The sequence below is a fragment of the Oncorhynchus gorbuscha genome, linkage group LG07 (genome assembly GCF_021184085.1).
Source record: "Oncorhynchus gorbuscha isolate QuinsamMale2020 ecotype Even-year linkage group LG07, OgorEven_v1.0, whole genome shotgun sequence".
In the NCBI taxonomy this organism is placed as follows: domain Eukaryota; kingdom Metazoa; phylum Chordata; class Actinopteri; order Salmoniformes; family Salmonidae; genus Oncorhynchus; species Oncorhynchus gorbuscha.
Genome location: NC_060179.1, coordinates 29,068,586 through 29,323,512, shown reverse-complemented (window position 1 = coordinate 29,323,512; position 254,927 = coordinate 29,068,586). Strand labels below are relative to the sequence as shown.

The 254,927-nt window shown below is 44.7% G+C and overlaps 5 protein-coding genes and 1 non-coding gene across 27 annotated transcripts; 4 read left to right on the top strand and 2 right to left on the bottom strand.

Annotated features, from left to right (window-relative positions):
• The first annotated feature begins 13,099 nt into the window (after nucleotides 1-13,099).
• On the top strand, nucleotides 13,100-68,243 carry LOC124039755 (nuclear receptor-binding protein 2-like). The gene is made up of 17 exons (XM_046356080.1): nucleotides 13,100-13,657; nucleotides 44,808-44,930; nucleotides 45,712-45,813; nucleotides 46,003-46,092; nucleotides 46,369-46,409; nucleotides 46,755-46,849; nucleotides 47,128-47,151; nucleotides 47,262-47,348; nucleotides 48,179-48,234; nucleotides 63,674-63,769; nucleotides 63,974-64,106; nucleotides 64,431-64,584; nucleotides 64,774-64,909; nucleotides 66,808-66,861; nucleotides 67,059-67,122; nucleotides 67,217-67,272; nucleotides 67,377-68,243. Exons 1-17 carry the CDS (start codon nucleotides 13,538-13,540, stop codon nucleotides 67,461-67,463), a joined length of 1,518 nt encoding a protein of 505 aa, XP_046212036.1. The 5' UTR covers nucleotides 13,100-13,537; the 3' UTR covers nucleotides 67,464-68,243.
• Nucleotides 68,244-77,755: 9,512 nt separating this feature from the next.
• Nucleotides 77,756-94,862, top strand: LOC124039753 (poly(U)-binding-splicing factor PUF60-like). 5 transcript variants are annotated; one of them, XM_046356077.1, is made up of 12 exons: nucleotides 77,756-77,831; nucleotides 78,482-78,567; nucleotides 78,887-78,982; nucleotides 79,096-79,185; nucleotides 79,744-79,794; nucleotides 81,084-81,245; nucleotides 81,415-81,507; nucleotides 82,900-83,113; nucleotides 83,206-83,438; nucleotides 86,613-86,787; nucleotides 87,112-87,371; nucleotides 94,196-94,862. In XM_046356077.1, the coding sequence occupies exons 3-12, from the start codon at nucleotides 78,902-78,904 to the stop codon at nucleotides 94,493-94,495; spliced, it is 1,659 nt and encodes a 552-aa protein (XP_046212033.1). In that variant the 5' UTR covers nucleotides 77,756-77,831; nucleotides 78,482-78,567; nucleotides 78,887-78,901; the 3' UTR covers nucleotides 94,496-94,862. The 5 variants fall into 5 exon arrangements, with proteins under 5 accessions (XP_046212033.1, XP_046212035.1, XP_046212034.1 ...); XM_046356079.1 differs by lacking the exon at nucleotides 78,482-78,567 and having other exon boundaries at nucleotides 77,796-77,831; nucleotides 83,206-83,396; nucleotides 86,613-86,769; XM_046356078.1 differs by lacking the exon at nucleotides 78,482-78,567 and having other exon boundaries at nucleotides 77,796-77,831; nucleotides 83,206-83,396.
• Nucleotides 82,713-82,787, bottom strand: trnaa-ugc. The gene has a single exon. It is a non-coding gene; the product is annotated as a tRNA-Ala (tRNA).
• Nucleotides 94,863-96,973: 2,111 nt separating the features above from the next.
• On the top strand, nucleotides 96,974-202,254 carry scrib (scribble planar cell polarity protein). 17 transcript variants are annotated; one of them, XM_046356064.1, is made up of 47 exons: nucleotides 96,977-98,221; nucleotides 160,774-160,891; nucleotides 162,117-162,195; nucleotides 165,711-165,800; nucleotides 166,081-166,137; nucleotides 166,563-166,626; nucleotides 167,585-167,659; nucleotides 167,803-167,947; nucleotides 168,365-168,483; nucleotides 168,617-168,816; nucleotides 169,122-169,288; nucleotides 169,927-170,057; nucleotides 170,610-170,735; nucleotides 171,035-171,208; nucleotides 171,389-171,823; nucleotides 174,021-174,083; nucleotides 176,612-176,701; nucleotides 176,904-176,981; nucleotides 177,092-177,412; nucleotides 178,972-179,052; nucleotides 181,756-182,019; nucleotides 182,545-182,655; nucleotides 182,742-182,918; nucleotides 183,063-183,179; nucleotides 183,280-183,468; nucleotides 183,564-183,683; nucleotides 183,949-183,996; nucleotides 184,298-184,354; nucleotides 184,627-184,707; nucleotides 187,638-188,069; nucleotides 188,830-188,901; nucleotides 189,060-189,113; nucleotides 189,960-190,025; nucleotides 190,162-190,308; nucleotides 191,024-191,143; nucleotides 191,550-191,606; nucleotides 192,527-192,689; nucleotides 193,301-193,517; nucleotides 193,680-193,772; nucleotides 193,967-194,149; nucleotides 194,809-194,955; nucleotides 195,673-195,812; nucleotides 196,052-196,089; nucleotides 196,550-196,624; nucleotides 198,624-198,678; nucleotides 199,016-199,045; nucleotides 200,034-200,177. In XM_046356064.1, the coding sequence occupies exons 1-46, from the start codon at nucleotides 98,063-98,065 to the stop codon at nucleotides 199,030-199,032; spliced, it is 6,012 nt and encodes a 2,003-aa protein (XP_046212020.1). In that variant the 5' UTR covers nucleotides 96,977-98,062; the 3' UTR covers nucleotides 199,033-199,045; nucleotides 200,034-200,177. The 17 variants fall into 17 exon arrangements, 15 of the variants coding, with proteins under 15 accessions (XP_046212015.1, XP_046212021.1, XP_046212020.1 ...); XM_046356059.1 differs by lacking the exon at nucleotides 199,016-199,045 and having other exon boundaries at nucleotides 96,976-98,221; nucleotides 200,034-202,254; XM_046356067.1 differs by lacking the exon at nucleotides 196,550-196,624.
• Nucleotides 202,255-203,357: 1,103 nt separating this feature from the next.
• On the bottom strand, nucleotides 203,358-215,944 carry kif9 (kinesin family member 9). 2 transcript variants are annotated; one of them, XM_046355083.1, is made up of 21 exons: nucleotides 215,803-215,944; nucleotides 215,576-215,684; nucleotides 215,092-215,257; nucleotides 214,766-214,872; nucleotides 214,363-214,593; nucleotides 213,715-213,798; nucleotides 213,481-213,573; nucleotides 213,163-213,310; nucleotides 212,719-212,783; nucleotides 212,530-212,607; nucleotides 212,118-212,186; nucleotides 211,848-211,952; nucleotides 211,443-211,498; nucleotides 211,132-211,222; nucleotides 210,791-210,927; nucleotides 210,499-210,648; nucleotides 210,185-210,393; nucleotides 204,671-204,850; nucleotides 204,178-204,293; nucleotides 203,867-203,971; nucleotides 203,358-203,535 (listed from the first exon to the last, which is right to left on the bottom strand). In XM_046355083.1, the coding sequence occupies exons 2-21, from the start codon at nucleotides 215,675-215,677 to the stop codon at nucleotides 203,437-203,439; spliced, it is 2,391 nt and encodes a 796-aa protein (XP_046211039.1). In that variant the 5' UTR covers nucleotides 215,678-215,684; nucleotides 215,803-215,944; the 3' UTR covers nucleotides 203,358-203,436. The 2 variants fall into 2 exon arrangements, with proteins under 2 accessions (XP_046211039.1, XP_046211040.1); XM_046355084.1 differs by lacking the exon at nucleotides 212,530-212,607.
• A 13,183-nt stretch (nucleotides 215,945-229,127) lies between these two features.
• Nucleotides 229,128-236,476, top strand: LOC124039749 (oocyte zinc finger protein XlCOF19-like). The gene is made up of 2 exons (XM_046356058.1): nucleotides 229,128-229,385; nucleotides 233,882-236,476. The coding sequence occupies exon 2, from the start codon at nucleotides 234,077-234,079 to the stop codon at nucleotides 235,022-235,024; it is 948 nt and encodes a 315-aa protein (XP_046212014.1). The 5' UTR covers nucleotides 229,128-229,385; nucleotides 233,882-234,076; the 3' UTR covers nucleotides 235,025-236,476.
• Nucleotides 236,477-254,927: the final 18,451 nt, after the last annotated feature.

Sequence of the window (254,927 nt, the reverse complement as noted above, 5' to 3'; positions counted from 1 at the left end):
ACGTATAGGTATGTACGGCAGGACCAAATCAGAGAGGTAGGTAGGAGCAAGCCCATGTAATGCTTTGTAGGTTAGCAGTAAAACCTTTGAAATCAGCCCTGCTTTTGACAGGAAGCCAGTGTAGAGAGGCTAGCACTGGAGTAATATGATCAAATTTTTTTTGGTTCTAGTCAGATTCTAGCAGCCGTATTTAGCACTAACTGAAGTTTATTTAGTGCTTTATCCGGGTAGCCGGAAAATAGAGCATTGCAGTAGTCTAACCTAGAAGTGACAAAAGCATGGATTAATTTTTCTGCATCATTTTTGGACAGAAAGTTTCTGATTTTTGCAATGTTACGAGATGGAAAAAGCTGTCCTCGGGAAATGGTCTTGATATGTTCTTCAAAAGAGAGATCAGGGTCCAGAGTAACGCGAGGTCCTTCACAGTTTTATTTGAGACGACTGTACAACCATTAAGATTAATTGTCAGATTCAACAGAAGATCTCTTTGTTTCTTGGGACCTAGAACAAGCATCTCTGTTTTGTCCGAGTTTAATAGTAGAAAGTTTGCAGCCATCCACTTCCTTATGTCTGAAACACATGTTTCTAGCGAGGGCAATTTTGGTGCTTCACCGTGTTTCATTGAAATGTACAGCTGTGTGTCATCCGCATAGCAGTGAAAGTTTACATTATGTTTTCGAATAACATCCCCAAGAGGTAAAATATATAGTGAAAACAATAGTGGTCCTAAAACAGAACCTTGAGGAACACCGAAATGTACAGTTGATTTGTCAGAGGACAAACCATTCACAGAGACAAACTGATATCTTTCCGACAGATAAGACCTAAACCAGGCCAGAACATGTCCGTGTAGACCAATTTGGGTTTCCAATCTCTCCAAAAGAATGTGGTGATCGATGGTATCAAAAGCAGCACTAAGGTCTAGGAGCACGAGGACAGATGCAGAGCTCTCGGTCCGATGCCATCAAAATGTCATTTACCACCTTCACAAGTGCCGTCTCAGTGCTATGATGGGGTCTAAAACCAGACTGAAGCATTTCGTATACATTGTTTGTCTTCAGGAAGGCAGTGAGTTGCTGCGCAACAGCCTTCTAAAATCTTTGAGAGGAATGGAAGATTTGATATAGGCCGATAGTTTTTTATATTTTCTGGGTCAAGGTTTGGCTTTTTCAAGAGAGGCTTTATTACTGCCACTTTTAGTGAGTTTGGTACACATCCAGTGGATAGAGAGCCGTTTATTATGTTCAACATAGGAGGGCCAAGCACAGGAAGCAGCTCTTTCAGTAGTTTAGTTGGAATAGGGTCCAGTATACAGCTTGAAGGTTTAGAGGCCATGATTATTTTCATCATTGTGTCAAGAGATATAGTACTAAAACACTTGAGCGTCTCTCTTGATCCTAGGTCCTGGCAGAGTTGTGCAGACTCAGGACAACTGAGGTTTGGAGGAATACGCAGGTTTAAAGAGGAGTCCGTAATTTGCTTTCTAATAATCATAATCTTTTCCTCAAAGAAGTTCATGAATTTATCACTGCTAAAGTGCAAGTCATCCTCTTGGGGAATGCTGCTTTTTAGTTAGCTTTGCCACAGTATCAAAAAGGAATTTCGGATTGTTCTTATTTTCCTCAATTAAGTTAGAAAATAGGACGATCGAGCAGCAGTAAGGGCTCTTCGGTACTGCACGGTACCATCCTTCCAAGCTAGTCGGAAGACTTCCAGTTTGGTGTGGCGCCATTTCCGTTCCAATTTTCTGGAAGCTTGCTTCAGAGCTCGGGTATTTTCTGTGTACCATGGAGCTAGTTTCTTATGAGACATTTTTTTAGTTTTTAGGGGTGCAACTGCATCTAGGGTATTGCGCAAGGTTAAATTGAGATCCTCAGTTAGGTGGTTAACGGATTTTTGTCCTCTGGCGTCCTTGGGTAGGCAGAGGGAGTCTGGAAGGGCATCAAGGAATCTTTGTGTTGTCTGTGAATTTATAGCACGACTTTTGATGTTCCTTGGTTGGGGTCTGAGCAGATTATTTGTTGCAATTGCAAACGTAATAAAATGGTGGTCTGATAGTCCAGGATTATGAGGAAAAACATTAAGATCCACAACATTTATTCCATGGGACAAAACTAGGTCCAGCGTATGACTGTGAGAGTGAGTGGGTCCAGAGACATGTTGGACAAAACCCACTGAGTCGATGATGGCTCCAAAAGCCTTTTGGAGTGGGTCTGTGGACTTTTCCATGTGAATATTAAAGTCACCAAAGATTAGAATATTATCTGCAATGACTACAAGGTCTGATAGGAATTCAGGGAACTCAGTGAGAAACGCTGTATATGGCCCAGGAGGCCTGTAAACAGTAGCTATAAAAAGTGATTGAGTAGGCTGCATAGATTTCATGACTAGAAGCTCAAAAGACGAAAAACGTCATTTTCTTTTTGTAAATTGAAATTTGCTATCGTAAATGTTAGCAACACCTCCGCCTTTGCGGGATGCACGGGGATATGGTCACTAGTGTAGCCAGGAGGTGAGGCCTCATTTAACACAGTAAATTCATCAGGCTTAAGCCATGTTTCAGTCAGGCCAATCACATCAAGATTATGATCAGTGATTAGTTCATTGACTATAATTGCCTTTGAAGTAAGGGATCTAACATTAAGTAGCCCTATTTTGAGATGTGAGGTATCATGATCTCTTTCAGTAATGACAGGAATGGAGGTGGTCTTTATCCTAGTGAGATTGCTAAGGCAAACACCGCCATGTTTAGTTTTGCCCAACCCAGGTCGAGGCACAGACACGGTCTCAATGGTGATAGCTAAGCTGACTACACTAACTATGCTAGTGGCAGACTCCACTATGCTGGCAGGCTGGCTAATAGCCTGCTGCCTGGCCTGCACCCTATTTCATTGTGGAGCTAGAGGAGTTAGAGCCCTGTCTATGTTGGCAGATAAGATGAGAGCACCCTCCAGCTAGGATGGAGTCCGTCACTCCTCAGCAGGTCAGGCTTGGTCCTGTTTGTGGGCGAGTCCCAGAAAGAGGGCCAATTATCTACAAATTCTATCTTTTGGGAGGGGCAGAAAACAGTTTTCAACCAGCGATTGAGTTGTGAGACTCTGCTGTAGAGCTCATCACTCCCCCTAACTGGGAGGGGGCCAGAGACAATTACTCGATGCCGACACATCTTTCTAGCTGATATGCACGCAGAAGCTATGTTGCGCTTGGTGATCTCTGACTGTTTCATCCTAACATCGTTGGTGCCGACGTGGATAACAATATCTCTATACTCTCTACACTCGCCAGTTTTAGCTTTAGCCAGCACCATCTTCAGATTAGCCTTAACGTCGGTAGCCCTGCCCCGGGTAAACAGTGTATGATCGCTGGATGATTCGCTTTAAGTCTAATACTGCGGGTAATGGAGTCGCCAATGACTAGAGTTTTCAATTTGTCAGAGCTAATGGTGGGAAGCTTCGGCGTCTCAGACCCCGTAACGGGAGGAGTAGAGACCAGAGAAGACTCGGCCTCTGACACCGACCCGCTGCTTAATGGGGAGAACCGGTTGAAAGTTTCCGTCTGCTGAATGAGCGACACCGGTTGAGCGTTCCTACAGCATTTCCTACCAGAAACCGTGAGAAAGTTGTCCGGCTGCGGGGACTGTGCCAGGGGATTTATACTACTATCTGTACTTACTGGTGGCACAGACGCTGTTTCATCCTTTCCTACACTGAAATTACCCTTGCCTAACGATTGCGTCTGAAGCTGGGCTTGCAGTACAGCTATCCTCGCCGTAAGGCGAGCACAGCGGCTGCAATTAGAAGGCATCATGTTAATGTTACTACTTAGCTTCGGCTGTTGGAGGTCCTGACGAATCGTGTCCAGATAAAGCGTCCGGAGTGAAAAAGTCGAGGAAAAAATAAATATATGAACGGTAATTAAAAAGTGAAACCCGTAAAGTTGTCAGGTAGCAAAATAGGTTGGCAACAAAACGCACAGCAATTTGAAAACAAGCCTGCAAGTTCTCATCCCAGCTTGCCGAGTCCAGCGTTCCCTCCGCTCAAGCGTTTGTCCAACGTTGTGAGCGCACCTGGAGGAGGGTGAGGTCTGCACTTTGCCGTTACAGGGCACAGACTGTGAGAGCCGCCAATAAACGTAGGATTAAGAGTCCTAGGTATTGTTGCGGCCAGAGAGTGTGGCTTTCCACTCGTAACCTTCCCCTTACGACAGCTTCTCGTAAGTTGACTCCGCGGTTCATTGGTCCGTTCCGTGTCTCCCAGGTCGTCAATCCTGTCGCTGTGCGACTGCTTCTTCCGCGACATCTTCGTCGCGTCCATCCTGTCTTCCATGTCTCCTGTGTCAAGCCCTTTCTTCGCACCCCCGTTCGTCTTCCCTCCCCCCGTCCTTGTCGAGAGCGCACCTATTTACAAGGTACGTAGGATCATGGACATGCGTTCTCGGGGACGGGGTCACCAATACTTAGTGGATTGGGAGGGTTACGGTCCTGAGGAGAGGAGTTGGGTTCCGTCTCGGGACGTGCTGGACCGTTCGCTGATTGATGATTTCCTCCGTTGCCGCCAGGATTCCTCCTCGAGTGCGCCAGGAGGCGCTCGGTGAGTGGGGGGGTACTGTCATGTTTTGTCTTATATTGTCTTGTCATTATGCTTTCCCTTCTGTTTGTTTCCCCCTGCTGGTCTTATTAGGTTCGTTCCCTTTTTCTATCCCTCTCTCTCTCCCTCCCTCTCTCTCCTCTCTCTATCGTTCCGTTCCTGCCCCCAGCTGTTCCTCATTCTCCTACTCACTCATTTAGTCTTTCCACACCTGTTCCCTATCTTGTCCTCTGATTAGAGTCCCTATTTCTCCCCTTGTTTTCCGTTTCTGTCCTGTCGGATCCTTGTATATTGTTCGCCGTGCTGTGTCTTTGTCTCGCCCTGTCGTGTCTTGTTGCCCTCAGATGCTGCGTGTGAGCAGGTGTCTGAGTCTGCTACGGTCGGTGCCTTCCCGAGGCAACCTACAGTTTATGGTCGAGTCTCCAGTCTGTCCTCGTCACTACGAGTGGAATTAGTTTTTTATGTTTAGTTTTCTGCTCCGATTTGTCTAGGAGTATTGCCTATTTCCTTTACTGGAATAAAGACTCTGTTTTCGCCAAGTCGCTTTTGGGTCCTCATTCACCTGCATAACAGTAAACTTCTGACCCACTGGGAATGTGATGAAAGAAATAAGAGCTGGAATAAATAATTATCTCTACTATTCTGACATTTCACATTCTTAAAATAAAGTGGTGGTGCTAACTGACCTAAGACGGGGAATTTTTACTAGGATTAAATGTCAGGATTTGTGATAAACTGAGTTTAAATGCATTTGGCTAAGGTGTATGTAAACTTCTGATTTCAACTGTAGGTCTATTACAGTTTGGGTCTAGGGTGTCTCTCTCCCTTTGAAGAGGGAGATGACCGCGGCAGCTTTCCAATCTTTGGGGGGATCTCAGATGATACGAAAGAGAGGTTGAATAGTCTAGTAATAGGGGTTGCAACAATTTCGGGGGATAATTTTAGAAAGAGCATGTCCAGATTGTCTAGCCCAGTTGATATGTAGGGATCCAGATTTTGCAGTTCTTTCAGAACATCAGCTGTCTGGATTTGGGTGAAGGATAAGTGGGGAGGTTTGGGCAAGTTGCTGCAGGGGATGCTGAGATGTTGGCAAGGGTAAGGGTAAGGGTAGCCAGGTGGAAAGCATGGCCAGCCATGGAAAAATTGCAGGATTTTGGCCTTCCTAAGCCTAGATTCAGACACGGCTAGGACATTCGGGTTGGCGGACTGTGCTAAAGCAGTGAATGAAACAAACTTAGGGAGGAGGCTTCTAATGTTAACATGCATGAAATCAATGCTTTTACGGTTACAGAAGTCAACAAATGAGAGCGCCTGGGGAATGTGAGTAATGCTGGGGGCTGCAGGGCCTGGGTTAACCTCTACATCACCAGAGGAACAAAGGAGGAGTAGGATAAGAGTACAGCAAAAGGTTAAAAGAACTGGTCATCTAGTGTGTTCAGAACAGAGTAAAAGGAGTTGGTTTCTGGACGCAGAATAATAGATTCCATGCATAATGTACAGACAAGGGTATGGTAGGATGTGAGTACAGTGGAGGTAAGCCTAGGCTTTGAGTGAGGCACCATTTAAGCCAGGTGCAGTCACTGCATGTATGGGGGGTGGAACATAAAGGCATATTGAGCATGGCTGGAGGCTCTACAGTGAAATAAGACAGAAATTACTAACCAAAACAGCAATAGACAAAGCATATTGACATTATTAAGGAGAGGCATGTGTAGTCGAGTGATCATAGGGTCCAGTGAGTAGCTAGGCGAGCTGGAGGCACGGCGATTCAGACAGCTAGCAGGCCGGGGCTAGCAGCAGGCTAGCAGATGGGCCTCAGGGGAACGTTGCAACGGGAGAGTCTGTTGAAACCCCCTTGGATGGTTACTTTGGCAGACCAGTCGTGATGGATCGGCGGGGCTCCGTGTCGGCAGCAAAGGGTCCATGCCAATTGACAGAAGAATTATTGAAGCCTAGGAATTATCTGATGGAATTCTTAAGCTAGCCGGGAGAAGGGCCTAGCTCGAAGCTAGCTCAAGGCTAACTGGTGCTTGCTGCGGGACAGAAACCCCCCGGACGGTTACGTCAGTGGACCAGTCGTGATGGATCGGCGGGGCTCTGTCGGCAGCAAAGGGTCCGGGTCAATTGGCAAAAGAGGTAATTGAAGCCCAGGGATTGTGTCATGCAGGTGAAAGAGGACCCAAAAGCGACTTAACAGAAACAGAGTTTATTTAAATCCAAAACAGGGAATAACAAAAATCCTCTAGTCTGTAGAGGGGAATAACTAGAGAAGCGGCCACAGACTGCAGGTCGCTTCGGGTAGGCGCAGGCCGTAGTTGATAGAGCCACCTGCTCACACGCAGCATCTGATGAAGGCAAAAAACACGACAGGACAGGGCGAAACGCAATCACAGCATGGTGAATACAAAACAAGGAACCGACGGGACAGGAACGGATCACAAAGGAATAAATAGGGACTCTAATCAGGGGAAAGGATCGGGAACAGGTGTGGGAAGATTAAATGATGATTAGGGGAATAGGAACAGCTGGGAGCAGGAACGGAACGATAGAGAGAAGAGAGAGCGAGAGAGTGAGAGAGGGAGGGGGGAGAGAGGGATAGAAGGAGGGAAAGAACCAAATAAGACCAGCAGAGGGAAACGAATAGCATGGGGAGCACAGGGACAAGACATGATAATAAATGACAAACATGACAGTACCCCCACTCACCGAGCGCCTCCTGGCGCACTCGAGGAGGAATCCTGGCGGCAACGGAGGAAATCATCGATGAGTGAACGGTCCAGCACGTCCCGAGACGGAACCCAACTCCTCTCCTCAGGACCGTAACCCTCCCAATCCACTAGGTATTGGTGACCCCGTCCCCGAGAACGCATGTCCATGATCTTATGTACCTTGTAAATAGGTGCGCTCGACAAGGACGGGAGGGGGAGGGAAGACGAACGGGGGTGCGAAGAAAGGGCTTAACACAGGAGACATGGAAGACAGGATGGACGCGACGAAGATGTCGCGGAAGAAGCAGTCGCACAGCGACAGGATTGACGACCTGGGAGACACGGAACGGACCAATGAACCGCGGAGTCAACTTACGAGAAGCTGTCGTAAGAGGAAGGTTGCGAGTGGAAAGCCACACTCTCTGGCCGCAACAATACCTTGGACTCTTAATCCTGCGTTTATTGGCGGCTCTCACAGTCCTCCCCGCAGACAAAGGCAGACCGGTAATGAAGTCTAAGGCGATGTGAGACCATGGTCGAGAAGGAATGGGAGCGGTCTGAGACGACCGGCAGGAGGAGAGTTACCCGACTTAGTCTGCGCGCAGTCCGAACAAGCAGCCACGAAACGGCGCGTGTCACGCTCCTGAGTCGGCCACCAAAAGCGCTGGCGAATAGACGCAAGAGTGCCTCGAACACCGGGATGACCAGCTAACTTGGCAGAGTGAGCCCACTGAAGAACAGCCAGACGAGTGGAAACAGGAACGAAAAGGAGGTTACTAGGACAAGCGCGCGCGACGCAGTGTGCGTGAGTGCTTGCTTAACCTGTCCTTCAATTCCCCAGACTGTTAACCCGACAACACGCCCATAAGGAAGAATCCCCTCGGGATCAGTAGAAGCCACAGAAGAACTAAACAGACGGGATAAGGCATCAGGCTTGGTGTTCTTGCTACCCGGACGGTAAGAAATCACAAACTCGAAACGAGCGAAAAACAACGCCCAACGAGCTTGACGGGCATTAAGTCGTTTGGCAGAACGGATGTACTCAAGGTTCTTATGGTCTGTCCAAACGACAAAAGGGACGGTCGCCCTCCAACCACTGTCGCCATTCGCCTAGGGCTAAGCGGATGGCGAGCAGTTCACGGTTACCCACATCATAGTTGCGCTCAGATGGCGACAGGCGATGAGAAAATAAGCGCAAGGATGAACCTTATCGTCAGACTGGAAGCGCTGGGATAGAATGGCTCCCACGCCTACCTCTGAAGGTCAACCTCGACAATGAATTGTCTAGTGACGTCAGGAGTAACGAGGATAGGAGCGGACGTAAAACGTTCTTTTAGAAGATCAAAAGCTCCCTGGGCGGAACCGGACCACTTAAAACACGTCTTGACAGAAGTAAGAGCTGTGAGAGGGGCAGCAACTTGACCGAAATTACGAATGAAACGCCGATAGAAATTAGCGAAACCTAAAAGCGCTGCAACTCGACACGTGACCTTGGAACGGGCCAATCACTGACAGCTTGGACCTTAGCGGAATCCATCTGAATGCCTTCAGCGGAAATAACGGAACCGAGAAAAGTAACGGAGGAGACATGAAAAGAGCACTTCTCAGCCTTTACGTAGAGACAATTCTCTAAAAGGCGCTGTAGAACACGTCGAACGTGCTGAACATGAATCTCGAGTGACGGAGAAAAATCAGGATATCGTCAAGATAGACAAAAACAAAAATGTTCAGCATGTCTCTCAGAACATCATTAACTAATGCCTGAAAACAGCTGGCGCATTGGCGAGACCGAACGGCAGAACCCGGTACTCAAAATGCCCTAACGGAGTGTTAAACGCCGTTTCCACTCGTCCCCTCTCTGATGCGCACGAGATGGTAAGCGTTACGAAGGTCCAACTTAGTAAAGCACCTGGCTCCCTGCAGAATCTCGAAGGCTGATGTCATAAGGGGAAGCGGATAACGATTCTTAACCGTTATGTCATTCAGCCCTCGATAATCCACGCAGGGGCGCAGAGTACCGTCCTTCTTCTTAACAAAAAAGAACCCCGCCCCGGCCGGAGAAGAAGAAGGCACTATGGTACCGGCGTCAAGAGACACAGACAAATAATCCTCGAGAGCCTTACGTTCGGGAGCCGACAGAGAGTATAGTCTACCTCGAGGAGGAGTGGTCCCCGGAAGGAGATCAATACTACAATCATACGACCGGTGAGGAGGAAGGGAGTTGGCTCGGGACCGACTGAAGACCGTGCGCAGATCATGATATTCCTCCGGCACTCCTGTCAAATCGCCAGGTTCCTCCTGAGAAGTAGGGACAGAAGAAACGGGAGGGATGGCAGACATTAAACACTTCACATGACAAGAAACGTTCCAGGATAGGATAGAATTACTAGACCAATTAATAGAAGGATTATGACATACTAGCCAGGGATGACCCAAAACAACAGGTGTAAACGGTGAACGGAAAATCAAAAAGAAATAGTCTCACTGTGGTTACCAGATACTGTGAGAGTTAAAGGTAGTGTCTCAAATTTGATACTGGGAAGATGACTACCATCTAAGGCAAACATGGGCGTAGGCCTGTCTAACGGTCTGAAAGGAATGTTATGTTTCCGAACCCATGCTTCGTCCATGAAACAACCTCAGCCCCAGAGTCAATCAAGGCACTGCATGTAGCACCCGAACCGGTCCAGCGTAGATGGACCGACATAGTAGTACAAGATCTAGATGAAGGGACCTGAGTAGTAGCGCTCACCAGTAGCCCTCCGCTTACTGATGGGCTCTGGCCTCTTACTGGACATGAATTAACAAAATGTCCAGCAACTCCGCAATAGAGGCACAGGCGGTTGGTGATCCTCCGTTCCCTCTCCTTAGTCGAGATGCGAATCCCTCCCAGCTGCATGGGCTCAGTCTCAAAGCCAGAGGAGGGAGATGGTTGCGATGCGGAGCAGGGAAACACCGTTGATGCGAGCTCTCTTCCACGAGCCCGGTGACGAAGATCTACCCGTCGTTCTATGCGGATGGCGAGAGCAATCAAAGAGTCCACATCTGATGGAACCTCCCGGGAGAGAATCTCATCCTTAACCACTGCGTGGAGTCCCTCCAGAAAACGAGCGAGCAGCGCCGGCTCGTTCCACTCACTAGAGGCAGCAAGAGTGCGAAACTCAATAGAATAATCCGTTATGGACCGTTCACCTTGGCATAAGGAAGCCAGGGCCCTAGAAGCCTCCCTACCAAAAACTGAACGGTCAAAAACCCGAATCATCTCCTCTTTAAAGTTCTGGAACTTGTTAGAGCAATCCGCCCTTGCCTCCCAGATAGCTGTGCCCCATTCTCGAGCCCGGCCAGTAAGGAGTGAAATGACGTAAGCAACCCGAGCTCTCTCTCTAGAGTATGTGTTGGGTTGGAGAGAGAACACAATCTCACACTGCGTGAGAAAGGAGCGGCACTCAGTGGGCTGCCCGGAGTAGCAAGGTGGGTTATTAACCCTAGGTTCTGGAGGCTCGGCAGGCCAGGAAGTAACAGGTGGCACGAGACGTAGACTCTGGAACTGTCCAGAGAGGTCGGAAACCTGAGCGGCCAGGTTCTCCACGGCATGGCGAGCAGCAGACAATTCCTGCTCGTGTCTGCCGAGCATGGCTCCTTGGATCTTGACGGCAGTGTAACGAGCGTCTGAAGTCGCTGGGTCCATTCCTTGGTCGGTTCCTTCTGTCATGCAGGTGAAAGAGGACCCAAAAGCGACTTAACAGAAACAGAGTTTATTTAAATCCAAAACAGGGAATAACAAAAATCCTCTAGTCTGTAGAGGGGAATAACTAGAGAAGCGGCCACAGACTGCAGGTCGCTCGGGTAGGCGCAGGCCGTAGTTGATAGAGCCACCTGCTCACACGCAGCATCTGATGAAGGCAAAAAACACGACAGGACAGGGCGAAACGCAATCACAGCATGGTGAATACAAAACAAGGAACCGACGGGACAGGAACGGATCACAAAGGAATAAATAGGGACTCTAATCAGGGGAAAGGATCGGGAACAGGTGTGGGAAGATTAAATGATGATTAGGGGAATAGGAACAGCTGGGAGCAGGAACGGAACGATAGAGAGAAGAGAGAGCGAGAGAGTGAGAGAGGGAGGGGGAGAGAGAGGGATAGAAGGAGGGAAAGAACCAAATAAGACCAGCAGAGGGAAACGAATAGCATGGGGAGCACAGGGACAAGACATGATAATAAATGACAAACATGACAGATTGCTTGATGGAATCTCTTCGGCTATTTGGGAGATGGGCCTAGTTCGAGTCTAGCTCCAGGCTAACTGGTGCATGTTTCAGGACAGAGACGTTAGACACTTGGATAGCAGCTAGCTAGCTGTGATGATCTGGAGTAACAGTTCAGAGCTTGCGGTAGGAATCCGGGGATGTGGTAGAGAAAAGCAGTCCGATATGCTCTGGTTAGATATCGTGCTGTGCAGGCTGGCAGTCCGGGTTAATGGTGATGACCACTAGCAGTGCCTAACTGACTACTAGCTAGTAGCTAGTTAGCTGGCTAGCTTCTGAGCGGGGTTCCGGTTCAAAGGTTATAAAAATAGCAGATCCATACCACATTGAGTGAGGAGTGTTGCATGAGAGTATGTTCAGTCCGTAGATGGAAAATGAGATTTAAAAAAAAAATACAAATATATACGAAGAAAAACGATATATACAAGGGACAGGACAAGACAATCAAAACAGACATCTTCACTGCTACGCCATCTTGGTAAAAGGAGAGTGCCAAGTGTCACATCTGGAGGAAACCTGGCACCATGAAGCATGGTGGTGCCAGCATCATGCTGTGGGGATGTTTTTCAGCGGCAGGGATAGGGAGACTAGTCAGAATCGAGGCAAAGATGAACAAAGCAAAGTACAGAGAGATCCTTGACGAAAACCTGCTCCAGAGCACTCATGACCTCAGACTGGGGTGAAAGTTCTTCTTCCAACAGGACAATGAACATAAGCACACAGTCAAGAAAATGCAGGAGTGGTTTCAGGACAGGTCTCTGAATATCCTTGAGTGGTCTAGCCAGAACCCGATCGAACATCTCTGGAGAGACCTGAGAATAGCTATGCAGCAAAGCTCGCCATCCAACCTGACAGAGCTTGAGAGGATCTGCAGAGAAGAATGGGAGAATCTCTCCAAATGCAGGTGTGCCAAGTTTGTAGCGTCATACCCAAGAATACTTGACGTGGTAATTGCTGCCAAAGGTGCTTCAACAAAATACTGAGTAAAGGGTCTGAATACTTATGTAAATGTGATATTTCTGGGTAAAAAAAAGAAGAGTGCTATACTGTTTTTGCTTTGTCATTATGTGGTATTGTGTGTAGATTGATGAGGGGGGAAACTATTTAAAAAAATAGAACACGGCTGTAACATAACAAAATATGGAAAAAGTGAAGGGGTCTGAATACTTTCCGAATGCACTGCATGTGATGAGTCTAAAGAGAGTGCAAAGGTGGGTCAATGCGCAGTTAACCAAATAGCGAAAAGGTGGGTCAATGCGCAGTTAACCAAATAGCGAGCTGGACTGACTATTTAGCAGTTTTATGGCTTGGGGTTAGATGTTCAGGGTCCAATAGCCTGGATAGTGAGTTGACTCCCCATAGTTAAAGTTCCACAATAAGAGCTATGACGCTAATATGTGTATAAGCTCTTCACGGTTGTGTTCTGTGTGGGTGTCACTGAGTAGACTGATTTATATCCGTTTGCAGCACTTTCAATAGGGACTTTTATTTTGAAGGCGAGACGCCAAATTCCACTTTTGTGGCTAATCGTTAGTGTCTAGCTTCACATAGGTGAAGCAAATGAACCAACAACACCGACCTGACGCATGGTGGTGATATATGTATAAAAAAAATACTTCATACCGTAAATGGTAAAAGTAAATAACGAAACAAAAGGAGGTATCGGAAAACAACTTCGTCTTTCCCATACAGGCTTTTTCCATACGAGTGGTTTTGCTCTTCATCTGTGAATACGGATAGTAGGGGCAACATTTCGCAATCTATTTTGCATACAGTTAAGTGCGCGGACTAGACTGGAACCTTTTTCCTTGTTTAACGTAGTAACATGAATATTACATAATTTATTTAAGCTTTTTATTGTAACTTTATACGGCGTACATTTCTACGGTGTTTTGTGAAACCTTTATTCGCGCGCGACGTCTGCGCTACTTTCGAGTGAAACCAACGGGGAATAACATAAAACACGGAATACAATGACTATGTCAGTCCCGGAGAGGAATTCAGGGTCCGAGGGGAAGGAGGAGGAGAGTGAAGATGAGAGCGAAATTCTCGAAGAAAGCCCATGCGGTCGCTGGCAAAAGCGAAAGGAGCAGGTTGGTTTATCTATTTGGTTTATCTATCACGCCGGTGAATCAACTGCTGCAGGCTTTTCCATTGCTGCCTTGTGGGCTCTACATATACTAACATCTAAAGGGGAGACAAGAAAAAAACATCAGTCCGTTTGGAACATGAGACGTCTGCTAGGCCTATCCGTCGTAATGTATCTAATAACCGATTATTGGGGGTTGGATGGTGGTGCCTGGATGTCTGTATTGTTGTAGCAGCAGCAGGTGCAACGGCTACAGTAGTCTTTAAACCGCCCCTCAGTTCTATTCTTTAACAGAAAAGGGCGTGGGCCCTTATCAAATTAATTGCATGGAACACACAATTATTGTGGAGTGATGGACTACTTATTGAACCAGAACACTCGTATCATTGAGAGCTTATACTGGCAATGGTTTGACAATTATTCTATTTGTCCAAATGATCTGTGTTGATCGATGATTTTTAGACTATTAAGAAATTGCACTTGCTGTATTATACAGTAATACAATTATATGAATATGATATTTAGCCACATTTTATCTGCAATCTGCCTCACTAATGATATGGGCAACACAGAGGCAATGCTGACCACAATGGTGTGCCCAAAATGGTTAATACAATACAATGTAGTACATCAGACCTGTCTGGAAGACAGTTAGAAAAACCAACTCCATCATCAACAACTGCATCAGAATGGCCCTGCCAAGTGAGTAGCAAGAGCCGCTTCTATAGTTCTAGAGAAGATAAGGCTTCAGTGTTGAAACTGAAGGTTATCTCTGTGGGACACCCGTAGCTTCCACCGTGCTTCCCACAACTGCCTGACCTCCCTCCTATCTCTCTCCAACACAGCGTACTTCACATGACAGCCGCGGTTGGCCAACAGCACTCACATACACACACACCACCTCCCACCGTCGCTCCCAGTGTTTTTCCACTCATTGATTACACATCAGTGTGTTTGCTGGTTTCTGGGTCACTTTGTCTGTCACACATTTACCCATAAGCCCGCCAGTGACACTCTTACGATGTTCTCATTTCAAAATGGTACGAATGCTTCTAGGAGAGGAGAGTGAGAGCACATTGATAGGATGGAGCAATTCATGAATGAGACTTTCATTCATGTGTAGCATGTAGCGTCTCACCTTTTACTGGGCGGTTCCAGCGTTATGGACATTACATTTGCATGCAAAATCACAACTTTAATGTCTCACAGAATAGAAAACCAAAATACAGATGTGTGTGTCTATAGTACCCCAAAAAAGTGAACTACTAAATATTGGCATGTTGGATAAATAAAGGTATGGATGGTACATGAAATGGACAAGCTTTTTAGGGAGACTGAACATATTAGCAAAAGTCTGGGAGTTAGTAAGTCTGTGCAAAGCTGTCATCAAGGCAACGGGTGGCTATTTGAAGAATCTCAAATCTCAAATATATTTTGATTTGTTTAACACTTTTTTTGTGGATACTACATGATTCCATGTGTTATTTCATAGTTTTGATGTCTCCACTATTATTCTACAATGTAGAACATTTAAAAAAATAAAGAAAAACCCTGGAATGAGTTGGTGTTCAAAAACTTTTGACCTGTTGTGTATATAACAAATAACCATTACCAGTTGAATGTAGACACAAATATGAGATGTTTTTGTATCAACATTTTTCTGAAATATTGTAACAAAATATGTAAATTAGACTATACATGTGCCTTTACTGCCAATCCACTTTTCTGGACACTGAATGAAGTCAGTATATTTTGGGAGGCTTTTCATTTAATATATACACTCCAGGACTATTTATCAGTGTCACAGTTGTATATATTATTATTATTATTATTTAATTTGGTATTAATGTTTCATTCAGACCTGCACTGTATTTCACTATACACTGCAACTACATCTGCGACCCTGTGCATGTGACTTAATAAACACCTTAATCTATTCACGGATTGTTGATAAATACTCTTCTCATCTTTCTATCTCAAAAAAACAGTACTGCCGTGTATGACGCCTGCATTTCAGCATATATTTTCCATGAGAATCTTAGCTAGAACTCGTGATTTTAGAGAGATATCAACAATTGCTTCAGGAAAAGTCTGAAGAACACTGCTCAGAACACGATTCTGTGGATGCACAAGCTTCTGAAGCTAAGACATGATACAGCAATATCCATCACATCCACAACCTTTTATGGACGTTACGCATATCATAACGCTGAACAAGGATACTGACAATGACAAGAGAGAAACCAATTATAGACCATATAAAACCTTGTTGAAAGTTGGCTTTACGGCGAATGTTTCAAGATGATCCAATGTAAAATCAAATCAAAGTTTATTGGTCGCCACGTACATAGATTTGCAGATGTTTTCGCAGGTGCGGCAAAATGCTTGTGTTTCTAGCTCCAATAGTAAAGTAATACCGATCAATAAAAACTCAACAATACACACATAATCCAGAAAAATAAGCAAGGTGCAAGGTGAGGTTTAAGGTGTAACATGTAAGGTGATTGTTTAACAAAAACTTTTCCTAAAAAACATTAGGGATGTTACATTGCCTGTCCCAGTCACCCCCTACATTGCCTGTCCCAGTCACCCCCTACATTGCCTGTCCCAGTCACCCCCTACATTGCCTGTCCCAGTCACCCCCTACATTGCCTGTCCCAGTCACCCCCTATCTTGTAGCAGAACACGCAAACAAACTCAAGACGCTTCCATCTGGTCTGTATTGCTTCATAACATCTCATCGTCATAACTAACACCATGGGACAGTTGTGAGCCCCTTTCTAAAAGCCATGAAATGTGGTTGTCTGGTAAACCTTTTTTTGAGTCTTGGCCTCCCACTCTGTAATTGTCCAAATTCATGCAATTTCCTAATTAAACTGGTCAAATAAAGCCTGAACTCCAACATACCCTGAGTATACCAAACATTAGGAACACCTTCCTAATATTGAGGTCCCCCTCCCCCCTTTTCTATCAGAACAGCCTCAATTCGTTTGTGCATGGACTCTACAAGGTGTCGAAAGTGTTCCACAAGGGATGTTGGCCCATGTTGACTCCAATGCTTCCCACAGTTGTGTCAAGTTGGCTGGATGTCCTTTGGGTGGTGGACCGTTCTTGATACACACGGGGAGGCTGTTGAGTGTGGAAAAACCCAGCAGCGTTGCAGTTCTTGACACAAACCGACACCTACTACCATACCCATTCAAAGGCACTGAAATATTTTGTCTTTTACATTCAACCTCTAAATGGCACACATATGGTGTGTAAACCTTAAGAACGTGGTTTCATTTGGAAATGACTAACTTTATCTGTACATACTCCGGTTGACCTTTCCATGGAATCACACTATTACCTTTACTGTTGACTGCTCCTCTAATATGTATGAAGGATGTTTGGCCTATTACATGGTTATAATACAGAACACTTATCAAGCTACATGATGAGTGCTTTTGTTCTATTGTGTGATTTTTATGAGCTCGAGCTGAATCATAAATTATAGGACAATGAGCTCATTGATACAATAAGAAAACGGGACTGTTTTGAGTTAGTGCTCAGTTCTATCCACTGAGTCACATTATTTAGAATTGCTGTTGCACCATTCTGCAGCCCTGGGTGTGTCCAGGCTGGCAGCATACTGAGTGCATTTAGATGTTCAATACAGAAGTCAATAGGGGAAAGGTTAGCCTGGCTGGACACACATGTTTCTATTCCAGCACATGGTATTATTGTTGTCTTTACTCATGGTGAACCAAATGCTTATACGAGTTTGTTTCTGTCCTAAGCAGAACAAGCTATAGGCAATGTTAAGTATATCGGTTTTATATCCTTAGGAGTGAGTTGGCCGATATTACTCCTCAGACCTTATTAGACAGTGGTTTGATTGCTTTCAGAGACAGACTAAGTAAGCAAGGCCCCAGAGGTTGAAATACTAGCCAAAGGAAGACATTTTCCGTCAACAATTACAACCGATATCCATGTGTTGTTTTCCATTGACATCCATGTGAAAGGCAAAACAAGACGTTAAGCCAAAGCCTTTGTCATGTGTCTCAAGCAGGCAGAAACAAGAAGCCAGATCAATCCTGCTTGTTGGAGTGACTGATTAGGTTAAACCTACCCCGTCCCTTCACCTAGACATGGGAAGAAATCAATGTGGGTATTAGGAAGACAGTAATTCTGTGGCAGGCAGAGACACACTTTTGATGTAATCTATTTTACATTTGAGTCATTTAACAGACGCTCTTAAAAAATAAAAATAAAGTTGTTTTTTTACCCCTTTTTGTCCCCAATTTCGAAGTAGCTACTATCTCGTCTCATCGCTACAACTCCCGTACGGGTTTGGGAGAGACTAAGGTTGAAAGTCATGCGTCCTCCGATACCCAACCAAGCTGCACTGCTTCTTAACACAGCGCGCATCCAACCTGGAAGCCAGCCGCACCAATGTGTCAGAGGAAACATTGTGCACCTGGCAACCTTGGTTAGCACGCACTGCGCCCGGCCCGCCACAGGAGTCGCGGGTGCGCGATGAGACCAGTATATCCCAACCGGCCAAACCCTCCCCAACCCGGACGACGCTAGGCCAATTATGCGTCGCCCCACGGACCTCCCGGTCACGACAGAGCCTGGGCACGAACCCAGAGTCTTTGGTGGCACAGCTGGCACTGCAGTACAGCGCCCTTAACCACTGTGCCACCTGGGAGGCTAGCAGACGCTCTTATCCAGAGCGAATTACAGTTAGTATATTTATCTGAAGATAGCTAGGTGGGACAACCACATATCACTGGGGGATTATTTAAGATACATTTTTGAAGAGGTAGGGTTTCAGATGTTTTCTGAAGATGGGCAGGGACTTTCAGCGGGAAGCTGGTTCCACCATGGGGTGCCAGGACTGAGAAGAGCTTGGCCTGGGCTGAGCGGGAGCTGCCCTCCCTTAGGGGTGGGAGAGCCAAAAGACCAGAGGTGGCAGAGCGGAGTGCTCGGGTTGGGATGTAGGGTTTGAGCATAGCCTGAATGTAGGGAGGGGCAGATCCTCTAGTTTCTCCGTAGGCAAGTACTATGGTGTTGGAGTGGATGCGAGCTTCAACTGGAAGCCAGCGGAGTGTGTGGAGGAGCGGGGTGATATGGGAGAACTTGGTAAGGTTGAACACCAGGCGGGCTGCAGCGTTCTGGATAAGTTGTAGGGTTTTGACGGCACAAGCCGGGAGCCCAGCCAACAGCGAGTTGCAGTAGTCCGGACAGGAGAAGACAAGTGCCTGGATTAGGACCTGCGCCGCGTCCTGTGTGAGGTAGGGTCGTACTCTAAGAGTGTTGTAGAGCGTGAACCTGCAGGAGCGAGTCACTGCTTTGATGTTTGCAGAGAACGACAGGGTGTTGTTCAGGGTCACGCCAAGATTCTTTGCACTCTGGGAGAGGGACATTGTGGTGGAGTTGTCAACCGTGATGGAGAGGTCTTGGAGTGGGCAGGCCTTCCCCGGGAGGAAGAGCAGCTCAGTCTTGTCGAGGTTGAACTTGAGGTGGTGGGCCGACATCCAAGCTGAGATATCTGCCAGGCACGCAGAGATGCGTGTCACCACCTGGAGAAAGTAGTTAAGTGCCATCCGCATAGCAATGATAGGCAAGGCCATGTGAGGTTATGATGGAGTGGAATTACTTGGTGTATAGAGAGAAGAGGAGAGGGCCTAGAACCGATCCCTGAGGGGCACCAGTAGTGAGAATACGTGGTGCAGACACAGATCCTCTCTACATCACCTGGTCGGGGCGGCCTGCCAGGTAGGATGCAATCCAAGAGTGTGCAGAGCCTGAGACGTCCAGCCCTGAAAGGGTGGAGAGGAGGAGCTTATGGTTCACGGTGTCCACTGCAGCAGATAGATCTAGGAGGATGAGAACAAAGGCGAGAGAGTCAGCTTTGACAGTGCAGAGAGCCTCTGTGACACAGAGAAGAGCAGCCTCGGTTGAGTGACCCATCTTGAAGGCTGACTGGTTAGGGTCAAAAAGATTGTTATGAGAGAGATAGTGAGAGAGTTGGTCAGAGACAGCACGTTGAAGTGTTTTGGAAAGAAAATAAAGAAGGGATACTGGTCTGTAGTTTTTGACGTCAAGAGGAGTCTAGTGTTGGTTTCTTGAGGAGGGGAGCAACTTGGGCCATTTTGAAGTCAGACAGGACGCAGCCAGTGATCGGGAAGTGAGGAATGGGAGAAGGTCTCTAGAGATGATCTGGAGAAGGGATGAGGGGATGGAGTCGAGTGGACAGGTTGTCAGGTGGCTGGTCCTCACTAGTCGCATGATTTCATATGCATAGAGAGGGGAGAAAGAGGTCAAGGCGTAGGGTAGTTCTGTGTGATGGGGATAGGCTGAGGGAACAAGGAGCAGATTTGTACTAAGTTGGCTCATGTTGGTTTTTCCAGGCCTTGTTTCCTCTTTGTCAATTGTGTGTCATGTTTTTATTAGCAATCGCTATCAATTTACACATCATTGCAAAAACCCTAGCTAGCAGTGACTAGCCTGGTCCCAGGCTGTTTGTGTCATCTTACTTTGCCAACTCCTTGTCACTCATTGTCATGCCAAACACAACAATTCCATAAGGAGTTGGCAAGAAAGCAGAAACAGACTGGCACCCAGGCTAAGTAGTCGCCAACTCAACTACTTGATTTCAAAGCGTTCTAGTGCACTGCTTATTTGGGGCAATCTTAGTTTCTGGTTTAGGTGTTTGTGCAGCCCTCACACGAGGACAGCCAGATGGACCTCAGAAAGCATGACAAAAGCAATCTGTTGAGTCATCACAAAATTCCCTCCCTTTTTAAGATAAAACACAGATAGGCATTTGAAATTATTTCACTATTCAAATAATCTCATGAATGTTTTGAAAAACAGTTTCAAACTTTTGTTTTGAACTTAGACAATTACTTGCGCGACTCTGGAGGGCCATGTGCGTTGCGAGAGAGAGAGAGAGAGAGAGAGAGAGAGAGAGAGGCCACTGATTCACGCTAGTTAGACAAACATGTAAATACCATACGTTATCTGTCATCCCATCTGGCAGTGCCGGTCTTTACTGGATCAAATTGATGTAAAGAAGCTAGCTAAGATATCCAGCTAGCTATGTTAACTAGCCAGCTAGCTAGGCTAGTTGAGGCTATTTTGCTGTGCTCCCTATCCTTGTCTACAACAACTCCATTCAGATTAAACAACAGCCTACCTGTCAGTTGCTCATTGTAGCCTACTCCTTCACTTTTAGCTAACTTAATTATGTCATTTGATTGACATTTTCCATTGATTAGAGATTTCCCACTTCACGTTGCTACACATGGAGACTCTGACTTTAGTGCGCACCACTTTTATTGGCAGAAAATAACAACAATCTACAAGCATGAAACGTGCGTACATCATTAAAAACTTCCATCAAAAGTTTGTCGTTTTATGAAATTAAGAATTTCAAATGTCGTGGTATATCCTTGTGTGTAGCAATGCCACATAGATCATTTTATTTAATTGAGACGAAGCCCCCCCCCCTTCTCAAAAATGAATACTCTTGCCCATCCTTGGTTTCTTATCATCCTATTCGGAAGGAGTGTACATTCCATTCCATGCCCTTTGGAGTTCTATTGTTCCCCAAGGGCCCTGGTGGAGCGCCTCTACTCTACCCTGACCTGTAAGAGTGGGACCTTTATCTGTTGCCTAGCTGGGGAGATAATCACTAGTCCAGGGAGCAGTGGATAATGAAAGAGGCCCATCGATGAGTGAGCCCTCCGCCCCCTGCAGCCCAACCAACGCCCATTCACCACTTAACCCCAGGGGGGCAGGGGAGAGATCTTTACCAAAATAATGCTCCCTAGAGAGACACACATTTTCCATCATATCATGCTTGTATCCACTATCACAGCAATTTAAATAAATAAAATATTTATTTCACCTTTATTTAACCAGGTAGGCTAGTTGAGAACAAGTTCTCATTTGCAACTGCGACCTGGCCAAGATAAAGCATAGCAGTGTGAACAGACAACAACAGAGTTACACATGGAGAAAACAATAAACAAGTCAATAACATAGTATAATTTTAAAAATCTATATAAATTGTGTGCAAAAGGCATGAGGAGGTAGGCAATGAACAGGCTATAGGAGTGAATAATTACAATTTAGCAGAGTAACACTGGAGTGATAAATGATCAGATGAACATGTGCAGGTAGAGATACTGGTGTGCAAAAGAGCCAAAAAGTAAATAAAATAAAAACAGTATGGGGATGAGGTAGGTAAATTGGGTGGGCTATATACCGATGGACTATGTACAGCTGCAGTGATCGGTTAGCTGCTCAGACAATAGTAGTAGCGGTGAAGATGGGACTACAGGGATGGAATGACCCAGTAGTTAGACAAGCGGGAAAGTATCTGGAGGGCTGCTGGTTTCAATCCCAGCTCAGACCAGATATTCTTGTGCGAAGTGAGCCGGCAACCAGAGGGTTGCTGGCATCATGCTAGATACCATCGCCTGTCGTTGTGCCCATGAGCAAGGCACTTAACCCCTTATAATTGCTCCAGGGGCACTGCACTGCGGCTGACCAATTGCTTCCAGCCCCTCGAGGTATGTGGGTGTGTGTCTCGGGGGGGGTGGGGTTGTGAGCATAAAGACACATTTCCGTTCTCTGTAAATTAATGGATAATAAAGCACATCTTATCTCTTCTTGTTTCAATGTAAATTCATGACTGTTGAGGTGTGACGATGATTGACAGGCACATATATTTGCATAGTTTTGTACAGGTGTCACTGCTCACTGTTGCACTTCCAAGTCTTTGTTGTGAGACAGAAGGCGGGAACAGGGGCCAAGAATGTGCACCCACGACTTTACGCACATGATTGCTTCTCCAAGGCAACTTATTACAAGGTGCATGCTTGACATGCCTGTCATGGAGAAAGTTGATGTATCTTTAAAAAAAAATAATAGTTGAACTTTACAGTTCCAGTACTTTACAGTGATATTACAGTGATCAAATGAATGTGGTTACTGTAACTGACACACGTCCTCAAGCAAACAATTATCCTAATGGCCACTAAACCCTCAGCTCAGTCCAAGCCACAGGCAAAGTTAGCCATTGTAAGCCCCTGTCATGTCATGGCTGGCTGTAAGTGCTACCTTGCTTTAAGAGATCTCTCTAATGACCACTGCTTCCTGATGATCCAATGCAGACTTTCTCGCCGGGCCTGGGTAACAGCTGCTCCATGTGGAATGACACCCACTGCGATGTCCCCTGCATGGGAAACGGGCAAGTCATGTCATGTCTTAAATAAACACTCGCTGTTATGCAAAAGCAATTAACAGAAATGAATCCCTTAACTCCAGGGGTGTTAAGATATAACAACGGCCATGGATGATATCCAATCAGGTTGAATTACATGTACACTTTCATGGAGAGTGTTGGATTATCTGTCATTGTGGAACACATAGACTTCAGACAAAATGAAAAAGCAAGCATCAAGACGAAAGTACCAAAAAACGATTACGTTAGTCTTGAAGAATTGCTTACTAATATATCTGGTTAGGCCTGTTGGATAGAATTCCAAAAAACAAGACAGACCCACACGAACATCAGCCATGCGCGGTAGATCACCTGCTGGGTGTCGACAAATGAAATGACGGACGATGTTCTGTGGCCAGAGGCTGGTCACCCTCTGCGCATGGCCGATGTTCGTGTTGGAATATCTTGCCTTTAAGGGAGGACCTCCTTAATGAAGATATAGAATAAGACTGCAGTTAAACCTGATCCATCATAACAAACCATTGACCCGACATACATTACTAAAGTGTAGCACGCCTGGCTACCGTTACCACAAGACCTGGTCTCAGAATTGGCTTCATATCTGTGCGTCGACGGGAGGTTTTCTCACCTGGAATGATGGCCACTGTTTGTATGAAGTAGTGATATAATGTCCCTCCCTCTTTGGGTGCATCAGGAGATTTATGAATGAATGGTTTTATGACATAGCGGCAGGCAGACAGTGTCCTGTATCACTGAACAGCAGAGGAGTTAAGATGGCACGGGAATCTCGCCTTGGGCATAATGTACAATGTACCCCTCATTTGATCCTCCACAGTCCACACCGAAGGCGTACTGTACTTTGTCATCCTCTACAAATGTACAGTGGGGTCTGAAATGATTAACACCCTTGATAAAGATGAGCAAAAATGACTGTATAACATAAATAATTCAAATACTGAGTTTATTATATGCTCCAAAAAAATTGGGAAATGATATTATTTTAAACGAATACAATTGCTCAGAGAAAGAGATTTTGTTCAACATGTAATACTTTTTTCTCTCTCGAAAAAGTAGGTGTCAAAATGATTGACAGCCCTGTTTAGGCTTTGGGCAGAGTATGTTAAACGGCATTGGCACTTGGATTGGAACCGGTGCTTTGGTCAGATGCCATGAAAATAGAGCTCTTTGGCCACATATACCCAGTGGTGGGTTTGGCGTCGAAATGAGAATGCATCAGCAGAAAAGAACTCCATACCTACTGGTCCTGGGGTCCTTGTTAAGGTCAATGGCATCATGAACTTCACCCAGTACCGGGATATTTTTTGCCAAAAACCTGGTTGCCTCTGCCATGAGGCTGAAACTTGACCATAAGAGGATCATAAAGCGAGATAATAACTCCAAGCACACATCAAAATCCACAAATAAATGGTGGATTGGCCACAAAATCGACATTCGTCTCAATCTCAGTCCAATCCTCGCACGGTACGTACAACATAGCTCAGTAATTTAATTATTTATTTTATATAGTCATTTTTGCTCATCTTTATTAAGGGTGTCAATAATTTCACACCCCACTGCAATTGACCTTTGTTGGTTGTGAAGACATGTTTTATGGCCCTCCTTTTATGGGTCTGCCAGACATGAGAGTAGTTACGCCAGCAGCTAGCACGACTGCACAGTAATACTATTTCCATCTCTGCATTTTACCACACTAGTTAATTAATATTCACATCACTCCAAATACAGCATCGAGTTGATCTGTCGGTGGCTTTTAAACGCTCTCCTAACTAATAATAAAACAGTGTTGCCACACAAATCGGTTTATCTCAGCCATTGGGTTATACACTTTCATGAAATGACGTTGTGTTTGCCTTTGAAACAGACGTATAGAAAATATGCTGCCATGCACATTCCTACTCTAGCAAACACAGATGGATAGTTCAGAGGTGTTAATAAATGCTAGAAAAGCGTTAATGAAATAACTGACATTGGTGATCAATCTTCTTAAGAGGCCCTATTACTGCCTGGTGTCAGGGAGCAGAAACCAAACATGTAATCCAAACAACTGCCAGTCAGTGTCTACAATAGGCTGTCAGCCTTTCACACAGCACAGCACATGGCATTTCCAGGTATTATTTACCCTCTGGCCACCTGGTAGGGAAGACTTGGAGTGGCTGGCTGCCTGCTGTGCCTAAACCAAGTCCACTAACGGCCCCAGCCCAGTCTCTCTCCACTGCAGCCTGGGTTGTGTGCATTAGGGCACATACAATGTAAAAATGTTTTGCAATGGAAAACGCAAATGAGCATTTCTCATTGAACAAGTCCATGTAGTCCCACCCTGGTTCAGTCCCCCCCCCCCCCCCCGTTGGTTGCCGAATGAACATGACCCTGGAGTACCAAGAGGAGTGCAACGGGAGAAAGAGAAAGGTCTTCCTGGCCTGGGCTAAGAATAGTGTCTGTCAGGTGCAGTAGTGTGGATAGATCATGTTGCCAGGACACGGTGTGAACCCATATCGCCCAGTGTCATGGGGCTGAGATCTGAACGAGGCAGGAGCTCCGTCAAAGCAAACAACAGACCAGATGGTGTCCAACCCAACCAAACCAATTCGAGTCTGTCGTTAACAGGGGCGGCGATCCTCTCGATCCTCTTGTTTGAAAAAAAGTGCTGCAATTTTAAACGGTTTTCACTTGTAATGCTTGATATGTCGCACTGATGGATACTGATAATGTGCTAGTGTAATGTCTGAACTGATTAGGCCTATATTACCTTGGTAGGTCATGAGTATGGACATGTGTGTGGCAAGAGAGGACTTTAATTAAGCCATTGACAACATGTGAGAGCGTTCATTGATGAGGCCCTTTAGGGCCGTCGTACGCAGTGCGGTATCCGTCACCGTTTTCCACTTGAGTCTTCTCATTCTCGCGCTGCCTCTGACAAGGGAGCTGGCATGGTGACGAAATCTTTGAGGAATGGCTGACGTCTCCTGCAAGCCTCCTCCGTAGATGTTACCGTTGTCTAAATGTCATGACTTCCCTGCCACCTTGGATCCATGCCACAGTGTCACTTCGCAGTTTGAGACTGCCACTAGTGTGGCAGTCAAAACTCAAGCGTTCCTCTTTGGCCCATAGCCGTTTGAGTGGCAAATTGTTGATTTTAGCCCTGTTTTGTATGGTTGATTTGATTAACATTCTTCCTACTTCTTCCTTCATTCTGACATGTTCATTTTGAGTACTAGAGATACCTCTGAAAAGTGCATATTACTACTGACAGAGCCAGTAAGATTTGCATAATTTAAAGCAAAAGGCATCCGCTGATCCGTTTCTTTCTCATTGACAGTAGGGAGAAGTAGAGCTTTTTCAATTGGCCTCCATTTTCCTATTCTGCATGAAATATTAATATCCATCTTGTTCGATGCAAAGGAGATGGTGCCTCTCTCTTTGAAAGTTGCTTTTAGTCATTTGCGCCGTGTCTGAGAGAATAAATGCCATGACTCATGTAAGGCATTGGCTCCTGTAGTTTTGTGAGGAATTCTGGTTTTGAGCAACAGCTCGCAGCTGATTCACAGCTGTATGAGTCCCTATGTCAAATTCAGGTTTTGACTCACAGTGTTGGGCAAACGCGAGGGTAAGTGCTCGATGTGTTCTGCTTCGCTGTGTTGGACGCTCTCAGTCGCATTTTATGTTTAGTGGTGACAGTCTAGGATATACCGTATTCGCCTATCAGTGCTCTATAGGCTGAAGATACAGTATGTGCAATTGTATAGCCAAGATGCCTCAAAGCATAGCAACAGGGTCAACACTATTACAAGTCCGAAGAATAACAGCCTTGCAGTCTCATTATTGAACCCAAAGGTCACCCCCCTCCCCCCAACCAGCATGAGAGGATTAAGGGGCCTACAGGAAGGAGCAAGGTCATGAGGCCAACAAAACATTAACATTCCTACTTCAAATGCTTTTTCCCTCAGACTAAAACCAGACTTTCCAAAAACTAGAGATGTCATGCAACCTTAACCCAAGAAGCATTTTGTGAGAGGTGTAGGCTTCTTTACCTAAACCCAAAGCAAGGCAAATGTGAAACTACGAGAAGAGAAGAGTTTTAGCTCAGGGATGTGATCAATGAACATCTAACCTTATTATTTACCTGTCAATCCCTCAGAACCCTCCAAGTTCATATGCTCTCTCGCATTATTGTCCATAATCATTACCACCGCCTCAATAAAAATAACTCCTGTCCTCCATGCTTAAGGGATTATAGGAGATTTGCATTTTCAAATTTGAATGCATCTCATTCTTGTTTCAGCAGCCTGGCGAGAAGTAAGCAGGTCTTTTGCATGCAGGGGCCAGAGAAGAATAAAATGTGACTCAACACCGATCGACTCTTCATGAATTTAACATGGCTCTGGCTTCTGTGAATGGCCTCCTGCTATGAGCTTATGAGACATAGCTTTACTAGTGCAGTAGGCTGTCTTTGTGGACAGCTCAGGGGAAGTGGCATTGGATATTTATTAAAGAGTGATTATAGTAAATACATTATATATACAAAAGTATGTGGACACCCCTTCAAATTAGTGGATTCGGCTATTTCAGCCACACCCTTTGCTGACAGGTGTATAAAATCGACCACACGGCTATGCAATCTCGATATACAAACATTGGCAATAGAATGGCCATACTGAAGAGCTCAGGGACTTTCAACGTGGCACCGTCATAGGATGCCACCTTTCCAACAAGTCAGTTCATCAAATTTCTGCCCTGTTAAAGCTGCCCCGGTCAACTGTAAGTGCTGTGAAGTCGAAACATCTAGGAGCAACAACGGCTCAGCCGTGAAGTGGTAGGCCACACAAGCTGAAGAGAATAAGAGTTAAGCGCATTCCATCCCTTACCAGATATTGTGCCGACCTTTTACAATCTTCTCTAGGTGTGAGATAATGCCCATTGGATGTGTCCGGCATTCAGTTCGGACTATTTTGTTGAAGTGTATATTGCCTACGGCATCTTAAGATGGACAAACAGCACTATTGCTGCTTTTTCTCATTTTTCAGGCAAAGGTCTTTGAAGGGAATATGCGAGCACAATCTTTTGGCTAGGCGCTAGCCAAACTGAGACATGCAGAAGCCTTTACGTGTCAAATAGTGCAAACTTATGTCTTTGCCAAACTGGCCAAATCAAGCCAAGCTGTTAGCTTTCACCCCGTGTTACCTCTTGCCTACTCTTCCTGGCACAGTTCTGAACTTGTTCGACCTCTGAGGTTTTGCAGGAGGTTCAGACTGAGACCCTTTTGTTCCTCCTCCTCTGGTTCTGCCGTAGCCCTTTAAACAAGCAGTATGTGTGATTTACAAGCATGAATTGGGTAATCCAGTGGGCAGCAATTACCACTCTTTATGGAGAACTTTAATACATGGGTGGACTTTGCCAGGCTCTAATAAGCCTCTCCGGGAACCAAGTCAATCCCAGATGTTTTGAAGGAGTGGGACGGATGCCAGATTCAGGTCAAAGCGAACACACGTCCCATTAGCCCAGCTGCCCGACCGACTGACTGACTGACTGTGTCGTGAAAAAGTCTCACCCAGTTCTAATCCCTCTTCCTGGAATTGGACTGTTTTTGTTCACCAAAAATGACACCATTTTTTAACACTCTCCATCTTTGTTTTGTAAATCTGCCACTTGAATGTTTTTTTATTCTCACGACTGGCTGCTGCCAGCATTGTAGAGGTGCAAATGAATGTAATTGCCTGAAAGGGCTCCAGCTGCTGAGCAAAGCAGGACCAGATTTCCACCCAAAGATAATAATTAAAATGGAGGCCCTGCTTCTGATTCTCTCATGAAATTATATTTATGGTCTTGGAAGGTATAAACATCCATTTGATTTAGTATTGTTGTCTGCATTAGTGGAAGATCTAGTTCCTCACTTTAAGTGGTGATTTGGAAATACAGCTAAAAGTGGTATGCTGTACACATGATCTCCATAATGTTGCGTTGCAACTGGCCTGTTGGAGGATGACAGTCACATTGATCGTCATAAATCCCCCATGCATGACATTCTTTAATCATTGGAGTCATTCTCGTTGAAGTTGAAGAATGTGTGAAACAAGCTGTATAACAGCTATTATAAATTGATTGAAGTCGTTATATATCAGACCGTATTCTACGGGTATGACTAAACATGTATTTTTACTGCTCTCATTACATTGATAAATGTAAATGTAAAATTGATAACCCGTTTATGACAGCAATAAGGCACCTCGGGTGTTTGTGGTATATTGCCAATATACCATGGCTAAGGGCTGTATTCAGGTACACAGCGTTGCATCGTGCCTAAGAACAGCCCTTAGCCATGGTATATTGGCCATATACTGTACCTGTCATGGTTCTTCTACCTGTCACCAGAGGGGGGCAGAGACCATCCTAGAGACATTAATGACACTCAGGTGTGTCTTATTACTCACGAGTTCCCTGTTAAAAGAGGTGTGTTTTCTGGTTTCCTTTGCAGGAGCTTAAATGGTCTGGTCTGGTCTGGTCTGGTCTGGTCTGGTCTGGTCTGGTCTGGTCTGGTCTGGTCTGGTCTGGTCTGGTCTGGTTGTCTGTCTGGTTGTCTGTCTGTCTGTCTGTCTGTCTGTCTGTCTGTCTGTCTGTCTGTCTGTCTGTCTGTCTGTCTGTCTGTCTGTCTGTCTGTCTGTCTGTCTGTCCGTCCGTCCGTCCGTCCGTCCGTCCGTCCGTCCGTCCGTCCGTCCGTCCGTCCGTCCGTCCGTCCGTCCGTCTGTGTTTCCTGAGTGAGTTTTTGAGACTTATTGTTTGTTGTTTTTCCCCAGTGTACGGTGATCCTGCGGCAACTGTTTATCAGTGAAGTATTTATGTTTATCCTTAACCATTCCTCGTCTGGTCTCTTCTCTGCAACTGGGTCCAACCACATCACAGCACCACACCCCCGCAGGCATTTTTGCTTAAATATGACATAGACCAGGGTTTCCCAAACTCTTTCCTGGGACCCCACTGGGTGCACATTTTGGTTTTTGCCCTAGCACTACACAACTGATTCAAATAATAAAAGCTTGATGAGTTGGTTATTTGAATCAGCTGTGTAGTGATAGGGCCAAAAAATGAAAGTGCACCCTGACATGGACCCTGTGCACCCTGACATGGACTGACCATGAGAGAAGAATGGTGCTGGAGGAGATGGCTGCCGTTTTACAAGCTCCTAACCAATTGTGGTGCTGTGCGTTTTATCGTGTTGTTTGAAAATTATTTTGTACATAATGTTTCTGCCACCGTCTCTTATGACCGAAAATAACTTCTGGATATCAGAACAGTGATTACTCACCTCAAACTGGGCAAAGATATTTTATTTAATGAGTCGGACACAAAGGATTTACACCAGATACCAGACCAGGCCCAAATCCCCATCGTTCGCATGAATAAAATACACCAATACAGGGACGCAGGTCCGGTTGCCTTGTGAGAATGCGTTGGCGAGTGTGTAACCCACCTCTACCATCTGTCCTATTGGCCAAAGTCTAATCGCTGGAGAATAAAATGGATAAGCTCCGTTCAAAACTATGAGCTCCGTTCAAGACAAGGGATGGTGGTATGTGCCTATTTCTCAATAACAGCTGGTGCGCAAAATCAAATATTAAGGAAGTCTCAAGGTTTTGGTCACCTAAGGTAGAGTATCTCATGATAAGCTATAGACCACACTATTTTCCAAGAGAGTTTTCATCTATATTATTCGTAGCAGTCTAATTACCAACACAAACCAATACTGGCACTGAGACCACACTCAAAGAGCTGTATAAAGCCATAAGCAAACAAGAAAATGCTCATCCAAAGGAGCCATGGATTACAGGCAGCATCCACACTGAGCTAAGGGTTGAGCTGCTGCTTTCAAGGAGCGGGACTCTATCCCAGACGCTTATAAGAAGTTCCGCTATGCCCTCAGATGAAACATCAAACAGGCAAGGCATAAATACAGGAATAAGATTGAATCCTACTACACCGGCTCCGACGCACATCACATGTTGCAGGTCTTACAAACTATTACGGACTACAAAGGGAAACCCAGCCGCGAGCTGCCCAATGACACAAGCCTACTAGGCGAGCTAAATTACTTCTATATGCGCTTCGAGTCAAGCAACACTGAAGCATGCATGAGAGCACCAGCTGTTCCGGATGACTGTGTGATCACGCTCGCTGTAGACGATGTGAGTAAGCCCATTAAGCAGGTCAACATTCACAAGGCCGCAGGGCCAGATGGATTACCAGGACGTATACTCCGAGCATGCGTTGACAAACTGGCAAGTGTCTTCACTGACATTTTCAGCATGTCCCTGGCCGAGTATATAATAGACCACCATAGACATTCCACCATAGTCCCTGTGCCAAAGAACACCAAGACAACCTGCCTAAATGACTATATATCTGTATCCATGAAGTGCTTTGAAAGGATGGTCTGAACACCTATGTAGATATTCCATAAAAAGCTGTTTCCAGCTATAATAGACATTTACAACATTAACATTATCTATGCTGTATTTCTGATAAATTTGATGTTATTTTAATGGACAAAAAAATGTTATTTTCTTTTTTTAAAGGACATGACCCCAAACTTTTGAACGGTAGTGTATAGTTGACAGTGCATGTCAGAGCAAAAATCAAGCCTTGAGGTTGAATGAATTGTCCGTAGAGCTCCGAGACAGGATTGTGTCGAGGCACAGATCTGGGGAGGGGTACCAAAGAATGTCTGCTGGTCAGGGATGGGACCAAGAACCCAATAGTCACTCTGACAGAGCTTCAGAGTTCATCTGTGGAGATAGGAGAACCTTCCAGAAGGACAGCCATCTCTGCAGCACTCAGGCCTTTATGGTAGAGTAACCAGATGGAAGCCACTCCTCAGTAAGAGGCACATGACAGCCTGCTTGGAGTTTGCCAAAAGGCACCTAAAGGACTCTCACACCATGAGAAACAAGATTCTCTGGTCTGATGAAACCAAGATTGAACTCTTTGGCTGAATGCCAAGTGTCATGTCTGGAGGAAAACTGGCACCATCCCTACGGTGAAGCATGGTGGTGGCAGCATCATGCAGTGGGGATGTTTGTCAGTGGCAGGGACTGGGAGACTAGTCAGAATCAAGGGAAAGATGAATGGAGAAAAGTACAGAGACCTCAGGACCTCAGACTGGGGCAAAGGTTCACTTTCCAACAGGACAACAACCCTAAGCACGCAGCCAAGACAACTCAGGAGTGGCTTTGGGACATATCCAAGAATGTCCTAGAGTGTCCCAGCCAGAGCCTGGATTTGAACCCGATCGAACATCTCTGGAGAGACCGGAAAATCACTGTGAAGTGACGCTCCCCAGCCAACCTGACAGAACTTAAGCGGATCTGCAAAGAAAAATGTGAGAAACTCCCCAATGACAGTTGTGCCAAGCTTGTAGCGTCATACCCAAGAAGACTCAGGCTGTAATCTCTGCCAAAGGTGCTTCAACAAAGTACTGAACAAAGAGTCTGAATACTTATGTACATGTTTGTATTTGTGCCTTTTTATATTTCTGTTTTTAATTATTAATACATTTGAAAAACATTCTAAAAACCTGTTTTTGCTTTAATCATGTGTGTAGTTTGAGAGAAATAAACTATTTAATCAATTTTAGAATAAAACTGTAACGTACATTTTTTGGGAAAAAGACAAGGGGTCTGAATACTTTCCGATTGCACTATATATATATATATACACACACACACACACACACACACACACACACACACACACACACACACACACACACACACACACACACACACACACACACACACACACACACACACACACACAAACAATGGCCCTCAAACCATCATGGTCACCTAATAATCTCCAGTTTACAATTGGCTCATTCATCCCATCAAACTGAACAAGTTCCACAGACATGTGACAAACAGAAATGGAATCATGTGTCCCTGAACAAAGGGGGGGTTCAAAATCAAAAGTAACCATCAGTATCTGGTGTGGCCATGTGCTGCATTAAGTACAGCAGTGCATCTCCTCCTTATGGACTGCACCAGATGTGCCAGTTCTTGCTGTGAGATGTTACTCCACTCTTCCACCAAGGCACCTGCAAGTTCCCAGACATTTCTGGGGGGAATGGCCCTAGCCCTCACCCTCCGATCCAAAAGGTCCCAGACGTGCTCAATGGGATTGAGATCCGGGCTCTTCCCTGGCCCCTTCCCTCTTCCCAGGAAATCACCCACAGAATGAGCAGTATGGCTGGTGGCATTGTCATCCTGGAGGGTCATGTCAGGATGAGCCTGCAGGAAGGGTACCACATGAGGGAGGAGGATGTCTTCCCTGTAACGCACAGAATTGACATTGCCTGCAATGACAACAAGCTCAGTCCGATGATGCTGTGACACACCACCCCTGACCATGACAGACCCTCCACCTCCCAATTGATCCCTCTCCAGAGTACAGGCCTCGGTGTAACACTCATTCCTTCAACGATAAACGCGAATATGACCATCATGGTCATATTCGTCAGTGAAGTGCACTTTTTGCCAGTCCTGTCTGGTCCAGCGACGGTGGGTTTGTGCCCATAACATTGCCGGTGATGTCTGGTGAGGATCTGCCTTACAACAGGCCTACAAGCCCTCAGTCCAGCCTCTCTCAGCCTATTGTGGACAGTCTGAGCACTGACGGAGGGATTGTGCGTTCCTGGTGTAACTCGGGCAGTTGTTGTTACCATCCTGTACCTGTCCTGCAGGAGTGATGTTCGGATGTACCGATCCTGTGCAGGTGTTACATGTGGTCTGCCAATGCGAGGATGATCAGCTGTCCGTCCTGTCTCCCTGTAGCACTGTCTTAGGCGTCTCACAGTACGGACATTGCAATTTATTGCCCTGGCCACATCTGCAGTCCTCATGCCTCCTTGCAGCATGCCTAAGGCACATTCACGCAGATGAGCAGTGACCCTGGGCATCTTTCTTTTGGTGTCTTTCAGTAGAAAGGCCTCTTTAGTGTCCTAACTGTGACCTTAATTGCTTACCATCTGTAAGCTGTTAGTGTCTTAACGACCTTTCCACAGGTGCATGTTCATTAATTGTTTATGGTTCATTGAACAAGCATGGGAAACCGTGTTTAAACCCTTTACAGTGAGGATCTGAGAAGTTATTTGGATTTTTACTCATTATCTTTGAAAGACAGGGTCCTGAAAAAGAGACGTTTCTTTTTTTTGCTGAAATAGCATTATAAATATTCACTTACCTTTGATGATCTTCATCAGAATGCACTCCCAGGAATCTGTTCAGTAAAGTCCATCATTTATGTCCAAATAGCTCCTTTTTATTTGCGCGTTTAGTACACAATCCAAACTCACGATGCATGGGCAAGTCCAGATGAAATGTCATATTACAGTTCGTAGAAACATGTCAAACGAAGTATAGAATCAATCTTTAGGATGTTTTTAACATATATCTTCCAACCGGAGAATTCCTTTGTCTGTAGAAACGCAGGTCGCTCTCACCTCATGCCACTCTGGCAGACCTTTGACTCATTCAGCTTCCATTCCCCCCTCCTTCACAGTAGAAGAATCAAACTGTCACACCCTGACCTATCTCTGTTTTCTTTATATTTTGGTTAGATCAGAGTGTTTTATACCTTTATTTAACTAGGCAAATCAGTTAAGAACAAATTCTTATTTTCATTGACAGCCTAGGAACAGTAGGTCAACTGCCTGTTCAGGGGTAGAACGACAGATTTTTACCTTGTCAGCTCTGGGATTTGAACTTGCAACCTTCCAGTTACTAGTCCAACGCTCTAACCACTCAGCTACCCTGCCACCCCTGTGACCAGGGTGGGTATGCTAGTTGTTGTATTGTCTAGGGTTTTTGTATGTCTATGGTGGCCTGATATGGTTCCCAATCAGAGGCAGCTGTTTATAGTTGTCTCTGATTGGGGATCATATTTAGGTAGCCATTTCCCTTTGGTGTTTGTGGGATCTTGTTCTATGTTTAGTTGCCTCTCTGCACTATTCATATTAGCTTCATGGTTTGTTTTGTTGTTAGTTTGTTCAGTGTTCATTCTTTTAATAAATTAGAATGTGAGCATACCACGCTGCGCATTGGTCTCGTTCGTATAACGAACGTGACACAAGCAAGGTTCTAAAGACTGTTGACATCTAGTGGAAGCCTTAGGAAGTGCTATATGACCCCATAGACACTGTATATTTATTAGGCAATGACTTTAAAAACTACAAACCTCAGATTTCCCACTCCCTGGTTTGATTGTTTTCCTCTGGTTTTTGCCTGCCATGTGAGTTCTGTTATACTCACAGACATCATTCAAACAGTTTTAAAAACATAAGAATGTTTTCTATCCAAATCTATATGCATATATTAGCAACTGGGCCTCAGTAGCAGGCAGTTTATTCTGGGCACTTTATTCATCCAAGCTACTCAGTACTGCCCCCCAGCCCCAAAGAAGTTAAGGACTACTGAACAAAGAGCCATTTGGGAGCCTAATAAATGTCTCTTTTAGGTGAACAGAGGCAGAAGATCTGACTTACTGAAAAAGCTATCACTATTACTTGGTATATGGGTATCCTGGGGGCTGGAACAATGAAATGTTTGCTTCATTAAAAACGACGTGCGCAAAGAGTCAGGCTCATTACCCTTGAGTTTTCACAGCAGGAGCAGCAATCTAAACCTCCATTTTTGAGACTTAACGAGCACAAACAGAAGCCTAATCATCATCAACACCTAGTTTTGTCTGTGGAATCTAAATGGAATCCTTGATTAAAGCGCATAGGACAACCTAAACCTCAATTTTGGAGTCTTGACGAGCACCACAGATTATTATTATTCAATTGACCAGATACTCAAGTGGCCGCTTTAAAAATGGAAGGCAGTCGAGAGGAGGCAAGATCAGGGTGGAACATTCTAGCCAATGAAAGGGCAGATACGCGTGTGAACAACAGGCACAATTTCCGATATAAAGTGTTTTTTCTAAAAGTTGTCAGTACACTCGTAACAGCCTAAGCAATATTCGATCAAATAAATCACAAGCCATTCCATTTTTTGTCGACCAAATTCGACACGCTCTCATTGACCTCCATACAGAAACTCCTTGTTTGGTGAGTGAAAAATAAATCAATTAACGGCACCTGCTGGAGAAGACAGATTTGGGCCCAGTTATCCCTCTCGCTTCGCCTCTTCGAGCACATAGCCTAGGCCTCATTATCAACACCTAGTTTAGTCTTAGTAATACAAAGGCCAACCTCTGATACTGTATCTCTCCCTTGTACAAAAGAGCAATGTCTCTGTCACGATGGCCTTCCACAAAGAAAGCCAAGCATGGTTATGGGTTTTCTCTGTGATAAGGCAGGGTGTTTTCTGTCTGTAGTAAGTTATGCCTATAGCCCATTCTCTGTTAATTGTCTCTTGATGACAGTTGTGTTTCTATCACATGCCCTGGTGCTGGTGACTAAGGTGCTTATCTGGTACCACCAATTCATCATGCCCAATATGGTCGAGTCACAGGGATGGATGGATCTCAGAGCAACGTAGAGACTATAAATCTTAATATTCTAATAACTTAATCAGATAAGGGGTTAATGTGTTTGCCACATCAGACACAACCATCAATTGTGAACATGATTTGCAAATCCATATACTGTACCGGCAGTCTACTCTAGCCAGACTGTTTGTGAGTGTGAGAGCGTTTGTGTTTAGGTCCGTGCTCTTTTTGTCGGCCTAGATGATTGCAATCAATTAAGAGCACCTGATCTCTTCGGTCCAAACTCAAGAGGTCTACCCTGAAAAGGAATCAACTAGATTACAACCCTTCTTTTTATTTTCCTCTTGGCCGCAGTAAAAGCTGTGTAGATTGGTGTGCTCTGTTCTGGATTCTGGATGTGTCTAGTGAGCAGTAGAACAAATCAAATCTAAATCTATTTTAATTGTCACATACACATGGTTAGCAGATGTTAATGCGAGTGTAGCGAAATGCTTGTGCTTCTAGTTCCGACAATGCAGTAATAACCAACAAGTAATCTAACTAACAATTCCAAAACTACTGTCTTATACATAAATGATATATATATATGAATGAGTGATGGTACAGAGCAGCATAGGCAAGATACAGTAGATGGTATCGAGTACAGTATATACATATGAGATGAGTATGTAAACAAAGTGGCATAGTTAAAGTGGCTAGTGATACATGTATTACATAAGGATGCAGTAGATGATATAGAGTACAGTATATACGTATGCATATGAGATTAATAATGTAGGGTATGTAACATTATATTAGGTAGCATTGTTTAAAGTGGCTAGTGATATATTTTACATCATTTCCCATCAATTCCCATTATTAAAGTGGCTGGAGTTGAGTCAGTGTCAGTGTGTTGGCAGCAGCCACTCAATGTTAGTGGTGGCTGTTTAACAGTCTGATGGCCTTGAGATAGAAGCTGTTTTTCAGTCTCTCGGTCCCAGCTTTGATGCACCTGTACTGACCTCGCCTTCTGGATGATAGCGGGGTGAACAGGCAGTGGCTCGGGTGGTTGTTGTCCTTGATGGTCTTTATGGCCTTCCTGTAACATCGGGTGGTGTAGGTGTCCTGGAGGGCAGGTAGTTTGCCCCCGGTGATGCGTTGTGCAGACCTCACTACCCTCTGAAGAGCCTTACGGTTGTGGGAGGAGCAGTTGCCGTACCAGGCGGTGATACAGCCCGCCAGGATGCTCTCGATTGTGCATCTGTAGAAGTTTGTGAGTGCTTTTGGTGACAAGCCAAATTTCTTCAGCCTCCTGAGGTTGAAGAGGCGCTGTTGCGCCTTCTTCACGATGCTGTCTGTGTGAGTGGACCAATTCAGTTTGTCTGTGATGTGTATGCCGAGGAACTTAAAACTTACTACCCTCTCCACTACTGTTCCATCGATGTGGATAGGGGGGTGTTCCCTCTGCTGTTTCCTGAAGTCCACAATCATCTCCTTAGTTTTGTTGACGTTGAGTGTGAGGTTATTTTCCTGACACCACACTCCGAGGGCCCTCACCTCCTCCCTGTAGGCCGTCTCGTCGTTGTTGATAATCAAGCCTACCACTGTTGTGTCGTCCGCAAACTTGATGATTGAGTTGGAGGCGTGCGTGGCCACGCAGTCGTGGGTGAACAGGGAGTACAGGAGAGGGCTCAGAATGCACCCTTGTGGGGCCCCAGTGTTGAGGATCAGCGGGGTGGAGATGTTGTTGCCCACCCTCACCACCTGGGGGCGGCCCGTCAGGAAGTCCAGTACCCAGTTGCACAGGGCGGGGTCGAGACTCAGGGTCTCGAGCTTGATGACGAGCTTGGAGAGTACTATGGTGTTGAATGCCGAGCTGTAGTCGATGAACAGCATTCTCACATAGGTATTCCTCTTGTCCAGATGGGTTAGGGCAGTGTGCAGTGTGGTTGAGATTGCATCGTCTGTGGACCTATTTGGGCAGTAAGCAAATTGGAGTGGGTCTAGGGTGTCAGGTAGGGTGGAGGTGATATGGTCCTTGACTAGTCTCTCAAAGCACTTCATGGTAACTGAAGTGAGTGCTACGGGGCAGTAGTCGTTTAGCTCAGTTACCTTAGCTTTCTTGGGAACAGGAACAATGGTGGCCCTCTTGAAGCATGTGGGAACAGCAGACTGGTATAGGGATTGATTGAATATGTCCGTAAACACACCGGCCAGCTGGTCTGCGCATGCTCTGAGGGCGCGGCTGGGGATGCCGTCTGGGCCTGCAGCCTTGCGAGGGTTAACACGTTTAAATGTTTTACTCACCTCGGCTGCAGTGAAGGAGAGTCCGCATGTTTTCGTTGCAGGCCGTGTCAGTGGCACTGTATTGTCCTCAAAGCGGGCAAAAAAGTTATTTAGTCTGCCTGGGAGCAAGACATCCTGGTCCGTGACTGGGCTGGTTTTCTTCTTGTAGTCCGTGATTGACTGTAGACCCTGCCACATACCTCTTGTGTCTGAGCCGTTGAATTGAGATTCTACTTTGTCTCTATACTGACGCTTAGCTTGTTTGATAGCCTTGCGGGGGGAATAGCTGCACTGTTTGTATTCGGTCATGTTACCAGTCACCTTGCCCTGATTAAAAGCAGTGGTTCGCGCTTTCAGTTTCACGCGAATGCTGGTTAGGGAATGGGGTTTCTGGTTAGGGAATGTTTTAATCGTTGCTATGGGAACGACATCTTCAACGCACGTTCTAATGAACTCGCACACCGAATCAGCGTATTCGTCAATGTTGTTATCTGACGCAATACGAAACATATCCCAGTCCACGTGATGGAAGCAGTCTTGGAGTGTGGAATCAGCTTAGTCGGACCAGCGTTGGACAGACCTCAGCGTGGGAGCTTCTTGTTTTAGTTTCTGTCTGTAGGCAAGAACACTTGAGGTTACAGTGTTAGAATGGAAAGGAAGGCCTTCGCATGAATAAACCAGAGGTGAGAGACAATAGCACACACACACACACACGGGTATGTGCAGACACACACACAGGCACACACATCATATGCGAAAACGAAGACACCCACATCTCTTTTAGAGGTGGAGATGAGATCAAAGACTCCTTTTCACAAGACTGAGCAGATTGGCTTATATAAAGAGGCTGTTCAACACTCATTCTAATGCTTATCACATCATAGACCAGATGACTTTTAACTTCTAGAATGGGATTGTGTTTTAGTCATCTCTCTCCCCCACTGGCGCTCCAAATACAGAGCTTTGTCACAAGGCAGACAAGGGGAACAAGGACAATGTGGCTAGTGTAATCTTTTAACCCTGGTACTAACGGAAGCACAACACACTGGAGACAGCGGACAAAGAGAGGGAATGATGCAGATGATTCTACAATGTCTCTTTTAGGGAGCAAAAAAGAAATTCACCTGATGTTACAAGAACGTTCCCATAGTACATTTCGTCTTGTGCTTTAATGGTTCCCAGAATGTTTCATTAGGGTTTTGGGAAGTGTCTGGTGGGAACATTGTGGGGACATCGCAAAAGATATGTTCCCGAAACACAAAAACTGTCGACTGTCCAAAGGCTCCCAATATAATTCTTACTTTGAGACACATTATATGGTCATGATCAGAAAAACAGAAATGATCCTAGATCAGCACTCAGTCTTGGATACTTTGTAAATATGGACCCGGATGTATGCAGCATATAAAGAGGATGGGGGGGAAGTGATGGTGAATAACCCAGTTACCAGTATTGTCCTGGGTTACTTATGTCTAGGAAGATTAAAAAAGGAAGCATGGAATTCTTGATTGACCATACTAACATGGCTATATACTGAAACAAATAAGATCTACGAGAGCTTCCCTATGTGTATTGCGTGAACATCAATGGAATATTTTTTTCAACCTAAAACAAATATGCTATGGACGTCCTAAAAACAGACATATTTCATTCTTACAACATTACGGGAATGTCCTGTGCAACCTAATTTAAACATTGTATGAATGTCATCACAACTGAGAAGGTATTTTGTGTTTTGGGAACCTATCTCTTATAATGTACCCACAACTTAATGAAATATTCTGGGAACCTTTTTAAAGAACTCAGAAAGGCTGTTCTGTCAACATTCTTGCAACATGTTATTGCAAGTCCAAGCACATATGAAGTTGTGTGTTTTCAATTAGTTGATTTGAGTGGTGTTACAAATAGACTGTTTTCCATTTGGGGAATGATTAGGAATCTTGCAGTCTCCACTTCCCACTCAAGCTCTCCAGGCAACATCAACAAGGCTTCCGCCGTCATACAGTGTGCTTTGAGTGTAATAACTGCTCTTGTGTTTTGGTACAGCCTTTGATACTACTGACTCTGGAATTAAGATCGCCCAGCCTGCCTTGCTCTCCTACATTCCATTCTTGACATGGGCCTCTAAGGAAATTAACAAGTGAAACTTGATGTCAGCTTATCTCCATCACATCTCTTTGTGAAGTTGACAGGGACAGAGTCTTCTATTTGGACGGGCCATTAGACTAAATTCGCAGTGACCTGTCCAGATTGTGAAGGTCACCGAGTAAGGCAGGGGGTCTTGGTAATTGGTAGTGGGTCCTGGCAGTGGGCCTTTTCCCTTGAAGGAACATGAGCTTTACAATGAGACTGAGCTAAGCGATGACAAATTCCATGTTAGGAAATGGTTTTACCTTCCATATATCATTCAAGTTATTCCTTGGTTTGCAGTGTTGTGATGGACGTCATTTTGTATTATTACAAACGATTTTATATTTCTTAAAAGTAAAGAATGTTACTGGAATTGTTAGTTGGGAAAACCAGTGAATCGCAGAACAAAAAGAGCGCCAAACTTCCTCTACCTCTCCACCCATTCTTCTATATCTGCATTGCCAGGGCGTTGGGAATCACTGTTCTGTGTGCCACACATCAACAGTCACCTCCGTAGCAAAGGAGCCGAGGCACTTCTTTGATGTGTGCTCTGCTTTGGTCCCAGCCAACCCTCAGAGAGAGAGAAGGCAGAAAACCATGGAAACAGACTCCCTCATGTACATACTCTACTGTACGCCAGCGCCACACAGTGTGGTGTAATGCAGATATTCTGGCTGCAGCAGTCTCACTGGTCTGTATCAAGTCTACTATTAATGTTAAGTTGACGTAACTAAATGTAGTCGTGCAGTAGGCCTACTCTGATTCGTCATCTGGTATTGAAATTGGTGTAGGAGGAGGCGGAGAGCAAGAGAAACATGGTAGAGTGGGGAGACTGAGTGCTTTGTTATTGTCAGGACCCACACGCCTACATTGTTTCTCCCTCAGACAACGGCACTCTTTCATTTGTTCTCTGCTACAGTGAGACTATAGGTCAGTACAGAGACAGAGACGCCCACTGCAGGGCCATAGATAGTGACGAGCTGACACATTGTAGAGGGCCTTAACATCCTCCCTTCCACCTCTCCCCTAAGCCTCCCTCCATTATCTCCTCTCGGTCTGACTCACCGCACTAATTCTAGCACCCTGTCTCTAACACACACACAGAGACAATATGCTGGCCTTGTGCCACATGTGAATGAGCTTTTACTCCTCCTCATTCTGTGTGTACTGGGGATGGCTCTACTGGTGGGTTGCCCGGGAGTGTATCTGTAATCAGGTTATGTCCAGGGAGGTCTGAGATCAGATCTTTAGTCAACCGGACTTTGTCCCAAATGGCACTACTATTGACCAGGGCCCATAGCCATATGGTTCTGGTCAAAAGTAATGCGCTATAGGGACTAGATTGTCATTTGAGAGGCAGGCCTCACGTAGGGTTTGGAGTGGAGCCGGAGGTGGGCCTCCACAAGCCTATTTATGCCTACTATAATGTATAAATCATAGTCCTGAGACGCGGTCGCCTGTGTCCCGTTGTGACATAGCTCTGTGGGTTGGAGACCAACGTCCGCGGGGGACGCACAGCCCCTGACCTCATACGGACAGTGTGTATTAACGGTGTGGCCTTGGGGTAACGCCCCGGGTCGGAGGATTGTGGGTAATCTGTGCTGATCACTTGAGCTCAGACAGTCACTCGCCAAGGCTTACCTGTGGCTGACTGTCTGTGGATTCCTGTAGATAGAGGTAGGACCTACTCCTGAACTGCAAGCAATATGAAAATTCATGTTGTTATGTTATCGGCATCATCTTTTTTTGATCAACTTGCGAGTGATCAAGATCTATTTTTTAAAATCCATACATACATTTAATCCATAACTGAAGGCTGTCTAAAATGTAGCTGACCAGTTTCCTTGTTTATTAGTATCAGGAAATGGACTGGTTACACTTAATGTAAATAAACAAGCATGTAGTTAATCTATCAAACTAAATAGATATTCCAAACAACAGAAAGCCTTTCAGACAGATTTACCGAAATTACCTCTGTTATCTGATAATCTGTCTGATCAGCAAAACATCAATGTCGATGTTTGTGTTGTTTGGATGTGAACCCACCGACCTCTTCCCCACGCTTAACCCACCTCCCTTCGGCAGCCAATCACAGGCTGTTTACTAGTTTCACCCTACCATGACTGAGCACCCAACCCCTCCACCCCACCAAACACTCCGGGAGCCAAGTCCAGCACAGGGGCCTAACTGTTTCGTAACACCCAGAGAAAATATACAACAGCACCCAAACATGAGTCCCTGTGTAGCCCCGGTAGACATGCTTTAGCTGGGAATTCCCAGCCAGCCCTGGCTCTCCATTAGGGTCACTATGTCAGAGCATTGTGTTCCTACTTCCTGCCCTGTATTGCCCCATAATCAGTTTATCATACCTCACTGAGTAGGAGTAGAACAAAGAGAGAGAGATCTCCCCACTGCAGCCCCCTCTCGATTAGGCCTCTCCGTACTTCGAGTCGGAGAGTATTGGAACCTCGCAGCTGGTTGTGTTGTGGACAAAGCCAACAGTGTTTACAATAATGTTTTAACTATGAAATGGATAGGGTGTGTACAGTACACCTCAGATAATGGTTTGCTCTAGCCAGGGACATAACCGTGATATTAAAAGCGCATTGTGTGGTCACACTGTGTTGCAACCTCACTTGGGCCAAAGCAGCCTGGTAGGATACCAATGTGTCAGGCCGCTGTCATCTGGGCTGTATATTTATGGCAGTTGATTGGGTGTCGGCTTGTTGATTAACCGTGGTGAAAGAAGCCATTTTTAGTCCATTTAGAACTGTGAGCTTCTTCATTTCGTGATTGGCGCCTATGAAAATGTCTCGTGCGCTACTACTATGTAATTGCTTTTTAACAATACGTTAATAGTTCATTCAATCATAACTCGACTGCTTATGAACACTTAACTAGTAACTTTAATACAGGACACCCAAAACGAAATAGCATGCTACACCAGATGTGTAGCTGTATGTGACGGTGTCATAGTAACGGATGTTCTTTCTACTGCTCGGAATTCTTCGGTCTCTGCGGGATGCCCACCAGTATCTGTAACGAACAGGTTTGACCACTACCTATGTTCTTTTGCCCTCTTTGGTGTTATCTGTCCATCGGGGGAAAAGAGATTGGGATAAGTTAGCGTGTGTGTGTGTGTTTTATCTCAGGCTTTGAGATCCAGTGTGTGACTGACTGTTCTTTGGTTGTATTCTGGGTTGAGCAGTCATCTCAGTGCTGTGTCAATGCGTACTCCTTGCTAATCTGAGGGTGGAATGAATGGGAGCCCAGGGCCTGTCTGTCTCTGTCAGCTCTGCCAGACTCTGGAACACAGACGCAAACAGTGCTGCCGCTGTTTCCGCTCCGAGTCAGTCTGGCCTTTTCCCTGACTCAGTGTCCTCATACGTCTGGTAGCAGCACATGCTCCCGGCAGCCGGCTCCCCTCCCCCTCCACCTCTCACACATATTTCCGTCCCTCACTCTCTGCCTCTGTCTTTATCTCATCCTCTGGCTCACCCTCTCCCAATCCCTCACTCCCAATTTCTCTTGCTCTCCATCATTCATCTCCCAATCCCCTACTCCCAATCTCTGCCTTTTGCTCTCTGTCCCATCCCCCCCTTGTCTCGCTCTTTCATTAATCCATCTCTTCACTCCGACAGAATCTCTGATCCTCACCCCCTTGTCTTTTTACATCATACAGACACAGATGGTCAGGGCATAAGGTTTTTAGTAGTCTGACGTTATCAGTGCTTTTTTTTTTTTACATAAGATCCATATCCGTCCATTTAATGAATGAAAACCGGTCTCCATTTAGGTTTTGAAACCGGGATCTATAGCTTTTCAAAATAGATAGATCTCCTGTGAGGTTTTGCAGCCACACAGAGCTGATACGGAAACATCTCAATTATTCATGATAGCGGCTACATGTAGTAAATTGTGTCTGCAACAACACACATGCCATATTTATGGTTGTTCCTCTTCAGTTATAGCATCTGCGGTGCTTGAGGGATCTCTCATGTGTGTTTGTCTCCCCCTGCAGATCAGTCAAGGTAATGTCCCCGGTGTTGAGAGTGCGTCGCTGGCCATGGACACAGAGGAGGGAGTCGAGGTGGTGTGGAATGAGGTGCTTTTCAATGACAGGAAGGTCTTCAAGGCACAGGAGGTACGGCAAAGTTAGACAGGGGGATGTCACAAATAGCACCCTACTCCCTATATAGTGCACTACTTTTGACCAGGTCAAAAGCTGACAAGGTAGAAATCTGTCGTTCTGCCCCTGAACAGACAGTTAACCCACTGTTCCTAGGCCGTCATTGAAAATAATAATTTGTTCTTAACTGACTTGCCTAGTTAAATAAAGGTTAAAAAAAGTAGTGCACTACACTGAGTATAAAAAACATTAAGAACACTATCTTTCCATCACATAGACTGACCAGGTGTATCCCGGTGAAAGCTATGATCCCTTATTGATGTCACTTGTTACTTCAATCAGTGTAGATGAAGGGGAGGAGACAGGTTAAAGAAGGATTTTAAAGACTTGAGACAATTGAGAAATGGATTGTGTTTGTTTGCCATTCAGGGTATGGTAGTAGGTGCCAGACGCCCCCGGTGTGTGTCAAGAACTGCAATGCTGCTGGGTTTTTCACACTCAACTGTTTCCCGCGTGTATCAAGAATGGTCCATCACCCAAAGGGGGTGCACCTCAATATTAGGAAGATGTTCCTAATGTTTGGTATACTCAGTGTATATAGGGAATAGGGTGCCATTTGGGACTCAGACAGTGTTTCTATTGTCACTGGCTGTATGTTCCATTCGATGTACTTCCATTCTCCAGAGCGAGCACACAAATGGAAGTACGAGTCAATGGTTTAAAAGTGCATATTTTGGCGAACCATCTGTGCCACTCGTAAGTACTCAAACCTCTCCCCACTCCATCTCTTTTTCAGGAGAAGATTAAAGAGATGTTTGAGAACCTGATGCAGGTTGAGCACCCAAACATAGTCAAATTCCATAAGTACTGGCTGGACATGAAAGAGAGCCGAGCTCGGGTAAGTCTGCTATCTTGATCAATCTCTATGGTCTGTCATTCTCACTCATTCTCTTAGGAAATGTCTCTCTCTTTATCTCTGAAACCCAAATCTATTGGTTTGGTCTGCACACTGACAGTATCTCTGAACTGGGATCGATTGCTTTGGTCTGCACCCTGATAGTATCTCTTTCTGCTATCTGCTGGACAGGTCATCTTTATCACAGAGTACATGTCCTCAGGCAGCCTCAAGCAGTTTCTCAAGAAAACCAAGAAAAACCATAAGACCATGAACGTCAAGGTCAGTGTCTTTCTCCTATATGGGAAACGTCTGACTGTGACACGAGTCTGTGAGTTATACGTTTTGAAACAGTTAAAACAGGGAGGTACTGCATGAACACTATATTTCCACTAAAAACACACATTTTCTTTGTACATTCCAAAATGTTTTGCTACCTTGTACTGAACCCTTCCCTGGTCATGTTAGGGGATTATACTTAAGTCGTTTTCTATCCGTCGCAAACTTCAATCATATCCCACTTTTTAAGTGTCTGCAGTTCACTCTTATGTATTCCAGGCTTGGAAGCGATGGTGTACCCAAATTCTCTCTGCCCTCAGGTAAGACCAATACCATTCTCGTCCCCACTATTATTTTCAGTGGCAGTGTAAACTATTACTCTAGGACTGGGGATCTCATGTCGTGGAGAGCTAATGGGTGTGCAGGCTTTTGTTCCAGTCCAGCAGTAACACATCTGATTAATATAATAATAATAATAATAATATATGCCATTTAGCAGACACCTTTAGCCAAAGTGACTTACAGTCATGCGTGCATATTTTATTTTACATATGGATGGTCCCGGGATTCTACTAATCGTGGTCCAGTAGTTTTCCGGGGTCAAGAGTTGAAATTGGAAACCCAAAGTGTCCAGTCACTTGATTGACATGTTATTTTACCACCAGTTACCTGCACTCCTGTGAACCGCCCATTATCCATGGCAACCTGACCTGTGACACCATCTTTATCCAACACAATGGCCTCATCAAGATTGGCTCAGGTCCGACACAGTAAAGGCTTTCTACCTAACCTAACATATACCTAACCCTAACCTTAACCTAACCCTAACATATACCTAACTCTGTCGTAGCATGGCCGTTAGGAACAACTCAGTTGTGACTTGACAGCTTTATCTGAATAAATGGTAGTAATAACAGTGAGCATTGCATACTAGCAAACTTGTGTGTAATACAATTACCCGAAGGTATATTGTCATTGTTGTTGTCGTTCTATGCCACTGAAGTTAATACTGGATACTCTGCTCTTTTCTATCCGCAGTATGGCACCGGCTGTTTGTGAATGGTAAGAACCATATAACGTGCTGCATATCTTATTCTCAGTGAATGTCACAATATTCTGTGTGGTCTGGTGTCTGGGTTAAAAAATTGTATCTGTCTATCTTGCCCTCCTAGTGTTTCCGGAGGCCAGTGTTCATGGTAAAGTCCGCCCAAACCGAGACGAACAGAGGAACCTGCACTTCTTCTCTCCTGAATATGGCTGTGAGTGTTTTACTGAGCCTTCCTCTATTTCTATATCTATTATGTCTGGGCCCGTATTCATAAAGCATCTCAGAGTAGGGGTGCTGTTCTATGATCAGGTCCTTTTTATTCATGTAATCTTATTCATTATGATCTAAGAGGCTAAACTGATCCTAGACGCTTGAATGAATATGGGCCTTTCTTGCGTTTATGGGTTGCCAGTTTCACTATAGATGCGGGAAAAGAGGTCATTGGAACTCCAAAACAATAGAAATGCCATGGAAACGTGTTGGGGAAAGATCCCAAATCTCCTCATTGCCCCCCAGCAAAATAAGCCTACATTTAAGCTATTGTATATAGTTAAGCCTACATTTAGGCTACTTCACACTATGTTGAGGTGAAAATCTGTGTATAATGCCTGTATGGATGTCAACCCCAATACATGTTCATGTCATCTTCATCAATCAACTGCATTACAGGTAAATAAAGACATTGACTACCACCACCGATTTCTGCATGCTCGCAATTCTAACAGCTAATACGAACGGGAGTTAGCATTTAGCAAACAACTTCTAAATGTTACGTAGCGAAAACAGCCCAATATATCCAAAACGGACTTTAGTAACCCCATTGTGGACCTGTTACAATACATCAGTCATGACGGATTTGACGAATATCCACTTTCTTCGATCAGATTTGTTGAATGTGCGCTAATAGCTAATATAGCGTCCTCTATCCCCCATGGTCTGCGTTCCATTGACCTCTTTACAGCATCTATAGAATTTCTCAACATGCTGTGACTAGACAGTCATTATCTTACATATTGATTCCAACTGTTCTCTTATGTCTAGTGGCTGAGGATGACTATGCTATTGACATCTTCTCCTTCGGGATCTGTGCTCTGGAGGTGAGAATCCAGCTGCCATGGTTTATAAATGTATTATGAACCTTATGAGTTGCATTTAGGGCTGTTGCGGTGACCGTATTACCGCCACACATGCAGTCATGAGTCATGACCACAGTAAAATTCCACGTGACCGTTGAGTTACGGTAATCTCCTTTTATGCACTCTGGACTAGGGCTGTTGCGGTCACGAAATAACTTAGAATTCTGTGGATTCATGTTATATTAGGAAGAATACAATTGAACAAAGCTGAATAAAATTGAATGGATATTTTCTCCAAACGATTTGAGGGAGTGCGCACATGCGGCTATTCTGTGTTGAGCGGTTCAAAAATAAATGTAACTTTAGTTGTTTTACAAACGTTGGGCTATATGTTTTGAGTTTTAATACATTGTAACGCTGCACGATGCGACTCCAAGTTTCTTGAAAGGCATGCGCACTGCTTTCTTTTTTTGCGCAAGCTGTACACACTATCAGCCTCTCATTCACAATTTGACAAGCACTTGATAATGCCTCGAATTTCACTGTGGCATCCCCTTTGTGTGGCCATAATGCACACTAAAAAAATCCATGCCCGAAGCACCTCTCACTCACATAACTCCATAACGTGATTGGGTCTTTCTCACAGGCTACAAGTGAAGACCGACATATCGGGGATGCAACTGCGTGCGTCCTTATCCAATTCCGAGGTGCATATTGAAGATATTGGAAGAACTGTCCACATTTACTTTTCATCTGCCAAAAAGATGAGTAGGTCTAACGAACAGCAAAATCATGTCAATCTACCATCCTCCATAGTACAAAATTTGACCTATTCTATTCTGTGTGAGAAATAAATATTCCAAACATAGTCTGGGACAGTTGTAGGATGCAATAGATCCCAAATTAATACAACTACTAGCATCACCCCCACAAAAAACATTTTTAAGCAATGTGGCTGACACAACAGATCAAAACGTTTAGCTTTAAATGTTGACAAACTATTAGGCTATTTCTTCACATTATAAGCGCAGCAATGCGCACATGGCAGTAGGTTATAAGCAAGAATGTTCCATTTGCGGAAAAACACCATTATCAAAAGTTACCGCAAATGTGATTATGCAAGTAATGATTTTATTAAAAAGGTGAATTTTTATAGTCAAAATTATCTTCCCCAAACTTGAAACTCACACGCTCCTTATGTATGCCAGTTAGGCTGTAAACCCCTTGTAAAGCGGATTATTGTGCTTAATTTTAAGAAGTGATGGGCTAATATTATCACCCATCAGACTATTCTGATTTAATCTTGTCTTTACATATACTAAATAATATATGTGTGATATTTGTTGTGATTTAGAATGGACCATTATCATGCACCTGTATTGAAACAGGGGCAGTGGGAAATAATACATGTCATCTATGCACTTAAATAGTGAATGGAGGATGCATTTCCTGTGGTTCATTTTCATGCCAGCCAGGTAAGGCTATACTCCTGTTGTAAAGATAAGCAATGTGCTTAATATTAGGAAGTTGAGAAATAAATATGGTAGGCCTAGCCTATAGAAAGCTAATGGGATCCTCCTCTTTTTAATAGAGGCCATCAAACTTTCTTGTGCAATTGCATAGCCTATAGAAAAGTAGCGCAACATGAGCTCATGAGCTCTCATGAAGTGTTTGATTAGATTTTCGATTACATTTGCATTGATGTCAGAGTGATTAGAGGGACATTAGAGTGCTCAGTACCAGGCAGTTAGCAAGTTTGGTAGGCTACTAATGACTATCAGCAGCATCAGAGCTTGGAGAAGCCGTGACTAAACAGTCACGGTAGAATTTGACTGCCTTCATGACTAGTGACCCCCAGTGTGGCGGTAATACGGTCACCGCAACAGCCCTACTCGTACATGCGTTGGCAGTACCCAACTCGCTAACTACCCTAATGTCCTGGTACTCAGGGCTCTATTGTCTCTCAAACCACTCTGACATCAATAGAAATCCAATCGAAAAGCACATCAAACACTTATCATCAAAACAATAAAATGCTTTTAAAACTCACCTCACTGTGATTGATCAATTTGAAGAAAGAAGTTCAACAGCAGCTTGAAATGTTGTTTCAAAGCCTAACATAACTAAATGGGCAGCGCTTTCTAAGGTGATAATGATTTCAAAACCCCCATACACATATTAGAGCTTACGCATAGGCCTTTGAGCCCAAGCCTGGGAAAAAAAGTTAAATTCAAATAATGATTGTGCCGTTATACTATACATAGCCTGCTGCATACTACGCATGGGAGAAAAACATTTAAAAAAAAACTGATTTAAGATGTCTTTGGTACATCATTGTTCTAGTATATGCTCCAAAATTTAAACAAATTATAATAATCACCTTTGAGTGTGGACTGTATTATTATGCATACTGGATGGACTAGTTACCTTATGCTACGTTACAAACGTTCTGTTCATGAGTCTGGGAGAGAACGTATAGGCCTAGGCGATGCTGTTGGTTCATCAATTGTGCAGGGCGGCTAAGCCTACAATTATAGTGAATTTGTATTTGAATTTGAATAGCCTACACTGTAAAAATAGAAAGACTGAATGAAACCATGAAAATGGGTGCATCTAACCTGAGAACTTGTGTTTGGAGGGTGTTTGAATATAAACCCAATAGAAATGTTACGATGCACAGAAAGGGTTTTAAAACATAGAAGTACTCTGAAACACCCAAATTGGTTCTTCAATCTGAATATTGGTGTTTTTAAGTGTTGTGAAAGCAAAACACCTTTTGGGGTATTCAGTACATGTAAAAGGCAACATCAAAACACACAAAATATTATTTGGCAGACTGTGTCTCTCATACAATCAAATTGTTAAGAAATGCAATTGGTTTATAGCCTAAATATTGATTGATGATAAGGGCCTATGGAGAATATTTTCTTGTAAAATTACACCTTCATTTTTTCATAGCTTTATTTATACAAATTAGAAACAGGAGGAGACAGAGAATGAGTGAAAGTGGGACAGGCGGAAGCAGGAATTAAACCCCCGACTCACACTCAACCACACTCAACCACACAGCAAAAAAACATTTCTGGGGTGAATTGAAATTGATAAAAGAAACAACCAACATGTACTTAATAAAAATGAATGCAAGTTGTTTAAATGATTTGTTAATTTCATTTTACCAAAACATTTAAGAATAAATCCAATTGAATATGTTTCTCAAAATGTAAGGATCTTTCGTAAGAATAACCAAAGAGAGAGAGACAATTGAGTGACTTAATTCATTGGAAGTATTTGGTTTTAAGCTCCTTACACTTCCCATCTTGCTCTGATTTTGGAGGATTTTTGAAGAAAGAAAAGTATACTTCTAAATTAGTATTAAGAAGCTTGTTGTGCTACGAGGTGCAATGGATCATGATGGACGGATATCTAAACCATCAGGGAAAAGGACGTTCATTGATGAGATGACCCATTCCCACATTTCCACGTAGAGGCAAATGCAGTATCCTGCAATGCTCGCTGTTGTTATGTTCTAAATGAACATAGTAAAACTCACTGATGGTTAGTAAAGCTTAAACCAAGTTTATTCGCCCATTGGGTCGATACAGCCGCATCAGACAAAAGACATTCACACCAGCACTGATATTTAACCCTTTCTCCTATGCCGAATCTTTGCCTACATATCTGAACAGCCAATGCATCTCTGTTGCCAGACAGAACCTTAGTGATACCTGTTCTTCCTTACTTCATCTGACCTGATAACGGGTCCTGTTGACTTCTTCCAGTTCAACTTTCTCCTGATAGCACAAGACTTGAAAAGCAACGAGAAACACAAAACATAACAGTATTAACTAGGTGGTAAGCTATGCGTAATTATATATGCAAAGACACCCAAAGTCGGATAACGTGACAATTCCCACTCTCTCTTTGCCTGACTCTATGCCTCCAGGATACTTTTCTGCTAGATTCCACAAAAAGGAAGGCCCTGGAGAACCTCCTCAAGCTCAAGTCTTCACCTTTCTGGCCACAGGCTCCGAGAGGTGTTCCCAAGCCATGTCATTTTCACTTTGTTCCCCATCTTCTTCCTCCATTGCCACCTGATAGGCATGTCACCTGATAGGCAAGTGCGCAGCCCTAATCAACGCAACATCCTCTTGAGGTAACTCAGCACTGTATGCTTTCACATCAATGCCTTCAGAATGTTGTCCGGTGTACAATTACCCCAACATCTATCCTTTTATATGATGCATTAACCAATAAAGCAACTATCCCATGCCCAACTATGGCGGTTAAAGTAGCTCCCAGACCCAACCCATCTGTATGTATACAGTGGTCTTTCTCTCTCTTTAGCTCGGCTTCCTCTGTCATGGCATCTTCAAGCTCACCCATTATGCAGCTGGACCTCACTTCACGTGAGAAGTGTGAATCCACCAGCGAGAGACAAGACTATCTTTACAGCTGAAGGTGCTGTAAGGAGTACTGTGTGTGGACCAGACCAACGCTGTCCCAACACCCCCCGCCTGGTGTATAATCATGTACACTCAATCTCCAGAATTCAGCCCGTGCCCTCGGTTATCTCCTGCTCTTCGTGTGCCGCGTTCACCCGGGAATATACACACTGCAACGAATGGGTAACATAGACTCTCCTCTTATGGCTAGATCACTAATTTGTGACATGTGAATAACAGCCCCCAGTACTCGCATCGGTCTCCCAGCTACCAGCTACCAGCTACCAAGCCATGTGGCATGAGTCCTCATATAATGATATCCCTACAATGCTACTAAAGTAACCCCTGCTACTAATGACACTGCCAGTGATGCATATCTCAAACTCCCTCATTTGCTCCGTAGTTAAGTTCCATGCTGTTACGTTATAGCCTCCTTTAATTACTGCCCCTACAGCGACTGCCGGGAGAATAACTACTGCGTGGAATCGGTCAAGTGTTTGCTGGATATTGTAAATGGGGAAGAGATGAATGGTGTTGGAAGAATATCCAACCGAACAAAACTCTGAGTCACAGGTTTCTTGAAGGTTGACAATAGTGTCTGAAACTCCAACACTATCTCTGCTACTCTCACCATGATCTGGGTATGTGTAACGTTCAATTTAACTTCATAATAGTCCCTATATTGTGCACAGTTAGCTCGTAGGAGAGGGAGACAGCTATGTCCTGTAACAATATACATAGTCTCTGGGAATGATATCACTCACCACAACCTTAATTTATGAGCCCCCACAGATCTCGACCCATGCCACATTCCATCCCACTTAACAGCCTTGTGTAAACATTCTGTCTCATACGCAGGGCTCATGTATACCTCGCCTCCTGCTACTGTAACGTCTGCTTCCAGTTCACACTCTCAAACACGTAGATCCCCCTGAACGCATTTCACTTTCCAACTCACACTCTCAAACACGTAGATCCCCCTGAACGCAGCTCACTTTCCAGCCCACTTTCCAACTCACACACTCAAACACGTAGATCCCCAGAAGGCAGCTCACTTTCCAGCCCACTTTCCAACTCACACTCTCAAACACGTAGATCCCCAGAACGCAGCTCACTTTCCAGCCCACTTTCCAACTCACACTCTCAAACACGTAGATCCCCAGAACGCAGCTTACTTTCCAGCCCACTTTCCAACTCACACTCTCAAACACGTAGATCCCAGAACGCAGCTCACTTTCCAGCCCACTTTCCAACTCACACACTCAAACACGTAGATCCCCAGAAGGCAGCTCACTTTCCAGCCCACTTTCCAACTCACACTCTCAAACACGTAGATCCCCCTGAACGCAGCTCACTTTCCAGCCCACTTTCCAACTCACACACTCAAACACGTAGATCCCAGAACGCAGCTCACTTTCCAACTCACACACTCAAACACGTAGATCCCCAGAACGCAGCTCACTTTCCAACTCACACTCTCAAACACGTAGATCCCCAGAACGCAGCTCACTTTCCAACTCACACACTCAAACACGTAGATCCCCAGAACGCAGCTCACTTTCCAACTCACACACTCAAACACGTAGATCCCCAGAACGCAGCTCACTTTCCAGCCCACTTTCCAACTCACACACTCAAACACGTAGATCCCCAGAACGCAGCTCACTTTCCAGCCCACTTTCCAACTCACACTCTCAAACACATAGATCCCCTGAATGCAGCTCACTTTCCAGCCCACTTTCCAACTCACACTCTCAAACACATAGATCCCCAGAACGCAGCTCACTCTCCAGATCCCAATTACCTGAATTTGGATCACCTGTTCACACACCTGTATGTCATTTACACACTCTATTTAGTTCAGTTCTTTGCACCCCATCATTGTGAGGTATTGTTTCGTTTTGATACACATTTCTATTCGGAGCGCTGTTTTTTCCCATATTAGTCCTCCTGTGTATCATAGCTTTGGCCACCCTCACTAACTACGCCTTTTTGCCTATTCCCTGCCTGTACTTTTGCCTATCGGATTTCCCGTCCCGGACCACGTTACTAGCCTTTTCCCTGCCTGTACTGTAGCCTTTTTGGACCACCTGTGTATGACCTTCTGCCTGCCCCTGGACCCAGGTACTTGCCCCCTCCTGTGGTCCTATACAAATAAACACCTGCTGTGCCCTGCGCTTGAAACCAGCTCTCTGTCTCCCATCGTATTCATTACAGCTACAGATACATTTGCACATATATCATTCCATCAAAACCCATAACACAATGGTCACTACTCCTAATGCAATTAGAAGGTAGCAGTTTTGGAATTGTTAGGTTAGATTACTCGTTGGTTATTACTGCGTTGTCGGAACTAGAAGCACAAGCATTTCGCCACACTCGCATTAACATCTGCTAACCATGTGTATGTGACAAAAACATTTGATTTGATTTGAATTCTAAAGTTATAAACATTCTAAAACATTCTCAACTCAATTAGTCAATAAACATTAGTCCCTCTGGAACAATGATCACTCTCATGTTCCACGAAACCTAAAAACATATAGACTTAAACAGGGAAAAGAGGAAATACATGTTTAATAATTTCACACCACCCTTGATGAAAGGGTGATGTGACTGGGGACAGAACCTGGGGACAGAACCGTCCATCCGTTACGTTCCCTGCCCATGTGATGCTGGTCTCCATGCCCATGTGATGCTGGTCTCCATGCCCATGTGATGCTGGTCTCCATGCCCATGTGATGCTGGTCTCCATGCCCATGTGATGCTGGTCTCCATGCCCGTCTCCTTCATTTTCATCCTTGGGTGTTAACGCAAGACACAGACTATGAGCCTTGTGTGCAATGAATTGTACCGTATCATCCAGCAATCTATACATATTGATGTGATTTAACATAAAAATTCTGATGACATGGTAAAAATGTAAAAAAACGTAACGATTGACCCAAGCTAACCTCCAGTGAGTTCTCTAATAACCTCCCTGTCGGAGGACACTTAAAGATAAGGTTTCTAGAGCCGCTCTAGGCCCAATAAATTTGATCAGTGCATCCACCCCTCACAGTTTGAGCGCAACTCTCTCTCGCTGTATCCAAATCATAACTAAAATATTTTCTAAATGATCCAACCCAAATTTAGAATGACAGTCCTTTAGTGCTTTACTTTGAGTCTATCACTCAAATTCAAACTTCTCAAACCTAGCACACATCATCACGGTTAGAATGTACATTTATAAACAGGACCTTTTATTGCCGGTCATAACTTCTCATTTCAAGTCTCCTTTGGCCTTGTTTTACTGTCGCGAGTGGCATGGTAATGAAATTGTTCGCAGTATGTAGAACTTCCTCAATCAAATCAAATCAAATTGTATTTGTCACATGTGCCGAATACAACAGTTGTAGACCTTACAGTGAAATTCTTACTTACAAGCCCCTAACCAAAAATGCAGTTTAAAAAATAGGAATAAGAATAAGAAATAAAAGTAACAAGTAAAATAACGATAGCGAGACTATATACAGGGGGTACCGGTACAGAGCCAATGGGCGGCGGGGGCACCGGCCAGTCGAGGAGATTGAGGTAATATGTAAATGTAAGTAGAGTTATTAAAGTGGCTATGCATAGATAATAACAGAGAGTAGCAATGTCGTAAAAGGGGGGGAGGAAGCAAATAGTCTGGGTAGCCATTTGATTAGATGTTCAGTAGTCTTATGGCTTGTGAGTAGAAGCTGTTAAGAAGCCTCTTGTACCTAGACTTGGCCCTCAGGTATCGCTTGCCGTGCGGTACCAGAGAGAACAGTCTATGGCTGGGGTTGCTGACAATTTTTAGGGCCTTCCTCTGACACCACCTGGTATAGAAGTCCTGGATGGCAGGAAGCTTGGCCCAGGTGATGTACTGGGCCGTACGCACTACCCTCTGTAGTGCCTTGCGGTCAGAGGCCAAGCAGTTGCCATACCAGGCAGTGATGCAACCAGTCAGGATGCTCTCGATGGTGCAGCTGTAGAACCTTTTGAGGATCTGAGGACCCATGCCAAATCTTTTCAATACCACCCCCCTTTTCCCGGCACTTCCTTATAGTGTTACGATTCATCTTCCCAACGGCACATATGAAACTCTTGCCTGTTACATTTCATAGCCCTTGATAATGTCCCGATTTCAATATAAAGTCTCTCACCTGAGCCGCTACCACCATTCTGTCTGGTCCATTTCTCCCACCAGTACACCAGGAGCATGAGAGAAGTTTGAATGTTATCTCTCTCCATATGCACGGTCTCAGGACTCATGGCGCATACCTGAGATTCTTCAACCCAAAATACTTTTTCCTGTGGCAATAGTCGGGCGGGCGGGTGCGGGCAGCGAACAGGTGAAAAGCATGCATTTAGTTTTACTAGCGTTTAAGAGCAGTTGGAGGCCACGGAAGGAGTGTTGTATTGCATTGAAGCTCGTTTGGAGGTTAGTTAACACAGTGTCCAAAGACGGGCCAGATGTATACAGAATGGTGTCGTCTGCGTAGAGGTGGATCGGGGAATCGCCCGCAGCAAGAGCGACATCGTTGATATATATATATATATATAGAGAGAGAGAGAGAGAGAGAGAGAGAGAGAGAGAGAGAGAGAGAGAGAGAGAGAGAGAGAGAGAGAGAGAGAGAGAGAGAGAGAGAGAGAGAGAGAGAGAGAGAGAGAGAGAGAGAGAGAGAGAGAGAGAGAGAGAGAGAGAGAGAGAGAAAAAGAGTCGGCCCGAGAATTGAACCCTGTGGTACCCCCATATAGACTGCCAGAGGTCCGGACAACAGGCCCTCCGATTTGACACACTGAACTCAGTCTGCGAAGTAGTTGGTGAACCAGGCGAGGCGGTCATTTGAGAAACCAAAGCTATTGAGTCTGCCGATAAGAATACGGGGATTGACAGAGTCGAAAGCCTTGGCCAGGTCGATGAAGATGGCTGCACAGTAATGTCTTTTATCAATGGAGGTTATATCGTTTAGTACTTAGTGACTGAGGTGCACCCATGACCAGCTCGGAAACCAGATTGCACAGCAGAGAAGGTACGGTGGGATTTGAAATGGTCAGTGATCTGTTTATTAACATGGCTTTAAAAGACTTTAGAAAGGCAGGGCAGGATGGATATAGGTCTATAACAGTTTGGGTCTAGAGTGTCACCCCCTTTGAAGAGGTGGATGACCGTGGCAGCTTTCCAATCTTTAGGGATCTCAGACGATACGAAAGAGGTTGAACAGACTGGTAATAGGGGTTGCAACAATGGCGGGCGGATAATTTTAGAAAGATAGGGTTCAGATTATCTAGCCCAGCTGATTTGTATGGGTCCAGGTTTTGCAGCTCTTTCAGAACATCTGCTATCTGGATTTGGGTGAAGGAGAAGCTGGGGAGGCTTGGGCAAGTAGCTGCGGGGGTGCGGAGCTGTTGGCCGGGGTAGCCAGGAGGAAAGCATGGCCAGCCGTAGAGAAATGCCTATTTAAATTTTAGATTATCATGGATTTATCAGTGGTGACCGTGTTACCTAGCCTCAGTGCAGTGAGCAGCTGGGAGGAGGTGCTCTTGTTCTCCATGGACTTTAGTGTCCCAAAACCTTTTGGAGTTAGAGCTACATGCTGCAAATTTATTTTTGAAAAAGCTAGCCTTTGCTTTCCTGACTGACTGTGGATATTGGTTCCTGACTTCCCTGAACAGTTGCATATCGCGGGGACTATTCGATGCTATTGTAGTCCGCCACAGGATGTTTTTGTGCTGCTCAAGGGCAGTCAGGTCTGGAATGAACCAAGGGCTATATCTGTTCTTACTTTGACATTTTTTTAAAGGGGCATGCTTATTTAAGATAGTGAGGAAATTACTTTTAAAGAATGACCAGGCATCCTCTACTGACGGGATGAGGTCAATATCCTTCCAGGATACCCGGGCCAGGTCGATTAGAAAGGCCTGCTTGCAGAAGTGTTTTAGGGAGCGTTTGACGGTGATGAGGAGTGGTCGTTTGACCGCAGACCCATAGCGGATGCAGGCAATGAGGCAGTGATCGCTGAGATCCTGATTGAAAACAGCAGAGGTGTATTTGTAGGTATTTGTAGGTCAGGATAATATCTGTGAGGGTGCCCATGTTTACGGATTTAGGGTTGTACCTGGTGGTTTCCTTGATAATTTGTGTGAGATTGAAGGCATCTAGCTTAGATTGTAGGACTGCTGGGGTGTTAAGCATATCCCAGTTTAGGTCACCTAACAGAACGAAATCTGAAGATAGATGGGGGGCAATCAATTCACATATGGTGTCCAGGGCACAGCTGGGAGCTGAGGGGGCCTGTAACAGGCGGGAACAGTGAGAGACTTATTTCTGGAGAGATTTGTTTTTTAAATTAGAAACTATAACTGTTTGGGCATAGACCTGGAAAGTATGACAGAACTTTGCAAGCTATCTTTGCAGTAGATTGCAACTCCTCCCCCTTTGGCAGTTCTATATTGACAGAAAATGTTGTAGTTGGTTATGGAAATTTCAGATTTTTTGGTGGCCTTCCTAAGCCAGAATTCAGACACGGCAAGGACATCGGGGTTGGCGGAATGTGCTAAGGCAGTGAGTAAAACAAACTTAGGGAGGAGGCTTCTGATGTTAACATGAAGCTGGATCCAGGGGCAGACAGAAGGTCATACACAGGGGTCCAAAACGGCAATAGTATAGGCAGGGAAAAGGCTACTAACGTCGTCCGGGAGATCAGGCAATAGGTTGATAACAGGAAACTGGATAGGCTAAAGTACAGGCAGGCAAAATGCGTCGTTAGTGAGGCAGGAAAAAACAATCATACACAGGGAGAGTAAATTTTGGGGAAAAACAGAGCTCTGAATAGAAGTGTGTCACAAAACAAATAATACCTCACAATGTTGGGGTGCAGAGAACTGAACTAAATAGTGTGTGATAATGACATATAGATGTGTGAACAGGAGATCAGAGTTCAGGTGATTGGGATCTGGAAAGTGAGCTGAATTCAGGGGATCTATGTGTTTGAGTGTGTGAGTTGGAAGCAGACATTACAACTAGACAGGACTTGAAACACCATAATAGTGTTTTCAATTTTTTGGGGTAGTGCTCCCGGCCCCCTGGCACACAACACTTGATTAAGTGGTGTTACAACACACCATGTAATGTTTCAAGACATCTCAGGATGATGTGTTTCAATACTCCAGGAAAGTTAAGGTTTCATCTCCTTGAAGTTGGTGGCAGTTCAGTTGCCACTAGCTTTGGTGTTACAAAGCACTTCATTTTAAAAGTATAGTAGAGCCTAATAGTGCATTTTTTATAGCTACAGAATATCTCACCACCATGCATTTCAATCTCCCCTCTCTCCTTCATTCCTTTCTCCAGCGTGCAGAGAGAGGGGAGGTCAACAGTTTAATGAAATATGTTTTGTTGCGAAAACATCAATGTTCCCGAACAGATTTCACTTGGTTTTCCAAATGAAGCACTGGCTAGCTGCAGGAACAGGGTTGGAGAGACCATGGCATACAGAGTTTGGGCAGAATATCACCTGTCATGCAGTGAGAGGCTGCATGCTCTTCAAACAGTGGTTTATGCATGTGGTGAAATAACCGGAGAAGCCAACCAGCCAGATTGAAAAACGACCAGCGGGAAAGCAGCCTCCACTCGCTATCCTATATTAGTAAAGACAATATTAAAGTGAGATAAGAACGGCGTGTTTAGCCTGAGGCAAGGAACAGAGCGCAAGCTTTTTTTTGCTACGTTCTCAAGTCATCAATAGCCTATAGTCGCATCATGTAGGTCATATATGTTTTGATTTCTAAGATATTCTAAGGTTTGTATCATTCACAACTAAAGTTGACAAATAAATTCTAAATCTTGCGTATAGGACCTGTTTCAAATGATCACTTTTATGCTCAACATAGCCACTTCATATGCACACTCACTCCAGAATGGAACCAATATCTTTTCTATTTTATTTAGTTAATGACTCAAAAAACGTTTAAATCCCCTTGGATTGATGAGGAATTGATAAATGCTATGGTTTAGAGAGGTGAGGCAAAGGATATGGCAAATGAGTCTGGCTGTGCAACCGATTGGCAGTCGTACTGCAAATGTGACTAAACTGAATAAAAAGAAGAAACTATACTACGAAACAAAAATAAATAATCTAAAGAATGGCACTAAAAATCTTTGGAGCACTTTAAATTACATTTTGGGAGAAAAGGAAAACTCAGCTCCATCGTTCATTGAATCAGGTGGCTCATTCATCACAAAACCAACTGATATTGCAAACTACTTCAATTATTTTTTCACTTGTAGGATTACCAAACTTAGGCATTACATGCCAGCAACAAACTCTGACACTACACATCAAGTATATCTGACAAAATTATGAAAGACAAGCATTTTAATTTTGAATTCCATAAAGTGAGAGTGGAAGAGGTAAAAATGATTGTTGTCTATCAACAATGACAAGCCACCCGGGGTCTGACAACTTGGATGGAAAATTACTGAGGATAATAGTGGATGATATTGCCACATCTTCAATTTAAGCCTACTAGAAATTGTTTGCCCTCAGGCCCAGAGGGAAGCAAAAGTCATTCCGCTAAGAATAGTAAAGCCCCCTTTCCTGTCTCAAATAGCCATCCAATCATCCTGTTATCAACCCTTCGTAAACTTTTGGTAGAAATTGTGTTTGACCAGATACAATGCTAATTTACAGTAAACAAATTGACAACAGACTTTCAGCACGCTTTTAGGGAAGGACACTCGATAACCACAGCACTTACACAAATGACTGATGATTGACTGAGAGAAATGTATGATAAAAAGATTGTGTGGGCTGTTTTGTTAGACTTTATCGATAATAGTCTGCTGATGGAAAATCGTATGTGTTATGGCTTTACACCCCCTGCTATATTGTGGATAAAGAGTTACCTGTCCATCAGAACACAAAGGGTGTTCTTTAATGGAAGCATCTCCACATAATCCAGGTAGAATCACGAATTCCCCGGGGCAGCTGTCTAGGCCCCTTACTTTTTGAGTAAAGCCAGTGTGTCTATGTATGAAGAAGACTCAACACTATACACGTCAGCTACTACAGCGAGGGAAATGACTGAAACACTTAACAAAGAGCTGCAGTTAGTTTCAGAATGGGTGGCAAGGAATAAGTATGTATGAAGAAGACTCAACACTATACACGTCAGCTACTACAGCGAGGGAAATGACTGAAACACTTAACAAAGAGCTGCAGTTAGTTTCAGAATGGGTGGCAAGGAATAAGTTATATAAAAAATATAACAAACTAAAAGCAATGAATTTGGGACAAATCATTCACTAAACCTCAACTAAATCTTGTAATGAATAATGTGGAAATTGAGCAAGTTGAGGTGACTAAACAGCTTGGAGTAACCCTGGATTGTATACTGTCATGGTCAAAACATATTGATACAAGAGTATCTTTTCATTTGATTGAACTTTTATTTAACTGCGCAAGTCAGTTCAGAACAAATTCTTATTTACAATGGCAACTACCGCAGGCCAAACCCATACAACGCTGGGCCAATTGTGCACCGCCCTATGGGACTCCCAATCACAGCCGGATTTAATGCAGCCTGGATATGAACCAGGGACTGCAGTGACACCTCTTGCACTGAGATGCAGTGCCTTAGAGCGCTGCGCCACTCGGCAGCTAAGATGGGGAGAAGTCTCTCCATAATAAAGCAATGCTCTGCCTTAACAGCACTATCAACAAGGCAGGTCCTACAGGCCCTAGTTTTGTTTTACCTGGACTACTGTTCAGTCATGTGGTCAGGTTCCACAAAGAGGGGATTAGGAAAATTGCAATTGGCTCAGAACAGGGCAGCACGGCTGGCCCCTGGATGTACACAGAGAGCTAACATTAATAATATGCATGTCAATCTCAACTGGCTCAAAGTAAAGTACAGATTTACTTCATCATTACTTGTATTTCTGAGAGGTATTGACATGTTGCACCGAGCTGTCTGTTTGAACTACTGGCACACAGCTCCGGCACCCATTCATACCCCACGATATATGCCACCAGGTCTCTTCACAGTCCCCAAGTCCAGAACAGACTATGGGAGGCACACAGTACTACACAGAGTCATGACTACATGGAACTCTATTCCACATCAAGCAACTCATGCAAGCTTTAAAATTATATTTCAAAAACAGGTAAAATACACCTTATGGAACAGCGGGGACTGTGAAGAGACACATGCATACACACACACAATAACATACGCACTATACACACACATGAATTTTGTGTTGTAGATATGTGGTAGTAGAGTAGTGGCCTGAGGGCACACAATTGATGTGTTGTGAAATCTGTTGTGAATGTATTGTAATGTTCAATAAATTGTATAACTGTCTTAATTTTGCTGGACCCCAGGAAGACTAGCTGCTGCCTTAACAGCAGCTAATGGGGATTATAATAAATACTAATATCATAATGTTTCTATATACCTGCCTAAAATGAATAATGCATTTATTGTGATGGTGTATATTAAATTGATTTATTCTACTTTTTTAAATATAGATGTTCCAAAGGCGCACATCGGCAGCTTGTATGTGGGGAGGGCAGGAGATGCTTAACGTGTTTATGTTCATTAACGGCCAATTACCATGAGCCCGGCAGTCTTTGGCGTGACAATAACCAGCTGACATTTCATGACCGCCACAGCCCTAATTGCATTGTCCTCTTTGTATCAAATCAAATCAAAATATATTTGTCACATGCGCCGAATACAACAGGTGTAGTAGACCTTAGAGTGAAAGGCTTACTTACAAGCCCTTAACCAACAATGCAGTTTTAAGAAAAATAAGAGTTAAGAAAAGTATTTCCTAAATAAACTCAAGTAAAACATTGAAGTTGTGGTCATATGTTCACATGCCCTATCTCAGTCTAATAGATGACACAGACTGTATACCAGCACACACCCAGAGGCCCTCACACCAAGGAGACCACATGAATATACCCATGTTCATTTCTTAATGGAATCTCTGTATTTACTTATAGATGGCTGTCCTGGAAATACAGGCTAATGGAGATGCTGTTGTGTCCAAGGAGGCCATCACCAACGCAGGCCAGTCTCTGGAGGATCCCCTCATGAGAGTCAGTCTCACTCATGTTTCCATCCATGGCCCAAATATAGCAAAGCATCAAAATTGGCCAATGTGCAAAAAACATTTGATTAAAACCCACACCGTATGAAATCAAGTTTATTGAATGTACATTTTCAAGGATCCCAACACACAAATTAAACCCTAACTAATACACTACATAGCTCTGACCTTTGACCTCCCCTCCCTCTTGCAGGAGTTTACTCAGTCGTGTGTGCGTCACGAGGCCAAGCAGCGTCCCACAGCCCACGACCTGCTCTTCCACCGCGTGCTGTTTGAGGTTCACTCCCTCAAGCTACTGGCTGCCCACTGCCTCATCAGTAACCAGTGTGAGTGTCTCCATCTCTGAAGCCCCCCATGCACATGGCATGCAATCTGTGGATTGACAACTGCCAATTTTTTGACAGAGAGTGGCATGATGGCACAAACAAAATGCAAACCAGGCTAGCCATTTGTGTGGGAGAGAGAAAATGTTTCCACATCTTATTTCCTTTTTGTTATGGGACAGCTGAAAAATACTGAAATCCTTCATTGGATTTTGTGTGATTTCTTTGAACGTCTGTTGGAAGTGGAAACGTTTTTTGATTCGATTTGCTATATGCCAAACTGGTGTGGCATCCAGGTAACACTCCCTTACCCATCTCTCTTTGCAGACTTGCTGCCAGAGAACTGTGTGGAGGAGAAGACCAAGTCCTTTGACCCCAACGGTCTCATGGCAGAAATCAAACATGGCAACCGGCCTGGCGTTCAGCTCAAGTATTCCCATGTGTCTCCTTTGGAGCTGGACAAGTTCCTGGAGGACGTCAAGTAAGGGCTAATTCCATTCACCCATTGGGCTCTGGTCATAAGTAGTGCACTATTATAGCGAATATGGTGCAATTTAGGATGCAGCCTTAAAGAGCTGCCTTGGTCATTGCCTCTTATGGGCTTTGTGTAGGGTGTCATTAAGAAATGGCCTTGTGGCCCCTGACATCATTCTGACTCATCCCTCTTTAGGAATGGGATATACCCCCTCATGAACTTTGCATCGTCGCGGCCCCACCCCGTCCCCCGGGCCCTATCCCTGTCCCACGAACAGGTGGAGACGGCGAAGTCCCCCACCCCTGAGCCCCAAGAGACAGAGAGCAGAAAGGTGTGTGTCTGTCTGTCTTTCTATTTGTTTGTGTGTGTTAAGCCCTATTTGGACAGTTCGTGTAACGTAATTACGTAATAATTATAAAAAAGGTGTTGCTCATGATTTGAGCAAGAAAAAAATGTGATTCAATAAATTGAACGAAGTGCTGCGCATAGCCTATATATGAAGGCCCTATGTATCAACTTTCACAGTGAATGCTTTTATTTATATGTTTTGTGCGTATTAATTTAATATTGCCGATGTAAAAAAATAAAATAATAATAATGTAACCCTTGCTGTTAATAGATGGCAAAGCAGCCTACAGCTTACCTAAACTTCTGGAAATGATAAGTTCACGTTCTCATTCAACGCCTTAAAACGCATCTCAAGTGCAATTGCACCGTTTAGCTCACGTCTGAAGGATGGGGGGCATTTCGGATGTCTATTGTGGAATTCATTTATGATCACACTTCCTCAATTCAAATATTACGCCGACATGATATCAAAGAGGGTTTGGTGTGGTTTGAGTTGTCAGTGTAGACCTGTTATCGCCTGGACTTGTTGAAATATTATCACGCCTAGAAAAAAATAACGATGTTTGGAAAAAACGAATCCTGTCTGAATCGTACTCTGGAATAATGGATGTTCTGGGGTAATAATTACATAATCAATGTTCTCTAGTAATACTAGTCTCGTGCCAATATACAATTCCGGACAGAATAACCTACTGTTTTTCAGCGAACTCCAAGGTCCTCTCATAATACTAGTTCCGTGCGTATCGACATCTTTGTGTTTACCGAGACATTACAGCGTTTGACAGGTACTGCTGGAAGTTTGAGCAAGAAAACATAGAATTAATGCTTAAACGAAGTGCTGCATATATTTCATATGAATGGCCTGCATTTAGCAACTTTCACAGTGAATTATTGTGTCTATACATTTTGTGCCATAGAATTCAAGTTGAACATCGCCAGATGTGTCAGTTTAAGTAGGCCTAAATGTGGAATAAAAAAAACGTGTGCCTATAATCTTAATTAATTCAACCCTGGCTGTTGATGAATTAGGCAACAGATGACAAAGCAGGGCATTCCTGTATTCCCGTATTCCCCACTGAGCTAACCTTTTAGGAAATAGCAAGTTTATCATCCATAAAATCATATCAAGCAAATACTGTCCAGACGCTCAAATTTTTATTGGGAGGGACGTCTACCGTGGATCGCTAAAATAATCATTATAATTACACTTGAAATATTATGAGGACACCTACAGTAAAATAAGAATATGTTCTTAACTGACTTGCCTGGTTAAATAAAGGTTAAAAAAAATAAAAATAAATTAAAAACAGTACCGGTCAAACGTTTGGACACACCTACTCATTCAAGAGTTTCTTTATTTTTTACCATGTTCTACATTGTAGAATAATAGGGAAGACCTCAGAACTATGAAAGAACACATATGGAATCATGTATTAACTATAAAAGTGTTAAACAAATCTAAATATATTGTATATTTTAGATTATTCAAAGTAGCCACTGTTTGCCTTGATGACAGATTTGCACACTCTTGAAAAACCCTGGTATGAGTGGGTTCGTCAAAACCCTTTGACTGCTACTGTATATATTTGGCAGCTAAGCACAAGTTATAATTGTAGTTTATTATCGTCTAGACATGATGATGAAATATCTTCATGTCTAGAATATAAAAACCTCCACTCCAGGCTTCCATCGAAGACTCAATTGAATGAAAAAGAAAATAAAGAATCCTGTGCAATCTTCCTCTGAAATAATGCACATGCTGAGATAATGATTACATAACCGACGTCTGTAATAATACTAGTCCCGGGCTTTAAAGAGAATAGTGCATGTTAAAGTACGCTGATCACTCTAACTGATGGTTGGTCTGATGGTGTGTTGCAGGTGATTCAGATGCACTGTAACTTGGAGTCAAATGAAGAAGGGACCAAAACTCATGTGAGTTTGACTATAGTCTTCTTTTAAATAATGGTGTCAATGTGTACAACCCCCCATGTCACGTGGCCTTTTGGAGTTACTATAACATGACATAACATCACTATTTTTTTTAAATGCATTCTGATCCTCATTGCATTTGGGGGATAAGCATATTCTGTGTTGACAAAATATATTCCTCTATCCTGTCCTCTCCTTAGCTCTCTCTGTTTCTTAAGATGGACGACAAGCTCCATCGACAACTTAGCTGTGACATTCTTCCGAGTGAGTTCTAATGGACACTTTCATATCCATTATTATGTTTTGTTTTTTTACATATCGTGGTATGAGGCTGAACTATTTTGTATGAATCTTTCAGCTGACAGCTCCAAAGACCTTGCCAATGAACTTGTTCATTACGCCTTCATAAGTGAGGTAGGTATCCTTGTCGCCTAATGTTATTGCAAACGGCCATAGTCATTTGCAATAACCTGTAATGATCTAACCTCTAACCTCAAACCCTGTGTAACCCCATGCAGGAGGACTGTGGGAAGCTGGCAGGGTTCCTTGAGGACGCGCTCACCAGACACCAGGGCAAAGCGCTGGCCTCTGGGATCACACAGTGAGAAGGGGCCTCTCCGGAAGCTGGCCTGCAGAGAGGGGCCTCGAGCATTGACCACTCAAACAGAGCAAGACAGGGGCTAGAAGGCAGGATGACTCAGCCAGGATCACAGGGACTGGCTCCAGTGAGGGTTTGAAGGGTTGAGCCTGATGAGTGGTGATTGGGACTGGGCCTGATGATTGGTGGATCATCCCAAAGAGGGCTAGGATAGGCCAGGACTGAGAGGGACTGAAAGCATCTCCGGTTGGATGACTCAGAGGCATCATGGCTTGTTAAATCCATTTGAATTCAATCACTTTTTGACAACACCCCTTTTGATTTGAACAAAATCTGCCATACATATTTGCCCATTGTAGAAGTGCTCCGAAAGTGACATTCAAGTGATAAAAGTGCTCAAAGTTGACTGATTTTGCAAACTCCACCATACCATGAGACATCCATGTCTTCATCACTGGAAAATATAATCAGTTGAGATTTAGATAATTTAAAATGCATACAAACATGGTTGTCAAATATTTTATAATTTCTGGCAAAAATATAAAAACATTATACAAATGTTTTATTTTTTACCTTTAACGTCAATTATCTTTTCACATATGTTGTAACTTAGACCCTATTTTACATCATCTAAGGTTTTGTGTTATGCCCGCCATTGGTTGAGACACAACATGCTCTTGAATAAATCAAAATCATATACAGATATTTAGCAGATGTTATTGCGGGTGTAGTGAAATGCTTGTGTTCCTAGCTCCAACAGTGCAGTAGTATCTAACGATTCACAACAATGCACACAAATCTAAAAGTAAAAGAATGGAATTAAGTAATATAAATATTAGGACGAGCAATGTCGGAGTGGCATTAACTAAAATACAGTAGAATGGAATATATACATATGTAAACATGATTAAAGTGACTAGTGTGCCATTATTAAAGTGACCAGTGATTCCATGTCTATGTACATAGGGCAGCAGCCTCTAAGGTACAGGGTGAGTGTCATGTTTTGGCAGAAAAATGTACTAAAATGGGAATAAAATGAAAATGTCAACTTTCAAATGGTACCACAAAGATCATCAGAGAATGTTAACTTGAATGGGAATATTTGTTGTTTTAAATCTTTCTGAAAATCTGTTCTTTCTGACCACTTCTTCCATGGGCAAACGTGTATGGAAAGTTTTGTTTAAATCAAGAGATGCTGTCAAAAAGTGATTGAATTCAAATGGTTTTACCCGGCTGGGTTCAGCTATCCCACAATGCAGTGGAAGATTGATAAGTCCCCTGCCTAAAAGGGCTGTAATGCATTAAGATGTAATCATCCATAATGCCACTACTGTACTGTACTGCCAGTGGAGATGTTTCCAATGATGAATGGATGTAGTGCATTCAAGACAAACCAATAAAACAGCTATGTTTTTATGTTATTTTACAGTCTTCTAATTAATAGTTGATAACTCCAGAAATGTACATTTGGAAGTTGTTTTTGGAAAATAATCTATACAACATTTTTTTTATTTTAAATAAATAGTTTTATAAGCCCAAGCAATACCTACCATAGAAATGTCTAGCTCTTAGAGAGCAAACTTGATGACAAAGATGAGAACCGTCCGACATGCATGGTTAACATGCTGACACTTAAGTTAACTTCATTCTTTTTGCTTAGTTCTATGAACAATATTAGCGTTGCACAGACCTTTTTCTGTTGACGTTTTAATGGTGTATAATGGTCTTCAAAACACACTCGCAGCGCATTCTAACAGTGCTTTGCTAGCCTGAATGAATCTCCGTGCATTTAGTAGTAACGAGCAATGAGATGATGCCTCTCTTTTAGCCTGTAGTGCTCTTAAGGGTTTTCCCTGTGAAAGTGTTCTGTAAGCCAAAGACTTGCAAAGTGCCTGTGATGGCAACCCACAATGTACAAATCCCATAATACAAAACACACAGCAACATAACACAACTTCAGAAATGACAAAAACTCCTGACAGTCAACGATTCAGTCTATTGGGTTGGTGTCAACAGAATGCTATACTTTTCATTTATTCTGAAAACCAGCTTGTGAATGTGTTGAGGGGCCACAGCTTGTACCCTAGCAATGTCTAAATCCATTCTAGAAAATGGATCAGCTAAACACAGAATATAGTCCACGCCGATTGAGCCATTTGAGAACGCAATTTTGAATGGAGGGTTTTGTTGAATAGTGAAGGGTTTCAAATAAATAAAACCCAGAATATATTTTTTGGAAAGCAATTAATTACTGTTCCACTGAACGATATAACTACTACAGTACACAACACACAAAAAAGCATTATATACTTCTGGAGGTTGAAGCTGAATTCTGCGTAAGTGTCCACAGATGTCCGATGCATTCTAAAGCAATCAAAAGTCAATAATAAATCTATCGCAGTGGGATTTAGTAATTTATTGATTGCTTTAAAGTAAAAAATATATATATTAAAAACAACTTTTCTTAATCTTGAACAGCATACACTGAGTGTACAAAACAATAGGAGCACCTTCCTAATATTGAGTTGCACCCCCCTTTGCCCCTTAGAACTGCCTCAATTCGTTGGGACATGGATTCTACAAGGTGTCGAAAGCGTTCCACAGGGATGCTGGCCCATGTTGACTCCAAAGCTTCCCAGAGTTGTGTCAAGTTGGCTGGATCTCCCTTGGGTGGTGGACCATTCTTGACACACATGGGAAGCTGTTGAGTGTAAAAAACGCAGCAGTGTTGCAGTTCTTAACACACTTAAACCAGTGCACCTGGCACATACTACCATACCCCTGTTCAAAGGCACTTAAATCTTTTCTCTTGCCCATTCACCCTCTGAATGGCAGGCCCACATACACAATCCATGTCTCAGTTGTCTCAAGGCTTAAAAATCCTTCTTTAACCTGTCTCCTCCCCTTTATCTACACTGATTGAAGTGGATTTAACAGGTGACATCAATAAAGGATCATAACTTCCATCTGGATTCACCTGGTCAGTCTCTCATGGTGTTCCTATTGTTTTGTACACTCAGTGTATATTCTTCAGTATCTGCATCTGTTAACAATATGACGTTTTAGTTCTTATGCTATCTGTAAATCTCTGGTCCTATTACAATTACACTCCTGTATAGATGTTGCATAATATGCTCATTGCTCTTAAAATGTCAAGCCTTTTATCAGCTAATCTCTTGGGGAAAGCGCTTCTCCCAGTCATTTATCTGTAGGATATGGTGTACATAAATATGTGTCGGTGTCTGTTCAAAGGTGTTTCCCTTGAACAGAAGTATGAATGCTCGGAGTGGTGCTACTGTTGTCTAGTAGTCTGCAATGCATGTCTTAATAATAGCTCCAAACTGTTCAGACACTTCTTTTCCAAGATTGCCTTAGTCATTGACGGAGCTCCATTGACTGACTCCGGGGGGGGGGGGGGGGGCTGATCAAGAAAAATGAATGTTCAGACTAAGCAAAGCCCATTCATCCATTAGTCTTTTTCCGTAGCGATCACTTCTTTCTCCCGAGTCTGGATTCTGTTGTATGTCGGCTCTGTATTGTACTGGACGTGTTCTACTCATCCTTCTGTAAAAATATTGTTCTGCAATGAATGACAATAAAACAATGTGATGTCACATCTTGGTGAGACTGGGTTTACAGAGGCTTTTCTAATGTTATTGAATCTTGGGGTCCTGACTTATTAAAACACTTTCACTTAAAGTTAGAATCCTTGTTGCTCAATTTTTGGACTTATAAATTAATGATATATACACATTGATTCTTGAAGAATATAGCTTAAATGCCGTGTGAGCTTAGTTTAACTGTCGTACCCCATCAGAACCCAAAATACAAGCGTATTTTACTCCAATATTAATAAACAATGTAAATGTAAACAAATACTGTAAGGCCTCAAAACATGCTTAAACCCATAGCCATATATATTTGGCTCCTGTTAAAACGTTTTTTTTTATATCATGGATGGTCAGACCGAGGCAACTATACCTCTAAGTCTATGAATTTGAGAGTTAGCATTTCTTCAGGCCCATCCCTCAGCTTTTTAGCAAAACTGAGGTGGGGTCAATGCTTTGTTATTGTTTAAACTACGGATTCAAGCTTTAATCTGTCTTGAATATGACAACAACAACAAATCAGCAGCACTACACTGTGTAATTCAAAGCACCTGGCTACTTTTGTCAAAGAAAATGGGCAAAAAAAACATTAAACAAAACCTAGCTACCCTGAACTGTGCATGAACATCATCGGCCCGGTTTCCCAAAAGCATCTTAAGGCTAAACCCTCTGACAGACAGCGCCTGTGGACAGGGTGGGATGGTCAGTGGTGCTCAGTGGAAGCTGCTAAACCAGCCGAGGCAGAGAAAATAGGATTCTGCTCTATTTTTCAAGCCCATTGTTGACCAATCATATTAGAAAACGTAGCCTGCGTGGTGAGACATCAGAACATACGTCCAACAGCAGGACCAGCTAACTTGCCCACTAGCCTAGGAACTTATGCCACGTTCAAGTACGAGTCAGAACTAGAAAACTGACATTTCATATGCCTAGTGGCAGTGATGGAAAAAAGTACCCAAATGTCATACTTGAGTAAAAGTCTAGATACCTTAATAGAAAGTTTCTCAAGTAAAAGTGAAAGTCACCCAGGACAATACTACTTCAGTAAAAGTCTAAAAGTATTTGCTTCTAAATATACTTATCAAAAGTAAATGTAATTGCTAAAATATACTTAAGTATCAAAAGTAGAAATCATTTCAAATTCCAAAGCAGATAGCACCATTTTCTTGTTTTGAATATGTATGGATAGCTCACAGCCGAAGACATAACATTTTTATATACAGTGCCTTCGGAAAGTATTTAGACCCCTTGGCTTTTTCCACATTTTGTTAGGTTATTCAGACCCTTTACTCAGTACTTTGTTGAAGGACCTTTGGTAGCAATTATAGCCTCAAACCTTCTTGGGTATGACGTTACAAGCTTTGCAGGTTCTCCCATTCTTCTCTGAAGATCCTCTCAAGCTCTGTCAGGTTGGATGGGGAGTGTTGCTGCACAGAGATGTTCAATCAGGTTCAAGTCCAGGCTCTGGCTGGGCCACTCAAGGACATTCAGAGACTTGTTCCGAAGCCACTCCTACGTTGTCTTGGCTGTGTGCTTAGGGTCGTTGTCCTGTTGGAAGGTGAACCTTGGCCCCAGTCTGAGGTCCTGAGCGCTCTGGAGCAGGTTTTCAACAAGGATCTCTCTGTACTTCGCTCCATTCATCTTTGCCTCGATTGTGACTAGTCTCGCAGTCCCTGCCGCTGAAAAACACCCCCATTTCTACGTCTTGGTGGTTCCAAACTTCCATTTAAGAATGATGGAGGCCACTGTGTTCTTGGGGAACTTCAATGCTGCATAAATGTTTTGGTACCCTTCCCTTTATTTCACCTTTATTTAACCAGGTAGGCTAGTTTAGAACAAGTTCGCATTTACAACTGCGACCTGGCCAAAATAAAGCAGAGTAGTGTGAAGAGACAACCACACATAGTTACACATGGAGTAAACAATAAACAAGTCAATAACACAGTAGAAATAAATTGTCTATATACATTGTGTGCAAAAGGCATGAGGAGGTAGGTGAATAATTACAATTTTGCAGATTAACACTGGAGTGATAAATGATCAGATGGTCATGTGCAGGTAGAGATACTGGTGTGCAAAAGAGCAGAAAAGTAAATAAATAAAAACAGTATGGGGATGAGGTAGATTGGGTAGGCTACCCATTGGGTGGGCTATATACCGATGGACTATGTACAGCTGCAGCGATCGGTTAGCTGCTCAGACAGCAGATGTTTGAAGTTGGTGAGGGAGATAAAAGTCTCCAACTTCAGCAATTTTTGCAATTCGTTCCAGTCACAGGCAGCAGAGAACTGGAAGGAAAGGCGGCCAAATGAGGTGTTGGCTTTAGGGATGATCAGTGAGATACACCTGCTGGAGCGCGTGCTACGGGTGGGTCGTGACCAGTGAACTGAGATAAGGCGGAGCTTTACCTAGCATGGACTTGTAGATGACCTGGAGCCTGTGGGTCTGGCGACGAATATGTAACGAGGGCCAGCTGACTAGAGCATACAGGTCGCAGTGGTGGGTGGTATAAGGTGCTTTAGTAACAAAACGGATGGCACTGTGATAAACGGCATCCAGTTTGCTGAGTAGAGTATTGGAAGCTATTTTGTAGAGGACATCGCCGAAGTCGAGGATCGGTAGGATAGTCAGTTTTACTAGGGTAAGTTTGGCGGCGTGAGTGAAGGAGGCTTTGTTGTAGAATAGAAAGCTGACTCTAGATTTGATTTTAGATTGGAGATGTTTGATATGAGTCTGGAAGAAGAGTTTACAGTCTAGCCAGACACCGAGGGACTTATAGATGCCCACATATTCTAGGTCGGAACTATCCAGGGTGGTGATGCTAGTCGGGCGTGCGGGTGCAGGCAGCGAACGGTTGAAAAGCATGCATTTGGTTTTACTAGCGTTTAAGAGCAGTTGGAGGCCACGGAAGGAGTGTTGTATGGCTTTGAAGCTTGTTTGGAGGTTAGATAGCACAGTGTCCAAGGAAGGGCCAGAAGTATACGGAATGGTGTCGTCTGCGTAGAGGTAGATCAGGGAATCGCCCGCAGCAAGAGCAACATCATTGATATATACAGAGAAAAGAGTCGGCCCGAGAATTGAACCCTGTGGCACCCCCATAGAGACTGCCAGAGGACCGGACAACATGCCCTCCAATTTGACACACTGAACTCTGTCTGCAAAGTAGTCAAGGCACCAGGCAAGGCAGTCATTAGAAAAACCGAGGCTACTGAGTCTGCCGATAAGAATATGGTGATTGACAGAGTCGAAAGCATTGGCCAGGTCGATGAAGACAGTACTGTCTTTTATCAATGGCGGTTATGATATCATTTAGTACCTTGTACGTGGCTGAGGTGCACCCGTGACCGGCTCGGAAACCAGATTGCACAGCGGAGAAGGTATGGTGGGATTCGAGATGGTCAGTGATCTGTTTGTTGACTTGGCTTTCGAAGACCTTAGATAGGCAGGGCAGGATGGATATAGGTCTGGAACAGTTTGGGTCCAGGGTGTCTCCCCCATTGAAGAGGGGGATGACTGCGGCAGCTTTCCAATCCTTGGGGATCTCAGAAGATATGAAAGAGAGGTTGAACAGGCTGGTAATAGGGGTTGCGACAATAGACTCCCCTTTTTTTCTACTGTTATTGACTTGTTAATTGTTTACTCCATGTGTAACTCTGTGTTGTCTGTTCACACTGCTATGCTTTATCTTGACCAGGTCGCAGTTGCAAATGAGAACTTGTTCTCAACTAGCCTACCTGGTTAAATAAAGGGGAAATTAAAATAAAATTAAAATAAAAACACAGAAAAGCAGTTAATCTGGAGATGCGGCTCGCCTTCAAAATAAAGGTCCCATATTGATACTGATACAAATAGTGGAATCATTCCACATTTTGACAGGACAACTTTAGAATGTTGTTATATAAATTCAACAAAACATTGCTTTGCCAAAAAAAGGGCAAAATCAGTTGAAATCGCAACTCTTGACTTTATAATAGCATTGGGGGCATACCGTACAGTCTTACCTATGGGAAAGGGGGCATTAAGTTGCACAACTGAATGCCTTCAACTGAAATGTTTCTTCCACATTTCACCCATCCCCTCTGAATCAGAGAGGTGTGAGTGTGTGTGTGGGGGGGGGGGGGGGGGGCTGCCATAATCAACATCCACATCTTCAGCACCCAGGGAACAATGGGTTAATTGCTTTGCTCAGGGGTGGAACAACAGATGTTTACCTTGTCAGCTTGGGGATTCGATCCAGCAACCTTTCAGTTACTGGCCCAACACTCTAACCACTAGGCTACCTGCATTGTGGACCAATGAAATTGGGAATCAGCCTATTCAGTGACACCCACAGAACACAACTGTGAAGAGTTTACACACATATTAACCTCCTAGCTCTTCTTGCAGAACTCACTATTCAGCCTATTGTGAATATTGAACATTCATATTGTAATGTACAGACTTACCTATGGATCTTGGGTCCATGCAAATGGGGTATCAGCCTTCTCAGTGACCTCCAGAGAACACAACTGTGAAGAGTTTACACATATTAGTGTAATATCTTATTGCAGGACTTTGAGTGTGGGAACAGGTGCAGTTAATACAGGTAATGAGTGGAGAACAGGAGGGATTCTTAATTAAAGAACAACTAACAGGTCTGTGAGAGCCGGAATTCTTTCTGGTTGGTAGGTGATCAAATACTTATGTCATGCAATAAAATGCCAATTAATTACTTAAAAATCATACAATGTGATTATCTGGATTTTTGTTTTAGATTCCGTCTCTCACAGTTAAAGTGTACCTATGATAAAAATTATAGACCTCTACATGCTTTGTAAGTAGGAAAACCTGCAAAATCGGCAGTGTATCAAATACTTGTTCTCCCCACTGTAAATAAATAAATGAATAAATATATAAATGAATACAATGAAAGTTTGTATAATTAGATAATACATACAGAAATAATGAAATACATACAGATATGTAGAGAAAATATATACATTTTAGTCAGCATTTTAGTATTTCCTTGCTCATTTATTTAATTATGTGTGGATATATTTATCTATTTATGTGTGCATATATTTATTCATGTCATTCTAATTACGGCAGGTTTGGTCTTCCATACTGGAAGAGTGTTTTCACACTTGGACCCTTTCGGTCTATTTTTGTGAAGTCAGTGCTGTTCACATAATTTTTTCTGCAGTGTGAATGCTCCAATTGAACTCAGACCCCTCAAATGAGCCCTGTGCTGTTTTTGGACATTGATTAGTGATATTATAATTGTTTAATTGAATATGATTATAATATTATCTTCTGATTATATGTATTATGTCTCATCTTTCAACTAAATGCAGTCTTTCAGCTTCCAAAATGTAAGTAGGTATATATATCTGATAGAATGGCTTTTCCTGCACTTTGTGAAAACCCAGAGTGCTTTGAGTGGATGTTGGAAAATGCAAAGATGACATAGACCACAAAATAGGTGAAGTGAACTGGCAAAAGGGTACACATTCAAAGGCAAGGGCAGTGTGAATACAAAGAGAACTGAGTTCTATAGCTTTTTTTTTTTTACCCCAGAGTTCACTTTAAAGAGGTGCTATGCTTCGGGGGGCTCTTTGAAGGTGTCTGAGTTTCTTTGGAGTGTTAACACTGCACAAAAAATAACGCGAACCGCACTGAGTTCACAGAAATTGGTGAAAACACCCTTAAAGAGGACTATATGTGAAAACATCTTTAACAATATGAAACCCAAATATTTAGGCTGACGTAATCCAGTGTCCAGAAAACGTATTTGCGGGATATGCAAATATGTTTATATTTAATGAATTGTTGCCTCATTTGCATATTTAAATACAATATTTTGGAATATTTTTTATACAAAAAAGTATTATATTTGCGTCTACATTGAACAGGTAAAGGTTGATTGTGATATTATTAAGGGGGAAAAATCCCTTAGGGTATGTTGCCTGGCTGTAGAATTTCGTTCATTTCTATGGAGGACTGCTTTTCTGAGTAGTGTCAATATGGCCTGTTATTGGCCAATACATAACATCAGCAATCCAAGGTGGCAAGTAGCCTAACGGCTGCACCTATCCAGTGTATGTGACAATAAAATACCTTATTCTTATATACATCATTGAGGGATACCCATGTTGCTGGAGATCAGAAGTGTCCCGGTTAGAGAAAGACAGGTCGAGGTTGCCAGGGTCAGAGTAGCACACAAGGTGTCGTATTCTGAGGCAGTGAAGAGAGTAGTAGAGGAAGATCGGTCCAGGGCAAGGCATCCTAAGAGGCTCCCCGTGAGTAGGTCAAGGCCAATAGAGAGCAATAGGAATACCATGTGCTTCATTAAGGTTGGCTTCTTAACATTCAAAGCCATGGTTATCAACTGTACCGCAGAAATGGAACGTAAATCACATAAAATAGATGCTGTGGTGGCAGCTACAGAGAAGTACTTGGGTGTACAAGATGGTTGAAAATGGTTTGCCGTTCTCTCAAGCTGCCGGGCCTGGTGTAGGATCAGATAGGGCCAAGTAGCATAATACTGGTGAGTTGTTGTTGTTTATAGGGCAATATTTCTTCCCTTTTCCCAGTCCTTTTCCCTTCCATTTTTGTGTAGCTATATAGGGATACAGTCAGTGGCCAGTGACCGGACTCACACTCCAGTACAGGAGATGGCGATGTATGCACCTCACAGTTTGACGCAATCCGCTAATTCAATTTAAAGAAGAAGAAGAACGGCGGGGCCTATTCAAGAAGGTGTGCTTATGGCGTTGACGGAGATTGCGGTAAATAGCTTGCTAAATAAGTTAAATATGAACTCCGTTATTGTTTTCTTTGTTTAATAGTTGTGCGTATACATATATTGTGGGAATTATTGGTTTATTCCCATTAACCATGTTTAATTTATAAAACCTGAATTTAGGCATGAGGCCTTTTAGCTAGCTAGCTTGCTATCTACTGCGACAATATGCTCCTGGCTAATGCTATTTAGCTACACAAATAAAGCAATCGCTAAATGTGTCGTATTTGTAGCCAACTAATCACAGATCGAGCTGCTAGTGTGACAGACTATTGTTGGAATTACAATGCACGAGTCATGATTGAAAATGGTGAAATGTTATTTAGCCTAACGATGCATCGACCAGTTTAGCTAGACTGCTAGTTAGGCGAGCTACAGTCAGTTAACGTTAGCCCAACCGACGTTAAATTGAGCTTTACTGAAGTGTATCAAGTTAGTCAACGAACTTAGTTAACTTTAGCTAGCTTTGTACTTGCTTCTATACGAACACTATGCATTATATACTAACTAGCTACATAGTTATCTAGCTAAATTGTTAGGAAATTACCTAGGCAAACACTCGGTGCAAATGGAGGATACCAAGTTTACCGCCTTGCAGCTGCTACCATTAGTTTGAAAGCATTTTCTCTCTCTCAGACTTTTTGAATTGTTAAGGCTTCCCCATCACTCTTCCCCTTGGGGTTATCCTGCCTCTGGTGGTCCCAGCGTTTATCAGGTTGTAGGTAAGGAAATCATCTCTACGCACCCATTGTGCGTTCCAATCACTGGTGACTGGTCGGATTTTGTGCTTTTAGGCCTATAACTATTCTAATTGAGATTACTGCTTCCAAATCCAGATTAACTGCTTCCGCTTCTCCAGTACGATATATGCACTGTGATGATTCTCAATCTCTATACCTCAAATCTCTTAAAGATGGTCATAGAAGAACAGACATGCAGCATACCAAATGTGCAGTGCATGGCAATTTATCCAATGAATAAGTGTTCCTGCCTCTGAGGATGCTCAGATGTATTAATTTCTTTCCTGCTGTGATTCTTCAGGGAGGGACAGCTCTGATGATGGAGAATGGACAGGGCACAGGTGGGAAGCTTGGCCTGCCGCCTCTCACCCCGGAGCAGCAGGAGGCTCTACAAAGGGTGAGCCTACTACATAAGCATGACTACATACAGGTGTATACGTAATGACTCAAGATCAGTCAATTTGTCTGCGGTTCCACGATTCTTTCTCACGCTGACGGACTTTTCTCCAGGCAAAGAAATATGCCATGGAGCAGAGCATTAAGAGTGTCTTGGTGAAGCAGACCATTGCCCATCAGCAACAGCAGCTCACCAACTTGCAGGTGAGATGTACTGAATTCTGTACTCCTGCAACTAAACTATCCATCCTCTTGACCATATGTTATTCCCTTAACACCAACCACACTCAATTTTAGCCTTATTTCTAAGAGTAACTTGGAAAATCACATGCACAGTTAAAAGCATCTGCCCTAGTAACTTTGTAGTTACAAACAATACTTGATTGTTCAGTAGCACAAAACAATAGTAACGTATTTCTCTGCTTACGGTGATGGGATAGGGATGTTTGTCCTCTTGCTTCTGCCTCTTCTTTTTCAGCTGGAGAAGATCAACATGAAGACTTAGTTAAACATGTTGAATGCTTTGCACTTGGTCCCACATAGGGCTTTTGAATGTCTTGAATGTGGGGTAATATTGTGAAATGCTTTGGGGCAGATTGGAGTGGGTGGGACTGCAGAGGGAAAGTCAAATCACTCCTGAAAGTCTTTTAGGGGATGTGTGTCTAGCTGATGTATATCAAAGCAATGACATTTGAAAAAGCAAAGCTTAAATATATATCTAACCTACTTTTCAGCACCTTTTTCATCTTTACTGTCTTTCAGATGGCAGCAGTGACAATGGGCTTTGGAGATCCTCTCTCACCTTTACAATCGGTCAATAGATTATTAAACTTTTTTTCTCTGTTCGCATTCCTGTTAAAAAGGACAGTTACCCTTCTTTGATTGGCCACTCTGGCCTCAATCATAGCCATAGCAGCTGACCAAAGAACTCATATTTCAAAAGAAGACATGGTTTTTAACATAATAATTATGAGGAACCAGTTCTTACACACACTGTTTAAGCTTAATTCAGTCTGGTTATTGAAGCTGTGTTTGTATGCCCACTGCACCATTTCAGAAGAAATGCCCAGAAGTACTTCCACTAGTGGCAACAGCTGTTGATGTGTTTTTTGTTTGTTATTACACTGAAAGTGATTTATATTAGGACGTTATGTATGAATTCATACATTTGAGCACAATACAAACTTCATCGGGGCATTTTAGCAGTATGATGGCTTTTTACACTAGCCTGAAATGGCTATCCAAGGGTGGTTGAGAAAATTAACATGGGGGAAGTCCATGTCTTCTTTGTAAATATGCTTGTACTTTGCATTGATTGAAGCTGAAAAAGCCATCTTTGGTGTGGGGCTAAAGAGGGTTAGCAGTCTCTTTCAATAACCTAAGATGAGAGAACTGCTCAAACAGGAATTTTTGGCAATCTCAAATTTGATGCTGTAATAGGGGAAATCACTTTTCTCTTTTGTAATAGATTAGGCTGTTAGTTGTCTGTGGGTGATAGTAAAAGCAGCTATGCTCAAGTAACAAATACTTGAGTAAAGGACCCAGTAAACTCTGCTTTCAGTGGTTAACCATCCCTCACTCCCCTTAGAGACGTAAGTGTAAAATGTTTTCCTTAGGCTTTTAATGGATGTTATTCAACTGATATAGGTGTTTATTTAATTTGTTTGCCATGTTGAAATGTCACAATATACACTATATGCAGCCCTGGACTACAGGTCCGTTTCAGGAGCCAAATATTAGCGAAGGACATCCATGTCACCTTCAGTGCTTTCACCCATATTAATGCAGTAATAAGAAGCATTTTTTAAAATTTACGTAGCTGTTTGGGTGCCAGCATTCACCAAATTGTTCATCTTTGTGTAGATAGTCGCAAAATCGTTGTCCGGGACTCTGTTGCGTATGCCCAGATTGCGTCTGTCCCTGACATTGGCCTGTACGTCTATTGTTGGGAAAAGCAAACACCATACAGAATTAAACAAATCAATTACATTTCAATATAAAAAATAATTTGCCCATACACATCTAGATATATTTATTTTAGTGTGTTCTTGCTTTCATAGACCCCCTAAACATCATGGTGTGTTTTTCTCCGGGGTTACCAGGTGGCGGCTCAGCGTCAGCGTGCTCTAGCCATCATGTGTCGGGTGTATGTGGGCTCCATATACTATGAGCTCGGGGAGGACACCATCAGACAGGCCTTTGCCCCTTTTGGCCCCATCAAGAGCATTGACATGTCATGGGACTCCGTTACAATGAAGCACAAGGTCCGTGTATAGAGCACCCTTAAACCACATCACACAGCGTTGCAATGTGATTAGAATCACATCTATACTAAATGATGTGAGGGGAAACTGAAGCACAACAGGGGAATGTGGCATGCACGTGTCTGTAATGCGGTGGACTGTTGTCCCATGGTTGTATCTGTCTGTGCAGGGCTTTGCCTTTGTGGAGTATGAGATCCCGGAGGCGGCACAGCTGGCTTTGGAGCAGATGAACTCAGTCATGCTTGGGGGCAGGAACATCAAGGTGAGTGGCCTGGAGAGTCAGCCTGTCCGGCCCAGTGGAAGTGGACCTCTCAGAACCCCCTCTATAGCCCTGGAAAGAGGGGTGCTCCTGCTATTACCTTTTTAACCTTTTTGTTTTCTTTTCATTTCTATCGAGAACGCATGGATCCAGTTCGAAATCTTCATTTCGCTCTTTCCGTGTAACTGAACTATTATTTCTGTGTGAATCACTAATTGGTAGTCTCTCTAAATTCTGTATGGAAGTGTTATCTAAAGCCACTCATTTCTTTTGTCTTTCTTTGCTTGTATGTATGTCAATTCATTTACAGGTATGCGTGTGTGTGTTTGGGTGCGTGTGTGTTTTGTGTGTGTGCGCGCATGTCTGTGTGCGCGCGGGTGTTTTTTTGTGAATGTCTGCTGTGTTCTGCTTCCATGATGTCATCACCACATTGTTTTAGTGACCAGTTCCTCTAGGATGCCCGGGCAGCGTACGATGATGTGTTGCTCTGTGTCCGAGATGTGCTGATGATGGGCTGCGCCTGGTTGGTGTCGCTTGGCCGCCCCACCTGCAGCACAGATCATATACTACATAGCCGCTAATAGAGACGCTCCAAACTCTAGCCTATAGATGGACAGTTAGAGGAGATACCTCAAACTACTCTAGAAAGTGTAGTGCTAGCCACGTGTGGTTTTATCTTGTTAATTCTTTAAGCATTTCCACTAGTTGATCCTCAGCCGCAGCTCTGGCTGAGGCATTCTGAACAGGCCTTTCAGTGTTGTTCGAAACTGCCTGAGTGAGTGAAGCAGCTTTTACAGTAGAATTATCTTCATGAGTTCTAGACAGGCTATTTTCTTCTTTTCGTTTTTCTTTTTTTACGTGATCTTCGCTCTAGTTAATTTCCAGGTGACGATTTTAAAGTGACTATCTGAGTTGTTGGTATGTTGTCAGTTTCTATAATCCAGAAAGAAAAGGGGGAGAGTGAGAAAAGTGTCAAAAGAAGGTGTTGTCTACTCTATAGTGCAGGTTTGTCACGTTTCACATCACTCGTATTACCTAAGCCTTTGCAGAAAGCCCTGGTGGAAAGATGCTGTTTAGCAAGGCTAGTGGAAACTTGGCAAAGAATACATTGGGCTGCGATTACATTTTAGTTATTTAGCGGATGCTCTTATCCAGAGCAACTTACAGTAGTGAGTGCGTACATTATTTTTTTTGGTACATTTTCGTACTGGTCCCCGTGGGAATCGAACCCACAACCCTGGTGTTGCAAGCACCATGCTCTACCAGCTGAGCCACACGGGACCAATTGCAAAGAGAAATGGTCTCCTTCGGTTTTGGAGCTCGAGGTGTTGCGTTGCTCGGTCAGTGGGCTGTGACACCCCACTCATTGGCCCTGTGCTGGTATCTGTGCTGTAGGTGGGGCGGCCAGGTAACATTGGTCAGGCGCAACCCATCATCGACCAGCTGGCAGAGGAGGCGCGCGCCTACAACCGGATCTTCGTGGCTTCCGTCCACCCTGACCTCTCAGACGAGGACATCAAGAGCGTCTTTGAGGCCTTCGGGAGGATCAAGTCCTGCACGTTAGCCAGGGACCCCACCACAGGAAGACACAAGAGCTTTGGCTTCATCGGTGAGCAGAGAGGCGTTTGGCGGCCCTCAGGATGTGCTGTTGCTGTGTGTTTTTCCTCCTAACTCTTCTTTTCCCCCCTCTCTACCTGGCAGAGTATGACAAGCCCCAGTCGTCCCTGGATGCAGTGTCCTCCATGAACCTGTTTGACCTGGGGGGCCAGTACTTGCGGGTGGGCAAGGCCGTAACCCCGCCCATGCCCATGCTGACCCCCACCCAGCCTGGTGGCCTGCCGCCCGCTGCAGCCGTGGCTGCTGCAGCAGCCACCGCTAAGATAACGGCCCAGGCAAGTATGATTCCCTTCCAAAGGGATCTATTGGCCTTCCAGGTAAATATACCTCTGATATACAGTGAGCTCCAAAAGTGTTGGGACAGTGACACATTTTCTTGTTATTTTGGCTCTGTACTTCAGCACTTCGGATTTGAAATGATACAATGACTGGGGGTAAAGTGCTGACTGTCAGCTTTAATTTGAGGGTATTTTCACCCGTATCTGGTGACCCATTTAGAAATTACTCCACTTTTTGTACATGGGGGACCAAACATATTGGGACAAAGTCACTTATGTATATTAAACTAGTACAAATATTTGTGCTAGCCTCCCGAGTGGCGTAGCGGTTTAAGACACTGCATCGCAATGCTTGAGGCGTCACTACAGGCCCGGGTTCAATCCCAGGCTGTGTTGAAGCCGGCCAGGTGACCCATGAGGCGGCGCACAATTGGTCCAGCATCGTCCAGGTTAGGGGAGGGTTTGGCCGGCCGGGATGTCCATGTCCCATCGCGCTCTAGCGACTCCTGTTGCAGCGATGCGACAAGTCTAACTACAAAAAATATATGTGCCTCTAACTTTCTCACTAATCATTACTCAGGATTATCCATAATCACTGTAGCATCCACATTAATGTTGAAGTGTTTAGAAAGATTATATTCTTATTTACACTAAGTGACTCCATTATTTACCATTAATTTCTATGGGCACAAAATAATCTGAAACGCAACCAAAACAAACAATAAATACATCCAAAAAATGTGTAGAGTCACAAGCTTGATGTAGTCATTGCGTGCTATGAATATAGGACCAAATACTAAACATTTTAATGTATAATACAGAAGTGAATTTGTCCCAATACTTTTGGTCTCCTAAAAATGGGGGGGAAACTGTACAAATAGTGCTTTAATTTCTAAACGGTTCACCCGATATCCAAATACCCTCAAATTAAAGCTGAAAATCTGCACTTTAACCTCAGTTACTGTATCGTTTCAAATCCAAAGTGCTGGAGTATAGAGCCAAAACAACAAAATATTTGTCACTGTCCCACTACTTTTGGAGCTCACTGTAGGTAGCTAGGTGTGACCTTTTGTTAAAATGTGATAAGTATAAGAAATATAATGTATGTGTATATAAATCTGAATCTTCTATTTTCTGTGCACATTAACATATATTTTGATTTGCCCTGCCGTAGAATTTAAAACAGTATTTGATGAATTGATAATGCAGAACCCGTGCAGGGCAATATAAAGTCTTCTATGCTCACTGCTCTGTGTTTGCTAACAACATTTGCTGTGCCATGTCTGCTTGTTGTGATGTGAGCTCAACCCACGGTTGCAAAAGTTTATCCCCTGTGAAATGAGGGCTGGCCCTCTTCCCTTGTAATTCTAAGTACTATTAATACTAAGAAGCAATTCTACTCCTGTAAAATATACTGAACACAAATGTTAACACAAACATGCCAAGATTTTACTGGGTTATTGTTCATATAAGGAAATCAGTCAGATGAAATGCATTCATTAGGCCCTAATCTATGGATTTCACATGACTGGGCAGGGGCGCAGCCATGGGTGGGCTTTGGATGGCATAGGCCAATCAGAATCAGTCCCCCCCCCCCACACACACGAAAGGTTACGTGTGGTCTGACTTTAGAGGCAGCTTGTTGTAGAAAAATGAACATTCAATTCTCTGGCAACAGCTCTGGTGGACATTCCTGCAGCCAGCATGTCAAACTGAATGCTCCCCCAACTTGAAACATCTGTGGTGTTGTGTCAACTGCAAAACTTTTTTTTTTTTCAGCACAAGGTGCCCTTGTGTAATGATCATATGTTTTTAATCATCTTCTTGATAGGCCACATCTGTCAGGTGGATGAATTATCTTGGCAAAGGAGAAATGCTAACTAACATGGATGTAAACAAATTTGTTAACGATTTGAGAAATAAGCTATTTGTGCATATGGAACATTTATGGGATTTATTTTTTCAGCCCATAAAACATGGGACCAACACTTGTGTTTTATATTTTTGTTCAGTGCTTTTGGGTGTAGAAGCGAATTACTCCCTGGAGTCTCACTGCTTAAGCAAGCACACACCCTCACTGCTATATCTGGCACTGTTAACAGTAGTCATAGTTCTGTTTAGTAATAAATAGTATTGTTGAGTTCAGTGGAAGTTTATATTGGCAATTTGTAGTTGTAGAATATTGTATATTGGCTTGGCACTACTAATCTGACAATTGTAGTGATGGCCATGGCAAGTTGCCTATTCCTTAGGTTATGCAGGCTATAGCAGTTTCAATAAATGTTAAACCATTTACACAATGAAAGAACAATGTAGACGGAGCTAAGATTTTCAACAAAGCAGCACAAAATGTCCTGTCAGAATGATTTATATATACAGTTGAAGTCGGAAGTTTACTTACACTTAGGTTGGAGTCATTAAAACCTGTTTTTCAACCACTCCACAAATTTGTTGATAACAAACTATAGTTTTGGCAAGTCGGTTATGACATTTACTTCGAGCCTGACAAGTCATTTTTTCAACAATTGTTTACAGACAGACTATTTCACTTATAACTCACTATCACAATTTTAGTGGGTCAGAAGTTTACATACACGAAGTTGACTGGCCAGCCAATAGCCACAAATGTTACTAGCCAACTAGTTGTGGATGATCTATTATTTGATTCATTTGTGTGAACTTGCTCATATCAAGCAACAGATGGCTTGCGGAAAGGTAAAAAAATAACAATTAGTGGACTCGTTTTATGAAGGATCAGACAGTAAAATGGATAGGTTAGCTAGCTGGTAAGGCTTTAATATATTTCTTAATTAAGCTGAAGCTGGGTTTCCCAACTTGTTCAGTGCTTAGTGCTCATGCTGGTGAACAAGAAACACTTGTGATGTCACTCACCCTAGAAGACTCAACCAGTCACCTGACTTAACTCTAGAATATTAACGACTTTCCCTCCGACTGTCTTGCGAGCTCGCGCTAGTGGTCCTTTTTTACCAGTCTTTTTAAAAATTGTATTTTTGTTAAGTCTTTTGGGTGGTTGGCCAGTAGGGGGTCAGTATCATTAAATATTGCAATGTTTTATGGGTACTTAATCACGATAGGACAAAGGAAAACATCCCCCAACCCTAATGCAGAGTAGAGCACTATACATGCTGTATAAAGTCTGACTGTGCAACCTCACTGTGTTTTCCTGCTAATGCGTCCCGCCCCTCTCTCAAGGAGGCTGTGACCGGGGCGTCCATCTTGGGGGCGATGGCCGGGGCGAACCAGATGGGCCAAATGAGTCAGATGGGACAAATGGGACAAATGGGTCCGATGGGCTCTATGGGCATCCCTCAGGCAGTCATGGCTGCCCAGGCCCCCGGAATGATCACAGGTGTGTATCGAGACATGTGTGAGTACAGAGTATTGTCCACTGACCTGTGCACTGTTTTGAATCTTTTTAGAGGTTTAGAGGATCGTTTTAAATTATTTCAAGTGTGTATCTTATCTACTCAATGCTACTGTGTTGAGCAGGATTATCTGGTCAGCCAGTTTATGTAGTTTTTGTGTTAAAAAAAGCTTGACTGCAGTTGGTTCGGTTCACATGCGACCAATTAGAGGAACAGTGAAATTGCAACAGGTTTTGACTCCTATGAATGGCCATGTTCTCTCGGAGAAACCATATCAATGAAGATGTATTTATGTATGGCTGATGTGTGTGTGAATGTCCCTGTAGGTGTGACACCAGTGCGTCCTAACCTGCCAGTGCTGCCCCAGGTGGGCCTGGTCAACCCTGTGCTGGCCTCACCACCTGTGATCACCAACCCGGCCCAAATCAACCCCTCTCTACAAGAGCTTCAGAAGAAGAAGCAGGAGGAGAAAGAGATGCTGCAGGATGGGACAGGCCAGGAGATGTTGAGCGACCAAGAACACATGAGCATTTCCGGAAGCAGCGCCAGGCACATGGTCATGCAGAAACTGCTGAGGAAATCAGAGGTAAGATCACACATGAAGATCGTGTGTATATAGTGCTTTCGGAAAGTATTCAGAACCCTACACTTTTCCCACGTGGTTGCGTTACAACCTCATTCTAAAATAGATTAAATTGTTCCCCCCCCACCTCCACCTACCCAATAATGACAAAGCAAAAACAGTTTTTTACAAATGTTTGTACATTTTATAACTATTCAGACCCTTTACTCAGTACTTTGTTGAAGCACCTTTGGCAGCGATTACAGCCTCAATTCTTCTATGCTATATCTACAAGCTTGGCACACCCGTATTTGGGGAATTCCTCCATTCTTCTCTGCAGATTCTCTCAAGCTCTGTCAGGTTGGATGTGGAGCATCGCTGCACAGCTGTTTTCAGGTGTCTCCAGAGATGTTAGATCGGTTTCAAGTCCGGGCTCTGGCTTGGCTACTCAAGGACATTCAGAGACTTGTCCTGAAGCCACTCCTGCATTGTCTTGGCTGTGTGCTTAGGGTCGTTGTCCTGTTGGAAGGTGAACCTTCGCCCCAGTCTAAGGTCCTGAGTGCTCTGCAGCAGGTTTTAACTGCGTTACGAACCCTGTGCATATCGGACTGTTTTTCTCCACTACAACACCGGATTCCTGCCGTAAGCCCTGCACCATTACTCCTGATCATCACAGCAAGCAAGCTGCCACCGAGTTGCCCAGCCCAAAGCTATCCTTGAGCTAGGCCCATCTCCCGGGCCTGCTCAGTGGACCCTATGATCTCTCGGCTACACCGCTGATGCCTCCCGGACTCTTAACTAACACGACTAGAATCCACTACACCACCGGATTCTTGCCGTAAGCTCTGGATCTTTGCATCGGATCATCGCTGCTACCGAGTGGCTATAGTGGCTAACTCCCTTGTCCTGACGCTAGCACTAGTTAGCCGCCAGCCAGGCGCATCTCCTGGCTAGCAAACAAAATTACTCCAGCAACAATACCTCTTTTGCCAACTGGCCTGGACCCTTTGTCGACACGGGGACCCGCCGTTCAATCACGACTGGTCTGCCGACGTAATTCCATCAGTTGTGCCCTCAACCGGCCTTTGATAACCTGGCTACATAGAGTGGGGAGAATAATTATTTGATACACTGCCGATTTTTCAGGTTTTCCTACTTACAAAGCATGTAGAGGTCTGTAATTTTTATCATAGGTACACTTCAAATGTGAGAGACTGAATCTAAAAAATCACATTGTATGATTTTTAAGTAATTAATTTGAATTTTATTGCGTGACATAAGTATTTGATACATCAGAATCCTCCTCCCTAAATTTTAATATATATATATTTTTAAATTCACTTCTTTAGCACACTCTACCAACCCTAATGTCCATGCCGTGTCTGAATCCTGGCTTAGGAAGGCCACCAAAAATTCTGAAATTTCCATCCCCAACTACAACATTTTCTGTGAAGATGGAACTGCCAAAGGGGGAGTAGTTGAAATCCACTGCAGAGAGAGCCTGCAAAGTTCAGTCATACTATCCAAGTCTGTGCCCAAACAATTAGAGCCCCTACTTTTAAAAATCCACCTTTCCAGAAACAAGTCTCTCACCGTTGCCTCTAGTTATAGACCCCCCTCTGCCCCCAGTTGTGCCCTGGACACCATATGTGAATTGATCGCCCCCCATCTATCTTCAGAGTTCATACAGTTAGGTGACCTGAACTGGGACATGCTTAACACCCCGGCCGTCCTACAATCTAAGCTCACTGTAGATGCCCTCAATCTCACACAAATTATCAAGGAACCCACCAGGTACAACCCTAAATCCGTAAACATGGGCACCCTCATAGATATTATCCTGACCAACTTGCCTTCCAAATCCACCTCTGCTGTTTTCAATCAGGATCTCAGCAATCACTGCCTCATTGCCTGCATCCACTATGGGTCTGCGGTCAAATCACTGTCAAACGCTCCCTAAAACACTTCAGCGAGCAGGCCTTTCTAATCAACCTGGCTCGGGTATCCTGGAAGGATGTTGACCTCATCCCATCAGTAGAGGATGCCTGGCTGTTCTTTAAAAGTAATTTTCTTTCTTTCCCATCTTAAATAAGCATTCCCCTTTCAAAAAATGAAGAACTAAGAATAGATAAAGCCCTTGGTTCACTCCAGACTAGACTGCCCTTGACTAGCACAAAAACATCCTGTGGCGGACTGCACTTGCATCGTATAGTCCCCGCGATATGCAACTTTTCAGGGAAGTCAGGAACCAATACACACAGTCAGTTAGAAAAGCAAAGGCTAGCTTTTTCAAAAATAAATGTGCATCCTGTAGCTCTAAATCCAAAAAGTTCAAACTCTCTTTCATATCGTCTGAGATTCCTAAAGATTGGAAAGCTGCGCGGTCATCCCCCTCTTCAAAGGGGGTGACACTCTAAATCCAAACTGGTACAGACCTATATCCATCCTGCCCTGCCTTTCTAAAGTCTTCGAAGGCCAAGTTAACAAATCACTGATAATTTTGACTCCCACTGTACCTTCTCTGCTGTGCAGTCCTGTTTCTGAGCTGGTCACGGGTGCACCTCAGCCACGCTCAAGGTACTAAACGATATCATAACCGCCATTGATAAAAGGCCGTACCATGTAGCCGTCTTCATCGACCTGGCCAAGGCTTTCGACTCTCAATCATCGTATTCTTATTGGCAGACTCAACAGCCTTGGTTTCTCAAATGACTGCCTCGCCTGGTTCACCAACTACTTCTCAGATAGAGTTCAGTGTGTCAAATCGGAGGGCCTGTTGTCCGGACCTCTGGCAGTCTTTATGGGCGGTACCACAGGGTTCAATTCTCGGGCTGACTCTTTTCTCTGTATATATCAATATATCAATGATGTCTCTTGCTGCTTGCTGCTGGTGATCTGTAAAAAGCCCATCCAACTACCTACCTCATCCCCATATTGTTTTTATTTACTTTTTTTGCTCTTTTGCACACCAGTATTTCTACTTGCACATCATCTGCACATCTATCACTCCAGTGTTAATTTGCTGAATTGTAAGTTCCTTGCTACTATGGCCTAATTATTGCCTTACCACCTCAAGCCATTTGTACTCACTGTATATAGACTTTTTTTTATTGTTTTATTGACTGTACGTTTGTTTATCCCACTGCTTTGCTTTATCTTGGCCGGGTCGCAGTTGTAAATGAGAACTTGTTCTCAACTGGCCTACCTGGTTAAATAAAGATGAAAGAAAAATAAGTTTGTTAATATGGACACCAAGGAAGTTGAAGCTCTCAACCTGTTCCACTACAGCCCTGTCGAAGAGAATTGGCGTTTGCTTGATCCTCCTTTTCCATTCGTCCACAATCATCTCCTTTGTCTTGATCACGTTGGGGGAGAGGTTGTTGTCCTGGCACCACACATCTGCAGAGAATCAAATCAAATTTATTTATATAGCCCTTCGTACATCAGTTGATATCTCAAAGTTCTGTACAGAAACTCAGCCTAAAACCCCAAACAGCAAGCAATGCAGGTGTAGAAGCACGGTGGCTAGGAAAAACTCCCTAGAAAGGCCAAAACCTAGGAAGAAACCTAGAGAGGAACCAGGCTATGTGGGGTGGCCAGTCCTCTTCTGGCTGTGCCGGGTGGAGATTATAACAACATGGCCAAGATGTTCATAAATGACCAGCATGGTCAAATAATAATAAGGCAGAACAGTTGAAACTGGAGCAGCAGCATGGTCCTAGGAGGGAGAGAGGGAGAGAGAAACAAACTACAATACAATACAATAGTCAGGAGACACTGTGGCCCCATCCGAGGACACCCCCGGACAGGGCCAAACAGGAAGGATATAACCCCACCCACTTTGCCAAAGCACAGCCCCTACACCACTAGAGGGATATCTCAACCACCAACTTACCATCCTGAGACAAGGCTGAGTATAGCCCACAAAGATCTCCACCACGGCACAACCCAAAGGGGGGGGCGCCAACCCAGGCAGGATGACCACATCAGTGAATCAACCCACTCAGGTGACGCACCCCTTCCAGGGACGACATGAGAGAGCCCCAGTGAGCCAGTGACTCAGCCCCTGTAATAGGGTTAGAGGCAGAGAATCCCAGTGGAAAGAGGGGAACCGGCCAGGCAGAGACAGCAAGGGCGGTTCGTTGCTCCAGAGCCTTTCCGTTCACCTTCCCGCTCCTGGGCCAGACTACACTCAATCATATGACCCACTGAAGAGATGAGTCTTCAGTAAAGACTTGAAGCTTGAGACCGAGTTTAGCGTCTCTGACATGGGTAGGCAGACCGTTCCAAAAATATGGAGCTCTATAGGAGAAAGCCCTGCCTCCAGCTGTTTGCTTAGAAATTCTAGGGACAATTAGGAGGCCTGCGTCTTGTGACCGCAGCGTACGTGTATGTACGGCAGGACCAAATTAGAGAGATAGGTAGGAGCAAGCCCATGTAATGTTTTGTAGGTTAGCAGTAAAACCTTGAAATCAGCCCTTGCTTTGACAGGAAGCCAGTGTAGAGAGTCTAGCACTGGAGTAATATGATCAATTTTTTTGGTTCTAGTCAGGATTCTAGCAGCCGTATTTAGCACTAACTGAAGTTTATTTAGTGCTTTATCCGGGTAGCCGGAAAGTAGAGCATTGCAGTAGTATAACCTAGAAGTGACAAAAGCATGGATTAATTTTTCTGCATCATTTTTGGACAGAAAGTTTCTGATTTTTGCAATATGGAAAAAAGCTGTCCTTGAAATGGTCTTGATATGTTCTTCAAAAGAGAGATCAGGGTCCAGAGTAACGCCGAGGTCCTTCACAGTTTTATTTGAGACGACTACAACCATTAAGATTAATTGTCAGATTCAACAGAAGATCTCTTTGTTTCTTGGGACCTAGAACAAGCATCTCTGTTTTGTCTAAAAGTAGTAGTTTAAAAGTAGAAGGTTTGCAGCCATCCACTTCCTTATGTCTGAAACACATGCTTCTAGCAAGGGCAATTTTGGGGCTTCACCTTGTTTCATTGAAATGTACAGCTGTGTGTCATCCGCATAGCAGTGAAAGTTAACATTATGTTTTTGAATAACATCCCGAAGAGGTAAAATATATAGTGAAAACAATAGTGGTCCTAAAAAGGAACCTTGAGGAACACTGAAATTTACAGTTGATTTGTCAGAGGACAAACCAGTCACAGAGACAAACTGATATCTTTCTGACAGATAAGATCTAAACCAGGCCAGAACTTGCCCGTGTAGACCAATTTGGGTTTCCAATCTCTCCAAAAGAATGTGATCGATGGTATCAAAAGCAGCACTAAGGTCTAGGAGCACGAGGACAGATGCAGAGCCTCGGTCCGATGCCATTAAAATGTCATTTACCATCTTCACAAGTGCCGTCTCAGTGCTATGATGGGGTCTAAAACCAGACTGAAGCATTTCGTATACATTGTTTGTCTTCAGGAAGGCAGTGAGTTGCTGCGCAACAGCCTTCTCTAAAATGTTTGAGAGGAATGGAAGATTCGATATAGGCCGATAGTTTTTTTATATTTTCTGGGTCAAGGTTTGGCTTTTTCAAGAGAGGCTTTATTACTGCCACTTTTAGTGAGTTTGGTACACATCCGGTGGATAGAGAACCATTTATTATGTTCAACATAGGAGGGCCAAGCACAAGAAGCAGCTCTGTCAGTAGTTTACTTTGAATAGGGTCCAGTATGCAGCTTGAAGGTTTAGAGGCCATGATTATTTTCATCATTGTGTCGAAGAGATATAGTACGATCCTTGGTCCTGGCAGAGTTGTGTAGACTCTGAACAACTGAGCTTTGAAGGAATACGCAGATTTAAAGAGGAGTCCGTAATTTGCTTTCTAATAATCATAATCTTTTCCTCAAAGAAGTTCATGAATTTATCACTGCTAAAGTGAAAGTCATCCTCTCTTGGGGAATGCTGCTTTTTAGTTAGCTTTGCGACAGTTTCAAAAAGGAATTTCGGATTGTTCTTATTTTCCTCAATTAAATTAGAAAAATAGGATGATCGAGCAGCAGTAAGGGCTCTTCGGTACTGTCTTGCCAAGCTAGTCGGAAAACTTCCAGTTTGGTGTGGCGCCATTTCCGTTCCAATTTTCTGGAAGCTTGCTTCAGAGCTCGGGTATTTTCTGTGTACCAGGGAGCTAGTTTCTTATGAGAAATGCTTTTAGTTTTTAGGGGTGCAACTGCATCTAGGGTATTGCACAAGGTTAAATTGAGTTCCTCAGTTAGGTGGTTAACTGATTTTTGTCCTCTGGCGTCCTTGGGTAGACAGAGGGAATCTGGAAGGACATCAAGGAATCTTTGTCTGTGAATTTATAGCACGACTTTTGATGTTCCTTGGTTGGGGTCTGAGCAGATTATTTGTTGCAATTGCAAACGTAATAAAATGGTGGTCCGATAGTCCAGGATTATGAGGAAAAACATTAAGATCCACAACATTTATTCCATGGGATAAAACAGAGAAGAATGGGATAAACTCTCCAAATACAGGTGTGCCGGGTTTGTCGTGTCATACCCAAGAAGTCTATTGGCTTTAATCACTGCCAAAGGTGCTTCAAGAAAGTACTGAGTAAATGGTCTGAATAATTATATAAATGCAATTTCTTTTTTTGCTTTGTCATTATGGAGTATTGTGTATAGATGGAGGATTTTTATTTGATTCATTTTAGAATAAGGCTGGAAAATTTTGGGAAAAGTCAGTCTCAATACTTTCCGAATGCACTGTATTTGCCTTGTTTAATTGCAAAAAATGTACAAAAGTTGCAGTACTTTCACTGAAAAGTAGATTTATTTTGAATGTAATGCGATTTGGGTAGGATTTACATTTGGACTTTTCTTCCCCTCCCCAGTCTACGGTGATGGTGTTACGGAACATGGTGGGGCCAGAGGACATTGATGACGACCTGGAGGGCGAGGTGACAGAGGAGTGCGGCAAGTTTGGTGCCGTAAACCGGGTCATCATCTACCAGGAGAAGCAGGGGGAGGAGGAGGATGCCGAGATCATCGTCAAGATCTTTGTGGAGTTCTCCATGGTCTCGGAGATGAACAAGGCCATCCAGGCACTCAACGACCGCTGGTTTGGGGGTCGCAAGGTCATCGCGGAGGTCTACGACCAAGAGCGCTTTAACAGTAGTGACCTCTCCGCATAAACTGTCTGAAATGGTCGCCCAACACCCATCCCATACCCGTTGCTCAAACTCACTTCAGCCACTATCACTGCTGCTAGAGATTTGGGCCTCTTTTTAAATTGTAATTTTTTTTATTGATGTTGATATTAATATTATTAATGGTCTCTTTTGAGGGATTGGTTAAGAAAATAATATTTGCACCTCATGGATTTTGTTTTGTCACCTACTGTGAAGACTTGATTTATTTTGTATTATTTGCAGTTTTTTTTGTTATCAAATTGAGAAGTCATTAATTAGGTTACCCCCATTTTTAAGTTGTCAGGACTCTTTAAAAATCGTTTTAGAGCTATTGGTTCCCATTTACCCACAAATAAATTCTTCAACTATGTGAATGTCTGTTGTGAATTTCTTATGTGTTTTGGGAAGGAAAAATCCCATTTCAAATACTAATATTCCTAATTTCTTGACATTTCAATAGAACGTAGTCATTTCAGTTAACTAAAATTATTAAATATACTGTAGCTATTTCAAAACGGTCTGACAGCAATTATTGACCTTTGCTGTGAAGACCATGTTTTTTTGTCAACATCACTGGGGTTTGGGACAATATTTTTCCCCCACATTTTTATAAATTGAGCTTCAATCAATTAGATGCATTGAAAATGGATACTGAACACATTTGAATGAGATCTGTTATATTGTTAAAATGTTTCTGATTGTGGAATTCCCAGTTTCATAAAGCTTATTTTATATTAAACTTTAGATTCTGGAAGCTTTTTTTTACAAGGTTGAATAATTGACTGGTTGTCTATAATGGGCTTAATTATACTGTATCTTTGCAAGTGTTGCATGAAAATATGTTGGTCATTGTAAAAATGTTGATTCTGAAAACGTACCTATGTTTGCCCTGTACAACCGCTGGTTGCTGAAATTCATACTTTCAATCAAAACATTGATCGAAAACAGACTTTCCTAATTTGTGTTGCTCAACTCCGCACAAGTGTGCTTCTGCCAATTGAATCTGTTTGTAATATGTCAAGGCCGCTACTTCTCCAGATGAGCAACACAAATTAGGAAAAAGTTTGTTGTACTCTATACTGAACACATATAAATGCAACATGTAACAATTTCAATGATTTTATTCAGTTACAGTTCATAAGGAAATCAGTCAATTTAAACAAATTCATTAGGCCCGAATCTATGGCTTTCACATGACTGGGCAGGGGTGCAGCCATGGGTGGGCCTTGGGAGGGCATAGGCCCACCCACTGGGGAACCGGGCCCAGCCAATCAGAATGAGTTTTTCCCCACAAAAGGACTTTATTACAGACAGAAAAACTTCTGTTTTATCGGCTGTCCCGGTCGCTGGTCTCAGAAGATCCCGCAGGTGAAGAAGCTGGATGTGGAGGTCCTGCAAATTTTAGAGTGGCCTTTGTCACCAAGCACAAGGTACACCTGTGTAATGATCATGCTGTTTTATCAGCTTCTTGATATGCCACAGCTGTCAGGGTTATCTTGGCAAAGGAGAAATGGCCACAAACAGGAATGCAAACACATTTGTGCACAAAATTTGAGAGCAATACGTTTTTTATGCATATGGAACATTTCTGTGATCTTTTATTTCACCTTGTAAAGCATGGGACCAACACTTTACATAGTGTTTATATATATTTTTCAGTATATACAAGTATGAATTGTATCACCCTGCTGAAGGACCGTAGTTGTACAAGAAAAACATGGGTACAGGTAAGCATTTTCAGATTTGACATTTTTACAAGTATCGACTGATGGGGTTTCAATGTTACTAGCAAATCGTGCGAACAGTTATCAATACTCAACTCTACCTCCATATAAGATAACCGAGTTGAGTGTTCCTCAGCAAGCATGAATGAGGTTACATGTCTACCTGTCAGCGGGCGCACTCTTGACAATCTACGACAGGCCTACGCATTTGCTGAATTCGGCTGAGTTTAAGTCTACTTTGCTTTCATTACCGCTAGATGGGGGAATTTGATAATCAACCAAAGCAGAGCGGTTTCGCGACGAACCTAAAGGCAACCATCTTCTAAAAGGCACATTCAATACCTCCTAGCCCCTTGGGGTCGCTATTACCTATGTGCAGTTTTGGGTGCTTGCTGAGAGAGGAAGAAGGAATGAATGGATGCACTTGATTTTTATTTTCCTGTATATGTGTGTTCGCACTGGCCGGCGTATGCAGTCATACCCGTGTGGAGGGCGGTAGTTGTCCTACAAAAAAACAATAATCTACAATTATAAAAAATAGTGCAATATTATGTGTAGTTGGATGTCTATTACTATGAAGTAAATGTTGAGTATGCACTTGGTAGACATGTGTGCGCCATGAGATGAGCGGCGTAGAAAATGCGTCTTTGCACCTTTGGGAGGTGTCAGTTGAAGGGGGGTGTAAAATCGTGCACACCCAGCCACAACAACAATGAGGAGGAGCCACTGGGCGGAGCTTGAAGGTCGTGGTTAGCACTCCCCACCACATTTTTACAACAGCACCACACACCCGGCCGGAGAGTGAGGAAACTCCCCAGCGGAGTATTTAACTACAGAGGTTTCCTTCAGACCGGTATTTGGTCAAATAGCTTATGTTTGTTCGCTAAATGAAGACCGAGACAAAAGCCCGAAGACCCACACAGGTTGCCCGCATCCCCCCAGACTCCTGCGTGGCCCTCCAGACGAGCGCAGGTTGCCACAAAGCGGCGGTACCTCCGGTTTAGTGAACATAATCCTGTTGCTGATATTGTGGTTTCAACATTTTGTTGGTTTAAACGCTTCATATGACTTCTGGTTGTAATTTTCAGTGCAAATAGTTAGTGAAAGACTGCCAATTGTCGGTTTTGAATTCCTAAGGTCGTTTATATTGCAGTTTGTTTCCGTAGCCTAAAGAGGCACGAGAGATCACAAAGGTGGCTAATGTTAGCGACTAGCTCGCGACACAAACGAGTTCCATCTCCGTACGTACCTTCGGGAGGTCGTTCGGTGTGCTTACACGGGACTACTCGCATTAAGCAGCAGAACACACATTCGTAACGGGGAACCAATTACTATTTGCCTAGTTAGTTGGCGATCTCTGGACAGGCCAGCTTCCTTGTATCAAATAACAAATGGGCTAGTGTTAGCTAACGCTGACTGGGCTGCTTTAATATTGTCGCACAAGTAAGGAAATTAAAACGTTCATTTAATTTAGTAGTTTGTTCTTTTAGATTATCAGTATGATGGCATTTTAATGAAAATTGACTAAGTTAACAATCAAGGAAGATAACTTTAGCTATTATTTGTATGTATCAATAACATTTTAGTTTGATTTGAGTCGCTGAGAGCCAACGAAAAGGACTGGAGTTGGGATATCAATTGACGATCGGAATTAATTCTGTCCCTGGTTTTAACCGGATTTTTGGCCTCTGGATCGACGTGGGAGCAGCGGGATTTCGACGTCCACTCTTATCTGTCACTGTCGATATTTTTTCCTTTCCCTCCTCCCCCACAACCGTTCCCCGTTTCTCTCTCCGATGCGGATTGTTGAGTAGCACCGGCAACCAAATCAATACGGCAGCCGGACATGCTGAAGTGTATCCCTTTGTGGCGCTGTAACCGCCACGTCGAGTCGGTGGACAAGCGACATTGCAATTTGCAAAATGTCCCTGACGAGATATTCCGCTACAGCCGCAGTCTGGAAGAGCTTCTCCTCGACGCCAACCAACTCAGAGATTTACCCAAGGTAAGCAACCAGTGGTTATAATTAAGCACATATTGTGGCCTATATTGACCGCCACAAATCATTATCATGCGCGGTCAAATCAAGGCATGCAACCATGAGAAACTCCCAAGGGACAGGTGGCTGATGTTTTGATTGTCTGCCTGTCACGCATCTGTGAACATGTGTCAACTTCATCAGTATTTAATCAATTGAGCATAGTAACTAACTAATGCAGGAAGAACATTGTTTATTTGGAAATTGGTTTAAAATGTCATTCATTCATATTCCAAACACTGTCATTGGTGAATGTTGTAGATACTTCAATATTCTGGGGGGTTACGACTGTGTACACAAAGGTATGATGTTACCTGTATGTCCTATTCTTGCATTGGATAACCATTGACAATAGGAATCAAAGCAACTGGGATAGGAGGCTGCCTGCTCAGATTAACATTGACAGCAGAGAGTAGGAATCAGAGGTGAAACGGGCCTCTTTCTGCCTTTGGATGCTTGCAGTTGGAGTCACAGGCAGAGGAGGTTCATGCTGCAGTGGAGTGGGCGTGCTGCATGATATCAAATGTGTAGACGGACTCAGCAGATGAAAGGAGCTTGCTGGCACCTCACTATGTTGCCTGCAATAACTGCATGGTCCAGTGGGATTGGAAACGGTCAGTGCTATCCGGAATCATTGGGATGTCCTTCCCATATCCCTAACCATCTTACATTTCAACTTCAATGGGGTCGGGACGTCCTAAGGAATCCGGTTAGCATGGACCGATTGGTAACAGAGGGAGGAGGCGTTTGTGGAATGAGTCTCCCTCCTTCGCCCACACTCCTCCTACATGAAAAATCACCAAGGCTTTGCTTGCATGTCCCTTGTTTATTTTAGGGGAGCTGGATGGTTATCTGGCCATGCAACATACTCATTTACACCAGAGCACTGGGGCGGAACAAATTGCCTGACTCGCGTCTCAATTTGCAGCTGTGTTCATTGTCCTGCTCCAGTATAGGGGAATGGCTGTGGGAGATGATGGTGCTCTAGACTTAATAATAATTCATACTAATTATAATACATTTAAGTTGTAAAGCGCATTTATCAGACCCAAGTCACACCAAAAAAAGAAATGCAATCCAGAACACTAGACGACAATCAAAGCTATATACAGATGTCGCCAGATCCAGAGGACATGAGAACAGAGTGAGCTTTTCTGAACAGCATGGTCTTGAGCTGGAGGACAGGCTCTGCTGCCCTAATAGTGTCTGGAACACAGGAGGTTGGTGGCACCTTAATTGGGGAGGACAGGCATGTGGTAATGGCTGTAGCGGAATAGGTGGAAGTGTATCAACATCAAACACATGGCTCCCATGTGTTTGATGCCATTCCGTTTACTTTGTTCCAGCCATTATTATGAGCCCCCCCCAGCAGCCTCCACTGGTCTGGAAGTGCGTTCTGGAGTCCTGCAACTGAAAGCCCTGTCACCCATAGTTTTTAGTGTGCTGTGGGGCTGGTGAAGTGAGACAGACCTGGACGAGGGAGTGAGATGTGCTGCTGCCATGGGGATAACAACTGCCCCCTCTCATTGAAACTACAGAAATTCAAGGCCAACTGTGGTACTGCAGGCATTGTTTGTAGAAAACAGGATCCCCCATTATAGTGAATGGGGAAATGTCAATCTTTGCTTCTAATACACCAGATGCATGTCCTTGAACCAATTTATTTTAAAATCGCACACAGAAGTTCTAAGGATAATTTAGTTGCTAATAGCAGCTTGCAGGACCCCGGTCGGCCTTCAACTTGAGTTACTCCATGCGAGGGGGTTCACTGAGAGCTTGCAATGTCACTCGCTGGAGTCGCTCAAACTTCACATGTTATGTCTCCATGAGACGCCTTCTTAATAGACTTAATTTTGCTTCAATGCACTATTGAGTCTTCACAGGAATGAATTGTATCTTGTGATCGACAGCTTTGACCATTCTTTTTAGTCATTGGCTTCTGCTCAGAAGTTCTGAGCCAGGTTCTCAGACATGGCTAATGTAGTAGTAGTGGTGGTGAGGAGAGTAGCAAGTTGCACAGGCACCAGTAGTGTCTGTCCACAATCCCAGGTGATAAGGAGCTACAGTTAGACAACAGAAGTATGCAAAATCCCTAGCAAGAGTTTGAGCACCATTGTAAGTAGTTACTTGTAAACAGTCAGTTTAGGGCTAAGTTGTAGACCATTCTGTTGAGCCCACTTGAGTCGTGCTCTGAGTCCCAGACCATTCTGTTCAGCTATGATTTTACTGGATTGTGCTTACAATCTGGTTTGTCACTCTAGACCTCAGTCTTCGTGTCTCTCACGCTTTGTCTTTTAGTTTGTACCCAGATGTAACGTTGACGAGAGGGCGCGTGTTTGGTTGTTTGTGCCGACTTCACCAAGGGACAACTGTTACTAAACATGCGGTTATGCTCATTGGAGGAGGGACTAAGATGGATAAGGAGGGAGTGGTTTAGGGGAGCAGCTCAGTACAGCTCTAAAACAAACAAAAGCGCACACACAGACATCCAGTTGTTTAATATTTAATCTAGCTGCTCTAGTTAGGCTAGATGCAGACTGGGGTTTCCTGACACAGATCGAAGCTGCTGTACCCACGGGTGCATTGCCTGGCCTGCTTGACTCAGCCCAGCCGCTGTGAGCCTGGTGGTGCAGGGTGCCGTGAGGCTGGCAGAAGGCATACAATCCGGGCTGCTAACGCACACCGATAGACCCCTGTTCACAGCGCTGGCTTAAGCCGAGAGACAAATATGGTGTGACAGTGCAGCTCTAGCGCATGTCTGTGGCCGTGTTGCGTGCAGACACAAAGCATATGTTCCCTTTGCCTGCAGTCCTAGGAGGGCTTCGGAGAGAGGGGGCCATCAAAGGTCCATGCAGGGTCATGGATGTGGCGAAAACCCAGCAATAAAAGAACTCTCTAATATAAAATGATCGCCTGTTCTCCTTTGGGCTTTCCTTGTCCTGCGACAACAGCTGTTTATGGCATTTCTAGCTCTACGATGCATTTTTTTGTTGTTGTTGTCAACAAATGGACAGTAGGACTGGCCCTTCTGGGGCATATTTTGCCCATGGTGCTTGGTGTGCTTGTTATTCAGAAGTCCCAAAAATAACAATCAGGGCATATCCGCATCTAGTAACTTATTTTAGGCTTAATCAGGAAACGTCCCCTCTGTGGTTTATTCCCTTCCAAAAAGGTCTTTATTAATTGGTCCATTTCCTGGTGAACAAGCAAACCATTAGGCAACAGCAGTTCTAATGGTTTCCATGTTATGGTTTCTAATGGTGAAAGTGCCGAACACACGATATGGTGTTTTACAAAGTTAATGGTGTTGGGTTCAATGGTAACTACATATAGAGATGTTTTCTAATCGTTTTATGGAAAAATTCACTAGCCCAATTCTCCATCTCAGTTTTGGGCTTCTAGGAATAGTTTTCATTTGAGAATTACACCATATGGATGGCCCTCACAGTTGTCATTTGTTTGACTATTCCGTGTGAGTTGGGCTAAAGCGGTAGGTTGCTAAGAGGGCAAACTGAATTGCGTTCATTGAGGACTGGCTTAACTTGTGAGAATGACAGCATCATTTATTTTTAATCATGAGTAGAAGTAATTTGTTTTCTACCCAAAGATAATGTTGTGTTCCATTTTATAAAAGCTTGTGGAAGTAGCAATACTATAGATATAGAGAACTGATACTGTATGCTGGTTGTATATTGTGTACTGCAGCGGGATTTATTTTTTAACCTTTTCTTGGATTCCTCTTGCCTTTACTCAACGGTCGGAATACGTTTTGATCGGATGATCGGATGTAGGGTGCTATATTTATTTAATATTATGTCAAGCCTATAAATTAAAGGGACAATTTGGATCAAATTATTTTATATAGCCCTTCTTACATCAGCTGATATCTCAAAGTGGGGCGGCAGGGTAAGCCTAGTGGTTAGAGCGTTGGACGAGTAACCGAAAGGTTGCAAGTTCGAATCCCTGAGCTGACAAGGTACAAATCTGTCGTTCTGCCCCTGAACAGGCAGTTAACCCACTGTTCCTAGGCCGTCATTGAAAATAAGAATTTGTTCTTTACTGACTTGCCTAGTAAAATTAAAATTAAAAAGTGCTGTACAGAAACCCAGCCTAAAATGGATGCAGTCAATTAGCTTAATTTTTCAGATCAAATTCAATTTCAGACAAATCATTTTATAGAAACAGATAAGATTAGCATTCCTAACTACAGAAATGATTTCGGAACAATCTGAGATGGTGGGTGTCATGGCTTGCTGAAATGGGGCTCCCGAGTGGCGCAGCGGTCTAAGGCACTGCATCTCAGTGCTAGAGGCGTCACTACAGACTCTGGTTCGATTCCAGGCTGTATCTCAACCGACCGTGACTGGGAGTTCCGTAGGGCGGCGTGCACAATATGCCCAGCGTTGTCTGGGTTAGGGTTTGGCCGGGTTGGGCAGTCGTTGTAAATAAGAACTTGTTCTTAACGTACTTGCCTAGTTAGGGGTTCAATGCCGACTCTTCTCCGTCTAATGCGCCACCACGTGTGCCAGATGTCATTTGAAATAATAGTGTCTCACCACCTTCACAAGGTTTCACTGTGGAGAGCAGTGGGCTGCAGGGTGGCCTAAGGCCATCACCACTACACGGGCCCAATATCTGTACTGAAGTCTGCTTGAGCAATGCTCAATTAAAAGGCCAATTTGGATCACATTTATTTATTATAGCCCTTCTTACATCAGCTGATATCTCAAAGTGCTGTACAGAAACCCAGCCTAAAATGGATGCAGTCAATTAGCTTAATTTTTCAGATCAAATTCATACATGCAGTCAAGAAGGTAAATTTGATGTATGCGATGAAGGCAAATACTATAATGGGGGTTGGGCTGGGGGGGATGTAGAGGGGATAGATTTGCTTTACAGGCTTTGGGGAGGAGGGATTTAAGTGTGAACAGATGGAGTGTCAGATGCTCTGACAGGGTCTTAGGTTCACTGCGGGTTACTTGAGCTCCACCTGGCGACCCTGGCTTGTGTGCTGTATTGCCTTTATCCGGTTAGTCTTGCATGGTAAAAAAAGTACATACAAATGTTTTATTGTCCCATACATCAGATACGTGCTGTGAAATGTGTTGGTTTACATGGTCAGCAATAGTAGCACGACGCACCTGGAGCAAATAAGGCTTAAGGACTTTGGCCAAGGGTACGTCGACAGATTTGTCACTGTCTGCTTGGGTATTCAACTTTTCTGTTGTTGGCTGTGGGACTCATTTTGTCGACTGGCTCTGGTCCAGGGTGTTTTTCCTTAAGTTTGTTTCCTTTAGAAATATTGAGCGTTGTATTGCACTAGAAGAACGAAATTGCATGCTTGGGACAAGTTGTGCAACCCTATCAGCTAAAACAGAACCGGCTGGCCAAAAAAATAAGCTTTCCTCCATTGAACCCTATTTGTGTACTTCTATACAGAACCCAAAAGGACCCTTGGAGAGAGCAAGCGGGCAGGAATTTCCCCTCAACGCCCATATGTTCTGAGCTCTTAACATCAAGCTCTGTTTTCTCATAACCCAATGCCTAATCCTCGCTATTCCTTAATGCGTCTTTTGTGTTGCTGCTAAGTAGGTTTCCTCTAGTTTTCACAAATGCCACTGCCTCGTAATGCCAGTGAAAAAAACACGGAAGAGTGCCAGAACGGACTAATTTCAATCTCCATCAAGTGTCTCTGAGAAGCAGAGGGCTACGTCATTGTCTCCTAGATCTGTAAATGACTAGAGATGGATCGCTCATGGATCAAGGTCCTTGTTGGGAAAAGCTTTATCTGCGGTTCCCTCTTGTGCCATCGAGGCATTTCGTGACTGCGCCTGCGCAGGCACTTGTGAGGAAATGGATGTGGGTGATCCCCAGCCCGCTCTGCAGGATCAAGTTGAGAAGACCGGTGGAAGTATCTTTTAACATTCTTGAAGTCTTGTGACAGGTTACATAGTAGCCCATTCAGGCTCTCCTGACACCCTCTACCTAGCCACTCATATCCAATATCACAGCCTTTTGTCCCAGCACTCTATGTTCTGTCCTGCCCTTGGCTTTGCATTTACACTCAACACACCAGTCAGAAACAGATTTGCACAAATCGAAGGTTGGCCGCAGAACAGGGCATGCCTTCAGTAAAGCACATGAGGACAGTGTTTTTTTTGTCTTTTTTTATGAAGAAAGCATCTCCCAATAACCTTGATAAACTTGTCAGTAACTTGGCCCAGTGGCCCCTGTCAGAATTTACAGCTACACATGCAGCTGCACTTTCTTAGTTCCCTGCGTTTCTGCTTTGAAACTGACATGCATTTATCAGAATGCAATCGGCGCAGCAGGCTTGCTGGTGCCACATTGCGGCTAGAATATATCTGCTTGGTTTTCCATTGGTCTCCCATTGTCCTGTATGTAATGACTGGTTAAAATGCATGGTGGGTGTGGTGGATGGTGTCTGCAGAACAGGTTTGAAGAACGTCTCTCCCTGTGTTATTACTGTTTTTGGATCAGTTACGCTCGGTACCCTGCTAGTAAACAAACGCGTAAAAACCAACTGCAGGTAGAGATCTAATGAAGTGGCTACAGTGTAAGCTAAATCTGCGTTATCAACAAAAGTGTCACTCACATCTAGGCCTGGCACACTTACTGTGTAACCATGTAACCGACGGTTATGGATGGAACACTCATGGCCATGAAAATAAAAGAACCGCCATAAGCGTTTAAAAACAGTTTTATTTTTTAAATAAACGAACAGTTTGTTTGAAGACTGAATGGCCGTGCGGTTGAGTGCTTTTCTGCGGTTAACATGGGTTCCTAACAATGGGATGGCAACCATTTCAATGATTTTACTGCGTTACAGTTCATATAAGGAAATCAGTATTTTGGAAATAATTCATTCGGCCCCAATCTATGGATTTTACATGACTGGGCAGGGGTGCTGCTGTGTGTGTCCATGGGAAGGCATAGGCCCGCCCACTTGGGAGCCAGGTACACCGCCTTGGGAGCCAGGTACACCGCCTTGGGAGCCAGGTACACCGCCTTGGGAGCCAGGTACACCGCCTTGGGAGCCAGGTACACCGCCTTGGGAGCCAGGTACACCGCCTTGGGAGCCAGGTACACCGCCTAGCCAGGTACGCCTTGGGAGCCAGGTACACCGCCTTGGGAGCCAGGTACACCGCCTTGGGAGCCAGGTACACCGCCTTGGGAGCCAGGTACACCGCCTTGGGAGCCAGGTACACCGCCTTGGGAGCCAGGTACACCGCCTTGGGAGCCAGGTACACCGCCTTGGGAGCCAGGTACACCGCCTTGGGAGCCAGGTACACCGCCTTGGGAGCCAGGTACACCGCCTTGGGAGCCAGGTACACCGCCTTGGGAGCCAGGTACACCGCCTTGGGAGCCAGGTACACCGCCTTGGGAGCCAGGTACACCGCCTTGGGAGCCAGGTACACCGCCTTGGGAGCCAGGTACACCGCCTTGGGAGCCAGGCCCAGGCAATCAAAAGGGATTTATTACAGACAGAAATAGTCCTCAGCACCCCCCACCCTCCCCCTCAGGCGATCCCGCAGGTGAAGAAGCCTGGATGTGGACGTCCGCTGGCGTGGTTACGCGTGGTCTTCTGTAGGGGACCAAACCTACTCTCATTCTCAGTGTGGTTTCATGTCTTTAGGATAAATCTAAACTGTGGGTTGTTTTGAGGACATTTTGCAGGTGTGTGTGGAAATGCTGAGCTAAAAATCATGTTTTGACACATTTATCCTGCTTAAAGGGGATTAGTGCAGAACAGTAACCAGTTGGCCTACATTTATTAGGGAGGGAGGTAAGTAGGCAACTTTAGCAAGGTGATACATCATGGTGTAATGTAGGCTGTTGCCTGACCTTAAGCTGTCCCTCAACTAGACCAAATCTAAAGATTTGAAGACCAAAGTATTTGATTTGAACAGTCTAGAGCAGGTTTTGCCAAACTAGGGTACGCACAATACCGTCGGGGGTACGCCAAATAAAAATCTGAATTCACATTTTCAAACAGTCCAATTATATTTTCCAACGGTGCTATACATTTGGGTGAGTTTTTAAAAATGTTTCTCTCCTAAGTGTCCTTGTTTCACTGCCAATTGTGAATCTGATGCAGCCGAAGAGCTACTGCCCCCTTACCCGGGAAAGCACTGAACAACAGAGGGACTTTGGACCATGAAGAGGCGCAAATATGAGAACTACATTGATTTGGGGTTCACTTATATTGGGGGTAGTGCCTGTCCTCAGCCACAGCGTGTGTATGTCCAGAACCTGTATATGTTCACTCGAGTGCAGGCATTTAGAAACAAAACATGCCAATTTGAAAAATAAGCTGCAGTAGTTTTTAAAGAGAGAATTAAGACTACTTTCGGGTAGTAAGACATGTATAAAAGCAACAGATGCCATTAAGAAGTCGTGGCTAGAAGCGTCTTATATGGTGAGCCCCATACTATTGTGGAGGACTGAATTCTTCCATCTGCCAAGGATATGGCTGGGGGGGCAAAATAAACATACAGACAATGCCGTCATCAAACAACTCTGTTTCACGACGCATGTCACTGATGCGTCGTAAACTCTGGGTGCAGATACTGGAGATGTTTTGAAACAATTACTGATTCGCATACAAGCCAGTTAATTCTGTGTTACAGCTGTATGAGTCAATAGACTTGGTGGGCCTGGCTCCTGGTATATGTCCGTTACGTTTATGTGGGGTCAATTTAAGGAAGACATCTTCTTCTGCAAACCAGGACAACCAGGAGAGGATCTTTTTAAAGTACTGGACAGCATTGTGACGTCAAATGGACTTTGATGGTCAAGATGTGTTGGTATCTGTACTGATGGCGCAAAAGCCATGGCAAGGAGACATAGTGGAGTGGTAACGCGCATGCAAACAGTTGCTCCCGACGCCACTTGGGTACACTGCAGCATCCACCGAGAGGCTCTTGCTTCCAAGGGAATGCCTGACAGCTTGAAATACGTTTTGGGCGCTACCGGGAAAATTGTTAAATTTGTTAAAGAAATACCCCTGAACTCTTGTGTTTTTTATGCACTATGAAATGTTATGGGCAGTGACCATGTAACGCTTTTACAACATACAGAAGTGCGATGGTTATCAAGTGGCGAAGTATTGACAAGTTTTTTTTAAATTGAGAGATGAGCTTAGTTTTCTTTACTGACCATATTTTTCACTTGTCTGACTGATTGCATGATGAGTTTCTCACACAACTGGCCTAACTGGGTGATGTTTTTTCACGCCTGAATGATCTGAATCTACATTTACATTTACATTTAAGTCATTTAGCAGACGCTCTTATCCAGAGCGACTTGAATCTAGGATTACAGGGACTCTAACTATATTCAATGTGCTGGACAAAATTGAGGCTATGATTAAGAAGTTAGAGCTCTTCTCTGTCTGAATTAACAAGGACAACACAGTTCTTTCCATTGTATTTTTTGTTGTTGTGTGTGTGCTAATGAACACAAGCTTACATTTGACAATGTCAAATGTGAAATAGCGAAGCACCTCAGTGAGCTGGGTGCGCAATTACGCAGGTACTTTCCCAAAACGGACGACACAAACAACTGTATTAGTTATCCCTTTCATGCCCTGCCTCCAGTCCACTTACCAATATCTGAACAAGAGATCCTCATTGAAATTGCAGCAAGCGGTTCTGTGAAAATTGAATATAATCAGAAGCCACTACAAGATTTTCTGGATAGGGCTGCGCTCAGTTTCTTACCTTGGCAAATCTCGCTGTTAAGACACTGATGCCCTTTGCAATCACGTACCTATGTGAGAGTGGATTCTCGGCCTTCACTAGCATGAATCTAAATACAGGCACAGACTGCGTGGGGAAAATGATTTAAGACTGAGACTTTCTCCAGTACAACCCAACATTGTAGAGTTATGTGCATCCTACCAAGCACACCCTTCTCATTAATCTGTGGGGAAGTTATTCACGATTTTTGATGAACTAATAACGTTTTATATGTACCTGGCTAAACTAAATGGCAAAATAATTGATTATATTACATTTACATTTAAGTCATTTTATATTATTTGTGCTAAGTTCTTCACCCGGCCGTGAAAACGTTCCCCCAACTTTATCTGCCCTCGTGCACAGGCCAACCAGGCTAATACGCCTGAGTGAGAGTTTCCTCTGGGACCTCCTCTTTAATTCTGTTCACTCTTTTTGAGCACAAATGGACAGATATTGGAGTGTTTATTTTTCTCTCCTGAGTCTCTTGTGTATGTTTGTTCAGCCTTTAGGTCATAATTGTAGTCCAAAGGAAATGGCAATTTGGGACTGTGTTGCTAATACTGAATGCCCTGTAACCACTTCCATTTTTTTGTATTTATTGATATGAATCATTTGTTTTAAGTGGTCTCTCTTTTACAAATCAGCATTGTTTTTTTTTTTTTGGGAGATATGAGATCAAAATAACACATTCACATCCCTGTCCCAATCTTTAATCTAATGCAGGGATTTTTCTTTCATTGTAATCCTTGGTCGGGCTGCCTAAAGTTATTTATTTATTTACCCCCCCCCCCCCCCCTGTTTTAAGTCCACAAATATAATAAATAAAGCCTTTTTTCTTTTTCCACAATTTAAGAGTGTAAACTTAATCCATCCACCTGTGGATGGTGTGGCATATCAAGAAGCTGATTAAAACTGCATGGACATTACACAGGTGTACCTTCTGCTGGGGAAAATGAAAGGTCACTCTAAAATGTGACGGTATGTCATAACACAATGCCACATGTCAACCTTTGAGGGCACGTGCAATTGGCATGCTGACTGCAGGAACGTCCACCAGAGCTGTTACGAGACGTTTTGAATATTACTTTCTCTACCATAAGCCACCAAGTAATTTTAGAGAATTTGGCAGTACGTCCAACCGTCCTCACAACCACAGACTACGTGTAACTACGCCAGCTCAGGACCTCCATCCGGCTTCTTCACCTGCGGGATCGTCTAAGAACAGCCACCCGGACAGCTGATAGAAATACTCCTTAGTTCCGTCTTTTAAACCCTTTTTGTGGGGGAAACTCAATCTGATTGGCTGGGTCTGGGCCACCCATGGCTGCACCCCTCCCAGTCATGTGAAATCCATAGATTAGGGCCTAATGTATTTATTTAAATTGACTGATTTGCTTATATGAACTGTAACTCTGTAAAATGTGTTAATTGTTGCATTTTTATATTTTTGTTCAGTATAGATATAAAGTACACTTCTTGCTTTCCTCCATTGGGTACAGTAGCAATGTGGACTACCCTATAATTAGAAAAGATGGTTGACATTTAAAAAAAAATATTTTGATAACTGACAATCGCCAAAAATAAATGTTAGACCGGGTGAATTGAAAACGCAAAAATCAATTGATTTAGCAGTATTAATTTTGTTGGAGCAAAAAAACAAAACATAATCCATGGCAAAATGCGTAGAATTGCAGGAAACTAGCTTTAAAACAGCATTTTATCTCAGCTCCATGGCAGAATATGTAGAATCGTAGGAAATTAGCTTAAATGCAAATATTTCTCTGGGGGTCTATAAAAAATAAAGCTAAAATGTAGCCAACCCCGCTCATCGCCACGCCCCTGGCACACCTAAGCCCCTTTTTTATCCAGAAAGTAACTTGTAAGGAGGTGTAAAACATCCTGTCAATATTTCAGGAGGAACCTGGCCTACTCCTTGAAAGCACCATATTTAATGGCCCACAGGAGCTCCACTCAAAAATACAAACTCACCACCACCACTTTTAAATGTATTTTTCTCCACAAATGATGCACTAAAGTGTAGCCTAATGTCAGGCCAGTTAAAGGAAGTTGTTCACAGCCAGAATCTAGGACATACACACGGTACGGACCCTGTTTCTGTAAAGTGCTGTACTGCTTTGTATACAGTCTTCCTCTATTCCAGCCATCTCTCTGGGAGGGTAGGGGCCTCCCCTGTGACTCTGCTGGCTGAACTAGGCCAGGACAGGTGATAAATCACACCTGCCACCTGCCTCTGAAAAACCACATTAGTTCCCCCTGCTCTACCTTCTTGTCACGCCACTGTTCTCTGTTTCTCTTGTTCTCTCTCGGCAGGAAGCTGTGGTTCAGTAGCATGGGAAACTACACTAAAGGACACTTCCTCTAGTCTGCATCTCTGATGCAATTTTGTTTTATGGCTCTGTCTGTCGTCAGTGTATGTGCTCAGTCCCACTTTTGAGAAGAGCGTGTTAGGTGAGAGGTAACCAGAAGTGAAGAGCGAGTGGAGAATATTGTTTCGAGGTCTCTGTTAATGCAGAAGCACTATTCATCAGGTTCCTTTGTCGGAGCTGATGACCAGCTGGTCTCACATCCTACTCCCCCCTTCCATTCCCCATCGGAGATGGATTAACAGGAGCCCCCCCCCCCCCCCGAGAGGAGGAAGTGATCCTGGGTGCCTCAGAAGTGAGCATGGTAGGTAGGTGCACTCAGCCCCACTGATCCCCAGTCCCTTAGGGAGGGAAGAGCGCTTCATCTCTGACCACAGAACAGCCAGGCAGGCTGAGCGAGGGTGTCCGGTGGAAAACCATAGAATTATGTTTCTAGGTAGGGAAAAACAGCCAACCAGGGAGACTGTCGTAGAGCTAAGAGCCTTGCAAGCCCTAGGGAGGTACTGCTGCTGGATCAGCAGCCATTCTGTGTGACACACACACGCAAGACTACAGAGAAGGTCATGTCTTGCTTTCTGGTAAACACAGATGACGCCTGATGGTGATGGTCATTGCTCCTATCAGGGTAGTGTCAACCATAAACAGGCTCTTTTGTGTTTCTGAGGTGAGTCTCGCAGCTCTCCCCCTTGCACTCTGCACGCAGCCACCAGCCTCAAAGGTAAACAATGAGCAGAGGCAGCAGAATAATTGAAGCTGCAGTGGTGGGAGGTGGCTCAGATTGTCTGTGTGCAAGGCTGGTGTGCCACACGGCCAATAATTAAGAGGCAGGGACCGGGTGACATGGAGTCATGGCGGCCTCGTAAATGTCACACCATTCTCTCAAGCTCTCTTTCTCTTGCGTTTTGGTATTTAAAGTCTGTCTGGAGCCTCACTGGTCAAGTGCGCTGACCTGCCGATCTTAGAAGGCTGAGAGTCATGTCTTGACAGGATGCTTTCTGACAAAATGCCTCCATCTGCCTGCCTGCCTGCCTTAGGCTTGCAATGTTATAGATTCAATACCAGTCACTGGCATGGTTTTGCTCCACGATTAGACAAACCAAGACATTTAACATACAGTAGACGTATGTGCATTTATTTATTTATTATTTGTTGTAAAAACACGAACACTGAATATTTTCATATTCAATATTTTTTATCCCAACCTAAGAGGTGGTAGAACTCTCTTTGGTATCACCCATCTGATCCTATTTAAAGCCTCAAAAGCAATTCACCTGCTGCTCATGAGCCTCTGAGGTGGAGGTGTTCAAATACTGCCCTGACATTTCTTTGGCTGTTTTGGGACCTTTGATCTCCACCGGCGCTCTGGTTCTGCTGCTGCGTTGCCACGTGACAGTTCCTTAGAGGGCCCTCCATCAGACTACTGATCACCCCCAACCCGCCAGGCAGCGTATTGACCAGGATGGCACCACGAGTACTGACTACAAACAAATGCAAATGCTGACCTTAAAGACTGCCTGCTTCATACACTCATCCAAAGTCTCTGTCTCGCGGAAACCCAACACCACCTCTCCTCTTGTTAGGTGGTGTTCTGTGGCGCTGGATTCTCTGGGTTCCATTTGACTGTACTACCAGCATTCGTGTTCTCGATCTGCACTCTCCTACTTAGTATTTTCAAAACTTTATAGAACCGATGCATCCACTCCATATACAGTGATCTCAGTGTGCTGTAAGCCCCTTCTCCCTGTCAGTCTATGGACTGTTCTCATCACCAGTTCATTAGCCTGGGTAGTTATCCTCCAGTGGCCAACAGTAGAACACTGTGTCTCTACAGTGCAGTGAGCCCAGCGGATACTGAACTCTTTTGCCCAGACTCAGTCCCAGTGTCTTGTTTCCCCTGGGGGGGGGCTTTGTCTGTTGGTCAGTTAGTGTGGAGGTTCTGGGCCCGGCCCGCTGATGTGTTGACGTCTGAGTTTTTCTTGTTGATTCCTTTTTGTTGGGAGTGCCTCGGGCGAGCAGGAAGTGTGAATGAATAATCGAGTGAGCAGTGGAATGCGTTGTTTTTGTTTTGGGGGAGGCGCTCGCTGCTGTGAGTACATCACGCATTCAGGCTGTAGAGACACTGGGCCTTGTTGTGAGCAGAGGGACACACAGGCTCAGAACCCAGCATAGTATGACACACTGACTCATGATAGCTTAGTTTCATCCTGTCTGTTTTTCTTACTCTTTTCTTGGTATCACTCCATCGCGTTTACCTATGTGCTTTCACTCACTCACTGTGACTCGTAGGGCTTCTGATAAGTCTGGGTGGGCCTTGGTGGAGATAAAACTTAACGTTTTAAGTTGGTGGTGACAGCAGTGTTTAGTATGTAGAGGACTCTGTTTACACTACTCAAGTACTCTTTACTCTACTTGCTGTGCCTCCCCAGTTATCTCATTGTCTTTTAAATATTTTATTTTTTGCAGTTCAGATTGTCAGATAGGCACTTGCATAATCCCAGTCTCTCTTCTGTAGAGGCTGTTGTCTGAATTTAAAGGGACGTAGGCCTAGATTAAATAGCGGTCCCCACCAACATTAAAGCAGTAACCGGGTATTTTTGAGTGACAACTAGAACGCACAATGGCAAACTGAGCTGGTAACAACGTGTGTATGTGTCATATAGATTACATGCCGCCATGAATAACAAGTGTCAACTAATGAGATGGGCACACTGGAGCGCACCCATACTTCTAGTGTGTTTGGCTACAGCATTGACAAAAGGAGCCATTGAGTCCCACCAGCGTCTCTTCCCCCGCCCCCAAGCACATCTTTTCATCCTTCAACATAGCAAGAACACTCCAATTGTCTGCTCAATTTTGCACCAAAAGTGTGTTGCTCGGCGCAGTTAACCCTTTGTATATGGTCTGTGTCCCACCATGACACGGTAGTTCCCTCTGGTTCTTAGAAAGTTGTTCGGATAGGGTAGCCAAAGTTATTCTTTAAGTGTTGACAGCTAAGGGCCTATGGCATTGTTTTTTTAGTGTAATGCTGCAGTTATTTGTGTAATGCTGCAGTTATTTGTATGCTTAATGTTATCTAGCATAATACAAAAAGCAACACTTTGTTTAGAAAGGAAAGAGGGATACCTGGTCAGTTGTACAACTGAATGTGTTCAACTGAACTGTCTTCCCGCATTTAGCCCAACCTCTCTGAATGAGGTGTGGGGGCTGCCTTAATCGACATCCATGTCTTCGGCGCCTGGGGAACAGTGGGTTAACTGCCTTGCTCAGGGGCAGACGGATCTTTACCTTGTCAGCTTGGGGAGTCAATGCAGCTAATTTTCGGTTACTGGCCCAACGCTCTAACCACTAGGTTAAGGTAGTGCTTGGAATTGCCATATCGATACGATATGCCGATACGATATGTATTGCAATTTGATACTGTGCTTTTATTGCGACTCAATGATCCAAACACATTGCTCACCATATACAGTTGAGGTCATTAGTTTACACTTAGGTTGGAGTCATTAACTCATTTTTCAACCACTCCACAAATTTCTTAAGAAGCTAGTTTTGGCAAGTCTATTAGGATATCTACTTTGTGCATGACACAAGTAATTCTTCCAACAATTGGTTAGACACATTTCACGATCACAATTCCAGTGGGTCAGAAGTTTACATACATTAAGTTTGACTGCCTTTTAAACAGCCTGAAAAATTCCAGAAAATTGCGCCATGGCTTTAGAAGCTTCTGATAGGCTAATTGACATAATTTGAGTCAATTTGCGGTGTACCTGTGGATGTATTTCGAGGCCTACCTTCAAACTCCGTGCCTCTGCTTGACGACATGGGGAAATCAGCCAAGACCTCAGGGGGAAAAAATTGTAGACCTCCACATGTCTGGTTCATCCTTGGGAGCAATTTCCAAATGTCTGAAGGTACCACGTTCATCTGTAAAAACAATAGTACGCAAGTATAAAGACTGGGGATCACACAACTGTCATACTGCTCAGGAAGGAGATGCATTCTGTCTCCTAGAGATGAATGTTCTTTGGTGCGAAAAGTGCAAATCAATCCCAGAACGGCAGCAAAAGGACCTTGTGAAGATGCTGTAGGAAACGGGTACAAAAGTATCTATATCCACAGTAAAATGAGTCCTATATCAACAACCTGAAAGGCCTCTCAGCAAGGAAGAAGCCACTGCTCCAAAACAGCCATATAAAAGCCAGACTACGGTTAGCAACTGCACATGGGGACAAAGATAATACTTTTTGGAGAAATATCCTCTGGTCTGATGAAACTAAAATAGAACTGTTTGGCCATAATGACCATTCTTATGTTTGGAGGAAAAAGGGGGAGGCTTACAAGCCAAAGACCACCATCCCAACCGTGAAGCACGGGGGTGGCAGAATCATGCTGTGGGGTTGCTTTGCTGCAGGAGGGACTGGTGCACTTCACAACAGATTGCATCATGAGGAAGTAAAATTGCGGACATATTCAGGCAACCTGTCAAGACCTCAGTCAGGAAGTTAAAGCTTGGTTGCAAATAGGTCTTCCAAATGGACAATGACCCCAAGCATACTTCCAAAGTTGTGGCACAATGTCTTAAGGACAACTAAGTCAAGGCATTGGATTGGCCATAAGCCTTGACATCAATCCTATAGAACATTTGTGGGAAGAACTGAAAAAGCGTGTGCGAGCAAGGAGGCCTACAAACCTGTCTCAGTTACACCAGCTCTGTCAGGGGAATGGGCCAAAATTCACCCAACTTATTTTGAGAAGCTTGTGGAAGGCTATCCAAACATTTGACCCAAGTAAAACAATTTAAAGGCCATGCTACCAAATACTAATTGAGTGTATGTAAACTTCTGACCCACTGGGAATGTGATGAAAGAAATAAAAGCTGAAATTAATCGCTCTACTATTATTCTGACATTTCACATTCTTAAAATAAAGTGGTGATCCTAACTGACCTAAGACAGGGAATTTTTACTAGGATTAAATGTAAGGAATTGTGAAACTGGATTTAATTGTATTTGGCTAAGGTGTATGTAAACTTCCGACTTCAACTGTGTCTGCCGCAGAGGGACGAGCGCCATGAGAACCGGTTTTGATCAAGATAGGCTTGGGCGGTACACCGTATTTGGAAATAGCCACGGGATGGTTTTTCAATATACCATCAATACCGTTTATATAGTTCGTTTTTTAATTTTTAAATGTGTATATTAGTAACTACTTTTTAAGTAAATACCTGCAGTGAACTTGTGCAATACGATAAAGATTGTATTCTTAATTTCACCTGTCACAATTTTGCATCATGAAGCTTTGTTTGTTTGCAAGCACACACTGTTGTGCAGCCAGGTGATCTAGTTACAGTATGAAATTCATAATAAAATGTTTGCCAGCTCGATATCTTATAACTAAGTTAACTGTGTAAAATGTGCTTATTCACTGCAGTTGTGCATTTGGTTTGATACTTTAGTAGCTAGTTGACTGTGGTTAGCACCTTCCAAAATAATGTTTTGCTTGCTGACAGCAGAGCATCCCCTCCTGAATCAAGACCCTTGCTGTCAAATTTATTTTGTGTCCAGCAAATTGAGTAGCATGTTTGTTACTTGTACAACTTCATGAGCTGGGATGTCTGTCCTGCCAATACTTTATAGGTCAGACTATAAATTGTTCCCGCCGCGCTCGTCAGCATTTAGTTAGCATTCTCTATGGGATTTTAGATGTACCTGTTAGCATTGCTAACCTACAGATTGCAATGACACCCCTTGTGTTCAGTGCAGCTATTACTGAATATCTTGGTATGGCACAAGGTCGATATGAAGGTATGACATTCTGGATACCGCCCAAGCCTAGTCATGGAAATAAAAGTGCTGAAAACAAAGATGGAGAACAAGCTCTGAAAGAGTTTTCGTTCAGGTACAACCAACTAGCGCAATAATAATATAGCGTCATGGCAAAACGATATGCTCTTCGATAGGGTTTTCTCCAACAACAAGAACAGTTAACTATTGTTTTCTCCCTCTTCTCTGTTTGGGAGGTAGCTTATGCCAGACTTGTGAGTGACCAATTTGAATGTATCTTTCTGAATGTGTGTACTGTGAATAATTAACTCACCGTGGGCCTCTGAGTGCCCTAGCACGTGATGCAAGCGAGGGGAAAGGAAGGCATGACTGGCGCCTCGGCCATCCCCCAACCACACTGATCCTCGCTAGTTGAAATTCCTGGCTGAAGAGGCCACACACAGAGACGCTACGTGCACACACAAACTTAGTAGTTAAACTGCTACTAAGACACGCACCACACACTCAGGTTTACATAGATGCAATGACACATGGACAAACACAGAAAAGGCACACAATCTCACACACATGTTCTGAAAATGTTAATCCGAGGCACATTGTACTTCAACTAATCAAACTTGACTTTAATGGCGGCAGTATTAAAATGAACGTGCTCCAATTCTCTTATTTAAGCCGTCCTCTATACCCCAGCGGGTTTCACACAACCTGAGCCGGGGTAAGGAGCTGGAAGAATGTAGGAGACATTTAGACAGAGCAGTTCAAAGAGCTGCATGGTTTAAAAAGCCCTGTTTAGGTAATGAGATGGTTTTACAGAGAGCCCTGGTCTTATTCAAGTAATCCTGTCCAACATGAAAGACTGCTTAGCCTACACATTATGCTTTTGAAATGATGCAGTAAGGCTGTCAATACTCCAGATATACAGCATGGTGTTTGAATAACATGGACGTTGTTTTACCTGAAATGCATTTTTTTTGCAGATTTTGCTAGTTTATTGTAACGAGGATATTTTCTCATTTCAGAAAAGCACTCGTACATTTGATCTTGTTGCAGGTGTGTGGGAATAATGAGACTATCTGTTTGTAGATTAAATGTTTTCACCACCTAATCTGTGTTTAGAAACCGGTGTATTGTTTGTCCAGACTGCTTCTCTCTCCCTCCAATCTTCCTTGTGAACTCCAGCTGTCAGCCACTGCCCCGGTCCCACCCTGTCACTCCTGGACAGGACAGCTGCTGGAAGCCCCTGACATGGAGCTCTGGCAGCCACTGCCCCGGTCCCACCCTGTCACTCCTGGACAGGACAGCTGCTGGAAGCCCCTGACATGGAGCTCTGGCAGCCACTGCCCCGGTCCCACCCTGTCACTCCTGGACAGGACAGCTGCTGGAAGCCCCTGACATGGAGCTCTGGCAGCCACTGCCCCGGTCCCACCCTGTCACTCCTGGACAGGACAGCTGCTGGAAGCCCCTGACATGGAGCTCTGGCAGCCACTGCCCTGGTCCCACCCTGTCACTCCTGGACAGGACAGCTGCTGGAAGCCCCTGACATGGAGCTCTGGCAGCCACTGCAGTAAAGTGCATTAGTTAACCTACCCTACTGAGGCAACACTCACCCTTCTCGCTGTCACCACCTCCCGGCAACACTCACCCTTGCAATGCTTGGCTGACAATGATGATAAAGTATGTGCACCCCTGGGGTGTTTTCAGGCACGCAGACTTTGACGCTCTCTTGTTCCTCATTCTTCTCTCCACTTCCCGCTACAGGTTGAAGTTTCCCCTAGGTACAGATCTAGGATCAGCTTCCCATCCCCCAGTCTTTAACCATTGGGGGGAGGGAATGCAAAATTTAACCAAGATCAGCTCCTAGGGGCAACTTCCCCCTATTTCCCATTTCTCTATCAGACGCAGTACCTGTTTTGCATGCTATTTTGTCATTAGTGTCACAAAAAAAGACCTATCCTTGAGTTGAAGTTGTATATCCTCGTTACAATAAACACTGTAAAGTCCATGGAGAATAAGAGCACCTCCTCCCAGCTGCCCACTGCACTGAGGCTAGGAAACACTGTTGCCACCGATAAATCCACGATAATCGAGAATTTTAATAAGCATTTCTCTACGGCTGGTCATGCTTTCTTCCTGGCTACCCCGACCAACAGCTCCGCACCCCCCGCAGCTACTTGCCCAAGCCTCCCCAGCTTCTCCTTCACCCAAATCCGGATAGCAGATGTTCTGAAAGAGCTGCAAGACCTGGACAAATCAGCTGGGATAGACCATCTGGACCCACCATTGTTGCAACCCCCAATCTGTTCAACCTCTTTCGTATCGTCTGAGATTCCGAAAGATTGGAAAGCTGCTACAGTCATTCCCCTCTTCAAAGGGGGTGACGCTCTAGACACAAACTGTTACAGACCCATATCCTGTCTTCGAAAGCGAAGTTAACAAACAGACCATTTCGAATCCTTTCATACCTTCTCCGCTGTGCAATCCATTTTCTGAACTGGTCACGGGTGCACCTCAGCCACGCTCAAGGTACTAAACGATATCATAACCGCCATCGATAAAAGACAGTACTGTGCTGCCGTCTTCATCGACCTGGCCAAGGCTTTCGACTCTGTCAATCATCGTATTCTTATTGGCGGACTCAACATCCCTTGATTTCTCAAATGACTGCCTAGCCTGGTTCACCAGTTACTTCTCAAATAGTGTCCAGTGTGTCATATCAGAGGGCCTGTTATCCAGATCTCTGGCAGTTTCGATGGGGGTATCGCAGGGTACAATTCTCGGGCTGACTCTTTTCTCTGTATATATCAATGATGTCCCTCTTGCTGCGGGTGATTCCTTGATCCACCTCTACGCAGACGACACCATTCTGTATACATCTGGCCCTTCTTTGGACACTGTTAACAAACCTCCAAACGTGCTTCAATGCCATACAACACTCCTTCCGTGACCTCCAATTGCGCTTAAACGCTAGTAAATCTAAATGCATGCTCTTCAACCGATCGCTGCCCGGCCGACTAGCATCACTACTCTGGACGGTTCTGAGGTAGAATATGTGGACAACTACAACTACCTAGGTGTCTGGTTAGACTGTAAACCCTCCTTCCAGACTCACATTAAACATCTCCAATCAAAAATTAAATCTAGAATCGGCTTCCTATTTGGCAACAAAACCTCCTTTACTCACACTGCTAAGATGCCCTTGTAAAACTGACTCCTACCGATCCTCGACTTTGGCAATGTCATTTACAAAATAGCCTCCAACACTAATCAGCAAACTGGATGCAGTCTATCACAGTGCCATCTGTTTTGTCACCAAAGCCCCGCCCCATATATCAACCACCACTGCGAACTGTATGGCTGGCCCTCGCTACATATTCGTTGTCAGACCCACTGACTCCAGGTCATCAAAAGTATTCTCTAGATAAAGCACCGTCCTATCTCAGCTCACTGGTCACCATAACAACACTCACCCTTCGCACATGCTCCAGCAGGTATCTCACTGGTCATCCCCAAAGCCAACACCTCTTTGGCCGCCTTGCCTTCCAGTTCTCTGCTGCCAATGATGGGAACGAATTTCAAAATCACTAACGGTAAGCTATTCAGATAGCTGATGCTTAAAGATCACAGCAGCTGTACACAGCCAATCTGTAAAAAGCCCATCCAACTACCTACCTCATCCCCATATATTTTTTTATTGTCATTTTTTGCTCTTTTGCACACAGTATTTCAGCTTGCACATCTCACTCCCGTGTTAATTTGTTCAATTGTAATTACTTTGCTACTATTTTCCTATTTACTGTACCTCCTTTCTCCATTTGCATACACTGTATATAGATTTTTGTACATTAGTTTATACCATGTGGAACTCTTTTTTTGTCACGCTGCTTTGCTTTATCTTGGCCAGGTCGCAGTTGTAAATGAGAACTTGTTCTCAACTGGCCTACCTGGTTAAATAAATAAATAAATATTTTTAATCTGCATACAAGCATTTTGCTACACACTCCAAAGACGCGTATGTGACAAATCAAATTTGATTTAGATTTATTCTCCTGAAGGCAGCTCCATAAAGCAGGTGTTTCAGCCTAGCTCAGTGCTTTCTGTGGTGGAAGGGCAACCAGGGAATATACAGAGCAATCTTCTCTAGTTGCGCTGTGATTGGCTCAGTGTTCTGTTTCATGGGGACACTACGTCACCGCAGAATCTACATGGTGAGCTAGGCAATTCAAGGCACATTGGGTGCTGCCATAAGTGCCTGTCCAAAAGGCTCAAGGTCATTGGCCACAAATGTTGACATCAAATCACGTATCTACCTTAGCTTTGATTGGACTGATCATGTCAACATCATACTTTCACAATCTTAGCTAACAAGCTAGCTAGACATCAGACATCATGAATCACCTTCACAATCTACTGGCAAATCCTTTTCAGGCCTTGTCATATGAAGAGAAATGATAGGCTAAACATATCGGTGGTCATTGGACATAAGAATTACAAGTCGGAAATTGCAAATTCAGCAATGAGTGGTTTGGAAAGTATCAGTGGCCACAAAGCATTCACTGTTTTGCTTGCTATTCGGTGGAGATTGAGGGTTTGTGTGTGTGGTCTGGGTTTAAGGATTTAATACATCTGCCTGAAAGGGTCTCTTTTCCAAGCTTAAAATTATAAACCTACACCTGCAACACCATGGGCCAGAAAAGGTTGAATAAATTGGCCATACTGTCAATCCAGCATGACTTCTGCTGCGTTCACAAGTGAAAACTGGGAAATCTGACTTCAGTGCGGTCAAGACAAGTGGGAATTCTTAAATGAGCTTGGACTGGGAAAATACATTTTGAATGGTCATGCAACTGGGAATTCCAAGTCGGGAACTCTGGCCTCTTTCTAGAGCGCCAACCTGAAGATCAACCATTCGACCCCGCGCCTTTTATTTCTTTCGTTCCTAGTTGGCTGGAAAGCACCATAAATCCAGAGAATGCCCGACTTTGATGGCAACGTTTGCCCACAAGAAGGAGCATCGTGCCACGTTCAAGTGAGCACAACAACGATCTTGTATACTGCTGCTTAAATGTGATATGTATACTGTAGCTAAGAAAGTAATACTACGTGTATGTTGTGTAGTAAGTTGTTAGTAGCCCATGTGTCTCACCCTAAGAATTTGGTCCCTCTCCCCTCAGAACTTAGTCCACTGTTCTGACTTGGTGGTGCTAATGTAGCCTATTGCTTGTTTTAGAGATGTTATCATTGAATATTTTAAGAGCTTTCATTGTCTGCTTATATACCCTTGTTATCTATCCTGCGGTTCTGACTTGGTGTACAGGGAGAATACTCTAAGAATGAACCATTTTCTGAATTCTGTCGCTGTCCGTTTCAAAAGTGCTGAGCAAATAGTTATATTGACTACTCGCTCATTAATGTCTTAATCAAAATTACGGCTTGCATCTTATCCGCTCATGGACGGCTTATGCAATAGTTTGTACATCTCAATTGTTATTTCTTTATATAGGTCTGTCTCGTTAGTACAGTGGTTCTTAACCTGGGTTAACCTGGGTTCGATGAGTCAGTCTCAGGGGTTCGGCGGAGGTCAAGACACACATCCGATTCATATGATTCGTGATGACACGCCCCGCTTGGCCATCATTGGCTGCAGGTGATCACGCTACATCGCTTGGCCTATCTGTGCTGCAGGGAATTTGGTGTGCTCAGTAGTCGACTTGTGACTGTCGTGATGGTACGTCTTGTGATTTCTTTCTTAATATTTTAATCCCTTCATACTTACTATGTCGAGCAAAAAAAGAAAATGGTCGGACGAATATGTACAATATGGATTCACATGTATAACGGAACGTGATGGGAGTCAGTGTCCTAACTGCATGCACCGGCAAAACTAAGAGAACACTTCCTTAAGCTGCATGGAGATGGAAAATACAAGAACACAACGCTCGCTGAATTCAAGGTGAAGAGAGCCAGATTCGATGAAAAGGCTACTCTGCCTGTTCTCGGCTTTGTACTCATCAACAAACTGATCCTCACAGCATCGTACGAAGTTGCTTACCTGATCGCAAAGCAGGGCAAACCACACACCATTAGTGAAACACTCATAAAACCAGCTGTGTTGACGATGGCGAATATCATGCTGGGAAAAGAGGCTGAAGTTAAGTTATCCCAAATTCCTCTTACAAATGACATTATCAGCGACAGAATAGAGGACATAAGCAAAGACATCTTGGCTCAAGTAGTTGCAGATCTGATTTCAAGCACGGCAAAATTCGATGAGACCACAGATTCCAATCTAAGCCAGCTTGCTGTATTCGTGCGCTATGTGAAAGACGACGTAATAAAGGAAGATTTTTATTTTGTAAGCCTCTTACAACAACAACTAAGGCAGCCGATGTGAAGAAACTTGTGGATGACTTCTTCAAAGACAACAATCTTTCGTGGAATATGGTTTCTGCAGTTTGTTCGGACGGAGCTCCAGTCATGCTGGGAAGAAAGTCTGGTTTTGGTGCGCTAGTGAAAGCCGATGCATCATTGTTACGCATTGTATTCTGCACAGGCATGCGTTGGCAACAAAAACCTTGCGTCCAAAACTGGCAGAAGTATTAAAAATTGTAGTGGAATGCGTGAACTATGTGCGAACTAGTGCTCTGCGGCATCGCATCTTCAGTGAGCTGTGTAAAGAAATTGGCTCTAAATTCGAGGTACTTTTGTATCATTCTAACGTTCGGTGGTTATCTCGGGGACTGCGTGTGGAATTAGCCCTGTTTTTGCAAGAGCACCAACATTGTCATGCAGATTGCTTCAAAAATTCTGAGTTCATTCTCATTTTAGCGTACATGGCGGATATCTGCGCAGCTCTCAATCATCTCAATCAAAAGATGCAGGGCGGTGGAGTCAACATCATCGAAGCGGAGGAAAACCTGAAGGCTTTTCAAAAAAAGCTACCGTTATAGAAACGACGAACAGAGAACAATAACTTCGCAAACTTTCCCCTGCTGGATGACTGTGTAAGTAAGATCGAAGATGTACCTGGAATCGGAGACATTTCTGTACTCACGGAACTGAAGCAAGCAATTGCCACGCACTTAGATGAGCTTGCAAAGTCTCTCGACGGATGCTTCCCTACAAGAGAGTCATATCCAGCATGGGTGAGACAGCCGTTCATGTTTAGTGTTGAGACAGATGTCAATGATGAATACCTCGATGAAATCATTGAAATTCAGCAGAGCCAGGTTCAACAGCAACTTTTCAGAACAACGCTTTCAACGTTTTGGTGTCAACAAATGGTAACGTACCGTTATTGCTAAGAAAGCTCTGGAGATTTTCATACCGTTTGTTACAACATATCTTTGAGAGCAATCCTTTTTGAGGATGCTGGACATAAAAATGAAGAAAAGGAACAAAAGGAACAGACTTTGTTGTGAAAAAGACATGAGTGGCACTTGCCAAGGTGAAGCCGCGCATTTCTGAACTGGTCTCTGAAAGGCAACAGCAGAAGTCACACTGATTTGCAGTAAATATTCATTATTATGTTTTTGTTTTTGTGTGAAAATCATGTTTTGATGATTTTGTTCTTTGAACACAGTGATGTTGATGAACCGTGCACCAGTCAAATATATACCTATGTTTTGAATTTGAAAAAATAATTTTATTTTTCCAATTAAGAAGGGTTCGGTGAATGCACATATGAAACTGGTGGGGTTCAGTACCTCCAAGGTTAAGAACCACTGCGTTAGTAGCTTATTCCTCATTTTAAGCAATGTTGGAATGATTTCATTGTTTTGCTTACGTTGTCTATTATAATTAGCTTGTGCTTTTCTTTACGAGGAGGGGATACTATATGTTGGATCTGTAACGATGTTTTCCAATGACTGTCTTCCCATTCAAATATTTTAAAGTAATATACCAAAGTAATTCCAGTTGTTATTGTGAAGGTTGTTTTGTTTGCGCAATGCGCTCTGTGTAGTTATATCGTCTGTAAAAGTGGATACCAGTGATGGTATTTTCCTTCCCTTTTAAACCACGTAGGCATAATACAATGTTGTGATTTGGCTTTGCTGGCATGTATTAAAATCTGGTTGCGTTTACCCCACCAAGATTTACATGCTAAAATCACCACTGGGCAGTATCAGAGGTATTCTGCAGGAGCCATGCAGACAGGGTGGCGTGGCAGATGGGGAGGTGGGCACGGTGGCGTGGCAGAGTAGTGTGTCACAGCTGAATTACTGGGGCGTTGGAACTTGAGAGGTCAAGGACGTGTGTCTGCATCCCTACCTGGAGGCTACGGCATGACTTCATTAGACTAAACACACACCAGGGTTAGTCTCAATTGAATTGAGAGCCTCATTCCAATTCATTTCTTGAATTTAAATTATAGTAAATGGGATACAGAATTGTAATTACAGGAAATACAATTGAATTCAATGACATTCAAATGTCTCTTCTATTCTATAATCGAATTTTAAAAATATGTAAACGCGACATGCAAAGTGTTGGTCCCATGAGCAGAAATAAAAGATCACAGAAATTGTCCAAACACACAAAGCTTATTTTTCTCAAATGTTGTGCACAAATTTGTTTTCTCCGACTGGGGGAAAACATTTTAGAACGGTCATCTGACCTGAAGATCACTGACGCCATGATTTGACCTCGTATTTTTCAGAGTTCCCAGTTGTCCTGAAATCACCACAACATGCCGCTGCTGCTCTTGCGCTGTCTGGCAGATTGCTGAGTGTGATAAATAAGCTGCATAACAAATATACAGTACACCCGCCAATTTAATTCTACAAAATTATGCAAATTAACCTATGGAACGGTAAGTATGAACAGTTAAATGTATTTCCAGCGACTGCTATTTCTATCAATGAATAGGCAAAACAGGTTTGTAGAATTGATTAAGAACTTAAATACACATTTACATAAGTATTCAGACCCTTTACTCGGTACACTGAAGCACCTTTGGCAGCAATTACAGCCTTGAGTCTTCTTGGGTATGAAGCTACAATCTTGGCACACCTGTATTTGGGGAGTTTCTCCCATTTTTCTCTGCAGATCCTCTCAAGCTCTGTCAGGTTGGATGTGGAGTTGCTAAACAGCTATTTTCAGGTTTCTTCAGAGATGTTAGATCGGGTTCAAGTCTGGCCTCTGCCTGGGCCACTCCAGGACATTCAGAGACTTGTCCCGAAGCCACAACTGCATTGTCTTGGCTGTGTGCTTAGGGTCGTTGTCTGGTTGGAAGGTGAACCTTCGCCCCAGTCTGAGGTCCTGAGCACTCTGGAGCAGGTTTCTTCAAGGATCTCTCTGTACTTTGCTCTGTTCATCTTTCCCTCTCCTGACTATTCTCCCAGTCCCTTCTGCTGAAAAACATCCCCACAGCATGACGCTGCCACTACCATGCTTCACCGTAGGGATGGTGCCAGGTTTCCTCCAGAAGTGACGCATAGCTTTTAGGCCATAGAGTTCAATCTTGCTTTCTTCAGACCAGAGAATCTTGTTTCTCATGATTTGAGTCTTTTGGTGCCTTTTGGCAAACCAAGCGGGCTGTCATATGCCTTTTCCTGAGGAGTGCCTTCCATCTGGTCACTCTACTAGGAAGGCCTGATTGGTGGAATGCTGCAGAAATGTTTGTCCTTCTGGAAGGTTCTCCCATCTCCACAGAGGAGCTCTGTCAGATTGACCGCACGATTGCGGATTTCTGCCCCGATTGCTCAGTTTGGCCGGGTGGCCAGCTCTAGGAAGAGTCTTGGTGGTTCCAAACTTCTTTCACTTAAGAATGGAGGCCACTGTGTTCTTGGGGACCTTCAATGGTGCAGACATTTTTCGGTGTCGTTCCTCTACGCAATCCTGTTTAGAAGTTCTACAGACAATTCCTTTGACCTCATGGCTTGGTTTTTGCTCTGACGCACTGTCAACTGCCGGACCTAATAGAGACAGGTGTGTTTGCCTTTCCAAATCATGTCCAATCAATTAAATTTACCACAAGTGGACTCCAATCATCCTTGATGTTTCTACAAATTCATCACTGGAGATAGGATGCACCTGAGCTCAATTTCGAATCTTATAGCAAAGTGTCTGAATACTTATGTAAATAGTTTGTTTTATTTTTTTATTAACATTTTCTCAACTTATTTTTACCTGTCATTGTGTGTAGCTTAACAATGATTTTTATTTAATCCAATTTTAGAAATGGGCTGTAACGTGACAATGTGGGTAAAGGGAAAGGTTCTGAATACTTTCTGAATGCTCTGTATAATTGTGTATTCTAAGCACTAAGGTTAAGAGTATATGAACCTTTATTTCCAGAGGAAAGTGATGCAGCTTAATGTTTGACCTGTCAGATTCAATGAAACTTGTGAGTTTGAATGTCTTTTGAATTCTACTTCTGGTCACTCAAATTCTACATCCTGGGGTTTGTTCAACTCAAATTTCAACTCATGAGTTGAATGGGAGTCAATTTCAAAATTGAGCCAAACCCTGACCCACACACAGACACACTGGAGTGGGATGACGTAAGCCTTTCCTGGCAGTGATCTGCTCCAGAGGGGTGTGGAGCCACTACTCCTGTAATTATATCGTCTTCATAATAGCAATTAATGGGATTTCACTTCATCCTTAGTTGAACCACCACTGTGCTGTCAAGTGTTACTACCTTTACTCAATGGTGTTACATTGTTTCATAGACCTGTTTTTGCTCTGGCCTCACCCATCTATGAAGGGGTCAATTCACAATCACATACAGTGCATTTGGAAAGTAGACAGCCTTAGTCTAAAAGTGATTTAAATTGTTTTTTTGTTTCCATCAATCTACACACTACCCTATAATGACAAAGCAAAAACCGGTTTCAAGAAAAAAAACTATCAATTGAATTTGCCACAGGTGGACTCCAATCAATTTGTAGAAACATCTGAAGGATGATCAATGGAAACAATGCTCCTGACCTAAATGTAGAGTCTCATAGCAAAAGATCTGAATACTGAAAAATGTTGTTTAATCCCCAAAAATGTCTAAACCCATTTACTTTTTCATTATGAGGTATTGTGTGTAGATATAGGAATTGTATATATTTTTCAATACATTTTAGAGTAAAGCTGTAACTTAACAATGGGGAAAAAGTTGAGGGGTCTGAATACTTTCCGAATGCACTGTAAGTATGCAAATAAGGGTCATTGCGGTCAAAGCTTTACCGCCAGATCATAGCATATGTGCATAGACTATCTAGTAATGGGTTCCACTTTCATACAGGCAGCTGCATGTTATCTTATGCCTTAGATAAGCTTGGTCATACTGGAGGAAAGAGTCATCCATCCATACTCAGTCATACCCTCAGTTTAAGATATAGTCCATCAGACCCCCAGTTTAAGCCATAGTCTGTCAGATCTCAGTCCAATCATGGATGTTGCTGGCTGCATCTCTTCCTTCACTCCAATCCAAACGCTGGTCTCCAGGGAGATGTTACATTAATGGGGACCTTCCTGGGGATTCAGTGAGCTGGGAGTTCTGTTTACCCAGTATATCTAGAAATCGCCAACCCTTCCCACAGTGCTGTTCACTCTCAGCCAGCCATGCAGTGTTGCTGTGTGCGCCGTGGTTTCCTAGTATCAACATTTGAGTCTGGCTCTGAATCATAGAGCTGGATAGAGAAGAAATTGACTACTTTAAAACGGAGATGACCCTCAATGGCACGCTGCCCATGCGGTCACACAAGAGGCCTTTGTCTAGATCAATGGGCTCTAGTCTTTATATGATCTGAACACACCATTCACCCAGGCCTTACCTGCCCCCATCCCATAAGGTTCCCCAACTGGTGGCCTGTCACGGGGGAGGTTATTTGGACCCCACCCCCTATGTTTTCTGATGGAAAACACTAGAAAATCCACACCGTGATTTTAATTTGGGAAATCTGTTCCCAAGTGTTTCCTCGTATAATAGCCATGTGATCATATACAAATGTAAGCAATAAAAGTACAAAAAATAAAAGATCCCAGATATGTTCCATAATCGCTAAACTTATTTCGCTCACATTTTATGCACTAATTTGTTTACATCCCAGTTAGTGAGCATTTTATACTTTAACGTAATCCATCCACCTGACAAGTTTGGCATATCAAGAAACTGATTCAACAGCATGATCATCACACAGGTGCACCTTGTGCTGGGGACAAGGCCCTTTTGTCATGCAACACAATGCCACAGATGCCTCAAGTTTTGACATGCCGACTGAAGGAATGTCCACCGAGCGGTTTTCAGAGTACGTCCGCCCGGCAACCTCATACCATGTGTAACCACGCCAGCCCAGGACCACCTCATGCAGTTTTTCACCAGCGGGATCATCTGAGACCAGCCACCCAGACAGCTTATGAAATAGAAGTATTTCGGTCTTTCATAAAGCCCTTTTGTGGGGGAAACTCATTTTGATTGTCTGAAAGAATCTGTCAATTGGAAAAATGTATTAGGCCCTAATCTACACATTTCACATGACTGGGAAGGTTCACAGCGAAGGATGTCATTCCCAGTCATGTGAAATGCGTAGATTAGGGCCTAATGAATTTTTACAATTGACAGATTTCCTTTTTATATGAACTAAATCAGCAAAATCTTTGAAGTTGTTTCGTTTTATATTTTTAAGTATAGTTGATCCCTGCCATAGGAGCTCCTATGGGATGAGATGCAAGCCCGAGTTTGTACTTGTGCTCAAAGGTGTCTAAATCTGGAGCAGGTTTTTTATGGGGACATGGCAGTGTTTCTGATATCCGTGGACTAGCCTCAATGGCTTATGGGCAGTAGTGGATTTAGTTTGGGGGGCTGCCCATGTCACCCATGAGCGGCATCTTGCCGGGGGCAGCACGGGGCGCCCGCAATAAAAATTGAAATGGTGACATTTGCGCAACCGGTTTTCTAGCGCTTATTTGCAGGTCAATGATATCATGTCAACATGTGGGCCTGTGAGTCAATGAACCTTGTCGGAGTGGGCGCCCTGATTCTAGTTTGTAAGCCAGGTAGGCTACTGCCTTTTGAAGGTCTTCCACTCAGAAGTACGAGATGGGGCGGGGTTCGGTTGACCTCAGGTCTCCCCACTGAATGCCTGAGGTAGGGGGAGCGGGGGAATGTATCAAATAGTGCGCCTCTAACTTTGTACAGTAATGCAATTAGTAAAATCAGTCAATATGAAATGCTACCAAATAATTCACAATTCATTCAGAAAACTGTGTGAAACTATATATTCAGACATATTGTTGCATTTTATTTCTGGTTTGTGCAAAATGGTTTAATTCTAATATAAAACCAGTCTGCACACCACCAAGGTGAATTGGTTGATTCTTGGTTGAGTGTTGCGGGATGGGTAAGGTATTGATGCTCGAGTGCCAAATCAACACAAACCGATAAAAGGTCTAAGCCATCAGTTTAGAGGAAAGAAGAGGAACACGCAAAAGATAAAGGTATGCAGCTACTTAAAGATGTCTATATTATGCTGATATTTTGTATCTTTTGTGATAAATTTAGTGTTTGTGGTGTCTTATGTTTAGTGCGGCAGGTAGCCTAGTGGTTAGAGCGTTGAGCCAGTAACCGAAAGGTTGCTGGATCAAATCCCTGAGCTGACAAGGTAATAAATGAAGTGTAATAATTTTAATCTCTTTTGTATTTATATACTACAATTTGTTTCGATTTGTCTTTTATGGATTTTTTTTATATTTTTTATAAATATAGTTTTAAATGTTATTATTGGTTTGTGTGTTTCCAGAAGGCTGAAGGGGAGTTTCACCCAGGGGGCCGTACAAGCTACAACCGCCACTGCTTATGGGGATGACTTAGAAACGCTCCTGCTTTTTTTTGTTCTACTACAATGGTGGATTTTGTTTCCCTCTTGATCTGAATGTGTGCCTTCCTTGTGTGCATTTTAATTTTTAGGGTGATGCATACCAACATGTCTTTACGCCATGGTAGTAAAGAAAAGCTGCATCCCTTATGTGGGTGAAATGAATTTCAAAAATAAAAGGTGAAGGCTTTTCAGCCCCTGGGTTTGACCCTCCCATGACTCATCAGTCTGTTGCTACGGTGAGAGAGAGAACTCAACCCACAGCAGTTTAATCCAGCTTTGGAGGCACAACTGACAGATGTTAGTAAGCTCTGGTCTGTGCAAAGCAGACCTGTCGATTTTTCAATTCAGCCCCCCCCCCCATGCCAATTCCCAGGCAGTGTTACGACAAATTTGGGAATTTCTAGCTGCGGGTGGCACGCTTTGTTGAGGGCCCTGCTGCTTGTCTGTTCCTGTGTTTAAACCAGTTACTGAAAGGAGGAAGGTTTTGTTTGGAATTCCTAGGAAGCGGGTGTGAACATTTTAAACTTTTAAACGAAGTTGGATCCTTGACATTAAGAAAAATCCATAAACAGAAAACAGCCCCCACATAGTTAGAATCACAGTGCAGTTAACACATCGTTTTCTGTGTAGGCTATAATGGCCTGGGGAAAGTTGTGTAATTTAAATAAAACCAGAGAAGAAGAGGCCAACTTCAGGCTACTGGTGAATTTTCCAGGCATACAAGACATTGCCCAATGCAGATTACCAAGATTTCTGAGCACGGTTCTGCATGCCCCTCTTCCTCACACAGGCCTACCTCCACTTTTTCTTTGCAAGTGTGGTTTCAGTCTTCAGGCGTGCGTGTGTGTGTGTGTGTGTAGAATATCCTAGCCTATTCATGGCACAGACGTTTGCGCGACACGGTTATTTTCGGGCCTGTCTTGTGAGCGCACTGGGTACTCTTTGTTGCTGAGTGTGTTGGTGTTTTTGTCTCACAATATGAAATTACAGAAGGCCACCGGTCGCTTGTATCGATTACCCGTTTCAGATGTAATGGAATGTGGCCCCTTGAATGCCCCTCTGCTGCGGCATGTTTGTCCATTAGGCTACGCTACTGCTTTTTAAGTGCTGACACTCTACCTCTGGAGATATGAACAGGTATTTTACTTGTCTGTAAAGGAATGCTGCTGCTTCTGAAGCGGGACTCTTGTCCTAAAAAAAAGTACTTTAAAGTTAATTAAATTCTGTGACTTACCAAGACATCTAGGAAAAGAGAACTCATCTAGCTACCATACCAGGAAAAAAAACTGTAAAAAAAAAACCACACAAAAAAAAAAACACGGCAGCACATCAATCCGTAACATTTTCAGGGAAACAATACAGAACATTCTATGCCGGAGCAGAGTTCTGCTGTCTGAAAAGGTACAGACTCTTCTGGTCCGGCACTCATTTTAATTGTCTGAAAAGTTATCAATTGTCGCCATTGACATTTTACTGTAGCTGCGTTCTGTCTGTGAAGGGTCACGGTACATATAACTTAATTCCCCGGCCCTAGAGGTCATCCATAGTGCTTTTAGAAAGTATTCACACCCCTAGACTTAATCCACATTTTGTTTCCACATTCAGTTGAGATTGTCACTGGCCTACACACAATAATGTAAAAGTGTAATTATGTTTTTAGAAATTAACAAATGAGTCAAGTATTCAACCGCATAGTTATGGCAGGCCTAAATAAGTTAAGTAAACATGTGGGAAAAGTAACACTTTTTCAACTTCATATAAATCTCCAGCACCACCCCAACATCAACATATGTGAATATTGTGCATTGCTATGTTTTGTAGTAAAAACTATGGCGGAAGATACGCATTTCCAATGATGACATCAGTGTGCATGGGAGGTTTTCCGGTGCTTCGCTAAGGACACCTATTTGTAGATGGGTAAAAATAAGACACAAATATCCCTTTGAGCGTGGTGATGGTATTTAATTACACTTTGGATGGTGTCAATATACCCAGTCACTTCAAAGATACATGCATCCTTCCTAACGCAGTTGCCGGAGAGGAAGGAAATTGCTCAGGGATAATGCACTAAAGCAAAACTGGAAAAAATGTGGCAAAGAAATGAAGTTGTTTTGAATACACAATGTTAGGGGCAAATTCAACAACCCATTACTGAGTACCACTCTTCATATTTTCAAGCATGGTGGTGGCTGCATGATGTTATGGGTATGCTTGTCATCAAGGACAGGGGAGTTCTTTTTTTTTAGGATGGAAACTGCACAGACAATTCTAAACCTATTTCAGACTGTTTTCCAACAGACACTGGGATAGAAATTCACCTTTCAGCAGGACTTGTAACATAAAACACAAGGCCAGATATACACTGGAGTTGACCAAGATGACATTGAATGATCCTGAGTGGCTTAGTTAGTTTTGACGTAAATCGTCATGAAAATCTATGGCGGGGATCATCAACTAGATTCATCCCCAAGCCGATTTATTAAAAATGTATATTGTTTTTTAAAATTGATTTGCTTAAACTTGGGGTGCCAAGTGCGGCAGGTAGCCTAGTGGTTAGAGCATTGGACTAGTAACCGGAAGGTTGCAAGATCGAATCCCCGAGCTGACAAGGTAAAAATCTGTCGTTCTGCCCCTGAACAAGGCAGTTAACAGTGTTCCTAGGCAGTCATTGAAAATAAGAATTTGTTTTCAACTGACTTGCCTACTTAAAAAAAAAATAATAATAATAATAAAAACACCTGCGGGCCACCAGTTGAGGAACCCTGATCTATGGCATGACTTAAATGGCTGTCTAGCTGATCAACAGCCAATAAAAAATGTGCAAATATTATACAATCCAGGTGTGCAGAACATACCCAGAAAGACTCACAGCTGGAATCACTGCCCGAAGGGGATTCTAACGTGTATTGACTCAGGGGTCAGCGTTTAAAAAAATCTCTGTTTTCACTTCGTCATTATGGGGTTGTGAATGGGTGAGGGGAAGAAAGCTATTTAATCCATTTTGAATTTGGGCTCTACTGTGGAATAAGTCAAGGGGTGTGTATGCTTTCCTTAGGCATGTAATAGGAGCATTCTGCATTGTAAAATTGACAAACAAATGTAAATATTTTTTTATCGTTTTAATAGAACCCCCCCCCCCAAAAAAAGCTTTATTTTTTTTAAATATTTTTTTTTTACATTAAGCAAGTTTCTCCATTTGCCACATGCCAACACAAGGGCAGTATCTGTCATGGATACAATGAAAGTAGGCCTACTCTTTGACGGTATGTACTGTTACATTTCAGCTTCCATTTGATGAAAAATCCAGCTCGCGATATAGGTCAAGTATGTTTCTCCGGGGTAGCCAGAAGTGCCATGGCCCTGTTTGAAACAGTCCTGCCTCTGGCTCATCTACTGCTCTGTTCTGCTTTTAACACCACACTGAGATGACTGCACCTGCTCAGCCATCTGAGCCATTTTGACAGGGAATGATGCATCTTTCTCACCATCAGAACAAAGATATGGAATTTGGACAGCCTCACCAGTGACGTCAGTGTCCTAATGCTCCCCGGTTGTGATCGTCTTGTGCTTTTCAGGCATGATAATATGGTAATTTGCAGATTCTTTGCTTTGTCCTCCCACTACAACTTTATGTGCGTGTCAGCAGCGTGGTATCAGTGGGGTTAGGATCGGTGACTCCCCGGTGTAGTCGGGGCGCATTCCTCAATGTATGTCTGGGCTGGTGTGTAACCTGCTGAGTGAGGCTAGCTCAGCAGGCTGTGTATCTGTGAGATGGGAGGCAGGCAAGGAGCCTGGGAATGCGGAGTCTGCCATGAAGCCACTGACGCTCAGGCACATGAGCCTGTGAGGGGGCCGCTGCAACCTGGATAAACAATGAGGCTTTGTGCCCACACACATTTTAGATGCAGATAGATTTGGTCATACCTATCTCGTGCTCACACATCACACACAAGAGACTTTTTATTGATTCTTTATCTCTGAACACGAGCACTGGGAAATCGTCTGTCTCCAAGGTCAGTGAGAATGTGACAAAAGCAGGTGTGTGTGCTTATTGGTTACAGTCATGAGTCGTCACCCCCTCCCCCACATATCGTTGACCTAGTTCTGCTGGATTCTGGGTTGTGTCGATAGTGAGCAGTAGTGTGGGGGAGACTGGTTTGGGGTGAGACATCTTAAAGTGCAATGGTTCAATCTTGGTTTCATCAGACCAGAGAATCTTGTCTGATCTTGTCATGACCTGAGAGTCTTTAGGTGCCTTTTGGCAAACTCCAAGCGGGCAGTCCATGTCCCTTTTACAAAGGAGTGGCTTCCGTTTGACCACTATAGCCATAAAGGACTGATTTAGTGGAATGCTGCAGAGATGGTTGTCCTTCTGGAAGGTTCTCCCATCTCCACAGAGGAGCTCTGTCAGTGACCATCGGGTTCTTGGTCACCTCCCTGACCAATGCACTTCTCCCCTGTTTGGCAGGGCCGACAGCTCTAGTAAGAGTCTTGGTGGTCCCAAACTTCTTCCCTTTATGAATGATTGATTGAGGACACTGTGTTCTTGGGGACCTGCTGCAGAAATGTATTTCGGTACCCTAACCAAGATCTGTGCCTCGACATCAAATCAAAGTTTAATTGTCACCTGCGCCAAATACAACAGGTGTAAACCATACAATGAAATGCTTACTTACAGGCTCTAACCAATGGTGCGGGGGGAAAAAGTTTGTGTAAAGAAATAAAACAACAGTAAAAATACATTTGAAAAAAGACTAGCAAGGCTATATACAGACACCCGTTAGCCAGGCTCTATATAATCCTGTCTCGGAGGTCTACGGACAATTCCTTCAACCTCATGACTTGGTTTTTGCTCTGATGTGAACTGTGGGACATTTTTTTATTTTTTTATAGCCTGGTGTGTGTGCCTTTCCAAATCATGTCCAATCAATTCAATTTACCACAGGTGGACTCCAAGTTGTAAATACATCTCATGTTCAATGGAAACCGGATGCATCGGAGCTCAATTTCAAGTGTCATAGCAAAACGTCTGAATGCTTACGTATATAAAACATTTCTAAAAACCTCTTCGCTTTGTCATTATGGGGTATTGTGTGTAGAGTAGAATCGGGCTGTAACAAAATGTGGAAAAGGTTAAGGGGTCTGATACTTTCTGAAGACCCTGTATATGTTCTCTTCATATAGCTGTCTGTCAGATTCCTCTGGGATGATAAGATACTAAATTACTCCATATATATATATATTTCCCTATGTCAATATCGCAATGTCAATAAAATGTGATTAATTGTGGAGACTTACACACACACACACACACACACACCCTCACTAGTGATGCGTGGGGCAGCTGTTTGTTCGCCCACAATTGCTCATAACCCGACTACACAGTATGTGAAAATCTTGTTCTGCACCTGACCCTAATTCTTAAATATAGAAAATGCGCTTTAGTCAGTTGCCGGAACTGAGTTTCTGACGGGGGTGCAGCATTTTTTATTTAGATGGGCCCATGTCTCTGCTTGTAATTTCCAACATTTTGGTAGGCTATTTGTTAGTCAACTTGTCTAATTACACTGAACAGAAATTAACGCAACATGCAGCAATGTCAAGGATTTTACTGCGTTACAGTTCATATAAGGAAATCAGTCGATTGAAATGAATGTATTTGACCCTAATCTATGGATTTCACATGACTGGGAATCCAGATATGCATCTGGTCACAGATACCTTAAATTAAAAGTAGTGGTGTGAAAGTCGGTCCGTATCTGGTGTGACCACAATTTGTCACATGCAGCGCGACCCCATCTGCGTCGCATAGAGTTGATCAGGATGTTTTATTGTGACCTGTGGAATGTTGCCCCCCCCCCCTTCAAAGGCTGTGTGACGTTTCTGGGTATTGGTGGAAACTGGAACATGCTGTTGTACACGTCGGTCCAGAGCACCTCAAAGGGTGACGTGTCTGGTGGGTATGCAGGCCAATTGTGTACAGATTCTTGCGACATGGGGCTGTTATGCTGAAACATGAATGGCCAGACAATGTGCTTCAGGACCTTGTCAACATATCCCTGCATTCAAATTGCAATCAATAAAATGCAATTGTGTTCGTTGTCCATAGCTTATTCCTGCCCATGCCGTAGCCTTGGGGCACTCTGTTCATACCGTTGATATCAGCAAACCGCTCTCCCACACACCATACAAGCGGTCTGCCATCTGCAGATGAAACGGGGATTCATCCGTGAAGAGCACACTTCTCCAGCGTGCCAGTGGCCATGAAAGATGAGCATTTGCACACTGAATATCGGTCACGACGCCGAACTGTAGTCAGGTCAAGACCCTGGTGAGGACGACGAGCACGCAAGGTGAGCTTCCCTGAGACTGTTACAGGCTTTGGTTTTTCTATTTTATGTTTTGAGGTTGGACTTCAGCACGTAGGGCACACCGTTTGGTGTCACACCTGTGCTGGTTGCCATCTCATTAGTGGGAAGGAATTTCACCTGCTTTGGCCCAGTGCTCCAGTTGTCTTGATAGATATGGAGATGCAACTAAAGATATCGCCATATTTCATTTGTAGAAAAATGGTCCTTTCTGATTTCTCTGTTTTTGTTTGCTTCCTGGCTCATTTTATTTAACCAGGCAAGTCAGTTAAGAACAAATACTTATTTTCAATGACTTCCTTGGAACAGTGGGTTAACTGACTTGTTCAGGGGCAGAACGACAGATTTTTACCTTGTCAGCTCGGGATTTGATCTTGTAACCTTTCTGTTACAAGTCCAACGCTCAAACTACTAGGCTACCTTCCGGCCCAACGTTTGTGGGTTTTTCTTTTGTTTGTTCTTAGTGGGCAAATTTAGTGGGCACTCATGGTGGGTGTCTTTTAGGTCCTAGTTGTTGCTGCTATGCAACTTTCATGAGTGTCTTTTAGAACCCCTCCTAAAACCCCACCTGTTTCGTTTTGGTTGTCAGTGACTCCGTTTGTTCCCCCTTTTGGTTTGAGTGACATTTTGGTTTTCTTGCTGGGAGAATGTAACACTGTTTCTGACTGTTTGTGCAGAAATTCTTTGGTTGTGCAAACCCACAGTTTCATCAATTGCCCGGGTGGCTGGTCTCGGATGATCCCGCAGGTGAAACCGCCGGATGTGGAGGTCCTTGGCTGGTGTGGTTACAGGTGCTCTGTATTTGTGAGGCCGGCTGGACGTACTGCCAAATTCTCTAAAACAACATTGGAGGTGGGTTATGGTAGAGAAATTAACAGTCAATTCTTTAGTAACATCTCTGGTGGACATTCCTGCAGTCAGCATGCCAGTTGCACACTCCCTCAACTTGAGACATGTGTGGCATTGTGTTGTGTGACACAACTGCACATTTTCGTGGCCTTTTATTGTCCCCCAGCACAAGGTGCACCTGTGTAATGATCATGCTGTGTAATCAGCTTCTTGATATGCCAGGTGGATGGATTATCCTGGCAACGGAGAAATGCCCACGAACGTATGTAAACAAATTTGTGCACAACATTTTTAGAGAAATAAGTGTTTTGTGCGTATGGAACAGTTTGGGTCTTCTATTTCAGCTCATGAAACATGGGACCAACCCCTTTTTTTATATTTATAGTTTTAGATCTTTCAGTGTAGATGCATGCAGCTTCTCTTCGGTCATTACTTGTTGCCCTAGAAGACAAAATAAAATAGCCTATGTCATACATCGATAGAATGAATGCTTCAATCTAGTTGACATACGTAAAGTTTCTTTGATCTCACCTTCTCTCGCACAGCAAAGATGTTTAGGGACTGGGGAAAAAATGCAATAACTAAACAGAATGTTCAATATTTCCTGTGCAAAATTTTACAGCAAAGGTGCAAAATGCAGAAATTGATCTGCGATCCTTGAAATAGTTAGGCTAATTTCAGTTTGACAAAACAAGCAATGTACTGCATAATGTACAGAATCATTGTACTATCTCGCTGTGAAATATATTTTCAATAACCAAAGACCTTGCACACCAGCTTCAAAAACAGCTGAAAATACAACAAAGTAAAAGACGCAAGATCGAAACTTAAGAACGAAAAGCATAGAAATAGAGCACGTACAACAGAACTACCTCTTAGACTTTCAATGAGTGACAGATCTAGAACTACGTTTCTATATGAATTTGGTTAGGTCACCGAAAAAGTTACATATTGAAGCTTTAAGAGAATTAGAAGTTGCGATTTCAGTTTTTGCTTGAACGTATATTTTGTTTGAAATACCATCTTTTGCGATGCTGATAAAGATGGCACCTTTACAGACGGTCCCTAATTGCGCCTTCATTCTCTGAAGATGCTAAAAGAAAGAAATTATATTTCCCAACTGCTGTTCCTGAGTAAAACCTTTACGTTTGGTGTATCATTTTACTGCAAGAACTGCTTAATCCTGCAGGAGTTAATAATGTATTGGGCTATATGAGAGGTTATATACCTGCGGTCAGTGTCCAGGTTTCAGTTACTATTCTATTTAACCCGTCTGAACAGTACCGTTCCTTTTGAGTGCCACATTTAAAACCCCCCGTCTTGTGACTGTAGAATGTGCCTCAATCATCACCCATGAAATCTTCTCCAAACATTAGGCTACTGTTCTGGCCCTCTTTATTTTCATCTCTCTATTTTTCAGCTTTTCTCTTGAATTAAACTCTGACATTGTCCAGTTTGCCTCAGGGAATCAACAAACTTTTTCTGCCCAAGTTCCCAAAAGCATTTGGCATGTATTTGTCACGTGTACAGTTTCTGCGTAGGCCTTAGCTTTAGGGCCTAATGCCAGATGATAAAAATGGAGAGAAAAAAAAACCTCTATAGCTCTTGTGTTCTGTCCACTCACTCACTGATCTCCCCCCGTTCATTCTTCGGGTCAGTGTGGAATTGGTTGTTTTGGTAATAAGAAGTTAACATATTGGGTGGTCCGATGCAGGCTAGGTCTATAGGTGGGGCTAATCTGCAACAACCGCAATGTGCTACAGTGTCGTTAATAAACAAGTAAAAAGGATCCCTTTATTGCTCATGTATTATCATGTCTAGCCACCGGTTCTCAAATATGAGCTCATGTCATGTGTATTTGCATATACAGCCAGTGTTGGTGTTTTTGCCACACCCTCTTCTATTTATGGCAACCAGATTTTGGTCAACGTTACAGGAAATCCTCGAGGTGGCAGTTCTCCTCCATGCAGGTTTGAGTGCTCACTCTGTGTCATTTCCCTTTCCAAGACAATGCAGTGCTCAAATATACATTGGTAGTGGATGATTGTATCCCTGAAACAGAGAAAGATTAAAGGAATATGCATTGGAAGTCAAAAGACATCCACTTTGCTGCTGCTCATTTTGAATTTGGCTAAAATGCAAATCTCTGTCCTAGGACTCGTGTTACACAGGTGAAGTCCATCCATTGCGTGTGTGATCATAAAAATATATAATGAATTAGTGTGTGTGTGTGTGCGTGCGTCAGGGTTTCCGTTAGTCGGTAACCCATGACATTTTCTCCAAACATTAGACTACTGTTCTGGCCCTCCCTTCTCTTTATTTTCATTTCTCCATTTTGCAGCTTTTCTCTTATTGAATAAAAAAAAATGGAAAACCGATAAATGAAATTGGTACTGGCCAATTGTCCAGGAGAAAGAAAAGAAAATCCCATTGCGATAATGCTTTTTAGACTATTCGTTGACGGAAATGCATTCGACAGGTCATGCTCATCGGTCTTTGGGTATATTTGCATAATTTCGTTGAATTCAATTGGTGTGTGTGTGTATATTCCATAATGTATCTTATTTATCACAAGCACAAAGCATACAGGTTGAGCCTTCTAGCGGAAAACCTGTCAGACAGCGCTTTTATAAGCCCAATCATTACGGAACAATTCCAAATGCAATTGCGTGTTAAAAAAAAGTTTTGGGATCACGATTTGAATAGAGCTTCTATTTGTATTTCTCAACAGGTTAGTGAAGCCAGCGTCCCATTCGCCATTCTAATACATAGGCAACGGAAGGCAGGCTTTTATCAGCGCGTCACACACCTTTGCAATGAGCTGGAGGCAGTATGCATTTTTGTGAAACGTGTAGCTACTTAATTCTTTGAAACCTGAAAGGTTTAACTAAAATATGAGGCCCGTTTTACCTTTGCTTCGAAGTAGCCTGAGGCAATATCCGACCATATCCGTGAAGGCAATTATATTATAAAAGACTTCCATATGCCATTGGATCCAGTATCCCATTTCTCTCATGTTCTATTGGTTTTTTACTTTTTTTCATTGTCTGGTAGCCAAATGCACATTAGCGAGTAGCTTACTGCCTTGTGCGCATTGCTACGCTAATCATTTTAGTAAAGGCTAGTTATCAACAGGTAAACGTTCTTATCTGTTGCATCAGATTCTTTGCTTTTTAATGTTTTTGTGTGGCCTAGGCGTACTGGTTGTATGAATTTGGGATCTATCTTCCCACAAATGTTTGGGCTATTTTATACATTTGCAAACATTGCAAATATTATACATTTGCAAACATTTCTAAACTCTCTTTTTACTTTGTCATTATGGGGTATTGTGTGTTTGAGGGAAAACATTTAAAAATCAATTTTTAGAAATAATGCCGTACAAAGGCACTGTAATGCTTTATTATAAAAGGTGCATTTTATGGTAAATTATCTTTCCTAAACTTGAAACTCACTGTTTGCCAGTTAGGCTCTACACCAGTTGCAAAGCGGATTAATGTGCTTCATTTTTTAGAAGTTATTTGGCCACTTTAGTGCTGATACCAACCTTATCAAAACATATAGGCCTATGGGCTAGGCGAGGTACTATGTACGATTTAGAAGCTGAGCACAAGCTCATCAATCACAAGTGATGGGCTAATGTTGTCAACCATCAGATTTTTCTTGATTTGATCTGGTCTATACACATACTAGATAATATACAGTACCAGTCAAAAGTTTGGACACTTACTCATTCCAGGGTTTTTCTTTATTTTGACTATTTTCTGCATTCTTGAATAATAGTGAAGTCATCAGAACTATTAAATAACACATATGGAATCGGGTGATTGTGGAGGCCAGATTTTCGATTTGCATTGCTGTCAGAGTGATTTATAGGGACAACTGAGTGCTGTGTGCCAGGCAGTTAGCAAGTTTGGTAGGCTACTAATGACCATCGGAGCTTGGAGAAGCCTCGTTACCGTGACTTAAACGGTCACGTGGAATTTGACAGCGGTCATGACTTTTGACTGCTGGTGTGGTGGTAAAATGGTCACCGTAACAACCCCAAGCACCACATAGAATTGAGGAGCAACAGAAAATACTATTTTATTTTTGCCTCTGAAGACTTGAGCTGCCACATTAAACTGATTTGAAAGCGACACAGGACACAGTTTCAATGGATTGGTATTTAGCCATGTTTCATCTATTTTTGGTCTGTGTCGCGACTGAACGATGGTAGTTGGAACTTGAAAGGATAAACATTGATCACAAAATTCACCGCTGGCACAGCGCTGCCTCTCACCCCAAGCGTTGCCTCAGTGAATGGTTCTTGCTATCCGGGATCCTTGGACTGTTGTACCCCATTTGAAGTTTGAAACTTTACCCTAACCATTTTAAATGTACGGCTTGTGTTTAGTGTAGGGATGTCCCAAGGGTCCCGGATAGCACTAACCCCCAGTGAACAGCGTCAGGTACTCACACAGCTAGCTAGTTGGCTCTTGTCATGGAAATGGGGGTGGCGAAATGGGGATCTACTCAGCACTCACCGTAAAAGCAGGAACAGTTAGTTCACAGTAATTCACTCTTCTCTAGACTGACTGGCGTGGTTACTTTTGGGGATAGTGTCCAGTCTCGCTGTAGCGCCGAGTCAAGACGGGCTGATAGCCATGTAAAGAGCACCATCTTCAGGACAAATAATGAAATATGGCATTGTATGAAGCTAACATACGGAATTGTTTTAATATGGTCATACCGAGGATCATTTAGCTATGATGTACAATTCTATTGGTATTCGCTCTTAGAAAATTGGTGAATAGATTGAACAGATTCATACATGGAAAAGTCAAATTGTGTCTTGAAAATGTCTGTCCTATATCTGAGAGCGATAATAAAAGATCAGGAAAGAAATAAATGTTTTGCCATATTTAACAAACTATTTGGTACTAAACTACTTCCATAAATGTTTAACTGATACTGGGCTGCCTTCATACGGGTCTTCAGAGTTTAAAAAAAAAGCCACATGTACGTGTTTTGTGAGAATCTCCCCTTTCCACAGAGGGGTCATTTTAGTGTGTAGCCCAAACTGTTCGGACACTGTTGACAGATTGGTGGTACCGACTTCAGACGAGCCTCGAGATGCTTGTGGGGGTCGTAGAGCGAAACTGAGTACTCACAAACACGATGGTGATCTTTCTATAAAGTGGTCATATTAGTTTGTAGGCCAAACTGTTTGGACGCTACAGACAATGTCCGCATCCCCTTGGAAATCTAATTGACATAAATTTCCCATCAAAATCCATCTGTTTTCAGCTAGATGCATCTCTTTTGCATGGGCGGCTACTTAATCCACCTCAGATGCGGAAGGCCGCCATTGGTGGATGTGGTGCGTTGAGACGCAGCCTATGGGGGAAAAAAACATCTTTAGCTTAAACGGATCAATATCAAATTTATTTATAAAGCCCTTCTTACATCAGCTGATATCTCAATGTGTTGTACAGAAATCCAGCCTAAAACAGCAAGCAATGCAGGTGTAGAAGCACGGTGGCTAGAAACAACTCCCTAGAAAGGCCAGAACCTAGAGAGGAACCAGGCTATGAGGTGTGGCCAGTCCTCTACTGGCTGTGCCAGCAGATGCATTTTGATGGGGCGTAACTCTAGGGGTTAAACGCTGATCCGTAAACGGCTATCAGGCTGTAGTCCAGTCCTCCCTCCCTACTTTGAATGGTCTCCTTTCTCCTCCTGCACTGGGACGGTTTTACTAACCAAAGCACTGATTTAGTCTCTGAGTCCCAAATAGCACCTCTTTTTTTATAGTGCACTTCCTGAGTCCTATAGGCTCTGTTTAAAAGTGGTGCACTAAATAGGGAATAGGGTGCCATTTGTGATGCAACCTCTGGAGGAGTATCAGGCTGGATTACTTGGTTATTTTTAACCATCTGAAAAGCGCTTTAGAGCTCTGAGCACTGTCTCTGCCAGAGATGCTTTGGTGTATAAATCCACCGTTTGTTTTCTGAGTCAGGCTTTAGTCAAGGCTTCATTTTTTTAAAATCTAGAATTTGTCAAATTATTTTGCAGCGTTTAAACTTCATCACACATCTAAACTGTGTGACTGAGTTAGGCCTGTAAACAATACCAAACCTTAGCTCAGTGGTTCCCAAACCTTTTCGGGTTCTGTATCACCAACTGAATTTGGCTCTGCCCGGAGTACCCCTTAAGTACCCTCTCATGCATTTTACCAGTTGGCCTATGGCCTCATGGGTCTTCTCATGTACCCACTGTGGATAGGCCAAGTTCAAGTTTTCATAACAATCGGAAATCAGTATTTTAGGCCACCGATTTGGCCTATTATTATTTTTTACACCTTTATTTAACTAGGCAAGTCAGTTAACACATTCTTATTTTTAATGACGTCCTAGGAACGGTGGGTTAACTGCCTCATTCGGTGGCAGAACGACACATTTTTACCTTGTCAGCTCGGGCGATTCATTCTTGCAACCTTAGTTAACTAGTCCAACGCTCTAACCACCTGATTACATTGCACTCCACGAGGAGACTGCCTGTTACGCGAATGCAGTAAGCCACGGTAAGTTGCTAGCTAGCATTAAACGTATCTTAGAAAAATCAATCAATCATAATCACTAGTTAACTAAACATGTTTGATGATATTACTAGTTTATCTAGCATGTCCTGCGTTGCTTATAATCGATGTGGTGCGTATTGTTGCTCCAATGTGTACCTAACCATAAACATCAATGCCTTTCTTAAAATCAATACACAGAAGTATATATTTTTAAACCAGCATATTTGGCTAGCAGGTTAGCGGGTAATATTAACCAGGTGAAATGGTCACTTCTCTTGCGTTCATTGCACGCAGAGTCAGTGTATATGCAACAGTGTGGGCCGCCTAATTTGTCTGAATTTTACATAGTTATGACATTGAAGGTTGTACAATTTAACAGGTATATTTAGACTTATGGATGTCACCCGTTAGATAAAATACAGAACGGTTCCGTATTTCACTGAAAGAATAAACATCTTGTTTTCAAGATATTTTCCAGATTCGACCATATTAATGACCAAAGGCTCGTATTTCTGTGTGTTATTATTTTATAACTAAGTCTATGATTTGTTAGAGCAGTCTGAGTGGTGGTAGGCCGCAGCAGGCTCGTAAGCATTCATTCAAACAGCACTTTCGTGCGTTTTGCCAGCAGCTCTAAGCTGTGCTTCAAGCATTGCGCTATTTATGACTTCAAGCCTATCAACTCCTGAGATTAGGCTGGTGTAACCGATGTGAAATGGCTAGCTAGTTAGTGGGGTGGGCACTAATAGCGGTTCAAGCGTCACTCGCTCGGAGACTTGGAGTGGTTGTTCCCCTTGCTCTGCTTCGAGGGTGGCTGTTGTCGATGTGTTCCTGGTTCGAGCCCAGGTAGGAGCGAGGAGAGTGACTGAAGCTATACTGTTACACTGGCAATAGTAAAGTGCCTATAAGAACATCCAATAGTCAAAGGTTAATGAAATACAAATGGTATAGAGAGAAATAGTCCTATAATTGCTATAACTACAACCTAAAACTTCTTACCTGGGAATATTGAAGACTCATGTTAAAAGGAACCACCAGCTTTCATATGTTCTCATGTTCTGAGCAAGGAACTTAAATGTTAGCTTTCTTACATGGCACATATTGCACTTTTACTTTCTTCTCCAACACTTTGTTTCTGCGTTATTTAAATCAAAATGTTTCATTATTTAAGTGAGGCTAAATTGATTTTATTGATGTATTATATTAAGTTAAAATAAGTGTTCATTCAGTATTGATGTAATTGTCATTATTACAAATAAAGTTTAAAAATCGGCCGATTTTAATAGGTATCGGCTTTTTTGGGTCCTCCAATAATCGGTATCAGCCTTGAAAAATCATAATCGGTCGACCTCTACTAAAGGCTAGTCCTGACTCTGTCCTTTTACTTTCTTCTCCATGACTATGACATCACAGGCAGGCCTCCCAGGCTTTGTGACGACTTCATCGGCTTTAGTCTTGATCACATGACGGGTCAAAGGGGCCCAGAGGATATATAAACTCGGGCCGACATGTCAGGCACGCTGCTCAGTTTCCATCACAGCGGAAGGTCTCCCTCTTTCTCTACCGCATATAGTGCTGAGCAAGAGGCTGGAATGGGACAGGATACTAAACATGTTTGTTCTGTACCGGGGTAATAATCTGCATGCATTTACAGCGTCAAATACCTACCTTAATGTGAACTTCTCATGGTTAGCAATTCTACGTACACTGCAAGTTCACTCTCTCCTGTTCTGTGATATGCTTGTGCCTCCCATTTAGCAAATTGGGAGTTGTTTTTATTTTTAAAGACCTTGTGGTATTTTATCTGTCTAAACGCTGTGAGATAAGACTTGAGGAAACCTCCAGCCACTGATGTAGTGTACTGTGAGGTTGACTGGTTTTTAGATGTAGTTAGAAGCTGTGTGTGTTTGTGGAAGGAGACGTGTGGTTGCTGTGACGTCACTGTGTGATAAGGGCCTACATGGCACCCAATTTTTTTTTTTATATATAAAAAAAATATCCCCCCCCTTTTAGTGCACTACTGCTGACTAGGGTCCATAGAGCTCTGGTCAAAAGTGGGGCAGGGAATTGCCATTGTACAAAAACATTCTTATCAATGTGTCAAGTAATTATCCTTCTGTTTTCTCATGATTTGGTTGAGTCTAATTGTGTTGCCGTCTTGGGGCTCTGTTTGCGTTTGTGAACAGAGCCCCAGGACCAGCTTGCTTAGGGGACTCTTCTCCAGGTTCATCTCTCTAGGTGATGGTTTTAATATGGAAGGTTTGAGAATTGCTTCCTTTTAGGTTGTTGAATTTAACAGCCCTTTCTGGATTTGGATAATTAGCGGTTATCTGCCTAATTCTGCTCTGCATGCATTATTTGGTGTTTTGTGTTGTACACTGAGGATATTTTTGCAGAATTCTACATGCAGAGTCTCAATTTGGTGTTTGTCCCATTTAGTGTATTATTGGTTGGTGATCAGACCACAGACCTCACAACCATAAAGGGCAATGGGTTCTGTAACTGATTCAAATATTTTTAGCCAGATCCTAATTAGTATGTCAAATTTTACAGCTTTCACAGCTTTGAAGTTACCTGTGGCGCTGATCTTTTGGCCGGGGTATGTATAGTTTTTTGTGTGTGCTCTAGGGCAGTGGTGTCTAGATGGAATTTGTATTTGTGGTTTCTGGCGATTGGACTGTTTTTGGAACACCATTATTTTTGTCTTACTGAGATTTACTGTCAGGGTCCAGGTCTGGCTGAATCTGCAGAAGGTCTGGGTGCTGCTGTAGGCCCTTCTTGGTTGGCGACGGAAGCACCAGATCATCAGCAAACATTTAGGCATTTGACTTGAGATTCTAGTAGGGTGAGGCCGGGTGCTGCGGACTGTTCTCTTGCCCTCGCCAGTATGTTGAGATGTATGCATGTTGGAGAGGGTGGGGCTTAAGCTGCATCCTTGTCTCATCCCACGGCCCTGTGGAAAGAAATGTGTTTTTTTGCCACATACCGCCTGCTCCATCTGTTTGCTCGCTCCCGTCCCACCAGCACCTCCACAGCTGCAGCAATAGAACGCCAACCCCTCCCTTGTGCAGCAGTTCTCCGTTTCAAAAAAATACTTTGTATTTTGAATATCTGGATATCCGACAAAAATTCATGGTAGTATTTCAATAGTGAAATTACTTCAAGCCCCTACCTGTAGTCCAAAATAATATTGCGATATTTAACAGAAGTGCACTATATAGTGCAGGGTTATTCCGCTCTTACCCTACAAGGTCTGGAGCCTACTGATTTTCTGTTCTAGCTGATATTTAATTGCACCCACCTGGTGCCCCTGGGTCTAAATCAGTCCCTGATTAGAAGGGAATAATGAAAAAACACAGTGGAACTGCCTGCGAGGTCCAGAGTTGAGTTTGAGGGGGCCTAGGTGATAGGGTGCCAACTGGGACTCCAAGGTAATAAAGGCAGAGTGAGTACACTCAGGCCTCAGCGATGTGGTGTAATGGAGCGACTCACTGGGTTTGGCCGTGGAGGGGAGGGGGTTCTGTGACTGGGATGCAGCACCCCATGTTTTCTCCACCCGTTCCCGCTCAGCCTGGTTGATTGACGGTCTTTCTGTAAGGAGTCCGTCTACTCTCCCCACCATAAGCATTTTTAACCATACTTGTCGTTTACTTAGTAGCTGGCAGTTACTACTATACCACTACCACTATAGGGCAGGCTACGTGAATTATTGTAGCAATTGGTTCCTTAACTGCCTTAGACATCCTGGGTTGACCTACACAGACATTTTAAACAAGATTGCATATGAAAAGGGAAGTTTTAGACATTTGGTTTACATTATTCAGTAATATTCACAGACTAGCTGCTAGCAAAGGGGGGGAAGAGTTGCTCTTAGGCTTTATGATGCGCGGCTAACCTGATTTAGGTTTGGTTCACAAAACTGTCATATACTCGTCTTTGAGTCTCTAGACCAGGCAGTATACTATTACTGTACTCTGAGGGTAATGTGAAGCATTTCCTCTCTGTGCTGTACTCTTAAGGCTGCGTCCTATTCCCTATATAGTGCACAACTTTTGATCAGCGCGTTATTGGGTCCTGTTCAAAAGTAGTGCACTAGTAGGAAATGGGGTGCCATTAAAGACGCAGCCTGAGTGTTGTTCCTCCAGTCTGAACCTGGTTCCTGAATAGCAGTGCGCTCTTCCTGAGGAGCCCGAGACCAGAGCGTCTTGTTTCCTCGCACAGCCACTCCTAACATCCGTGCGTGTCAGACAAACGGGACCTGGAGGCAGCTCCACCGCATAGGCCTGCCCAGCGCTCCTCCACTCCTGACTCATCACTAAAGGGGAAAGATGGACGGCACGTTAGTGCGGCAATCTCCAGAGTGTGTGTTGGGAGCCTGTTAAGTGTGTGTGCTTACACAGGATATGTATTTATTTCTGTACAAAGCATATTAGTGTGTGTCTGCGGTAGTGTATAAACTATTGTCAGTGGAATGTGGCTGTGTGAGTGCCTGCGCTTATCGGCCTTTTGTATAAATAGCATTCTGTGTGTGTGTAACCTGATCCTCTGGGTAGAGAGGGGAACACAGTGAGACATGGGGTTCTGTCAGCTGGGGTCTGTTGGCAGCAGTACAGGAGAGGACACTGCCCTGCAAAGCCTGGTTGTTTTATTAAAGATCAACACACATGCGTACGGAGAGGGACAAAACATGCCGTTCCATTCTGAGGGCCTGTGGCCTGCATGAGGCCTAGCAGGGGAAACCTAGGAGGCATCCCATATGGTACGCTATTCCCTATATAGTGCACTACTTTTGACCAGAGCCCTGTGGACCCTGCTCCAAAATAGTGCACTGAATAGTGTGCCGCTTGGGAAACACGTTAGGCTACAGCAGCCGGGATTGGCTGGTCCGAGCTCTGAGCTGATCACCATAGCATCTCCGGCTCAGCGGGCGAGTAACACAATAGGCTCATCATAGAGCCCCTTTTGAAAACAACACCATCTGACCAGCGGTGATGACCCCCGACCAAAAATCAAGGCCCATCTCATTGCTTTAGATCATTGTGTCCAAATCAATCACTAATATACCGTGTCCCAAATGGCGCGTGATGCCATAGTCAAATGTAGTGCTCTTAAAAAGGAGCTATTGCCATTTGGGGATGCCACAAAGGCTAGTTCATGTAGTCTTTTTATGCTGTATCAGGAGAGGGCAGAGACCAGGGTCCTTTTCACTAGGAACAGACGAACAAAAACCGAAGTGGACAACCTGAACGTGTCCAATAAGAAACGCTTGTTTTCGTTTAGGTTGCTAAACTTTTTGCTACGGTGTGTGTTAATGAATAGGGCTCAGCACCTATCCAGTGTGATGGCTCCCTAGAATAGCACAGCACAGTGAGCATTACAGTCAGGTTTGCTCTGTCAGCTTTGCCCAGGCCAGTCCAATGACCTTAACACTGCCCACCCTCAGCCTAGATATCCACTGTAGTTTGGGCTGAAATATGCTTCAGTTTAGCTGACCTGTCATGTTCGGTCTTAAACCATGCATCTAAACAGAACATCTATACAGAACAATCTGAAGTTTACCGGCACGGGTTGAAACAGGGGTGTTCCCCTTTTCTCTGCTATCTGTAGTGTCTGTCCCCTGCACTCACAAAGTGCTGCTGACTGCTGTACTCTTCTCTGGGTTGTGTTGATTTGTGACTGGGTGACTTAGCAAGGTGACTTACGGGACAGGTGCTAGCCAGAGGGCAGTCACAGCCTGTCAGGCCACCCTAACCACACCCAAGCAGGCAGCTCTGTGTGGCCCAGCTAGCTAACCACTGCAGGTGAACTGGAAGTGTTTAGGAGGAGTTAGGAGTTGTGTGTGGACCACTGACTACTTACATATGCTGTACTGGAAGCCACGCACAGTACACACCAACACAAACTGTACACACAATTGTGTGCCGAGTAGAGGGGCATGATGTGTGACATGGCTAATGATTATATATGTTCTTTTTAAAGTAAATGCATATAACCAGTTTGTTTATGGACCCATGCGCACAGTAGATTGTGTGTGAGATATAGAGATGTTTCCACCTGCACTCTTTAGTGACACACAGGGGTGTGTGGGAGATTGGGGTTTTGAGGAAGTGGAACGGTTAGGTTAATAGAGGTGAGGTCACTAGCATGCCAGACTGAACCACTCAACACTGTCAACAGGCGAGGGCTTTCGCCCTGGGCTGAACCGTTAAGCACAGACTAAGAGGGGTAAGCACCTCCACGGAGCACAGGCGTGTCACTGGGGCACGCGTCCATAAAGCATCTCGGGATGTGTTGTGGTCAGTCAGGGTTAGTGTTGAAAACTCACGAGAAAGGCATCTCGACGTGCATGTGACATTAATAACTTGAAACTTGTAAAACAATGGCGTTCCCACAGGAGTCATTTATCTTCTCTTCCTCATTAATAATCCACCATTTCTCTTTCTCCCTCTCTGCTCTCTCCCCACTTCCCCCTTCCTTCTCCTGTCTATCCCTCTCCTTTTGAGTCATTCCTGTTTTTTGTCTTCATTGCTGTCTTTCAAGTCCACCCCCCCAGCCCTCCATTTCCAGACCATTCTTTCCCCCCTCTCTGAATAATGGCGGAAACCCCCATCTTAGCCAGTGGGAGGGGAGACGAGTCGACCGACCTGTGACGGACAGCTTTGTATGGGGCTGGCCGCTCGGCCGCTCACCCTTTGTTCCCATGCCAAGTAAAATGGAGGGAAAGGAGAGCGAGGTGGAGGGGTGGTGGGATGGGTAGGGGCTTCATTCATGTGTTGAGCTGGGGCTTTTGGTTTTCAGTCCCTGTGGTGCGAGAGGGGAGGGGCACACGACGACCCTGTTGTAACAGCACAACAGTGGAACTATTTAACTCACCGGTACTCCACCGGCACGCTACAGGCAGGGCTTGGAAATAACTATTTTATTATACACGGCGGGGAGATGGGGTGGGGGCCACAAAAAAAACTGAACTCATGAGGGCCTGCAGTGGCTTGTTGGTCTGCGTACCCACGTACATCTTAGCGGCCTCCCTGATGAGAGCGAAATAGGTTTTAAAGTTAATTTCATGCAATTCTACACATTTTGCCATAGGGTGGAGGCAAATGTTTGCAGTTTTTAATATATTAACTGATTATCTATGGGCCCCACCCCGGTTGGTAATTCAACCATGCTTTACTAACTTACCAATCTAAAAAAAATGTAGCTGACATGGGCTAATTGAGTAACTGCACAACCAAATTTTGAAATTGTACCTTGTGTATTCTATTATTCTAACTCAACTATAAGTTGAGGCCCCAACTGAGTTTCAAAAATAAGTTGTGAAATTGGTCCGTGGGCCTAAAAAAGGGAGGCCTATGCCCATCCCTGATATAGGGTGTCCAATCAAAATGCTTCTTTTGACCAATGGGTAAAAAGTCAATTGTGTAGCTGGTCCCAACCTCCTATCTCTATCATAATCTGTTCAAAAGTCTTCACCTGTGTAGGATGGCCAAAATTAGGGTGACAGTCCAATGGAGGCCAAAGGAAAAAGTGGTCAAAAATGAGGACAATAGCTTTGTCAGCTAGGTTGGATGCTGTACAAGAATTAAGGCGAACTGACAGACTCACCGTTGAACTCCTCTTTCTTCTTAAGTCTGATTTTGAGACGTAATATTTTTACATTTAATTCAGCTCGTGTCATGCTAATTTAGCTTTTTACGACCCGAGGAAACCACGTTGCAGATGACCACCGACGTGAAATCCTCAAGTCGCTGTGAGAAAGCAGCACCGCTCCGTCAAGAGTTTGGTGCTTATTATCGGATGTATTAGGTTACAAAATCCTACTTTTTGGATATAATGCTAATGAATGTGTTGGAGGAAGAAGCCACTGAACGATTCAGAACATGAAGAATCATATTTGTCTTAATTTCCTCACAAGTGTGTGTGTTCACCCACTCTGGGCAGAGTTGGGTAGACATTAGGGGTGTTAACTGTACACGAACGGGGACCTCTGTTTTGGTCCGCACTGTGAACCCGAATGAATCCATAAAAAAGTAAAAGCACTAGGCCTATAGCCTATCCTGAGTTGTATGCCCATTGCCTCATGTAAATCTGAGCTGAAAAACATTGTAGGCTATTCCGTTAAAACTACTACTGCTTGATGTTGTCGGCCAGTCACAAGTCATCAACGCGGCACTACAGTCATCGAGCCTACGTGTGTGGCAAAGCAAGATTATCTAATTAATGGGAGATGGAATTAAAATATTGGAATTAAAAGTTCAATGAAAAGGATATGTTACAACGACCAAGAGCCAACAGCTACTTAATAATCTGAATGGAGGTGGTGTAACTGTAGGATAAGAAAGCGCATGCCGCCGCCTCAATTAGCCTAGTTACCTTAGCTTAGCTAGCCAACTAGCTTCTCTCGGTTTGATGCCGTCAAGACGGGTACTATATAATCGCATTAAATAACCTAGCTAGGATGAACTAGAAGTTAGTATACTAGCGCGAGTTGGCTTGGTATGGTTGGTTGCTGTCTCTCCCTGCTCCCTGTGTGACTCGCTCACAGTACACACAACGCATGGCCCCTCCTACGCCTGCTAGAGCGTCTCTCGCTTTATCAGCTCTGGTTAATAAAGTAGCTTACAAATGAACTTTTCTGCTGCTTCCCTCACAAATATTTGGACCTGTGAAGACCTCTACAACACAACCATCCCTGTCACAATAGACAAAGCCAAGAATGTTGTGAATGCTGTCATAGAAGCTGGACTTAGGCAACTAATAGGGTGCTTTTAAAAAAATAAATTTGCATCTTTTGCCAAAAACTGTTGACATTTCTTCTTCCCTCAAAACCGCAACAAGTATCGAACCGTAGGTTTGGTGAACCTTTACACCCCTACTGGACACCCTATATTATGGATTACATTAATCAACTTTAATTGAAGTCAAACGCATGATTGAGAGATTGGACAGTAGAGCTGGGACACAAGATCTGCGTTCCAAATGGTATCCTTTTCCCTTTGTAGTGCAACACTTTTTAAACTTAGTTCACTATGTAGGGATTTGGATATGGCATTTGGGATGCACACATGCTTTCACATGCCAGTATCAGAAGGAACCTCAACCGGTTTGTTTCTCTACTCTGTCTCTTTCCCCAGTTATCACCATTCTAGTAGTACTGGAAGGAAACCAGCAGTACAGTAGTGTTTATACTGCAACAGACTGCACTGGTGCTATGTATAGAATAATATGAGTGTTGTCATGACATGAGGCCTCCTATTCAAGTGACTGGCCAAGTTACTCCCTCAACCAAATCCTTCCAGAGCTTCTCTTCTCTCCAGCCGGGGTCCTGAAAGAAGAGGCCATCACAAAAGCATTTGTTCCCCATGACTCTCTCTCTCTCTCTCTCTCTCTCTCTCTCTCTCTCTCTCTCTCTCTCTGTCTCTCTCTGTCTCTCTCTGTCTCTCTCTGTCTCTCTCTGTCTCTCTCTCTCTCTCTCTCTGTCTCTGTCTCTGTCTCTGTCTCTGTCTCTGTCTCTCTCTCTGTCTCTCTCTGTCTCTCTCTGTCTCTCTCTCTGTCTCTCTGTCTCCAGTCCCCTTCCCCCCTTTTCAGCCCCTCACCCCCAGCTGTGTGTGTAGAGCTAGGATGTGATTAGTAAGAGTGGTGGAGTAGTGTTTGGCACTGGATTAACTAGGAGACGGAGGAGAATGACTACAATAGACCACACCGCCCAGTGTGGCTTCCACTCATATCAAATTGTATTTGTCACATGCGCCGAATACAACAGGTTTTACCGTGAAATACTTACTTACAAGCCCTTAACAAACATTGCAGTTCAATAAATAGTTCACATTTACTAAATGAACTAAAGTTGTAAAAAAATATTTCAAAAAATATAATAGTAACACAAGAAAATTACATAATAACGAGGCTATATACAGGGGATACCACAGCCGGGGCAATGTGTGAGGGTACAGGTTAGTCGGTAATTTAAAACGTGACTATGCATAGATGATAAACAGTGTGCAGCAGCAGTGTGAAAGCAAAGGGGGTGATCAATGTAGATACTCTGGTTGGCAATTTGATGAATTGTTCAGCAGTCGTATGGCTTGGGGGTCGAAGTTGTTAAGGAGCCTTTTGGTCCTGGTCTTGGTGCTCCGGTACCGTGCTGTAGCAGAGAGAACAGTCTATGACTTTGGTGACTAGAGTCTAGAACAATTGTTTTGGGACTTCCTCTGACACCGCCTAGTATATAGGTCCTGGATGTTAGGTATCTTGGTACCAGTGATGTACTGGGCGGTATGCACCACCCTCTGTAGTGCCTTACGGTCAGATGCCGAGCAGTTGCCATACCAGGCAGTGACGCAACCAGTCAGGATGCTCTCGATGGTGCAGCTGTAGAACTTTTTGAGAATCTGATGACCCATGCCAAATCTTTTCAGTCTTCTGAGGGGGGATAGGTGTTGTCATGCCCTCTTCACAACTGTCTTGGTGTGTTTGGATCATGATAGTTTAGTGATGTGGACCTCAAGGAACTTGAAACTCTCGACCTGCTCCACTTCAGCCCCGTCAACATTAATTGGCGCCTGTTCGGTCCTCCTTTTCCTATAGACCATGATCAGTTCCTTTTGTCTTGATCACGTTGAGGGAGAGGTTGTTGTCCTGGCACCACACTGCCTGTTCTCTGACCACCTCCCGGTAAGCGGTCTCGTCTTTGTCGGTGATCAGGCCTACCACCGTTGTCGTCGGCAAACTTAATGATGGTGTTTGAGTCGTACTTGGCCACACAGTCATGGGTGAACAGGAAGTACAGGAGGGACTAGGCACGCACCTCTGAGGGGCCCCGGTATTGAGGATCAGCGTGGCAGATGTGTTGAGGCCTACCCGTACCACTCCCTGATGAAAAGAGGTTGAGAAACGGAGGGGAGAATTAAGAGGGGGGGGGTTGAGAGGGATAATATCAATGCTATGTAATTCCACTTCCTCCTTCCTCCCCGTAGCCTGCTTGGAATTGTGTGTACAGTAGTCCCATTGATCAGATGGTTGAGCGCTTGGTTAATTCAGGCCAGAAAGGCTATCTCAGCCCATGTTGAAGAAACTCTGATTGAACTGTGCCCCACTGATTTGGTCAGTGTTTCTGCCAAAGAGATTAACCTATCAATCTCTGTTTTTTCCACTCAAAATTATGTTGATTGCTTGTCTGGGCTCAACAGTGACTTAGGGTTTCTCCAGATTCATAACTTTAGGGCAACAACAGGATACTACAGAACAGCAGCCCTGTCTGTGTTTTTCATTAGCCTTTTGCACAGTGTGTGTGTGTGTGTGTGTGTGTGTGTGTGTGTGTGTGTGTGTGTGTGTGTGTGTGTGTGTGTGTGTGTAGTTTGATTGGTTTGATTGGAGAGCAGCTTGAGGCTAAATGAAGTCACTTGACTAGAACACTGAAGCCTCTGTCTGTCCCATGGAGCTTCAGCTCAGCAACGCACCTTTACTCAACACACATACCCCTCTTACTGTATGTCCCTGTCCCCCTCTCTTCCCTCTGTTAGTTTTGGTTCACTTTCGGTCAGGGCTGTGTAAGGCAAAGTCTGGGGTATACCCCTTGTGTCTGGGGTGTATTCACTAGGAAGCAAACGGACCGCAACGGGGAGGGTCTACCTGAATTTGTCCAATAAGAAACTCCTGTTGCAAAACATTTCTACGGTGAGCACTAATGAATACATTCCATGTGGGGGCTTTCTTCTTGTGGGGGCTTTCTTCTTATGGGCTCCCAAGTAACCTCACCGCCAACTTGTGCTTGGAAATGACCGTGATCATCAACACACTGCCATTATATATGTGTGTGTGTGTACACGCACGTCCGCTGCACTGTAGGTTATGGGCCTTGCGGTCTCAGGACACACACAAACACACACGCGCTCATTTCTCCCCGTGGATTTACTCCTTTATTCCAGCACACACAAACACCACTAAAACCAACCATGAACCGACGCTCGTACACACAAACACCACTAAAACCAACCATGAACCGACGCTCGTACACACAAACACCACTAAAACCAACCATGAACTGACGCTCGTACACACAAACACCACTAAAACCAACCATGAACCAACGCTCGTACACACAAACACCACTAAAACCAACCATGAACCGACGCTCGTACACACAAACACCACTAAAACCAACCATGAACCGACGCTCGTACACACAAACACCACTAAAACCAACCATGAACCGACGCTCGTACACACAAACACCACTAAAACCAACCATGAACCGACGCTCGTACACACAAACACCACTAAAACCAACCATGAACCGACGCTCGTACACACAAACACCACTAAAACCAACCATGAACCGACGCTCGTACACACAAACACCACTAAAACCAACCATGAACCGACGCTCGTACACACAAACACCACTAAAACCAACCATGAACTAACCTAACCGCCCTTAATAAGCCTCTGTAAACCGTACAAGCTGTGTGTATACTGGCAGGTGAATAATTGCTCACGCAGCTCGGAAAGTTATGTCAATCTCAAGTTCAAATGAAATCTGCTGTTTTATGGCTGCCTTCAAGGAATAACACCATCTGAGAAAAAGGAGACTCTCTCTCACTCTCACACCTTAACCCTGAGAGGGGTGTAGATAAGCCAAGACAGGCTGCAGCTGTGTTTTTGGGGAGTTGCAGATGGGACCCTCCAAGAGCCCAGTGCTACCTGTCACTACTCACACACACACACTGCTCCTGTGGGGTGCTCTCGTATACATCATCCAAGCAATTCTCTGTCATCGGCCTCATGGGTGGCCAGGTCTCACTGCCTGACTCCACAATGTGTTGAAGTCAGGCTACAACCTGCAGTAATCTAGTAACATGGTTGGCATGGTACAGTCAGTGGCATTTCAACATGTCTCATCATTCACCCAATGTTTGAGAGCTTTTTCATTGGACTAACGTTGAGACTAATCTAGGCCTGCCTAGGGCTGTTGTGGGGACCGTATTACCGCCACACCGACGGTCACTAGTTATGAAGGTACTCAAATTCCACATGACTGTTTGTTTACGCTAATTAGGCTGCTCTGATACTGCTGATGGTCATTAGTATCCTACCAAACTTGCTAACTGCCTTTTATTGTCCCTCTAATCACTCTGACATCAATGCAAATGTGATTGAAAATCTAATCAAACACTTCATGAGAGCCCATGAGCTCATGTTGCGCTACATTTCTATAGGCTATGCAATTGTGTGAGAAAACCGAGTGATGGCCTTTACTAAAAAGAGGATCCCATCAGCTTTCTATAGGCTAGGCCTATTTATATTTAATTTATTTCTCAACTTTATTAATATTAAGCACATTGCTTATATTTACCACGGGTGTATAGCCTACCTGGCTGACGTGACAATAAACCACGGGGAAAAGCGTCCTCCATTCGCTATTGAAGTGCATAGATGACATATTTTATCACTTGTGAATGATGGCCAGCATAAGAAACGATGCCTTTTTTTGGGAACTTGTTCGAATCATAGTCTCACACCTCATGTAGCCTAGCCTGTAGGCCTATATGTTTTAATAAGGTTTGTATCACACCTCATGTAGCCTAGCCTGTAGGCCTATATGTTTTAATAAGGTTTGTATCACACCTCATGTAGCCTAGCCTGTAGGCCTATATGTTTTAATAAGGTTTGTATCACACCTCATGTAGCCTAGCCTGTAGGCCTATATGTTTTAATAAGGTTTATATCACAACTAAAGTGGCCAAATAACTTCTACAAATGAGCACATTTTAATCCGCTTTTCAAGAGTTGTAGGAGCCTACAAGTTAAGGCAGACATCGGGAACGCAACTGCGCGCGTCCTTATCCAGTTCCTGAGGTGCATGTTGAAGATCTTGGCAGAACAGTCCACATTTTGTCAGCCAAAAAGATGATTAGGCCTAACAAACAGCAAAAGCTCTAGCCTATATCAATATACTGATGTTTGTCTTTACTTGTAGCCTGTGAGAAAGTTTCCAATCATGTGACTGAGCCATGCGAGACATTTCGAATTGTGCAGCACACCAGGGTGAAAGGGCACAATGCAGCACACCAGGGTGAAAGGGCACAATGCAGCACACCAGGGTGAAAGGGCACAATGCAGCACTCCAGGGTGAAGGACACAATGCAGCACTCCAGGCCGCAAAAGGCATGGATTTTTTTAAGGGTGCATTACTGCCACAAAGAGAATGCCGGCGAGAAATTCAAGGCATTATCAAGTGCTTGTCAAATTGTGAATGAGAGACTGATGAACTCTTTACAGGCTGCGCAAAGAAACTAAGCAGAGCTCATGCCTTTCCAAGCAACTTTTTTTCAAATCATCATTAGTCTCATCATGCAGTCTTGTATTAAAAATCAAAACATATAGCCCAACGTTTGTACAACCACTGAAGTTACATTAATAACTCTAGCAGTACCTATTTATTAGTTAACCGCTCAACACAGAATAGCTGCGTATGCACACTCCCTCAAGTTGTTGTTTTGGAGAAAAAATATATTTTTCATTCTCCGACTTGACTCGGGAATGGGTGTTTTATGTAGAAGCGCCAGAGAGGAGACTGTATGCCCGTGATGCGGCTGTGTTGGCTGGCCACTCTGCAGCGGGCTGAATGGCCGCCTTTGTCAGTGGGGCATAATCGTCCGTTCTCAGAACTGATTGCATTACCGCAGGCCAGCCTGCCCCTCACTGACTGGGTTCTGGAGAGACTTTCTGTGTCCCAAATAGCACCTTAGTTCCTTTTTGTAGTGCACTACTTTTGACCAAGGCCCATAGGAATAGGGTCCATTTGGACCGTAGACTCCGAGAGGGGAAGGGGAGGGAGGTATGGAACGTATCAAGAAGCTTTAATCTACATCGGTATGGTCTTGCATGGAGGAGTCTTTCCCCTCAACTGTTTTGGTGTCTCCTGTTGTCCTGACTTATGTGGTTGATATGGGAACCGATGAACAAATGTGTCTGTCTCTGTGTCCATGAACTGAGTTGACTCCTGTTGAATGTCTGTCTGTTGGCAGAATACGAAGGGGGGGGGTGCGTGCTCTCCCATGGCTCTAGAGTAAACTGTTATGCTAGGGGCGGGTGACTGCTCTCTCTGGGCCTATCTTCCATCTGGGCCCGAGCTGCAGTTCACATGGTCCCCCAGCTCTTATTTCCTCTTCCGGTCACCTGATGCCTTTCACCTGCCAGAGCCACTGTACGCCGCCCACAACGGCTCTCCCTGCCAGCTGCCAGACCTGGCCCTGCGACACACACACACGCATGCACACACACTCCATCACGTGCACACACTCCTTGGTGAGAGAGTGCAGCTCACCACCCGGTATCAACCAAATACAATATTTTTATTTTACCTTTATTTTACTAGGCAGTTAAGAACAAATTCTTATTTTCAATGACTGCCTAGGAACAGTGGGTTAACTGCCTGTTCAGGGGCAGAACGCCAGATTTTGTACCTTGTCAGCTCGGGGATTTGAACTTACAACCTTTCGGTTACTAGTCCAATGCTCTAACCACTAGGCTACCCTGCCGCCCCATATATTCTAACTAAGAGAACAAGAAGTATTCTTCCCTCTAGCAGTTTAATTGTAGAGCTGTTTTCTAGCATGTCATATTGTTAGCATCCCAAATGGCACCCTATTCCCTACATAGTGGACTACTTTCGACCAGAGCCCTATGAAGTAGTCCAATATGTAGGGAATAGCATGCCATTTGAGATGCAGATAGTGTGTATCTACTCCATTGTTGCCTGTCGGCCAGAAACTCAACAATACGAAGCACAAAGGGAGCCCTCGATTCACTCAATCTATATGCCTAAGAACGTTTATGCAACTTCCCCTAGAGACAGGAGTTTTGCAGTGGAATTGTGAAACACCTTGATTGGTGGGAACCAGTTAGCAATTTCTAAGATTTTCACGTTAATCATGTCAAACACACAAACCGATGCCTTTCACTCAAGGAAATCCAATATGTCACATTAAGTTGAGTGTATCAAAGTCGATTTTTAGTTCAGGCTCCATGTCTCCTGATGACTTGGAATGGTATTCTGATTCAGAATCATGGATGTCTTGAGTTCCTTCACATTGTTTGATTGCTATGATGCCCTCATTGCCCTGGCAGACACTGGCCCTCTGTGGCTGCAGACTCACGGGGATGATTGAGTATTTAATGGCTGCATAGTTTGGGACCTGTTCCCTATGTCTGCCTGCCAGGCCGTGTAGCAGAGGACACACCGCCTGCCCGCCCAGCCACCCGGTTCTGCCTGCCTGCTGGAGGAATGTTCTGAATGCCGTCCCCTACCCTTTCAACAACCAGCCTCTTGTGAAAATACTTGGCAACGCAGCCCGGGCCTGAGCAGAGCTCTCCTATCCAAAGCCACTGTTATTTGTCCGCCATTTGCCATAGTGACGCGAGGAGGGGTTTAGGGACATGCCGATGGAATCGGTTCAAAGAAAGCTGTAGGCTAGGCCCGTTCTGGTAAAAATACAAGGACTTGTGTCGTGGTATGTTTCTGATCATGTGTTTGCAACCTGCGGTTTGACAGTCTACAGAGTGTGGTTTGAGGGATTGATGGAGTGGAGAGAATTGAGCTGGGAGAAATGCTGATAAATTGTGCACTGCATCAAAAGTTCCACAATCTAACTTCTGGTGAACAGCATGATATACAGTCGATTGAGCTCAACCCTCTGCATTTAGGTGCCCCTTGCCAACTCCTTGATTGCATTGACAAATGTTGAGTTGACTGTTTGGGTTTAGCATACCTGCTGCAGTTTTTGAGTGTCTTTAACCCAGTGGGAGTTTAGATATGTTAGCGACTTGAATGCTTCGATGGAAAGGGGTCATCGTCTGACCCGGGTCCTTTTCCAAAAAGGAAACGTTGATGGCATTTTTCAATGCGTCGGTGCTCTTATTTAACAAAATAAATGACGTGTTTCAAAACACGATCTTCTTGTTGTCCTAACCCAGTAATTCCCTGTGTCTGTTCAGCCTTTCTTTAGACTTCTGAACCTGAGGAAGCTGGGCCTGAGTGACAATGAGATCCAGAGGCTCCCTCCTGAGGTGGCCAACTTCATGCAGCTGGTGGAGCTCGACATCTCCAGAAACGGTTAGGACACACACACACACACTTTGTCGGTGGCCCCCTCTGTTGGGGTCAAAACCAGGTTCAATACCAGCATATTGCAACCATGCATGCAAATTACCACAATGAACAGACAATTATTTTAACGACCAACTAATAAATAACAAATGCTGCTTTGGCAAGCATGCTGCAAACACCACTTTCAGAGAACCAGCAAGAAAGTAAGACCTCGAGCTAAAACCTGCATTCATGGGCAGACGAGCTTCACAAAATACGAGCAAGCAGGCAATCGCCTTATAGACCAATAGAAATGTATTCTGTGGCAGACAGTACAGTACCAACAAGCTGAAAACAACACCTTCAACTCACCCATGGCCCAACTCACTCCTGGCCAGGCCTGGTAGTCAAACACGGACACAGAAGGGCATGTAAGGAAAAGTGATCTGGGATCTAAACCCTACATGTACCCCCTAGAAACCAATGCCAGGCGCTCAAGTCAATCCCGCCCTCGATCGTACATGTCAAACCGATCTCAAATGTTTCCTGCTTTATTTAGTCCTAGTAGTCGCTGCCCTCTGTGTCCTTGCTGTAAATATCACATAGTGGGGAGTGTTTATATGAGACATCTGTCCTGCTGCCACAGACCGACTGCATCAGGGGCTGCCAGCCGAGCCAAGAGCTGTGGGTGATGTGGCCTAGCAACTTAGTCCATCTGTGCTCAGCTACTGCTGCCTTGGTTCTATTGCCCAGGAGAGTAACACACTAAACAGTCTCCATGTGTCGGACCAGGCTCCTAAACCTAGCATGGATTTCATATCTTGTGTAGGTTAGGGCCAAGTTCTGGCAGTATACATACATCTAAGGTTCAGATACAGACCAGCCTTAATGTAGTCCCCCAAAGAGAGAGAGAGAGTGTGTGTGTGCGCACGTCAAGCGATTTTAAATGGTACCTATCAGGCTGATGACATTGACACTGACTCTTACTTGAATGTCTCATGTACAGTAAGAACAATATGTTAATTATCATAGTCTTGTCAATGAGAACAGGTGAAGGGGTTTCCCTTTTCTCTTCATCCTCTTTTCTGCCCCATCCATCCCTGTTCTTTGTCCCCCTCTCCCCTCATCACCAGCCCATCTGCTAGTGATTACAAGGGAGGGGAACCTGAAATGGTGGTCTAAGTAGAATGTGACCCCGCTGTCTGTCTATGGTGCTGAGTGTGCCCCCCCCACCCACTCGCTCTCTCCGCAGACATTCCTGAGATCCCCGAGAGCATTAAGTTCTGCAAGGCGTTGGAGATTGCAGACTTCAGTGGAAACCCCCTCTCCAGGTTAGTGGATCAGTCCAGGGCCACCTCTCTCTCTCGTTTTCCTGTTTCCTTTGAGGACATGTCTGGGCCATACTAAGTTATCATTTGAGATACGTGGGGGAGTGTACTTCACTAGTTCATTGTCATACTTGTGCCATATTGTGATTATTTCCGTAATGGCCTTGAAGATAAACAACTCCAAACAATGAAATGGACAAAGAAATATTTTAACAAGTTGCTATATATTTATATCTCAAGTTGTCGCCCAGATGTGTCAAAGGCTCAGAGAAGGTCCTTTTTCAGTACTAGATTATGTACATGAGCGAAACGGTACATGAGCAAAACGCCTGGAGGAGAACGAGGCTTTGTGAGGCAACAGTACGCTGTTCGCTGACCCAGAAACTAGCATGGTATTATAGAAGTGGAATGCTCGACAAGGCAAACCCTCTCTCTGCTGCAGCTTCCTCCTATAGAATAGGAAAAGAACTGTTGGCAGCAGTGGTGATGGTGAGTGCTTTGTCAGATGGATCTGGCCACATAATGTGTGGCCGTCCCAAATGGCACCCTATTCCCTATATAGTGCACTATAGGCCCTGGTCAAAAATAGTGCGCAGTAAAGGGAATAATGTGCCATTTGGGACACACACATAGGCAGGGGAGGAAGCTATTCCAACTGCTTCAAGGGCTGATGTTGAAGGGCCATTGAGAAACTACCTACTTTCTCTCGTGTTCTCGTCTCACTCCCTCCCTCCCTAACCCCGCTCGCTCGACCCCTCCCTCCCTAACCCCGCTCGCTCGACCCCTCCCTCCCTAACCCCGCTCGCTCGACCCCTCCCTCCCTAACCCCGCTCGCTCGACCCCTCCCTCCCCCTAACCCCGCTCGACCCCTCCCTCCCTACCCCTCCCCCTCCCTCCCTAACCCCGCTCGCTCGACCCCTCCCTCCCTAACCCCGCTCGCTCGACCCCTCCCTCCCTAACCCCGCTCGACCCCTCCCTCCCTAACCCCTCCCCCCTCCCTAACCCCGCTCGCTCGACCCCTCCCTCCCTAACCCCGCTCGCTCGACCCCTCCCTCCCTAACCCCGCTCGCTCGACCCCTCCCTCCCCGCTCGCTCGACCCCTCCCTCCCTAACCCCGCTCGCTCGACCCCTCCCTCCCTAACCCCGCTCGCTCGACCCCCCTCCCTCCCCCCTCCCTCCCTAACCCCGCTAACCCCGCTCGCCCCTCCCTCCCTAACCCCGACCCCTCCCTCCCTAACCCCGCTCCCTCCCTAACCCCGCTCGCTCTCCCCTCCCTCCCTAACCCCGCTCCCCCCGCTCGCTCCCCCTCCCTAACCCCGCTCGCTCGACCCCTCCCCCTCCCTAACCCCGCTCCCTAACCCCGCTCGCTCGACCCCTCCCTCCCTAACCCCCTCCCCCTCCCTCCCTAACCCCGCCCCTCCTCGACCCCTCCCTCCCTAACCCCGCTCGCTCGACCCCTCCCTAACCCCGCTAACCCCCCTCCTCGAACCCCCTCCTCCCTCCCTAACCCCGCTCGCTCGACCCCTCCCTCCCTAACCCCGCTCGCTCGACCCCTCCCTCCCTAACCCCGCTCGCTCGACCCCTCCCTCCCTACCCCTCCCCCCTCCCTAACCCCGCTCGCTCGACCCCTCCCTCCCTAACCCCGCTCGCTCGACCCCCTCCCTCCCCGCTAACCCCTCCCTCCCTAACCCCGCGCTCGACCCCTCCCTCCCTAACCCCGCTCGCTCGACCCCTCCCTCCCTAACCCCGCTCGCCCCTCCCTCCCTCCCTACCCCTCCCCCCTCCCCCTAACCCCGCTCGCTCGACCCCTCCCTCCCTAACCCCGCTCGCTCGACCCCTCCCTCCCTAACCCCGCTCGCTCGACCCCTCCCTCCCTAACCCCGCTCGCTCGACCCCTCCCTCCCTAACCCCGCTCGCTCGACCCCTCCCTCCCTAACCCCGCCTCTCCCTCCCTAACCCCGCTCGACCCCTCCCTCCCTAACCCCGCTCGCTCGACCCCTCCCTCCCTAACCCCGCTCGCTCGACCCCTCCCTCCCTAACCCCTCGCTCGCTCGACCCCTCCCTCCCTAACCCCTCGCTCGCTCCCTCCCTAACCCCTCGCTCGCTCCCCCTCCCTCCCTAACCCCTCTCGCTCCCTCCCTCGACCCCCCTCCTCCCTAACCCCTCGCTCGCTCGACCCCTCCCTCCCTAACCCCTCGCTCGCCCTAACCCCTCGCTCGCCCCTCCCTCCCCCTAACCCCGCTCCCCTCCCTCCCTAACCCCTCGCTCGACCCCTCCCTCCCTAACCCCTCGCTCGCTCGACCCCTCCCTCCCTAACCCCGCTCGCCCCTCGCTCCCTCCCCTCGCTCCCCCCCTCGCTCCCCCTCGACCCCTCGCTCCCTCGACCCCTCGCTCCCTCGCTCCCTCGCTCCCTCGCTCCCTCGCTCCTCGCCCCTCCTCGCCCCTCTCCCTAACCCGCTCCGACCCCTCTCTCGACCCCTCGCCCCTCGCTCGCTCGACCCCTCGCTCCCTAACCTCGCCCTCTCGCTCCCCCCCTCGCTCGCTCGGCCCCTCGCTCGCTCGGCCCCTCGCTCGCTCGGCCCCTCGCTCCCCCTCGGCCCTCGACCCCTCCTCGGCCCCTCGCTCCGACCCTCGCTCGCTCGACCCCTCGCTCCTCGGCCCCTCGACCGCTCCTCGGCCCCTCGACCGCTCCCTCGCTCCCTCGGCCCCTCCTCCTCGGCCCCTCGCTCCCTCGGCCCCTCGACCGCTCCCTCGGCCCTCCCTCGGCCCCTCGCTCCTCGGCCCCTCGGCCGCTCCCTCGGCCCCTCGGCCGCCCCTCGGCCCCTCGGCCGCTCCCTCGGCCCCTCGGCCCCTCCCTCCTCGGCCCCTCCCTCCGCTCCCTCGGCCCCTCGCTCGACCGCTCCTCGGCCCCTCGACCGCTCCTCGGCCCCTCCCTCGACCGCTCCTCGGCCCCGACCGCTCCCTCGGCCCCTCGACCGCTCCCTCGGCCCTCGACCGCTCCTCGGCCCCTCGACCGCTCGCTCGGCCCCTCGACCGCTCGCTCGGCCCCTCGACCCCCTCGCCGCTCGCTCGGCCCCTCGCTCGCCCCTCGCTCGACCCCTCGGCCCCTCGCTCGACCCGCTCGCTCGCTCGCTCGCTCGCTCGCTCGACCCCTCGCTCGACCCCTCGCTCGCCCCTCGCTCGACCCCTCCTCCTCGACCCCTCGCTCGACCCCTCGACCCCTCGCTCGACCCCTCCCTCGACCCCTCCCCCCTCGACCCCTCGCTCCCTCGACCCCCCTCGCTCGACCCCTCGCTCGACCCCTCGCTCGACCCCTCCCTCCCTCGCTCGCTCGACCCCTCGCTCGACCCCTCCCTCGCTCGCTCGCTCGACCTCGCCCCGCTCGCTCGACCCCTCCCTCGCCCCGCTCGCTCGACCCCTCCCGCCCCGGGCACGCACGTTCGCTCGATCCCTGCCTCTCGCGCTCACTCCTTCTCCCTTTCCATCTGTTTTCCTGTCTTTTGTCCTCTCATCACTAGGTTGCCTGATGGTTTCACTCAGCTGCGAGGGCTCGCCCACCTGGCCCTCAACGACGTGTCACTGCAGACACTGCCCAATGACATAGGAAAGTAAGTACACACACCAACGAAATATGCAGACCAACCACCTTGCATGAATGGGTATTTGAACTCCGACACGGGTTTCCTTCTTGCTCTAAACATTTGAACTCCTCGCTCTGTAAAATGACAGACATTGGTACAGGCCTAATTACATGACACAGTGGGCTCTCAGACAGACGGACTGACTGCTCTGAGTGACCAGATGGATGAGGCCCATCGCCATGCCAAGTTAACCAGGACCAGCAGACACCCCATCTGACTAACCTCTCCTCCTCCCTCTCTCCTGCAGCCTGGCCAACCTGGTGACGCTGGAGCTCAGGGAGAACCTGCTCAAGTCCCTGCCCACGTAAGTGCCCTCTTTAGCCTGGCATAGTTCCCAGCCTCACTTCATGCTAGCAAAGGTGGTTGTTTCCTAAAAAGGAGTCCTTGATGATATGACTAGTGATTTGAAGCACAATGGAGTCCTCAATCATCACTAGTGTATCTGTTCACTAGTTAACCGCAGCAGTAGCTCCCTTCTCTTTCGATGCAGTTGTTGTCATAGGGACAGACTGGCTGAATGACAAGCTTGTCGTGACTGTGAGAGATTGGGGCGTGGCGGTTAGTGATTTAGCCAATCTGGTTCTGACTGTAACAGTCCAGACGTCGTCTTGTGTTTCTGTATAGATTATAAATCTGTTCTAAAACTGAGTGTGTTTCAACAAGACTGTGTCTATGCAGTAGTCCCCATTTACTTCAGGGTTTCTATGATCGATTGTTCCTCTTATCCAGGTCGCTCTCTTTTCTGGTGAAACTGGAACAGCTGGACCTGGGCAGCAATGAACTGGAAGTGTTGGTAAGAACAAGCTCCAAATGACACCCTATTCCATATATATATATATATTTCCCATGCTCAAACAAACAGGACTCAAGGGTACAACTACGGATGTGTCCCAAATGGCACCCTATTCTCTTCATAGTGCATGAGGGCCCATAGCGCGAGATATATATATATCTCGCGCTATGGGCCCTCATGCACTATGAAGAGAATAGGGTGCCATTTGGGACACATCCGTAGTTGTACCCTTGAGTCCTGTTTGTTTGAGCATGGGAACGCCTGCCTGGCTAGCCTTCTCATTGGGACAGGGTAAACAGTGCCTGTTGAGCTGACAAGGGCGTAGGCTGAGCAAACAACCTGACGTCATGCTACCCGCCTGACAACCCTGCCTGTCATACTGTACACTGCTCAGCCTTGACAGGGATGCGAAGTCATTTAATGTAATGTATCACTCAAATACAGTCTGGGGTCATTTTTACAGGTTTTGTGTTCTCTGGGATTGATTCCCAATGCCTTCTTTTGGAGCTCAAAGTGAATTGCCCTGCAGGGATATAGAATGATTTTTTTTCTTCTCAAATTGAAGTTGAACAGGACCCATCTTGTTTTGGATAGCAACATGCTTTGATCTGTTTGGTGTATGGGCATAGCCAACAGGAACAGTGTGTGGGTGTGCATATATAGTTAGTTTTTTCAGTTGAATCTTGCCCCCTTCCGCAGCCATTTGGGGACCCCAGAGTGGAATGGGAGTATTTTGGGGCGTATGATGTGTGGTTATGTAGCCACCCCCACCTCTTCTCTTCCCAAATGATGCATATTTAAGTGGATCCTTGTGTTTGTTCCCACTCGCTTTAGCATGCATTGGCTCAGAACACCTGATCGCCTGGCCTCGTGTCACAAAGCAGAGCAACGATGACATATGTCATGCCCTCTGTTTACCTTCTCTCTTTCCCCTCTCTCTTTCCCCTCTCTCTAACAGCCAGACACACTTGGTGCTCTCCCTAAGCTACGGGAGCTGTGGTTGGACCGTAACCAGCTCTCCTCATTGCCACCAGTGAGTATGGTCCTGGCTCATCTATGCCCATCTTATTCGCTTAGACTCAGAACGTTGCTCAGTATGATACCCATCGCGTACATTTGAGTGAGTGTTCACACTAAAAACTACAGGTGTGTGTGTGTGTGTGTGTGTGTGTGTAGGAGCTGGGGAACCTGCGGAGGCTGGTGTGTCTAGACATGTCAGAGAACCGCCTGGAGGAGTTGCCCTCGGAGCTGAGCGGCCTGCTGGCCCTCACTGACCTGCTGCTCACACAAAACCTTCTGGAGGTGGTCCCTGACAGCATTGGTGAGAGGGATTGCAAGGAGGGAGGGAGAAAAGATGAACAGATGACACTGTCCCTTTTGTACAGTGCCTTATTCACCTCAACTGGTTTACACAGTAGCTTCATTGTCAAACATAACTTTTTTTTTTTAAGTACTTTTCCAAGGTGTCTGCTTTTTTACCAATAAGTAGACCCATGGATGTTATCGTTGCCTGAATGCAATTGAAGGTAAATGCACTTGACTCGTGAAGAACCACACTGCCCCCTATTGGGGAAATAGTACTAGTTAACTGACATGAAAGCTTCATGTTCATTATGAACCAGACAGACAATAACTGACTTCAAAGGGGTCCTGAACTTGTCCAATAAACACGTTTTCATTTTCCGTTACAAAACGTTTTGCTGCGATGAATACGACCTGGCTGACTCTGTTTCTCCAGGCTCTCTGAAGCAGCTGTCCATCTTGAAAGTGGACCAGAACCGACTGACCCACCTGAGCGACTCCATAGGGGAGTGTGAGAACCTGACGGAACTTGTGCTGACCGAGAATCTTTTACAGGTACAGAACCACTGCGTTTATAACCAAGTTTCTTTTGGTTCAGAACAAATGTACAGTTCATTGCCTTTTAACAACCCCCTTGAGATGCGTTCTTTTTAATATTCATGAAATGTGTAAATGTTTAATTCCGTAGACTCTGCCTCGCTCGCTGGGCAAGCTGAAGAAGCTGACCAATCTGAATGCGGACCGCAACCGTCTGGGCGGCGTACCCGATGAGCTGGGCGGCTGCGCCAGCCTCAACGTGCTCTCCCTCAGGGACAACCGTGTGGCCAAGCTGCCTGCCCAGCTGGCCGACGCCACCGAGCTCCACGTGCTAGACGTGGCAGGGAACAGGTAACCCCGCTACTCAGCGGCGTTGGTGCTAGCGTCGCCGCCCCTTCGCTTGACCTTTTTTCTCATCAAGCCTTACAGCTGAATAGTAATGTAAAATATGCCGTTTAGCAGACGCCGTTTCCAAAGCGAGTTACAGCAGGGCGTGCGTACATTTTCATACGAGTGGCCCCAGCGGGAACTGAACCCACGGTCCTGACGTTGCCAGCGCAATATTCTACCACCTGAGCCACACCGGATGTATTCTTAGAAATCAGAACAGTACTTTCCATATGTTGTTGTTGACTGTGTTGCGTGGGTGTGCCCAGGTTACAGAACCTCCCGTTTGCCCTGGCCAACCTCAACCTGAAGGCCATGTGGCTGGCAGAGAACCAGTCCCAGCCCATGCTCAAGTTCCAGACGGAGGATGAGGAGAGCACCGGGGAGAAGGTGCTCACCTGCTACCTGCTACCCCAGCAGCCTTCCTCTAGCCTGGGTGAGTTAGCCTTACACCACCGTCATCTTCATCATGACCTTCTTTCCTCCTCTCTCACTTGCCTCTGTTCTCAGCTTTGTCCCTAGGATTTTCACTATTTACAGACTTTCTTTACCTCTCTTTACTCTCTCTCTGCATATCCTCCTTCCTTCACTCCCTCTCACATAAGGGCTGCACGGTAGGCGTTTCACCTGCTACGCTGGAAGCGTGTGCAGAGCGCAAAAGCCACTTGATCAATTGTTCTCGGGTGTGAGCCGTGCGTCGAGATCTTGAAAATAAAAACCCAGTCCGGGACCCGTGCCGCTTACGCCAAGGTCTTATTGAGGTGAATAGGAGCGTCTGGTGCTTGGTCACAGTTACAGCCAGTAACGCCCGTTAACTCCATAACGATGACCGTTTGTGTCCAGTGACGATGCTCATCTGTCCTGCTGTCATCTATTGGAAGCGTAGCCTGTGTTTATAACCCAGAGTCCTCCTCGCTTTCCTGTCGCGCTCAACCCAGATTTAGTTACCATCACTTCTCCTAACATCCATTCATCCCATGTACCATCAAAACATTTTTTTTAATCTTGTTCGTTGTTGGAATGCCCATCTTGATTTGTAACCCAGTCCCTCTTTGATCCGGTCTCTCCCTACAGAGAACCTGCTCCAGAACAGTGTGGACGACAGCTGGACAGACAGCAACCTGAACCGCGTGTCTGTCATCCAGTTCCAGGAGGAGACCACCAAGCAGGAGGCGGAGGATGACGAGGCGGCCGCGGAGCGCAGGGTAAGACAAATCAAAATACAGCGGTCTTTGTCACATGCTTACCTATTGGGCCCTTCCCAACAATGCAGAGAGACAAATTGACACTAGTAGTACATGATGCACAATGAGTAACGAGAGAATTAATACACTGTTTCTAAATCCATTTTGTCGGTTATTTTGGCACTTTATTTGGATAGTTATGAAATGAGAGGGGGATACAGGCAGGTGGGAGAAACCGTGGGGAATGGTAGACGTGTGGATTGAACCCCGGTCGCTGATAACGGGCTTTGTTCACGTGACTCCTGCACTGTGCGAGCCAACACGTTCTACAGTGAAGCACTCGATGGCTGGCTCTCAACTTCGCTTCCTTGTCCATTCCTTTCCCACTGTGACCTCTGATCTGACAGGGCATCAGGTGAAAGTAACATGACGGAGAGGGCGTCCAGTCACACAATCGGTCGTTGTTTCGGCAGCGTCACAAGTCCTTGGGCCTTGATTTACTGTTTGCCTGAGGAGGACTGTCTGTAATTGACGGACTGTCAGTCTGGGGAGTTTACTGGTGCGTGTGTGCAGGGTCTCCAGCGGCGGGCGACACCACACCACAGTGAGCTGAAGGTGATGAAGAAAGGGATTGAGGAGAGGAGGAACGAGGCCTACACTTCCAGAGCGGATGGAGAGACTGAGTCCCCTGGTGCTGAGGTACAACACGTCACCGACACGCCACAGGACATCCTACATGGCACCGTACTTGAGGTCCATGAGCACAAATATAAATTAAAGGCTGCGTCCTAAATGTCACCCTATTGACCATTTTATAGTGCACTTCTTTTGACCAGAGTCCATTTGGGACACGCAGGTACACAAAGTAATGTCCCAAGTAATAAGTGGGTTCTTTCTGTGTCATTGTGTAACGTTCTGACAGCATCAGAGTGTTACCTGTTGGTCACCAATCCAGGATTCTGTTTTTCCCATTCCGCCCGTGTGATTGGTGGTTGCAGGAGAAGCGGCTGAGCGATCTGTCCAATCAGAGCCACGACTCTGCGGCGTCCAACAGTACGGCCTCGGCCAACTCCCACGAAGAGAGGCGGGGCCTGATGACCACAGACCTGGTGGGTGGGCGTGGGCCCCAGGAGGTGGAGGTGCTAGATGAGATGGAGGTGGAGTACGTCGAGGTGAGTTTCACTACTATGACATCCAGGAAAAACTATGTACCCTGGTTTATACACTTTCTCCTGGTCAGGTCAATTAATGAATCATGCATAACAGTAACTTGAGAGATGTCCTCGTCTTGAATACAATCCCTTCCCTCCTGCTCTTTCTCCCTTCACTCACACCATCCCCTCTCCCACCAGCCCACGGTGCACTTTGCAGAGGAGCCCATGTACCGGGGTGGGGACGAGAATGGTGACGACGATGAGGAGGGCGAGGATGGCGTCCCACACAGCTACGAAGAGGAACAACAGAGGCCCCAGTTCCCTACGGAGAAGCAGCGTCTGATCAGGAAGGACACGCCGCACTACAAGAAGCACTTCAAGATCACCAAGCTGCCAAAACCCGAGGCGGTGGCCGCGTTACTGCAGGGCTTCAGCCCCGACGCTCACCTGGCCCAACACCCAGCCTCGCACCACACTGCCCCCGAGGAGGAGGAGGAGGAGGAGGAAGAAGAAGAGGATGAGGAGGAAGGGGAGGAGTGTATGGTAACTCCACAGCGCCACAACAGGATAGAAGAGCCAGAGCTGGAGGATAGGAGTCTGCTTCATGCCAACTCCTCCCTGCAGCCGGTCAAGGTAACCTGGGCTCGTGGTGGGCTGGGGTGGGGGGGGGACACATGTTTACAATATGAACATAGTCTATAATGACTAGTTGTAGAAAACTGAAACATACATACTATCATATCATGCAGCTATCGTGTTCAGAGCTTCATGTTTTTTTTTCTGATAACTTGACTAGAGTAACAGGGGTCAGCCGGTCACGCGACACTCCACGCCCTAACCATGTATCCCCATTTCAAATTAGCCAGGACAACCACGGGACTAGTTTTTCCTTTTGCGTTTTGCCCCGTGAAGCTGACAGTTGAATGAAGCTCTTGCACACCTTCTCTCTTCACGCTGACGTGTTCCTGGCCTGCAGCTCGCCTCTATGCACCCCCCTAGACACGCAAGTGCATAGAAGCTCCCCGTCGATCTGTCACCATGCAACCTGCATTCGGTCTGGACTGCTGGCACTGGATCGGATATAGGAGATCACATTGCATGCCGTGTTGCTGTGCATAGGAAAAACAAACCAATGGATACGGGGATGTTTGCCGGGAGATGTCTAATGGCTTTTGCACGAGTGCTTTTACGTTGCTCTCTCTGTCCCACACAAGCAGGTTCTGTCCTTACGTTCACAGACGGCGGCAGCCGCTATTCGGTAACTTGGTAAAAGACATAACTAACGAGTGGACTTTCTCATTAACAGCATTTGATAAACGTTTGTAAATGTCGTCAGACACACCGACCGTTTTTTTACGAACGGACAACCAGCTCGCACCAAATCAGGTGGCAGTTGTTTAAACGCTTCGGACTTTAGTCAAAGGCTACCAAATGTCTCCTCAGTCCCTGGTCAAAAGTAGTACACTATACTATATAGGGAATAGGGTGCCATTTTGGACAAACACATATTATTTTATCCACACACTACCCGGACTGCTCAGAGTGGAGCTCCCTCTTGTGGCTCCTCTGAGCATCTCAAGGACTACTTATCAATAATACCCATCAAGTCTGCTTAGTAAAAAGTGAAGATGATGAATCCCCAACCCCGTCAGCTGTGCACTGGCCTCCTGCTGGCCTCCTGCTGGCCTCCTTCACCATGCCTCTGTCTGCCCACCTCAGTACTATGCTTCTCTCCGTATCATTTGCTGTCTGCTGTTGTGTTTTTTAATTGGTTAATGAACTTTCCCTTACCTGCTTTCCTACATTTGTGTGTTAGTGCGAGTGTGTGGATGTGGCCCTCGAAGTGTATGACTCTGGGGAAGACAATTAGTGTATTCAAATGGATTATTAATCGTAATCACCACTAGCGCTGCTAACTAATGTGCATTGAATGATGGAGGTGTGTATGTCTGTGTGTGGTGCCTGATTGCCTACCGACCATCCAGAATTTCTCTTGGCCGAGGTGGAAATGTTGAGACCCAGACAAACCGCGTTTTGCTAAATGTACACCTACAGCATGGATCAATCTCTCACCAAGTTGCTGCAGATTTGACATTGAAGGGAACCACGCCAATGGCTTTTCACAATTTATTTTGTGCGAGGCTGTCACCTTTTTTAGCTCTGCGAACACAATCACTTGGAGTACATGCAAAGCCTCTTCTTTGACATGTTTGTATATAATGATCTGATTCCTGTTTTTGTTTTTTAATAGTACTTGTCAATCATGTTTGTAATCGATCTGAAAAACGACTGCTGCACAGTAGAAGTGTATGCATGAAATGACTTTAAAGGGGAACAGGGTTTCCTGTGGTGTCTGTCTATAGGCTGGAGGGAACTTTGAGCTGGGAGCCACTGCTTTCTTTCCCCCGCTTCTCTTTCTGAACACAAGCTGCCCTCCCCGTGTGGCCTGTAACTCACCTCATCCTGGGTCTCGAGTTTCCACCCCTGCCTGCTTCCGCTTCTGGTGGCTGGGGAGTGAGTGATGTGTGTGACCGATGTTGCCACTGTTCAAATGACCTCAACTGGCGATGAAATTGGCCATATCAAATGTAGTCCCGAGTTCAACCACTACACGATAGTGGATATGACCTTTTTTGGGGTTTATCCCTGTGGCTGAGTGTGTGTGTGTGTGTTTGTGTGTGTTACTGTTCTTTGACGTGTTTGTATGCGTGTGTGTGCGTTCTGTTTTTGATTTATCCGATTTTGTTTTGGTTGGAGTATGCTTGTGTGCATATTTAGTTATTTTGGCCTCACTAATCCGCATGCCTCTCGCTGGTTCCTGTCCTAACAGGGGGTGTCATTTGATCAAGTCAATAATCTGCTGATTGAGCCTGCTCGAATTGAGGAGGAAGAGGTCTGTACTTACTCTCTCTCACTCCATCCATCCACTCCTCCCACTCTCTCTCTCTCGTTCCCCCACTCACTCACCCACCCATTCACCCACCCGCTGGCTCTCAGAGGGGAACTGAAAAACAGCCCACAAAAATCCATGATTAATCCAAGCCAATCGCCAGGGAAATGCTCACCACAACTCTCCTTTGGACCACCAGCGTGATAGAACTCGAAGCGGACTAACAGAACTTGAAGGGGACCAAAATGGACAGAGGGTTTTAGGATTCAAATGTTATCTGTAACTATAAGGTTATACGAGTGTGGGTAGGTTCTATCTGGGGCAAATCTGTGGTTACCATTCAATGACGTCCTTACCCCATTTTCGGGTTCTACCACGCTGTGGCTCGCCTCCCTCTTCTTCTTCTCCTCTTCTTCATCCCCGTGTTCAGGCTGAGAGGCCCTGGAGTGAATGGGCTGCTTGTGCTGCTGTCTGTGATGGAGGAGGTCCGTCTTCTTTCAGGTTTTAGTTTCTCACCAGGCACTAGCAGGAACCTGGCCCACACAGATGGAACTTCTAACCAGGACAAGTGTGTCTTCTAGAAGATATCTAAAATAGTTTCCTACCTCTTTGTGAGTACATGTGCATCATGAAATAACAGTTGAATGGTATGCCAAAACCATCCGTTTCCACGGGTACCACACCGTCCACCTATCAACGTATGACAAAGAAGCACTCCGGGGCTATGTCTCAAATGGCACCCTATTCCCTACACCGTGCACTACTTTTGACGTCAAAAGTAGGACACTATGTAGGGAATGGGATGCCATTTGGGACTCCGCCTGGCTCTGTACGGTGGTTTCAGTCCAGAGTGTAAGCACTTTGCTCAATGATCTGCTCTGATGAATAGCTCAAGAACCACCGAGCAGCTTATCAGTTCTGTTCAGAGCTTAACATTCAATAGAGACACCAAGGATATGTGAAACACCTGACACAGTAAATACGGTGGTATTTGGTTAAATGTCCGTTGTTTGGGATGGATATTTTTATTTCTATATTATGTTAATCTTCATTTTGAAATGATAGGATGTTGCCATTTGAGTGGTAGCATTACAGGTAACTGCCAAAATGAAGGAAACATCGACATCCTGGGTGCATTTCCATTCAGGATTAAACCCAGTGTTTTACCCAAAAGGTTCAGACTTTTCTATTTCCGTCTATGCGGGCTGGCATCTCTGGGCCATGACTCCAGCAGACCTGCCCTCACTTGTGGTCAAATCCCAACTGGTTCTTTTCAGCTGATATTCCCGGAACAATGGCTGAATGTGAACTTTAACACCTTCTCACAAAGCAACGGTCTTGATTATGCCGAGGTTCTTGATTCTGCTCTTCACAAGTCCTCACTGTCAGCCCTAGCTATGGAAACAACTGTTTCCCCCAGTATAACGGAAGTGTAACATTGTTAGTCAAAGTGTCTCAGTAGGGCGTTGGACCACCACGAGCCAGAACAGCTTCAATGCACCTTGGCATAGATTCTGGAACTCTATTGGAGGGATGCGACACCATTCTTCCACCAGAAATTCCATCATTTTGGTGATTTTGTTGATGGTGGTATGTACCTCCGTAATGGCATAAAAGTATTTTTGATCATTCATTTGGTTAAAATGACCTTCAAAGATGTAACAGTGTTCATAATGGAGTGATTGTGTGGCTCTGATATATGGAGGAATCCTTGGTGAGTGACTGCACTTCTGGTGAGGATGCCTGTGGATTGGTTGGCATGTGCGTCATGTGCCCGTGTTTGCATTTTGCGACGGCGACAACGAGTTTGTGAGAGAACGGAGCCTTGTCGTCGTTTGACGACCCAACGGAATCACCCTCCGCTACCCCCACCCCCCACCAACGCAGCACTTTCACTCAACTCTTTCTTTCCTCTCTCGCTCCCACTTATCTTTCAACCCCCCCCCCCCCCCCCCCACACTCTGCATGGCTTGCGCAGACAGCATTCACACACCCAGTTCAGACCCATACATGTTATGATTCGTAGTGTCTCGTGTGTACCCCCCCTCTCCCCGTTGTGACTGTTCCATGACATAGTATTGTGTTACATACAGCCCCCTCCTCAAATACACACCTCCGTGCTAGTGTCTGAAACTGTTTTTGTGTCCAGAGGAATATGTTTGTCCAGTTGTTTCACTGTGTGTCTTTGGGCTAATGTCAATGCATTGTGATATGATGGGTAATTAGTTTTGTACTACTTGTTTTAATGATACTGCTTTCTTCCTGTTTCAACGGCAAAATGGAAGCCTTTTGATAAGTCAATGTAGCTACTCTGCAATGTGAGATGCAAGGCAACACGCTCTTGTCTATTCCCCCTCTTTCAACATACACTTGAGTTGAGTTTAGCCCCGAGACCAGAGTAGCCCCTGTCTTGTCTTGTCTGTGTCAGTGCCGCAGTCCTCCCTCTTGTCCCAGCCTATCTATCTGACGATAGGGCTGTTGTATGGGGGCGTCTCCACTCATTGCGCTGACCCCTTCTCTTCCATTTCCAGCACAACCTGACCATTCTACGGCAAACTGGGGGTCTGGGCATCAGCATAGCCGGTGGAAAGGGATCCACACCCTACAAGGGGGATGATGAGGTGAGGGCCGAGGACAGCTGTGGACACTCCTAAATGTACAGATGGGCTGCGTTCCATATTCCCCATTTACTGCTCTACAGGGCCCGGTTCAAAAGTAGTGCACTTACATGGGGAACAGGGTACTATTTGGGAAGCTTTCCTATTCTGCGGACCTATTGGGCCTTGTGACTGTGTACGAGAGTCTGTCTGTCTGTCCCTCCAGGGCATCTTCATCTCCAGGGTGTCTGAGGACGGACCTGCAGCCCGGGCTGGGGTCAAAGTGGGAGACAAACTTCTCGAGGTAAAGTCTGCACGCACGATAAGATGTTGCATTCATGGTCTACATGAACAGGCCTTTTGACTGTAGAGAGAGAGCCATGTGGACCATGGTCTCCGCTCCCTCCCTCTCAGGTGAACGGCGTGGCCCTCCAGGGTGCTGAGCACCACACGGCGGTGGAAGCCCTGCGCAGCTCGGGCACCGCCGTCTCCATGAGCGTCATCCGGGAGCACATGGTGGAGCCGGAGAACGCCATCACCACCACGCCGCTGAGGCCCGAGGACGACTACTTCCCCCGGGAGAGACGGGCCAGCGGGCTGCCCTTCTGCATGGAGGCCAGCTCTCCCGCAGGCCCCCGACACAGGCGGTCTACCTGCCTGGTCCGCAACGACAAGGGCCTGGGCTTCAGCATCGCCGGGGGCAAGGGTTCCACAGCCTACCGCACGGGGGACTTGGTGAGAGAGACACTCGTACTTAGTGTACAAGAGACACAGAGTCACACACGTACCTGCTGAATGTACAGCAGACACAGTGAGACATGCCGTAGAGTTTCCATATCTAGGTCGTGTGGTGGAGGAATATTGGGCGTCGTTTCATCCCTGATGAATATTTAATCCCTTCGTGGTGAAACACGGTGTGTGGTGTGTGTGTGGTGTCAGGTTGTCCCACATCACAAGCTAACGGCACCCTCTAACTGCAGTAGCTACAGCATTAGAAGGAGAAGTCTAGTCAGGAGTGGTAGGTTTCCTACCTATTTCTGTTTAATGCCCCGTCATAGCCTTCAACCCCTCCAAGGTTTCCATCATTCTGACAGCCACTTTTCCACTCCAGACGTTTTACAGCCATCGCCAAGGAGACAGATATGAATAGCGAGCCTTGACACCTGATAGGTCCTGTGTAACTGGGATGTGGTTATTTTATTTGGGGGCCACCGCATTGGCCACATTCAAGGCTACATGTCCTGTGCGTTACGGCTCTCAAACAGACCCCCACAGCCCAGGGAGACGCCACGGACAGGAACTGAGACGCACGTTCACCGCTGGAGTCTGTAAGTTATGTTGTGCCTTTTCTGGAAGGGATCAAGATGGTCTCTGAGGCGGGCTAGGAGTAGGCCTGCTCTTTGTCTGCACGTGTACATGTTTATTATCTAATCATAGTCACTTCACCCCCACCTACATGTACAAATGACCTCAACTAGCCTGTACCCCCGCACACTGACTCAGTGCCCCCTGTATATAGCCTCGTTATTCTTATTGTGTTACTTTTTTATTATGACTTTAGTCTACATGGTAAATATTTGTCTTAACTCTTCTTGAACTGCGCTGTTTGGTTAAGGGCTTGTAAAGTAAGCATTTGGCGGTTAACTCTACCCTTGTTGTGTTCGGCGCATGTGACAAAGTTTGATTTGCTCGTTTGTAAGTCCAACGAGGAGTTTGGTCATCCTTGCAGCTCGTGGAACTCTCTTCTTCAGGCAAAGGGACTGGAGGTCTCCGTGTCACCGCGAGGCGGCGACTCTGTTGTTCAGCCACCTCTGAACTTTGTTTTACTGCATTAGGATAGAATTATTACCATTTTTGTTGAGTGCGATCTCTCAATGTTTTGTATACCTTTTCAGCTAAATATTGGATTTGTTTGCGTAGTTGTTGGTAGTGGAGTGTAATAAGAAAGGCATGATGGTGTTCTTGTGCTCACAACCACCACAGAAATACTTCTGAACAAGCCCAAGCCAACTATTGAGAGCAGCATTAGACTAGTGACCGTGAATATAGGCGTGCAAGGCTATATTTTGTCCTGGCTGTGTGAAGTAGTCATTACGGGACGTCCCCTGCTGACCCTGTGGTAACCGCCATCCCAGAATAGACTGACTGGCAGTGATGGAGCTAGCAGGGCATTGTTGTGCCAGTCTCACCCCCTACCCTCCCTGGGTGACCAGGTACACAGCTAGCAGACACGTCACTGTAGGTTAAAACCGAACGGCGTCGCATTATGATCTGTCTCCTGTCCGTCTCTTCAGGGGATCTACATCTCCCGAATCGCAGAGGGAGGGGCGGCCCACCGAGACAGCACACTCCGCGTCGGGGACAGGGTCATCACTGTGAGTACTGCTTCACTCCTGTTTTTAGCCCCAAATGGAATCCTATTCCCTGTGTCGTGCACTATTTCTGACCAGGGAATAGAGCCATTTGGGACCTCACCAATGCTTTTCTCTCCTCTCTCTCTCGCCCCCATCCTCCTGTCTTCATTTAAATTCTTTGGTTTTTCATGCCAATGTTTCAGTTGAACTGTTAACATACACATTTTAGTCATTTAGCAAGCACTGTTTTCCAGAGTGACTTACTGCATAGTGAGTCCATTCAACTATGTTGAAATGAAGGCTGCCTGTTCTTTTTGAAACTGTGACCGATGGTTTTGATCAGCTACTGCCGTAGTGAAAGACAACTCTTTCCCACCCCTATTATTCCATTTGGTTCACTTTTAGTGAAGGGATAATGCAACACTTACTGCAGCAAAGTATTCCGCTTTACACTGTTATGATCCCCAAGTCTAGTCCTGTCTCAAGATGAATTGGACTAACTTGGGTTCGGTCCGTGTCAACTTCCTGCAAAACACCACCAAGCAAGCACACACACGTTCGACAACCAAGCGCGCGCTCACCGGTTGCTCCTTCCAAAACAAACACCACTACAATGACAACTAACACTCATCCCACTTGAGAGAATTGGGACTCTGCTTGTCCTGTGCCGCTGCTGCCAGCCCATCTAGGCTGTGTCCCAAATAGTGCTCTATTCCCTGTGGGCTCTGGTCAAAAGCAGTGAGCTATATAGGGAACCATTTGGGATGCAGCGGCTGGACTAACGTGACCTCAGCTGATATGTATGTGATTGACAGCTGAAGCCAAGGTTCCTGCTGCATGCTGCTTCACTGTGTGCCCCTTTTCTTTGGCATCGTAGTGGTGTTCTCATTCTGTAGCACGGTCTTGCCAGAGTTGCATGTACCCTCATGCCCATACCTATGACCGTGGTCCATTGGCTACAAAGATAGGGCCTTGATATGATTTTGTGCAGGCTCCTCCAGCTTTTCTATAGTTTTTTTCCTGAACCAATCTCGATTCATTCAATCTGAGCATTTGTTAACCTCAGTCACGTTCGTGTGCGGTGTGGTGGCCTCGTCTCCTATCTGTCTACTCCTGTCTCGTTCTCTGAATCATAACCATTCCTCTTTCTCTCTCCCAATTCCTCTTCACCCTCCTCCTATTTGAGGGGAGGATCATAAAATGGCTCTATGAATGATTCTGTTTCTACCTACTCTCTGCTTCTTGTACTCTTTCTTTCTCTCCCCCCTCTATTTCTCGTGCTCTCGCCACCTCTCTTGCTCTCTTTCTCGTGCTCTCGCCACCTCTCTCGCTCTCTTTCTCCACCTCTCGCCACCTCTCTCGCTCTCTTTCTCCACCTCTCGCCACCTCTCTCGCTCTCTTTCTCCACCTCTCGCCACCTCTCTCGCTCTCTTTCTCCACCTCTCGCCACCTCTCTCGCTCTCTTTCTCCACCTCTCTCGCTCTCTTTCTCCATCTCTCTCTTTCTCTTTCTCCACCTCTCTCGCTCTCTCTGCATGGCCACTAATGCACAATGCGTCTCCTTGCCTGTTGGGTGTGGTGGTGGTGGTGGTGGGGGGGACTCTCTGGGACGTGGTAACAGCATGTATTGCCATAGCGGCAGCCACATTAAGCATATCAGCCAATGGTAAGAGCCGGTACTGTATGGTCAGCGCTGGCTTCTGTTTGTCACTTGGACCAATCAGCCACTTTTTCTTCAGTCACTCAGGACCTTGTTTATGTAAGTTCACAGACTGCAATCCATCCTCAAATTCCCCCTGCAAAGTAATAGGATAGTTGACCATTTCTGCAGCTTAAGACCAAGTTTTGGAGCAGTACTGAGATGGAGCTGTATCACTCGGCCCTGTAGAGAACTATTAACGACGCTGCGTGCCGTTGCTGACTCAATCAGCCCATTTGGCAGTTATCATATGATGTTGCCCTATGTGTTTTTCAGTGAGCAAGGCAACTGGATAGAATGGACATAAGTCTGGTTGGCCAAAGACTTAAATATAGTATATTGCGTTGACAGGACTTTTAGGACTACTTTTTTAGACTTTTTGAGATTTGGAATATTGGCGAAAGGGTTTCTCCTACTGTAGCTCCCAGGAGAAGCTCCTCTCTGCTAGCTTTCCCTCTGCTCCTCCCTCTCTCTCTCTCCTCTGCTCCTCCCTCTCTCTCTTCTGCTCCTCCCTCTCTCTCTTCTGCTCCTCCCTCTCTCTCTTCTGCTCCTCCCTCTCTGTCCTCTGCTCCCCCCTCTCTGTCCTCTGCTCCCCCCTCTCTGTCCTCTGCTCCCCCCTCTCTGTCCTCTGCTCCCCCTCTCTGTCCTCTGCTCCCCCCTCTCTATCCTCTGCTCCTCCCTCTGTCCTCTGCTCCTCCCTCTGTCCTCTGCTCCTCCCTCTCTGTCCTCTGCTCCTCCCTCTCTGTCCTCCGCTGTATGGGTGTTGGCTCCTGGTGTCTTCAGTTCTCACACACACACATGCCCTCAAACACTCAGGCTTTCTTTGGTACGGAACATCTCAATGTACTATATTGAGCGATGATTTGCAGCTTTATGGCAATGTGATGTTCGTCTACTCCGTAATGACATGAGTCTGAACACATAGCTGTCCGCCCTCACCGAGCCTCCAGTCCTGAGTGTCACACACTGTGGTTGGTCAGTCAGCCTACTGATTCCCGCCCTCATTGGTTGTGCCGTTGGATTCAGATCAATGGTGTAGACATGACAGAGGCCAGGCATGACCAGGCAGTAGCGCTGCTTACCGGCACCTCCCCCACCATCGCCCTCCTGGTGGAGCGCGACCAGGCCGAGCCGGGCACCGCAGGGGGCTCCCCGGGCCTGTCCCGCGCCCGCGCCCACTCCCCCCCGCCCCCAGAGCCCTCCGACTCGCCCGATCAGGAGGAGGGCAACGACGACTCGCCCCACGGGACCCACCTGAGCCGGCCGCTGCAGGACGAGTACCCCATCGAGGTAAGACTGGGGGAGAGAGGGAAGATGGTACAGTGTGGTGAGGGTGGTGGTTAGTTACCACGAAGGACCTTCAGATTTATTCCAGTTTTAATGCCTTCTCATTTGGCCTTTATCTCAACTGCTCTCCAGCTCCAGAGACGATGGCGCACGGTACGAAGACTTAGTCCTAATCTAAGTTAAATACAGTATGCTAGGATGTTTTAGTTTGGCCCAGTGAAATGCTGTATTATTCACTGAGTGAATAATACCAAGAAGTGGAGTCTGTTCCATTGACTAAGAGCTTAGGCCTGTGTCTTGTCTCATTTACAAGTAGATATGGTAGTTCCATAGATGGTTTGTGGTCTTGTCAAATAGGGGGGTCTCTGTGTAAGGTTTTGAGTTGAAATGTGTATTTGGTATTTGTCTGCTCTGATGTTTTGCTCCAGATGCTGTATTTCTGGTGCCTCTGTCCTAGTCAAAGTCCCTGAAATAAAAATTTATAGACAACACTGTTTACGTTAGTCGCTTCACTTCGTCTTCTGACAGGAAGTGATGTTGGTGAAGGCGGGCGGCCCTCTGGGACTGAGCATCGTGGGTGGCAGCGACCATGCCAGTCATCCGTTCGGCGTCAGCGAGCCTGGTGTCTTCATCTCGAAGGTGGCTCGCTCGCTCTTCTCTCATATATTTTCCCTGCTCCCATGTTTCCTGGTTTGTGTATCTCACCCTCTGTCTGCCTGTGCTAGGTGATCCCACATGGCTTGGCGTGTCAGAGTGGGCTGCGGGTCGGGGACAGGATACTGGAGGTGAACACCATCGACCTGCGCCATGCCACCCACCAGGAGGCTGTTAAAGCCCTGCTCTCTAACAAACAGGAGATCCGCATGCTGGTGCGCAGGGACCCCTCACCGCCGGGGATGCAGGTGACGTCTCGTAAACGCACATGTACACGGAAATAGGCCTACGCGCGCACACACACACACACACACACACACACTTCTGTCCCTTTCTCCACACACACACACACACACACAGTCCCATATCCTGATCTCTGTGTCCCTATACAGGAGATAGTGATCCAGAAGCAGACTGGAGAGAAGCTGGGCATCAGCATACGTGGCGGTGCCAAAGGCCACGCTGGCAACCCTTTCGACGCCACCGATGAGGGCATCTTCATATCCAAGGTACCTTTAGGCATTACGTCTTGTCTTTCTCACCGGGTCAACCACTACCCCAATATAGATGGTTTTCCCAACCCCCCCACCCCTGCATTGCCCGCTGTAGGTGAGCTCCAGTGGTGCAGCGGCCAGAGACGGCCGTCTGCTGGTGGGCATGCGGATCCTGGAGGTGAGCAACCACAGCCTGCTGGGCATGACCCACACGGAGGCCGTGCGCGTGCTCCGCGCCGTGGGAGACACCCTGTTCATGCTGGTGTGTGACGGCTTCGACCCAGGCAACGCTGCCGCCATAGAGGTAAGGGAAACTGACCTCCATTCCGGGTTGTTAATGACCCTTGGTTGCAGAGTCGGATTCAAAATGGACGCTGTGTTTATTGTGCGTCTTCACAGGCGTCGCCGGGCATCATTGCCAACCCGTTTGCAGCGGGCATCGTGCGTAAGAACAGCATGGAGAGCATCTCCTCTATAGACCGAGACCTGAGTCCCGAGGAGATGGACATCCTACAGAAGGTGAGAATAATATGACGCAGAAAGCAGGTGTGAGGTTCTGCTCTCAGGCTACAATGGATGGTGGTCGGTGCACAAGCCATGACCAGGTAAAACCAAGGAGGCAGAGATGCAAAAATATACTACATTTAAATCCACGCTCCAGAGAATAACACGAGGTGCCAGTGCAAAGTGATTAACAAAATAGGGAGCGTATGTTTCCTCAAACGCATAACAGATTGGATGCCCGTTAATATGAAACAGTTTGACCTAAAAATGTATTTCCTAGGAGGTGGAGATGGCGCGAGAGACGTCCCAGTGGGAGAGAGAAGAGGTGGTGAGTGAGACTACGTAGCCAAGTCCCCCCTCGCATGCTTTTTCTGCTACTGTGGCAAATAAACGGAGCACTTTTCTAATGTGTGTGGGTTCTATCCTTTCTCTCCTTTTATCTTCTTTCTTACCCCCACTCCCTTTCTCCTTACCCCCACAATGTGTCTGGGTCGTCGTCCGTACACCATCTCCACTCATCCCACCTTCACTCATTTCACCCTCATTCTCTATAATTACACGTGTGTGTGTGTGTGTGTGTGTGGCTGGGTGTCCTCCTCCTCTACACCTCCCCCCTTTTCTCGATGAAGGAGCGTATGCGCTTGGAGCGTGAGGAGGCTACTCGCCTGCTAGAAGAGGAGACCGAGGTGAGACTGATATCCCCTGGGCCTCAGAGTCCTCAGTTCAACCAACCATCTCCCTACCAGAGAGGGGACATCTCCAGTCCGGAAGAATTTACTATAATATTCGGATTGGAATGTTCTGGAAACGTTTGCTTCAATACATATTTATGTAATGACGAAGTAGCTTTGGTCAGTTACTGAGTGACACATGAGAGTAGTGTGACAGGAAGTGTTGGTCGTCGTCGTCCCCCCCCCCCCCCCTAGTAAGTCTGACACTCAACCTCCTGTTTCCTCAGAACCTGGGCACTGGACCTCTGAATCTGGACTACCGGACGCTGGCTGCACTGCCCACCACCACTCTGCAGAAGGTCAACAGGGTAAGTTGAAGTTAACAATTTAAGGATTTTACTTGAAAGGTAACGCAACCCCCATTTTGTTGATTACGGGGAAATGACGAGGTAACTCTTATATAGCCTGTGATTCCTGACTAAGGCTGTGAAATGCCTGGGTTGAAATGCCTGGACTTGTTTGCTGACTATCTTGGAAATGGCCCCATTGCGACCAGAATAGACCTCCCTGTGGAATCTGCCCTGTTTATCTTCCCAGGAAACTCTGTGACCAGAGGCCAAGCAGGTGCCTCTGGAGGCCAGGGGGAGAATGTTGAAACTGCCCCCCCCCCCCACCTCTCCATGTTCACAACTTTGACTCCTGCGTTTCTCGCCAACGTCTTGGGCGTCCTGTCTAGCGTACGCCAGGCCCAAAGAATCGACAGCGTCTACAATGCAACCTAACCATTCTGTTGAATTCTGTGGCGTGATGATGAGGAACTGCATCCCAAAACGGGATCCATTTGTATTGTTAATGGAGACCGTTGCACTGCAGGTTGTGCTAATGGTGCGTCCACCTTGGCATAAAGACATCGCCTAAAGAAGAAGAAAAAGCCAGAGGCGAATGGAAGAGCGAGTACACAAAGAAAAACTAAAGGCTGCACAGGAATGTACATCATCTGCTGGGATGGAGGGAAATTATGCTGCCAAAATGGTTGGTAGCTGGTACAGTAAAAAGCACTGGAGTCTCTGGGTTGATTTGGGGGAGGGGGACAGCTGCCCCCAACACCACCCAGACTCTGCTCGGGGTTATTTTAAACCTGGCTGAGATTGGAGTCGGAGGGGTGCGGACAAAAGAGGGAGGGAGAGTGTCCCAACGTGGGTTCTCGGTCATTCAGTCAGTGTCCCTGGAAGAGTTTGGTCTGAGTGAAGCTCCGACACCCCTGGTCCCTCCAGCCCACAGTGAGTATAGGGACAGTGCCAGACAGACTGCGGGTCGACTGTGCTCTACTTTGTGTCTTTCTCTCTTTGTCATCCTGTCTTTCTCATGCGTTTCCTTCCTTGGTCTATTCCTTCGTACATTGAGATGCTCTCTGTACCGTCTTTCCGTCAGTTCTGTGTTCCAGCTCCATGTGTGAACGGCAGCCATTTTGCTAACGATGTGAATGACTTAAGGATTTATGAGCTGACAAGGTGCTGACTTTGGCCGTCTCAGGCCGGTCACTGTTTTAGAGTCTGCATAGATAAATGAATAGGCAAGGCTATAGTTTGACAAAATTGCTCTCTTTTTTTCCCCCCTTGCTTAGTTTATTGTAGGGATGTGGTTATTGTATTTCGAGCTATTTGAGTTAGATATTTATCTTCTCTTTATGCCATATTTTACTAAGCCATGGGGCTTTTCTGCGAACGCTAAAAATATATACATATGTGTGTGTTCTGCAGCTGTTCTTCAGAAGATTATTAGTGCTTCGTGGCATTAAAATGATGCGGTAAACAGGATTGTCTCGTAATTAACCTTACTTGGCTCCAGCCTTTCCCAGGGCGGCAGGGTAACGTTAGTTGGCATGTTGGTGTCTCCCCCCCCCCCCCAGCTGTCTTCTGAGCCTGCGCCAAAAGGGTACGTGTTCACATTCCACCCCAGCGGGTGACCCCACTGACCTCCAATACTATAGGCGGCATTTTTACCGGCATGTCCGCCAAGACAATGTGTCACAATTCAAGACTGCGTGTATTCTTAGTGACGCCATTTGGATTGTCACGACATGTCAAGGCCATTGTCGTGGAATGCACGTGACTATCTCGTTCTGAAGTAACTAAGCCTCGCCCGACTTTAAGCCATATGGCATATTTTGCACATTACATTTTGAGTTGATCGAAACCTGTGTTGGCTGTGGAACACACTCTGTGACGCCACGTTCTGGTTAAAGAAGATTTGTTTACTCAAAGGACCTTAATCCACAGTTGTGTGCGGTTTTGTATCTAGTTACTCATGAAACCCGGCATCGTGGTCTGCTTCTGTAATGAGCTCTGTTGTCCTGTATGTGGAGTGTATTGAGGCCTGATTCATAATGTAAGGAGTAAACTGGAGCCTATGTGTATTCTGTCCAACTGTACGGATGGCGTTTTGGTTTATTGAAGACGGTGGCAGGGAAGGCTGCTCCAGTGTTAATGTGAGCGTAACTAGAAGGCTAGATAACCCTTTATCTTCTGGTATAACGGGAATCAAGAAACTCCTCCTTCTCCCCAGATGAAATTAACTGTCACATGGGCTGTGCTCCTCCCTTATACACTGAAAGCCCTTCTGCATTAGAGATGTTTTGCGCACGACCTGGATGGTAGGCATTTGAGATGTGTGTAGGGCTGAACATTATTCCAGATATTCCGTTTGGAAAATTCCCAAAATCAGAAGGGAATAAGCAGGAAATCCGGGTTTTCCGGAATACCTGGGGACTTTTGGCAAAGTTACTGAAATTTTGCAGCTGTAGTTTGGACGCTGACTAGGCTGTGGATGTGTCGTAAGGCCTGTTTTCTGAGGATGGCGGTAGCACTATGTGCTGGTCACACATGGGTTTTGTGTTTGGCTCTATCTGGCCTGCCAGAGTGTCAAGTGGGTCGAACTCTGAGATTAGCTGCGTGTCTATTTTAGCATTTTACACAACACTGCTCCCCATATCTGTTATCCCATCTGTCTCCACCTCCTTTTCCTCCAGTCTTTATCTCATTTCTTAACATGTGGAGATCAGTCTCCATCTCTTATCTAGCTTGGACTTTACCTTCTGTTCTGTATTTCCACCTTCTCTGTATTTCCCTCACGTCTTTATTTATTGGTCTCTTTCTCTTCCTCAGTTCCCTCTTTCCCTCCCCCTTTCTGTGTTTTATCTGTATCCTTCTCTGTTCTGATTTCTATTTTCCTATGCCTTTATCCCTCTCGCTCTCTCTCTCTCTCTCTCTCTCTCTCTCTCTCCCTGGCTCCTCCTCAGTTCACTCCCTCTGTCTGTGTGACTGCCTTCATGGAGGCCCCCCTGCAGACCCAATGTTCTGCCCCCTTAGAGCCCCTGGGCTTTGGCCTGGTGCAGCCCTCCACCTCCCTCTACCACGTGGACCCCCATGCTCTGCCTCAGTCCTGCCCCACTATGATCACAGAGGCCGAGCACCTCTACATGTCCCAGCACTCTCCCAGTCCCGCCATCACCTCCTTCAATCAAGAAGCAGCTAGACAGGAAGCCCCGCCTACCGGTGAAGATGAAGAGGAGGAGATTCTGGTGGACTCCCAGCCAATTAACTTCAGCGAGAACCCCTTCCTGGTGGCCAATCGCAAGGGAAAGGGCCGCCCCCCCTCGGAGTGTATCCTATCAGGGCCTCCCATGGGCTACGGGAGCGGCGGCAAGTTGCAGCCCTGGTTGTTCAGCAAGGCAAGCGGCCGGCCTGCCTGCGTGTGTGGGTTCTAGCCAGCATGGTGTGTGGCACAGTGTAGGAGTAGCTCTTCCCTTTGTCTCTGCGCACCAATAGAAATGTTTCAGATAAGAGTTTGAGAGAAGTGTTTTTGAGTTTTCCATTGTAACTTAACCATTAGGGTAATAAACTGATCCGACTTATTTTCATGGCGTTTCTCCCTGTAGTCAAGGATACACGCGCGCTATTGTATGACCTCATTGCTAATCACCAACCATCCAAGATGACTTGAACGACCGAGATGTGTAAAGTCACCTGTTTTGATGGATGTCTCCTTCACTAACCCATTGAAAATAACCATGAGCAATTGAGCATGTGACTGTTGGAATTGAGATGGAGAAATGTCCTGCTATGAATGAGTGTGGGAGTGCAGAGCGCAGCAGGGTCTCTGCAGTGACAACGTTCCCACTAGAAGTCCTGGACTGGTAGGAATGTCCACTCAACAGCTGCGAGGAGGAACTCGAGCCTCAATCCTAAACATCTCAAGTATGAGTTTGAAAGGAACAGTAACCATGGTACAGTAGAGACACATGCTAAAGTGCATGGTGCCCAGCGGTAGCTACTTGTTGACCGATATGAGAAGTGTATGTGCTCAAGGACATGTCTGCTAGTATTTGCTGCACCAATAGGGTTGCAACAATCTGGTGGCAGGAAAGTAAAATGGGTAAAAGCTGGGACAGCTGCTAAATCTCTCTCTGTCTCTCGCTGTGTGGTGTCTAGGCACCCTCCACTGAGCACCCCAGGACAGACAGTCCCATTAGAGATGCCCCCTACTCACCTAGCACGCAACCGGTAAGTCCACCCCACCCTCAACAAATCCGCTCATTGACACCTCTGCTTTCATAGCACCTATTTATGTTTTCCCATAAGTCACTTCAGAGAACAGGGTAGATAGCATTGTGGTACCCTACCTGCTGGTTCACCCTCTTCCTCCCTCCTTCCCTCCCTAGCCCAGTGCTCATTCCTCCACCAGTTCCCTGTGTGCAGGCAGGGAGACCCGCTTCGTAAGTGGTCTGCTCTGGCCTGGCTTTGTCCGCTCCGCTTCCATAGACTACCACCAGTAGAGTCTGATCCTTTTGCCATTGTGTCAGCTGTTTTTAATGAGCTGTACTACAGCAGAGCTATACTACATGTGTGACTGCTGAGCTTGCCATAGCCACGTATTACTGATGCTTTCTCTGCTTCATGCAGTATTCGACTGGTTGAAACCCCAAATGGTGCCCTATTGCCTTTTTTTGATAGTGCACTGCTTTTTACTAGGGCCCATAGGGAATAGGGTGCAGTTTGGGATGCGCACTGGTGCAGTTTGGGATGCGCACTCTGTTTTTAGAGACTCAGATTCTCTCCCTGTTCAGGACCCTACCTGAAACCTGTGCCTTTTTCATTCTAGCTTGGCTGGAATGTGTAAGGAACCCTGAGCTTTGCAGTGAAAACGATGTTGAAATATGTTTACCAAGTATTGGAATGTGTTCTGAGCTACTGCAGGTTGTTCAGTTTCAGAACAGATGTGTTCCAGAATTCAGAGCTAGAGTTAATTTTACATCGTCAGGGTAGTAGTGGCGAAAGCGCTTCCATTCTGCATGCATGTTTGTGTGAGAACCATGTTCTTCGCCATGCCTGCATCTTGAAAGCGCCAGGGTGAAATATCCTCTCGGTAAAGATCTAGGATCAGTTTCCCCTTCCCCAATCCTAACCTGAACCATTAGTGGACAAAATGGCAAACGATCAAACGACCACGATCAGCATCTAAGGGCAACTTCATCCTATGTTGAAATGCTAGCATCGGGGTGTGTGACTTGTCATGTAAGCCATCGTGTCGGCTCCATGCATTCTGCTGTGTTTTCTTTCAGGCAAGCATTCATTTCCCCCCCACTCCACTGCCTACCAAGAATAACTCGCCATTGAGTCCCTATGAGGTATTGACCTTCGATCTAGCACGTATGGGGGGGGGGCAAGATCTGTGCTCTCATTGACTTTCATTGACAGTAAGCATTTCTAGTCCTTTCGCTATATTGAAGTTGTTAACATTTTTGTTGTGGTTTTCCCTTCCAGACGAGGCCGGGTTCCATCCAGCCACTCTCTCGTGGTGGCGGGCGACCAAGCACCTCGCCAGGCACTCCGGACGGGCACAGCAGAGACGGGCACAGCAGTCCCAACCCCTTCCAGCATGGCCCCTCCCCCATCAACTCCCAGACCTCTGTAAGACCCCTCACCACCACGTAGGGGGTGAGGGTGAGACCCCCCCACACCCCTGTTCTGCCGTCTCAAAAACCGGTGCCTCACTGACTCACGGCAGTGTCACGAATGCTAATTGCCCAAAAAAATGTCAACATGATTTCATACCATTTCGGAAGCTACTTACCAAAGAGTTTGAACTGGGTCCCTGTCCCTGCATTCATTCGCACACAGGAACTCACAGTAATAGCGCTGTTGTTGAAGACGAGCTCTGTGAAAGTGGACCTGCATTCTCAGCATAACTCGCTGCGACTGTAGCCAGAGCCAACCAATTGCACACAGGGGAGTTCTGGAATGTTTGTTTCAATCCATGTGGTGATTGAGCTTACCCCACGGCATCAACCCTCAGCTTTTAGTCAGCTATGGGTTGAATCTCAACCATCTCCCAGTTTCCTGTGTATAAGGTTAATATCGCTGCCGAGTTGTGCATATTACCTGAGTGCCATAGCTTCAACAAGGCAGGCACATCCTCATCCGCCCAGCCCTACTGTCTGTCTCGAAACATCCCCCTCATGTCATGGTCTGTCTCCCACCTACCTGTTCTTCCACTTTCTTCTTCAGCTTGGCTGTTTTATCTCATAGTCCCTCTCCTTGTCTTGTTCTGTCTTCTCCTCCTTCCCTATGGCTCCTCCCACTTCATGGACCTCCCTCTCTTGCCTCCTGACCCCCCCCCCCCCAGCTGCAGCCTCGTGCCCCCTCCCCTGACACAATCGATGAGTTCTCCCTGAACCCCAAGCAGGCATACAAGGCGTTTGCCGCCGTGCCTCACTCGCTGGCCATGCTGGAACCGCCACTGCAGGTAGGCAGGTTGCCCCACCCATGCACCCCCTGGGTCCCAACAAGCATGCTGTGGTGATCGTCTTCACCGTTTGGTTGTGTGTGTCCCCCACCCCCAGTTTGGGCCTGTAACTGTGGTCCGTACTGTGTTGAAATGTACACAGCGGCAGCTCTGTCGTCCCGGTGCTGCTGTTCACAATTCACCCTCTGAAAACAATCTTTCCGTCATCAGCCACCTGTAGCTCCTGTGCTGAGAAGCCCCATCCATTTTGAATCCCATCTCAACCATCCTCATCACCTTGTCTGCTTTGTGTCCATAGAAATAGAATCTATGATTCTATTTCTACGTTTGTGCCTCTTCACTGTGTGATGACTGCGTTCCAATGGCTGCTTCCCTCTTACACACTCTCTTCTGTGTCCACCAACAGGACCTGTATGGCCAGAGGAACAACATCCACTCCAACCTGCCTTCTCCTTCTCTAGAGGTGAGCCTTGGTACCAAATTACAATACATGTTGTAGGTACAGCGTTAATGACCAGTGTGTTTTTGTGATGTCGATTGAGTTCGAATGGCAACACAGGTCGGAATGTGTTCCAAGAAGTGCAGATAAAAACCTGTATTAAAGTGACATTGGCGGTTAGTTATGTCCCGTTGGGCTGACACTCCGGTCACGTGACGACTTCTGTGGCTCTTTCAGCCCGAGCTGAACAATGAGGTGTTTGAGGATGAGGTAGAGGGGGACGGAGGACTAGGTGGAGGTCTGGCAGCCCAAGTCTCTCCCCGACCCTCCCTCTCCTCTGACCGTCGGGACTATATGAGTCTGGCAGCAGTGCCACGCCTCTCCCAGAGCCTCAATGGACATGGTCGTAAAGGTACCCCCCCCCCCCGCCCGCCGTGCGTACCCGTAATCGGGCTCAGATCAAGCTGCGGTCCCCTTCGCTTTGGTGGTGATGGCAGTGTCTATATCACTGTTCCTTACATAGAGATGGGGTGCCGGTGCTACATTTAGTGTCAGAGGTAGGATCCTGTCAATCGATCATCCTTCTCAGAATGAATCGTAGCTAGTGGTGTTGGGTTGTGATTCAACTGCCTAATTGATCTTTTTCCCACCTACTGCTTGACAATCAATGAATACTGTGCTGAATATACTGTAAAAACTTCATCTTCAAAACGGATTATTCTCAGTTCAAAATGGTGGTGTATTGCAAATCTGCATGTTTGGAAATAATTGCTGTGGTAATAATTGCTGTGGGATCTTGCATGTGTTCACATTTAGCACTTGGTTCTGCACGTCAAACCCTAAATGATGTCGTCTTTGGTCCCCGTGGCCACTCCAGAGGGCGGTGTGGGTGATGTTTGAGGACTGTTGCTCTGCCTCCATCCTAACCCTCCTATCCCCTACAGACTCCATCTCCTGGGGGCAGAGACAGCCCAGAGCAGCGCTCCTTCAGGGACAGACAGAAGTACTTTGAGATCGACATGAAGCAGCAGACGCCCGACAGCAAGCCCAAAGGCCGCGTGTCCCTGGTGGGACCAGATGACCTGAAGAAGATGAGGGAGGAGGAAGGTTTGTCAGCCAGCCAAATAATACCCTTCACCCACTTCTAGGGGCGGCAGGTAGCCTAGTGGGTAGAGCATTGGGGCAGTAACCGGAAGGTTGCTAGATCGAATCCCCGAGCTGACAAGGTAAAAATCTGTCGCTCTGCCCCTGAACAAGGCAGTTGTCCTAAGCCGCCATTGTAAATAAGAATTTGTTCTTAACTGACTTGCCTAGTAAAATAAAGGTTAAATTGACAATTTAAAAATATATATAATAATTATAGGGTTTCACGTGTCCAGAAATCCTGTATTGGAGGATACTTAATTAGTCGCTTATTCCTTCATGATTCTGGGAATTTTAGATTTTTTTAGAGGCGGGGGGGTTTGGAAAACCTGGGAATTTGGGGAAAGTTGCTCTAACTCATTTTGGTCAGATGGACCAGTGTTTCCCCAACACCAGTCACATCACACATTTATGTTGCCCCTGATAAATCTACCTGTTTCAACTCCAGGGCTTGTTGATAAGTTGAATCAGGTGTGATTGTTCATGGCTACAGCAAACAATGTGTAAGTGGGAAACACTGAGACTTTGATGAATCTCATCCTAATGTAACTCATTCTGCACCACCACCAAACCAGAGAGGAGATTCGAGCAGCGGGCGCGGGAGTACCTGATGGATGACGATGAGGAGGAGGAGGACGACCTGGTGACGCAGATGGGAGTGTTGAAGGCCACGGGGAAGGTGTTGCTGGACGGGGTGGAGTACAAGGTGGAGCCTGTGGCCACGCCCCCCAGGCACTACAACACGCCCCCCAGCTACAGCGCCACGCCCCCTAGCTACTGTGGCAGCTCAGGGTACAGCCTATTCTCTTGTTAGGAAATTAACTTTAAATCAAGATGAATTGATTGCTCATTATAATTTTCAGATGTTTGTTTGGAGTAATGGGAGATTATATTGTGGAGTTTTATTTTAAATTCAGCGTATTAATCTTCCTTTATTTATGGTTGTGCCAATAGGCCTTCGTCAGTTGATGGTAAAGGAGACTCCCAGAGGAATTCCTTAGAGGAGAGCTTCAGGTTGGATCAGCAGCGGCCCAACTCCATGACTGGGTAAAGACAACCTAACACTTCCTGGTTTTAAGCCATATCCTTGCGTGTGTTGATTATCAGCATCATAGTCTCTGCAGTGGGACGCATCTCCTGAACTTGTGTGACACTACCGAGTCTCCTGAAGTGTGTGTGTGTGTGTGTGTGTGAGTGAGAGCAGTGTGTTTTGACATTGTGTGTTCCACCCCCTCCTCCAGTCTGATCCCAGTGTACCCTGGAGAGTCGGGGGCTCCCATCCGGACGGCCAAGGCAGAGCGGAGGCAACAGGAGCGGCTGAGGATGCAGAGTCCAGAGCTGGCCCCGGTCGGAGACAAGGACCTGTCCCCTGCCGAGAAACGGGCTCTGGAGGCCGAGAAGAGAGCCATGTGGAGGGCAGCAAGGTACACACACACACGCACACACACACGCACGCTTACACAATCACACACTCACAAAAGGACATTTTGAATATGTGTGAACAAAAAGGACATAGAATATATTGATTTAAGTACTGAGCCAAGTAGAAAACAGCAGGGGCCAATATTCCTATTTTCCTTCCCAAGCTCTTTTTCTGTGTTTCTACTGTCTTTGCTTTTGTCAGATGTTTCTTCTCATCTTTTCCTCATGGAATTGTCAGAGATTCTATCTACTTCTGATCTCCTCCCTCTCACTGTTTTCATCTCTGCTAGACTGGTCTCATTGGTTTTCCCCTGACACTCTCTCTCCTATTCGTTTCAATGTTTTATCTCCCATCTCTCCTGGTCTCATTGGTTTTCCCCTGACACTCTTCTCCTAATGTTTTATCTCCCATCTCTGCTAGACTGGTCTCATTGGTTTTCCCCTGACACTCTCTCTCCTATTCGTTTCAATGTTTTATCTCCCATCTCTGCTAGACTGGTCTCATTGGTTTTCCCCTGACACTCTCTCTCCTATTCGTTTCAATGTTTTATCTCCCATCTCTGCTTTTTTTTCTTCTCTCTGTGTCCCCTATCCGCCCGTCCCTCTGTGCGTATTCCTGTCCTCCTCCCCCTCTTCCCCCCACTCCTCGTTGCGGGAGCAGGCCCTATGGCCTAGAGGAGGATGTTAGGCAGTATGAGCAGGACCTGGCTAAGAGGCTCTACCAGTCGCGAGTGAGGGCGTCTCAGGGCACCGTGCCGCCCCCTCAGCCCCAAAACGCTGCCGCTTCCTCCGCTGCCTCCCAGCTCAGGTCTGCTCACCTCACCCACTGGCCCAGGCCCACACACCCATGTGGGGGTTGTGCTGCTGTGGGGTGCCATGGTTTGGGGGGGGGGGGGGGGGGGGGGTTGTTGAGTTTTAGGGGTCCAAGCAAGTGTACTCAATACGACTGTGCCTCTAACTGTGCTTTTCACCGACTGCTTTTGACGTCACTGCTTCTGCACGTCCTGGCTGGCTGGCTGCGTCCATTCGCTCAGTCGCTAGCTTTGTCTCTTACTTTGTTACGTTCTACGTCTCTCTCTCTCTCTTTCTCTCTGTCTCTCGCTCTCCCTCGCTCGTCTCTTGGTTTTATTCCGTCTTTTGTTGTACTAACAGTGTGGCTGCAGCAGTCTGTGAGCTGGGGGCCTGTCTAGGTAGTCCTTCTCCTGGATGCTGTCTGCCATGCTAGTCTTGATACTGTAGTCTTATTAACGAGCATTTCTGGTGTAGTCTTATTAACAAGCATTTCTGTGTTGAGTGAGCCACAGCAGGCCAGGACAAGGAGCACCCAACAGCTGGTGTTGTCTGATTGTCCTCGCCACTCCATTAGAGCACCGTGCCTTAGTATCCTCTCGCTCTCCCTCACTCTCATCTCTCTTTTCTCTTTCACTTCTCTCTCCCCTCTTCTCATTCATTCTCTCACTTTCTCTCCCTCTCTCCTGTCCCTCTCTCTATCTGATGGTGTCCTCTCTCTCTCTCTCTCCAACAGGATGAAGTCTCTGGAGCAGGATGCTCTGAAGGCTCAGATGGTCATCGCTAAGTCTCGGGAGGGAAAGAAGCGTGGCACACTAGACCAGCTGTCCGAGTCACCCTCGCCCGCCCCCACGCCATCCCCTACCCCTCTGGAAGGTACGTCAGTGGCTGTCTCATGTATTGTCACACAGCTCAGCCCCTACATTAATTCACTCTCACTCAATGTCTGTATCTCAAATGGCACCCTGCTTTTGACAAGAGTCTTATGGTGCGCTATATAGGGGATAGAGTGCCGTTTGGGACACAGACTCTCACTCGATACCGCGGCGCTTCAATCATCGACTGGATTCAGATTAATAGTGTCCTAACCCACCTCGTTTTTCTGTCTTGTACAGATTTCAGTCCCAGAGGAGTGACGTCGCCAGGCAGACTGGTAAGGATCGAGTCTTCTCCTGCTTTTTGTGTTCGTAGAGATGTCTCTACTGACCTATTTCAATCTAGGGTCTTGTTGCTTGGACAGCCAGAGCTCATTTTAACTGAGAATAACAGTCTAACTTTTGCCTTCCTTATCTTTTTAAGTAGCTGTTCCGGTGAGAGGTGTTCCACCATCAAGTGTGTTTATTTGTAGACAGAAAAGTTATTGTTAATGGGCTTTAAGGCGCATTGACATTTTTCTCCACCATTCTACACAATCATCACTATAGCCAATCAAATGCCAGGATCATCACCACAGCCAATCACATCCCTCTCCCTCCATAAGCCACACTGGACTGTAGTATGAGTCATCCATCCACCACCTGCTGCCTCCTCTCTCTCCTTCACTTTCCCTGTCCCTCCTTCACTCTCTCCCTCTTTCCTGACCTCTTCCTCATTCCTTTCTGCTGTCCTTCTAGTCCCTGTCGGAAAAGAAGTTTGACTACCGACAGTTTGCTGCCATTCCTTCTTCCAAACCCGTATACGACATCCAGGTATTGCCTGCATGCTGAGCTCCCAGGCCCCAGCCCTCCCTTTGGCTTTTCCTGCTGCCTCTGCCCCAGGAACCCCCCCCCCCTTTTTCTCCCCTCTAGTCCTCCAGTAATCAGACCTTATACAGCGGCCGCCATTTTGGCTCTCCACCTGATTAGATTTTTTCCCCTGCTCCATTTGAGGCATATGGCTTGCTAGTTGTTACCTCTGATTTAGTTGATGAATAGATCTTGGAAAAAACATGCTAATACACTAACACACCAGTAAGCTACTGACCACGTAATTAAATCAGGCCCCGGGTTTCCTATCAGGATGACCTCTCACCTCCACTTAAAGCTTTCCCCCATCCTGTTCTCCCACTCACCATCCGACACTCACCAACCAATCCCTTTATGTTTATTTTCAACCCAACTAACCAACCAGCTTTCACCCAGCAACATCAACACTCACCAACCAGTGATTTTAGCCCCACTACACAGATACTGCATCTCTCCCTCCTTCTCAGCCACTCTCGCTCTCCCTCTCTCTGTCCATGGCTGAGGCTGAGCTCTGTCTGTCCTGGTTCCTAATTCCGTCTCCCAGTACCAGGCAGACCTGACGACACATCCTCCTCCATTTGGTATCTTCCGTCATGCTCTTGACTCCTGGTGCATACAATTTTCCAGTCTATCACTTAACCTAACCAGCATATTGGCGATGGGAACATCCTGGGCCAAACAGAATGTCTCCCTAAGCTTGGATCTCAGCCTGCATGGGGAGGAGTCTACAGGGGAAACAGGGGGTTCCATTGGGGCCAGGGAGACTTGCTTCTCAGTTGTTGTGGTGGGTTCTGGTCCAGTATTTTGTAGTTGTCTGTACTGCTATCAGTCTTCTGAGTTGGGGGGGGGGGTTTATGGCTTCTTCTGTAATGTTATTTTGTATGGTATCTGTGGATTAAATGTTTTTTCAGTCAGTCTTCCACACTGAAAGGCCACCAAATATTCCTCCACTGCACCCGTTGTAATTTGGCCTTAGCGTTCTATATTTAACATGCTGTTCATAACTAATGAAGACCAAATTAAATGTGTCACCCGCTTCGTAAACAACAGGTGTAGACTAACAGTGAAATGCTGACTTACGGGACCTTTTCCAACAATGCAGAGATGAGAGAAAAAAATATTAAATAGAAGTAATGACACGAGGGATAACTCGTAAATAATAACATGGCTCTGTACTCGAATAGTTCCACCATTTAATCATTTGATGTTCTTGAAGCCAGCTTTCCTAGACTTCATGTGCCTCGTGACCGAAATCCAGTAGAACTAAAGAGGCCAATAGTCTGCACTGATTTGCTGCCCACTAACTCAGGGGGACACTGGAATGTGCAGAACTTCTCTACAATACGGTCACTGAGCTGCTATTTGGTGGGCTTTAACAATGTGTGTTGACCTCGGTGTACGTGTGCACCCTGTATGGTTGCGTTCTGATTCTCCACCCTTGTCTCAGAGTGCACCTTCACATTCCCTATGATGGAATTAAAGGTTTAAATCAGGGAGTGTGGAAGTGTTGAGACTCGGGACGCATGTATGAGTGTTAAATTCGCAATAAGATGGGCTACTGTGTGTGCTTAGTCCAGATACCTGTGTAGTGGGCTGTGACTTTCTCTGCTGCATCGGTGACTGTGGTTCTGCTCAGTGTCTTGTAATGGTTCCTTGCCTGTGAACAGCTGCTCTCTGTGCTGTACCTGGGTGATGGAACAACCCCCGGAACTGATGGACTAACACAACCGTACCTTTTTAACTTCCTGATTCCTAACATCAGCCTGACCAGACTGCGGTGGCTGTGGGCAGGTGGAACCTACCTACCTTCTCCCCCCACTTGCTGCCAAAGTGACTGCCTGGGTCAAGACCCACCCACTGCCAGTCCCCTAACCCAACTTGGTGAAGGTGTTCCTGGGATAAAAGGTGGCCACGTTCCCTGGTCTTCATCCACTCACACTCTCTCTGTGTCCTTTTCTTGCAGTCCCCTGACACGGTCGACGACTTTCAGTTCATTGACGACGGCTCCAGTAACCCTGGTGAGTGTCAGTTGGTCAGGGTCTACAAAACCTCTTGACAACCACAGCATGTGAGGTCCAGCATCTATGTTGGTAAATAGGGTACTTTAATTAGGATTAAGCCCAAGGGCTGCAAAATTCTGTTAGCTTTCCCTAAATGGCCAGGTTTACCAAAAATCCTGGTTGGAGGATTCCCAGATGTCCTGCATATTATATTATATTATATTATATTCCCTCCTGATTCCTGAAATAGTCCAACCGGGACCTGGCAATTTTGGGGAAGTGACCAGAATTGTAGAGCCCTAGCCCATATAATGTACAATATGTTATCCTGATCACTTTTATCCCTTTGATTCAGGTGACTTCCAGGGATAAGCAACTCCTATTGGTAGGATTCACACACTGCGTGTTTCTGAGTGTGTGTGTGCGCACTTTGGCCTGAGTGTGAAAACTGCTGTGCATTAATGTGTCGTGTAGTAGGACCATTCGCTCTCTTGCGCTCTCGCTTGTGTGTGGAAGGGAATGGTTTTGTCCTGATATTGCTGTAGCCTTTGTAACAGTGTCGGTCGCTGTGGAGGCTACAACCGCATCAGGGCATCAGGGCTGTTTTCCAACGTTGGGAGGAGTTTTGCTTTACCATTGATTGCTTCTCCAGCTTGCCCATTCCTCAGGTATCAACCAGCTACTGCAGCTCGGTCCTTCAAACATGCTACAGTACTGTACATATTGTTTGGTGTGTTAAACTCACAATACTGCTGATCCAGATCCCGCATGAACTCAAATTTACTAAACCAAAGACTTAAAGGTGAAGTCGAGGATTTTGCAGCTTCACTTTAGATGGTTCCTCACCTTGAAAGTAGTCTATGGGCCAAGACAAAACTAATCGATGGTTCTGTGTTCTTTAAAAAGCCCACTACAAATTTAAGCAGACTTTAGCCACTGCTAGCTACTTTCAGGGTGAGGAACCGTCTAACATTAAGTTGGTAAAATACTACACTTCCCCTTCAAGACATTGAGCGTCCAATTATTTCGAATACATTTTCCTTCATTCAACTTTTTTGCTATTTCTACTTCCAAATGGGACAGTTTGATTTGCAGCTGCTGGTGTTGTTGGGATAAGGTTACTGCGTCTGTTCAGAACCAAGCCTCTCCTTTCCCCCACTCAGCCCCCTGCCTATTAGGAACTGTATCGCTGGTGTTGCCGGGCAGACTAGCCACGCTTTCTCTCCCTCTCCTCTCTCTCAAAGCAGAGCTTGCTCTTACTGGCCATAGCTCTGGCATTGGGGGAAACTGTTGTCTGTATGATTCACTGAAAGGTGAACCTAGATTTAGTCTCCAGTGTGTTATGTTGATATTGGTTTCTCTGTGCCCGCCAGTGCCCGCTGAGGTCCCCACTGCCACCTCAACGCTGGAGGAGATGGCCCTCTACAGAAACAAGCGCAAGCTGAGGCAGGGCCGCCGCAGCCTGGAGACCGCCGTGCCCACATAACACCTCACACACCTACCGTAGGAGACTCGGAAGTGACACACACACACACACACACACACACACACACACACACACACACACACACACACACACACACACACACACACACACACACACACACACACACAGGTGGCGCTGAGTCACTATACACTACACACACTCACAAGTTTGGGAGATGTGTCCCATGTAACCACTGCAGAGACTATGATGCTGATAATCAACAAACACACATACCATGTCATGTCCTGCGTGCCAGTCTTGCCTTGACAGTCTGAGGATGAGTTGGCATCAACACAAGGCCCAATGTTCCCGATACCAGGGAGGAGGAGGGCCTGTGAGGCTAGCATTTCGTTTCAACGTTTTCCTTTTAATTTGGGTTATTTTTCTTCAGTTTGCGTTTTAGAAGCTGAATTATATTAACAGGCGACTTATGTTTTTATTTTTGCGCCTCTGATTTTTTGCCGTTTTAAAAGAAAAATGTGTTCTGGAAGAGCAATGGAGAAAAAAAATGAAATGTGTAGCTGTAATACTAACTTTTCAGATGCTATTTTGGAGGTTTTCAGTGACTAGATTGTGAAATGTCAGGGTTTTTAGTGGGCTTTGGGGAGGGGGAGTGTATATATTGTAGGAGGTGGGAACATACTGCTACCTTCACTGCCACGTGTGCAATGCATTTTAAACACTACGTACATATCTCGATTGCACTGCCGCACTGCTTAGAAAACATTTCCATGTTTTTAAATAATTTATTTTGCTTGCGTTTTATTACTCTAATCTGAAGCATCCCCTGTAATACATTGTTGTTAATCCCTGCACAACCAAACAATGGCGCGGCGCATAGCATTTTATTTATCCTAATGACATCAAAGCATATGGTATCATATTCATAAAGATCTTATGAGGCAACCGCCTTTTTTTAATCATCCTCAACCCGCTTCTTTTTTGGGGGGGGCCAATGAATACATTTGTTTTCACTTTGTAAACCAGGTTCTGACTGATGGAACGTCCCTAATGTAGCATGGTACATGTACGGGCTGTCACATACTCTTGTAGGGAAACTGATCTCAGTACAGTTTGTGATATCAGTGGACCAGTGTAAAGGAGCTGTCCTAGACCAGGTTTATGAGTCTGTCAGAATCCCATTCTAGAGAATGTAACGACACTGGAGAGACCAGCAGACATGCATATATTGACAGAAATCTGAGCCTCTAGTCCTAATTCAAAATGCCTGTCAAGTTGTGAACATAAACTCAGTATCAGCTTCATCTCCATTGACATTATATACGGTACTTTCCCAGCCCTTTTTGGGGACATAATTTGTCAATGTGAATCTCACTCATATCTTTCATATCTGGATAGTATTCTAGATTTGGCAGGTGAAGGTAGCAGGTGTTTGCTTATTTTTGTATCTGTCTTTGGTTAATTTAAATCTGACGCCACTGAAAATCCTTTATCATTGTGTGAATAATGTACAAAATACTAAAAGGAAAGCAAAACTTAACGGTCGGAACTGAGCCAGTCTACGAAGCCACGACCAAGCAAGTGTCTGGACTGGGGAGCTCTCACTCTTGCTCTCTCGCCTTTTGCTCTTTTTTTCTCTCACTCTCTTTTTCTCTCGCTCTCTCTGCATGTATATTGGCTTTACTGTGAGAACCTGTAGAGGCAGAAAACATTTTGCTAATCCCTCTCAATCTCATTCGACCATCATTCTCAATCTCTTTCCTCTGCTTTACCTGCTGCTGTCAGTGGATGTTATCTGATTGCAGCATTATTGGAGAAGCGCGTTTTAATCATAGCTTTCTGTGTTGCTCTCCCTGACTGAAATTCAGTTAGGTTGATAACATTTGCAAATGGCTGATTTTCTTAGTAGGTAAAACTTTCCAGACAATGGGATTCACTACATTTTTAAGGCAGAACTGTTTCATCTTTTTTTTTGGTTATCTCTTCTTGAATTCTCTTGGGGCTGTTGTTTTTCCAAATGGGTTGGAGAAGGGCAGAAGTGCTGGGGTCAAGGGTTAGAGCTCATCCAAGACTGTAACTAGTGAATTTGTACAACCAAAGAAGTCTATTTTGTCGTTCAGGAACAATAAAATTTACTTTTCATTTAACGAGCTGATTCATTGCATTGTGTCCTTGTATTCTAGATTCATCTATTTGTAATCTGTCCAAACTGATGAGGAATCTGACACAACCTGCAGTGAACCTATTTCTCACGCAATCAAGGAGCTCGTTTAAATCCATTGCGATTGACATTTAAAGGCAATGTTACCTGAGTTTGCATTCACGGTAAATGCTACATATGGTCGGCTCAATTGGAAATGACCTTTTCAGCCTGTGGTGCCTGGCTTTAACACATTTTTGGTATGTCGATTTAATATTAGCGTTTTCCAAAGGTTTACATACGTAAACTTGATAAATGCATATTTTCTTTTGTTTTCATACTACCGTCACTTATTTTTTATCACTTAAATTGACGGACATACATCAATAATTGCAAATCTCACTACATTGAATCACGCATAATTGAGAACGTCAACCTTTACGCAGTAACTTATGTCTTAAAGGCAATTTCCTATTGGGCTGACATTGCAGCGTTTACCGTGAAGGAACTCTGCTAACATGGGAACATTTACCTTAAATTCAATGACGTTGAATCTCCGCCAATTCGTGATTGCATAGAGCCCTTACTTTGAAGAGATTGTCATTTAGGTATAAATAGTGTTTGGTAGTCTAAATTCAGTGTAGCCTACTTGTCTTTAACTGCCATTTCCTGAAAGTCCCTCTTCCCACACACCAACCTATTTTTCTCAGCGTCAGAAGCATCTTCATTCATCAAATTTGGTGTGGTTATCCTTATATTCTCCAGATACAAAGGGAATTGTCCACATGTTTCATGCACTCACTGCTCTGTCCTGGAGCATCTTAACAAAAATCCCTTAATTTCCAGGTGTTAAACTTGGGTTATGATGCTGCAGATTGCTAGTTTGATTACCCAATTTTTTTGTGGTTTTCTAACAACTGTTTTCAAGTTGAATAAACTAGCAAAGGTGAGCCTAAACAGGAGAAGGCTGGCAGGTCCTCTAATGGCACAGGGTGTAATATGAGGGTAGCCATGCAGCAATACCTTGGTTTGAATCCTGGTGTGTATTTTTAAAAGTACTGCCATAGAAGTTATCAATCACTTGTAGATCAAATTAAAAAACAATGTTAGGTCGCCAGTGTGTCTTTTATTCAGGACAAATCCAAGGCAATAATTAATGGTGAAATGGATAGAATCAAGCAGTTCTCCTTCAGATGACAGAGAGAATGGCAGGCAGTTTGGTTCTCCCAGAGCCCCTTGGTGTAGTCTTCTGGACTGGTGTCTGAGACATGGCCTTGCTGTAGTTCCTCTGCACAGATAGGAGAGACCAGAAGGCAAACAGAACACATACATTTACTCTCTGGATGCTTCCCAAATAGTACCATAATTCATTTATAGTGCACCGCTTTTGACCACGGCCTGTAGGGCTCAGAGCAAAAGGAGTGCAGGCAATAAGGGTGCCATTTGGGATGAAGTCTCTGTTTGTGGGTGGGGTAATTAACAGGCTTCTAGTGTGTGAGTGACAACTGCCATAGTAGTATTGTATAGCCATACTGCTGTTTTGGTCTGTGTGTGAACAAGTGACAATGTTACTCATTCATTACCCACAATGAGGGTGTGTTTGTTTGCGCGAGACTGACCCTCTGTACAGTCCTGTTCTGAGCATTGTAGAAGGAGATGGCACTGGGACTGTCTGCTAGCAGCTCATAGCGCAGACGCTCAAAGTGCTCCTGCTCATCCTCCTCCTGTGGACAAAACACCATAAGATATTAAGATTGACATTGGAACCATGCAATAAAAAATGACTTCTCTCCTGTTAAAACCACAGTTGTAACCATGAAAAATGAATGACTTGTCTCCTGTTAAAACCACAGTTATGTCCCAAATGGCACCCTATTCCCTATATAGTGCAATACTTTTGACCAGACCCCTATGGGCTGGTCAGACTCACCAGTGCCAATGCCTTGTACACAGGCACCAGTCCAGGCCTGATGGGTCCTCCAGATCTCAGCAAGGCTTGCACCTCCTCAGGAAGCAGGAAGGACTCATTATACCAGCTCTCAAACTCTGACACACACAAGGGACAGGCTGTCAATGTGGGACCATCACCCTGTGGCTTTCTGAGAGGTACAGCCAGTCCCAAATCACTGCCTACCTCTTCCCTTTGGCCCCTTTTTTCCCCCTGCAGATCTGTAAGGTGGAAGCAATATATGGTGGAAACTCCACCACTGCACTGCTTAAACCTATCCAGCCCCTACAGATATGCAAACATCTAGGGGTCAGGGGGGCACGGGGGAGGGGTAGGGAGCATATTGGGACTGGCTGGTAGAGTCCTCCTGGTTCATACTAACTTTCTCGGTCTATTCAGAATCGGTCATGGAACAACTGTCTTCTCCCATGATACGTCATGACAGTTGGTGTGATGCCAGAGTTTGAATGCTCACCGGTCAGTAGGCGCGTCCTGCACTGGTCCACTAGGTGCTGGCAGTAGCTGACCTCTGCCTTGGTGCCGCGCAGCTCCTCGTACTGCTGTCGGTACTGAGTCTTCAACTCCCTCAGACGCAGGGTCAGAGACAGCTCTGCCTCATCCAGCACTGGGACCCCCTCCGCACTTACAAACTGACCTACGGGAAGACACACACACACACACATACAAGATACTAATATAGCTACAGCAATCAAATGAATGGACCTTTTGTCTGATTGGCATGCGCTTCCACTTTAATGTGAATGTAAAATACCCTACATTTTCTTGCCCTCTGTTTTAATTATAGGCTCATGTTGTACCGGCTTTCTTTTCACCCTGTTTGTATTTGAGTATTTCCAAAAGTACATGCCTGTACTTTCCAAGTGTATTTCCAAATACATTCAAGCACTTGTTTTAAAAACATTTTTGTACACACACACACACACACACACACACACACACACACACACACACACACACACACACACACACACACACACACACACACACACACACACACACACACGTGTGTGTATAAATATAAACACGGCAAAAAAAGTAACATCGTTTATTTTCAGCAAACTTAACATGTGTAAATATTTGTATGAACATAACAAGATTCAACAACTGAGACAAACTGAACAACTTCCACAAATTGAATCATATGTCCCTGAACAAAGGAGGGTAAAAATCAAAAGTAACAGTCAGTATCTGGTGTGGCCACCAGCTGCATTAAGTACTGCGGTGCACCAGATTTGCCAGTTCTTGCTGTGAGATGTTACCCCACTCTTCCACCAAGGCACCTGCAAGTTCCCGGATATTTCTGGGGGGGAATGGCCCTAGCCCTCACCCTCCGATCCAACAGGTCCCAGACCTGCTCAATGGGATTGAGACCCGGGCTCTTCGCTGGCCATGGCAGAACACTGACAGTCCTGTCTTGCAGGAGATCACGCACAGAACAAGCAGTATGGCTGGTGGGTCATATAAGGATGAGCCTGCAGGAAGGGTACCACATGAGGGAGGAGGATGTCTTCACTGTAGCGCACAGTGTTTAGAAATTGCTCCCAAGGATGAACCAGACTTGTGGAGGTCCACAATTGTTTTCTGAGGTCTTGGCTGATTTCTTTTGATTTTCCAATGATGTCAAGCAAAGAGGCACTGAGTTTGCAGGTAGGTCTTGAAATGCATCCACAGGTACACCTCCAGTTGACTCAAATGATGTCATTTAGCCTATCTGAAGCTTCTAAAGCCTGACATAATTTTCTGGAATTTTCCAAGCTGTTTAAAGGCACAGTCAACTTAGTGTATGTAAACTTCTGACCCACTGGAATTGTGATACAATGAGTTATAAGTGAAACAATCTGTAAACAATTGTTGGAAAAATGACTTGTGTCATGCACAAAGTAGATGTCCTAAACTTTGTGGACTGGTTGAACAATGAGTTTTAATGATTCCAACCTAAGTGTACGTAAACTTCCGACTTCAACTGTATAGTACCAGTCAAAAAACCATCTCTGCAGCACTCCATCAATCAGGCCTTTATGGTAGAGTGGCCAGACACCACTCCTCAGTGAAAGGCACATGACTGCCCACTTGGAGGTTACCTAAAGGACTCTCAGACCATGAGAAACAAGATTCTCTCGTCTGTTGAAACCAAGATTGAACACTTTGGCCTTAATGCTAAGCGTCACGTCTGGAGGAAACCTGGCACCATCCCTACGGTGAAGCATAGTGGTGACAGCATTATGCTGTGGGGATGTTTTCCAGCGGCAGGGACTGGGAGACGAGGCAGGATCGAGGGAAAGATAAACGGAGCAAAGTGCGAGAGATCCTTGATGAAAACCTGCTCCAGAGCACTCAGGACCTCAGACTGGGGCGAAGGTTCAGCTTCCAACAGGACAATGACCCTAAGCATACAGCCAAGGCAACGCAGGAGTGGCTTCAGGACAAGTCTCTGAATGTCCTTGAGTGGCCCAACCAGAGCCTGGACTTGAACCTTATCGAACAGCTCTGGAGAGACCTGAAAATAGCTGTGCAGCAACGCTCCCCATCCAACCTGACAGAGCTTGAGAGGATCTGCAGAGAAGAATGAGAGAAACTCCCCAAATACAGGTGTGCCAAGCTTGTAGCGTCATACCCAAGAAGACTCGAGGCTGTAATCGCTGCCAAAGGTGCTTCAACAAAGTACTGAGTAAACGGTCTGAATACTTATGTACTGTTTTCTCATTATGGGGTAGGGTGTGTAGATTAATGAGGGGGGAACTATTTAATTTTAGAATAATGCTGTAACGTAAAGAAAATGTGGCAAAAGTCAAGGTGTCTGAATATTTTCAGAAGGCACTGTGTACACACAGGCCTGTAGGTGACCCAGGCTTCACAGGTGGAAAGTAGTGTGCTAATGCAGACGGCTTGATACATGGCGACGTTGGTGTGGAGGAGGAGATCCCTGTTTTGGAAGTCCCTGCATCGGAGTTTCCCCCGAAGGCAGCTGAGGCTAGCTTGATCCAGTTTTGAATTTCGTAGTCGATGCTGCAGTCCTCCGAGAGGATGTTGCCCAGGTATTTGAATGGCGGGACTATTGCCAGTGATGCGTGTTCCATGGTGAAGACAGTGTGGGTAGAGGGATGGATCTCCATTGGCCGACCACCTCTGTCTTGGTGGTGTTGAGACAGTCCCATCCTTCTTGACTCTGACAGCCGTTACGACGGACTGGAGCTCTTCCGGAGTGTGGGCCACGAGCAAAGTCATCAGCTCCAGACCCTGCTCCATCGAAACCTTGGTGGTTGCTTGGAGCCTTCTGATGTTGAATGGGTTTCTATCCAGCCTGAAGTCCACCGCAACCCCACTGCTGTCTTCAAGCTCCTTGTGGACAAGCTGGGTGACACAGAGTAGGGAGATGTTAAAGAGTACAGGTGTCAGCGCCCACCCCTGCCTCACACCAATGCGTACTCCAAAGGGCACTGACTCCTACCCTCCTATGGCCACCCGAGTCATCATCCCATCATGGAACTGGCAAAGGATGTTGACAAATTTGGGTAGAATCCCCCATAATAGTTCCCTGCTCAGTGTCAAGCCTTGGAGTGGTCGACAAAAGGCTATGAAAGGCCTCCAGGATTTACTGTGCTCCTGTTCTTTCTGAAGCCCCATTGTGACTCTGGCAGCAGGTCTTCTGTGATGTTATTCACCAGCCTATGTTGCATCACCTTGGCCAGGACCTTTTCAGCAACAGCAATTTTTATTTATGTTTATTTTACCTTTATTTAACTAGGCAAGTCAGTTAAGAACAAATTCTTCTTTTCAATGATGGCCGAGGAACAGTGGGTTAACTGCCTTGTTCAGGGGCAGAACGACAAGAAGGGATGTCCCCCGGCTGTTGCCAACAGATGGACTTGTCACCCTTGTTCTTATAGATGGTGACAATATTTGCATCCCGTCACTGTTGGGGGATGATCTCCCGGTCCCAAACCTCTGCGCCCAGAACATCTCACTATGACGAAGTCGATCAGGTGCCAGTGTTTGGAGTGTGGATGCATCCATTATGTTTTGTATTTGTTCTTCTGCTGGAACAAGGTGTTCGTGATGATGAGATCATGCTTGGCACAGAGTTAGCAGTCTCATGCCATTTTCATTTTCATCGACCTGGCCAACACCATGCCTACCCAGCACTCCGCTCCATATCCTGTTGTTCTGTCCCATTCCCACCCTAGCGTTGAAGGCATCCCAGCAGAAAGTTCTGGTCATTCCTGGGGATGTGGTGAAGTGCCTCAACTAGTAGAAGCAGTCCTTTGCCTCATTTTCAGATGGTAACGATGTGTATGCACTGAGAAGAGTGGCATAGTGAATCTTGCCTAGAGGGATACGGAGAGACATGAGTCTTTCACTTATGCCGACGGGTGTTTCGGTGAAGAGGCTGTTTTTAATTGCCAGTCCCACACCGTGCTGATATTGTTCACCCAGAGGATAACCTTTCCAGAAGGTGTAGCCTTCTCCCTCCTCTTTCAGGGACCCTTCATCCAGGAACCTGGTCTCACTCAGGGCAGCGATGTCAATGTTGTAGCGCCTTAATTCTGTGGCAATCAAGAGCTGTTCTCCGATGGGGTCTATCGTTATTGTTGTCAGTGTCCAAAAGAGTTCTGATGTGCCATGTTGCCAGTTTCAGGGGAATTATTTTCTTGTGCATTTTTCGACCGCTGAGTGGAACTCCCGATAGGTGCAGTAGCCTATCCAGGAAGGAGTGAGTGGGCAATTTTTAGGCCACCTTTTCTAGGCCTCTTCCCAGCTGGGGTGAGCAGTGTGGCTCCTAAATAGGCTGCTCAGTCACACAGGGCTCTGCCGAGAGCAGCTGCCACTCAAGTCCCAACTGCTGGCGATCATAATAGCTCTGTCCCGCTGACATGAAGGGGTCTGATTAAAGGCTCTCTGTGCATTCACTCCTGCCCCCATCACCAGACACCCCAATGCCACCAGGCTTTAGTAATTGAAGTATCCTAGATAGTATTTGAACCGACAGTACCAGTCAAAAGTTTGGACCCGCCTACTCATTCAAGGGTTTTTCTTTATTTTTACTATTTTCTACATTGTAGAATAATAGTGAAGACATGAAAACTCCCGAGTTTCGCAGCAGTCTAAGGCACTGCATCTCAGTGCTAGAGGAGTCACTACAGACAGTTTGAATCCAGGCTGTATCACAACCGGCCATGATTGGGAGTCCCACAGGGCGGCGCACAATTGGCCCAGCGTCGTCTGGGTTTGGCCGGTGTAGGCCATCACTGTAAATAAGAATCTGTTCTTAACCGACTTGCCGAGCAATTTAAAAATATATATATATATTAAATTAAAACTATGAAATAACACATATGGAATCATGTAGTAATCAAAAAGGTATTTAACAAATCAAAGTATATTTTATAATATTTAAGGTAGCCCCCCTTTGCCTTGATTACAGCTTTGCACACTCTTTGCATTCTCTCAACCAGCTTCGTGAGGAATATTCTGAGCACTTGTTGGCTGCTTTTCCTTCACTCTGAGATGTATCTATTTCTTTGGGATGCAATCTGAGGTGCAGTTAACTCTAATGAACTTATCCTCTGCAGCAGAGGTAATTTTGGGTCTTCCTTTCCTGTGGCGGTCCTCATGAGAGCCAGTTTCATCATTGCGCTTGGTGGTTTTTGCAACTGCACTAGAAGAAACTTTCTTGACATTTTCCGGATTGACTGACCTTCATGGTGAGTCATTTCCCTTTTCTTATTTGAGCTGCCATCAAAATAGGGTGGACTTAGAAAAATCTCCAATATAAAATATATATACTTTTTTGGTTACCACATGATTCCATAAGTGTTATTTCATAGTTTTGATCTCTTCACTATTATTCTACAATGTGGAAAATAATACAAATTAAGAAAAACCCTTGAATGAGTCGCTGTGTCCTAAACTTTTGACTGGTACTGTAGGTCTGACACAACCACACACACACAGTTTTGAGCTCCCATACCCTGGCTCTGTCTCTTCTCTCTCCACTGGTGCAGGGCAGTGCTTGTGCTGTCAATCTCTCTCTTGGCCGTGTTCACGCACTCCGTCAGTTCCCGGAGGCGGGCGCGGCGCTCCAGCAGCACCACCTTGTTCTCCTTCAGGATGCGGTTGATCTCGCTGCCCCGCTCTGCCTTGAAGTCCTCAAAGGCCTCTGCCTTAGGGGGAGGGGAGCTGGAGGGGAGAAACACTAGATCAGACATGTTGTCCCTGTGCATAGAATAACACATGTAATATACAGGACAGATGTTATATAAAGGGACGTAGGTGTGTGTATACTCAGTCCTAAGGGGTTCCTGTGGTCCTTGAGGCTCCTGGCTCTGGGGGTCATGCTCGCGACCCTCACGGTCTCTCTGGACCGGGTTCACAGATTCCACTTGCTTCCCTGGACCAGGACTCCTTCCTTCCACAGCCTCCTTTCTCCCCTGGCTGGACAGTCACAGTTGGGGGGGAGGGGGGGTTTACATTAAAAGATGGTCTTGACATTGGCTTTCAATGAGAAGGGAAGGATTTGACAGTGATGTTACTCAGGCAGCATGAATGGACCGTACTCAGGAGTCAGCACACTGACCTTGCTAGCTCTTTGGTCTTAATGGCTTTGGTCCTGCCTGGAGACAGGAGCCGAATGTGCCTATCTGATGGAACTGCCAGCCCCACCCCAAACCCATGGCCCTCCACCACTCCCACCGTGCCTTGGGAGCCCTGTGACTATGACACAACAGCATTTGTTTAAAAACTGTACTAACAACTTTTGAGCCTTTTGGCTAAGTCAACGTTACGGAAAATGAGAACTGGTTTGCAATGGACCCTCCTGCTTAAACGATATAAACAAATTCACCACTGACATATGCAAGAGGTTTGAAGCAGCACCATCTTGGTGGCCACCGGTCCAAGCATCAGGCAGAGACTGACCTTGGCTGCAGTGGAGCCAGCTGTACTCTGGGCTTTCTCCACCAAGGTGTAGTTCTGACACAGCTGGGCCTTCACCTTCTGCTCCTGCTGCCTGTTCAACACACAACACATATGCCAAACTGACCTCAACACCAATAACATAAACTGATCCTATCCTTGGTTGCCTGGTGAGCGATACTCACGCAGCAGGTAGAACTTTTCCTGTAGGCAAAGATCTAGTATTAGCTTAAATCTCCCCAATCCTGACCTTAACCATGAGTGGGAAATGTCAAATTGTCCTTAGATCAGCATCTAGGGACTCAGTTACTCACTGCACGGCCTGCTTGAACTGGGCAAACACTTCCTGGATCTGCCTGATGCTCACAATCTGTGGAGAGAAGTCAGACATGGGGGAGATAAAACAGTATGAAAATCAGCCATGCTAGAAGTTCGCTCCATGAGCGTCAGATTCTCTTTGAAATGAAAAGCGCTATATAAAATAAATATAGTAATATGTAGAAATAATGGTTTATTTGAAGGATACAGTTTTAGTCATAACCAGAGGGATACCATTTTAGTTATTACACTGTGCCTTATAACCATATGTGGCTGCAATGTATTTTTCGTTATGTGTTGGACCCCAGTAAGACTAGCTGTCGCTAATGGGGATCCTAATAAATCATATCAAAAATCCATCTCTCTACTGGGAGAGAATGTCTGTATCATGGTGTTCTCACATTGATCTCGTCCAGGCTGCCCTCCAGATACCTCCGCACGTGACTCTGGATCTCTGCAACCTGGGTCTCTGACAGCGTGTCGTAGGACATGCCCATGCGGTTCGCCTGCGCACCAGCACACAATCACATATCCTGGTCTTATTCTCTAATAAAACCATAGCCTGGGTCTAAGACCTGGTTGTGTTGTCTCACCAAACACATCTGGGACTCAGGCTAAACCAAGCAATAATTCAACATTGAACTCTTCTCTTCTTCCTTGAGGTTACTCACCAGTGTGTTGTGAATGCTGAGTTCCTGTTTCAGCAGCTGGATCTCCTTCTCCAGCTTCCTGACCTGGAGCTACACGAAACAACACACACATCCAATCAGATACCATTCAACCCTGGCTAATCACTGCACATGTCTTGCCCCCATAACAATACAGTTATCAATTCAATACCAGTACTTCAGTTTCTACAATGCTGTTCATCTGTAGGCAGTGTTATCGTCAATGTATAACCTTTACAAAAAACAATACTACAGGATTCCTTCCAGGTACAAATGACCTTTGAAACAGGTTTTTTCGAAAGGAATATAATCAATGGACAAACAACAATCAATATGATATAGAGTTATAGTAATTAATCCACTTTCATAATCCAAATGTGTTCTGGTGTGTGAAGTTGAGGTATAATAATCTCACCACAGGGTCGGTGTGTTCATTGACAACAGGGTCCATCTGCACACACTTCATCCTGCTGGCGAAGCGCAGTGTGGACAGCTACGGTAGAGACAGAGCAGGTCACACATCACAGGTCTCCACTTTACTCTAGGAAACGACACTAAACTAGGACTACAGGAAGAAGCAGTTCTCACACAGCTCCATACTTACTGTCTCTTCTATCTGAGAAGCCTCTCCATAGATGTTGGCCACCAGCACTGTGTTGCAGTTCCCACCTATAGAGAGGAGAGCGGATTATATTGATTTTATGACTACCACTCCCAGACAGCCCTAGAAATTGCTCTTGCTAAGAAGCTGTCTGTTTCTTTTTGACCATTTTGATTGAAAACAAATCACAGTAAGGCACTTAATTGTTACCCAGAAATGATATGATATTAAGATACAAACAGCTACACTGGGCCTTTAAATCACTTGGACTACAAATGGATAACTTGACCATTGCTCTCGTCTCTGTACTGATTTGGCTTTGGTGGATGTAGTACCAATGTCCTCAGCCAACACTCAAAAACTATTGAACCCTTTGACAGAGACAGCATTTCCTTCTGGTACTGATCTCATACCCCCCCCCCCCCAGTCTCTGTGGGTTTGGCTCACCTAATGAGTCCTTAAGGGCGTGGGTGAGTTTGGTCTGTCTGAAGGGGACGTGGTCCCTGCGTCGGTCTGCCAGGGCCAGGATGGCCTGCTCCAGGAACGACAGGGACTTGTTGATGTACATGGCCTCCTTCAGCACCTGGCCCTCAGACTGGTCACAGAGAGGAGAACACAGTTGGACATGGGGGTTAGCTCTAAGAACTGGCAGGAACTGGGGTCTTTAGTCATGAAAGCTTGAAATCCGCTCATTGCAATAAATACATAAACTGACAAAATAACACTAGGAGAAAAAGTCAGGTATGATGTCACTTTGAAACTCACTCCGGTTTTGCCCAGCCTTTCTGACCCGGCTAAGTCCACCAGATTCAGTTTGGAAGTGACATACTTTGCATCGGACAGAGTGCGGGAGCGAGACTGTAAAACACAAATTGATAACATGAATTGACACATTACAGAACTATAGACACTGCAATATACAAGACAACATTATACAATACATTCAGAAGGCTGGAGAAAATGCAGTGAAGCAGTGAGTTGTGTCTAAGCCATCCTTACCTCAATGTGGACAGTGAGAATGCAGTGAGATCTGGAGGAGTTCTTGTTCAGGGCATGAGCTCCGATGATGCGATTCATCTCTCCCTGAATGTAGAGCAAAGAAGACCCGTCGTCACACAAATATCCATCACCTGTCCAGATGTACAACACTTCATACAGGTATATATATATATATATATATATATATATATATATATATATATATATATATATTTTTTTTTTTTTTTTTTACCCAGTTTTCTCCCCAATTTTGTTGTATCCAATTGGTAGTTACAGTCTTGTCTCATCGCTACAACTCCCGAACGGACTTGGGAGAGGCGAAGGTTGAGAGCTGTGCGACGTCCGAAACACAACCCAACCAAGCCGCACTGATTCTTGACACAATGCCCACTTAACCCAGAAGCCAACCTCACCAATGTGTCAGAGGAAACATTGTGCACCTGGTGACCGTGTCAGCGAACACTATGCCTGGCCCGCCTCATGAGTCGCTAGTGCGCTATGGGACAAGGACATCCCTGCCCCATGGGTCTCCCGGTCACGGCCGGCTGTGAAAACCCAGAATCTCTAGTGGCACAGCTGGCACTGCGATGCATTGCCTTAGACCACTGCGCCACTCGGGAGGCTTACATACAGGTATTTAGCACTCACCTCAAAGAGCAGGTTAAGGGCCTCCTCCTCGCTGTGGATGGGGTGTAGGGACAGCCCCCTGACTGATACCCCTCCCCCTGCCTCCTCCACCACCGCCATGCCCCCTGGCCCTACCCCTGGGCAACCCCGTACAGACGCTAGCAGATCCACAAGAGTCTCATTGTAGATCTCCAGGAAGGACAAGTGGACACTGAAGGCATGGTCCGAACGCTGCTCCACCTCATGGAACACCTGATCAGAGAGACCAGGGTGAGAAGAACAGAAAATGTGTGGGGACTGAAAAGCCATTCACTTTGTCCATTAGACAACTGGTAGCCAATGTAATCCAGGGTTGAATGACTTCAAGTGCGCCACGTGGCGTAAATTGTCAGTAAGTATCGGGTGACAAGTTGTCCTGGTCTACCTCCTGTAGGGCCCGAGGAATGATCCCTCTCTGTTTGTAATTCTCTGTGGCTCCAGTCATGGTGTACGTCTTTCCTGCCCCCGTCTGCCCAAAACACATCACAGTGCCTAAGAGTAAAACAAGCAAGATTTGGGGGGGGTTTATCACCTCAGTTTTTCTAGCTGCATGGCAGAACTAACTACCTAGCCTGTGTACCCACCTGACTGTTTCTGCATTCAACATTTGCTACATTCTTGCATTGCCATTGGCTTTGAGCAGAATCAGACTGGTATAACAATCAAATTATGACCATGGTAGTGTAAAACATGGGGACAGAGTTAGCCTACCGTTGTACCCCTCCAGGGCTCCCAGCACCACCCCTCGCCCAACGCGGCCATATACCTCCTCCTGGGACACATCATGCAGCACCCCGTCCAGCCGGAACGACCAGGAGCTCAGCTGGTTGTTCACCACTCCCTTCCTGGAGTCCTTCCTCTGGTGGACACTCACTGTCTGAGAGATCATCACACAGATAGCCATGTTGAAGCAATTATAAGAATCTGCTCATCAACTCCTTCAACAAACTAACCTGTTTAGGGTTAATAATGTGGTTTGAGATCAATATGATGTGTCTCATTTATGCATATTAAGGCTGTGTTATTTTAAATGAATGACAAAATCTGTCATTTCAACAACCTATAACCTTGCCACATTGTTTAGTAATATTCGTTAAGTTACTCACCACTCTCATATTCAGAGTTAAAAATGTCACGTTTACATAGTGCAAATGAGATTGGAGGGGAAACTGCAACATTACACTGTAAAACATACCTGTCCGTCTGGTAGGTATTCAATGAGCTCTTGAGCAAAATTAGCAGTCGGTCGGCTTCGAACTAACACCCTCACTTCACTGCCGGGGTGGGCAATCATCATGGCACTTCTAGAACGACAACAGGTCCGAAGCAAAAGTCATGGTCATGTTGTGGGCCACCTAGCTAAGTTAGCTAGCTACTGTTAGATACCAACTTAAGAACTTAGGCAAAAACACATCTACTTACCCGTATTTGTTGATACTTTGTAAACATCAAACGTGTTTTTCTAGCTAGTAAATAAATCAGCTGTTTAGTGGCTTGTGTAGACGAAATCAAAATGTTCCCATATGTTGACATCGATTGTCATGGAAACAGTGGGCGTGTATGTGGGATCCTGCATGGGAGACACAGAAATGGAATGAGTAGAAAAGTCCGGGCCTGGACGTTAAAATATTAAACGCATCAATTCAAGTTTTACAAATCTAGATTTCATTCCAAGGATGTTTTTTTCTTGAATTCCAATTCAGACAGTCGAAATTCCAATTCCATTCCATAAAGTATGGTTTTTCCAATTAAATTCTAATTCCATTCCAAGGTTGGTTCTTTTTCAATTCCAATTCAATTCCAAATAAATTCTCCACTTCATCCTTACATTCCAGAATTAAATTGGAATTGACCCCAACCCTGGAATCCTGTCTATCTCTGCCATTGCATGTACAGTGGCAATAAAGCGCATGTGAAACATTTGGAATTACCTGGGTTTCTGCAGAAATTGTACATAAAATTTGATCTGATCTTCATCTAAGTCACAACAAAAGACAAACTCAATGTGCTTAAATCTGGCAGTGTGATTTAATTAGGACATGTTTTTCTACAATGTGTGTTTATAAGGAGGTGAATATTTAATCATTACTCTCTTTACTAAACTCTTGTTAGTCCGCGATATGATGTAGCTCCACAAAGTAAATCGCGTAGTGGGTTAATTTCTGCAACAACCAAGAGTGTTGGTGCGCAAGGCTACATTTCTCCACTGTTTTAGTCCCGTGGCTACCACGTTTTAAGAGTTACTCGAACCCGTGTGCAGATACTGTGTGAGAGTGAAGTCTTGGATCTTGCTCATCGTATTATCTGCGGTGCAGCTTGTGCAACGTCATTTCGTTGACTATACATTTAAATAATATTGTTGAAGAAAGGTTTCTGATGAAATCTTGATGCCATATTTGAGGTTTACTGTGCTATTTTGCACTACGGAAATGTTTCCCATCATATATAATATCCCTACATCTTTATTTACTGGCGTTGAAAAGTATTATTGTAAACACAATAAAACTATCTTGAATATATACGGTGGGGTCTGGAATTGACACATTTTAATAAAGATTAGCAAAAATGATTATGTCAAATAAATAATTCAAATACTTAAGAGTTATTTTCTGCTGGTGCATTCTCATTTCGACGCCAAACCCACCACTTGTGTCGTGGCTTTTAAGAGCTCTATTTTCATGTCATCTGACCAAAGCACCGGTTCCAATCCAAGTGTCAATGCCGTTTAGCAAACGGCATTTGTTGGATGACTTAAAAAATATAACTATTTGGTCACGCACAACAGTGATGGGTTTTGTGTCGAAATGAGAATGCCTGAGCAGAAAACAATCCCATACCTACTGTAAAATATAGTTCTAGAACTACGATGTTATGGGGCTATTTTGCTTCCACAGCATCATGAACTTTACCCAGTACTTGGACATTTTAGCTAAAAACTGCCAGGAGACTGAAACTTAAAGACAATAACCCCAAACACACATCAAAATCCACTAAGAAATTATGAATTGCCCACAAAATCAATATTTTGCAATGGCCATCTCAGTCTCCGGATTTAAAACCCAGTGAAAACCTGTGGTTTGAATTGAAGAGGGCAGTTCAAGTGCAGACGAAGGATATCAAGGATATGTAAGGATTCTGTATGGACGAAAGGTGTAAGATCCCTCCCAATGTGTTCTTCAACTCATAAACATTTAAGAAAAGGGCTCAGTGCCGTTATCCTCGCAAGGTGAGGTATTGAAAACAGGTGTCAATCATTTTGACCACTACCTTTGAGAAAAAAATATTTACTTGTTAAACAAAATCTCTTTCTCTGGTTTAATTCGATTAGTATTCCAAATGTTTGAACGTACAAAATAGCTCACTATTTGAATTATTAATTTTATACAGTTATATTTGCTCATCTTTATCATGGGTGTCAATAATTTCGTACCCCACTGTACCTGCCCTTACAGGTTTGTGTTTTAAACAGTGTGGCCTCTGTGGCTTGACTGATATGTTGAGGTTTCCTAACTGGGAAATGGCAAGAAGGCTGGGATTTCATGTTTGATGCTGTGCTACATGTACAAGAATTACTGGGATTTCTGCATAAATTGGTCATAAAATTCATAAAAATTGGTCATAAAAAAAGTCACAACAATAGACAAACACATTCTGCTTAAACTAATAACACACAAACAATTATAATTTGTCATGTCTTTACTGAACACGTGTAAACATTCACAGTGCAGGTTGGAGAAAGTATGTGAACCCTTGGATTTAATAACAGGTTGACTTTCCTTTGGCAGCAATAACCTCAACCATATGTTTTCTGTAGTTGCGGATCAGACCTGCACAACGGTCAGGAGGAATTTTGGACCATTCCTCTTTACAAAACTGTTTCAGTTCATCAATATTCTTGGGATGTCTGGTGTGAACCGGTCTCTTGAGGTCATGACACAGTATCTCATCACCCAAACCATGATACTATCTCCACCATAGTTTACAGTTGTGATGAGGTTTTGATGTTGGTGTGCTGTGCCTTTTTTTCACCACACATAGTGTTGTGTGTTCCTTCCAAACAACTCAACTGTAGTTTCATCTGTCCACAGAATATTTTGGCAGTAGCGCTGCGGAACATCCAGGTGCTCTTTTGCAAACTTCAGACATGCAGCAATGTTTGTTTTGGACAGCAGTGGCTTCCTCCGTGGTGTCCTCCCATGAAAGCCGTTCTTGTTTAGTGTTTTACGTATTGTAGACTCATCAACAGAGATGTTAGCATCTCCCAGATATTTCTGTAATTATTTATCTGACACTCTAGGATTCTTCTTAAGGGTTAGTGTCAGTCTCTCCCCTGGACTATATTGCTGTGTTGATTGTGAATGTGTGGTGGTTTTGCTCCTTTCTCCCGCCTGTTGTCACTGGGTGCCCTCTTCAACATGAACATACTTGAACATATGCCTCTGGGGAAGCTCTTGAGACAAAAAGGGTCCCCTAAATAGACAGAAATAATATTTTACAGAAATTGGACAGAAAGGAGCACACCTCCCAATGCCCATGAGCCAAAGTTTCAATATTGCAAAAAGGTTTGAGCATAAAACAAAGAATTATGGTTTAACCATACAGCCAATACTCAAACAATTAACTTGAGTAGTGTATCTGTGCTGCCATCCTGTTAGAAGATAACAGATTATTTTATTACAATGGTTAAATTGGATTTTCATTGTGTTCAATGGTGTTATTTGCCCCTAGTGGCGCTTTCTGGTACTTAGAAAGTCAACGCAAACGGGAAGTTCAGAATTTGTTTTGCACGCAAAGAAGCAGCTACAAGCAACGCTACGGTGCAGGTCTTTCAATGTAGTTATTTCTTGTCACGCTTCAGCCTTGGAAAAATATTTGTTTGTAAGTTCGATTCAATCATTTAGCTAATGATGATAATCTTGTTATTGGTAGAGTTTCTTACATATCAATGTTGGTTGCATTTACTCACAAATTGCAATGCCTTTTGTGTATGTCGTTAGCTGTATTACTTTGCTCATGCGTCATGCAAACGAATTGTAAAATATACAATACTGTAGTTTTGTTACTGTTTTTAGTGTAATATGCTTTGTTATTCTACATAGATGGTTATACATTATTAGAGTAATGAAAGGAGCAATTACCATATGGTTAACAATTAGCTATATGGTTTGGCATCATGCCAGATGCATGGTACCTTAGCGCGTGCTTTGTATTTATGCAACTTCAAATGTTTAATGTACATCTACAGTATGTCGGTGTGAATTGAACACTAAAGTATATTCTTTTCTGTATTTTGCAGTTTCACAACATAAACGTTTTCAATATATTCATTCAAGAAAAGTCACGCCTTGGGAGTTTTATTGAAGACTTAGTTGTTAGCTATCTGTCTAGTTTTGCATGGGAACGCAACTCAAGGGCAGAATAGTATCCTTAACTATACCTTATCTATAGTTCTGTTTAAAGCTGGTATGTTCTTATAGATTTCTAAATGGTTTATAATTTATAACATAAAAATGTCCTTTTGACAAATATGACCTAACACATAATGCAAATCAATAAAAACTTGTCCTTTGTCCCCATTTATAAAGCCCTTTCAATTTTGTTTTGTTTCTGGTGTCACTAGAAACATTTAGTAAAAGACTGTCCTGATATAACCTTTGCCGTCTTGGGTTTCTCTTTGCTCAGGTGAATCGTTTTCCATTGCCTGTGGAGCTGTAGCTTTTTAATGTTTAAGTCCTCTGTAATAAGGCTTCCATTTTTATATTTACAGATAATGTAATGCCCTGAACAAACAAAGCCGTTAAACATACAGTGTTCACACTGGTGTTCCATGCCTCTCCAATCAATAGGACACACACTTGTTCCACACACACAATCTACATGGCACTAAAACTGCAATTGAGTCCATCAATGGTATGTCCCATGACACTTTAGGCAGAAGGCAAATTGCATTGATGATGATGATTTAAAAGCACAATAAAGACAAAAAAAAGTATATAAAAAAAAGAAAAGATGTGGTTTGATCATCACCTGACATGAATGAACATTAGTGAACAATGATTACAGCATGTTTTTTTATCAGTGTACATAAATCAAAACACCAAACCAATTTGACCATTTTTTGTTGTTGTTGTTGTTATTTATGCCACAGAAGTACATCATTTAGTCAACAAAAATCAATCTGGCAATGCAGCAAAGTTTTTTTGAGTGGTGTCAAACAACAGCCTAGCCATCCTACCTCCAGTATTTTGCTCTAGCTGAGCATGAGTCTAGAGATGAAAAACAGAGGCCAATCTGGTCTGGCCAAACCAGACTACAGATATGCACTTCTTTTTGTGGGACTGGAATAGCAACAAGTTGGGCCAGGAATCAATCCGATCACGCTTTGTCCACAATGCACATTTTAAAGGGCAATGTTCTCGTGTTTGTGGAGACCATATTCATGGTAAAAGCTGCGTATGTCAGCTCAATGGGGAATTACCTTTAAATATCTCATTGTCCAAATCTCTCGATCCGATTGAATCCCAGCCTAAATTGGTGGTGGATGATGTGAATTTCCTCACTAATCATGCATACAGTTTTAAGATTTTAGACCTAGTGAAACGTGTCAAGACAATTCATTTTCATTGTTATGGAATAGGTTATGAAGTGTAGGTAGTAGGAACACAATTAGACACTACCATTTCCACACTCCATCCCCAGGTGGCAGCAGCAACTGGGTCAGATGCTCTGCCAGGAAGCCTTGTTAAGGGTTGGTTGTGCACAAGGGTGGAGTCAATCAGCGTGGCAGCTAACCTTAGCTCGGAAAGCTCTCGCCAAGTTCAAACCCCTGAGCTGATAAGGTACTAATCTGTCGTTCTGCTCCTGAACAGCCAGTTAACCCGCTGTTCCTAGGCCGTCATTGAAAATAAGAATTTGTTCTTAACTGACTTGCCTGGTTAAATAAAGGTAAAATTTAAATTAAATTTGTACAACGCGATTCAACCAGAGCATACCGGACCTATTTTTTATATCCTCTAGCACTGCTCAACACACCTCGGCTAACAATTTAGTTCCACCCCCCACACACCCCTCACCCCCCCACACACACAGTGACATAACCTGGCTTAAATGCTATTTCTAGAGACAATATCTCTTTCATTATCACTATATGCACAGGTTTACCCCCACTGTATTCACATCCTACTATACCTTTGTCTGTACATTATGCCTTGAATATATTCTACCGTGCCCAGAAATCTGCTCCTTTTACTCTCTGTTCTGAACGTACTAGGCGTCCAGTTCTTATAGCATTTAGCCGTACCCTTATCCTACTCCTCCTCTGTTCCTCTGGTGATGTAGAGGTTAATCCAGGCCCTGCAGTGTCTACCTCCACTCCCATCCCCCAGGCTCTCATTTGTTGACTTCTGCAACCGTAAAAGCCTTGGTTTCATGCATGTTAACATTAGAAGCCTCCTCCCTAAGTTTGTTTTATTCACTGCCCTAGCACACTTCACCAATCCGGATGTCTTAGCCGTGTCTGAATCCTGGCTTAGGAAGACCACCAAAAACCTGGAAATTTCCATTCCCAACTATAACATTTTCTGACAAGATAGAACTGCCAAAGGGGGCGGTGTTGCAATTTACTGCAAAGATAACCTGCAGAGTTCTGTCTTTACTATCCAGGTCTGTACCCAAACAATTTGAGCTTCTACTTCTGAAAATGAACCTTTCCAAAAACAAGTCTCTCACTGTTGCCGCTTGCTATAGACCACCCTCTGACCCCAGTTGTGCCCTCGACACCATATGTGATTTGATGCCCCCCATTCCAACTTCTGAGCTTGTGCTGCTAGGTGACCTAAACTGGGACATGCTTAACACCCCGGCCATCCTACAATCTAAGCTTGATGCCCTCAATCTCACAATTTATCAATGAACCTACCAGATATAACCCCAAATCCGTAAACACGGGCACCCTCATAGATATCATCCTAACTAACTCACCCTCCAAATACACCTCTGCTGTTTTCAACCAAGATATCTCAGTGATTACTGCCTCATTGCCTGCATCCGTAATGGGTCTGCGAGCAAACGACCACCCCTCATCCCTGTCAAACGCTCCCTAAAACACTTCTGCGAGCAGGCCTTTCTAATCGACCTGGCCTGGGTATCCTGGAACGACATTGACCTCATCCCGACCGTTGAGGATGCCTGGTTATTCTTTAAAAGCGCCTTCCTCACCATCTTAAATAGGCATGCCACATTCAAAAAATGTAGAACCAGGAATAGATATAGCCCTTGGTTCACTCCAGACCTGTCTGCCCTTGACCAGCACAAAAACATCCTGTGGCGTTCTGCATTAGCATCGAATAGCCCCCGTGATATGCAACTTTTCAGGGGACTCAGGAACCAATATACACAGGCAGTTAGGAAAGCTAAGGCTAGCTTTTTTAAACAGAAATTTGCATCCTGCAGTACAAACTCAAAAAAAGTTCTGGGACACTGTAAAGTCCATGGAGAATAAGAGCACCTTATCCCAGCTACCCACTGCTCTGAGGCTAGGAAAACACTGTTACAACGAGCTGGTCATGGGTGCACCTCAGCCACGCTCAAGGTCCTTAACGATATCATAAGAGACATTACTGTGCAGCTGTATTCATTGACCTGGCCAAGGCTTTCGACTCTGTCAATAACCACATTCTTATTGGCAGACTCAACAACCTTGGTTTCTCAAATGATTGCCTTGCCTGGTTCACCAACTACTTCTCTGATAGAGTTCAGTGTGTCAAATCGGAGGGCCTGTTGTCCAGACCTCTGGCAGGCTCTATGGGGGTGCCACAGGGTTCATTTCTCGGGCCGACTCTCTTCTCTGTATACATCAATGATGTCGCTCTTGCTGCTGGTGATTCTCTGATCCACCTCTACGCAGATGACACCATTCTGTATACTTCTGGCCCTTCTTCGGACGCTGTTAACTAACCTCCAGACGAGCTTCAATGCCATACAACTCTCCTTCCGTGGCCTCCAACTGCTCTTAAACGCAAATAAAACTAAATGCATGCTATTCATTGCCCACACCTGCTCGCCCATCCAGCATCACTACTCTGGACGGCTCTGACTTAGAATATGTGGATAACTACAAATACCTAGGTGTCTGGCTAGACTGTAAACTCTCCTTCCAGACTCACATTAAGCATCTCCAATCCCAAATTAAATCTAGAATCGGCTTCCTATTTCGCAACAAAGCTTCCTTCACTCATGCTGCCAAACATCCCCTCGTAAAACTGACCATCCTACCTATCCTTGACTTCGGCGATGTCATCTATAAAATAGTCTCCAACACTCTACTCAGCAAACTGGATGTAGTCTATCACAGTGCCATACATTTTGTCACCAAAGCCCCATACACTACCCACCACTGCGACCTGCACGCTCTCGTTGGCTGGCCCTCGCTTCATTCTCGTCACCAAACCCACTGGCTACAGGTTATCTACAAGTCTCTGCTAGGTAAATCTCTGCCTTATCTCAGCTCGCTGGTCACCATAGCAGCACCCACTCGTAGCACATGCTCCAGCAGGTATATCTCACTGGTCACCCCCAAAGCCAACTCCTCCTTTGGTTGCCTTTCCTTCCGGTTCTTTGCTGCCACTGATTGGAACGAACTGCAAAAATCACTGAAGCTGGAGATTCCCATCTCCCTCACTAGCATTAAGAACCAGCTGTCAGAGCAGCTCACAGATCACTGCACCTGTTCATAGCCCATCTGTATACAGCCCATCTATCTATCTACCTCATCCCCATACTGTATTTATTTATTTTGCTCTTTGCACCACAGTATCTCTACTTGCACATCCATCTTTTGCACATCTACAATTCCAGTGTTTAATTGCCATATTGTAATTACTTTGCCACCATGGACTATTTATTGCCTTAACTCCCTTATTTGCACTCACTCTCTTATAGACTTTTTTTTTCCTACTGTATTATTGACTGTATATTTAGTTAATTCCATGTGTAAATCTGTGTTGTTGTATGTGTCGAACTGCTATGCTTTATCTTGGCCAGGTCGCAGTTGCAAATGAGAACTTGTTCTCAACTAACTTACCTGGTTAAATAAAGGTTTAATAAAAATATATATATTTTTTTAACAATACCCCATCATGACGAAGCAAAGAGAGGTTTTTAGACATTTTTGCAAATGTATTAAAAAAAATGTATGGAAATATCACAATTACATAAGTATTTGGACTCTTTACTCAGCACTTTGTTGAATCACCTTTGGCAGCGATTACAACATCGAGTCTTCTTGGGTATGACGCTACAAGCTTGACCCACCTGTATTTGGGGAGTTTCTCCAATTGTTCTCTTATCAAGCTCTGTCAGGTTGTATAGGGAGTGTCTTTGCACATTTTCAGGTCTCTCCAGAGATGTTCGATCGGGTTCAAGTCGGGGCTCTGGCTGGGCCACTCAAGGACATTCAGAAACTTATCCCGAAGCCACTCCTGCGTTGTCTTGGCTGTGTGCTTAGAGTCATTGTCCGGTTGGAAGGTGAACCTTCAGTATGAGGTCGTGAGCGCTCTGGAGCAGGTTTTCATCAAGGATCTCTCTGTACTTTGCTCCATTCATCTTTCATTCGCTCCTGACTAGGTCTCCCAGTCCCTGCCACTGAAAAACATCCCCACAGCATGGTGCTGCTACCACCATGCTTCACCGTAGGGATGGTGCCAGGTTTCTTCCAGAAGTGACGCTTGGCATTCAGGCCAAAGAGTTCAATCTTGGTTTCATCAGACCAGAGAATCTTGTTTCGCATGGTCTGATAGTCCTTTGGGTGACTTTTGACAAATTCCAAGTGGGCTGTCATGTGCCTTTCACTGAGGAGTGGCTTCCGTCTTGCAAATCTACCAATAAGGCCTGATTGATGGAGTGCTGCAGAAATGGTTGTCCTTCTGGAATGTTCTCCCATCTCCACAGAGGACCTCTGGAGCACTGTCAGAGTGACCACCAGATTCTTGGTCACTTCCCTGAACAAGGCCCATCTCCCCAGATTGCCCAGGCAGCCATATCTAGGAAGAGTCTTGGTGGTTCCAAGCATCTGCCATTTAAGAATGATGGAGGCCAGTGGTTCTCAAACTTTTTATAGTCCCGTACCCCTTCAAACATTCAACCTCCAGCTGCGTACCCCCTCTAGCACCAGAGTCAGCACACTCTCAAATGTTGTTTTTTGCTGTCATTGTAAGCCTGCCACACACTATACAATACATTTATTATACATAAGAATGAGTGTGAGTTTTTGTCACAACCCTGCTCATGGGAAGTGACAAAGAGCTCTTATAGGACGAGGGCACAAATAATAATATAATAATAATCTATAATTTAGCCATCTTACATATGAAACTTTATTTGTTCATCAAAAATGGTGAATAATTCACCACATGTTAATGAGGCAGGTGTGCTTGAAAGGATGCACATAACTCTGCAATGTCGGGTTGTACTGGAGAGTCTCAGTCTTAAATAATTTACCACACGCAGTCTGTGCCTGTATTTAGTTGTCATGCTAGTGAGGGCCGAGAATCCACTCTCACATAAGTACGTGGATGCAAAGGGCATCAGTGTCTTAACAGTGCGATTTGCCAAGGCAAGAAACTGAGCTCAGCCCTATCCAGAAATCTGGCAGAGGCTTCTGATTAAATTACATTTTCAGAACCGCTTGCTGCAATTTCAATGAGGATCTCTTGTTCAGATATCAGTAAGTGGACTGGAAGCAGGGCATGAAAGGGCTAAAAAATCCATTTGTTTGTCTCGTCCATTTCTGGAAAGTACCTGCGTAATTGCGCACCCAGCTCACTCAGGTGCTTCGCTATATCACATTTGACATTGTCCGTAAGCTTGAGTTCATTTGCACACAAAACATCATACAATGATGGAAAGACCTGTGTGTCGACCTTGTTAATGCAGACAGAGAAGAGCTCCAACTTCTTAATCATAGCCTCAATTTTGTCCAGCACATTGAATATAGTTGCAGAGAGTCCCTGTAATCCTAGATTCAGATCATTCAGGTGAGAAAAAAACATCAACCAGATAGGCCAGTCATGTGAGAAACTCGTCATCATACAAGCGGTCAGACAAGTGAAAATTACGGTCAGTAAAGTCTCTCAAATTTTTTTTTTTACATAAAAAAAAAAAAGTGTCAATACTTTGCCCCTTGATAACCAGTACCCTTTTAAAAAATCCCCCTTTCTCCCCAATTCTGTGGTATCCAATTGTCAGTTACAGTTTTGTCCCATCGCTGTAACTCCCGTACAGACTGGGAAGCGAAGATTGAGAGCCAAGCGTCCTCCGAAACAACCCAACCAAGCCGCCCTGCTTCTTGACACAATGCACGCTTAACCCGGAAGCCAGCCGCACCAATGTGTCGGAGGAAACACCGTACACCCGACAACCGTGTCAGCGTGCACTGCTCCCGGACCGCCACAGGAGTCGCTAGTGCGCGATGGGACAAAGACATCCCTGCTGGCCAAACCCTCCTAACCTCCTCCAGGACGACGCTGGGCCAATTGTGCGCCGCCCCATGGGTCTCAGAGCCTGGACTCAAACTCAGAATCTCTAGTGTCACAGCTAGCACTGCGATGCAGTGTTGTAAAAGCATTACATGGTCGCTGCCCATATTATTGTATCACTGTACTGTCCAAAACGTCTTTCAAGCTGTCAGGCATTCCCTTGGCAGTAAGAGCATCTTGGTAGATTCTGCAGTGTACCCAAGTGGTGTCGGAAGCACGTTACCACTCCAACATGTCTCCCTGTCATGGCTTTTCGCCATCAGTACAGATACCAACACAACTTGGCTACCAAAGTCCATTTGATGTCACAAAGCTGTCCAGTACTGAAACAAATATCCTCTCATGTTGTCCTGGTTTCCAGAAGAGGATATCTTCCTTAATTGACCACCCATAAAAGTAATGGACATATACCAGTAGCTGTGCCAGGCCTGCCACGTCTGTTGACTCATCCAGCTGTAACACATTCACTGGCTTGTATGCGGCTCAGTAATTGTTTCAAAACATCTCCTGCCATGTCACTAATGAGTCATGAAACAGTGTTGTTTGATGAAGGTATTGTCTGTATATTTGTTTTGGCCTTTCCCCCCAGCATTGTCCCAGCCATATCAGCTATACCTGACCACGTGACTGTCACAAAATTAAGAAAATCCTTGACTATACAGACTCAGTGAGCATAGCCTTGCTATTGAGAGGCCGCCATAGCCTGTCTTCTGAGAGCCAGGTCTGCCTATGTGCACACTGCCCACAAAATGAGGTGGAAACTGAGCTGCACTTCCTAACCTCCTGCCAAATGTATTAGAGATACATATTTCCCACAGATCACACAGACCTACAAAGAATTGGAAAACGAATCAAACATTGATTAACACTCATATCTGCCTTGGTAAGCCTACACGAAAAACAGCCCTTCTTTTAAGTGTTTCTAAAATCCCCTATGGGAAAATGAATGGTGTAACATGAATGGAACCATTTCCCTGTTTGACCTCTAGTGTTATGGGTATTATGACTCATACAGTGGTAATCTATTGCCAGATAAGAGGTGAGAGGAACCGTAGAACATAAAATGCAGGACAACAGGGAGGTGAAATTCAGTCAGGTTGCGTAGACAGATCAGATCTTAAACCGGTTCATTTTTCTCCACGTCTCTGGCCTGTTTAAAAAAAAAAACGTTTTTTTTTTTTACAGTATACATATTTAATCTAGAGCTATGCTCATCTTGATTTGAAAAAGAGACCCCCAAAAGGTTGCAGGGGATGAATTAACTGGTAATGAACTTTGGCTGTATCTTCTGTTTTTAATTCCCTATATGGTAAATGTTGTATAATGGTAACAAAAGGGAGAAAGTTGTGTTGAGCAGGATGAGAATAGGTCGTACAGGAAGGCCAGAAACTACCTGCCCTCCAGGACACCTACAGAACCCGATGTCACAGGAAGGCCAAAAAGATCATCAAGGACAACAACCACCCGAGCCACTGCCTGTTCACCCCGCTACCATCCAGAAGGCAAGGTCAGTACAGGGGCATCAAAGCCGGGGCAGAGAAACTGAAAAATAGCTTATATCTCAAGGCCATCAGACTGTTAAACAGCCATCACTAGCACAGTGAGACTGCTGCCTACATACAGACTTGAAATGGATCACTAGTCACTTTAATAATGTAATTTTAATAATGTTTACATATCTTGCATTTCTCATCTCATATGTGTATACTGTATTTTATACCATCTATTGCATCTTGCCTATACCGCTCGATCATTGCTCATCCATATATTTATGCATTCTTATTCCTTTACTTAGATTTGTATATATTAGGTAGTCGTTGTGGAATTGTTAGATATTGCTGCACTGTTGGAACTAGAAGCACAAGCATTTCGCTACACTTGCAATAACACCTGCTAACCATGTGTAGGTGACCAATAAAAATGTGTTTTGATTTGATTTAACTTCTTTAAAATGTATATGAAAACATGATATTGGAATGTGTATGGTAGAGGAAACTGTTGAGCATTGTTTACGCTATGATTTAGATCGGGGCTTTATTTGATTAGAAATACAGGAGTTAATGGGTAACATACAGTAAGTAAGTGGGGGTAGGTAGGCTGGGACCGGCCTCACACTCCAGTACAGTAAGTGGCAGTGTATGCACCTTTCAGTTGGTTGCGATCCGCAATACAAATGTAAAGAAGAAGTAGCACCTAATTTCCTGTTCCTTAAACACGGATCCGTAGTGACAGCAAAATAACAATACATTCTCTCAACTATCCCTTTCCTCCCTAAAATGTCTAAACTACAGCAGATCAATGTATTTCTCAACGAAAAATTAACAGCAGTTCCTTTGGAGATATCCGTGTTAGTAAAAAAAACGATCGCAGAGCACCAGGAAGAAATCTCCCGTTTGAAACGGGCGAATGCACGTCTACGAAGACTGCTGGATTTGGTTTTCAAACCAGAGATAAAGTTGCATAGATTAGCAGGTTTGTGACTACGTCTCTCTATTTGACATTCATTTGACATTGTAGCCTAATTATAGTCATTTAAATTTGAGGGGCTTTGAGTAATACATAATTTCGCCTAGTCATACACATTTGCGGCCAAATTACAATTCCGTCCGGCAGACGGCGCTATTATTCCTATTACGTAGATTAGCCTGCTACATACATTCCAATTGGATGCAGATGACAGACTCGTGTTCCTCGGCGCCGGCTCGTACATAAACATCCCCCGTTTAAGCTGCAAGGTGTCGATTTCCTGCTTAAATAGCAACAAATGATTGGAACCCCATGAGCTAGTACTTGGTTGCATAGCTTTTGGCCAAAATAACGAGAAGCATTCCGTTTTTAGATTATGCACGTTACAGCCTTCTGGTCTGCGAACATCAAAACGCAAGCGTCTCATATGGAACGTGTGAGCGCCACCTACAGATGTTTGTTGGTCGCATGAGTCCGTGGCTCTGTTCAAGGGTGTCAAGTGTGCCAAAGACTGGATATACTGATAAAATATCTCTCCGCCCAAACAATGGAAGTCGTTGTCCACAAACGGCACGGCGGGCTCTCTCATTAATGTATTCCTTTTTTTAATATTCGAGGAGGGTTGTTAACGTCAACCGCCTATATTCAATCAAGATAAACGCTATGCTACTAAGCTCATCCTATCAATATGCATAACCATCTGCTGGATGGAAAGAGATTTTCCATAGAGTTGGGCGTCTCGCCTCGTCTCTGGTCCAGGGCGTTACGTTAACCATTGTTACTTGTGAAGCTAGCTCGAGCAAAGATTTGTATAACTAAACCAAGAGACCACAGCCTGTCGTTTCCAATGGGAACAAATGAGACATAGTGGACAAGCGAGGAGGGGGCAGAGCTAAGCACTAACTAGCAAGAGCCTATTGGCGCGTTCTAGCACCATCTGCATATTTCCATTAGGAAACGCCGACTCTGAAGTGCGCCTGTCAAATAACTCAATTCGTCTTTGCTCTTCTTCTAAACAAAATATTTTTAAAGACTTTGGCAAAGGATAAAGTCTACAAACTTTAGTCTGTACTCTGTTCAGATTTTAGTTTTAGAAACAGAAAACTATTGAGATCAAATGTTTCATCGATGAGAAAATGTGCAGAATCTAGGCCAAAATCCATTTCGTTCCATCTTCTCCCACTGCCCACAAGTGGGCTTCCTCACCATATTTGGTGGTGAGTGGAACCGCCAAATATGTGTCTCATTGTTATATCTGTGGCTAGAGTACACACAGAATGATAGAGGCCAAAAGGCCATATTAGCATGGGCAGCGCCATGGAGGACTACCACCATTTTAATGTAGTCGACTGGGTGGGACTTTCAACTTCATTGGCTGATCCCTCCTGGTGACCCTTTTGGAGTCATGTCTAACCAGGTCATCAGGATGGATCAGCCAATCATGAAGAAAATTTACTACTTCACTAGCACTGCCCATGCTGTCAGACATTATAAATGGTACATACTGTAAAACTTAGATTAAACGCTGTCTCATATAGCCGCCTGTCCCTTTTAATATGGCACACATTTCAACAAATAAACAGCTGTTTCAAATAAACACCAAGTCTAAATGAATTGTTTTGAGGTTTAAATGTTCAATTTGTTACATTGAGTAATTAAGAAATGACTGGAAAAATGGCTATCGTTCTGTTTTTATTAGCCCTTGGCTGCTAACAGCTGAGAACTGCTAGACAACTGGCAAGCACAAAAACAGTCAGCAACTTCTGGTGTACGTCTGATCACCTTCTAGTGGTGAAACTAAAAACTGCCAAAAATGCTCAGTCAAAGGAGAATAATTATTCTGTCAAGGAATTTGTTTGTTCTGAAATAGAGGCGTACTAAGACAAAACAAACGTAACACTGTGTAAAGGATAACACATCAGTGCAGCAAATTAAGAAATGGATTAAAATGCTGGAAGTGACCTTTGCCTCTCCCGAGTCCATAGGGGAGTTGCAGTGATGGGGACAAGACTAACTACCAATTGGATTTCACGAAATTGGAGAGAAAAGGGGGTAAATGTACAACAAAAAGTGAATGCTGGAATTTAAAAAATTAACTTTGCAAATGAGCAAACGCTGTGTTAAGGAAATAGACACCTGGTTCAAATAGAAGCCGGTCTCTAATAAGCACCTGTTCGGTGATTTAAGCAAATAAAGGGCTATTAATTTACATTTGACGGTATATGAAGATGAGTCCTCTGTCTCTATGGCTAGTACACACTAGCTAGCTGGTGTACACACTAGCTGTAGTACACACTAGCTAGCTAGTACACACCCTTGCTGTTGGTGGCGAGTTTCTAATCCCAGAGGCGCAACATCTCGAGACTTCTGGGAACACTTGCGAAGCAGACTAGGCTGGCGTTTAGGTTTGGAGAAGTCAATGAGCGAAGTAAAAAAAATACTTGTTTTGTTGATTCTCTCAATCTAAAGGCACAACATTCATTTGAGACAATGTCATAAGAAGTTGAATATGTTATTATTACAACCTTGTGAAAGTGGCAAACTGACAACTTTATATCCAAGGAGTGCCTTTGATTTGATGGCCTGCACATGCGAGACGATTGTTAGACTCGATTACGTGTTTCTGTGCATGAGCTAAGCTAGCCAACATCGCCGTGACATTGCCTACAAGCGTGATCGGGGATTTCTATTGTAGAAGCAGTTTCTGCCTATGTTCATACTGTACTGTCTTTGGCGGTAACACACCATCCTCTCTGGCACATTCGACCTGTCTGAGCTCGTATGCCTCAGAGCGTCTGTGTCCTGAGAAGTTATCTGCTGTAGCCAGACCCTATTGAAGACAACTTGCAGACAAAGGCTTCTCAAAACCATCCATGAGCTTGCTGCACCTTTCTAATAGCAATCTGTCCCAGTCTTCAAAAGCAAACTGCTCTAATTCTTTCACGTTTGAGGGGTGCCCTCCAACTGCTTTTGTGAAAATTAGGGGAATTATCTAAGAAAGGTGCAACGGTGCCAATATACAGTGTACAAAACATTAGGAACACCTGCTCTTTCCATGACAGACTGACCAGGTGAAAGCTATGATCCCCTATTGATGTCACTTAAATCCACTTCAATCAGTGTAGATGAAGGGGAGTAGATATGCTAAAAATAATATTTTTTAAGCCTTGACAATTGAGACATGGATTGTGCTATTTAGAGGGTGAATGGGCAAGACAAAAGATTGAAGTGCCTTTGAACGGGTATGGTAGTAGGTGCCAGGTGCACTGGTTTGAGTGAATCAAGAACTGCAACGATGCTGGGGTTTTCACACTCAGCAGTTTCCGGTGTTTTCACGCTCAGCAGTTTCCGGTGTATATCAAGAATGGTCCACCACCCAAAGCCAACTTGACAACTGTGGGAAGCATTGAAGTCAACATCGGCCAGCATCCTTGTCCATGCCCTGATGAATTGAGGCTGTCTTGAGGGCAAATGGGGGTGCTACTCAATATTAGGAAGGTGTTCCTAATGTTTTGTATATTTGGGTGCAACTGTCGTTACTGACTAAAAGAAAATGTGAGATGTTAGCTCTGCTAGCTAGCCAATTATTATCTGCTCAATAATACTGCAATTACAATATATCATTTTGACAGAAATATTGTCAGGAAATGTGGTTTTAGGGTCGTTCCATTTTATTTCCATTACTTTTTGATTTGAACAAAACTTTCCATATATATTTGCCCATGGTGTCTTTTATCTAACATATCATACTGAAACAGGAGTGGTCAGAAAATGACTATGGACCTAAATGACAAAACATTTAGGAGATAGAGCACCTCTAAGTTGACCTGGTCAAAAAGTGATCAAAATCAAAGTGATTGTCAATCGTTTTCTATATTTTAGGCCATTTTGTCTTAAATTTTAATGTGTATTTTACTGTTGCAGCACACATTTTGATTGCATATTGTATACTGTGTGCAGAGTTACAGTTTCAGGATATACCATTGTACATGCATTCAAGTTAATTCACGCTGAAATGACTATTATGCATGTTTTTAACCAGCCTGGTCTCAGAGCATTTCATATGATTCTTTACGTTAATCAGAGACACTTCAATTATTATGATAACTTACGTTTTTTTATGGTATGTTTTAATTTGTATGATATGTTACAAATTTGCAAAACGCATGACGTTACGAATTCCATTTTTTTTGTGGTAAATGTTAGCTATGTGACTAAGCTGATGTTAATAACTAGGCTAGGTGTTAAGGGTTGGAGTTAGCTAACCCTAACAGTTTAACCTAACATGCTAAGTAGCTAAAAAGTAGTAGAAAAGTTGGTAATTAGCTAAAATTGTCTGTGATGAGATTCGAAACTTTGGGTTGCTAGACGATTCCTTTATTGTTTTATTTTTTTTTGCCTCAAGTAGCCTTCTGTCTTATGTAACCATACCAAACCTCCCGGATTTAGGTTTACTATGTTACGTCTTTTCATCATATTTCATCCTTTCTCCTTACCCCCAGACCTCCAGCTGCTCACTCTCACTGAAGAGGAGGTTAACCCTGAGCAGCAGCACTGTGAGCAGGAATGGAGCGCCAATCTGGGGCTGCAGGAGTCTGATGCTGAAGAGTCTATGTGGAACTCTGTCAATATAACCGTAGAGAACCGGACAAAATCTGATGGCGAGAGCTACAGTGAGTCCGAATTAACCAGTGACTATGAGCCCCCCCTCTGACAGTGACAACAGTGAAAGTGATCAGGTAAATGTGGACAATAGAATACGATTGTCAGGGTTAAAGCCTCTTAAATCAAAGCGAGGAAGAGGACGGCCAAGGAAAGAAACTGGGGCGTTGCCTGATTTAAAATGTGATGTGTGCATAAAATGTTTTGCGACAGCAAGTGGTCTGAGAAGGCATCTGCGAAATTGGCACAGTGAAGAGAGACCAATAGGACTGCCAAAGAAAGAAACCAGTGAGTTGTCGGATCTGAAATGTAACGTTTGCGGAAAATGCTTGGCGACGGCACGTAGTCTGAAAAGGCATCTGCAACTCAGGCACAGTGAAGAGAGACCATACATGTGCGACACATGTGGACAATGTTTCGCCTTGAACCGCTATCTGATCCGGCACATGAAGATTCATGCTGATGAGAGACAACATTGCTGCACCAAATGTGGCAAACGTTTCTTTCACAAAGAAAGTCTGAAAAATCATATGGTTAATATTCACGCAGGGCTGGTTTTTAAATGTGATTTGTGTGGAAAATGCTTGTCAACAAAAGGTCGTCTGAAACTGCATCGGCAAAATCACACTGGGGAGAAATCCCATCCTTGCAAAGAATGTGACAAAGCCTTCGACTGCGAGTCTGGCTTGATAAAGCATATGAGGACTCACACTGGGGAGAAACCATTTCAGTGTAAAGAATGTGGCAAATGCTTCGGCGAGAAGGGAAGCCTGACAAAGCATATGATGACTCACACACAGGAGAAACCACATCGCTGCAACGAATGTGGCAGATGCTTCAATCTAAAGGGAAACCTGACCGTGCATATGAGGACACATACGGGGGAGGGAGTTCAATGCCATTTGTGTGGAACTTATTTGAAGTTAGCATCAAGTCTGAAGAGACATCTGCGAACTCACAGAATAAATATTCACAAAGACTAAGAACACGTATCAATACACTTTGTGTTCAATTGAAGTTAGAGGAAGTATCAAGAGGACAGCTCTCTGATCACTGCTCTTGGTTAAGAGCACAGTCTGCCATTTGGAAATCTGTTCAATGGTCATTTTAAGAGACGTTACACTTTCAAGTTTGTCAGATGTCACGGAGCTAGGTCAGTGCGTGCCTGCATTCTGACTTGTCATATTGAAACGGTTTAGGCCTATTGGCTTATGAAATGAATGTATTAAATGTTGTGAGGAGAAACGCATGTTAGTTTGTTGTCAGACGCCAACATTCAATTGGTTTTGGGCACGCCAAATATTAGCTTGAAGCTCTGCTAATTTACTTTGTCTAGTCATGCTTTTGCTTATTCATTTTACCATTCAAATGCACATGTTTTTGGTTATGTTAAAGGTAGAAATTGTTTGCAAACTTAACCTGGGAAGGGTCATTTTAAAGGAGAATGGTTTGTTCCACTCTGTCATGCTCCCAGCCTGGTCTCATAGACTAGACGTATTATAGTAAACGTAACTCCTAACCCAGCAAGCCAGCTAGCTAACATTAGCTGCCTAGCTAAAGTTAGCCACACAAAATTGGAATTTGTAAAGCATAGATTTTTGCAAATTCATAACATATTGTACATTTAGCAAGTTCTCATATTACACTAAATGTATGATGGACATCCACAAATCAATACATACCATGCGAAACGTAACGTACTAAATGGAGTGTAGCAGATTTACATACAGAATATTACAAACTGCTCAGAGACCAGGCTGATGATCCGCTGCATCTGGAGGTGTGTCCAACAGAGAAGCGCAACTTACCCTGTGTTACTGGGTTCTGTAATGTGGTTGAATCCCAGGGGGGGGGGGTGGAGAAATGTTACACAAATCTATTATATGCTTTATGCAAACACGGTTATTGAAGTGTGTGTGTATTTATGAATTGTCAATGTGATTACCTTCTTATGGTTATTGATAATTCTATTCATGTATTTTGACCATTAATTGTGATCGATCAAAAGTGGTACATTCCAAGGTGAGGCTTGAGGGACTTGTACTTAAACCTTGCCATTTCATTGTTGGCCAGACAGAGACAGGGCTAAGGTTCCATGCTGGCCGTAGGGGACGCACTTTTCACGACACTTTGATACGAAGTGATTTTCGTAGTGGGTTAGGAGAGCATTTTCTCTAACCCTAACTCTTTCCCTAACCTTAACCTCAATCTCCTAACCTGCTGCGGAAAAGTCACGTCAGTGTCGTAAAAAGTTTTTCCCGCTTGCATAAACCAGGCATGATGGAGGCCTGGTTTATTTTGAGCTCTCCACTTATTTGATTTGCCCCCAGTTTGTTTCCTCGGCTTGTTATTTTCCGTTGTACATATGTAAAGAGTGTACAGTTTGCCAACTACTCTACTTCACTGTAAATAAACATCCGCCCCTGGACATTGCACTGCTACTTCTTGTCTGCTTCCTCTCTGAAACCTCCACCTTCAGGGGAGCCTCCGTTACATCAGACATTATCAGAACTCTAACCAGATGAAACAAGTTTTAGTAGATCTAACTATATGCCTTCACTACAAATGAATGGAAAATATAACAATCAAATCGAACCAGGAAATTATGGTGGCGATATGTTCCATTAATTTGGGATTGAGGTATATAGTTGGATCTAACACAGCAGATTGCCAGAGATGTTGACATATCTCAACATTAGTCAACTTTTCAGTTCAGTGAAATGTCACTTTAATTTCTAATAAATAGAACGTGTTATGATTGAGTGAGTCAGGACAGCTAGGCTACTGGCATTAGTCTGTTCACAAAGCTCTAATGGTGTGTGATGTGGTAACAATGTTGCTATTTAAGGATTAGCAGGTTGAAAACTTGTTTTCCTTAGTCTTACACGGTTACTTTATTGGAATAACATTCATTTGTATCCACTGTAGTTTTTGAATCACTGCAGAGTTGTTTCCTGTTTCAGTCACCTCTTTGGTCACGTTAGTGTGGGTAAAATAAAATAAAGTTTTGACAAATAGTGCATCCCACAATGCAGGCGATGTTCAGTAAAATATCAATATCATATGTTCTTACCGGCGACGGTCCTTACCTGTGAGTGTTCTGCTCAAACAACTTGAGGGTGACGTAATCCAGCAAGCAAACAAAATTTGTGGGAGTTGTAGTTCACATGATACTTTTTTTTTTTTTTACTTTCTGAGATGTCTTACTGTTTGAGCATCACATATTTTTATAACAGGCATCAACTATAAATGAATCCACATTTTATTTTTTAGATATAGGCCTATCTAAAAATGACCCCGTTTTTCATGAATTTGATTATACAATTTTGAATCCCATTGAAAACAATATGGGACTAGATACCCTCAATGAAAGGGTAAAAGACAGTCATTGTCTGTACTAGCCCTAATTTGTCTCTTTTCAGCATTTTAAGTTTTCATCAAATTTCTTCCTTTCTCCTTACCCTCAGACCTCCAGCTGCTCACTCTCACTGAAGAGGAGGTTAACCCTGAGCAGCAGCACTGTGAGCAGGAATGGAGCGCCAATCTGGGGCTGCAGGAGTCTGATGCTGAAGAGTCTATATGGAACTCTATCAACATCATAACCGTAGAGAACCGGACAGAATCTGATGGCGAGAGCTACAGCCAGTCCGAATCAACCAGTGACTATGAGCCCCCCTCTGACAGTGACAACAGTGAAAGTGATCAGGTAAATGTGGAGAATAGAATACGATTGTCAGGGTTAAAGCCTCTTAAATCAAATCGAGGAAGAGGACAGCCAAGGAAAGAAACTGGGGCGTTGCCTGATCTGAAATGTGATTTGTGCGGAAAAAGCTTGGCGACAGCACGTAGTCTGAAAAGACATCACCAAAATCGGCATCTTGAGGAGAGACCAAGAGGAAGGCCAAGGAAAGAAACCAGTGAGTTGCCTGATCTGAAATGTGACATTTGCGGAAAATGCTTTGTGACAAGAGGTGGTCTACGAATGCATGAGAAAAATAGGCACAGTGAAGAGCGACCATACATGTGCGACATATGTGGCCAAGGTTTTGTCCTGAACTGCTACCTGATCCGACACATGAAGACTCACACTGAGGAGGGACAACATTGCTGTACCATATGTGGCAAATGTTTCAATCACAAGAATAACCTGAAAAATCATATGGGTACTCATACTGGGCCGACTTTTAAATGTGATTTGTGTGGAAAATGCTTGACAACAAAAGGAAGTCTGAAACAGCATCAGCAAAATCACACTGGGGAGAAATTGTATCCGTGCAAAGAATGTGACAAATCCTTCAACATTAAGGGAAGCCTGATATTGCATATGAGGACTCATACAGGGGAGAAACCATTTCGATGCAAAGAATGTGGCAAGTGCTTCAGCGACAAGGGAACCCTTACAAAGCATATGATGACTCACACAGAGGAGAAACCACATAGCTGCAACAAATGTGGCAAATGCTTCAGTCTAAAGGGAAACCTGACAGTGCATATGAAGGTTCATACAGGGGAGGGCGTTCAATGTCATTTGTGTGGAACTCACTTGAAGTTAGCATCAAGTCTGAAGAGACATCTGCGAACTCACAAAATAAATGCACAATGACTAAGAACACATAACAATGCCCTTTGTGTAAAATGTGTTGCATGGAAGAGACTATTATAAGAGCACATCTCACTGGGCACATACATCTGGTCAACTCTAGTTTTGATTTCAATTAGGTTGAGTTGTCAACTAACATGTAGGGCTTCCGTAAACGTGAAATCAACAAAACATTTCACAATTGGATTTAGGTTAATACTTGGGTGAATAAAATACAATTCACTTACATTGATGACTTCTGGCAAATCCAATCAGTTTTCCACATTGATTCAATGTCATCACATTGATTTGTTGCTGTTGAAATTATGTTTGAACAAAGTTGATTCCCCCACTTTTTGTCCAATAGGATGTCACTATAACTTTACCGGGTCACTACTGGGACAAGCCAATTTGCTTACTCTAAGTACTTTAAACAATGCATAAACCTAAAGTTTTGCAGAATAAATGACAATCATTGATAAGCTTTTAAATATAAGCAAAAACATGTACAGTTGAAGTCGGAAGTTTAAATACACTTAGGTTGGAGTCATTAAAACTCGTTTTTCAACCACTTCACAAATTTCTTGTTAACAAACTAGTTTTGCCAAGTCGGTTAGGACATTTACTTTATGCATGACACAAGTCATTTTTCCAACAATTGTTTACAGACAGATTATTTCTCTTAATTCACTGTACCACAATTCCAGTGGGTCAGAAGTTTACAAACACTAAGTTAACTGTGCCTTTAAACAGCTTGGAAAATTCCAGAAAATGATGTCATGGCTTTAGAAGCTTCTGATAGGCTAATTGACATCATTTGAGTCAATTGGAGGTTTACCTGTGGATGTATTTCAAGGCCTACCTTCAAACTCAATGCCTCTTTGCTTGACATCATGGTAAAATCAAAAGAAATCAGCCATGACCTCAGGAAAGAATTGTAGACCTCCACAAGTCCAGTTCATCCTTGGGAGCAATTTCCAAACGCCTGAAGGTACCACGTTCATCTGTACAAACAATAGTACGAAAGTATAAACACCATGGGACCATACAGCCGTCATACTGCTCAGGAAGGAGACGCGTTCTGAATCCTAGAGATGAACGTACTTTGGTGCGAAAAGTGCAACAGAACAACAGCAAAGGACCTTGTTAAGACGTTGGAGGAAACAGGTACAAAAGTATCTATATCCACAGTAAAATGAGTCCTATATCGACATAACCTGAACGGCCGCTCAGCAAGGAAGAAGCCACTGCTCCAAAATCGCCATTAAAAAAGCCAGACTACGATTTGCAACTGCACGTGGGGCAAAGATCATACTTTTTGGAGAAATGTCCTCTGGTCTGATGAAACAAAAATAGAACTGTTTGGCCATAATGACCATCATTATGTTTAGAGGAAAAAGGCAGAAGAAAAAGGCAGAAGAACACCATCCCAACCGTGAAGCACGGGTGTGGCAGCATGATGTTGTGGGGGTGCTTTGCTGCAGGAGGGACTGGTGCACTTCACAAAATAGATGGCATCATGAGGACGGAAAATTATGTGGATAAATTGAAGCAACATCTCAAGACACCAGTCAGTAAGTTAAAGCTTGGTCACAAATGGGTCTTCCAAATGGACAATGACCCTAAGCATACTTCCAAAGTTGTGGCAAAATGGCTTAAGGACAACAAAGTCAAGGTATTAGAGTGGCCATCACAAAGCCCTGACCTCAATCCTACAGAACATTTATGGGCAGAACTGAAAAAGCATGTGCGGGCAAGGAGGCCTACAAACCTGACTCAGTTAAACCAGCTCTGTCAGGAGGAATGGGACAAAATTCACCCAACTTATTGTGTTAAGCTTGTGGAAGGCTAACCGAAACATTTGACCCAAGTTAAACAAATACTACCAAATACTAATTGAGTGTATGTAAACTTCTGACCCACTGGGAATGTGATGAAAGAAATAAAAGCTGAAATAAATCATTCTCTCTACAATTATTCTGACATTTCACATTCTTAAATGTTTATTTTTTTATGGTTGCAAAGGTGAAGGACTCAAATGCCACTGCAATTTATGAACAACCCAATTTATGATTTAATTGTGAGCTAAACACAACTATTTTCCGCTGTTATAATCCAAAATCCTATATTATTACTCTGCAGTATACAAACAAAAATAATGACCTTTCCTGTCCGTGTATATCATATAAACATTTCCAAACAGATCTTGACTATGGATTGGACAATTTTCCCCCCACTTTATTTTGCTGAACGAATTGCTTATTCTGTTCTGCATCTTCTGGACTAATCGGACTGATGACATGTCGTTTTCTACTTTCATTTTTAATAGCTAGCCTGTGGGTGTGCTGTCTTCACTTGATAATTGTGTTGTGGCAAATTATTTTCCTGCACAGCAGGAATCGCAAATTGTAGGCTAGTGTATTTGAGTTTTAAAGATGCCTCTAGGGTTTGTGATTTGACTTTAAAATGTCAAACTTGATTTTCCCTAACGAATAATGTGTCAACTCCTACGGAGAGTTCCATTCATTTTTATCCACATAATGTTTCACTTGTCCTGTTGCAGCAGGATTATTTTCCCGCTGTGAGAAACGGGGGCGAATTAGGAAAGTAGATCTGTATGTAGCAGCCCCCCATTATCGTTATGGAGGGTTATTGGTTAACATCTGGTCTAGGCCTACAGGACCACGATTTGAGTGGATTTCTGTTTTTTATATTTTATCTCCCTAATATAGGCAGGTTAAGGGGATCTCACAATTAATGTTCTGATGAAATTGATTGCATGGATTATGTAATCTGAAGGGAATATCTTAATTTGGATGGAATACTGTATATTTCTACTATCCTTCTCGTTGTTGTTTCTTGATTTTTGGTATTACTGTCAGTTAATGTTTTGCCGATGTTGATATTCTTGGTTGGTTTCTGTGTTTTTAATTGTTAGTCATTGTCTCTTTTTTTGCCAGTTGCTCTTTTTTCCATATTGTTCTACTTTTCTAGTTATTGGACAGTTTTTTTGTTTAGTTGCTATTGACCACTTCTATCAGCTATCGAGGCCAGGGGTTCTTAAACTTTTTCAGCCTGGGACCCAAATGAGAAATTCTGTGTTTTCCTGGGACCCAAGTTTACGAAAACATGCAACTATACATAAATATGGTACATTGCCCTTATGCCTAAAACAAATGCAATATAGACAAAAACAAATAACAATGAAATTAAATATCCATATAGATATCCATTAATGTTCATTTTCCCCCATTAAAAACATTTTTACATATCTGTCTAGGTTGGAACTGTTGCTGTTAAAATACAATAAATCATTTTCATTCTGAACTGGATTAAATGGATTGATCACATCACACAGATGAATAACAGAACACACACAGGATTTTTGATAGTGCAACCCTAAGTAGCAGTACAGATAAACATGATCAGGCCTACTGTACATCTTACTGTAGAAACTATTGTTGGAAAAAAGTAGAAGTCGGAACTGTGACTGTTAACTTCCCCACACAAAACACATTGTGGGCGCTCCTAGTTATTTCTAAAAGTTTATATAAAACCAAGAGAGAAAGAACTCGTCGCTGTATTTGCGTTTCATGACGATTGAGCTCAGTCAGAACTTGTGGCGAGTTGAAGTCAATTCGATGACAGCGGTAAGTGGGAATGAGAAGCCAGCGGCTGGCAGCACTTCATCTACTGCTTAATAACTCTTATGGCTGCGATCCCCGTGCAGGGAAAATTCAGAGTGACTAACTAAACATTTTGGTAATCAAACTACGTTTTCCGATTTAAAATAGCTATTACAGAGAACAAATGCCATGCTTTTGTTTGAGAAGAGTGATCAACAACAACAAACATTTTCCGCCATGACAGTTTTGACACATTCACATTTGAAGGTAAAATTATGACTTACATTCTGATATCTTGCTCTTACTTCTCTTCCTGGGGGTCCCAGTGATTAAATGAAGTGCCGTTTTCTTTGATAAAATCCATTTTTATAGCCTAAAACGAAACATTTTGTAAACCGTTTGTGTCGTGAATTCCATCTCTATCAACTTTTGACGGAGCATTCAACGTAATTACACACACTAATCAATCATTTATCTAGTCATAGTTGGTTTCATTGCAATCCTCTGGATGTTTGCAACACAGCCAAACTTGATTGTTTTTTTTGCGGGGAGTATTGACCGAAGTGAACTGATTTGAAGACAACGAGCAAAGACCTCATTGCGCACCTATAATATTAGCGAAGCTTCGTTGACTGTATTTCTGCCCAATGACCACTGATCTTCTTGAAATCTAACTGAGTAGATAGCCAATGAGCTGAGGTAAACGCCAGTATGAGATGGTTATGGGTTGGACCACCATCCCTTGTTTGTAAACAAGAACTTCACAAGAACTTTATTCTCGCCATTGACCATCAGACTAGTTGCAATCACGCTTGTTACGCAAAGCAGTGTTTTGGAAAGTAGTATTTTGGAAGCATTATTTTGGAAAGTGTTTATTTAATGATTTCATTGAAGACATCATGGCGAATAAATCAGGAAAAAGCGAAGTCCAAGTCTAAGTAAAGTAACCCATGTAAGTCGCTCTGGATAAGAGCGTCTGCTAAATGACTTAAATGTAAATGTAAAAGTATACAGATTTGCACCAGATTATAAAAGAGATTGATCGGGAAAGTGAGACAGATTTTTTGTTTGAGGATTCTTTGAGTGAACAGTTGATTCAAACATTGAGGAGCTGTTTCTGCAAGGACAGGACGTACTTCTGGACTGGTAAGTGTTAATGCCGTTTTATGAAATATATATATATAGATATATTTGCAATTTGCAATGAAATGTGTGATGAAATGTGTAAAGTACACATTGGCTATAGTGTGTGTGTGTATGTATGTGTACGACCCATAACCTGTGTGTGTGTGCGTGTGTGTTGTTTGTTTGTTTGGGTGTGTGTGTGTGCGCGTTTGTTTGTTTGTTTGTTTGTTTGTTTGTTTGTTTGTTTGTGTGTGTGTGTATATGTATGCGTATATACAGTGGGGAGAACAAGTATTTGATACGCTGCTGATTTTGCAGGTTTTCCTACTTACAAAGCATGTAGAGGTCTGTAATTTTTATCATAGGTACACTTCAACTGTGAGAGATGGAATCAAAAACAAAAATTCAGAAAATCACATTGTATGATTTTTAAGTAATTAATTTGCATTTTATTGCAACACATAAGTATTTGATCACCTACCAACCAGTAAGAATTCCGGCTCTCACAGACCTGTTAGTTTTTCTTTAAGAAGCCCTCCTGTTCTCCACTCATTACCTGTAATAACTGCACCTGTTTGAACTCTTTACCTGTATAAAAGACACCTGTCCATACACTCAATCAATCAAACAGACTCCAACCTCCCCACAATGGCCAAGACCAGACAGCTGTGTAAGGACATCAGGGATAAAATTGTAGACCTGCACAAGGCTCGGATGTGCTACAGGAAAATAGGCAAGCAGCTCGGTGAGAAGGCAACAACTGTTGGAGCAATTATTAGAAAATGGATGAAGTTCAAGATGACGGTCAATCACCCTCGGTCTGGGGCTCCATGCAAGATCTCACCTCGTGGGGCATCAATGATCATGAGGAAGGTGAGGGATCAGCCCAGAACTACACGGCAGGACCTGATCAATGACCTGAAGAGAGCTGGGACCACAGTCTCAAAGAAAACCACTAGTAACCCACTACGCAGTCATGGATTAAAATCCTGCAGCACACACAAGGTCCCCCTGCTCAAGCCAGCGCATGTCCAGGCCCGTCTGAAGTTTGCCAATGACCATCTGGAGGATCCAGAGGAGGAATGGGAGAAGGTCATGTGGTCTGATGAGACAAAAATAGAGCTTTTTGGTCTAAACTCCACTCGCCGTGTTTGGAGGAAGAAGGATGAGTACAACCCCAAGTACACCATCCCAACCGTGAAGCATGGAGGTGGAAACATCATTCTTTGTGGATGATTTTCTGCAAAGGGGACAGGACGACTGCACCGTATTGAGGGGAGGATGGATGGGGCCATGTATCGCGAGATCTTGGCCAACCTCAGTAGGAGCATTGAAGATGGGTCGTGGCTTGGTCTTCCAGCATGACAACGACCAGAAACACACAGCCGGGGCAACTAAGGAATGGCTCCGTAAGAAGCATCTCGAGATCCTGGAGTGGCCTAGTCAGTCTCCAGACCCGAACCCAATAAAAAATCTTTGGAGGGAGCTGAAAGTCCGTATTACCCAGCGACAGCCCCGAAACCTGAAGGATCTGGAGAAGGTCTGTATGGAGGAGTGGGACAAAATCCCTGCTGCAGTGTGTTCAAACCTGGTCAAGAACTACAGGAAATGTATGATCTCTGTAATTGAGAAGGTTTCTCTACCAAATATTAAGTTCTGCTTTTCTGATGTATCAAATACTTATGTCATGCAATAAAATGCAAATTACTTAAAAATCATACAATGTGATTTTGTGGATTTTTGTTCTAGATTCTGTCTCTCACAGTTGAAGTGTACCTATGATAAAAATTACAGACCTCTACATGCTTTGTAAGTAGGAAAACCTGCAAAATCGGCAGCGTATCAAATACTTGTTATCCCCACTGTATATATACACTGCTCAAAAAAATAAAGGGAACACTTAAAATGGAACACAATGTAACTCCAAGTCAATCACACTTCTGTGAAATCAAACTGTCCACTTAGGAAGCAACACTGATTGACAATAAATTTCACATGCTGTTGTGCAAATGGAATAGACAACAGGTGAGAATTATGGGCAATTAGCAAGACACCCCCAATAAAGGAGTGGTTCTGCAGGTGGTGACCACAGACCACTTCTCAGTTCCAATGCTTCCTGGCTGATGCTTTGGTCCCTTTTGAATGCTGGCGGTGCTTTCACTCTAGTGGTAGCATGAGACGTAGTCTACAACTCACACAAGTGGCTCAGTTAGTGCAGCTCATCCAGGATGGGACATCAATGCGAGCTGTGGCAAGAAGGTTTGCTGTCAGCGTAGTGTCCAGAGCATGGAGGCGCTACCAGGAGATAGGCCAGTACATCATGAGATGTCGAGGAAGCTGTAGGAGCGCAACAACCCAGCAGCAGGACCGCTACCTTCGCCTTTGTGCAAGGAGGAGCAGGAGGAACACTGCCAGAGCCCTGCAAAATGACCTCCAGCAGGCCACAAATGTGCATGTGTCTGCTCAGACGGTCAGAAACAGACTCCATGAGGGTGGTATGAGGGCCCGACGTCCACAGGTGGGGGTTGTGCTTACAGCCCAACACCGTGCAGGACGTTTGGCATTTGCCAGAGAACACCAAGATTGGCAAATTTGCCACTGGCGCCCTGTGCTCTTCACAGATGAAAGCAGGTTCACACTGAGCACATGACAGACGTGACAGAGTCTGGAGACGCCTTGGAGAACGTTCTGCTGCCTGCAACATCCTCCAGCATGACCGGTTTGGTGGTGGGTCAGTCATGGTGTGGGGTGGCATTTCTGTGGGGGTCCGCACAGCCCTCCATGTGCTAGCCAGAGGTAGCCTGACTGCCATTAGATACCGAGATGAGACCCTCAGACCCCTTGTGAGACCATATGCCGGTGCAGTTGGCCCTGGGTTCCTCCTAATGCAAGACAATGCTAGACCTCATGTGGCTGGAGTGTGTCAGCAGTTCCTACAAGAGGAAGGCATTCATGCTATGGACTGGCCCGCCCGTTTCCCAGACCTGAATCCAATTGAGTACATCTGGGACATCATGTCTCGCTCCATCCACCAACGCCACGTTGCTCCAGGTCTGGAAGGAGATCTCTCAGGAGACCATCTGCATCCATTTTGACTTGTTTTAAGGACATTACATCAAAGTTGGATCAGCCTGTAGTGTGGTTTTCCACTTTAATTTTGAGTGTGACAACGCCACGTTGCACCACAGACTGTCCCGGAGTTGGCGGATGCTTTAGTCCAGGTCTGGAAGGAGATCTCTCAGGAGACCATCTGCCACCTCATCAGGAGCATGCCCAGGCGTTGTAGGGAGGTCATACAGGCACGTGGAGGCCACACACACTACTGAGCCTCATTTTGACTTGTTTTAAGGACATTACATCAAAGTTGGATCAGCCTGTAGTGTGGTTTTCCACTTTAATTTTGAGTGTGACTCCAAATCCAGACCTCCATGGGTTGATACATTTAATTTCCATTGATACATTTTGTGTGATTTTGTTGTCAGCACATTCAACTATGTATTTAATAAGAATATTTCATCCATTCAGATCTAGGATGTGTTATTTTAGTGTTCCCTTTATTTGTTGAGCAGTGTATATATATATATTCCATGTCAGATATATATATTTTAAATTTTTTATTCAAACGGAATGGAGTAGAACAGCAAACACACACATGGCCACATTGCATATTCCTTGGATGAGAGCACCGACATCAATTGCCCAGTTGTCAAATCCGCGGACCCTAAGCGTGACAGAGGAGTGATGCATGGCACAGCTTATCATTGTATCATACACCAGGAAGCGATGTGTGGACGCCTGCTACTCCTCTCCATTTCCATATGAAATAGCCATTGTGACATAATTATGTCCCCCCCACTTCTGAAACCAAACATATTTAGTTTTTACTCAGTTCAAGTTTAAAAGTTAAAGTTTAATATTTGTTTTCCTGAGTGTGCCTATAGGCTATTTATTGTGGTCTCAAATCAAATGATCCACAGCCTATAGGCTACAACGCGCATGCTCAGAGAAGCATAGAGCAAAGTTCTATTTCTGAGGTAGCTGCTGGGATGGTCTAAATAAAACTAGACTGCACTACACACTGCAATGGATATTCAAACCCTGAGCCCTGGCCTGCTCTGCATTTGCTGATTAAAAACGTTTTTGTGTGCTGCCTAACTAATGGATGTGCTGCGTAGGCCTACCATGGCAGTTCAGGAGAGTCAAATGTTTTTTCTGAATATCATTTTTTATTATTAATAATCATTGCGTGCCGACTAGCATATAGCCTATGTTCTGTTTAGGTTGCGAAGGATAGCGCGAAGATGAGAAAGAGGACTCATATTTTTGATAGCTTGCTACTACTATAATTGATTTGAATAAAAACGATGTTTCACGCCCATGATTTATTTTTCCGAGTTATTGACCTCACAATAAGCCAGATTCGAGTCATTTACATTGTGGTGCTGAAACTTAAAGCAGCAGTTGCACCACAAACAATCGGAAATGGACAGCTCATGGTTCTGAAAGTAGGCAAATTCAAGTAGGCATAATTTAGTTAAACATCTTCATTTTAATTACTTTCCCCCTTCTGATGACCAGGTGGCGAATCGCATCTCTGCATGTCTGGCAGACATATCAGTGTGGATGACGGATCACCACCTCAAGCTGAACTTCGGCAAGACGGAGCTGCTCTTCCTCCCGGGGAAGGACTGCCCGTTCCATGATCTCGCCATCACGGTTGACAACTCCATTGTGTCCTCCTCCCAGAGCGCTAAGAACCTTGGCGTGATCCTGGACAACACCCTGTCGTTCTCAACTAACATCAAGGCGGTGGCCCGTTCCTGTAGGTTCATGCTCTACAACATCCGCAGAGTACGACCCTGCCTCACACAGGAAGCGGCGCAGGTCCTAATCCAGGCACTTGTCATCTCCCGTCTGGATTACTGCAACTCGCTGTTGGCTGGGCTCCCTGTCTGTGCCATTAAACCCCTACAACTCATCCAGAACGCCGCAGCCCGTCTAGTGTTCAACCTTCCCAAGTTCTCTCACGTCACCCCGCTCTCTCCACTGGCTTCCAGTTGAAGCTCGCATCCGCTACAAGACCATGGTGCTTGCCTACGGAGCTGTGAGGGGAACGGCACCTCAGTACCTCCAGGCTCTGATCAGGCCCTACACCCAAATAAGGGCACTGCGTTCATCCACCTCTAGCCTGCTCGCCTCCCTACCACTGAGGAAGTACAGTTCCCGCTCAGCCCAGTCAAAACTGTTTGCTGCTCTGGCTCCCCAATGGTGGAACAAACTCCCTCACGACGCCAGGACAGCGGAGTCAATCACCACCTTCCGGAGACACCTGAAACCCCACCTCTTTAAGGAATACCTAGGATAGGATAAAGTAATCCTTCTCACCCCCCCCCCCTTAAAATATTTAGATGCACTATTGTAAAGTGGCTGTTCCACTGGATGTCATAAGGTGAATGCACCAATTTGTAAGTCGCTCTGGATAAGAGCGTCTGCTAAATGACTTAAATGTAAATGTAATTACATTTTACTAACAACAAGAGGACTTTGTGTTGATGGCTATTTCTTCCTATTTAAGAAATAAGAGGTAGGCCTACCTGTTTGACAGATTAAATTAGGCTATAGGCTGCTATATCCATAGATTTGTAGGTCAATTCCTCCACCCTGTAACGGCGTTCTTCGTTTGTAGAAAGAGAGTCGGACCGAAATGCAGCGTGGTGGTTACTCATGACTTTAATGAAGAAAGTGACACATGAAATAACTTCTACAAATACAAAACAACAAACGGAACGTAAAATCGAATTACAGCCTATCTGGTGAAACTACACAGAGACAGGACAATCACCCACGAAATACAAAGCGAAACCAGGCTACCTAAATACGGTTCCCAATCAGAGACAACGAGAATCACCTGATTGAGAACCGCCTCAGGCAGCCAAGCCCATACAACACCCCTACTCAGCCGCAATCCCAATAATACAAAAACCCCAATACGAAATACAACAACATAAACCCATGTCACACCCTGGCCTGACCAAATAATTAAAGAAAACACAAAATACTAAGACCAAGGCGTGACACACCCACCATGCACTCTTTAAATAGCCTCCTGTCTTGTTTTGCACACTTTGTACAAAATAATAAAATGCAGTACTACAGGATATTTCTTAACGTTGCTCTTTATTAGCTAGCTATAACTGGCATGTTCACTTATCGCCAACCATTTGGGTGGTCTTAACCAATCATAGCACAGTATTAATATGGCGGTAAAATGCATCCAATTACAATTCAGTATGTTTACACATATGAATATTACATCCTCCTTCTTTTAAAACAAAAGAAAAATGTTTACATATTCTAAGGGTTTCTTTTGAATACATGCTCTGTAGTTTGAACTCAAGGTAAGTAACCATTTATATTGCCTACTACACCAACTGAATCAACATAGACTCTGAAACAATAATCCAACATACTGTTACTTTTCTAACAAGGGATTCTCAGCAACTCAGCTTTTACTGTAGAAATAACATCTTAATATGTCAAACAAATACAATACCAAAGCATTTCAAGTGAACTTTCAATAACAAGTTTACAGTCTGGAACTCTTTTAGGGCAGCGATCCGCCTACACCCTTTGACATTTCACAGGACTAAACACCTCTCTTCCTGACCCTGTGCGATATGATGCTGAGCATGCTTCTGTGTCAGTCAACAGTTCTTGTGGCGTTGCAGGTAAGTATGGTGTATGTTGTGCTGTGTGTGTTTAGTCCATCACGTTCTCTTTCAGGGGAACAGTTCATCTCATCAGTGTGTTGTTCTTTGGTGTTCAGTAGGTGACGACTATTGCGGCGGTACACCGCTCCTTCTGCGGTGCGGACGTGATATGAACGTTCAGTGTCAACTGGCTGGATGACGACTGCTGGCTTCCAGAGGCCATGCTCCTGGATTCTAACTGACTCTCCGTCGATCAATGGTGGCAGTGGTCTAGCTGACCTGTCATAGTATCGCTTTTGTTGTTGTTGTCCCTGTGCACGCTTTCCATGCATTTCCTTGTAGCTGACGACCTCAGGTTGCAGCTGCTGCTTGGTGCTGGGAAGGATTGAGCGAAGTCTGGGGCTCATCAACAGCTGGGCTGGTGATTTGAAGTTGTCAACTGGAGTGTTGCGGTATTCAAGGAGACTGAGGTAGGAGTCTCTCTTGTCTGCTTTTGCTTTGTCCACGAGGGATTTATCAATCTGCACAGATTTTTCAGCAAGGCCATTACTTTGAGGGTAATGTGAGCTTGTGGTGACATGTGTAAACTCCCATGCTTTTGTGAAGGATTCAAACTCATTTGATTTGTAACAGGGCACATTATCAGATATTAAAGTCTCTACAATGCCATGCCTGGCAAAGGCTGAGGAGAACAAAATGTCCCGTGCTCTCTGTTCGCACTTTTCCATGCCCATCTGTCCAGCATGGATCTTTGTCAAAATCTCTTCTCTGAGACTGGTAGGAATAATGATTTTCTCTCCTTTGAAAATGTTTCCGTTGATCTGTGATAGTTTATCATGATGGTTCCAGAATTCTGAGACACTGAGGGCATTTTCTCCTCTCCTCAGGCCATCTATCCTGTATGACTTTCCTCAGCTGTGCGAGTTGCGAGTCCTTTTCTGTTTCTGCTTGGATCTCCTTCAGTTTTGTGTCACTAACTGGTAAGTTGCTGTACATAGTGTGCACTTGCATGTCCATGCCTTCACTGAGGCTGCTGTCCTTATAGGTAAGAAACTTTCTGGAGAGTGTGTCTGCGACAGGGATGTTTTTGCGTAGACGGTGAGTGATTGTGAAGTCGTATTTTTGTAGTTGAAGGATCATTCTCTGTAGCCTTGGCGGGGCTGCGGCTAGTCGTTTCCTCATAATTGACTCAAGGGGCTTGTGGTCAGATTCCACAATGACTTGTCGTCCATATATGTACTGATGGAAACGTTTACATCCGAACAGAATGGCGTAGAGCTCCTTTTCGATTTGAGCGTAGTTGATTTCAAGGTCTGTGAGAGATTTGGAAGCATAGCTGATGGGCTTTCCTTCTTGCAGTAGCACTGCACCTAGTCCATACTTTGACGCGTCCACTTGGAGTCTGAGCTCTTTGTTGGGGTTGTAGTAGGTAAGGATTGATCCTGGTTCTCTCAGGATCAAGTCTTTCACATTCTGGAAAGCAATGTCGTGTTGCTTGTCCCAGAGAAACTCACTGGACTGCTTTAGCAGTTGACGCAGGGGTGCATTAGCATTGGAGGGGCTGGGTGCGAACTTGGCTAAGTAGTTGACCATGCCAAGCACTGTTTCCAGCTCTGCACGGTTCTTTGGTGGCTCCATTTCTTTTATGGCTAAGATCTTCTGTGGATCTGGCTTGATTCCAGTCGCTGTGAGAAGATGTCCAAAGTAGCTGACCTCTGTAGCGCCGACTGTGCTCTTCTCGGGGTTGAGCCGGACTCCTCTCTCGCGGGACCTTTGTAGCATCATGTGGAGGTTTCGGTCGTGCTCCTCTTTGGTTCGACCATAGACAAGGACGTCGTCCATAATTGCCACAAGTCCGTCGAGGCCTTCGTACACTTTGTCGATCTTTCATTGAAACTCGTCTTGGGCTGAGATAATCCCAAAAGGCAGTCGACGGAACCTGTAGCGTCCAAACGTTGTGTTGAATGTTGTGAGCTTAGATGACTCTTCTGTCAGCTTGATAGCCCAGTAGCCTGATCTAAAGTCCATGACACTGAAGTAGTGTGCTCCCGCTAGCTTGTGTGTGATGCCATCTAGCGTCGGTAAAGGATAATGGGGGAGTTTGATAGCCTTGTTCAAGTCTCTTGGGTCGAGACATACTCGGAGCATGCCTGTGCGTGGTTTCTCCACCACCACTAACATGTTTACCCAGTCAGTCGGTTCTGTAACCTTGGTGACTATGTCAGATTGCTCCATGCTCGCCAACTCTTTCTTCAGACGGGCACGGAGAGCAAGGGGAATCTTTCTCGGTGGGTAGACCACAGGGGTTGCATCTGGGTCAAGGTGAATGGTACATTCTCCTGGGAATAATCCTATTCCTGTAAAAACATCAGCAAACTCCTCCATTACATTGTCTGTCTCTACTGGTGCTGTCACTGATAAAACTAGCTTGATGAGGTCCATGTCTAAACATGCTTTAAGACCTAGCACTGCAGGTGCTCTATTGTCAACAACATAAAAGTACTGGGAGCTGTTCACCACCATAACCAGTCAGTCTGCACGTGGTGGGCTGTAGCTCGCATTCAGATGTCAAGCTGTGGTACTTATTCAGAGGAATAATGTTTACTTGTGCACCAGTGTCTAGTTTGAACTTAAGCTCTGTGCCTTGTGTTCCTATCTCAATGACAGCAAAGGCTTGCTCTGTCTCTGATATTTGACTTTTCTGTGTCACTGAATCAATAAACAGTTCATCAACGTGACTCTTTGATTGACATTTCATCTTCACTCACTGTGTGTACTGTTTCTCCACGGTAAGCTCTGTACACTTTTTCAAAGTGATTCCATTTACTAGATTTAGTATATGTTTGCCTTTACCTGGGCAATTTCCTTGTTCGCCATGCACCTTGTATCGACAATATCCACATGTTTTGAGTCTGTGGCTCTGTTTTGGAGTTGTCTCTCTCCATTCTAAAACGCGCTCTCTGTACACCGGAGGTGTGCTTTGATGTCTGCCTGACTGCGTGTTCACGTGATGCGCTCGTGCAGCTGCACGAAATGGTTTTCATCTGAGCCTATGCTAGCTCGTGAGATCTGGCTATGTCGATAGTTTTGTCCAGCGTTACCTCAGACCCAATATTCAAAAGTTTCTCTCTCACTCGCGGTGAGTGTATTCCAAATATAATACGGTCCCTGACCATCTCATCCTTGTTTGCATAATCAGTCTTTCACAAGCAGACGCAGCTCTGTCACAAACTGTTCAAAAGACTCGCTAGCTCCCTGTACTTTCTCATGGAATTTGTACCTCTCATATTGGTCTTCGGCGCAACATATGCTTCAAAACGATCGTAGTATGTTTCCAGTACCTTTGATTCAGCCACGGTAAGTGTCCATATGTTGTATATATCTCTCCCTTTTTCACCGATCCAGAGGAGCAAGTAGCTGTATTTTTCCTCTTCTCCTCTGTCCTTCAGAGGACCCGTGAACATTAGCTCCACATGCTGTTTGTACTTACGCCATGCATCGTTTGTAGACTCCCAGTCCATTCGAGGTGAAGGAACTCCAGAAAAATCCATATTTTAATACCTTTTACTCTGACACCATGTCTTGGTTTGCACACTTTGTACAAACTAATAAAATACAGTACTACAGGATATTTCTCAACGTAGCTCTTTATTAGCTAGCTATGACTGGCATGTTCACGTATCGCCAACCAGGATCAAACCGACCATGACCTAACCATTTGGGTGGTCTTAACCAATCATAGCACAGTATGATATGGCGGTAAAATGCAACAATTCAGTATGTTTACACATATAATAATAATATAATAATATATGCCATTTAGCAGACGCTTTTATCCAAAGCGACTTACAGTCATGTGTGCATACATTCTACGTATGGGTGGTCCCGGGAATCGAACCCACTACCCTGGCGGAATATTACACCCCCCTCCTTGTCAGTGAAGGGCTGTTAAGTTAAAACCAAGACTTGAATTGGGGGGGTATAAAAGGGAATGCCATAGGCCTACCTTTTGTTAAAGAAAATGACAAAAAGCACCGGCCTAATAGCTTAAAGAAGAAAATAAAAAGGATCCAATTCTATAAAGTGATCTATAAAAGCGCTTTGGTCTGCTATACTTTATGCTAGAAACAAGCTGTAAAATAAACCGGAAAAATGATACTCTGATGTATATGGGGCTTTCATTGTTTAATTTCTTTGACAGTCATATGCTGAGCTACAACATTCTGTAGCCGAGGAGACAAAACACAGACTTTGCTTGGGAAGTAATCTAATTCTGTCACTATCAATAGATTAAACTATTCACTTTCTGTACAATGGAAGATGTTTAAACCCAGACAGTTTTTAGGGAAGCACTTCTTGACCTTCTCTCGTTGGGTTAAGCCACAGAGGAAAAGTAGCCTGCAGTTAAAGCTAAACCTTTTCTGCATCAGTAGGCATACTCTGTCTAGGGTGAAAAAATAAGCATAACTTTTGAAAGTACGATGCTCATATTCCTAATGATATCTCAATTCAATTATTTGCAAACAGGGACAGTTTCGTTGCAAACAAGACACACTGATTTGGCATTGGAGAATTATGATAAGATGAACACATAAGCCTATGGTGTTCGCAGTCCACGGTGGACTGGGAACCCACAACCTCCTGGCCCGCAGACCTGTGCAGCTCTCAAAATTATTTTGATTTTATTTAACTAGGCATGTCAGTTAAGAACAAATTCTTATTTACAATGACGGCCTAGGAACAGTGGGTTAACTGCCTGTCTGTAGTGACGCCTATAGCACTGAGCTGCAGTGCCTTAGATCGCTGTGCCACTCGGGTTCCAAAAATGCTCACAGGATGAAGAACA

Excerpts from the sequence above, each read along its gene's own strand:
- LOC124039755 (XM_046356080.1), top strand. The coding sequence starts at position 13,538 with ATGACTATGTCAGTCCCGGAGAGGAATTCAGGGTCCGAGGGGAAGGAG. Across the intron at positions 46,850-47,127 it reads CCTCATCAAGATTGGCTCAG|TATGGCACCGGCTGTTTGTG; the intron begins GTCCGACACAGT and ends TTCTATCCGCAG. Across the intron at positions 64,107-64,430 it reads CTGCCTCATCAGTAACCAGT|ACTTGCTGCCAGAGAACTGT; the intron begins GTGAGTGTCTCC and ends CTCTCTTTGCAG.
- LOC124039753 (XM_046356075.1), top strand. The coding sequence starts at position 77,811 with ATGGCGTTGACGGAGATTGCG. Across the intron at positions 81,508-82,899 it reads TTGGGGGCAGGAACATCAAG|GTGGGGCGGCCAGGTAACAT; the intron begins GTGAGTGGCCTG and ends TCTGTGCTGTAG. Across the intron at positions 83,439-86,612 it reads GGGATCTATTGGCCTTCCAG|GAGGCTGTGACCGGGGCGTC; the intron begins GTAAATATACCT and ends CCCTCTCTCAAG.
- scrib (XM_046356059.1), top strand. The coding sequence starts at position 98,063 with ATGCTGAAGTGTATCCCTTTGTGGCGCTGTAACCGCCACGTCGAGTCG. Across the intron at positions 183,684-183,948 it reads AGATGGACATCCTACAGAAG|GAGGTGGAGATGGCGCGAGA; the intron begins GTGAGAATAATA and ends TGTATTTCCTAG. Across the intron at positions 195,813-196,051 it reads ATCCCCTACCCCTCTGGAAG|ATTTCAGTCCCAGAGGAGTG; the intron begins GTACGTCAGTGG and ends TGTCTTGTACAG.
- kif9 (XM_046355083.1), bottom strand. The coding sequence starts at position 215,677 with ATGATGATTGCCCACCCCGGCAGTGAAGTGAGGGTGTTAGTTCGAAGC. Across the intron at positions 214,873-215,091 it reads AGCCCTGGAGGGGTACAACG|GCACTGTGATGTGTTTTGGG; the intron begins GTAGGCTAACTC and ends TTTTACTCTTAG. Across the intron at positions 204,851-210,184 it reads AGAGAAGAGACAGAGCCAGG|GTCAGTTTGTAAGTGCGGAG; the intron begins GTATGGGAGCTC and ends GTCTTCCCGTAG.
- LOC124039749 (XM_046356058.1), top strand. The coding sequence starts at position 234,077 with ATGAGCCCCCCCTCTGACAGTGACAACAGTGAAAGTGATCAGGTAAAT.